The sequence below is a fragment of the Pezoporus occidentalis genome, unplaced genomic scaffold (genome assembly GCF_034315485.1).
Source record: "Pezoporus occidentalis ecotype Australia unplaced genomic scaffold, CSIRO_AGI_Poc_V1 ctg63, whole genome shotgun sequence".
Classification (NCBI taxonomy): domain Eukaryota; kingdom Metazoa; phylum Chordata; class Aves; order Psittaciformes; family Psittacidae; genus Pezoporus; species Pezoporus occidentalis.
Genome location: NW_026915977.1, coordinates 7,806,433 through 8,051,624, shown reverse-complemented (window position 1 = coordinate 8,051,624; position 245,192 = coordinate 7,806,433). Strand labels below are relative to the sequence as shown.

The 245,192-nt window shown below is 48.4% G+C and overlaps 3 protein-coding genes across 13 annotated transcripts; all 3 read left to right on the top strand.

The window, feature by feature from the left end:
* Positions 1–1,013: 1,013 nt before the first annotated feature.
* Positions 1,014–9,754, top strand: AMER1 (APC membrane recruitment protein 1). The gene is made up of 2 exons (XM_062640209.1): positions 1,014–1,118; positions 2,188–9,754. The coding sequence occupies exon 2, from the start codon at positions 2,258–2,260 to the stop codon at positions 5,498–5,500; it is 3,243 nt and encodes a 1,080-aa protein (XP_062496193.1). The 5' UTR covers positions 1,014–1,118; positions 2,188–2,257; the 3' UTR covers positions 5,501–9,754.
* Positions 9,755–28,915: 19,161 nt separating this feature from the next.
* ARHGEF9 (Cdc42 guanine nucleotide exchange factor 9) lies at positions 28,916–219,064 on the top strand. 11 transcript variants are annotated; one of them, XM_062640080.1, is made up of 14 exons: positions 28,917–29,033; positions 52,159–54,869; positions 61,369–61,516; positions 64,096–64,205; positions 158,192–158,371; positions 167,586–167,777; positions 174,259–174,438; positions 176,417–176,649; positions 180,697–180,826; positions 188,278–188,409; positions 199,555–199,798; positions 200,490–200,558; positions 210,043–210,202; positions 218,488–219,064. In XM_062640080.1, the coding sequence occupies exons 2-14, from the start codon at positions 52,227–52,229 to the stop codon at positions 218,588–218,590; spliced, it is 4,524 nt and encodes a 1,507-aa protein (XP_062496064.1). In that variant the 5' UTR covers positions 28,917–29,033; positions 52,159–52,226; the 3' UTR covers positions 218,591–219,064. The 11 variants fall into 11 exon arrangements, 10 of the variants coding, with proteins under 10 accessions (XP_062496066.1, XP_062496064.1, XP_062496067.1 ...); XR_009968798.1 differs by lacking the exon at positions 218,488–219,064 and adding an exon at positions 202,414–202,475 and having other exon boundaries at positions 28,918–29,033; positions 210,043–210,178; XM_062640081.1 differs by lacking the exon at positions 218,488–219,064 and adding an exon at positions 212,624–213,986 and having other exon boundaries at positions 28,919–29,033.
* On the top strand, positions 116,500–117,271 carry LOC134174822 (uncharacterized). Its single transcript, XM_062640099.1, has one exon. It carries the CDS (start codon positions 117,071–117,073, stop codon positions 117,248–117,250), a length of 180 nt encoding a protein of 59 aa, XP_062496083.1. The 5' UTR covers positions 116,500–117,070; the 3' UTR covers positions 117,251–117,271.
* Positions 219,065–245,192: the final 26,128 nt, after the last annotated feature.

The following is a 245,192-nucleotide window of genomic DNA, read 5'->3' as shown; positions in this document are numbered from 1 at the left end:
CTAAACCCCCTTTCCCAGAGGTTTTGGAGTGCCTCTGTTCAGCAGCCTGGCAAGCACTGAAGGAATCCTGGACCTGGCCCAGCCCATCACTGTGCCTGTGTGCTCTGGACCTCAGGGCACAGTCAGTGAAAAGCCCAGGGGCTGGGATAAGACCCAGAGGCCAGAGTTGTTCCCAGAGGCCCCAGCTCTGTCTCTAAACATCATGGGTTCATGTCATGGCCGAGGGTTTTTTGGGGTTGGGCAGGGGCTGTTTTTTAATTAAAAATGTTTTTATTAAACTATTGTGACCTGATTCATAAAATATCTCTTAATCAAAGAACCCAGCATCCTTTGGAAGGGAATTTCAGGCTGGAGCAGGGCATCCAGGCAGGGATGCTGCCCACCAGTTACTCCCACTTTCCATGGTTCTCTCCGTCATTCCAGCTCTCCTAACGAGCAATGGGGACAACGCTTGGACATCAGCAATTGCCCTCACTGCCGGGAGGAGCTTTGCTGGCTCTTCCTGCTGCAGGGAGTTGATGGATAAACCACACCGCTCTGGACAGCGTTTTGGGATGGAGCAGAATGCAGATGGCTGAGCCCGTGCAGCCCTAGCTGCATCCCACATGGAAGCGCTGTCAGGGCAGAGGCACATGGCCTTCAGGAGCTTTGAGGATTGCTCTCTGCAGAGCACAGGCACGTTTCTCCCTGATGTACGGGCATGGGAGGAGCTGAGGGTGTCTCCTGTGCTCGGGGTGTCCACGCTGCCACTCCCGTGTTGGGCCTGTGTGTGGCTGCAGGGACACGTGGAGCTCTGCTGGAGGAAGGAGGTGTCTGCGCTGCCGGGCTGCTGGGCTGGGGCTGTGCGGTGGGCGCTGTGAGCAGGGGCCGGGCGCTGCGCTGCGAGCTGGGTGTGCGGGGATGGGTGCGCCGGGGCGGGCGTTAGGACCCGGTGCCACCCGCTGCCCCGCTGACGTCAGGGAGGCCCCGCCCTCGCCGTGACGCAGGCCCCGCCCCTCCGGCCGCGCCGGGCGGACGCGCGGACCCGGCGGCCCCTCGGCCTGGGCTGCCCTGGGCCCCGCCGCCCGCCCCGGCCCCTCCGAGCCCCGCGGGCCGCGCCGGGCCCCGCCGCGCCGCCGGTGAGTGCCGGGGGTTGGGGAGGGAGGGGGGGGGCGCGGTTCCTGCGGGCGGGCCCGGGGCCGCCGCTGCCTCCCGGCGCGGTGGTGGCGGCGGCGCTTCCCCGCGGCTCCGGGCCGGGGCCTCCCGCTGCCGTGCCCAGGGTGCACTTGGGAGTGGGGAGCCGGGTCCCGCCGCCCCCTCCGCAGGGCCCAGCGCCGGGGGGCGGAGCGGGGCTGGGGTTAAACCCGTCCCTGGAGCGCTCAAGGCCGGGTTGGACGGGGCTTGGAGCAACCTGGACTGGGTTGGGTTGGAAGGGAGCGCAGAGCTCACCCAGGTCCAAGCCCTGCACGGGCAGGGACACCTTCCGCTGGCGCAGGCTGCTCCAAGCCCCGTCCGACCTGGCCCTTTTACGTATTTATTGGCTCCAGCCTCAGGTTGGCAAAGGGGACGTTATTATTTCAGTTCTCATGTTACCGACATCAATCCAGGATCAGATTTAAAACCGCCCTCTCTGCTCCTGGGATAATCTGATCAGGGCGGTTCATTGTGGGTGCTTCGGATGCAGTTCCCTCTCGCTGGAGAGACGGTTTGGAAAACAACTGCAATCCTCTTAAAAAAAGCTAACAAGTGCATTAGAGCAGCTTTCCTCCTGGGCACGTGCTCAGCGTGAGCTGCATCCTGGCTGGGTCCTCATCGGAATGCTCCCTGTAGCTTGGCACTAGGTGTGGGAGGGCTGGGATGGGGTTTGGCCAGTGTTGGTCCCTGCCCCAGCCTGTCTTTGCCAGCTCAGTGGCGGCTAGTACCTGAACCTGGTGGCAAAAGGGCCGGGAAGCCAAAGGGCTTGGAGGGAGGTGGCTCAGGGATGAGACCTGCTTGTCACTGGGCCCTGGGAATGGTTTTCCTACACTTGTAAGCTGCTGCATTGGAGCAGCGCGATGTTTTTATGCCCGTTTTAAGGAATGGAAGGAGCTGAGTGGCTTTTGGAGGTATTTGCAGCTCCAGTTGCAGCTGGTGACCAAGGTCTTCACCTCTGGCTTTGCACCATCCGCTGCCCTCCTCTCACGTCTCTCCCCTTTGTCTTTGCTTTAGCTCAGCTGTGATGCCTCAATCTCCGCGCCCGGAAGAGAACTCCACTCCCAAAGTCATCCTTTCCAGCTAGATGCACCCAAACCGGGCTGCTGCCATGGAAACAGCCTGCATGGAGGAGCCTGCCCGGACCAGGACACAGTCGGTGGCCTGTGCCAGTGACCAGCAGCGGGAGGAGAGCGGGGACCAGCTCCCTGAGCAGGGCAGTGCCTCCATTGCAGCCGCAGAGCCGCAGCCGGCACCTGGGAAGCTGAAGAAGACGGCGTTCAAGCTGTTTGGAGGGAAGAGGAGCATCTGCACGCTGCCCAGCTTCTTCGGGGGCAGGAGCAAAGGCCAGGGCAAGGCAAACTCTAAGAAGGGCCTCAGTAAATGTAAGACCCACGACGGGCTCAGCAGTGCTGCTTATGACAGAGGTGGTGGGGCGCAGCTGGAAAGCCCTGCGGAGGGGAGCAGGGACCTGCATCCCGGCCCTTTGCCGAGCTCCCAAAGCGCTCACGTTGCTGTAGACACCAGCGCCAGGTTTGATCTTGGCCAGCAGGATGGCTCGCCGCCCGGGAGCATTGAGGGCTGTGAGAAAAAGCCCAATGGAGATAAATCCTCTTTTCCCAGACCCAAAAAAGGCCTGAAAGGGTTTTTTAGCAGCATCCGGCGTCACCGGAAGAGCAAGGTGGCCGAGTGTGAGAAAGCCGAGCTGCCCGAGTGGAGCGGGGACACCGAGGAGGCCAGCAGAGCTCCCGGAGGGGCAGCGGAGAGCCAAGGTGCTGCGGAGGGAAAGGGACTGGCACCGGCCTCTCCTGGCACAGCCTGCCCAGGGGGCCCAGAGGATGAGCACTCCATGGGCACCGCTGATAACTGTGGGGAGGCTGAGCCCGGCTGCCTGACCGCTGCTGAGGGCAGCTCTGAGTGTGACATGGTGACAGTGGCAGGGAAGAGGGATGCTCTGGATACAAAACCAGAGTCTGATGCTGTTGTGTGCGCGGAGTTTGACCATGGTAACATGCTGCTGGCTTTTCATCCGGACTTCATGGACAACGACCCCCCCTGCCTCAACTCTGGGGACCTGCTGAGCCTCATCCTGGGAGATGCCGCGTCCCTGAAGAGCTTCGACTCCCTGACGGGGTGTGGAGATGACATCGCTGAGCCCGACATCGCCGAGAGCACCATCTCTGTGGAGCGCAGCAGAGATGCTGCGAAGCGGAGCTCCTGCTTGGTCACCTACCAGGGCGGTGGGGAGGAGATGGCCATACCCGAGGAGGCAGAGGAGTACCTCCACCAGCTGTGGAACAGCAACGTGGCAGGGGACAGGAGCTACGGAGCCCAGGTGTCGAGCAGCAGCCTGGAGACCCACGCCTCGCACGAGGCTGAAGCCCACCCCTACATAGGGGATGCGATGGATGGCGTTGACCTCCTGACGCCACAGAGTGACCAGCAAGAGTCCGCCCCTAACAGTGACGAGGGTTACTACGATTCCACCACGCCGGGGCCGGAGGATGACGCCGGGGATGGGCTGGGTGAGCTCAAGAAGGATCGTCTGCCCCGGGACAGTTACAGCGGTGATGCACTTTATGAGTTCGACGCGCTGATGAGTCCCTCTCACGGGGACGAATCCCTGTTTGAGAGCAAGATCTCCCGCCCTGGGATCTTCAGCTACTTCTTGGACTTCTGCCTCCCTGCCGAGAAGAGCCTGATCCAGATGATTGATCAGAAAAGAGGGGTGATGGAAATGGAAGAAGAGGGGCTGGTGGCCATTCAGAAAGAGCTGCTGTACTGGGAGCTGCAGCGGGAACCGGTCTTGAAACGCCTTGATGCTCCCAGCAAGGAGAAGTGTCCCCTTGAGAAGCAGTGTGTTGAATGTAAAACCAGAGCAGCCAGCTCAATTGGCAAAAAGAGTGGCCTTGGTGGTGAGCAGGTGGCCTCGCACGCCCCAAACAGAGGGGGGAACAGTGCGGGTTCAGTGGCTAGAGCTGAAAATCCAGAGTGGAGGGATTTTCCAGGGACTCTGTGTCCAGAAAACTGTTACAACAGCCAAAAAGCTGGAAGTTGCCTTATTCAGCTCGTGCAGAACAACCCGGGGTTCGAGTCAGACCCAGACCATGGGTTGTTTCGGGACTCCATCCACGGCAGTGTCGCCCCAGCCAAAGCAGGGATGTTCCCTGGCTACAGGCTCCCAGAGGATGAGGATGGTGATGGAGAGGAGACCTCCAGCAGCAAGCCCCAGGAAGGCAGCGAGCCCGAGCACGCCGTGAGCTTCTCGCAAGCGCTGGTGGAGTTCGCCAGCAGCGGGACCCTCTTCTCCAGCCTGTCCGAAAGCCTGGGCAGCTCGGCCTCTGGCTCCTCCTTCACCCAGAACCTCCCTGCCCTCCCCACCATGGTCACCTTCGACGTGGTCGACGTGGAGCAGGAAGGAGAAGGGGAGTGCGAGCAGCATCCTGACATGACTGCGGGCGAGGACATTGCCGAGGCCTTTGAGGACAGCTACGGGCAGAAGGAGTCGTTGGCAGAATGTGACGAGCGAATGTCCCCGGGGTTCGCCCCCGGCTCCTTCCAGAGCTGCGACTGGGGCGTCACCAGCCTGCCCCGGCACCTGCGCCTGCACGGGCTGAGCCCCTCCATGGTGCCGCTCTCCATGGACCGCAGGAGCCGGTCGCTGGACACGGAGAGCCTGGAGTTTGAGCTCGCCGAGCCCCAGGCTGCCAGGAGCGGCCCCCAGCCCGGCCGGCTCTGGGCGAAGCGGGACGGTGGAGCGCGGAGGAGCAGGAGCAAGGAGGAGGGCGAGCTGGCGGCTCCCGATGGCGGGTTGAGCTGGCCGGGCTTGCAGCACCTCCAGCACGACCCTGACACAGGGATGGAGCTCTGGGGGTTCGCTCCGGCCACCACCATGGGTGGTGCCTGGGAGCCCCCGGAGCAGCCGGGCTCTGTGTCCCCTTTCCTGCCTCTTTCCCAGAGCATCTCTGGGGAGACTCCGGAGCCGGAGCTGAGCAGGCACCCGCTCAGACCCCACAACTTGCCTCTGCAGCCCGGCGCGAGGTGGTCCCGGGAGGCAGCCGGTTCCTACAGGTACCGCGGAGAAGCCGCCACCAAAACCTTGCCCCATTTGGTACCCTCGGGCGGGACGGAGCCCGAGCTGCCCCCGGGCTTCGGGTTCTCTTGTTCCCCGGAGAAACGCGGCAAGTGCAGACCCGTGGGCATTGCCCAGGGCGTTCCGCAGCATCCCAGCGGCTCCACACAGAGCCCGGAGCGCTGCGGAGAGCCCCTGAAAGGCAGAGCCCCCCCCGGCACCCGCAGCGCTGCCCTCAGCCGCACCGACCCCGAGTAGCTGCTCCGGGGAGGGAGCGGCAGCGGTTGCAAAGGGAGGGAGGAAATAAAGCAGTGAGTGACTTGAAACGAGACCTGGGCTGAGGAGCTCCTCTGCTGCAGCCCTGGCCGTGCTCTCGGTGCTGTGGATGCTCTGCCAGGGCTCGGGGTCGCCTGCGGGATTTGTGTTAACACTGGGGCACCTTCTTATTGCCCCTGTGCGTGCTCGTGTTGCTGCTGGAATGAGAGCTGGGAATGGATCTGTGGCAGGGTTGGGGGTTTCCTGCAGGGTTGGAGCCTGGGGGAAGCTGTTGAGGGAAATCAGGGTGGGGGGGTTCTTCCTCTTCGTGGTGAAACGTTTTGGTTTAGGCTCATGCTGAATGTCTCCATCTCAGCCTCCGTTTGGGGAGGAGGGATGTTGTTTCCAGAGCGAGGATGGAGGAGACTCAGCCGAAAGGGGAACTTTGCAGTCACACCCTTATTTATTACTCTTTTTCCCTGGCCCCAAGGAGAGCAGGAGTTGGTGTGTGCGTGCTCATCCCGTCCCCAGGTCTAGTTTTGATTTGCTCAGAGATGCCACGCTTGGAGAGATGTGCCGTCCCTCTCAAGAACGAAGTGTTGGTCCCTTCTTTGTCGTGGTCTGCCTTCAGTGTAGAATTCCAGTTGCAACCTTTCCCATGCATTGTCCCAGGCTCCTGGCCTCTCCCACGCCATGGGCACAGGGATGAGGTCTTTGGAATAAGCTAACTCTTCCTCGTGCCTGTAGCTGTGAAGTTGCAGGTGTTGTTACTTCCTTCAGAAGGAAGATCTGGGGGTTGGTTTCTTTAATTTCCACTACTTGATGGTTGCTTTCTTTGCATAAACTCATGCGAGGGAAGTGTTCTGATGGTTGGAACACAGAATGTAACGGCCTCAGCTGGGCTCCACGGCCTCTTCCTCCCGACTGGAGGGGACGGAAGAGCTGGAGGTCACTGCAGGTTTGGGATTTGGTTTTCCTGTTTGAGGGAGCGTGGAGGAGGGACGCGAGCTGGGACGAGCTCCTGCAAGCATCCGCTGGAGGCTGTCAGTCCTGGAGGCATCTCCCGTGTCCTCACCCCATGATCTCAAACACACGTCTCTAAACCAAACCTCCCTGTCCATGACTCTCGAAGCTGCTTCCTCCCTGCCCTCCCTCCCTGGATCCTCATTTTCATTCAGTTCCTGACAATGGGATTTGTTCTCCCCCGAGCTGCCCCTTTTCTGTTTCTCTTTGCAGCAGAATTTGTAGCATTAAACGGAACGATCACGAACTGAAATTCCTCCCGAGCTGCCTCTGGTGTTTTCTCCCCTCTCCGGAGCAAAGTGCAGGGCAAGGGGCAGCTCTTCCTGGCCCTGACCCACTTTTCCTGCCAACTCCTGCTGCTCTCTTGACCCACAGCCCTGCAGGGATGTGGCTCCTGTTGGAAACCTCAGCAGCTCCCTGGCATCGCCGGATTTACAGGCCCAAGGAGCTGGTTGGGGTTTGGTCCCCCCCCACCTCCCAAGCGAAATGAGGTGCTGGTATTTCCTATTGAGAAGTGATTCTTTACTGCCTTGTCCTTGTGTGTGTTGAAGGAGCAGGGAAGGGCAAAGCCAGGCTTTGCCTGCCTGCTTCTATCTGTGTTTTCATCCCTGAGCAGACTGATGAGGTTAGAGCAGACCCATCTCTGTATCCACGGGCTGAAACCTCAATTTTCCAGGGTTTTCATCCCAGTCCTGCTGCAGGGAGTCACTGCAGTGCCACGTTTCTTTCCTCCCATCCCTTTGCACATCCAGAGAGGATTTCATGGGACAAACCTGGCTCTTGATGCCGCTCCTGCTCCACATCCCCAGCCTGCAGAGGAGAACCCGGGTGGCCATGCAGGCATTCACAGCCTCTGCCTGCCCTGACAGCAGCTCCTTGATGGCGTTTTAATTACTCTTTAATTTCAGCCTGTCACCAAAGGCACCTCGTGGGTTTCAGGGGGTTTCTTGTAGCATTTTGTGTCTCCATGGTGCAGCCTTTGCCAAAGTCTTGGTGAGGTGTGGAAGTGTCTCGGTGCTCAAATGAATGTTCCGTCGCAAGCACATGTCTCTAGGGATAATCCTTCTGGTTGTAGGTACGTCGTGGGAAGGCTCAGTGCAAACAGCTTCTAGACTCGAGTGGGCGAAAGCAATACAGCCAAGACTTGATAATCTGACTTTATACCAAAGGTTTCTCCCCTTAATTGGATGGGAAGTAAATGAAGCAAAAATGGATTGGCTTTAAACGAGCTTCCCAGAAGCGGTTTTGGAGCTCGTTTGCTGCATTATTGGCATACTCTGCTCCATTAACCCAAAGAAATGAAGAGTTTTCAATGTGCTAACCCAGCCTGTAAATTATCACTGCTGTAGAGAGACTGGATTTCACTGCCTAGCGTGCTGCTCCTCCTAAACCACCTGTCTGTCCTGGGATAAACAGGAACAGGCCTTCTGGTCCTGATCTGGATCCAGCCGTTAGTCAGATCCTGCCTTACCTGAGGAACTCAGATCTGAGGGTGGTAGTGGAGGCTTTAATGAAAAAGGGCTTCAGATTGTCTTGCCAGGGTGTTAAGGGAATTTCCCCTTGAGGAACCCCTGGAATGCATGGAAGGTTTTGCCTCAGAGGGATGAATTATGGCTGTTAACCTGCGATGAAACCACTGACGTTGGGTCAGTCTACCAAGTAATTCTGTATTGCATTTTGGGGACTTTAGGGTTTTTTTTTTGTTTGTTTGTTTGTTTTTATACACATAAGAAAATGGTCGATTTTATCTATTTTTGTATAGTTTGGCATTTTCTATTCATGGGGAATCTTCACGGACTGTTCCTTTCCTCATGTGCGGTGTCTGGTGAAGCGGTGTGGTTCACCCCTTCCCATGGAGAAAAGGCAACTCCTGCTGCTGCTCCCACTGCCTGTGCAATGCAAGGAAATCACCTCCTGTCACCTCATGCTCCACTCCATACCCGGGGCCCACTCCGAAACCCTGTTACCAACAGCCCTCTCTGCACACACCGCTGGGACATCTTTGCTTTCAGGCAGCTTTGTCACGCTCATCAACTGCTGTTTCTTACTTTTTAAGCTTTGTTTTCAATCTGAATTTGTGGGTTTTGGTGATTTCTCCTTCAAATGTTGTCTTTAAACCCCAGAACCACAGATTTCAGCCAGGGTTTCCCCTTCTGTCTGCTTAAATTCTTTTGTCCAACTGGGGCTTTACTTAACTCCCCAGGCAGGAGATGCTGTGGGTTGGTGCATGGTGATGCTCTTGAAGCCAGGGATGAATTTCCCCTTGGTGCTCCCTGGCTGGGCTGGGAGCTTGGCCATGTCTGAGGATTGCTTTTCCCATAATCCCAAAATCCACATGGGATTAACAGGGCTTTCCACCTTCTCTTCCTCTCCTGCCATGCCAGGCTGGAGCCTGGGGAGCTCCAGCCCCAAGCCGCCTGCATTGCCAGCATCAATAAAGCATCTTCCTGGAATAACACCACCTTGAATTTTGGGATCAGGAATGCAAGGAGAGCTTCTGGTAAGATAAGACCCAACACCAGTCCATGTGGCTCTTCTTGCTTGTGTTTTTCACTTGATTGAATGAATGTGCTGCTTTGTTTGCTTGACTCTGGAGGAGCTGTTGCAGCCCTGCACAGAGGTAAGGGCTAAAATAGCTTCTCTGCAGAAGGCTGTGGTTGTGAGCAAACAGTGATGAGCAGCAAGAAAAGTAAGTGCTGACAAGCTAAAAGATTACAGCCCAAAGCAAGTTTTTTCCTCTTCTTGCCCCCCACCAACGCCAGCAGAGAAGGCAACTAGTGCCTAGCCATTGGGCTCAACTGTGTGTCTTTAATAGCTCTTCCCCCGCTGGTGTTTGGCTTTGGATGGGGTGGGCAGGTCGCTCAGCAAACATTCCTGGGGCGCTCTGACCCGCGCCGCCTTCCACATTCCCTCTGCCCCTTAAGGCTCCCTCCTCTCCAGCTGGAGCTTCCTGCTCCTCTCTGGGTGCTGAGCCCTTCTGGAGGCCCCACTTGGGTGAAGTGATGAGCTAGAAAAGCCTCTTGGTAATACAGAAATACAGTGATTCCCCACTGCAGAGCTGGGACCGGAGGCAGCTCCTCCCCAGTGACCAACTTGTCTGAATTTGGGGTTATTTTGTTTTCTTTCTGGTCTCATTGCTACTTGTCCTTTCAACTTTTTAATGTATTGATTGTGTTTCAAAATGAATGTTCCTTTCACTGAATTCTAATGAATAAACTTCAGATTTTTAGAGAACATTGGATTTCACTTGTGGTTTGGTTTCTTCCTGCTTATTTTATGCTTGATTTAATCTTTCTTCCCCTTCTATCTCTTGATTATTTGCAAGTGAAGTGGCTTTTCAGTGGGAGAAGGCAACCGAAGAGATGCTTCAGAGAGCACAGCACGCGGCTGCTCCGTACCACACCCTGCCAAATGAACCCTGCAGAACATCCATCATTTAAGGCACCAGCCCCCAGAGGTGAATTTTTCCTCTTCATTTCTCACTCTGTCGCTGCACTTGGCTGGTGGCTGGGGCTGATGTGGGTGATGGAGAGCAGAGATCGTGTGGCTCTGAGTTAATGAAGCGTCACTGGGGGGGTCCCTCCTCCCAGGGTTGAGCCAGCACACGGCAGCGAGCCGGGCTCCTTCCCTTCCAGCAACATTCCATAGAACCATAGAATCCCAGAGTGGTTTGGGTTGGAAGGGACCTTAAAGCTCATCCAGCTCCACCCCCTGCCACAGGCAGGGACACCTTCCACTAGAGCAGCTTGCTCCAAGCCCCTGTGTTCAACCTGGCCTTGAACACTGCCAGGGATGGGGCAGCCACAGCTTCTCTGGGCACCCTGTGCCAGCGCCTCAGCACCCTCACAGGGGAGAGCTTCTGCCTAAGAGCTCATCTCAGTCTCCCCTCTGTCAGGTTAAAGCCATTCCCCTTGTCCTGTCCCTACATCCCTTGTCCAAAGCCCCTCTCCAGGTTTCTTATTGGCCCCTTTTGATGGTGGTGAGGATATAACAGGAATTTCCATGGCATCCATGGGAGCAGGAAAACCAGTGACAGCTTCGCCTCCCTCTCTTCCCTGTGCTACTTGGTTGGCCTCACCAGTAGGTTCCTTGGTGTAGAAGGGGTTGAAGGGATGATCTGTTTTTCTGTTAAGCAATAAGCATTTCTAGGGAAGCTCATCAGCATTATTGTTTTGTAGCATTAGTTTCCTGGTCTGTGAGTTTCTCCAGGCTGTGTCTTTGTATCCGGCTCTGCTGGGGCTTTGTGTGTACCCCTGGGCGATGGCACGTGCTCATGGGCACTGCTGAGAACTGCAGCTTCCCCCACCTAATAGCTGATGAATGGCTCATTCCTGATGGGTTTTAATTAGCACTGCTCTGGGTGATGAGGTGCTCAGGAGTGTGTAGGGAGCATGTGGCTGATGATGGATGGGGCAGGGTGTGGAGGTGAGCCGAGGCGCCTGCTCTGCTGGATGAAAGAAACCCATCCGTCTACATGAGTCCTGCTTCGCCCCCTCCTCTTCCTCCTCAGCACCCAGCCTGGGAGATTTCATCGCTGGAATTGGGGAGGAAAGCTGAAATAGACACCCTGAGCCAAGTGATAGCTTTGGGTGAATAGAAACAATGACCAAGAGCAATGGGGATGCATCACCCCATGTGTGCATGGGGGGCGGAACCTCTCTTGCTGTTAGTGCAGACACAATGCTCCCCAGACTGTCTTCTCTGAGCATCTGCAGTCTGAGGTGTGATGGAGCACAGACCAGAGGCAGGGTGAGGGGCAGGCAGTGGTGAGAGACACTCGCTCAGGGCTCAGCTGCCTTTGGGGCAAATTAAATGAGGAGGCTGGGGGAGACGGGGCTTTTCCCTGCCCAAACAGCTCTATTTGTGATGGCACCTGCTCTGCTGGCCATGGGGTCCTGCTGCAGCACGTGGTGGGGATGGTGGGTGTCTCCGTAAGGTTGATGCAGATACCAGGAGCATCTTTCCCACCCAGCCTGCTCCGAGTACCACCAGAGGAGAGCAGCCTTCTATCCTGGCAGTAGCTTGGATGCTGTTTCATGCATTCCTCAGGATCATCCCAAGGTCTCAAAATGTATCAGAAGGCCCAGAAGACGGCTCCTGCTTCCCTCCCTCCCCTCCTCAGGCAAAAACTGCGTTTGTAAAGAGCCGTAATTATCTTAGTGCTGATGAGCTGCTACATTAACGAATCTGGAGCAGCCACAGAACAAACCCTGGCTGCAAGGCGGATGCTCTGGGGAGGCTTTGTCTTTTCTCACTCCATCCACTGGAGATTCCCAGCCGTCCATCATGCCAGCGAGAAGGGCAAACCTCTGCTGCAGGGGTCTGTGAGGAATCAGGCGTGTGTGCTGCCTCTCCTCCTCCTTGTGCTGCCCTAAACCTCCTTAGATGGGAGCATCCTCACTGAAATTGTGGCTGGTTTTGCTCCTGGACCACCGGATGAGGCCGAGCATCAGCTAGCAGGGAAACTGCCCTGTGCCAGGCCGAGCGCAGCCACCATCTGCTGTCTACAGCCATTGTTGCATGTAGCCATTGAAAAGCTTCAGGGCACCTCAACAGACCAGCCAGAGCTCTGCACAGGTCACCCCTGCTTATGCTTGATGGCTCTAATGGGAGGCAGCTGGGAACTAATGGTGTGATAGGCTTGATGGGTCTTGGAGCAAGCTGCTCTAGTGGAGGGTGTCCCTGCCCGTGGCAGGGGTTGGAGCTGGATGAGCTTTAAGGTCCCTTCCAACACAAACCAGTCTGGGACTGTGGGACTGGTTTATCCAGGGACTGCCAGGGCACGGACTGGCAGGGGGATGCTCCAGGAGATGATTCCAACTTGTCCCTGCATTGCTTTCCCCTTCTCGCACCACCTTCCTGCTGCACACGTGGCAGGAGAAGCATCTGGCTGTGGCAGTGGAGCCGTGCTGATGAGGATGGTGTGATGGACGCTTGGGATGGCTCATCCCACCGGGAATGCTTCAAACTTAATTGCCTGCTAGTAAATACAAATCGGGTCGTTCACTGCAAACAAGGCTCTGCTGACAGGAACACCCTGGCAGGCAGCTGTCATCATGCAGATGTGTTCCACACTTTGAAGCGTTTCTTCTTTTATTCCCCTTTTTATTCCAAAGTCATTTAAAAAGCTTCAACACAACAACATCGCTCCAGCAGGAAGACGCGAGCATCTGTGATGTCTGCAGGATTCCTTGTGGCTCTTGTTTCCCAGATTGGAGCAAAATGGGTCTTTCCAGCGCTGAACATGGCTCTGATGAAGGTCCCAGCTGTGGATACCCGTTAAAAACCCCAAAACATGAAGACTGTGAACCTCACCTCAAGGGAGGAAGGGGTGGTTGGGGCAGGGCAGCTCCAGGGCTTTGAGCTTAGGGTGCAGCTCAGCAATAACGTGGGTGCTGAGGGGGGACCCGTGGGACTGAGATCCCAACTGGGAGCAGGCAAAGCCCAGCCTGGCCCCTGTTTCTTAAGCCTGGTGTGATAGTGGCCAGCCCATTGATCCAGGCAGTTGTTGGGGATCTGGGGCCATGGAGCTCTTCCCAGTGTCCCTGCTGCACCACCCGCTCTGTCAGGCTTTGCTGTGTGTTACATTCAATCTTTAGTTCTCTAAACCCTGACTTGAAGCAGAACTCCCTGCTCGGGGGGGTGTGTGAAAGCACCGGTCAAGGTAAATCCCTTTTCAAAGGTGCACAAAGCCAGTGGGGTCAGGCAGGATCTACTTAACGGGATTGCTGCCATGGCAGAGATTGTCGGGCAGGGAAAGCCCTTTGTGCCCCCGAACTCTTCAGGGATGGAACACAAGAACTGGAAATAACGTTTCACCTTGGAAACAGGCAAAGCCAAAGAGACGTGGGGCCGGGGACCAGGCTGCATGCAGGGAATGACCGGGTCCTGGTTAGTTGCTGCTCTGTCGCAGGGGGCTGGACCACATCCCTGAGCATCACTCCTTTTAACGAGGCTTTTCCCCTTGGAACTGCTCCAGTCTGTAACGGCATCAGGAAAGCTGCTGACCTGAGCCTGGGCCCGAGGGCTGGGGAAAGGTCCTGAATCTCTGACTGCTCTTAGCTCCCTCCAGAGAGATCTTTAGGTGCTGGGACAACCCCTGCGCTCCCTGAGGAGCTTTCGAACGCAACTCCCGCTCTGGGCAGGAATCACACCCGCCTGCCGGGATTTTGGGACCAGTTTTGATGCTGGGCTGACCTCTAAGGGAGAGCTCAGTTATTGCAGTTATCCGGCTGCAGTGAGGCTGAGCCAGCATTCCCCTAAGTCCTTCCCAGGGCTTTCTGGGGACACAATGGGGGGAAACACGGAGACAGTCCAGAGCTTCACACTCCCATGGGTCTGGCCTCCCTTGGTCCATGAGCCTTCAGCATCAGCTGCTCTAAGGCAGCATAACCCCACAGCAAGTGATGTGGTGCCCTGTAAAATACATCAGCCGTGCTCCGTCATGCTGGAAGGACACAAGCCTGGCTTTGCAGCACTGTTGGCTGGATCCCACTTCTGCATGGCTCTGCTCACCCTACTTGGGCTTTCTTATGGGTTTTCCTTATTTATCCCTATCTATTTTTCCCCTGCTATTTTTCCATCAAGTGTCTGGACAAGAGAGCAGGGGGATTTGGGGCATCTAACCATTATTCATCAGTTATTCTTTATCTACATGAGCTGCCTTCGGCTGATGAGCCCACAACTACTATTTCTTACATGCCATCACGTAGCCATGTCACACAGTGTCACAGTTCTCTCCCTGCTTTCCCACAGGACAGCTTTAGAGCCAGTTGCCAGAGCGCTGAGGGCACCAACAGTCCTTAATGGCCCTGAGCAGCTCCACCTGGGACCCCCACCCATGGGCCCAGGAGCTCATTTAAGCTCAGCCCTCGCTCTTTAGCCCTTTCTGGGCTGTCTTGTAGGGGTGCAGGGTTCTAGCTCCATCCCAGCCCATCCCTGGCCATGGACCCCATTGACCTGGACCCCATTGACCTAGACCCCAGTGCATGGGTGGACTTCCCAGCCTGGCCGTGGAGCTGCCTCATGACCATGAACGTGCTTTGGGCACCATCCTTGTCCTGCTCACCTTGCTCAGGTACCACAGGGCCAGCCCCTGCCCTGCCACTGGGTTATTGCTCCTGGCCCTTGGGTAGCGCAGTCGGTGCCATCACTGCTGACCTCAAATGTCCCTGAAGGGTGCTCTGGGGCCAGGCAGGAGCTGTCATGCCTGGAGAAGGGATGTCTAAAGGGCAGGATGCCAGGGACACGCCAATGGATAAATAAACCAGTGCTTTATAAAGCCACAGGAGGCTGGCTGCGTTTGTTCTCGTGCCAAGCACTGCCTCAGGAAGGCTCCCTTCTCTTCCCTTCGCTTCGGAAACACACAGGAAGGTTTCCAGGGTGTTACTTAGCATCTCCAGGAGTGGGTGCAGATGGGGAGGGAGGCTGTGCTGTGCTGCTGCAATGGGACCTGCAGAGAGGGTTTCTCCTGCTGCTGCGGTGGTGGTGGTGAGCTCGGCTCCACTTTGGCCATCTGGGCTGAGTGCTGACCCCCATGTAATGCAGGGCAGGTACGCTCCAGTTCAGGGTGCTGCGGTGTCATAGAACCACAGCCTGGTTTGGGTTGGAAGGGACCTTAAAGCTCCCCCAGCTCCAACCCCTGCCACGGGCAGGGACACCTTCCACTAGAGCAGCTTGCTCCAAGCCCCTGTGTCCAACCTGGCCTTGAACACTGCCAGGGATGGGGCAGCCACGGCTTCTCTGGATTCCACCTTCTGTCTACTCCTGGTTAATCCCTTCCAGCGCTGCAGGAGGTGAGGATTTGCTGCCTCTCTTCACTGCTCCCCTCCGTTCCCTGGGTGGTTTCTCCTTTACTCAATTTTCACGTGCTTGGCTCCACCCTGACTTTTTCCCTCGGGAATTCCAGCACAACGGGGGTCTGTAACAGCAGCTCCTCCTGCCAGCCTCGGTGGATGCTTCCCAGCCCCTGCCCTGCCTTCCTCCCGGGGCGAATCCTGCCTGCGTGTCCATGCAGAGGGCTCGGCGCTGGGGATAAGCGGTGCTGTCCCACGCGAGGCCCAGGGAGGGAAGGCAGGAACTCACTTGTTGGTGCCGGTGTGCGCTTCCCGCACGTCTGAGGATCTTCCTCCTCCGCCCCGGGTCGGTGCCGTTGAGCGGTGACATGCAAAGTCGTGTTGGCTTTGATGGGGAGGTTTGCTCTGTTTGATGTGATCTGTTTGATCTCGTCTCCTGCCTCCCTGCTGCGCTCGGCTATGTCTTTCCCTGTGCCTTTTATGCCGCGCGGGGATGTTAAATTCCATGTGCGTGTTAACGTCGTGTCAAGGATGTGCTGTTATCTTCTGAGGGCTCCTGTTTCTTTTTGGATAAATCACTTGTTTGCAATAATAAAGTGCTTCTTGGTGTGAAACTAAGGGGGGGAGGGAGGTGAAATCTGGAGCTGAGCCAGGCCGGGGGAGGGAGGAGTGCTGGTTTCTGCTGTTTCCTCCCTAAACCACCCGTAAACCAGTCTGAAACAGAAAACTCCTTGGTGTGTGCCTATAGGCTGTACATTAACACGACGCCACCAGGAATGCCGAGGTCACAGAGTGAAGCCGGGTCTTTCTGCTCCTCTTGTGCATCCCAAGTGTCTCTCCTGGCCCCGCAGCATGTTATTTTGCTCGGTGGCAGTTTCCCTCCCCAGGAGGATGGCACAGCACGGCTTCTTATTTAGGGCTTTTTTTCCTCTTCCTGAATCCCAACGCTGACCACCCTGGGAGTATTTCCGGTTGTCACACAGCATCCTCAGCTCCTTCTTTTAGGAGTTTTGAGGCTGCTGAGAGACCTGTGCCAAGGAGGAAGCCAGGAGACCCCCAGGATGAGAGGAGCTGGTAGGATTTTTAGCTCGGGCTCACTCAGGGAGAGGTTCAGCTCTGCTTTTCCATTAAACACAACAGATGTGTCCTACAGTTCCCTTGCATCTGGGAGAGCTGCTGGCATCTGGACCTTTGAAGCAGGAGAGCTGAAGTGACCAAGGCACCACATAATAGAGGTAAAACTGGCTGTGAACACTAATTTTGGGGATCAGCTTTAAACCTGGGATAAAGTGATCTTGGCATCTGAACCATGGACACAGCATCAGACACTTGGAAGCTCTCTTCAGAGGTGGGGTGGTTAAAAAGAAGCACGAGCCATTGCTGGTGCAATGAGGTGTATGGAAGGATTGTTTTGTCTTCTGAAGCCCCATGCAGTAGTGATTTTATCAGAACAATGGATTTGGCAGCTGAGCAGGAGGAAAAGGAGCTGCCTGAATATTTTTGCAGTAAGACAGGTAAATCATAGGATCACAGAATCATAGAATAGTTTGGGTTGGAAAGGACCTTAAGATCATCCGGTTTCAACCCCCCTGCCATGGGCAGGGACACCTCACACTAAACCAGGGCACCCAAGGCTCTGTCCAACCTGGCCTTGAACATCGCCAGGGATGGAGCATTCACAACTTCCCTGGGCAACCCATTCCAGTGCCTCACCACCCTCACAGTAAAGAACTTCTTCCTTATATCCAATCTAAACTTCCCCTGTTTAAGTTTTAACCCGTTACCCCTTATCCTATCACTACAGTCCCAAACGAAGAGTCCCTCCCCAGCATCCCTGTAGGCCCTCTTCAGATACTGGAAGGTTGCTCTGAGGTCTCCACGCAGCCTTCTCTTCTCCAGGCTGAACAGCCCCAACTTTCTCAGCCTGTCTCCATACAGGAGCTGCTCCAGCCCCTGATCATCCTCGTGGCCTCCTCTGGACTTGTTCCAACAGTTCCATGTCCTTTTTATGTTGAGGACACCAGAACTGCACACAATGCTCCAGGTGAGGTCTCACGAGAGCAGAGTAGAGGGGCAGGATCACCTCCTTCAACCTGCTGGTCACGCTCCTTTTGATGCGGCCCAGGATACGGTTGCTTTCTGGGCTGTGAGCGCACACTGAAGCCGGCCCATGTTCATTTTCTCATCAACCAACACCCCCAAGTCCTTCTCCACAGGGCTGCTCTGAATCTCTTCTCTGCCCAACCTGTAGCTGTGCCTGGGATTGCTCCGACCCACGTGCACTTGTCACTTGGCATGGTTAAACCTCATGAGGTGGGCTGATGCCAACCTCACAAGCGTGTCGAGGTCCCTCTGGATGGCATTCCTTCCCTCCAGGGTATCAACCGAACCACACAGCTCGGTGTCATCGGCAAACTTGCTGAGGGCGCACTCAATCCCACTGTCCATGTCAGCAGCAAAGGTGTTGAACAAGACCGGTCCCAACACCGATCCCTGAGGGACACCACTCGTTACTGGTCTCCATCCAGACACTGAGCCATTGACCAAAACTCTCTGTGTGCGGCCATCCAGCCAGTTCTTTATCCACCGAGTGGTCCATCCATCAAATTGATGTCTCTCCAATTTAGAGACAAGGATGTCGTGTGGGGCAGTGTCGAACGCTTGGCACAAGTCCAGGTAGATGACATCAACTGCTCTACCCCTGTCCATCAGTTCTGTAGCCCCATCATAGAAGGCCACCAAATTGGTCAGGCAGGATTTCCCCTTAGTGAAGCCGTGCTGGCTGTCACCAAGCACCTTGTTGTTTTTCATGTGCCTTAGCATGCCTTCCAGGAGAATCTGCTCCAAGATGTTGCCAGGCCCAGAGGTGAGACTGACTGCTCTGTAATTCCCTGGTCATCCATTTTCCCCTTCTTGACAATGGGGGTTATATTTCCCTCTTTCCAGTCGTCGGGAACTTCACCTGACTGCCAGGATTTCTCAAATATGATGGCCAGTGGCTTCGCAACTCCATTCACCAGCTCCTTCAGGACCCGCAGATGGATCTCATCAGGTCACATTTCAGGTTTTTAAGATGGTCTCGAACCAGCTCCTCTCCTACAGCGGGCCCAAGGTCTTCATTCTCACAGTCCCTGCATCTGCCTTCCAAGACTTGGGTGGTTTGGTCAGAGCCTTTGCCAGTGAAGACCAAGGCAAAGAAGTCATTCAGAACCTCAGCCTTCTCCAAATCCTGTGTAGCCAGTTCTCCCCAGAGCGTCTGGAGAGGGTCCATGTTGTCCCTAGTCTGTCTTTCATTTGCAGTGTACCTATAGAATCCCTCCCTGTTATCTTTCACATCCTTAGCTAAGTTTAATTCTAACTGGGCCTTGGCTTTCCTAACCTGGTCCCTAGCTTCCTGGACAACATCCCTGTATTCTTCCCAGGCTGCCTGTCCTTGCTTCCACCTTTTATAAGCTTATTTTTTCTCTCAAAGTTTCCTCAGCATCCCCTTATCCATCCATGGAGGTCTCCTGGCCCTCCTGCCACATTTCCTTCTAGTTGGGATGCAACACTCTTAAGCTTGTAGCAGATGATCCCTGAATACCAACCAACAGTCTTGGCCCCACTGCCCTCTAGGGCTATATCCCATGGAACCTTACTAAGCAGGTTCCTGAAGAGGCCAAAGTCTGCTCTCCTGAAGTCCAGGGCAGTGAGCTTGCTGCACGCTCTTCTCACTGTCCTGAGGATCTCAAATTCAAGCATCTCATGATCGCTGCATCCAAGGCTGCCCTGGAGCATCACATTTCCAACAAGCCCTTCCCTGTTGGTGAGCACGAGGTCAAGCATGGCACCTCTCCTTGTCGGCTCCTCAGTTACTTGCAGAAGGAAGTTGTCTTCCTTCTGAGAAGGCTCATTGGCTGGAATGGCTGAAATATCTCTACGTTGCTCCGAGAATTTGTTATAGGTGCTGGCAGCTGACTGGGTGTGTTGGGATGGAATGATGGCCCCCTCCCCCAACACATCTAGTTTAAAGCATCCTTGACCAGTCTAGCAAGCCTCCTCCCAAAACTGCACAGACCAGCGCCACCAGCCCCCAGTAGACCTGGCCTACAAACTTGGGTCCCGTGTTCAAGACACCCAAACCCCTGACTATGACACCACTGTTCTAACCATTTATTAACCTGTCCAATCCTCCTGGCCCTTTTAGGTCCTCCCCTGTATCCTGGAGAATTGACTAAAAGACAATCTGAGCTCCAGAGCCCCTAACCACCTCCCCCAGGGCTCTGTAAGTCCTTGATGTTCTCCAGGCTACTGCTGTCTATATCCCTAGCACCCACATGGATCACTAGAAGTGGGTAACAGTCAGCGGGACTTACTAGAGTAGGCAGCCTCTCTGCAACATCCCTGATTCGAGCCCCTGGTGGGCAACACACCTCCCTTGAGACTGGGTCAGGCTGACAGATGGGTGCCTCTGTGCCTTTCAGTGTAGAGTCCCCTACCACTACGACCCGCCGCTTTTTCCTGGCAGCACCAGTAGAGATCTTCTTTCCCAGTGCATCAGCTGGTTGTTGCTCATGGTGCAAGCGTGTTTCCTCATTAACCCCCTGAAGAACTACAAAGCGGCTCTGGGTGGGAACAACAGATTTAGGGGGAAGCCCCTTGCTTTTAACTGTCCTCTTCCTCCTTTTTGTGTTGTTTTTTTTTGTCACTAATTCCCACCTCCCCGGGTTAACATCCTCCTTCTTTCCTCCATGAGCTACAGTGGACACTTGAGGCCCCTGCACAGTCTGGGCCGGGAGCAAGCAGTGCTGCTTCCTCTCAGCTTCCCTGACATCTTGCAGCCTATCGACAGCATCCCGCAGCTCAGCCCCTGCTGCAGGAGCACCTCCACCAGGGAGCACCGGGTGCAGCCCTGCCCACCCTGCACCCTCCCCTCACCAGACCAGTGCAGGCACTCTCTGCACCCCGAGCTCTGCACTGCAGCCTCCCCTCCCATCGGCTGTCTGGGTGCCTACGCTGGCCACCGCCGGGGCAGCCAGAGCAGAGTGGGGCAGTGCTCTTGCACGGAGCCAGAGCTGAAACTCCTATTTACTGCCCTCCTGTGACCACGAACTCAAGTCCTGGTTTTCCAGGACAAGGACTAAGAGCCCTGCAGCACTTTTCCTGCAGGACTCTTCACTGGATACTCTCGCTGTGTAAGCACTTGCTTGCAATCAAGGTAAGTCCTAGCCTCTGCTGGGGTAACTATGCAGCTATGCATGCCTTTCTGTTGGTGCAAGGCTGCCTCTCTACACCTTGACTCTCTCCAGTCCCTCTCACCCAAAATCTCTTTCCAATGGGTGATCAGGTACCAATAATGATGCATAACATCATCTGCCAGGAGCACAGCACCCATGGGAGCCACTTGCAAGGGTGGGAGGGTCAACCCTCCCATGCCAAGGATAAAGAGCAACTTCTTTTCCCTTTTGCTGGTGCAGGATGCACTCAGACACAGGCTTTTGCATTATTGGTGACAGGTTTGCTCAGGTGTCTGAAGCTGGGGTGGTACCAAACACCAAACGTTGGTCTGAACAGCAGAGGATGACAGTGCTGGCTTTGAAAGGCTGCTGGGATAAGTCATGGCTGGAAAAGCACCGGAGTAAGGTGAGAAGACTGATCAGCTTTGATATTGGAAGCTTCTTTATGAGCAGTCAGGAACAAGGGTTTTCAGTTGGCTCAAAATACACCCCAGGATATACAGGGCTTTATTTACACAAGTGTGTAACTGGAAGAATACAGATAAATAACAAAACATAAGCCAAAATAATAAATGTATATATTTACACCCACTGAACTATGCTGGCACCAGATTCACACACTTCCGTGCTTCCTGCCATTTCAATCCTTCCTGTCATTGATCTGTCCTGCACATTCCTCCTCCCTGTTTACTGTTAGGAATTCCATTATGCCCAAACAGTGAATCATGAAGCTGATGTTTCTGAGGGTGATATCCATGCCACAGCGGCTGCAATGCATTAGCCACCGAAGCTCTGCACTGGAAGTGCTGGATACCCCTTCTGCATGGGGTTTGAGAGAGGATCTGGAGGGATGGGGCAGCAGAAGCCATCCTGGCCATGGCGCTGTGTGAAGGAGCTCCATCTGCCTCCTCCAGCCGCCCCGGATGGTCCCAGGAGCATCTCAGCAGTTCACTTCCTTAACAAGCTTTCCTCAGGGAATGCGGCTCTGTCTTCAGATCCCAGGAGGAGCTGGCAGGTCTCCAGGAACCCTTCCAAGGTCTGTCTGTGGGGGGTCGTGCTGCTCTTTTTTTCAAGCATTAAATGCTGGCTTGTAGGAGGGAGTGGGGATGCAGTGCTGGAGGACACCAGGACCATGCACAATGTAGACGAGGTGATGGAGTCAGTGCTAGGGTCAGAACGGTTGGGTTTAGGATCCTGCTCTGGGGAGAGCCAGGGCTGGAAGCTGCAGGTCAGGAAGCTCCCACAAAACATGGAGTTTGTGATTTTCAGAGGGTATTTGGCACCTGGGGAGCTTTGGAAGGCAGCTGGAAACTCCCCATTGCTCTGGAGCTTTAGTTTCAGTTCAGGTGTTCTCAAGTGTGGGTCTTCCCTTCAGCGGCATCTCCAGGTCTGCAGCCATCAGCAAGAGAAACTCCACTGCCCAGGGGAGTCGGGGCAGGCTGGATAAACAAAACTACATCTTTCAGGCTTAAAACCAACTGCAGGATGTTGCCTGGGTGCTGGGTCTCCATCCTCCTCCACCCTGGGCTGCTGCAGGGGCTTTGCCCAGGTCCCTGCACTGCTCCTGGCTGGGTGAGCGTGAATCACGCTGCAGGAATCTTCCCAAGGCTGCTCCTGGCTCCTGTGCTTGGGGATCGTGCCCATCTCCAGAGGCACGTTGGGACTGGTTCAAGCAGAGCTGCTGTAACTGGGTTAAGGGCTTGGCACCCTATGATGGGGGAGCTGGGCTGGGGTGAGAACATCGCTCCTCAACCCGGGGAGGGACCCAGAAGCTCCTGCCCACCTCTTCCTGCCCACTCGGGCTCTCCCTCCCGGCTTCAGCGCGAATCCCTAGGGTGGATGTGGGCTGTGGTCTCACAAGTGCCTTCCCCCTTGCCTGAGGCACATGGGCTGAGCACCAGCAGTGGGAGGAGGATGCTGTTGAAGAAATGCCTTCTCACAGGTTATAACATGGGAGCAGCAAAGGGCAGACAAGGCAGTTTGGCCAGGAGACGGTGGGGAGATGGGGCTTTCAGTCCTGACCGTGTCACTGGTGGGTCCCTGAGGGGTCCCCCCCTCCCCTTGCTGGCACATCCTGGGTGGCACATCAAAGCAGATCCATCCCAAAGGCGCAGCCAGGGTGAAGCACCCATCGAATGGGACTTGGAACCTCCCTGAATGCCTTGCAAGCATCTGGCTTTGTTCTGCCTTGTCCTCTGCTCACTCAAAAAGCCACTTCTGGAGTTAGAAGGGAGTTATGTGCTTTAATAAACGCTCGTGTCTGTGCTGTGAGTGATGGGGCCAGTGGGGTTTTCTGCTTTTGTGAGTGCTGCTCCCAGCTTGTGCAGCAGCTTTGCCTTTGTCTAACTCCCCTCTGCGCACTGGGTCACAGCAGCATTTGCTTTGCAAACAGGAGCCCACAGCTTCCTCCTCCAGAAATAGGAAGCAGGGAGTCTGCAGGAGGTTTGATGTTGAAAACGTGGTTTCCAGGATCCCACGTGGGGCAGCAGTGAAAACCTGGGTGTCTCCCAGACCTTTCCTCAGTGCTGTTTTCCTGTGAGGTATTTGCAGGGCAGCCACAAGGGACATGGTTCTCCTGCGTGTTTAGTGAGTGGATCCCACCAGCATCATCCCCCGGGCATGAAGGGGTGCCGGAGCAGTGGCACTCGTCTGCAGTGTGCTATTAATAACCCACAAGGCTGCCGGGATGAGGAAATGAAGGAAATGAAGTTAATACATGGAAATGGTTCCTTGTTTTCCCACTTGGTGCTCAGGGGCCTGCCTGTTGCTCCTGCCCCTCTCACACACTCAGGGGCTGGGTGGTGGCTCTGGGAGAGCCCAGCTTAAGGAGAAGCGTTGAGGAACAGGGATCCTGAGGATGGCAAACAGAGGAAAGGATGTTTAAGGCTTGTCTGAGCTGCATAGAAAGAGGGAGAGGGGTTGAGGAGGCTGTTCTGTAAGGGTGAAGGGATAAAGGGTACATTTACGTGTGGATTTGGGGGCCGTGTTTTTCCTTGCCAGCCCCCTGTGAGAGCTCTGCGGTAGCTGGAGACTGGAAAACCGGGATTTCAGGGCAGGAGCGCCGGGTCTGACCCCAAGCGCAAGGCTCTGCTCAGCAAAGAGCAGCTTCACGGGCAAATCCCAAACCCTACCACGGTGCTGCCAAAATGCTTTCCTGCCTTTGTGAGAGGCTGAGAGCAACGGCGCTGCCTCCAAGGGGTGGCTCTGGGGCGGCTGGGTACGTGCTGATTCTTGTTGTTGTTTGTTGTTTGCTCCTCTGCCAGTTGGTTTCTTGTTAAGACAGGATTCTCCTTAATGTGTTCCTGGGTGGAGCTGAGCCTGCTGCAGGGCAGAGCCGTGATGTGGGGAGCTGAGCACAGAAACGGGGTGCAAGGAGACCTGTATGGCAGATGCTCGAGCATGTGCCACATACACAAACCTCTATGGATGGAGCATCCCATCAGTGATGCTGCAAGACAGCGAGACCTTCCCCACCAAGCACGGGCCAGAGGAGTGGAGGCAGCATGGAAAATGTCCTGGAAACTTTCTGCTAAGCTCTGGAGAACCACCGGAGCTCCCATGGAAGCGGAGCCACTCCAGTGATGTGCCTTGTGTTCAGCCTTGGGATTTCACCCTTTCCTCCAGGTTTCCCAGCCTTAATTTCCTTCCCACTGTGGTTTGCCACCGCCTGGGCTCTCAGGGTGTAGGCAATGCTGTGAGGGCTCCTGTGTTACTCCAGGAACATACTCCTGGGCTCTCTTTCCCCTCCCTAAAGAATTACACTTGCAGATGAGGAGGAAGCACAGCCCAGGGCAAGAACAGGAGTCACCCATGAATAAACCTAGCACGTTGTTTGGGTGGCTTAAAGGGGGACAAAGAGCACAAACAAACTCATTACAGCAGGAATCAGGAGTTAATGAGTGTGGTTTGGTGATATGCTGAAGAGTAGAAGGTTTCTCTGCTCCAGTCTCCAGCCATCAAAACTTTAAATGGGGAAAAGGGAGCCTCAGCTCTCCTGCTCTAGGTGGACTGCTTTATCCTGGATGTGCAGATGGACCTGAAAGAAAACCAAACCCTCCAGGGTGGGGATATTCATTCCCTTTCCCACAGGGACAGAGGGGTCCCCTCCTGCTCTCTGCAGCCAAAGCTCCAGGGCTGTGCTTTATTTAAACGGTAGGATAAATGCTGCTGTATTTCCAGCCCACTGCCCTTAACTCAGCATCATGCTGGTGGTGGAGAAGTGGAAGCTGTCCCCATCCATGCCCTCGAGCTCCTCAGGGCCATGTCACCTGGACTATGGGTCACTTAAATGAATTAATTGTAGGCTATAAAACTGGGATTTGGGCTAAGCCATCCGGTGCCTGTCCCCTTTGACACCACAAACCAAGCTCACATGAGTTTAATCCCCCCCGCCATGTTATGGTGTTTGCCCCACCCCACACCAGGTCTAACCTGGAAGCCAATGGGAGCACCATAAAAACCACAGGGATGGGAAATCTCCTGGGTTTAGGAGGGTCTGTGTCTGGGTTTGCTCCCAAGTAGGGGGGGGGTGGATGTTTCTCCCCCGACAAACAGCTTTGGTGGAATTCTGATGGGGATCTATGATTCTATGATCTCTTGTTTTCATTGGTTTCAGTGCACACATCACAGATGAGGCTGATGGCAGTTTGGCTACAGAGAGAAGAAAAGACTTTAGGTTATGGATGGGGTAACACTACGGTGATTGGGCATCCCTCCACCGGGTATCTACTAGAAGAAATTGCTGTTATGACCCATTTCTTTTCAAACAGGGGCTTTTGCAACCCACTCCTGACCCAGTCCATAAGACGAGCTGTAAATCTGAACCCCTGCAGACACTCAAGATCCCCTTTACAAGGCAGCTGCTGCAGTTCTCAAGCTGCCTCTGCATTGCTATAGGGCTGAGCTCCCTATAGGCATCCCGGCAGGAAGCAGTTGGACTGTCTTAATTACAGAGGCACAGTTTCTGGCACCTGCGTCACTACAGAGACTTTATTTGGGTTTCCAAGAAGCTGTTAATTCCTTATCACTATTGTTTTGGTTTTTCTCACTTCAGGGTTATGAAGGAGTCCTGTTTAGGTGGCCTCGGGGCAGTCACATCCTTGATGGTACTTGAGGCATCTGCTAGGGTAGAGGTGAGGAGGGATGGAAAGGATGAAGGAACAGGGATGGGGAAGTCACCATTGAGCTGCCTTAACCTGCCAGTTTGTGCTAGACCTGGAAAAAGTAAATCAATAAATAAGCCAGTTCAGTGTTTTCTGGGCTTGCTTTAACCTTCACTGGTCCTTGTGGTCCCTTAAGGTTGTTAATCTGTTGTAATACTGTAATAGGCAAAGGAAAGCCCACTTGCTCCTGTCCTTTATGTCTCACCTGGGCTCCATCACCTCCTAGTTGAGACAAGAATTGCCCATCTTCACTGCAAGCCTGCCTGCATTTCACTCATTTAGTTCTCTGCAGAGCACTGGAAGTAACTGGTGTAACCAGGGGTTTCAGGTCTTTGCTGATTTTAGTATCCTCAGTGTTTCTGCAGAGTTTACGTTCCTACTCAAATGAACCCTTTGAATGATGAATGAAACCAGTTACACTTCTGCTCCTTCTACTAGTAAGAGGGTTTTTTTGGAGGGCTTTTGTGAATGGGAGCCCAGAGCTGCTAGGGTGATGGTCCTGGGGGCTGGGGAGATGGTGTGACCTGGCCTCCTCCACACCAGGCAGGGTAGGAAGATGCTGGGATGCTGAGGACACCTCTGGAAGGATGCGTGGTGAAACAACTGCTGTGTCCATACAGCTATAGGTTTCTTCTCATAGGAGCATGCAACCAAATTCCTGGGACTGTCACTGCTCAGGGCTTTATCAAAACACCACTGACAATAAACACCAACATCCAGCTTCAGAAGTCAGTAGGTGAGAAAGGGACAGAGCTACAGACCCTCCTGAAGACAGAATAGAATCACGCTGTCTTAGTGATCACTGTTGGTCAGCTGGGGATGGGTAGTCCCTGGTCTAGATTTTGTTCTAGTCCATAGGGGAAATAACCCCCCCAGCACAACAGTATCTTCAGGGAAAACAGAAGAGGCCTCATGTTCCCTATGGGTCATCTAATGGTCCATGTTTTAGAGGTTTTCCTGCAGCATGGTCATCCCTACAGAAGCAGCCAAGGAGGGCCAGAGCATTGCTCTACAGCAGGTAAGTGCAGGAGGTGTTTCTGAGCAGCCACAGATTCAGGACCCCCTCCTGTGCTCAGTGATTTGTGGCCAATAATCAGCTTTAGCTGAAGGAAATGGAAATACCATTGCTGGGAGGAGGGGAAAGAGTGGAACAGAATTACTTCATGCAGTGCTCCTTTAGCTAGCTAAGGTGGCTGTTGGCAGGTGCTGCTTTAGCAGAGGGGGAAAAAGTCCTGCCTGGTGGGGCTGTTTGTCAAGGTTAAGGGCTGATACATCAAAAAAGCTGGGGTTGGGGGGGGGGAAGGGCTGAGGGTTGCGAGGTGTTACCCTCATCTGTGAGAGATGCACATACGGGCACATCAGTGTTGCTGCCCCTGGATTTTGTGGTTATTGTGAGTTGTTTCTTTTCCTTTAAGCTCTGCAGGTTTTCTCCAGGCCCAGCTTCTGAAGGTGTAAGATATCCTCAGACTCTGACGTTTCTTCTCTGGAAAAGCGAGCTTTTAGCTGTCCCCTGCAAGCAGGAGAATGGGAGACATCGTGGCTGAACACCCCAAGTGCAAAGAGAAAATGCAGCCTGGAGAAGAGCCCTCATTTTCACAGACAGCCCCCTGTCCCATATGTCTGACCACCCAAGACAGGCAGTGCTGCATGTGCTGGGGCTTCCCATGGATGTTTCCCTACGTCTTTTATGGGACCGAGAGGAGTTGGGATATGACCCCTGCATATGGCACCAGCAGGGCTCAGCTGTCCCTTGGTAAAGTGAAAACAGCCTCAGATGCTGCTGTGCCATGATGCTGTTTGCTCTGTCAGACCTGAAAGACACATTTCCTTCTCCCAGGCCACTGAGGGTCCCCATCTCTTGTCCTCCCTTAACAAAGACTCTCAAGACCTCACTCCTCCTGTGGAAAAGGTGTTCTCCATCTCTCTGAGACCACAAGGGCAGCCCCTGGCAGGGATGGATGGGAATACCTGGAGAAGCACTGGGGCTGAGGGCTGGCAGCGCTCATTGCTGCTTCACCAGGTGCCACTGGGCTGTCAGATGAGCAATTGGAAGCACCTGGTTGAACCCAAATGATTTGATTTTGCCCAGGTGGGCTTGTGGCTGTGTAGAAGGGTATTTCTCCATGTGGGAGGGGAGAAAGACGTTGTCCTCTTCAATGAGAGAGAAACAAAAGAAGGCTGAAAGAGCTAATAGTGAACTTAGTCCATGATGGCATCTTCATTCAGGACTGAGGACCCTGGGTAGAACTGAGGTAGTTTTCTAATCTCTGTATATGGGCTGGTCAATAGTGGAGAAGCCATGGTGAAACCTGGTGCTTGGCCTGACTTGTGCCTGCGGCAAAGCGCCTGCCGTGGGCACCTGCACATCTGTGGGGCTGAGGGCCCAGAGGAGCCCCGGTCGGAGGCGGCCTCCGGGCTTCGAGGCCTCGGTCTCCGAACGCTCGAGGCCCGGGGTGTGCCGGGGCGGGATGGGGCTGGAGCAGACGCGGCCGCGCTTCCTCCGATTGTTCTCCCCGCGGAGGGGGGCGGCCGCGGGCACTCACACCGCCCGAGGGCGCGGGCAGCGGGGCAGCGCCTGCTCCTCACCGGAGCCTTCCTCTCGGGGCACCGCTACTGGACGCGGCCCCGGCACCCCGGGGCGCTGCCGGCGGGCGCGGAGCCTCCCCCGCGGCCGCGGAGCGCGGGCGGCGCCGCGCAGGCTGCGGCGGGGGAGCGGCGCGGAGCGGCTCCTCTCGCACCGGCTGCAGAGCGCTGCCGTGCGCGCTCCGCTCGCTTCGGCAGCGATCAGTGTGTTTAAACTCGGCTGTGTTACTCTCGGCACTTTGGGGCAGCGCCCGGGCGCGGCGGGCACCGGCCGGCGCCGGGCGGGCCCCGACGGGACGCGGCCGCGGGGGATGCGCGGCGGCGGCGGAGCAGCGCGGCCCGCGCCGGGCCTCGGCGGGCGCCCCCCGCGCCCCGCTGCCCGCGGGCGGCCGCCGGCCCCCGGGGCAGCCCTCGCCCGGCCCGGGGCCGCCCTCGCCGCCGCGCTCTGAGCGCTCCGGGGGTCCCGGGCCGGTCCCGGGGCCGGAGGGGAGCGCTCCCCTGGGCGGCGGCGGGAGGCAGGTCCCGGGGGCGGCCCGGCGGACGGGGCCGTGCATGGCACCGGCACCCCCTGTCCGGCTTCTTTTTTGGGTTTAATTTAATTTTTCTCGAGGAGCCTCGCACCCAGTAGTCTTTTCTTATTTTTATTTTTATTATTATTTTTTATTCTTTTCATCATTTCAACTTGAAGACACTCGCGGAGCGTTGCACTTCTTTCCCGGGACCGTGTTACCGTGCGGCGCCGAGGCCATGCAGAGAGGTAAGAGCCCGGACACCGCCGCGACCGGCTCCACTGCGGGTCCCAGCGCCGGTCCCCTTCCGGGCGGAGCGGGCGCCGGGGCTGTCGGGGAAGAGGGGTAGTAGCATCGCTGTGCTTTGTGTTCTGCCCTGATAAATACGGGTCCCCCCTGCGTAGGTACCTGCCGGGCACCCCCCGCAGCCCAAATGTGAGCGCGAAGTCGCGGAGTTCAGCGCAGTTGTGACAAACCATCTCCGTATAACGTAAAACGGGTTTATTTCATGTTTCTTTTTGTTTGAGCTACTGAAGAAGCGCTAGTTGAAGTGGAGCTGACTGCGGGCCCGATTCTGGTTTAATTTTCCACTGTATGTGTCACTTTTCAGTAGTTTATGCCTGGTTTACGCTCGGGTGAGCTGCCCAAGAACTGGGTCATTACTCAGCCAGGCTGATTCAAAGGACGGCTGAGTCCAGGAGAGTGTTTCTGTTGGCTGTAGCAAATAGGTTTTGGTGGGGAGGACTCCGTCCTGACTGGTTTTAGTAGTCCCAGGGAAGCGGATGGGGCAACCTCAGCGAGAAAGTCTTACTCATGTGTTTACAGAGCCTGGCTGGAGGGTTCCTGTTTGATGCCATGTTCAGATCGCCACCTCTGTGGTTTTGTTTTACACCTTCATGTTTGTGAGATGAGATGTTTCAAAATACAGGGATTAATAACTGATAGAACCTCCCTGCTCCTCCCTCTTGCTTTATTCTAAGATGAGGCACGATGCTTGCCAGCCCCAGCTCCATTTTTAAGTTGGGCTGAGCTGTGGTGCAGAAGTTGTTGCACGGGGCTCAGAGGTTGTGTTGGCTCCAGGTTATCAAAGCCTCTGTCCGTGATGCAGTGAGCTGGATCTAAATGTACTGTAACTGTTTAAATCAAGTATTTATGGAATGTTGCTCACTCCCTCCACTGCATCTTCACTGATTGGCTTTGGGGAAAATAAAAGTGCCAATTTTATGTCTCTTAAAGTAAGTTAACATGTCCTGGTTTGATTTCAAAGTGTTCTTCTAGAAGAGCCAGCCGGGTGGTTGTGTCAGGGCAGGAGAGGGGTATGCTGTGCTGCTGGCATCCACGGTACTGGGGAGTTTATGTACCAAGAGCCTCTTGGAGCAAAACCTTTTGTCCTCCTGTGTTACTGGTGCCCACTGTGGTTGGGTTGTGGGGTAGGACGTGTGGCTCTGTGGCCTCAGGGTGGGCTCTGTCACTCAGAGAGGCTGCAGCAAGCTCTCTGCTGTGCTCTCCTGTAACAGAAGACCCATCCCAAAGCCGAGGAGCTTGGCTGGCTGCTGTTGGGTGTCTCAAACCAGAGCTCTGGTGGTGGTCATTGCTTGTGGAGGTGGGACCTGAGTCCCTTGGCATCAGAAGCTGGTGGTCCAAGGGGAGAAGCTGTGAATGGGAGGAGGCAGCAACAGGTGCATCGCACATAGGTGTGCAGGCAAGGGCAGGGAAATGCATCATCTCTTTTGGGAGAGCCTCCTGATGACCTGAGCTGGAGGCGCTGGGGAAAGGTTTGCCTTGAGAAGATGAGTATGGAAACTGCAATTCCTGACCCTGGGAGCTAAAAGTCAAGGGTGCAGCAGGTTGATCTTCTTGCCCTTTGCTCCATTTTTTTGGTTGGTCCCATACCTATTTGAAATCTCTTCCCATCCTGGTTCCCCAGGCGCCAAAGTCTCCTGCCCTCTCCTGCCACCATTACTGTTCTTTCCTCGAGTGCTAATTCCTCTCAGCCATCCCGTTCAGTGGTTTTCTCTTCTTTTCAGCTTGCAGGCTCCTGTGAGACTTCCAGATGAAGCATGAAAATGGGTTTCTGTTTGCATTTCTCTTACTAAAACCTTTCAGAAATAGTCTTGGGAATCCCAAGGACTTGGGGCCAGGAGCTGAAAACCACCCAGCTCATTACTGCAGCCTCGTTATGCTTGGGGCAGCTATTTCTGCCTGTATTTACCTGGCTGGTCGGTTGTGTCTTGTGATCTTAAAGACTTCCCTAATTTTTGCCTCCTCCATGGCCAGGTTCCTGCCAGTAGCACGAGCCAGGGATCTGACCACGTGTCTTGCCTGGTGGCCTCTTGCCAGCTGTGTTTCAGTCCATAAGCATCACCAGCCTTGATATTTTAGGGTTTTCTGTGTTTAAGATTTGTTGTATTTGGCCTTCTTATGTCAAACATGCAATAGCTGGCTGTGGAGAAGAGGTTATTTCCATGCTCAGTGCTGACATGAGGATAAAACGTTAACTTTCCGTTAAATGACAGATTTATTGGAGTTTTCATCTAAGCAATATGACCTGAAAACCTAAGTTATCATTTGCCAGAACGGGGCATTTTTTAAACACCATAGAGGATTTCAGTAGCATGGGAGATGGGCACAGCTCAGCTTGATAATTCAGCAGGCAGGGATGCACATCTGGCAAGCACAGCTTCTTGGGGAAGAGTTACCCGGTGCCTAAATGGACCAAGGTTACTGTGCACCTATATGCTAATGAATTGTCACAGGCTGGTTTGTATTGTGGGGGACCTTAAAGCTCTTCCATTTCCAACCCCCTGCTGCGGGCAGGGACACCTTCCACTAGAGCAGGTTGCTCCAAGCCCCATCCAACCTGGCCTTGAACACTGCCAGGGATGGGGCAGCCACAGCTTCTGGTGCTCAGCTGCAACCTTGCCTGGTGGGAGCTACTGTGTGGCGCTGTGATGCCTCTCATCCCCTCTTCATAGCTGGGGAGAGCAAGGCAGAGCCAAGTTAGGTGAGCTGGTAGAAGAAGTAGGGTGAAAACCTCTTTCTTTCTTTACTTGTTTCCTGTTCGACATGCGAGCTGCTGGGTTGGCAGTTTTCCTTGAAAAATGTCCTTTTTGTTGTGTATTAATGTATCTCTGGAACAGAGACATGACTTTTTGGGTCTCTAAACAGCCTGTAGTGACATGCTTTGCAACACTTGGTGCTTCATTTGTGCTAATCCAGCAGTAAAGGTCTGAATTTGGCCAGTTGTGTTAGTTCCAAGAGGACATAAGGGAAGTTTCTGGTAGCGTCTCACAGAAGCCCCCCTGTGAGCTGCCTGCTACCGAAACCTTGGCACACAAACCCAATACAGTACCTTTAGGGAGGTGAATAACTTTAGGACCAAAAAAACTTGTAGAAGTGGTTTCTGCCCCTCTTTGGAAAAGATTATGTATGACACCAGTGTTTGATGACCAGTGTCACAAGCGGAGCTAGAGAGATGGTAAGGACGAGATGTCAGAAAGATGCTCTGTGAGGGTGATCCTTCACCCTGTGTTGGATGTTGAACGCTGCATCTCTTGCTGCCAAGGAAGGTCAGAGGTCTCCGCATTGGGAGGGGGTGGCAGCAGAGCCCCAGCACATGATGTTTGCAGCTTCCACCCTGGAGCTTTTGCATTGTGCTATCAGGTGAAAGGCAAAAAGCTCTTGAGCTTGGAGCAGGGCACTGGTGGTATCCGTGTTGAGCACTGGTTTAGTCCTTTCCTGTTCCCATGTTCTCGAGCCTAGCAGAGCTGTGGAATATCCAGTTCCTGTTTTGCCGTAGGAGTTCCAATTTGCTTTTCTTTGTGTTTGGGATTGCAATCCATTTTGATTCCTCATTCACAGCAGAAGGTCTTAACAGGTCAACACTGGAGCATTTTGAATGTAGCTGCTTCTTCTCTGTGCCTGATGCAGTGGTTCTTTTCTTACTGGGACCTGTGCCATCTGAGGACTAGTTGCCTTACCATGAGATGCACTGGGTCAGCCCCACTCTGAGCTTCCTGCATCTTGGTGTTGATCAGTGCACCCTGGCCAAGCTGAGATTGAAGCCTTCAAATCATAACCCACTCTGATGTGATGTTTTCACAAGGGCTGCAGGGTAGTGAAATATCCGTGAGAGAAAAGCCGTGTCCAGATGTTGGGAAAGGCTCGGTGCAGTAATGAATTATCCACAGCCATTCCCAGGCTGGGCGCCTTCTGTTTCAAGCTGCTGGTGTGGTTTTGCCTGCTTCCCGGCCTGGACTTGGTTCTGGTGCTTTGCTTGTTGCAGAAGCTGCATCCCGGGAGCTTGGAGGAGCTGCCCTGGTGCGCTGCAGTGCTTTCCCATGGTGTGTTCTCCCAGGAGCTGGCGCACGCCGCTGCACAGGAAATTCTGGTTGCACCATTATTACAGAACCTATTGTTTGGGGCAAGAGCAGGATTCGGTCTTGCTCACATCCTACAACATCTCGCTGCGTTAAAAGGATGTTGCAGAGTATCCAGGGCTGCTGGCGGGGCAGTGGAGCTCGGAGCTGCTTTTGTGCTGAGTTCACACTTAGCCCAGATCCCTGTGTTTGTGCTAGTGCTGCTCGGGGTTTTATGGGAATCTGCAGGGTTAAGGAAGTGTTGGAAAGAAACCGGAGTCAGGGCAAGGTCCCTCATCACAATTGGCAGCTTCTTGCTGCTTGGCTTGCTCATGCTTGTGGGTGATGTGTAGCAGATGCATTGAGTGATGCAGAATTGGTGTACCCGGGTGTGTGGGGATGCAGGAACTCATCAAAGCCCTACCTCTGAGACACTAAAACCCGTGGCCTGGATGGCACAGGTGTAAATAGGCAGGTACAGCACGTGGCAGGCTCTGTTTTCATCTGCTGCAGCCTCATGGCGTGACTGAGGATGCCTGTTAACCCATCCGTGCCTCAGTTTCTTATCTGAGCACTGGAGTGAACGCTGCACTGCCTGTGTTTGCTTTCACTTTGTTTTTTCCTTACCTAATCTTTGTGGCTTAGATGGTTGGCAGCGATAGCCGTGTTTCCCAGGCTGTGCTCTCCCTGTTGCAAACCACGGCTCCTCACCCGTGTGAACCGCAGCTCCTCTCACACAGGGCTACGTGTCATGTTTGGCTATGACTTGCCTGCTGGCAGAGTAAGAGGATTTGAAAGCTTTGCTGTTTGAACCAGGGGTGGTTGCTCACCCCTGGGTTTGCTTGCCCAGGTCCCAGCTCCCTCTCACTGGGTTTCCCTTGGCTTTTGGCTGCTATCCCAAAAGAGGGAAAACACCAGACTGGGGCAGGTGTAAAGAGCAAAGCCGCACACATGACATTCCTCCACCGCTGCATGATGGGGCAGAACTATGCATGGAAGTTCTTAAGGCTTTTGCAAACTCTGTGTCCCAGGAGCTGAGCTTTTGCTGCCCCAGTAAAGCCCTGGTGAAGCTGTGCAGGCAGCCAACCCTCCGTGCACAGGCTGCACAGGGCTGCCAACAACCAGCCCTGTGCTGAAGGGGATTTGGTGCTGGAGAGTTCTCATCCAGATACTGCACTTTGGTACGTGGAGGTGAGGAGGTGAGTCCCCTTGGATTTAGCCTTGGCTGGGGAGGCAGCAGGAGATGCCCACAGGCTCTGTCACTGCTGCAGCAAACTGATGGTATCTTCACTTCAATGGACACCAGCTTCAGGTCGAGGGCTCTGCTGGGCTTCTGGAAACCGGGTGGCTGATGCCACTGTGTGCTGGCATGAGAAAGTGATCTAGAAGGCTTCTCTGATGCTATGGGGATGCACGTGCCTGGCAGAGGGACGGAGAGCCTGGCAGCAGCCATCCTGTGTCCCTCATCTGAACAAGCCACACTGGGAGCGGTTGTAGCTCATTTGCTCCTGCTGCTCCTCGTGTGCCAGGGTGGCAGCTGATGCTGTCCCACTGAAACTGGGTCGACATTGTCTGTCAGAGGCCTCTGTACACTTAGGGACTTGTTTGAGGGAACTATTAATCAGTTTAAAACGGCCTCATTCCACTCGCGCATATGAGAAATGCCTATTGTGTGTCAAAACAATGGCACCGATGTGAGCGGCTGCCCTCCGCGCTGGGGCTGTTCAGCTGAAGTACATGAAGTCTTATATCTAGCTGGAGCCCTGTGGTCATGGAGCCTCTGGACTTGCAGCTTCGACCAGGCAGTTGTGTTGGGATTCTCCACAGCATCCCAGCATTGCTTGGCCTTCTTCACCCACACGTGTGGAGGATGCTCCTGGCTGGGTGACTGGAGGGTGGCACCAGCGTCATGCCTGAGCTTGGGCAGCACAGCAGAGAGCAAGCAGGAGGAGGAGAGCAGCAACTGCGTTTCTGAGCAGTGCAAGGAGTTGGGTTTGCATTGGAAGGGCATTTCTTGGGAGCAAAGGCACCAGCCCCAGAGTCCGTTGTCATCTTCCCATCCTTCCTGCCTGTTGTAGGGAGTTTGACAACATTCCTGCGTGCAAAGCACATCCTAAGCTTCTCTGATTTCCACACTGTAGACCAGAGCTGGGAGGGACACTGGCAGCAGTGAGAGCAGGCGAGCAGCACACCCTATGTCCCTCGGTGGCTATCTTTGATCGCACTTGGAGCATCTACTTATAGATAACGGGGAAAGCCAGGAGAAGTAGCAGCAGGGCTTGCGGTGGTGGCCTCTGAACATTGTCACACTGTGCTGTGCATGGCTCCGTGGTGCAGGCAGTACTTTATGTGGGCAATACTGGCAGGGTGGGCACATGGAGCCCACCACATCCCAGGGATGCTGTTTGCAGCCACGGGGACGATGGCTGTGTGTGTTTCCCAGTGAGGTTTTACACGGCAGCAGCTGGCGAGTTTACGTTATGTGGTGTAAGTCCTGCCAAAACAATTTCTTCCTGTTATTGCTCCTCCAGCCTTAGCAGAGCGATAAGAGCCTGTTGCAGGGAGCTGGTTTCTCCCAGGGGCTCCCCTGCTCCAAGCCAGGAGCTGTGAGCACAGTTCTCAGGGTGACTTTTCCTCGCTCCTTTAGCTAAATTTCAGAGTTGCATTTAGTTAAATGATAGAAGGAACATGTGAGTGTAGTTTGTATAGGGTCTGTCTGCATTTAAAGTGGTATTTCCCAAGAATTCTCTAGTTGCCCAAGGCGGTAGTTAGAGATGGCAAAGACCTTGGCCTTGAAGAAAAGGCTTGTGGAAGTGGAAGCTGGGTTTGTTTGGACCTGGATGGAGGTGGGAGAGCACCACAAGTCTCACCACTTCTCCAGCTTGGACATTGTGGCTTCTGCTGGCGTTTCATGTTGCTGCATCATTCTGTTTCCCCTTGCTACACAAGTGCTGCTGAATGTGGGTTTCTGCTCCTGCAAAGGCAGTTTTATAAGGCCAAACCTTAAATATTGCAATGGGACTGAAGATAGATCTCAAACCCTTTTCTGCTTGGGTTTTAATTCCTTTTGGGTGAACAAACTGAACCTAAAGCAGAGCCACAAGGAGCTTTGCAGGGTTCCAGCACAGGCCTGTAGAAGGTGGTACCAGATCAGCCACAATTGCTTATGATAAAGGAATCATTTTCAGGTTTCCTGATTACAAACCCAGCTCCAGAGCTGGGAGGGCTCTTGTCACCACCCAACAATTGGAATTGAATAGGCTGCACTGCTGTTCCTAAGAGTGGGCTGCTGAGAGGAAGGAAAAACAGGAACAAAGTCACTCAGTCGTTAGGTGAGGTGCTGCCCTTCTGAATAAGGGTGGCAGGGCAGTCCCCAGGGTGAGGGGGCAGGTCACCACCTCACGTGTGGAAAGCAAGGTTTGGGGTGGATATGTGCCTGAAATGGTGTCTCCTTCAAGCAGAAGGGAGTTGAACTCCTCAGCCGGGCTGCCCTGTGGGTCCTCCTGCCCAGGTCTAATGCTGTGAGCTGCCTGAAGTAAGTTGGTGCTTGCACACAGGATTCCTGCAGATGGGATCTGCTGGAGCAGTAGCCAAATCTTTGCTTCTTACTCTTCAGTGATTGATGCTTTGTCACTCTGTTGTAACCCCCAAGGGCAGGCATTGCCTTCCTGGTCTCTCTCTGGTCTGTAATTGGGCCCTGCAACTTCTTGGCACACAAAGTTAAAGCCAAGCATTTTAATAAACTTTTATGAAGATAATGAGTGGTGTTAGTTCGGAGTATTTGTATAAAAGGGCAGAAAATAGGTGCATTTCAGGGCATAAGCCAGCCCATGTTTGACAGAGCTAGAAGCAATTTTCCCCAAGGCACAGATTATTCCGTAATTACTCATTAATGAAGTTCTTCCCTCCTCTGGAGCATTTGCCCTTGTCCAGGGCATAGGGGGAAGCAGTGGAAGGCCCTGTGTTATCCAGGCTGGTGTGTTTGTACTCCTTAACACCCCTCTGATTATAATCAGTGGGTTTTGCACTCATAAAGAGTTAGGGCATTGCCATGTAAACTGTCTATAATAAATAGAGGGAGTCTGTTTGTATGGTTTCAGGCTTGGACTTTAAGTGATAATTACTGTCTAATCTTTCCAGGCACCTTGCTTTGATTCCTGGATGGTTTCACCTTTATTTACAGCTACAGCATAAACACCTTTAATAAAACAGAGTTAAAAACACAGTGAAGTTTTCTTGCAGCATGATGTGGGACAACTCCATGGGTCGGTGCAGTGCTATAGCCAGGGACACTGACCTGATCACTGTGTGCTCCTGTGGGCACTCTTCAGAGCAGCAAAAGCATTGCCTGTCTTCCTTCAAACACACTCACAAAAGGAGGTGCAGCTTTTGCTGGGAGCAGGATCGAGCCATTGATTTAGGTATAAAGTTGTCTTTGGAGACCAGGTCTCTGAATGGTGGTGCTGGAGAACCTTTTGCTGCATTTTCATGGTTCTTTATATATCCTCTGCTGCATGAGGATAAATACCTTGCAAGAATGAATACGAGCTATAAGATCTCTAATTCAAGTTTAGTTTAGGCACCTAAATACATGTTTGAGTGTTTAAGTGGGAAACCTGAAGGTGCAACTCTCCCCCCTGACAGCTGGGACATGATTGGTAGGAGCTGTGGTTGGGGGTGTCTGTAAGACAAACAGGCTGTGAGCATTTCCTGAGCGTGCAGCAGGGTTTCTAGAGGAGTAGCAATACGGGGCAAGGTGTATGTAAGGAATACATCGAATTACCCTTTGGAGCCCTGTGTTAACATGCTGTTTCTTTCTGCTGGTGGTAACAAGCTGGGGTTCAGCCTCATGTGGCTTAAATTGTGCTTTCTAGTCATGAGGGTATGGGGAGATCATGTTTTGAGCTGGGTAAGCAGCAGACGGATTTGGCCTGGAGGCTATGGAGCTGCATTGCTCTCATGCTGGGTCATAACTTCATATCCAGCTCCCAGATTAGGTGCTTGATTCATTTTTCTCTTCCTTTGTCCCTTCTCTGCTACTGCATGTGACCAGGCAGGGAGTCAGAGGAATTGCAGCTTGGGAGGAAGGTTCAGCACAGTCTTCTTTTGGGGCTGAAACCAAACTGAACATGGGCATATGCCTTTGCTATGAGGATCAAAAAGATGGGATTTAATTGTGTTCACAGGTATTTCTCTTGCTGCCTCAATCCTGATGTCCCTGGGCCTGTTTCTATCACCCTCTGGGGCTGTGGGGCAGAGCGATTGCTGCCTGACTTATCCATACCCTCAGCTGATGCTGTCAGGCGCAAAGCATCTGCCTGCCCGTGTGCCAGGGAAGCTCTTTGCAACCCTTCCCCATTGCCATGTCCTTCAGGGAGATTATTTTTGGCACACTGACTGAGTTGGGTTTCTTGATTTTCTTGCTGTGAGTAGTTGTGAAATAGTGGCTGTTCTCCTGATGCCAAGGATGCGTTCCTGCCATCCGTGGGGGCTTTCGCTCTTGTTTGCATGCTCCTATAGGGAGGAGGGACCATGTATTTAAAGACCAACAAGAAAAAGCCCACCAGCAATTAAAGTTAATGAAAGATTCCTCTGGTTTCTTTAGTAGCTGATTTTTGTTCAGGTTTTCTGCTGGACAAGCCCATATTCTTAAACACTTCTTGTTAATCACTTCTTTTGTCTCCTCTGAAGGAAGAGGTCACTTTTTCCATGCTGCTGACGTGAAGGGTGAATCATAGGGGATGTGGGAAAGTGCTGTCACTGAGACCAATAACCTGTCGCAACAACAGCAGTCTTCATCCTGATGGCCTCGAGTGTTTTGCAACCCAGGTGCCAAGTGGTTGGGTATGACCACAGTTCAGAGGGCTCTTTTGGTGCTTCTTGAGTAGGATGGACAGGAAGGATCGGCTCCTTAAAGGCTTCTGTTTCAAGGGGCTGATACAGTGTATGTATGGAGAGCCTGTTCATTTTACTACAGGAAGGAAGTGTGTCAGCACGTAGCAAAGATCCAGTGTATGGCTTGCAAGCCAAGGTGATCTTGCCTCAGTGCTGAGTGTTAGCTCCAGCCAAATGAAAGACCCAACTGGAATAACATCCAGGAGATACTGCAAACCCTGGCAGTGCTGTGAGCTGAGCAGGGCTGCCCCTGCCCTGCCTGTGCGGGCAGGTCGAGCGCTGGTGTGGGAGTTCCTGCAGCTCTCACACCAGCTGAACAGGGTTTGAACCTCATCACTGAGGAAACACAAGGTGCTGTTGCCTTGACTCACTGTGGGCTGGTCCTGTGCCTCCTGCGGGGTGCACGTCCTTGGAGAAATGTGTAATGGCAGTGTTCAAGGCCAGGTTGGACAGGGCTTGGAGCAACCTGCTCTAGTGGAAGGTGTCCCTGCCTGCAGCAGGGGACTGGAACTGGGTGAGCTTTAAGGTCCCTTCAACCCGAACCAGTCTGGGATTCTATGTAATCAGCACATTGGTTTTTTGCATGATAGCAATGTTTGTGTATCCCATCCATACTGTGCAATTTCCTGTGAAGACTAGATGTTGTCTGGATGTGTTCCCAAACTGTTTGAGCTTTTAAAGTAGGGGTAAAGATGTAGGTGAGCTGGGCTCATCCTTGGAGATGGAGAGATGTGCCTTCAGAGGGAATGCAATGGACACTTTTAAGGTGACTGGTTCTGTCTTTTCCTGCTTATAGTTTTTGTTTAGTTCCTTGCCACCGGTAGCAATAAATTCACTTGCTGTTGAAAAGGAGTTATTGGAGACACTCAACAGAATATAGAAAAGGGTGAAATAAAAAGATGCCCAATACATGGAACACCATCTCCAGCTCTGTGTAGAAAAGATTCATGCTTTGTTCTATAAGTGTTGATAAGGGGAACCTTTAGCTGCTCCTGCTCAGTTAGGTATTTTAACCCTAAAAATGGATAAGTTTATTCTTGAGGAGGGCAAGGTGGGAAGGCAGAGGAGACATCACGTGTGTGCATAGCCCTATCCTGATGAGTGGGGTGTGTGGCAGGGGCACAGCCAAAAGATGAAAGAACTCATCAGTAATGATGCTGATTGAATCTGATGTGGCTTCCCCGTGTTCCAAGCTGGCTCCTGCTCCGTTGCCCAGCGGAGTGTGGGTGGCTCGAGCGGGTCCCCGGGGCGTGAGGAATGTGAGCTGACAGCCCCTTTTGAAGGGTAAAGCCACATCAGGCAGAGTGCGCAGCGGTCCAGACAGGGGATGCGCTCAATGATGTTCGTTTGGTTTAGTATCCAGTTTGGGTCAGCAGGGCAGGCTCGCACTGACAAAGTAAAGTTTTGAACTCTTAGGTTATAAGATGTGCATGTGAGGACCAGCCCTGGCTGAGCTGAACTGTGGGAGTGCAGGATAACACCTACAGCAACGGCAGCATTGCCACCAAAACTGGGCTCCAGACATCACCCACTATGGTTCCTGCGGAGCAAGCGCTTCATGTACTGGCCAGGGCAGACCGTGTGGTCTCAGCTACTGTGTGAGGGCTCTGGGTGCAAATAAGAGTGATTTTTTTGTTGTTGTTGTTGTTGTTGTTGTTGCTAGTGAGGGGGGGAAGGTGGGAGAAAGGTGTCTGCATGGCCAGGAGGCACCTCTAAAATCTCTGTGCCTTTCTGGGGTGAAAGCCTCAGCTGGAGAGCAGGCACCCAGCAGTCACGGTGCTTTTCTAGAAAGATTAGTTTTTCACATACCTAAAGGCAATGCCTTCCCAAGCTGGATATCCTGGAACACAGCAGTAGGTGTCATTGGCCTGTTTGAAACTTCAAACCTCCATATACCCAGAAATTGGCTTGGAATTTACTCAAAACCATTGCAGTTGTTTGCTCTTGAAGACAAACACTTTACACCTGATACTCTGGGTTCCAATCTGAGACTTGCATCCCATTTCAGAGCACAGTAAGGCTATACCTCACCTTTGCTTGGTGAGTTAGGTTTTCTGTGACGTGGTGCTTGGGGAATGGAGAGCAACCAACTGTCAGTCCTGTGCCGTTGTGTTTGTGTTGAAAGGAGGTGTTGGTTAGTGTGGTTTGCTGTGCTATGAAACAAGGCTGTGAAGCAGGTTTGCTCTCAGCAGCCTGCTCATGAGAGCTGGGAGCAGCACTAAAGCCTGCGTCATTGCCTTTCCATTTCCCTCCTTTGACATGATGTTTGATGGAGAAACCTGAAAGAGGTGATGGTTCCTGTACAAACTGTTGTAAGGAAAAAGGGCAGGGAGGAAAAAAGTACAGGGGAAATCCCACCTATATAGCTGCCTAAAAAGAATAGGTCACTTGGGATCTGTCTGGAGATAGTAGGGTTTAGAGGGAGCAGTTAAGTACGTGTGAGATGCCCTTTGTCATCGCCAGGGCAATGTAAGGGAGTTGCTGAGTAATATGCTGAAGTAATTCTTGGAAATGCTTGAGCAAAACCAGTTGCTGCATGTGCTCCCAGGCTTTGCATGGGAATTTGGGGCTGTCGTTGGCATGCAGCTCTTTGTTTCTGATCCAGAGCTGGATGCACTGAACATACATTAACACAGAATCACAGGCTGCAAGGTCCGTAACTATGGCAATAGAGCTACAAATGTGACCTTCTGCACCTACTTTCAGTGCAGTTTTGGTGAGCTGCCCTGTAAGATGGCACTTATTTTTTCTAGTAGTAATTCCATGTCAAAGAGGAAATATAAATAAACTCCCCAGACAAAAGAAGCAAGGAAAAAATAATTCTTTCAAACATTTGAGCAGGAACAACAGGGTAGGATATGCACTCTCTGGGGATTGGTAATGGCTGAAACCGATAGGAGCATGGTGCCTGCCTTACTCCGCTTTGTAACTAGCACAAACCTTTGCTCAACTGAAGATTATTTATAGCAAATGTTATGGCAGAAGCATGTGTGACCTGTAGGCTCCCTGCTAGGGGAAGAGCTTTCCTGTACTGTCTCTGGGAATACAATAGACAATTATTTAGACACTGTCTTTGTCTCAAGATATAAACAATTAAATGCTGGCTACTGCTTTCTGTTCTCCAGTTCAGGCTATGGGCAGGCATGCTTTGTTACTGAAGGATTTTGGGGGAAGGAAGGGTTTTTTAAGGGGTTCGTGGCGGAAAAATGTCCCAGCTATAAAGCTCCTGAGGCATCTCTCCTAAATTGACTATTTGGGAATGCAAAGTAATGTTACAAGCATCATGAAGTCATTGCCTCCCAGCATCCTCATGAAGGACAGCAGCCAGCAGCTTGGTGGTGTTCAGCTGACAGTAATGGGGTGTGTATGGGTGTAGACCCCTGACTCTGCCTGTACTGTTGCAGTTTAGCTCATCGCTGTGGTATTGGAGTACCTACGTCTGCTACTGGATAGTAATTAAATGTTCTTACATATAATTACTTTCAACTGACTACTGAACAGCTTAAAAAACTACATGTAACAGCAGATATTTCTCTATCGTAGTGGTGACGGTGCCAAATACCTGAGAAGACTGGGGAAACAGCTATTGTACATCAAAACATAACCTGGGTCTGAAAGATGGCTATGTTTTCAAGCTCCCTCTTTTTCTTGGGGGTCCTTGTGCATCCTGGATGTCAATAGCAAAGTCTCCTTTGGGATCTGTTTGATACTCACCTTAGTTTTATTTTCTGCATAGTGAAAGAGTTTAGACTTGGAAAAAAGTGCTTATGAAAATGTGCAGGAGTGTGCAGGGGGTAATGCTACCACAGCCACAATGCTGGTTAAATGGGTAAAGGGTGGCTTCTCATTTGCAATTCATGGGTCAGCTGTGGGAGTCTGAAGAAATATTTAGCTAGAGGTACAATGCCAAAGCCTTCTGTGTGCAGAAGCCTTGCTCAGAAATTCAGCTTCAGGAGGAGCTAATCTATTACATCTTCATCTTTTGATTCCGGTTAACAGGGGCTTTTAAACCTCTGTTTTCTTCTTGACTTTCACCTGCTTAACTTTTCATGAGGAGCTACATGATGGTGCTCTCCCCATTTCAGCACAGGCACTGCATATATAAAGCTGTTGCTGGCTTGGGAGAAGGTATTAGGGCTCAGCATGATGCAGAGCCAGGTGCTGGTACCCTGGTAACCTGCCTGGCACCTCTCTGCGCTGTCCCACCATTTCATCAGGCCCACAAAGTCCCAGGCGAGGAGCTGGTTCCTCCCCTGGCAGCACCAACACAAGTCCAGTTTATCTGAGAGATGCAGCCAAGCAACTCTGTCTTCCTTGGCCACAGGCAAAAAGATTCTCCTGCTCTAATTTCATTGTGTTTAGCCATTGCACAAACTCCAAAGCTCCCTGTAATGGGAAGGAAGTAATGCTTAAATTATACATGAGTGAACTGATTTACTCAAACCCAAGTTTTGAGTTCCATCCTTTTGAATACAGGGATGGAGCTATCTGTCTGTGCATCCATCCGTCTGCCTGGTGAATATTGAATTAACAGAAACACAAAGCCGTATCCAGTACTGTAAAAGCTTTGGCTTATACCAGTGCAAACTGTGTGGGGCAGATGCATGCTGCCACAGGGGAAGCAGTGTGTTTGCCTGGTGTTAACTGGTCTGGTTGTCCTCAGTGATGGAGTGCAACCATTGCTGCAGATTCCCTTCTTCCGCTGAAAACTCAAGTGTTTCAGCAAGGTCTGTCTGCTCCACACTGAAAAGGGATTCAAACTGCTCTTTTCTGCCTCCTGCTCCTAATGAGGGGGTTTAGCTTCCTGTGTAACCTGTTTTGCAGAGCATTTAAAACTCTGGTTAAATTCTATGGTCACTTCCTACGGGCACTGGCTCAGAGCTCCTCAGGGAGCCCCGCACCGGAAAACCGTAACTGCTCTTGCTAATGGCCTGGAGATCCCTTTTGCAGATGTTTCACCCGAGTCTCTTCTCCATTCTCCTTCCACTTCTATTTAAAAGAAACTAATCTGCAATCATCAGCACTGCCATGCCTTGCTGAAGCTCAGCAGCACACTGTCCTCTTGTCCTCTAAGCAGAGGATGCTGCAGTTTTGTAGGGGCTGCAGCAATTCGTGGTGAGGGTGACTGTGGGCTGAGGGTCTGCTGGGTGGGCAGGGGCTCCAGCCCTGCCTACATCACCTCGTAGTGTGCTGTGAAGGCATGGATGTGACTTTGGTCCTTCGGAGCGGCACTGAGCGAGGCTGAAACATGTGAGGAGACATAGAAAGGGGGACAACTCATGATTCTCTCCCTATTTATTTGACCTAAATACACTGAAGTAACCATACCCTCATGAAAGAGATAATTTCCTGACGCTGGAGAGCTTAACATCTGTTTCCTCCCATTTTTTTCGGTGGTAGAACATGGTAACGGAAGAACTGGCGGGGTTTTCTTTCCTCTTTTTCTTTTGTATAGCAAGAGGCACTGCGTGCTTGGGCTAAATACGCTCCCCGAGAGCAGACAGGTTTCTCTCAAGGGTTATAAGATCATTTGTTCTCTATTTTCTCTCCTTCCTGCCTCCCCCCACCCCTCCTGGAGAGGAGCGGATACACTGAAGCCCAGGCAGGACTTCCTTAGCTCAGCCATGCCTTCTGGCAGGCCACGAAGCGTGCCCTCTCCCTGTCACCCCCCTTCCCCGACAAACAATGGCCAAAGGCTCCTTCTTGTTTGTTATTTTGGATCCTGCAGAGGAAGAGCCGAATGGAAGATCGTGTCCCTGGGGGCCCTCGGTGCATTCCAGCCCTCGCTGCTGCTTTGCAAGGCTGCTGGTGCCTTTGCTGCGCATTCCCCAGGCCTTTAGTAGGATTCAGCAGCGCCCTGTGATGCTAGGGGTGGCCAAGGGGTTCCGAAGCACATTTAGTGCTGCTGAAAGGTGAGAGAAGGGGGATAGAGACCTTGGAGGGGTGTCTGGAGTCATTGTTCTGCAGCAGGAGCCGATCCTGTCCTTAGGACATCCAGTGCAGCACAGGGCGCTGTTCCAAGAGCTTTTTTACCAGCTATTTCTGATGTGGCTTGAACTCCCTCCTGTGCTGCTGGTATCTCCTTTGGTGTAGTGAGCCTCAGATTCGCTGTACCCCTGGCTCCAGGTTGACCTCAAGTCTCTCCAGGTGCTTTCTGCCAGAGGCTTTGTGGTAGAGAGCACATTTCTCATGTGATCCTGTCTGTACTGCCCCAAGGGCAACTTCATTGCCAATTTCCTCTTTGATCCCTTCAAAGGCTTGTTGCTCCTCAGGGCCCCAGTCAAAATAGCTCTTTTGGATCACTTGATAGAGGGGATTTAGGAGTCGACTGTAACCTGGAATATGCATTCCCCAGAATTCCACAATGCCTGGGCATTGCAGTATCATGGAATGGTTTGTGTTGGAAGGGACCTTAAAGCTCATGCAGTCCCAACCACCTGCCATGGGCAGGGGCACATTCCACTAGAGCAGGCTGCTCCAAGCCCCTGTGTCCAACCTGGCCTTGAGCACTGCCAGGGATGGGGCAGCCACAGCTTCTCTGGGCACCCTGTGCCAGCGCCTCAGCACCCTCACAGGGAAGAGCTTCTGCCTAAGAGCTCATCTCCATCTCCCCTCTGTCAGGTTAAAGCCATTCCCCTTGGCCTGTCCCTACAGGCCCTCGTCCAAAGCCCCTCTCCAGGTTTCCTGGAGCCCCTTTAGGCACTGGAGCTGCTCTCAGGTCTCCCCTTCAGGAGCCTTCTCTTCTCCAGGCTGAACCATCCCAGCTCTCCCAGCCTGGCTCCAGAGCAGAGCTGATTCAGCCCTGCAGCATCCTCGTGGCCTCCTCTGGACTTGCTCGAACAGCTCCATGTCCCTCTTGTCTCTTGTCCCAGAGCTGGACATAGCCTGGGTCAGACCAGGGTCAGACCTTTCCTAACTGATGCTTCTTTGCTAGCTGGTGTCGCTACCCTGTTGCCTTTGGTAGGCTTGTGGATACCGTTATTTTGCTGTGTCTGTGGATAACTCCTGTAAATTTACTAAGGGCCAGCTTGGAAGAACAAGGCTGCCCAAGAAAAGCATCAGTCCCTGAGTGGTGGCTTGTGACAGCCCAGATTGCTTGGGCCTGATTCAGTGTACTTTAAGTCTGTGAGAACTGTGAACTTCAGTGGGTGTTACCTGGGCCTGTGCTGTTATTTTTGCTCTTGTACATGTCTGCTAAATCACACTTAAAAGGAGCAAAATTATGTTGCTCCCACCTGTATCATGCAAGAAAAGCCTTGTTGCTAAGGAAATGTTATGCAATTATGAATGAGATAGAGAGTACCTCATTCTTCCTTAAAGGTTTGGATAGCGCAAAAGAATGGAAAGAATTTAGAGACAAATCATGGCCATGGACACAATATTTGTGTAAAACACCCAGTACCATTTGCTTGGGAATTTGTGCAATCCTGATTTACTTATCCTTCTCAGTGACCTGGAAAAGGGAGGTGACTTTTCAGAATGAAGGGCTGCTGCTTGTGTGAGAAGAACAACAAGGCTCTGTGCAGAGGGCAGGGGAGGCACCTGTGCAGCTCCTGTTAGTTGGAGCTGTGACTGATAGCTGTGGTTTTAGGATACCATTTCCCAGGTGAGATGATGTGTGTTTGGTAAACCAAAGGCACCAGCCACAGCCACCTGAGGTGGCTGAGCCACCCTCTTTGGGCTCGAGGTGGTTCAGAGGATAGTGGAAGAGGTGTAAGGTAATTGCACTACCTCATGTTGTCAGTGGTTAATGTCGTCCGTGTCCCCCCCCCCCAGACGGGAGTCACGGCTTCCCTGTGAGGTGGTAACTTGCTACAGTTTGACGTCAGCAAAGCACCTGCAGCTTGAAGAGGGGAAAAATAAAAGCAGCTGGCTGAATAGTGGTTTTCTGTCTAATAGGCGTGCTCCAAAATATGCTCCAAGCGTTTCTTCAAAACCTCCTCCTCCTGTGACCCAGAAAGACATTTTCAAAGCTGTTCTTCTCCATACTCGGGTTTTATTTTGTCATTATGTGCCTTACTGCCCCTGAGCCTGTGTTGTTTGGTTGATAAGGTGATCCTGCCCCTCTACTCTGCTCTCGTAAGACTTCACTTGGAGCATTGTGTGCAGTTCTGGTGTCCTCAGCATGAAAAGGACATGGAACTGTTGGAACAAGTCCAGAGGAGGCCACGAGGATGATCAGGGGCTGGAGCACCTCCTGTATGAGGACAGGCTGAGAGAATTGGGGCTGTTCAGCCTGGAGAAGGGTGCTTGGAGACCTGAGGTCTGCATGAGACCTCAGAGCAGCCTTCCAGTACCTGAAGGGGCCTATAGGGATGCTGGGGAGGGACTCTTCATTAGGGACTGTAGTGACAGGACAAGGGGTAATGGGTTAAAACTTAAACAGGGGAAGTTTAGATTGGATATAAGGAAGAAGTTCTTTACTGTGAGGGTGGTGAGGCACTGGAATGGGTTGCCCAGGGAGGTTTGTGAATACTCCACCCCTGGCAGTGTTCAAGGCCAGGTTGGACAGAGCCTTGGGTGCCATGTTTTAGTGTGAGGTGTCCCTGCCCATGGCAGGGGGTTGGAACTGGATCATCTTAAGGTCCTTTCCAACCCTAACTGTTCTGTGATTTTATGATAAGGTTGTCTTTTCTGTTTGGCTTATTCAAGGTTTCCCACAAGCATGCTGCTGCTGTGTGTTTGCTCAGTGGCAGACACTGCTTTTGGTGGCTGTATCAGTTGATGGATACAGTACAGTGCCAGTCCTTGGGCTGGATGTGGTTTAGGGGACTGTGCTGGGACTGCAGGCACTAACAAAGCTGCACTGCTGTGAGTTGGCGCCTGCCAAGGGCAGTGACTGGTTTCAGTGTGTGCAGTCCCGCAGGCTTAATTGCTGTGGATTAGACAACAACAAGATGCTTTTCTCACATAAATATTGTTAGCAGCTGGTCAAAAAGCCCGTGTCCTGTTATTCCATTTATCCATCAGGGAGAGCTTTGTCAAAGCAAAGGTGATGGTTTCAAAGATCAGGAGAGCTTCAGGTGAAGCTGTGGCAGAACGGAAGGCCACCAAGCACTGTTCTCCTGTCTGCTTTGGGTGCTGAGGTTTGGCTTTGTGATGGTGGCTCAGTTTACATCTGATTTAAAGCTGCTTTTAAAAGAAATAAAGATACATATATTTATTTGAAAGCCGCCCTTGCAACCTGTGTTTCTGGGTTGTGTTTCTTCTGTGGGGAAGGCCACAGAGAATGTGTCTGCTGTTGTGGGCTCTATTTGCTTGACACATGAGGAACAGCCTCTGTTGCTAGCATCCATCCAAAGACTACTCAGGCAAGCCCGTTCCCTTTGAATCATCTTTCCTCATGCAGGATCCACCCAGCCAAAACCAATAAACCATAAAGCTGGAAAAAGCAAACAAAAAGAGAGGGACCTTTTGTGATTTTTAGTCTTTTGCTGCCAGTGGGCTGCACAACTTGAAACTCCTCAGATGGGGCTTTTTCTTCACTTCAGATCCATTCAAATGCGTTACTCTTTCAATCGCAGTGGGGATGTCTGTGAAGAACTTGCATGCCCGGAGTGACAGCCCAGGGAATGGGGAACCGGTCTCCTCCTGGAGCACCAGATGCAGGGATACTCCCACTAACCCCTGGTGTTTTGGGGAGCAGAAGCTTCATGTGTTCCCCGCAGGGACACAGCTCCTGGGTGAAGTTGGGCTGCAGGGTTTCAGGCGGTGCTGAGGCCCGCAGAGGGAGGTTCTCGTTCCCAGTCTCCACCACAGCATGGACAGAAGGCAACGGGCTCAGTCAGTGGCCAAAGCCGAGCGGAGTGGGTGTGTGGAGGGGATGGCTGGGCTCTGTGTGGGTGCATGGGGGGAGGCGTTGGTGCCGGTGGCTGTTGTGGAGAGATGGGGCCGCAGCGCGGCCCAGAGCAGGCCCGGCAGCTGCTGGCAGTGCTGCCACGGAGACGTGTCTGAGGGAGGGCAAAAGTGCCAGGGAGGAGTGAGCAGGTAAAGGAAGGTGAGGAATGGTGCCCTGATCCCTGAGGTCAGTGGAGATGGCGGGAAGAGGTGCCTGAGCTGGGGGAGGCTCCCTGATGGGAATGGCGGCCTGTGGAGGCCCACAGGAGCAGTTCTCCTGACAGGAATGGTGTGTGGAGCTCCCCCAGGAGCAGTTCTCCTGACAGGAATGGTGTGTGGAGCTCCCACAGGAGCAGTTCTCCTGACAGGAATGGTGTGTGGAGCTCCCCCAGGATGAGGTTCTCCTGACAGGAATGGTGTGTGGAGCTCCCACAGGAGCAGTTCTCCTGACAGGAATGGTGTGTGGAGCTCCCCCAGGATGAGGTTCTCCTGACGGGAATGGTGTGTGGAGCTCCCACAGGAGCAGTTCTCCTGACAGGAATGGTGTGTGGAGCTCCCACAGGATGAGGTTCTCCTGACGGGAATGGTGTGTGGAGCTCCCCCAGGAGCAGTTCTCCTGACAGGGATGGTGTGTGGAGCTCCCACAAGAGCAGTTCTCCTGACAGGAATGGTGTGTGGAGCTCCCCCAGGAGCAGTTCTCCTGACAGGAATGGTGTGTGGAGCTCCCCCAGGATGAGGTTCTCCTGACAGGAATGGTGTGTGGAGCTCTCACAGGAGCAGTTCTCCTGACAGGAATGGTGTGTGGAGCTCTGACAGGAATGGTGTGTGGAGCTCTGACAGGAATGGTGTGTGGAGCTCCCACAAGATGAGGTTCTCCTGACAGGAATGGTGTGTGGAGCTCCCACAGGAGCAGTTCTCCTGACAGGAATGGTGTGTGGAGCTCCCCCAGGAGCAGTTCTCCTGACAGGGATGGTGTGTGGAGCTCCCACAGGATGAGGTTCTCCTGACAGGAATGGTGTGTGGAGCTCTCACAGGATGAGGTTCTCCTGACAGGAATGGTGTGTGGAGCTCCCACAGGAGCAGTTCTCCTGACAGGAATGGTGTGTGGAGCTCCCCCAGGAGCAGTTCTCCTGACAGGGATGGTGTGTGGAGCTCCCACAGGATGAGGTTCTCCTGACAGGAATGGTGTGTGGAGCTCCCACAGGATGAGGTTCTCCTGACAGGAATGGTGTGTGGAGCTCTCACAGGATGAGGTTCTCCTGACAGGAATGGTGTGTGGAGCTCCCACAGGAGCAGTTCTCCTGACGGGAATGGTGTGTGGAGCTCTGACAGGAATGGTGTGTGGAGCTCCCACAGGAGCAGTTCTCCTGACAGGAATGGTGTGTGGAGCACACACAGGTGCATGAAAAAATCATGAGGAGCAAGGAGCAGCAGAGAGGACCTGTTGTGTCCTGATGGTCCATCTTCCAGTTCCCCTTGCAGGGGAGGTAGAGCCATGAGCAGTGAGGGAGGGAAGTTGAGCCATGGAAAAGAGAGGGTGGATGGGGGTAAGGTGTTGAGTTCGTTTTATTTCTGTTTCTCATTATCTAAATCAGTTTAATGGGCAATGAATCACATTAATTTTCCCCCAGTCAAATCTGTTTTGCCTGTGTCAGTAATTGGTGAGGGATCTCCATATCTTTATATCAACCCATGAGCTTTTTCATCTTGCTTTTCCCCCTTGTCCTGTCTGGGGAGGGGAGTGATGGTGCAGTGAGGTGGGCATCCAGCAGCTGGCCATGGTCAACGCACCACAGCAGCAGACATTCATTTTTGCTACCCTCAGTACCACTGGTGCCAAAAATGCTTGGCACAACCCCTGTGTCATGGCTTAGTGAAAGCCAGATGATTGTTGCTCTGAAAAAAGCAGGACAGTAGTTGCTTTTGTTAAAGTTTTCAACCTCACTTGGTTCCTTGATGCCTCTGCCATCCATGGAGGTCTCCTGGGTTATTGCTTGTTGGAGATGTGGTTGCAAGGTAGAAACAGAGGTTTATTTGCCCGAATGCAAGGCTGAGCCTTTCCTTGTCCATGAAGTATCCACGGCAGTAGCTGCTGCACAGCCTCTGTTGTAGTGGAAGTAGTGAGTTTAATAGTTTTGTTTGGGTTTGCTTTGTTTGGTTTTGTTGTTGTTGTTTGTATTTTTTATAGATACGGCAACTGTTCGCAGAGCAGTAAGAGTGAAAGGGACAAGAGCAGGAGTGAGCTTCATGCCTTTGTGCCAGAGTGCTGCAGTGTGACTGCCTGTCTCCTCCCTCGGCTTGGGGGAAAATGGGGGGGTTGTCCTTTGTCAAACCCACTTCTCCGGGGCTGTGGTCCTCCTTGTTCCCACTCTTACTTCCGTCTTCCTGCTGAAAGTAGGATAGGGAATTTAACCATGTTTAGTGCCTGGCATGTAGTTCTGCATGTTGTGAAGGTAGAGAACAAGCCCAGGACCACCTTATGAAGCTGAAGCAGTGAGACAGGATGGAGGTACATCAGTGGAAGGAAAGCTTTAGGATCTGTACGAGCTGGAGTTCAAATGTATTCCCACAAAGGGTTTGGGGTGATTTCTGTTGCTATTGGATATGGGGTATTTGTACTTTTAATCCTGCTCACTTAAGGTGGAGCTCATTTGAGAAGAACGTGTGTTTTGTGTAGTGTTGAGTGGTGGACAAGCAGCTTTCATTTAGCAGTCCAGTTCCAGTGAGGGATTCATGTGTTGGTGCCATAGCTATAGTAGGAAAAACCTGGCTTGGCTATTGATGAGTTTTCTGATATTGTAGTATTTCGGGTTTGCACTGGTTCCAGGAAGAGCCTCATCCTGACTTTTCTTTGAATGCCTGCTTGAAGAGACTGAACTCTCTGGGAGGGCAGTGCCAGTTCCTGGCAGATGAGGCTGGTGAGGATGACAGTGACATGCACAGGGACACTGTACTGTGATTTCTTCTTTTCCTCTCTGTCATGTATCTGATGTATCCGGAGCCCTAGTGATCTGCAAAAAGATGTGATGTATGGTATCCTGCATGTACTTTGTGGTAACGTTATTAATGCAGGAAGTTTGTGCTCACTAAATCTTCAGTCATTTAAATCAGATTTAAGTTGTTTTAAAATTTAAGTGGTTTGGGAGCAAAATTTTAGCCTCATTAAAATCAATGGCAAAACCGCCACTGGGATAAGATTTGACCTGTGATGGTTTTAACAAATGTGTCTTCTAAAAACTCTTTCTGTTCCTAATTGCATTTCTTTTGTTCTTTTTTCCTTAAGTCTTGTGAAGAAAGCAATCTGAAGACAATGCATCTGTGACCCCTGATACCAACTTGTCAGGCAGGGCGATGGAAGTTGTAGAGGGCCGCCGGCATACTGGTCCTGTGGTAGCTCCAAATGGATATGCCAACAGGGTTTTCCAAGCAAACATGGAGGAAGGGAGTACTGACGCCTTGGAGGTTTGTGGTGCTGAGCACTGCACCTCCAATGATACCATCCCAAATGAACAGGAGGAGGCACCCAGGTATAAGAAGACAACCAAGGGCAACCGGATCTGGAATTTCGTTAGACGAAGGAAAGGACTCTCTACAAATAAAGAAAGACCCCAGTCCATGATCCTGCTGGGAGCTACCTCTGAAGTCTCAGAGTTGAAGAAACCATCCTTCATGGACAGGGTAAGGCCATCAAAAAAGGGAAGAAGCTCCAGGATGTCTAAGAATGTGGATTTGAGAGCATCTGGAGTCCAGGCTGCTTGTGACCCTGAGGAGGACCATCACGCCAGTGGGCAGAGAGCTGTCTACAGGGTTAAGAAGCTGGGTGACAGTCGGAGGCCTTCCCGCCACTCCTATGCGGGGTACATTGATGATCTGGACTCTTCTTTTGAAGACATAGAGCTGAATATCAGCGTTCCTGAAATTGATGGCAATGAAAGTAAATGTCTCAGGGATATTAATGTCAGGTTACACAGTGAAGATAATGATAGTAACTGCCATAGAATACCAGCTAGAAAGAGTGAGTCTTTGAATTGTGAAAACTTTCAGAGTCCTGCAATTACAGAAGGGGACAATCAAAAGAGGGGTACTGTGCTCCCCCAGGAGGGCAGAAGAGGTGGAAGCTCAGATGTCTGGAGCTATCTGAAAAGAATTTCATTAACTAGCAAAGATAATTCAAAGCTTCCAGATCAAAGGGCTGAAACCAGTTTCCAGAACTTAGAAAATATAACTGATCATTCTACATCTTATTGTGACTTTGATACGAGATGTGAGGAGAATCTCAGCCAGAGGAAAAAGTCAAACAGTGCAACCAAAGCCACTCACTTTGGTGGTGTTGTGAGGTTCTTAACCAGCATGGCTGAGGCAGCTCGGAGGCTGCGAGGCTCCTCAAGGGCATTTTCACCTGATGAAAAAAGGCCTCAGCGGAGTTTCCGAGGCTGGAGGCAGGATGTTGCCCCCCACAAAGAGGTCTTGGTTATTGAGAATGAGAGTGCAAGGGCCTTCTGCACGGTGGGAGCATGTCTGCAGTCCCCAGATTCAGGCACGTGGGATAATCTGAGCTTTGAGAGTTTAGCGGGGAAGGAGCCAGCGCAGCATTGCAAAACCACAGAAGTGTTGAAAGACATTGGATCCTCTGCCCTGGGCAGTGAGAATTACAGATTTAATGAAACATCACTTTGTCCCTTTGGGCCAGAACCATCCATCTCCCACCTGCCAGAGCTTGCAGACAGCTCTTTCATTGACCTAAATACTAAAGACCCCTCTGAGGATCTGATGGGCTTTCCACAGATGACTTTGACTAAAGATGGTCAGGACTCAGGCAGTACTTCAGAGAAGACACAGGTCATGGGCAGGGATATGCCACTTTCTGAAGGTCTTCCTGTAAATAATCTGGATGCTGTGGACCTGGGCTGTTCACCTCCTGACTGTGATGTTTCCTCTGTAACTGGGGCCCTGATCCACATTCCACAGCCAGCCCTGACTGAACTTGATGCTGAGGATGTGGCTGGTGCTCCAGTGGTTGCTAAAGACATGGATCCATCTGCAGCAGTGGCTGAGGAGCTTTCAAAGCCAGAACTGCATATACAGGACTTGAAAAATCCTAAGCTGCCTTTGCAAGACTTGTCTAGAGGTGAGCTGGGGATTCAAGACACTGGAAGTACTCTGGAGAAGACACAGGCCATGGGCAGGGACCTGCCACAGTCTCAAGGTCTTCCTGTGAATAATCTGGATGCTGCGAACCTGGACTGTTCTCCAGCTGCTGATGATGACATTTCTTCAGCGACCGAGGCTCTGATCCATGTTCCACAGCCAGCCCTGACTGAACTTGATGCTGAGGATGTGGCTGGTGTTCCAGTGGTTGCTAAAGACATGGATCTGTCTCCAGCAGTGGCTCAGCAGCTTTCAGAGCCAGAACTGGATATACAGGACTTGAGAAATCCTGAGCTGCCTTTGCAAGACTTGTCTAGAAGTGAGCTGGGGGTTCAGGACTCAGGCAGTACTCCAGAGGAGACACAGGCTGTGGGCAAGGAACTGCCATGTTCTCAAGATCTTCCTGTGAATAATCTGGATACTGTGGACTCGGACTGTTCTTCAGCTGCAGATGGTGACTCCTCTGCAGTGACTGAGGCTCCAATCCACCTTCCACAGCCAAAGCTGACTACAAAGGTCCAGGACTCAGGCAGTACTCCAGAGAAGATACAGGCTGTGGTCAGGGACCTGCCATGTTCTCAGGCTTTTCCTGTGGATGACCTGGATGCTGTGGGCCTGGGCTGTTCTGCAGTTACTGATGTGAACTTCTCTCTAGTGACTTTCTTGAAGTGTTCCACAGTTCCAGGTCCGGTTCCAGGGCAGAGCAGCTACCGCCTGCGGAAGCGTGGAGCTGCTTCGTTTGCAGAGCAGAGCTCTCTGGAGCTCACAGACTGCACTGATGAGTGCCAGCCCTTCCAAGTGCATGTCTCCAGGATTGTCTCCTCTGGGCGCCTCAAGAATGGAAAGGTATGGGTAACTTTTACTACGATGTTTCAATAAGGCCATACTGTGGTACTGTGTGGAGATGATCTGCACTTGAAAGCATTTTTGTATATCACTCATTTGGGATTTTCAGTGAAGTAGATGGTCATGTGAATCATGGCAGGAGACACAGCTTTTGGGTCAGTCCAAGAGGAGTCAGATAAGTGGCATATCCCTGAGCTATTAGTGTGAACCTCCAGAGCTGTGCCTCCTACAACCCTTTAGACATTTGCTTGTATCGGTGCCCCTAGAAGAGGGCTGTAGTAGAAGTTTATGTATTTCTAGGTGCTACCTTTAACCTTTGCCCTTTCTGCATTTAGTTAATTTGAAGCAGAAACTTGTGAGATGAGTGCTGTTGAAACATCTAGAGGTTTGAAGTGTGCTATGGGAAACTGGCATTCACCAATTGCACTTTGGACCTTGTGTTCTCTTAACTGAAAAAAACAGTAGGGGTGATGGTTGTTGATTGTTATTGGGTGATGCTGGTTACAGCACAACATCTAGAACACATCTAGAAAAGCCCTCCCAAAGCTGATAGACTCCCCCATTAACTCTCATCCCATCGCTGTAGCACCTATACGTGTATCTCTGTGCGTGGAGCAGAAATCCCTGAGCAGTAGCTGTCTCATAGAATCATCATGGAATCACAGACTGGTTTGGGTTGGAAGGGACTTTAATGGTCACCCAGTCCCCTGCCATGGGCAGGGACACCTTCAACTAGACCAGGTTGCTGCAGCCCCGTCCAACCCAGCCTTGAGTGCTGCCAGCTGCTCCAGGCTCATGTTGCTCCCTGCCAGTTGTGGAATCTGTGAGGTTTGTCCACAAACCATGGTAGGACGTGGTGTGGAGCCCAGTTGGTTTCTGTTGGGTCCCTGCTGATTAGCTGAGGATAAAATTATGATTTATTTTATTTTTCATTTGTTTTTAAGGTGCCAGGTAAGGAAATTGGATCAGTTTGTGAAGAAACTTTCTCCTTTCCTTTTGGGCTTAGAGAGACCAGAGATGTTACAGAGGTGATGACATTGCTCCCTGTTGGAAAAGGGATCACTGTAACTTCGGAGCCAAGAGGGGAAGTGATTGAAAATTGGCAGCAGATTAGAAATGCTGGGAAAAAAAATCTGAACTTGTGACTCCAGCTAAAATAGGCAGAACCATTGTTAGTTATTCCTGGATTTGTTTTTCTGCTTCATTTTGTGTAATGCAAACGGATAAAGACAGCTTGCAGTGTAATTCCAGGCACTTAACGGAGTGGGGTGGACAGTGGTTAGTCACTTTTTGTGGTCTCCTGAAGAAATGTTTAGGAGGAGCTTGAATGAGAGGGCTGTGGTTTGATATCCCTTCACAGGGAGCAAGCTGAAAGCATTCTGGGCAGGAGCAAGATAACAGAGGCACAAAAGGATTAAGGAGAGCAAAGGAAAATATTGGCACTCTTTTCCCAGAGCAGCCACATCTCTGGTAGCTGAGGGCAATGGTTGCATGCCTGATGGCAGAGCTCTTGGGGCAAAATGTGAGCCATTTCCCAGGTCAGCTGTGTGACAGGAGATAGGGTAAGTCCCAGGTCAGCTGTTGCAGCTTACAAACATGACCAAGAAACTTAAATATGGTGCTTGAGATAACTGGACAGGAAACCTCCCTCGAGTTCCCGTTGAGTGTGGCTGGAGCACACAGCCTCCAGACTGCTGAGGCTTCCTCTCCAGGCAGGAGCAATGGGATGAAAGAGAAAGTGTACAGCTTGTAAACACCTCCTGCATCCCAGAAACAGACTAGGGACTGAGAAATAGGCAGTGATCTGGTGGCAGCATCAAACCCAGAGCAGCCAAGAGAAATGCTAAAGGAGGGATGGTCTTGGATAGGACCAGACCTGGAGAGTCCGTCGGCAGCTCCAGTAACAAATGTCCTGGAATATCTGAGGGATTTGCCTGCCTATCTGTCATCAGGGAGTGGCACTTGGAAATATTTTACCAAAAATAAACATGGAAGAGGAATAACTTCAGCCTGAGCGTGACAGTAGCAGTAAACTCCAGCCTCTTATTGTTTTAGGGCTAAATCCAGCTCTTTGCTGGCACTTGTTCCCTAGGACAATGGCTGGCCCTGCTGCTTTAGAGGACTTGCACACTCATTTTAGCAGATCAGCAAATCTGTTTAGCTGTATTCTTCTGCAATTGATGCCTGGTTCTTTCTTTCCTAATCTTGCCTTCTTAAATGTTAATGTCTTTGGGCAGGAGCTGATTGATGTTATAGGCAAGTAAAAGCTGAATAGGATTTGATCTTAATGCTGTAAAGGAAATAATATTGCAGCAGCATTTAAGAACAGTTGTAGGAAGGTAGAAAACCACTTGTCAAACTGTCCCCCACCAAGTTGCTTTCAGACCCCATCCCAAATTCTCCCTTGTTTTGGGAACTTGTGAAACAGTGCAGTTAAAATGTTCTGAAGAATTGACAGAAAAGAAAGGTCAAAATAGATTGTCAATAGGAAATGAATTACTGATTTCACCATTCAGTGCTGCAACTCTGGAGTGCAAGTGCCTTCATTATTTTGAGATAGATGTGAGGAATGAACTGAGAGGTAACAGGGAGGTTTTGCTACATTTGTGACTGTTGCAAGCCATGAAAGTTTCCAGAACAAGTGTCGTCACTGAAGTGAATTATCCTTATCCCACCTCTAAAACCACCACAGCATCCCAACAGGGAGAATGCTGCTGCAGAGAGTAAGGCATGGTCCCAGAGGTTGTATTTGACCACTTCCAGTAGCTTGTGGTGATGCTTGGGTGGAAGGAAGTTTTGATACCACACAGGCTACTTCGTGGTTCTGGCTTTTCCATCGGGGTTTCAAACCGCACGATGTGTCCTTGGATAGGGTTTGTGGGGATTTGATACCTCCTTTGGGAATGATGTGAGGAAAGGCTGCAAAATAAGCATCTGAGTTCATATTTCAGGCATCAGTTTCGAGCTTGTAGGACCCAGAACCCGGGTGCAGGGTTACTGCTGGCAGAGATCCTCCTTGCACAGGGGCACGTGCAGGGGCTGGGCACCGCAGGGCGTTTTGGTTGTGTCAGTCTTGCTGTGAAGGAGCAGAGAGTTTTGACTGCAGTCTTTCTATGCAGTCTTTCTATGCCCTCTGCTGGCTTATTTGTGAAATAAGAGTTTATTTTATAAATAATAGAAGTTATTTTATAACTCTGTCCCAGCTGAAACCAGGACAGTTTTTCTATAAGGTTTTGAATTTTATCTCTGGAAGATTTACAGGCTGCAGCTTGCTTCTGGCTATTGTGGCTGCACACAGACACCAGTTGGGTTTGTGCTGTCATTTCCTGGAGGAATTACCATTGCCAGAAGTGTGAAAATGAGATTTCTCCAGGCTTGTCAACCTGTGAAAGGGGTCCGTCCCATAGGATAAGGTGCCAGGCCCACCGGGATGCTCAGTGTTCCCAGCCAGTGTGGTTGCAGAGCCCTATGAGAGGCTGTCTGATTAATGTCACTTCTCCGCACCACTGCAGATGGTTGCAGATGTCTCTCCTGAGCAGCCATCGAGTTTGTTCCTCCGAGTCCCACACCAGAGCCAACCTGTGTGGGTGCCATAAAGGCTGTAACTCCTTGTTGTGGAGTGTGGTGATGCTGTGAGCAGCCCATGCTGCGGGTACAGGTCTGGTGCTCCCACCCCATTACTGGGATTTGGGATTCTGTACAATAGCTGCACGCTGCGTTGCTCTGTGTGGGAAAAGGAGACTCTCCCTTTGTGGTGGGTCCGACTGGAAGCACAGGATTACTCATTTGCCTGAGCGTGCACATGCCAGAGGATGTGTTTGCAGATTTGCCATCTGATAGCTGGGGCAGAGATCAGATCCTCCCACAGGTTGGGAGTTTTACCGCTGCAGCTGCAAGTGCCTTTGTGCAGGAGGAAGATACAGCAACATTCTTTTCTGTGTTTGATCAGAAGTTGCACGTGATGTGCAACAAGTTCTCACAGTGACCTTTAACTTGAGATTGGTTTATTGTCTCTCTGCTACAGAACATTTTAGGTGCAGCTGCAGAAATGGGGCTGCGAGTTGATTTGTGTTTTCCCTTCCTGCTCTGTGGAATAACACTAACCAGGAAATGGGTATTGCTGAGAGCTGATCTTCTGAGCTCTCTTCATCTCCTGGTTATTAGCAGTAAACTGGGTTGGGTCTCAGCATGCTGCTGTTAGTTGTGCTTCCAAAAGTCTTCATAGGTCTTCCAAATTAAGAAATAGTACTTTACTTTCTAAATCCTACTGTTGTCAAAAAGCACTATACTCCTGTTTGTAGTGAGGTACGATTTAGTCACAGAAAGAAGATTCTGTGTATTTATGGCCTTTAATATGGTTATGTCTGACAATCATCTTATTTTTAGAGGAGACAAAGCTTCTACAGCCTGTCTCCAAGCTGTTCAGGTTTTTATATTTGTAATAACCATGAGGTGCTAGCAAAATCTTGAATTAAAGCCTATATTTACTGCTATCCTTAGTGGGGTAGGGTTTTTTTTGGGAAACATGTTTTTAGCATTGTCGTAGAAAGGCAGGTTGAGTTTGCAAAGCTGATAGGCTTTACGTGTGTGTGTGTGTGTGTGTATATATATAAAACCAGCCACAGAACACATGGATAATTCACATTTCCACGTGTTTTCCTCAAATACTTGTTGGGTCTTGCCTTCATCTAGTTCCCAGCCTTGAAGTTACAACAGGCCACCTCTTGCCATCCTTGGTGCCATTAGTGTAATGGTATGCTGCTGGCCTGCATGCTGAAGGGACTGTGTGTCCAGAACTTCGGGTGGAAAGTTTTGTTTGGCTTTTACCTGGTCAAAAGAAGCCTCACTGGGCACAGAGCTGGTGCTGGGAGCAGGGAATGGGAGATGAAGCTTTATTTCATCTAGACTTCCCCTGTGCTGTTTGGGGTAATTACAGCCTGTCTGCTTTGTCTTCCATCTGTACATAAAGGTAATGGCACATCAGCTGGGGCTGCTGGAGTCTGAGGATGGACCCACTGACCTGTAGGAGGCACCCAGCTATTACCAGGGCCATGGATGTATGACAACTCTAACTGAGGCTAGAAGCCTCCCAGTGAGGAGCACCTCCTGTTTTCTGCTCTTGACCTTTGTAAACTGATTTTTCTGCTGATTTCTTGACTCTAAGATTACACACAAGACTTCCACAGTGACACATGTCACAGAGAATACACTGAAAAGTAGGAGTTTGGGTTGTGATTCTTTTTTGTAAAGAAAATCCCATTTTGCAAAATATTGCTGTACAAGTTGTGTCTTTCAGGATCTTCCCCTCCTGAAATAGAATGATAAGAGTTGGAATCACCCAAAAGTGAGGGGAACTCCATTGTTGTTCTCCAGTTAGGTATAAATGCTAATTCCTGCTTTGGATTAATGTTACCAAACAGCAGCTGGGTACATCTCCCCAGTCGCACCAGGAGCCACCAGGGGGTGATGTAGGGTGGATAGGAAATACCTCGAGAGGAAAGCAGTTGTGCTTGTAGAGAGGCTTGATATTACAGATACTGGGTTGCAGGGGGCTCAGTGCATGTGTATTAGACCTTTGTTAGCAGGTAAGTGATGCAAGTCTTGGCTTTTGAAGGACATCTGTGGGTCTGGTATCTTCTTTTGCAGTTACGTGTTCCAGCAAAGTGATTCCACTCCATCTGCAGGTGAAGAGGCCTTTCTCTGTACCCTCCCAGTGACTCTAGCAGCACAGCAACAAGCAATGCTATTACATTTATTCACCTCCTGCCCTCTCCACAGACCATCTGTAGGCTTCTTTTTATGGATTTGTTAAAAAGACTTGTATGACCTCCGCTAATACCTGGAAGGGAGTGTTTTGTTAAGGGTTTTGGGAATGAGAAAAATCACATCCTGTTACTAATTTAATTCACTTGTACATGGATCTTATTACCAGGAAGGCTGTTTTGCAGGAATTGTTCTGGATGGGTATCCCAGCTTTATTCTAACAACTTGTAACTTATTTTTACAATAGTAGCATCAGATGCTATTATTACACTGCTGCATGAGCACACACATAAACAGGCTGTTTTGAACCTCACTACTGCAAACTTACTACTCTGTGACTGTGTCTTTCAAGTGCTGGAGATCTTTTTGAAGAGATTTCTTCCATTTTCCACTGTTTACTCGCAAGTATCTTGAGCATGGCTCTGCATGGAGACCAGTGGTGACTGATAGCTGTAACCTAGCGAAAGATTCGAAGGGTGGGTCTCCAGTTCAGGAGTGCCCATTGAAGCAGACTTCTGGTGTCCACCCTCACTGTGCTGTGTTCAAGGTATGAGCCTCATGCAGTGGGAGTCAGGGTATTCCATCACCAGAGCTTTCCTACAAAAACAAGTAGTGGGTGCAGGTTGCAATGAGGAGGTCTAAGGCGTGTTGCACTGTCTTGGAAATTGTATGTACTGTGATTGCTTTGTCTGAGGTTTGACACATATTGGTAATTCTCTGACCCTTTTCTTGCCAGCCTATATCTCATCCTTCTCAACCATCCCCACAAACACCACCCTTCAAAGTCCTCGTGGAGAGATGCCGCTCTGAGCCCCTGTCCCAGAGCACGCCGATGGGGCTGGACCAGCTAGGAGAACGCATGCAGCACTTACTCAAAAGACGTGGTGAGTAGCTTTGTGTGCTTTGCTCCCAAGTTTGTGTGTTTGGCCTCACCCAGAGCAAGCTGAAGGCAGTAGGGGTTGGGAAGTCGAAAATGCAGCTTGTATCTGTGCATGCTAACAATCCTGGAGCCAGGTGAGGGAGCTCTGATAGCCACATGCTGAGGAGTTTCTTACTAGCTAATAAGATGTGTTTGTATTCAGAGTTTGATGACATAAAGCTATTTTCTCTCTATGTCTCTTAACACAATTCCTATAATTTGGTTACGAGAAGACAAACAGGGACATCAGGTGTAAAAGTTGTGCTGCAACTTGTGTGAGTTTTCATTTGATAGTTTCTTCCTGGCCTTCTCCCGCTTTCCCAGCCTCTGTTGTGAGTACATGCCATTGGGAGGGGACAAGAGGTGATAGATACAGAGATCTCAACTAAAATCTGATGTTTGTTTGGAGACACAGCAAGAAGTGAGGGGTTTTTCTCCTTTGCTTGGGTACTCTTCCTGTTTAAGAAGGGATCTCATGAGCCAAAGACTACCATGAGCTATCCTCTGCACTTGTCCTGCTTAAACTGACACTAGAGAAAGCACTACTGAAGGTATTTGCTGGAAGGGTCTTGTGTTGGCAGGTGAATATGCTGATGGTTGAATAGATGACATCATTTTTTGAACCTCTAACTGAAGGGATTGATAATTAGAGTAAGGAAATTACTTCCTGAAGGGATACTGTGAACACCAAGAATTCAAGTGTGGGAGTGCTGCTGGAGTGTGCTGGCATTGCTCCGGAGCATGCTGGCAATCTGCACAAAGAATGGATGGTGGCAGCACATCAGGGATAAGAAGAGGGGGGAAAAGGCAAAGTGGCTACCTCTTCAGTTGATGGCTCCTGTGTCGGGGTGCAGGTGTTTCTAGCACACAGGTAGTAATGCAGGCATCTCTTGGTGTGAGCATCACTGTGTTTGTTCCTGAGTGCTACTACATGGGCACGTTGCCTCTGGAGTCTGGAAGCAGCCTCTTGCTATAATCGTCTCTCAAGCTGCAGTTTGATTTTCTGTGAGTGTAGAAAGTGAAATGCTGTTGCTAAAAATACCATCAGGCTGCCTGCATCAGCATCACAGTGAAGAAACGAGTCTCAGTGCAATCTCTCTCCCAGCAATCCTGAAAGAAAACCAGGATTTCTGCCACCCAGCCATGGCAGGGCTACAGCGGGGTACCAGCCCTGCTCCATGCTGTGCTGCTGTCCTGGGCAGAGCAGGTACCCACCTCTTTGATTTGGACGTAGGGAGCGTGTAGTGTGTGTGTGTGTGTGTGTGCTGCCCCTGGAAGGTAAAGGTGACCTGAACCTCAGGAGCAGGGGTGTGGATCCCCCTTTTCCCAAAGTCTGGCACCATTTACCTGTTGTTATCTGGTTTCAAACCCCTCAGGTCTGACCCAGTCTGAAACCTCTGCCTGGGTTAGAGGTGCAGCAGGGAAAAGAAAATGAGCATTATCCATCTTTCAGGGAAGAATTCCAGAATTTGGCTGTTTTCTGTAGATGCCTTTCTCCATGAAGGGGTTGACAAGCTTCCAGGGGATGGGACCACCCGCGTGCGTGTGTGTGTGCATGAATACACAAGCACATCTAAGTGTGCTTCCTGGACCACAGGTACCTGCTGAGGGCACAAGCAGGGCTCAGCTCTGTTTCCTTCCTCCCAGCGGCTGTCCTTCCAAGCTAGAGAACATGAGGAATCTGATGGAGAGGGGATTAAAATCTACCCTTGCTAACTGTGGTAGGGAAGAATCCTGGTCTCCCACAGAATGGCATCTTCACCCCAAAAGGGAGGGAAAGAATGTGGAGCTGAAAATTTGGGTTGGTTAGAAAAGTAGAACTCAGTTTTGAAAGGTGAGTTGCCAGCCCCCCTCCACTACTTGTCTCTCCTGCACGAGCTGGTTTGTACCTGGGTATGTACCATCTGTGAGGACAGGCTGAGGTTGGTGTCAGTGGTACAGCTTGCTTAAGGCTAGATCAGATTTGCATCTGTGAGGGGCTGGCCTGAAATGCTGGGGTGAGAAGTAACCCAGTTTCTTTGAAAAACAACTCTTAGGGACTTTTCCATTTTTATTTCCTGCATGAATTCCAGGAGCTGTGTCTTTCTCAAGGCATTGTATCACAGAGAACACAGTGTAGAGCTGAGGTTTCTGCAGGTCCAAACTGCGGAGGTGCTGTGCACAGTTATGTCCCAAGCAGCCATTGCGCTTTCAGTAGTGGTGCATGTGGATGAGGCTCTTGTGCTGCCTGGTGCTCATGGGAGAGCACCCTGACCTCCCACCCAGCTTGTGTGACCACCTCTGAACGTGGCTCTCAATTTGTGCTGTGGTTTTGTAGTATCCAAGCTGCACTTTTCTTCATGGATCCCAAGAGCACTGAATAAAGCACCTAAATACACTCCCTGCTCTCGTTTTCTAAAGAAGAAGTTGAATGAGTCTCTTGCAAACAATTTTGTTTCTTTCATTGAAAAGAGCAGCCTCCACCCCCAGCCTGAGCTGAAGCACAGCATTTCTCTTTTGTCATTCCCTTTTTTTTTCCCTTTCCTGTGGATTTTATCCTGGCAGCTGAGAATGAACAGGCTTCAAAGACCCTGAAGGTGCGCGGGAACTGCAGGAACGGGGGACGTCGATGGAACCTCTTCAAGCCGGGAGCTGAGAAGCTGCAGATCAGTAGGGTAAGGTGGTGGTTGGCATATGCCTCTGCCTGCTTCGGGGGGAGCATTGACGTGCTGCATGTTTAGCCTTGGCAACTAACAGTGTGCTTTACTAACAGCTTCCTCCATCTGTGGTCCCTTCAGCCACAGATAGGGATTTCTTTGTTACTGGAGTTATTTTGTAGCAATACAAGAAGAGGTGTGTTACCCTTTTCCCGCTGGATTCATTTCCTTTCAATGTATATTGGAGGTTCTATGATCTAAACAGAGGCATTGGGCCTCCCATTTCTTCATCTCGGTGTTCCTTGCAGGTGGAAAGAATTGTGACGTTTCAGATCACCTATAGATTTGCTTTGTGGTTTTGATAATTTTCCCTTTTTAACCACGTGTCCTTTGGATTTGGTGCTGCCAAATTGGTGTTAAATTCATGGCACTGATTTTTCCCGAAGTGTTTTGCAAATGTAGGCACAATCTACTGTGCTCTTTTTTTGTGAATGATGCTTCTAGCAGGGGAAGTAAAAGCTGTTACGGGCCTGGGGATGCCTGTGTCTATCTGGGGAAAGTCAGAAAAGAAGGCAAAAACAGTACCATTTGTCTGATAGGTTTCCATGCTTGGATGTGGGAATTGCTTTCCATCTATGCCATGCCATGTGTTTGAGGGCTGGAGACCTTGGCTGTTCCATGGTCGTGTTTTGTATTTGTATCATTTGAGAGTCTGGTTCCTCTGGTACACAACAGTAAGACTCTGGGTTGTCCAAAATCCATGGATTTGTGAGCTGGCAACTAACATGACTCAGAGAGAGTTTTCTAGTGCATAGGACAGAAGAGGTTTAGGCCTTGTTGTTCCTCCAGGGTAGGCAAACAAAGGATGATCTGGGAGCCAGGAATTTCCCTCATGGAATCAAGAGGAGGAAGTGACCTTCTGTGATTGCATCTCTGTGGCTCTTTCCCACCCCTTCCTTACCAGTTATTGCCCTTACTTACCAGTCCTGTATTGCATTCATTTTCCCTTTGATACCTGATGAACTGCCTGCCTAAGTGAGAGTTCCAGGGAGGACCTGTCCTCTGTGTCTGCCTTTCCATCATAAAGCAGTAAGTTGCCAGTAAGTGAGACAGACTTCTCTAGCCTGCTTGCATCGAGTGTTGGCTTCCAGGGAACACGTGCAGGGATGGACCACTGCTATTCCAATTGATTTTGACTCTCTGGAATGTCATCTTGCATCACTCCTGTTTTCTTTCTTGACTTTTTGTGCGCTGAGATATGAGCCGGAGGTTAGCTAGACAAGGAGTTCAGCCTTTCCTTTTCTCTCCTTTCTTAAGGTCCTATCTTGCTTCCCAGATATAAACTGCTTCTTTCTACTCAGGAAGGCTGTTCTGGTTATAGAGGAGCCATATGTTTTGCAGCCTTCAGCTGTCCTTCAGATTCTGCTTGGAAACCAAGGTGCTCTTCTATTTTGACACAGTATTGCTTCTGAGTGCATGAGAAACAAGAAGGTCTGTGTCCTGGTGGTGTCAGTCAAACCAGACCTGTTTCTGACTGCAAATGCAGCCTGACATTAGAGCAGCCTTACGAAGGCAATGGAAAATTGAAACATCAGCAAACCAAAAATACAGCTGAAGTTTGGGAAGAGTTAGTGCAGGAACTTTACTTCTCGAGTGGTGATGTATAGGAAGAATGTGGAAATGCAAAGGGAAATGAGCTTTTCCTGAGTGCAGACACTTGTGTGTGACATTCAGCTCTGACACGGGCATGTGAAAGACCCATCACTAGCACAGAGAGTTAGGTTTGGTGCTAATCAACATGCCTTCAGAGGCTTGTTCAGTGCTGCCAATTGCTCAGCCTGAGTTATGGTGAACAGGCAGGTGTGAAACCTGTGCTGGGGTTTATAAATCAGAGGTGCTGTGGTAAGTGCTGCAAGGAGCCCAGGATATATAGTTGGATGTGTAAATGTGCCTTACAATAGCAGTGCTGGAAAATTCATGTCATCTCTGCCCCAAGCTGAGTGAAGATCTACTGGTCTGTAAATCACCTCTGCCAGAAAGAAACTTCTTCTTTGGCAAGATTTATACATTTGAGGTAAGATTTGTGGGTTTGGGTACCTCTTGTTGGGTTCATTCATTGACAGCCGATGGCTGCTCAGGTGGTAGAGCTGGCACAGGGAGGAGTGATTTAGAATTCCAGGCTTTTGCAGAAACTGTGCCTGATTTCCATCTTGAATTGAAATGAGAGAGGTGGAGAGAGCAAGAGGAGACTGACAAAGCATGGGGCTTGTCTTAGCAGCATTGGTGCCATCATGGCCCTTGGAGAGATGTGAGTGGTTGTGCAAAAAGAGCATTGGTGTCACTACAAGTCACACAGAATGTGGAGCTGTTGAGGAGCAGCTTGTAGGATATTCTGTGGTCTGGATGGCACAAGCAGAGGGTGACAATCCCACCCTGGCCTGGCTTCATCCTCACCCAAATCACTGGCCTCTGCTGCTGTTTATGAAAGGTCTTGGTCCTTCCAGTTAGCTTCCAGTTAGAGCAATGAAGTACCCTGTTTTACAGTTAGCTGTCCAGTCTGAGTTGTCTCTTTCCGTAGACAAATACTGTGGGGTTGTACTCCAGAAGGACATTCAGCCCATCCTAAAATCTTCACCATGCTCTCCATGTGTGGAGGTGTGTGTGTTGGTTCTCTTTATCTTACCTGTGACAAGAGATGTGATTTTTAGCCTTTAACTTAGCAAAGGTGACTGCATACATTCCTGTTTTCTGCTCCTTTCTCCCCTTCCTGTCCTTTGTGCTCTTGTTCAAGGAACTGAAGCCCAAATCTATATGCTGGAGGAAGCCACTGTCTGATTAGTTAGAATGTAAGCTTTGCATGTAAGCCAGCTTCTCTGACATCCCCTCAGCTAAGAATAGGCAGGCCTGCTGTGCAGAGGTGTTGAATATTCACCAAACACCACCAACCCAGCCTGTCCTCTGTAGTCATCACCTATTTCCAGAGGCTGGTGGGGGACTGCCATTGCAGAGAGGGTCGATGTGCGAGTCACAGCTCCCCAAAGCTGATTCCCCACTGCCCTGTTTATGAGGAATAGGAAATTCAAATAACATGCAGCCTCCAAGAGAACAGAGTGAAGGGAAAGTTGATTTGGGTTCTCTCTTGCTCACACAGTGCTGCAATGAATAGGGAATGCTACTTGCTATTCAGTACCAGCTCTGCTGCTTTCTATTTTTATCTGGTGGCATAATGCTGAGTGAGCATTCTGTTTAGTGGGGATGGGTTTTTTCCCTCTATTTGAAATGTCCTGCACCATGATGCTTCTCTTGCCTTGCTCCTTGGGGGAGGAAGGGGGTGTGGTGGGCACTGTGGACCGCTGCATTCTGCTGCGTGAGCTGTATGTAATTGCAGTCATCTTACAGTCCTTTTGGCCATGTAAGAGGCTGATGGAAAAGCACCCGTGGCTTTCCTGCTGCTCATTAGGTTAAATATCACTGTGCTGGTTACGAGAGCTTTATTATGCATATATGGAGGCCTGCCAGGAAAATGCAGCCCCTTGGAATCTCTCTTCCCTTGTTTTAAACATTCACTACTTCTTCTTGCAGAGTGTGTCTGATCTGCATGGTTTTGGGGAAGGGGTGCTCTGAAGTCTTTATGTAGCTTTTATATTGCTTTCCTCCATGGAGCCACGGTGAGGTGTTTGTAAATGTTTGTTCCAAGTTCTTAAAACCTCTGTGCAGTATCGTTAAAACTATCTAAAGGTTGGCTTGCTCATTCAAGGGGGAAATGGCAATCCAGTCCAGGCTGAAAACTCCTGATGCCCCTGTCTCAAAGCCTCGTAACTCTAATGCTGTTGTATGGTCCCACCTCCCTGTGTGAAATGTGCTCAACCAGGACCTCTGTGTTCTTGGGGCTTGCAGCAGTGGGCAGCCTTTCAGACACCTGAGGCCTGATATGTCTAATCCAATTAATTTATGAACTGATCAGAGAACAGAGAACATTGAATGAATGTGTTTAAGTCTCCAGTGAACTCTAGGTCATTCCTAAATCCATTTGCATCCATTTTGCATGACTGGACTGTGCTTTGAACTTCCTCTCCAGTGACTGTGATGAATATTAGTACAAAACACACTTTAGGATTGCTAGTACCAGAAGTGAGCAGTACTTAGGCACTTACCATGCTCTGCTTATTTTGTCTTTCTTGGAGATAACATTTGACTGTCGTGGTTTTGCACAGAGTAGCGCTGAGGGGACATAAGTCTTGAACCAGCAGTGCCGTAGCATGGTCACTACACCTGGGTAAATCCTTACGGGAGGGAGAAGCTTGAAATGACAAAATGGTGAACTTTACATGGTGTGTTTCTGTTCTGGGTAGCACGAGAGAGATTTGAAGTTCCAGACTTAGAAGAAGCTTTCAGCTGTTTAGAGGCTACATATAAACCTAAATGAAGAAGAATCTCAGTTTCCAGTTTGTGATGGTCTTTATAGTGCAGTTGGACTTTGGGGTGTCTCCTGTGCAAGTGCAGGTTGCTGCATCCCACATAGTGTTAAATGTGTGTGTAATGGTGACTGTGTGTAATCACCTCTTTATAGTTCAAATTAAGCTCTCTATTCTCATCTTAAATATCAGCTTGGAACAGATCTTTTTCCCTGCTGCTCACTAGTTCCACCTTGATTGCTCTGCTTCAACTCATTACTCAGCTCTGTCTCTGTGTTTCACTCTGGGATATGGTTTATACAAAAGAAGCTTTAGTGTAAACTCAATTTGTGTTGCATTGCTAAAACCTTAATGGCATTTTGCTTGGCAGCAGTATATACTTTGTGGTTTGCCCTTGCCCAATGCACTATGCTCTCAATAAACTAAAGTCTGTGGTAGGTGTAGCATGAAAAATCTCTGAGTAAATATTGGAACAAATGCTTTTGTAGAGCTTCCAAAGCTCTGGCTGCATTTGTGGTTCAGGGGCACTGCAGTGTCACCAGGGTTTAGCTGAACAGGAGCTAAATTGGGAGGGAAAGATGAAGGCACAGGTTGTAGATTCAAAATCTCTTCTGTAGCTGCTGAGGTGGGATTCTGAGATGCATCTTCCATACAACAGTGATGCTGACGCCTGCTGAAATACAACAGCACAACATTGTGAGCTAAGCTCCAAAGATGTGTTGTTTCAGTTCAGGGTAAGAAAGATGTTTCTAGGCTCTCCTCCTGTCTCTGGCAGCTCAGTGGTTTGTGCAGATGGGGAATGCCTTCTTAGAGGTGAGGAAGGAGAGCTGTTCCCCACCACAGCCTCTGTCCCATCTCTTCACTGTAACCAGGGTTTGTAAGGGATTGAGCTGCTCATGGTTCTTGTGTTACTCATCGTGTGACTTCACTGAAGCCAATGAGGATGTAAGTGAAATGCCTCAAGTCCTTTTACTATTGCGTGCAGGCGGGAGTAAGGGTGATGGATGAGGGAGGAAGATAGTGAAGGGAGAGATGTCTCAAGTATTAAATGAACTATAATCCTGCCCAAATGTGAAGTTCTTGGTTAGGCAGCACCATCGTGGGAGGCAAAGCTTTGTCTGGGAGTCAAGTAAGAACCTGAAGCACCGGAATTTTCAAAGCAAGGATGTGCTGAACCAGAAATGGTCAGTTCTTCTGCCTGCACAGATCAGGAAAGCATTTTCCAGTACTAGAGCTGTTACAGCAGTGGATTTTGTCTGTCTTTTGCCAGTAGTTGGGGACTGGACAAGAAGAACCATCCAGCCAAGGTAGGATCTTTTTGTACATGATTTATTTCCCTACATTCTTCATTAGGGCTGTCTCTCTTCTACAATATCTCACTTTCATCTTTTAATACTGGACAAATATCGGATGCTCCTCAGGAGAGATCTGTGATTACAGCTCAGCTTTGACAGTTGAGAATAGTCCAACCAACATATTTGCTTCATCTAAAATGCTGCTATTTTGAGCTCTGCTTTTGTTTTTAGCCACCCCTGATAAGTTTGCATTACCTATGGATGATATTTGGGGTTGACGTGAGTTGTTACAAACCAGGTCTGTGGTGGATCTGGCTGTAGTGGTTACAACTCCGCTGCGTAAAATGCTTATCTTCCTCTGTGAATTTCAGCTTGGCTTTTCTGGTTTGATACCCCAAACAGAGGAGAATCAAATCCCCAGATCCCAGCTGCTCCTCACTGAATAATTTGGGTTACATCTTGCTCAAGAATTTTATAAGTGCTGCTGCAGGAAGACTTTTTTCCTCCTTTTTTCTCTTTTTTGGTCTTAAGATCAAGGCAAGCTGAACTTCAGAGGCACTTCTTTGGAATCAGACATTTTGTAGCTATTATTTTGCAGACTATTAGAGCGGCAGATCATGAGGTGGGAACCCAGTTATGCAAACAAAGCCACGTCACTCTTGGCCAAAAATAGCTTCAGTGCATGTGCAGTAAGGTGGAAAACGAAGCCTTTGGTGTGCATACAGCAAACAGCAATGGGAGGGAGGGAGGCAGTAGGGGAAGCTGCAGCTTTGTGTTTAGAGCCTCTCGGGAGATATTTGAAGTGTGTTTTCCAGAGAGAACCAGAGTATTGCTGCCTATAATGTCAGTGGGACAGGAGTTACTGCCTTTCTTAGACAAAAGGGGACTATGGTTTTGAGAGACAGCACGTTACTGAGAGTGTTAATAATATTTAACATCCAGATCCTGCATGAGAACAAACATGCGGACATCCAGAGCATGAAGAAATGCTGGAGAATAGTTAAAAAATGTTTCCTTTCCTTTTCTTCTGCTCTCAGTCCATCTCTAGCACAACAAAAGCCTTCTTGAGTGTGCAGCCTCCTGCATTCTTAGCTCATCAGTTCCTTGCTGTGGGAGGTGGTTTCACATCTTATCACAGAGGCCTTTCCTTTGCTACCTTGGCTTAAGTCTTCATGTTTTCATTTCAGCCCATCCAGCACTGCAGTGTCCTAAATAATTTTGAGCTCACCCTACGAGCTATTTACTGTGTACTTGTGCACATGCTCCCTGTTAAGTTTCTGAGTATTTGCAGCAGGGATGTGCTCTGGCTTCCTTTAACATGCTGTGTGTTACTCTCTACCAGGCTTAAAATAAACTTTCCTCTTCCATCTGTAATATTGCTTCACTGTGCTCCCTTTGCAGTGATGGGTTTAAGTGTAGTTTGTTATTTAGCTGTTAAGAGATTGTGGAGTGTTTGTGGCTCTTTTTCTAGAGGAGATAAAGTAGGAGCTCAGGTATGGAAATGCAGCTTTTAGGTGTGCAGATTCCATTGGATTAAAGCCTCCTTTTTATGAAGACTTGCAATTTCTTATTTCACAATACTTCTCTGGGGTGAGTGAAAAGGGGCCTATGAAGTTGAACAAAGGCTTAATGTCTTCTGTAATGGGCAGAATGATTCCCAGGTTCTGTTCATTACCTGTTCCTCACAGATGTGTTTTGCCTTAATTAGGAATTGTGTTCACATTATCTCTATATTAATACAGAATATCTCTATATCTGTATTAGAACATCTAACTTTGTCTTCGAACAGGAGTTCTTTATCCTTGTTCCTCCTCTTTCCATATAGAAACATTATCCTGTAACAGTCTCCAAACACAAGTTGCTATTGTTTATGTCCCCCTTCCAAGCTTTGCTATAGGTATGTGGCTGTTTCAAGTATTAGGATGCTTTGCCTCTTCCAAACTAGAGTGTTTTCCAAACAGGAACCCCATCCGTGTTGCTGTTTAGGTTGTGCCAGTTGGGTATTGCTGTGTTCTGAAACAGCTGAACCTCAGCATGCACAGCTACACAGAAAGGGGAGGTTAGTGCTGATTTATTGGGCTGTCAAAAGAGAGCACTGGGATTCTCCCTGCATGGCTGAGAGGTTGAGTATTTTGGTGCCAGCCAAAAATCAGCTTTCTTAAATGTATCTACTCATTTCTGTACATTTCTGTTTAATTAAAACACTTCTACATCCTGCACTCTTCAACATTAATTCTGAGATTTATTTTGAACCATTGCCAGGGGAATACATTGTTATGGCATCCTCTTTCCACATCTATTAGCAGGAAGAGGATAATTGAGGAAATCTCACACAGATTTAATTGGGGACTGAGGGCAGGAGTAGGGAGGGGGAAACACGAGGCAGAAGTAGGTCAGAAGTTTGGTGGTGGGTAACTCTTGCTTGACACAGAGGAGCTGAGCTGAGTGGTGCTGCTGTGGTTTGGGGGTTAACTGGTAACTGGTGGTGGTAAAAAAGGACTTGCCTCTATACTGGTTATATAAATGCGCTGCATATAGGCCAGCACAGGTCTGGTGGTGCAGAGCATGGTGCAGCTGCCTCTGTGGGAGTCCCGAGGGCAGGTGGTGATCCCTGGGGGCTTTGTATGGAATAGGGAAGAAAACAGGGGTGGCTGCGTGCAGCTCAGCCTGGTCTGGGGACAGTTTAGTGCAGGTTGAAGCTCTCTGGTGACGAAGGCAGGCATTGTGCTCTGTTCTGCTACAGAGCAGCGTCCTTGTGGGGATAAGCCTGATGTTCTCCCTTTGCACCCTGTCAGCCTCAGTGCTGCTGTAGAGCCCCAGCTCTCTTGCTGGCAGCAGCACCTCTGCAGCCTCTGAGGCAGGGCCAGAGCCTTCTTATTGTTATTTTGTTAGTTGCTTTTTGTTCTGCAAGTCTGCATTAGGCATTCCTTTTGCTGATAATGCTTCTGCTGTCTGCTTAGATCCATATGCTAACATCTGGATGCAGATATCTAAGCAGGTCACATTCAGAAACCTCATGATACTAAAATCTTTTGGTCAGGGCTCTAAAAATGCGTTTATTTTCCTCAAGACACTGCTCCTTTTATGCACCCGTGGTCTAGTTGTTGCTCCATTCAGCCTTTAGACTCTAAGGTCCCATTTGCAGTGTAAACTTTGGCTCTGCACTTTAGATTTTCTTTCTGTTCTGTGCTTGGACAGACTCTAAGGCAAACCTGTCCTCTGTATGGCCCATGGGCTGGGCTGCACCCCCAAAGCTGAATCCTGCTCACTGTGGGATGCTGACACAGTGGCATGACTGTCCACATGCAGCTGACTTGGGATGCACAGATATGACACCATGGGGTTAGGTGGGTGTCAAGGGTACCTCCTCCAGGGACAGCATCGAGCTGGGGATATGGGACATTTTGCGTGAGAATGTGGCAGGCAAAAGCAACAGGGAAAAAAACCACAGTGCTCATGACTTGGCAGTTGTTTTAGTAGATCATTTGTGGCTGGGCTGTGGGCTGGAATTTGTTTAGAGACAAATAGCAGATAATCATGGTGAATTGTCATAGTTTTTAATGTCATCTTTATGACTCACTGTGTGATACTGAAAACTCAGGTGTTGCTGTGCTTGGGCATTTAGGCCACACTTGACAGGGCTTGGAGCAACCTGCTCTAGTGCAAGGTGTCCCTGCCTGTGGCAGGGGTGTGGAACTGGATGAGCTTTAAGGTCCCTTCGACCTAAACCAGTCTGGGATTAATTCCATGATTCCCATCATTAGCAGAGGCAATGCTGGTTTCCGTGCAGCAGTGCTGTGAAACATCATGTCCCAGTTGTTTGAATGCCAGAGTTGCTGTTCATCAAAATGTTCAGTTTGGGTTTATGCTGCTGGGATTGCAGTGCTCTGTGCAGCTGTGTCCCTTTGGATTTGGGGGAAGGGCAGTTGTGTTGAGGAAGACCAGTTGTGTTGGTGTGCAGCATGAACACTGGATTTGCTGGCTGGGATTGCCATGTCCAGGGATGCTCAGGGTTGTCACCTGGAACTGGGTGCTCTTTGCTTATTGTTTCCCAAAGCTGGAGCGGAGCAAAGCCTGTGGCTGGTGCCTTTTGCAGTTCTCCCCCTGTGCCACAAGCCCTGTAGTTTAGCTCCAAGTTAGGAACAAACCAGCTTGTGTGAGAGATGCCTGTGCTGCGTGTTTGTTGTTGAATATAGCTCCTGGCCATGGATGGGACCGAGTCTGTTGTTCTGAGCTTGTGCAAACAGCAAGAAGCAGTGTTTGCCCTAAGAGCCCACGATGCAAACACAGACAGACACTTTCTAATAGACAAAGCAAAAGAAGAGAGGGACTTTAATTACAAATCTTGTTGTTGAATGTTTTACTGGGTTTCCCCAAAGCCTCTTCCACCAGCATTGCCAACCTTGAGCATCAACAAACACGGTTCCGGCTTAGAAACTGATGTATTTAGGGAATCCAAACACAGAAAATGTTGGGGGTTATTTGCCTCTGTTTTCTGAGCCTTGAGGGAATCTCTTCTCAAGCTTTTTCATCTTAGTCACACAGAGCAGAGACTTCTGCAGAAAGAGAAGCGATTCTCATGATGGCAGGAGGTCACAGAGCATTTCTCAGGCTGTAATGTGGGGCAGACCCCTGCCTGCCCCCCCCCCCCCCGGGGCTCTCGCTGCCATACCTTCCTGCCAAGGGGTTTGGGTTTCTTCCCTCAGTACCACTTTTCAGGACTCCCCCCATTGGAGTGCTGTGTGTGCTGCTGTGGTGGTGAACCTGTGTTTTCTTTGGGATGAGGCTTTCTTCCCAGCTCCCAATTGTAAAGCCCACTGGGGCTGCGGATGCTGTGGCTTGTTCTAGAACAGAATGTACAAAAAACTCCAGTCCTCAAGGCCGTGGCTTTGTGTACTCCAATGGCTGATGTCAGAGGATGGAAAAGGTCTTGTTTTCTCCATAAAGATTTATTCTTAATGTGCATTTGAGACCGAGAGGCAAAAAAAGTGTGTTCTGCTAAACCTAAGTTAAGAAGCTTGTTCAATTTTTAAACAGTTACATAAAGCCATCAAAGTCTGACAGGAGAGAGATGCAAGTTTGTGCGAAAGAGAAAGGGAAAAAAGAAGCTGAAATGGAGTGTTAAAGTGAATTCCCCCAGGCTTACACCTAAACCAGCCTAAACTCAGAGGTGAACCCACTCCTGCTTGCTGTGTTTTTCCTTTCTTTCTCATTTTCCCCCTGTCATGACAAAGGTCCCCTTGCTGCTGAGTGCCTGGTTGGTGTGAATGCTTCTCATGCCAACACTCTGCTGCTTTTACCAAATTGGCTCTGAGGCCAAATGAACATTTCTGTGCTACCTTTGGGGAAACAAATCTGCGGGCATAAGCAATAGGAATAGGGCTTGTCTGCAACACAGGGCTTCTGGGATCCTGTATGCTGTTTCTTTTTAACAGCTAGGTCTGTTTGCAGATGTTAACATCTGGGGTACTCCACAGTATCAAGACTCAGGCCTTGGTGGGGAACTCTGTAAGGTGCTGGATGAATTTAGTTCATGCCTTTCTGGGCTGCTGAGTGTAACAGGGTGGAGCAGGAGTTTTTTAGGAGCTTAGAGTTGGGAACTGATCTGCTCCCTTTGAGGGCTCTGAAGGACAGCGATGGAGTTCAGACCCTGGTTTGACCTCACATGTTTCTTGGCCAGTTGTTTGACTTGAACACTTGACATTCTGAGCTTGGAGGTTGGTAGGCCCCTTTGCCTGCAGTCTTCAGATGCAGTTTTCTGATCTTCAAAGTTTCCTGAGCTTCAGTTTTGTGGTCGGTTCTGATGGTGTTTGTCACTCCCTCTACCAAAAGAGAAGAGGTTGGCAGGTGGGCTCTGAGCAGCTCCCCAGCACCCCTCGACCATTTTCCTCCAAGTGCTTTGCAGGTAACAATTCAGGAGCTGAATGATGCACTGGACAGTAGACAACAGATATCTGGTAAGGGCTTGTGCTATTGGATCACTCCTCTGGATACTGCATAGACATGTTCCAGGTTTGAGTAATATCAATCTATTTGTATCTACTACCTAGATACTAGAAATCCATTATATCTGATTCTGTCTAGACATGATCAAGGACATACTTTCAGCTCCCATTATTTTTTGATAGCATTAGTATTCAAGCATCTCTTTGTCTTAAAATGTATTCTGAAAGCTGTAGTTATTGAGGAAATTAATGAAGAATAAAAAGAAGGCCTCTGACAAAAAGGGTGTTGTATGACAGAAGTGCACATGGAGGGTAAGTCTGCTGTCAGAGTGCTGCTTTCCTCCAGTCACACCAATGTGAGCTGTGGTTTGTATGAGGCTGAATAGGCAAATGAAACTCCAGAAAGCCATGTGATTTCCTCAGGGTCATGGAGGATGGTTGTGGTAGAAATGAATGAACTGCTCTTGACTCCCTGACCTCTGTACAGGTTATGATCTTTTTACTCGGCTGTTGAACTTTCTAATGTTGTAGTCAGTATTGCTTTGGTTAACCTCAGCCATCCCCTTCCTTCACATCTGCTCTGAAGGAGATGTTAGATGAAAACTACTGCCACACCTACCATGAGCAGAGTAACTGTTCTGACCCAGTCTTCAGGAAATCACAGTAGAATGGTGCTTGATTGGTAGCTGGAAGCCCTGGTTTGCCACTCCTGGGAGAATGGAGCAGGGCTGGGAGTCAGGAGTCTTTCAGTGAATTCTGCTTATGTAAGGAAGGCTTTTGGCAGGAATGGATGTATCTTTTGTATGCACAACAAGGCTTTGTTCTGTGACAGGGATTCCTAGAGAAAACACTTGGGAGAAAAAAAATGCTCATAAATGAGGTTTGCAGAAGTCTGCCCTTTAAAAAATGAGTGGCATTTGAGGCTCAGAAGTGCTCTTGCGCTCTGCAAACCACACCGCTTCCTTCCTGTGTTTGAGAAGTGCCTGAACCTCCTCTGAGCTCTCCACCAGCCACAGGATGTTGATGTTCCCTTCGGGGTACCTGCCTCAATGGCATTATCTGTGTGTCACAGCTCTGTCATCAGCCTGAAAAGCTAACCCAAAATATTTCTTTTCAGCACAAGCAGAGCACGAGAGCTCCTGTAGTCAGTGTCTGAAGAGCCACCCGTGTCTCCATGGCAGTGTCCCAACGGGACTGACTGATGTGGTAGGACTGTGCTAAAGGTCTCAGTGTTAAGAAACACAGTGTATAAAGTTGTTTCTTCTGCTTCCTTGTCCCAGGCTGGGGAAGCTTTCTTCCTTTCAAGCCCACAGCACTGTGTGTTCAAGAGCTGCCTTGTTGCTCTGCTGAGATTCTTACAGTTGAAGGAGAAGTGAAGTGTTTCCCTGCTTGTAGAGTGCTCAGGTGTTCTTTGGGATGATAGGCACTATAAATACAAGAAATTGTCATTAGAAAAACTCAAACCTTACAGCCTCAGATAAAGGACTAATAATGAAGATGAGCCACAAGGGAGCCAATTCTTGAGTAATTAAATCTAGGGGTGTGTTTGACAGATGAAACACAAATACTTGGTCTGTTCAGAGGGGTACAGTCACTGCTCAGTCAACAATCAGGTGGCAGGAAGAGAAAGCAGAGTTTGTAGTTACTGTGCCTGGTGTTGGTGTGCCTTGGGGTGCAAGAACGGTGCAGCAGGAGCCAGGGATGGCTTCTGCCTGGTGTGGAAGGCAGGAAGGCAGTGGATCAGGCAGCCACAGGGATCACTGGTGGAGAGCTCTGGTGTTGACTGATAGAGAAGCTGGGGAGACTGACCTGCTTGGGGGCATCTCCCACTGACACTGCATTTCCCAGAGATTGAAGAAGCTTTTTGCAAAGGATCATTAGAAGAGTTTTCATTAAAGAGCCATCAAAAGCTTAATAGGTTGGTGATGTAACATGTATGCAGCATCTCCTGATGGTGTGTCCTCCTGATACACCTTTCCTGCTGCACCCTCCCTGTGGGAATGGTGAAATGCTGATGCCCTCATTGTAGACATGGATAGTGGGGACACTTAGAATTGACCATTAATGGGACATATAAGATGGAAGTTGTATGTACTTTTGAGAGGGATGTGAGCAATCCATTTGTCTTGAGTGTGAGCTGCCAGCAAGATGATGCTGGGAGGGGAACTCTTTCTGAGTCCTTCCCAGGAACTTTCTAGACAGTTCTCAATGTTCCTATCCACCACTCTTAGTCTGAACCCAGTTTTAAGCTGGGTCTGAGCTGGTGCCAGTCATAACTGTGCAGCTGAACCCCAATTTCTGTTCAAAGCATTGCATTGCAGTTTCTTAGGTGACCCATCTTTGTTCCGGGTGCGAGAAACCTTCAGGGCTTCACTTTGTTCAGAGCTTCCAAAGCAGCATGCCTGAAATGCAAGCATCGCACAGGAAGGTTTCCAGTAAAAGTTACTTCCAACAGGTAACTCATGTCTTGGATTATCCCCCTAAGGATTCGGTAGGATTGTTGGAGGTTATCCCTGTGGGTTCAGTCCTGAGCCTCACCATGGGAAGAGGCTCAAGCACGCAGCTGACTGGTGCTGGAAGATTCTCTCTGTTCGGGAGCTCCCTGTTTCTCTGCTGTCACCTGGGAAGCAGGGAAGGCAGTGCCAAGAAGCAGCACACCAGCATTCCCAGCAGATGGATAGTCCCACAGGGCTGCTACACATCAGCATAACAGAGCAGTCCAAAGGATTTCTCCTGTGAGTTAGACTGACAGCAACTGCTCAGCAATAGAGAAACCCCTTCCCTGAGGCAGTGCTGAGCCATACTCGGATCTCAGTGGGCTCCCAGCTGCTTCAGGAGCAGGAGATTGCAGCATTTATAACCTTTGCTGTGCTCAGCAGTGGAAGAACAAATTGGAGGTCCCAGTGGGACCCATCTCCCACATTCACCTTGTTCCTGAGGTTTTTGTTAACTGTGTCTAGCTTACAGGTAACATGGCTCTCTCAATGATGTCTTTGTCTTTCTAGTGCCATTGATACTGTTCTGGAAGTCAGGCTGCTTTGTGGTTCCTCTGTTTCTACCAGAGCTGGATTTTTGTTTTAATGGAAGCATTTGTCCCTATGGAGACTAATCAGTCACTGCTCTGAGGAGTATCCAGAAAAAGCGCTTGTCTTTGCTGCTCAGGGCTGGGTCCTGGTGGTGGTTCTGCCACCCAGACTCTGCTTTCTTTCAAACACCACAGGTTTCCCTTGTGCTGCTCTCTGAATTCAGCCCCTCTAGTTGTCTTTTCCTATCTTTCTTTCTTGCTGTTAAAAGGAAAAGTGGGGTGAGGGGAAAGCAATTTTGTGGCCCCAGTCTCTGGTAATTGTCTAAGTGTCAGCAATAGTAAAAGAGCCTAATGCCCTCCTTTGTTAGCAGGCAGCTGATGCATTTTCTCACCTGAACTTACAAGTATCCATCAGTTAGAGGATGGAGATTTGCATAATTAGTGTTTTTGAGGTGCCTCTGAAATGCAGGAGAAGATACTCTTACATGTCTCAGCTCTTATCTAATGAGGTGCTGACAAAGAGGTATCCATGGAGACATCCATTATAAGGCACTGTTCTGAGATGGGTTCTTTCCAGTGCTGTTAAAATGCCAAAGGGTTTTCTTAAGCATAATTTATACCATTTCTTTGCTCCATTCCTAAACAAAAATAGTTATCCCTGAATATGATGAGAACCATTATTTAAAAATGAGGTTTTCAAGCTCTTATTAAGCAGCAGGGATAAGAATGAACTGGGAGAAAGGTATTGAGTTATTTAAGGTCTCCTACAGGGTATTTGAGCATGGAGAGCCACTGGTAAGATGCCAGATGTAGCCCTTTTAGCTGGAGAGGTGCTGAGCACCACTGACCTCTGGAACATCCTCAGCATCAACCAGCATGCTTTGTCTGGCTGCCTCAGTGGTGCTGGGGTTGACCAGATCCACTAAATTCCACCCAGACTGGTTGTGGAGATGTTTTCCTGTGAGGGGAACACCTAAACTGATGGTCAGTAACCTGTTTACAGACCCAGCAAGGGTGCTGCTTTGTGATTCTGCAGCTCACATGTGTGTCTTCAGCTCTGACAATGTGGCACAGCGTTTGTATATAGGCATTATTTGTTGTTACAGTAGTATGTAGTTAAGAAAGATATAATGGCTATAACTCCACCCTTTCTCCTTGCCTTTCCTGTTTGCTTGCCCTTGCATGGTGAAGATAAGAGTTTATTCTTGGTTACTTATAGCTTGAAGCTGTTGGGGTTTATTTCTGAGTTCAGCTAATGGGTTATTCTTTGTTGGAGCTGTGAAAAGGATAGAAGAAACCTCTGAATACTATAAACCAGATTGAAGTGATGACTAAGGTGTGTGCACACTGCTGCTCTGCTCTGTTCCTGTAGCCTCATGAATACTCATAGTCGTGTGTCCATTAAAAAATAAGTATCATTCTCTAAAGCAGGAGGATTCTCCCAGAGGGAATTGTGAGCCGTGGTTCAGCCAGCACTGGCTGACATGTACAACTCGCACTGTGATGGTTACTCATGTAAGTCATCTCATTAGCACGCTCTGTGGCATGGGCTGAAGGCTTTGGCATGAAATTAGGAGGCTGGAGGTGTGCTGCTTGGCTGGGGCAGAGGTGGTCTCATCACCTCCTTGCACCCTTCAGTGCTGCTGCTGCAGGAATCCCTGTGCTGCCAGGTCCACAGAGGTGAGTGGTTAACAGTATGGAGGTGGGGTTGGTTGTTCATGGAGCTGCAGCATCTCAGAGTTTCAAATTTTGTGCTGGTTTGCGCAGAAGGAAGATTGAATTCTGTACTTACATTTGGAGTAAGTGGATTTATGACTGACATGCTCAGAGCGCCACTAGATAACTGGTTTGAGAATAGAGTACAATCTCAGAGAGGTCAGAGCCTAAAACTGTATCCGTCTCTGTCATCCAGGCATTTCCTCTCTGTGGTAAATTTGAGGATTGTTGGCAGCCCTCAAACTATGGAAACTTGCTGAGCTCCAGCAACTGGTGTCTCAGGTGTGGTAGTTAGAGCAGTGGCTTCTGAGCTGTGCTCTGTGTGCTGATTTGAAGGGGTCTCTGATCAATAACCAAGAAACAGCAGGCAGCTTATATTCATCTTTGAGTGATCTGTTGCCCTGTGCTTCTCTCCCTGGAAATTTTTTAGAGCTCTACAAGCCAATTTGGCTGGATACCAGGAGTGAGGCACCTCTCATTGAGCTGCCTGCTCAGGCATGGCCATTATGGAGCAGTCCATCAGCTGTGAATTTCCAGACAAGCTAACGCTGCATCCACTGGTAATGCTGAGCTTTGGGGGTGATGTTCACCAGGACCAGGAAGGAGACAACTCCAGCACCTTTTCTGGGGGTGGTGCATCAAGTGCTGAAGTGACTGTGAGGATGTGTTCAGGCTGAGTGCGTCTGGTGGTGAAATAAATGTCTAAAGTGTTTTTAGAAACATTGTGCCTGAACACAATGTTTCAGGGGGATGAGGGGAGGGGTGGGGGGACAACTTGGCAGATCATGAGAAGCAAAAAGGATCTGAGCATCTCTCGGGGTATTGGAAAGAGGCTGGCCTCTTTTCTGGCCTTTTTGCACATATTGCAGGCTTCGGTTTCTGTTATCTAAATTATCTGAATATTCAAGTTGCTGTGGATAATGCAGACTAAAGTGGAAAACAAAAATGCAAAACCAACAACTCTTCAGCAGCAGATTTCAGCCTCCCTCTGTCTCTGCTGACACTTTGTTTGGATACTAAAAGGGTTGCAAGGGGAGGGAGCAGGCTGGTGCAGCCGGGTTTGTGCTGAGCAGAGATTATGGAAGCACATGGGAGCTGCAGCCTCCCGGATCTTTAAATACACTGACAAAGTCTCAATGGGGAGCTCCCCCTACGCACAATCAGTCCCTACTGTCACCTCTGTTCTCTGTCTTCCCTTTCCCAGCCCTGCAGATGCTGTGGCTGTGAGGTCTTTGACGTGCAGATATAGTGACACATGTCTCATTTCCTAATCATAGAATAGTTTGGGTTGGAAAGGACCTTAAGATCATCCCGTTCCAACCCCCCTGCCATGGGCAGGGACACCTCACACTAAACCATGCCACCCAAGGCTCTGTTCACCCTGGCCTAGAACACTGCCAGGGATGGAGTATTCACAACCTCCCTGGGCAACCCATTCCAGTGCCTCACCACCCTCACAGTAAAGAACTTCTTCCTTATATCCAATCTAAACTTCCCCTGTTTTAGTTTGAACCCATCGCCCCTTGTCCTATCACTACAGTCCCTAATGAAGAGTCCCTCCCCAGCATCCCTATAGGTCCCCTTCAGATACTGGAAGGCTGCTCTGAGGTCTCCACGCAGCCTTCTCTTCTCCAGGCTGAACAGCCCCAACTTTCTCAGCCTGTCTTCATACAGGAGGTGCTCCAGCCCCTGCTCATCCTCGTGGCCTCCTCTGGACTTGTTCCAACAGCTCCATGTCCTTTTTATGTTGAGGACACCAGAACTGCACACAATGCTCCAGGTGAGGTCTCATGAGAGCAGAGCAGAGTAGAGGGGCAGGATCACCTCCTTGGACCTGCTGGTCACGCTCCTTTTGATGCAGCCCAGGATACGGTTGCTTTCTGGGCTGTGAGCGCACACTGAAGCCGGCCCATGTTCATTTTCTCATCAACCAACACCCCCAAGTCCTTCTCCGCAGGGCTGCTCTGAATCTCTTCTCTGCCCAACCTGTAGCTGTGCCTGGGATTGCTCCGACCCATGTGCACTTGTCACTTGTCATGATTAAACTTCATGAGGTTGGCATCAGCCCACCTCACAAGCGTGTCGAGGTCCCTCTGGATGGCATTCCTTCCCTCCAGTGTATCAAGGGAACCACACAGCTTGGTGTCATTGGCAAACTTGCTGAGGGCGCACTCAATCCCACTGTCCATGTCAGCAGCAAAGGTGCTGAACAAGACCGATTCCTGAGGGACACCACTTGTTACTGGTCTCCATCCGGACATTGAGCCATTGACCAAAACTCTCTGTGTGCGGCCATCCAGCCAGTTCTTTATCTACCGAGTGGTCCATCCATTAAATTGATGTCTCTCCAATTTAGAGACAAGGATGTCGTGTGGGACAGTGTCGAACACTTTGCACAAGTCCAGGTAGATGACATCAACTGCTCTACCCCTGTCCATCAGTTCTGTAGCCCCATCATAGAAGGACAGCAAATTGATCAGGCAGGATTTCCCCTTAGTGAAGCCATGCTGGCTGTCATCAGCCACCTTGTTTTTCTTGTGCCTTAGCATGCCTTCCAGGAGAATCTGCTCCAAGATTTTGCCCTGGATGATTTTGGAATAGGGTGACTATTCGGGGCTCTGGGTTGTGCACAGTGAGGCAAGGATGCGGGGAGGGGAGAGGGCAAGGATGGCACTGAAGCAGGCAGGAGAGCTCAGGCTTGTGTGTGTCAGAGGGGGCAACAGAACCCTGGAGAACCCTTCTAGGTTGTCCCTTGCTGCTATTGCAGCCCTCTGATCTCTGGTGGCAATGATTGTCTCCAGGGTTGAGGAGGAAGGACATTTAATGGTGGTTTCCCCCATTGCTGCAGCACTGCCAGCCCGAAGCATTCGCAAGTCCTGAGTCAGTCCTCACCACCTACCCCCAAATTGTAACACTGAGGGGAAAATTGCATCTTTGTTTCAAATAGAAATGAAAGGAACATGGTGGGTTTGGGTTCTTCCTTTAAACTGGCCTTTGTGCTGGAGCTTTTGTGTTGTGTTTGGCTCACATGGCGCTGTCCTGGGCTCCTCTGCCTCCAGTTTCGCTGGCACTGGGTGCATGCAGCCTGCTGGCACTTGATAAAAAGGAAAGAAAAACCAGCATTGGATGAGCCTGTGACTTTTAGGTGATCTGTGACTTGGGCCAGGCTTCAAACCCTTCATACCTTGAGATCCATGTGCTTTTAGGTGATCTGTGACTTGGGCCAGGCTTCAAACCCTTCATACCTTGAGATCCATGTGCTCCAAGTGCTGGCAGAATCCAGCTGGAAACACCCAGTGCTAATAGAAGGTTTAAGTAACTGAACTGAGATCTCGATTGTGAAGCAGAGAGTTACTAAGGTTCTGTGGTTTTGCTTGAGGCCCATTTGTATCCAGTATGTGGCTTAGTCAGAAAACTGTCAGGGCTAGCTGCAGTACAAGACAAGGTGTTGTGTTTATCACAGGAATCATCCCACTGCTGCCTTCAAATGCAATCTGCAATGACTTTGCTTTTTTGATGCTGAGATTGTGATAGAAGTGCTTATTCTGGTATTGTGCTGTGTGATACCTCACTGTTCTCTTGCAGAACTGTCTGTAAAGACATAAGGTATCAGATTCTGTGACCCAGAGCACTGCTTCTCTTCCGAGCTTCTTGCTTCTATAGGAGTCTCATGGCATGGGCTGTGTGAATGCGTCTTGCTCTGACCTCAGATATGTGGCTTAGTTCCAAAAGCCTCTGGCACAGGACAAGGGATCTTCCTTCACTGCTCAGTGCCTCCTGTACCAAGCAGCTGATGGCTCCTCTGTCTCTCACTGGCTCAGCAGCAGAGTTGGGTTTATGTTCCACTTGTAGGTAATGTTAATTTAGATCCTGTTTTCTCTCTTCTGTCAGTGGCCTTTAGCTTCCAATGTTGAAATGAAGCTAATAGCATTTCAGGTGATTTAAAGAACCTGTATGTGAGTATATTCCTGGTGGGAATATACAGCAGGTAGTTTCCCACATAATGAAGGTTAAAGGCCATTGTGAAAGCTGGAAATTTCCTTTGCTTTCACAACAGGCTTCTAATCCAAAAATAGCAGTGAACTGGTAGCTTGGCTGCTTGTTTATTAGCAGCAGATGCTAATAGATGCAGAGCTTTGTCTGGAGGAGCAGCGAGATACAGGGCACAAAGGTATCTTGCTGGTTGCTGATACAAATCAGACAGTCATCACAGAGTCAGATCCATGCTTTCCTTGTGGGATTCCCAGGTCTGCTCCCATTGCAGGGAAGATAACAGCAGTGACAAGCCATTGTTTGCTCTCAGCTGTCCCAGTTGGCAAGGAAAAAACACAAGAAGCTTTTTTCTTCTATAACAGGTATTAGTTTTTGTACCTGTGCAGGCTGATGTTCCTTGTCTGCATGTGATGGTTATGCAGAAATTGGGGCAGGAACTGGCTTTGAGTTTTGGAGTTCATCTAGGAAGATCTGTGTCCTTCCGTTGTGGGATAGTACAGTTTGCACCGAGTGGAACCAAGCTTCTGTTTGTGCTGCAAGCCTTCCTGTCCACAGATGTCAGGACTGTCTGCCACAGCCTCACTGCTATTCTTGTGGCTCATGTTCTGGTTACACTAGTTCACTTAACAGGGAGGTACTTGGAATCTGCTTCTGTGGCTGTTGGTATGTATTTTGGAAGGTGGTATCTGTGTTCTGCTCTGGTGTGTTGCCTTCCTTGATTACTTTTGGGGGAATGAGGGATACAGCATTGAGGCCTCCTCTTGAGGACCTTCAAACATTCAGCCTGTGCTATGGAGTAAGTCCACTTTGTTCACAGTACTGTAGACCTCCCTCTAATGCTACCCTGTACCATGAAGAGGCTCTAGGACACAATGTGATCACCCCATACATTCTTTGGAGCTCTGTTGCTTTTTTGAATGTTCTTTGCTTAATAGCTCTCCTGCACTGTTAACCCCATCCAGAGCCACAAGTAGCAATTCTTCACACTCATGTGGTTCCTAGAAACTGTTTTGTGTCCCTTGGTCTTCTTCCATTTTCTCCCGATCCCTGCTTTTTTAGCTTATAAAACAAAAACAAACCCTATTAAAATTCCTGTAATTACAGTGTTCCAAGCAGGCATATTCATGATAGACTTAATAAGGCAGCAGCAGGGCAAGCCTTTGTTTCTGAGAAGGGGGGGAAAAAGTCCTTTAGCACTTCAGCATAGCTTATGAGTGTTTCTGGGTATAATTTGCAAGCCATTAAAGCCAGGCCTGGTGGTGGCCCAAAAAGGCAGAACGCAGTCACAGAAATGGAAACAAATTATACAGCTCCCCCACTGTTATCCAGCTCATAGCAAGTGAAGCATCCAGGAGGGATTTAACTCGTGGCTTTCGATGCTCTAACTTAGTTGTAGCTGGGCATTTGCAAGGCAGGAGTTAACCCACATCACTTCCATTCGTAGGGTCTTTCTCTTTTCTGGCCAGGGTGAACATGGAGCCATCAGGTAATTTAGCAGTTAAAAAGTTGTATTTGAAAGGGATTGGGAATATTGATGCACAGGAAAGGGCAGCATTTATTTGATACCAGAGATCCCACGTTCAGTGCTGTGCGGTGGGATCAGAAATGAGGGAAAAGGAACATTGGGAGCCTGTGATGAGCACACCCTGGTTGGACAGAGATGACACTGGAGCTTATGGTTCCACACCTGCTGTGATTTGGGTCAAACCCACCTCTGTCTCTCTGGGTGGCATCTCTCCATTGGGGAAACTGCAAAGTGCAGGTTCAGTTCTCTAAAGCCCCATGGGGTTTTCAGTGAGGGCTTTTGGGAAATGCAGAGTGTCCATGCTGATGTTCAGCTCCTGGGTATGCAGTGATGTCTGCTCTTTAATAAAGCACATGAAGAGCCCTTGAGCTGGCCAGAGGTTCTGCCTTCCTTATCAGCTGACATACGTTTGGGCAGAAGGCCCAAACCTGCCAGTGATCAGTTTTAGCTCATGTGCATTTAATCCTATTCCCTTTTGATGGTGGGTGTCACAGAACTGACCCAACCAAGGGTTTTATCCAGCTCTTCCATCAAGTGACAACAAAAGGCAGAGGCTGTTGGAGATAACAGACAGGCTGGAGGAATAAAACCCTTCCTGCAGCTACTGCAGTCTATTTTATCACCTTTGTTCTCTTTTTAGCCACCTAACTATTCCTGGAAGAGCTAATATTAGCTCCCCCATCTATTTCTTAGAAGCTGTGAAAACAGAAATCCCATTGAATATCGTTGTTTCCAGGTGATCTGAATATTGGTCTGTACAGATGGCTCTGAAAACCCCAATGAGCTCTTGCAGCAACAGCCCTTGGTGTGGGGAGGCATTGAAATACGTGGTTATGGAAGGGGCAGCATAAGGGGGATTAAAAACACTCAGCAGTGTATTTACCCTTAGTGACAGGCTGTTTGGGAGTTACTTTCTGTGCCTTACCCAGGCATGGTACAGACAGTCATGGAACATGCTTGCTCTCTTTTGAAGCAGGTCTGAGATGGTTTCGGTAGAGGCTTGATTCCAAAAGTCAGAATTTTGGCAGGATATGTATCCAGGATTTGACAGCATGTCTTGTCCTAACACTTCACATCCCGTATTCGGGGTGCTACAGGCTAGACAGAGACAGGCAAGTGAGTGTAAAAGTGGATTGCAGAGGCTTGTATTTGTTCCCTGAGTGATATCCAGGGCAATGTAGCTCTGATTACAGGGAGAGGATGATCCTCCTAACTGCCACTCTGCAAGTCCACCTGGGACACAGCAGATCCTCCTCCTACATTTTAACATCATCAGTTAAAAAAAAGCCTTTAGCTGGTGGTTTTGTCAGGGAGACAAAGGTCAGAACTCTGCTTTGTGCACCCAAAGCTGTGATGTGCTGGGGAATGAGAGATGCAGACACTGATTTGCCTCTGCCTTCCTCTGGCCATTGGTGAGGTGGAGAAGGGTAAGACCATCTGTGTGTGGAAGCAGGGATGGGTTAAGGGAAGAAAAGCAAGGCATGATGTCAGATTTACTTCCCCCAGAGCTGATGTGGCTGGGGCTGTCCTTGGTTGCAGAGAGACTGGTGGGACCAGAGGTACCAGAGCACCAAGAGGGAGATGGGCTGGACATGCCTCTCCCCTGGGATGTCTGTGTGGTCCATCAGGATGCTGCTTTGCTGGCAACAGTGCTGAATGTTGAGGTAACCACTGTCTGTTTGTAAGAGGTGTCAAACCCAGAGTGTCAGTGAAGGCCAAGCGTGGAAGAGCCATGTCCACCTCATCACTGCCTTGTGACAGGGCTCAAGGAAGGAAGGAGGGCTGGAAGAAGGGCTTGGTCTCTCCCAGGAGTGTGTAAGCTCAGGGAAAGATGCTTCTCCTCAGGAATCAAACACAGCTGTCAGTCAGGACCAGAGGTTTTGATTGAAAAGCTCACTGATTGAGCAGCCAAGTTGAAACCCGATGTGTGGCATTGTTTGGTGACCAGTTGGCATTGGAGGTGTGCAGGGCACCAAGAGAAATCCTCAAAGATGCTGTAAAACCACCTAAATAATTAAAACTGATACCTCCTCCCCGACAACTCCAATGTTTAAAAATTAAACATTTGGGTGAAATATTAAGTGCTGATTATTTCCTTGCACTCATGCAGCACCACTTCTCTTGATGTCAGTAGCTGAAGTGTATTGTCAGCATTAGTATTACACTTACTACTCAGGCCCAAAACCCGAAAGTTCTAAAGTGTGTGTTTGATTTTAAGTGTTGAACGTTTTGAAGTCAGCTTTAATGCCATGAATACTAAACCCACCCAGCTAAACACCACACAATCTCTGGCTGTTTAGAAGAGCCCCTGTGCTTGCTCCAAGGTTCTGGCAGTCTGATTTCCATAGTGAACACAGGGAGATGGGTTTAATTGATACACGAGAGACTCAGTGAAAAGCAAAATGAGAGGGCAAGAGTATATTTGGAAGACACTTTATGGCTTTCATGTTTTGTGTCATTTTGGCTGTAGTCATTTTGGTTGTATTAATTATTTGACATTAAAAAAGTGATTGAACTGAGCTCAGGGTGGGCAGATGAAAGCCATGGCGAGCAGAGGAGGATGCCCACACATGCTCTGTTGTTTACCTGCTTCCCTTTCTGTGTAGAAATGTATCAGTGCCTTGATTTTTTAGGAAGGTTGCTGCTAACGTCATGGATAAAGGAAATGTCAGTGCAAACACCCCAGGGGCCTGATACCATAAACCCTTCTCTTGCTTTCTTCTGAATAATGAGGTATTTGACACACTTGTAATCATCTTGGGAGGTGTTTGCAAACATCTGAGAATCCTCCTTCACCTCCCCCTGCTCATATTGGGGTATTTGCTGATATTTGCTGGTTGGAGACTTGTGTCTCTGGCCTGGGCCTGGTCTTGCTGAGAAACCTGCTGTGTGCTGCCATTGTGTTGGCATCACGATGGCATAGAGGCTTCATTCAGATTGACATGGTGCTGGTGCTTCAGACAATTGGGAAGGGAGCATGTTTTCATGGCCGCGCCCAGGGCACTTCTCTTTTTAGACCAGACACAAAGGAACTTAAATACATTTCACTCATTTTCTGACCTGGAGAAATGTTTGCATTTGGGGTATGTGTTCTGCTGTCTCATCATCTCATTCAAGCAGCTTTCTTTTTCCTTCTCTCCCTCCCACTGTATTGGTTCATGAGTCTTTAAAATGTTCTGGTGTGCAGTTTCAGATGGGATTCCCAAAGCAGGCGGGAGATGTTCGTGAATGCATGTCTGGGAATAGGAACAAGAGCCCTGTTGAAGGAAAAGTATTTGTTGATTTGCTGGAACGTGTCTTATTAAAGGGAACAGCATCTCTCGTCTCTGCGAGAGCAGCTTGAGGAGACAGATAGGAGTGGGAGAAGCAGCGAGAGCCCAAGGATGATTTGGGATTCCCAAAGCTTGGCTCAGCTCCTGAAAGTGATGTTGTGGGACATGTTCTCAGCCTGAAAGTGCTTCTGTAACACTGAAGCTTGACACTGCCTTTTTGGCAGCTGCTCTGTGATGTTAGTGTCTCCTGTCCACCTGCCCAGGTAGCAATATCAGTGCATAGATGGTAACTGAAGGTGCTTTGAGGGTGCAGCCTTGTCCATCTCCATGTCTAAGAGCACTGTACATGGTGCCCTCATGTCAGTGAGGGAGCTGGTTTGCTCTCAGGAGGAGCTGGATGAAGCCCTGCCTTGGGGCGGAAGTTGGCCTTATTATGGCAATGTCATGGAAAGATGAGGAATGAGCTGATGCTTTCTTCTGTTTGGGGGCAGTGGTGGTTTCCCAAGTCATGTTTAATGGATGGTGCAGCGAGGCTTTTGTTGCTAGTGCTTATCCAATACCTGCTTTAGAGTCTCAGGGGTTATTAAACCAGCATCTATACCCAACTAATAACTTTTAAAAGCAGAAACAATTAACAGGCTCAGTGGGAGAAGAGCTTTCAGGGAGAAGCAATTTAATGTGCTGAAATACTGTGTATGCAACACAGTCAATGTAGTGTAGGAACATACCAGAGGTAGTTTTCCAGTAAGCTTCAGGTACACTGATTTTTCAGGGTTCAATAGTCTGTCTTAACTCAAGAAAGCACTAATCCCCTTGAGGGACCAAATAAAGCAAGAGGCCAAAAAAAAAAAGGAATTTCATCAAGGATAAACTGCCCTGTTGTTCCTGTCAACATGCTCCAAACAGCTCCAGTCAGAGCAGTACCTGTTTCTTATGGAGCTTTTGCAGTGTACCTTGGCTTTCACAGGCAAGTCAGTCCTGTGATCCTCAGGGATAAATCTTTGTCAGTGAGCTCTGTAGATGGTTGAAAGTATTACTAACACCTTCACAGGAGGAGCACTGTCTTGGCCCTGGCAGGGCAGTAGATGGGAATGGACCAGGATAGCTCATCACATCCAGGATGGTTGAGAAGGGACTGGTTTCCAATGTTCCTTGTGCTCCTGTGGTGCTGCTAGGCTTGGAGTTACTGGAGATCCCCAGGAGCAACAGGGCCAGCATGAAGCTCCCACATGCTATAACTGCAGAGCTCTGTGGGATTGCCAGGGATTTGCAAGTCCTGCTTATGCATATTCCCCTGGGAACATCCCTGCTGGCATCCTTGCCCATCATGTACCATTAAACCAAGAGCCATGGAATGAGCACAGCAGCAATACAGCATTTTGGGGGTTTGCCATAAATACAGATGTCAAACTCCTATTGGAGCCAGTAGGACTGCAATGTCCAGTAAGACATTTTCCCATCTTCTCCTGTTCCCTCACATGGCAGTGATGGAGCAGTGCGTACCCAGGCTTTTCTTATCCAGTTGTGCTACTGTGAAGTATTTTCCTTCTTATGAGGGTGTAGGCTCAAATTAGAACAGTCAGGAAGGTTTAGTGCTCTGAACACATTTTGCTTTCAGGTTTTACCTGAAACTGACCATTTTCTATAGAAAGCTTGTTAAAATCCAAAACAAAACTCCAAATAGAAAACCTCCACAATCTAAACCTGCCTTAATATCTGAGTGGTTTATGCCGGCTGTGGCACAATGTGCATCTGAGTGTTCTTTACTTTGGGGCTTAAGTATTGTGTGCAATTCTGGTGTCCTCAACATAAAAAGAACATGGAACTGTTGGCACAAGTCCAGAGGAGGCCACAAGGATGAGCAGGGGCTGGAGCACCTCCTGTATGAAGACAGGCTGAGGAAGTTGGGGCTGTTCAGCCTGGAGAAGAGAAGGCTGCGTGGAGACCTCAGAGCAGCCTTCCAGTATCTGAAGGGGACCTATAGGGATGCTGGGGAGGGACTCTTCATTAGGGACTGTAGTGACAGGACAAGGGGTAACGGATTCAAACTTAAACAGGGAAAGTTTAGATTGGATATAAGAAGGAAATTCTTTCTTGTTAGGGTGGTGAGGCACTGGAATAGGATGCCCAGGGAGGTTGTGAATACTCCATTCCTGGCAGTGCCCAAGGCTGGGTTGGACAAAGCCTTGGGTGCCATGGTTTTAGTGTGAGGTGTCCCTGCCCATGGCAGGGGGTTGGAACTGGATGATCTTAAGGTCCTTTTCAACCCTAACTATTCTATGATTCTATTCTATGATTCTGTTAATCTCTTGTATGGTATTTGTGTGGGCTGAGAAATAACAGCTGCCTTCAACAAGCAGCTCCATTTCAGTGACAGAGCAAGTGAATATTGTGTGTAAGTCCTGTAAATGAGTATAAAGTGATTTGAGGTCTTACAGGATTCAGCATTAAGAATATCACAAAAAGAAGTGAATACTTAAGAGCCCCCAGAGCTCAGTCCTGCTGCTCACTCTGGTTTATGTAGGCTTGAAGTCAGTGGGAACAAAGAATGCCTGGAGTCTCACAGGAGCCGCCCCATCTGGGATGGGGACATGGGCTGCTATTAAATGTAAAAATAACACTGATATGTAAAAATGTATTGGGGGAGAGGCAGAAAAGAATTAATCATAGAACCACAGCCTGGTTTGGTTTGAAAGGGACCTCAAAGCTCATCCAGTTCTAACCCCCTGCCATGGGCAGGGACACCTTCTGCTAGAGCAGATTTCTTCAAGCCCATGTCCAACCTGGCCTTGAACACTGCCAGGGATGGGGCAGCCACAGCTTCTCTTGGCACCCTGTGCCAGCGCCTCAGCACCCTCACAGGAAAGAGCTTCTGCCTAAAAGCTCATCTCAATCTCCCCTCTGGCAGGTTAAAGCCATTCCCCTTGTCCTGTCCCTACAGGCCCTTGTCCAAAGCCCCTCTCCAGGTTTCCTTTAGCCCCTTTAGGCACTGGAGCTGCTCTAAGTTCTTCCTGGAGCTTTCTTTTGGCTCCGGAGTTCATATTTAATATTGATCTGTTGGCTGGCACTTTTGATGTACGACCGAAGTAACTAAGGTTGTGCAGCTGAAAGTGAGAGCATCTGTGTGCCAGGAACTTCAGCAGTGAGCTGCCATGCTTTCAATCTGAAAGCAGAAATGGCTGCAGTAATCCTGCAGTGCCCAATACATGAGCCATGAGCTGCTGTTTGCCAGTGAGGTGCACCTCCCAGGTACCCTGTTACCTTCTGTGCTCGTGTTGCTTAGTGCCAGCCTGGAGCTGGGATGTGTGACCCAAGATGCGGCTGTGAGTCAAAGCTGGAGGACGTTCTGTATGGTTTTTATTTGTCTTCATTGTGAGAGGCCTGTGTATTAGTGAGAGATGAGTCATTTAGAGACACGGAGGAAGCCCTCCCTCCTCTTCCCATTTGTGACTTTTATGGGATCAGTGTGTTCTTAATAGAACGGTTTGCAGGAGGCTTAATCAAATTCTCTTTATGGCAGAGCTGCCACCGGAGCGTTACTATCCGCTGAAGGTACCAGCAGTAAGTATTTATGTACCCAAAGCTGTGCACCAGTCGTGCTTATCCAGACACGAAGTGGGATGATGGCAGAGCACTGAGTTTATTAATAGAACACAGCAGCCAACATATGGCTGCATAGTGGAAGCAGAGTAAAACATGAGCCACACATTTCTTTTTTAGAACATGTTATTTCACACCTTTTCACTTCACACAGGAATGTTTTGGTGATGTCTCTACAGTTTGTCTGCTGTTCCCAAAAGGCTATTTTTATATTGGCTTCATTAAGAAAAACTGTGTTTTATAAATAGTCCTGTACATTTCAAACCCACGCCTTCAAAACCAGAAGTACCCCAGAAGGATGCAGGGGGTAAATGGCAAGTGCCTGGCTTGGTCCAGCACACTCGGAGGAGTTTTCTAGCTGCATTTATAGTTCCCAGTGCAGCTTGGTTGAACAGTGTTGTGTATTTCGTGGATTTAGAATCATAGAATCATAGAACAGTTAGGGTTGGAAAGGACCTTAAGATCATCCAGTTCCAACCCCCCTGCCATGGGCAGGGACACCTCACACTAAACCATGGCACCCAAGGCTCTGTCTAGCCTGGCCTTGAACACTGCCAGGGATGGAGCATTCACAACTTCCCTGGGCAACCCATTCCAGTGCCTCACCACCCTCACAGTAAAGAACTTCTTCCTTATATCCAGTCTAAACTTCCCCTGTTTAAGTTTGAACCCGTTACCCCTTGTCCTGTCACTAGAGTCCCTAATGAAGAGTCCCTCCCCACCATCCTTATAGGCCCCCTTCAGATTTAATGCCATTTGAGCTCCCATTTGGCGCTTTAAGCAAGCAAGGGCCATGCACCCAGTGTAGAAGCACTGTGCCTTTGAGGTTTTCAGGAGTCTCAGTGGTTGTCTTTAGCGTGTGAAGTCAATGCTGCTTCTTGTCGTGTTCCCAGCAGCTTTAGATTTGGGGAAAAAATGGAAAAGATGATCTTGCAGTAAGTCTTGAGTAACTTTGTGTATCTTTTCCTTGAGGAGGTCCATGTACACCTTTATTTTGTGAAAATCCAGAGTAAGCCACAATAGTCTGCTATTCTTGTAGATGGAATACAGGAAAACTTAAATGGCTGCCTCTGTAACTTATTTCTCATGCCACATTCTAAATGTGGTTGGAATTGTCAGTTTACAGGAATTAGAGTCTCAGAGGCATTAGGACACTCATCCCTCCTGACAACATCCCTTTCTAAGAACCTGTGCAGATTAGTTTGTAGCGTGGCTTTTTCCTGTGTTGAAGTTTAGAAGGATGAAAAGTCCTGTGTAGAATATATCTGTGCAACTTCAGTGACAAAAATGGCTAAGCACATTATATAAAAATAGCAAACTGCCTTCTTTAGGGACTGATACAGACTGCTCTGAGATAGCTAAGTAGACAAGTATATAGTAAAATATGGGTATATTTAGCACCCCAGAAGGCAGTAGATGATGTTCTGACTTAACGTCACATGGGCACTTGAAGTCTTTACTCTTTCTAATCCCCTGTACTCAGCAGTGATGTTGTGGCACATTTGGGACCTAATTACAAGTTTCACTGCCAATCAAAGTACCAAATGGCAGAGGATGGTTCTTGAGGGCAGAGGGTGGACCTGGTTGTTGTGATCATGAGTAGCTGGGAAGGAGATGCATGAAGAGGCCAGTACAGCTTAATGGGATTTGGATTAAATATAGTTAAATGAGATTTTGGCATAAATGTGTTTTTTAACATCTGCCTGTCCCACTGGTTCTCACAGGCATCTGCTTGGGTGAATGTATTCTGGTTTGCATCCACTTCAAAAGCCAGCACTTAAATGATTATGGTCATACAATGAGACTGATCTCTCAGAACCCCCAGGCAAGCTTGTCACAGTGAGTTAGCTCAGGAGCAGTGGTGGCTTGTGGGGAGCTCTGTTAACCTGCACCAGGAGAGGTCCAAGCAGGTTTTCCTTTGGGACGTTCTCTTCCTGGTTGTGCAGAGCTTCAGCCCTTCCCCACTTCAAACTCATCCTCTTTTTCCAAGACCCAGATACACTTCTGATTGGCATGTAAGCCTGGGAAAACAGCAAAGAATGTTTGTAAGCATTAGCTTTGAATCAAAACCACCAACTCGCTTGAAGAGCATCCCTCACCTTTCTCTTCCTTTCTCCCTTGCCTTTCATAAGAACATTTTTGCTGCTGTTGAGAGTATTCCTCCAGCATTTGTGCCCACACACATGGAGGGCTGATGTAATGATGCCTGTTACTGAGTGCGACTAAAAAAAGCAATGGTAGGGTTGTACTGCAGTTAGTGGAAAAGAGCTCTCTTGACCTGGTATTGCTGTGCTGCATTCCTTCCAAGAATGCTGTCCTTCTAAAAAAATACCTGTTTATTGAAAGTGAAGGCCATGTACCATACTGGTTATCCTTACAGGGTGGGTTGAGTGGCAGAAAGCTTATGTGAAAACAAGTCCCACCTCTCCTATAAATAGAGAAGCTGTGTAACCAAACCTGGGAACCTGATGTGTGGTACAGAGCTCAGTCTTTGGTGAGCTTTAAAATCCTCAAACAGTACTAGCACGAAGATGAGTATATTCAGAAGCAGTTTATTATGGATCTTTTTGTGTTACATCATCTCAAGTTATAGACTTGGGATGTCTCACCATTGCATGGTCAGACCTCCTCAGGGTGGCTTTTCTTTATGCCTCATGCTTTACTACAAGCATGCTGACATTGTAAGGTGTGAGCAGACCTGGCAGACTGACTGGTGTGGGATGACACGGTGAGAATAAGTGTGGAGTGGCTCTTGTATGTTCTTGGCAATGGAGCATTAACAACTTCTAGCCTCATGAAGTGGAATGTTATGGAGAAGAAAACTGAATGCACGTGAGTAAGTGACTGTGGAGCAATGACCCATCGGTGTGTAGTGAGAACAGGCTTAATTCTAGATACCAGCTTGTTGCATCCTGTTCCAAAGGATCCAGTACCTCACCTGCTGGGGTGACTGCTGGCTGCCTGGGGGTTTCAGGGAACAGAAGCTGGGACAAACTCCATTTGTTTCCAGGAATTGCAGGGTCATTTTCCACACTTAGTTTCTAAGCCTCCAGCCACTAGAGGGAGGGAATGCTACATATTTATGGCTCTGTATGTGTGTGGGGATGTGTGTTTAATGAAGAAATTGGTTTTCTACAGAAAGGCTTTCCAATCAGTGCTGTGGCTGGGTTTAACCCCTTTATTTAACTGTGGGTTTATAACTGCTCCTGAGATCTGACCTCTGTAGACTTGTGATGGTTTATGACTTGAGATGGTAAATGCTCTTGAAGATGTTAGATGATGCTTGTCTGTGTTTTACACCCTGTATTTGCTGTCGAGCATCCCTGCTGTGAAGTGGCTTCCATGGGGAGACCTCTGGCTCCTCCTGGATCTGCCTGTCTCCTCATGTTACTGCACACCCGGCTGCACTGATGCGACGTATCATAGCGTGTGGCAGAGTAGAAATGAAAGACATGGGAGCAGTGGGAGAGCAATACCCCTTCTCACTGCTTTCTTCCTGGCAAGGTAGAGACTCTTTGAGCCTATGGGCTGTTTCCTCTGCAATAATAAAACAAACCCAAGAGGGATCTCATTTCATTTGGATTTAAACCATTGAGTTAGTAATTATTGTAGGCAGATGAGTTTTAGTGATTTCAGAGGACACCAGCAAGGAGTTGTAGGTTTAGGGAAGTGAATGGGGATGGAAGTTGAAAGAAAGGCAGTGTGAGAAAGTGAATTTTGTATCCTTTTGTAAATGAAACAACTTTGAAACTTCCTTTTCAGATTGAGTTCAGTGGGGAAGAGCCATGGACTGGCTGTGTCAGTGACTTGGAGGAGTCTTGAGGAGTAGTCTGGGATGAATGTAGCACATTCAATGTGTTTGGAGAGCTGCAGCACTGTTTATCAGGTGAATTTACATCCCTCTGTGGATGGTGGGTGGGGAAGAGAGACTCTGTCTGCCTTCCTTTTGACTCCAGAGGGTGACTCAAGGCAGTGCTCTCTCAGGAGGGAAGCCTCATGGTGCTTTAGTAGCCTTAAGTATTGAAGGAGAGCTTCTCTCTGGGTAACTTTCCTGACTCTGAAAGTCAATAGGCCCAGTTAATAGAGGGACTCAACAAAGAGGTTTCCTTACGCTGAGCCGAGCTGCAGATGCTGCTGTAGCACAAGGAGCTCTTGTGGTGAGGTTGTAGCTTGTCCCAGCTGCTCCTTTCCCTGCTTGCTTCATCACCCAGCTGTGCCCTGCCTGCTGCAGCTGATGGCAGGCATGGGAGAGCAAAGGAGATGTGCAGGAGGGCACTAAAAACCTGGAGAGTGACCTGACCCAGGCACAAGAGACAAACATGCATGGGAGGACTGAACAGACATCTTCTAGAGAAGGTCAAAACACTCCTTGTTGTCCTGGGTGTCTGTTACTGGACACCCTGTGTTTGTAGGGCTGAGGTTCACTTGCTCCAGGAGCTGTCCCTACTCCAGTGTGTGCTCCTCTCTGCACACCTTGCTTGGCTGAGAGTCTCTTACTGTGTACTTGTAACTCAGATTAACTGAAGCCATGAAAACACAACTGTGAACTGAGTTGCTTAAGCTCAGCATCCACAGCCACAGGACATGGTATTTGTATTAAATAATAGAGCTAGAAGAGCAGTGAACAGATATAAAAGACTTCTCTGCATCACTCAGGACATTTTGATGATGAACTGTGGCCATAACCTAAATGTGACCTGCTCGTTAAGCCTTCACCTGCCTGATGAGAGGTCTTGGGAGAGCAGTCTACTCATCTTCTGCACATGTGTTGTTTAGTGAAAGCCAAGCTGTAAAATGTGTTCAAGCAACAATCCTTTGGACTTCAGTGGGAGCTCTGCCCTGGCTGGGTGACACTGTGACCGTCTCACCACTGGGAGTTATGCTGGTGCAGATGCCTCAGAGGGAGGAAAAGCATTTCTGCTCCAGGGTTTGGTGCATGTCTGTGGATATAGGACCAGGTTGGGATGCCTGGTCTGAAGGCACCCAGCTCCAGTGAGTTCCCCACGGGGTTTGGGAGAGAGTTTGAAGTTGCGTATGGGGAGGATTGTAAGAGCCCGTAGGAGATCAGACAAGGCCATGCCATGGGCCCTTGTGTCCTGCAAGGGAACATCCCTCCAGGCAAGAGGAAGGAGCACAGTTACAGGGCATATGTCTTTGCTAGTCCCTGCTGACCTTAGAATGCCTGAGTGCATCTATTGTTTCCCTGGAGATAGTCTCATGAATAGTAATACTAAGCTCTAGTTTTCTTAAAAATACTCTTTTTTTTGGCTACAGATCTCTAAGTACACAAACAAAATGAATTTCTATATGAGCATTGTGCTGCTTGTAAAGCCCTTTCTTTGTCAAATTCAGGTTTATGCCTTTTTTTAATCTCCATAGGATTTTCCCTGACTAAGCAGAACTAGGGCAGTGCTAGTGACAGATGGACATGGAGACTGATGCTGCAGAGCCTTGTACCAGGCTTGGGGATCTGAACTGGGATCTGAACTGGGGTGCTTTCCCCACCACCCAAGAGGTGCCTTTGACTGCAGGTTATGAATTCTTGCCTCTTAAGCAGAGGTCTTGGCAACAGAGCGTATTCCTTGGCAACAGACCACAGTGTTTTAATGAAATCAGGTGTGGGAGGGTGAAAATGCCACTGGTGGAAGAAGTTGCAAGAGATTAGCAAAGCAAATGGGCTGAGGCATGAGTCGTCCTCGTGGTGATGAAGATGGAGTAGTAAACAAGATGAAAACCATGGGGTAGCATGGCAGGGAGTGGGTCTGGAGGGAGGTGCAACAGGGCTTAGTGTTTGCTGCCTTACCAAGGCTACAGGACCGAAGGAAGGGGACGTCTGGGTGCCTGGGGGACCTCTGCTGTCAGCTCAACAGTTTACCTCGTAACAACCTGCTGTTAAAACAGGCAGACACACTGGGGCTTGCATCAGAGTTACAGTGTGTCTTCATCCCCTCAGAAATCAAAGCTGTCATTCTGTTAGTGAAATCAAACCGAGCAGCCTTCTGAGGAGAGTTGTGGGCAGCGTGGCTATGGCCATCCCATCCTCTACCTCCTTTGCCGTAGGAGCAAGCTACCCGTGATGCAGACCTCTGCCTGGAGCTAGGCTGGTGTCTGCTTGCTCTGACTGGCTAAATGTAATACCCTGACTAATGAATAATGCCAAATATACAGAATTAAATGAGAATCATAGAATAGCTGGGGTTGGAAAGGACCTTAAGATCATCCAGTTCCAACTAACTCTAGTTTGTGCTAGGGTATATGTGCATGTAGCTGGTTTGGACTGGAGAGGTGGTTTGGAGCAGACACACAAGTTTGGCCTCCCTGTTCTGTCCCTGTTGCTGTTTGGATGTGTAACCTTAGGCAAGTGAAGAGAAGACCTTAATGCCTCTGGTTTGCATCTGCAAGAGGGAGATCATCATCTTATCCCCTATCTGTGGTCAGCAGCAAGATCCCCACTGCTTACATCAGAGCAAAGGTTTTTATGCGCTTGTTCAAGTCCTATAATTTATGACTGAAACTATCTTAGTGTCAAAGTTGGTTCAGGAGGACACTTTTATCTGGAGCTTCTGAATATGTCATCTCCTATTAAAGAACAAACAAACTATCTTGTAATGTACCATAAATAATAATACTGCTTTGCAAGAGCCTGAAGCTCTGCATTATTGCTGTGCTAATCTGAGAGGCACTGGGCCATTATGCAAGTATTCCATAGGGTTTGAGGCTTTTTCCTGCAGGAAGGTACGTATTTCCTAGCTGTGTAGCGTGGCTGATTGGTTTATAAAGCCAGGCTGCATAATTCTTAGTAGAGGTTAGACAGATTCCCCTCCTTTCCCATTAATTAACCTGTAGGATTTGGTGCCTTTTCTTTGCACTTCAGTAGAGATAATGGCTGCAAGAACATATCTGTGCTCTCTAATACGTGATGAAGAACATCTGCAGTGAAATAACCATTGTGTGATGGGGCTCTCCAAAGAGCACTGCTGGGCTTCTGCTTGAATGAGGCTGGAATTTGGATAGGGAAGTGTCTGCTGGGGGATGTTCTCCAATGCCTGCAATCAGCATGGTGGCTGGGGAGGAGAGAGAGTGGGTGAAAAGCAAAGGAAGGGAAATGCCCTTGTGAAGGCAGCAGCAGGAGAGGAAGGGAAGCATCTCTCCCTCCCCTGCTGTGCCACATCTCTGAATGTGCCAAAGGTTTCCACATCCAGAGAGCAGTTTATAGCAGTATTCTTATGGTGGGATTAAAGAAAGAAGGCCTTGAAGATCTAAAGGAGATTTTAGTGGTGATACGGTAATACAGTACAGTCAAGAAAAGATTAGAGACAGGTAAAACCCTATAAGGCTGCTATGCTTCCTTTGCTGCTCTTGCAGGTTGCCAGAAAATGAGCCATCAAGTGCAAGATCCCAGAAGTAGGGATCTGCACCAAGGATTACCCTGCAATAATGCAGCATAGTAGTGAATAATTGTGGGAGAGCAGGGGGGATGTCTGCAGGTATTGGATCAGACAGTGGATTATCAGTGGGAATGTTGAAGTCTCAGGTGTATGCCTTACATGACTCCGAATATACTGGAGGAGGTACAGGATGGAGATGTCTTTCTGCCTTTTCAGCAGTGCGCTGTGATAGTGAATGTCCTTCTGCTCATACGCGTTTAACAGAGCCCAAAGTGGTGTCCCCCCAAAGGGAAGATGTACCCATCATCTGGCATGACCTTGTCTGCAGCCACATAGGATGGTCCCCTTGGGCTGCGAGCTCTGGGGTATCCCCTCTGCACGTAGCCAGTGGAGGGGTGGGGAAGGTACAGCTAAAAGGACCTTCTGTTACCTGCCTTAGTAGCTTTATGGAAATAGAGGGATTGCCTCCAGTTATTTCAAGCAATATTAAACTATTCACTATCATTCATAGCAGAAGTCACAGCTGAGTCCCAGGGCAGGAGCCTGCAGTGAAAACTCAGTGTAGGGAAAACACAGCTGGGTTCTTCCCGAGACTGTATGTGCCAGAGAGAATTGCTGGGCTGGGCAAGGTTGGATTTGAGTGCAGACTGACGCTGATGAAGGGATTTGGTTAATCTCTGGCCCTTGCTGCCTTTTGTCACCGTTGCAGAGAGCAAGAATGAACATGGCAACCTTTGGTTTACTTCTCAAATCAGCTTAGCATAAACAAGGGGCAGGAGGTGGAGCCTGAGGACATTCTCCTTATTGACAGGCCTCAGCAGAGCTGACAGCAGGAGGAGAGAAATCAGAGTAACTTCTGTTGGTGTGTAACAAGCCTCAACAAAAACTGTCCTCCTCCTCCTCCAGATTTGCTTCACAATTAGAGCAGTGGCGTGGGATGTGCCAGACAACTGCTCCCTCCATTTGCATTGCATTGCGAGGTTGAAGAGTGTAACTTTGATGTTAGTGGAGTTACTGGAATGATGCAGTGTGTATTTTAAAGATGATCTTGTGTGTAACAGTCTTTGTTATACTATTAGTGTGTGTGCTTGAGAGTAACACGTCTTTCACTTAGTATTTCCTTTAGAAAAATACATTTACCCTTCAGTTACAGATAACCTGATCATTGCTTTTATTTACAGGCCAACTTTCTGAAGGACACAATGCCCCATGCATTAGGGACGTGTGTCTGTCTGTCAGTTCTTCTGTCCCAGCTCTCCTCAACCCCTACAGCTTTTGAATGAGCTGGTGAAGTTGTAGTGGATCTGACTGACATCCAAACAGATGATGTACCCGTGAGCCCTGTGAAAACCAGGGCTGCAGAGATGTGTCATGTGCAGTGGGAGGCTGGGCCCACCTGGGGAGGAAGGCAGGAGCAGACCCAGGCTGATATCATTCCAGAATGGTTTTCAGAGGTGGGATTTTCAGACGAGAGTCCTCCTTTGGATGTGAGTAAGTTACCTGGGGTTTCTGTCACTTAACAGAGGAAACCTGGGCAGAATTCCAGAGTTGGATGTCTAGAAGGGTTTGGCTCCTGACTCTTTCTTCTGTTGACATCTCAGGGAATAATGATGGCTGTCAGTGCTGATCTAAAAGGTGACGGGATATGGCTTGATTTAACTAGAGCAGGCTACATGGGGCCCCAGCAGTGCAGAGATGCTGGGTAGCATCCCATCCCTTTGTCTGTCCTGTTTCTATAGATAAGTGAAGACACACGGGCTCTGCTTGCTCCGTGCAGGACCAGCAGAAAGCGGCAGTCACGAGGAGCTGCACAGTGCTTCCTGACTCACGATCTCCAGCTGCAGGGAAAATGTTGCCTCCTCTGGAGGTCGGAGCAGGAGATTCAAATGCATTCCTGCCCTTGAGGCAGGAGTGCATGGAGAAAACCCCATTCAAACACAACCCTAAATCCTCTGCAAATGTGTTAGAGGAGACTGTAGCTTCTCTGCGGGTTTTGCAGTAAAACTGGATCCTTATACAGGATAATCCAGCATAAGTGTGTCCTGGCTGCGGCTTCTCTACCCAGAGCAGGATGTCAGCCATTTCCCACATCTCCACGTTTTGTACCTGTGCTCTCCTGCCTCTCAAGCTCGCTGCATCAGCTGCCAGAGAGGAGATGCTGGTGGGGTGTTTTGGCTGTGTTCAGGTGTGTGTCAGTCCTTGCCATGGGCCGCCCCTTCCTGCGGGCAGTTGGCTCCAGCAGGATGGTAGAGGACTGCGGCGGCAGTGCAACAGCCTCTTGGAGTGACTTTGGCCAACTCCTTTCTGTCTCCATGTCTCCCCTGTAAGATGGGGAGAACCATGTCGACACACGTGTCCCAGCTGGAGGAACTGGGAGGATTCAGTCCTGTTTCCAGTTGGCTGTGCACATCCCATATGCTATCACCGCCTCTTCTAACCAGCGCCAGACAGACTCATCTCCTGTACCCCGGCGTGGTGGGTGGCCGTATGGATGATGAACGCTTAATGACTGTCTTGTCTTTCCTAACTGTGCAGGGGGCTGTTGTTTCCTTGCTCTGACCAGAAAGTCAGCAAAAGGCAAGGGGAGTGGGCAGGGGATTAAAGCTGTGTGGAGTGGAGCGCGACTGCTAGGGGGGGATAGCCCTGCGCTGGTGCAGCACTTTGCCGGGCTGGGGTTTTAGTTTCAGTGGGAAAGGGACTTTACCCTGCATGTGGAGAGCTGAGAGCACTTACTGCCCTTCCAGATTCAGCAAAATCCTCTGCCCCTGGAGGAGCATGGAGGCAGGTGCTGGCTCTGCACCTTGGGGAGTCCTGTAGCACTGGGGATGAGGGTGACCTACCACGGGCAGGGGTGTGCTAGGTCCCTGCAGGACCCTCCCCAAGTTCCTCTAGGTCCCCCCTTTCCTTCCCTTCCCTCCTGCAGAGTTTGGAAGCACGGGAAGGGGAAGGAACAGGACATCCCCCTCCCCACAAAGCCCTGGGTCTGTGACTGAAATAAGTAACTACAATCCAGGTAGTGAGGAGGCTGCTACTAACGTGCTGCTGACAGCACGGGATTGCCGGGCTGAGGGATGTCTGCCTGAACGCTCCAGGCTCGGGTGGGGGTGGGGGGCTTCTTTTTTTTTCCTGCCAGCCCTCACCAGGCAGTAGGGATTTTTTTTCCCTTCCCCTCTCTGATAATAAGGACATCCTCAGAAGCAAGATGCAGTGGCTAAGGGATGGATCAGGAATGGTGAGTTCAGGTAGCTATGTCTTTTTCTTTTCCTCTTATTGCAGTACTTTGCCAGGGAAATAAGCCTCCGTCCTATCTCCTGACTCCTCCTTTACTCCCTGTCCTTGAAACCATTGATCACTCTGTAGCCATTTTATGGACTCGGCATTCCCAAACTGCTGAGCAAAAGAGGGATTTTAAAGGAAAGGAAGGAGGGTGTGCATGGCTGGGGCGTGGGAGGGGGGAGCGGCGCTGGCAGGCGCTGGGCAAGGGGGCTCCAGAGGGTGAACCCGTGGGTTTGGGGGGGGGGGGGGGGGGGGAAAAAAGGGTTTTCCAGGTGCTTGCGTGTGGGATGTGTGGGGTGAGAGCTGGGGACAAGGAAGGCAGGGAGAGGAGCAGCAGAGCGGGGCTGCGGGCGGGCGGCCGCCGCTGGGACCTGTCAGATCTGCCCCTTCTGAGGATGATGAGTTGCGGTGCGGGGGGAGCCGGAGCGTCGCTGCCTTTGCTTGCATCAGACTGTAAAACACTCCTCTGAAGTGTGGAGGCTTCAGGAGAGCAGTTGAAACAGTGACAGCTCTGCTTAATAAAGGAAAACGCTGCCAGTTTGCAGCGGTGCCTGGAGCACAGCCCCGAGGGGCTGTGTCTGCCTGGGGGAGCAGCGGGAAGTTCCCCCATCGCAGCAAGGGTCCCTCATTCTCCATCAGAAACTTCCCTGTGAAGAGATGAGGTTGTTCTTGAGATCCTCCTCCCCACTGTCCCTCCTTGCTCAGCTCTGCTTTGCAATGGCATTTCCCTCTGCTTTCCCCTCTCCGTGCCGGGTTTTGCGGGGGTTTTAGTTTTACCCTTCCCTGGGCTCATTCCATCCCAGCGGGAGCCTCCGGGCATCCCTGCGGGCTGGTCCTGCCTCCGGTGCCGGGCGGCATCAGTGTCACCTGGCTCAGCCCCGTGTTCGGGCTCCTTTGGGGCACGCGGCAGATGTTGCTGGCAGCAGGGATGCTTTGGAGAAGCAATCGCTGCCCGCTCTCTGCTGATGCCCAGCTGCCAGCTCTGTGGCGCCCTGCGCAGCTCACTCCTGCCCTCATCCCCTTTTCCACACTTCCACAAGCAGGAACTTTGCGGTTTATGCCTCGGAAGGACTGAAGCTAGTGCTTGGAAGCAAATGTGGGGGTGCAGGCAGCAGCTTGCAGCACATGGTGAATGTGTGTAGGGTCCTGTTTAAGGCTTGTCTGCACCCAACAAGAGTCTGGGGGGGTTTCTGCCTCCTCCCACCCGCTGAGCATCCAGGCTTTCCTTCCCCCCGCCCCACACACCAGCACTTCTCCCCTCTCCGCCAGTGCCTAAGCACCACAAATCGCCTCTCACCCGTTCGCCCATTTACATTGTCAGAGATGTCTGTACTGACAGAAAAGTGGGGATGGAAAGTGGCTCTTTCATCCTTTTTCCTTTCCTCCTGGGTGACTGCTGAGCTCCGGTGGCAGGGGAGGGATGTGGTGCAGAGCAAACTGCTTTTCTAACTGACATAGCACAAGACTTGACACTTTCTCACCCTCTTATCTTTCCAGCTTCCTTTCTTGCTGCTGGCAATAAGGGAGATTTTGTTATTTTGTTCCGATTAGCCTAATCTTCGCCTCTTTTTAAAGAGAATTTGTAGTGGTTGCTGAATAGCCCGTAATTCAGAACATCTGGGGGGGGGGGGGGGGGGACCTGCAATGATTGATTTTTGAAGCAGGTTCTACCCAGGAATTTCCCAGTATTGCTCCTTCTAATAAGGGAAAAATAAAAGAGAGGGTAGTGGCTTCTGTATTTTATAGAGCAGAAGTTGAGGATGCTTGGTGTATCTCGGGATCATCTGGAAATAAGGGAAAAAACAATGACAAAACAAAGTAAAACCGAGCCAAATAACTTAAATGCAGCAGAGATCTTTGCAGTCACTTGTGAGAGAGGAGCCTAGTTCCCTGGGGATGGAGGCTGCGGTCCAGGGATCCGATGGGCGTGCAGAGCTCCTGCTGGATGTGCTGCCAAGCCAAGGTCCTGGCCACGCCTGGTCCCTGCAAATCCTGCTCTCTCTTTGCAAGACAAGGCAGCCTGGTCCAGCTGGCCTGGCCAAATGCCAGCGCAGAGAGCTCTGTTCCATCTAGTGCACATTTTGTCTCCTGTTCCCATTGGTAAGTTGCTTTAATTCATAGTACTTAAAATGTTGGATCATATTGGTGTACGCTGCTATACAAATGAGTTACTCCACACCAGAAGTAGCTGCATTTCAGCAAGTCAGTGTGAATATTACCATCTTAGTCTACTGGCTGGAATGTGCTATGGGAATACAAAATGGCTCAGTTTACTCCCAAGTGGGGGGTCGGATCTGTTCACACACATTAAGCTGCTGCCATGCAGTGAGGGACCTTTGCCTTTCATCTGGGCCAGTTTTCACAAGCACTGAGCCTCTACTGTGGATTTTCAGCTGTCTTTTTTCATTCTGATACTCTTTTCTGTGTATCAAGTAGAGATCAGGAATATAAATGCATTTTAGAGCACCCTTGGACATTGTTCTACTCGGGCACTTTGGTCTAAACCTGGATTTTAGACTGATTGTTCCCAAATTCTGCATAGCACTGGTTTATTCAAAGTGCTGTTTTCTGTTGTTCTCAGTACTGGGCTGGGTTAAAGGATCAGACCTGCTCCCTTTCAGAGTTAATCATCTCTAAGAAGCATGTCACTTATGCTTTACGAGTGATAGTACCTTTTGTTTTCCTGGCAGATGGCTCTTTATTTCTAAACCAGCCCCTTAAACCTACTATTATTCCATAATATTAAGCTGTCGGGGCTTCTTTTTTTGCTCCTTTGCATATGTTGCTTTCTGTTTCTTAAACAATTAATCTTTGCCAATTACGCTGGCATCCCAGGAGGGTATTTTCCATGCTTCATTGGTACTAAGTTGCTAAACTCCTCTAATATCTGTTTCTAACCTAGAAAGATGAAACTAATTGTCATTGGTCGTGATGAGGATAAATCTACACATCTGACGGGCATTGGGAGCACGATGATTATTTTGTTAGGCGTTCCTCGCAGAAAGTATTGATCCAGCACGATAATTAAATGAGTTGGTTCAAATCATGCTTAAATACAGCCTTTTCTGGAGTGCTTTTTTTTCTGACAAGGGCATAGTTTTTCCCCAAGCCTTTGGCCTGTGGTACAGGAGAGACAAGTGTACATCTTCCTTGGTATTTCTCACATGGGGTCTGCTTCTGGTCTTAATGCTGTGCCTGTGAAAGGTAAAGTGAGCGCAGCCATTGGCTTCAATAGACATAGAGCCCCAGCCTTTTAGTTTATTTTTTTCCAGGCACATATAGCCATATTTTGACAGTGCATGTTGTTCAAATATTTAAAACCAATCTGTTGCTGATATTTTACATTTCTGTCACAAACAAAAAGTCAGCTATTGTAAGTTACCACAGCTTAAAATATACTGAAAAGGAATTCAGTGAGTAAAGGGCCAGCTACTGCAAGTGGAGATGTTCAGCAGCAGCCAGAAACCTCCTTGCATTTTTCCTTACTGATTCTTCTCCACTTGTCAGTCTGCACGTCATGGGATATTTAAAATACAGAGACTATTTGTACTTCAGAATCCCAAAAAGCTCCATGTGAATTTGGGAAAAAACAAGTGGAAGGAAGCAGTTTGGGTCCCATTTTCATGTTTGAAAGTGTGGATAACCAAATGCAGCTGATGGAGAGAAGCCAGGATGGGATGGAAAAGGGATCTTGCAGTATCCAGGCATTAGGGAAAAATGGGACTTGAAAAGGCTCACAGCACCCTGGACTCCCGCAGAGATCAAAGGGAGCAGAGAGCTCTCTGCTCACACTGCAGTGACCTGCACGCAGAGGATGCTCTTTGGGCATCATCTCTGCAGCCTCAGCCAGGAGCACCTCTTCCCATAGGAGAGTCCTTATTGCAAGTTTGTTCCTGTTCATCTCAGGATGTGTTGTCACTGAGGCTGATACTTGGGTTGAAGGAGCTCTGCATGCACTGGAGTGTTCTGTGTGTGCTGTGATGCTGTGGAGCTCCCGAAGCCTCAAGCCAGTCCTGCCAAATGCGTTTCTGAGTGGGATTCTTCTCACCCGCATGGTTTGTGTTCTGTTCTCCGTTTCACTCCCAGTTTGGGGCTTCTTTTATCTTCCAATTACAGTCTCCTACTAGTGCTGCTGTAAGAATACACAGTAAGTGTCCAGGTTAAGAAAGAGTTGATGTTATGGTAATAAAAGTATCTCGGTAAATACCTGATACGTGCTGAGGATTGCCCTTGTGTCAATCCCAGAGGGATTTGGAGGAGGCCTGGCTCAAGCCCCATGCACAAACCATGGCTCTGAGCCCCAGTTCCTACATGCTGGATAACAGACATGCTGGTAACTTCCCTGTCTCCCGAGATGCGTCTTGATGATACATCAGGGATGTCTGGAAAACCCTTTGAGAGCATTGCTTGGAGGGTGCCATGGGAATGTGAGGCAGTATTTCACAGAGCACAGAGCAGGATGCACGCACTGGGAAACCACACATGCTGCGTGGTCACCAAGTCCATCTGTCCCTCTTGCGTGCAGGGTCTCGGTGTCTGAGCCCAGCAGGTTTGCACAGTGCTGGTTTCACTGTGAGGAACCTGATTCCTTGTAGCTACTGAAAGGGGTTTTCTTTTTTTAAACACTTCTTGAAAAATCTCTGAAACGCTTCAAGCTGACATCTTAATGTATTTATGACATTAACTGCTCCTGCTCCAGAATGGCTGCTCTGAATCTCTTTGAGCTTGGCTGTTATTTTGAACATGACTAATTCCCCGAGTGACTAAGCTCTTAGATAATAGGAGAAATTCATCAAGTTATCTCAGTCTCCAATAGTTTCTATTGTTATGAAAAGACATCTCATGAAAAAATAAATAAAGTTGCCTATTATGTAAGATGGGCAGGGAAAGAGAAAGAGAGATGAGTGTTGCTGGAGAATGGCAGGAGCAGTGTGTCTGGGAGCTGCTTTCAGGCTCTGAAGTCTCCAGTGTGGCCTAGTTGGGAGGGTGTGGGTGAGAAATGAAGCCCAGCTGCTGGTCTGGAGCTCTGGTGAGCTTCCACTGAACCTCAAGAGCTGCATTCATATGTAGAGGGACTCCAACTTGTGTCTCCCCAGCTCTGCCATGCTGTAGGATTTAACCCAAGATAATGTTGGGTGTGCAGTGTATTACACCACAGCGCTGCTGTAGTTGTTTTCAGGTTGCTGAAGCTCTCGGAACCCTTGGAATGCTGTGGTTTGGCTGCCTTAGCTCTCTGTCCTGTTGGTGGTGAACGTGCAGTTGTGCTTCTGGAGGAAGCCAGCGCAGCACCAGGTTCTTCCCATGTCCCCAGCAGGCAGGTCTGTGCGTGTGATCCCGCACAGCGAGCGGCCCTTTGGCTTGTGGCAGTGGCACATTGTCACAAGCAGTGGGCGAGAGGCAGCGCTGGCTGCTCCTGCAGGCTGGAGCGTGGCATCAGAGGGGACCGCAGCCTCACTGCATGCCATCCCGCTGGGCCGGGTGGAATAGGAAATGAAAGCTGCTGGCATTCATTTGCCTCATTTGGAGGCAGGAAAAAAAGCCATAAACTTCTTTTTCCTTTTTTTAATGCTGATATTATTGCTGATAAAAATGAGCATTTTAAGTGCTGTTCATACAGTGAGTGATATCCAGCTGGAATTCCTACTTCATTAGGTTGCCTTGCATCGTTTTCTTCATTAAAAGAATGCCAGATTCAATAGGCTGTTCCCCCTCCTGTTTTGGGGAGGCAGAGAGAGGAGGAGAACATTATTTGTATGAAGTATATCTAATTCTCTAGGTTAATTTGTGTGAAGAACATGAGACCCATGGGTCAGCTTCTTAATAAGATGGTTGTTTCTTTACTCAGTATCTTGACAAGGATAAACCCAGGGAAGCCAAAGCCAACAGAAGGAGAATGAGGAGGGCTGTAAGGATTTCTTAACCAGCCTCAGCCAATTGCATGAAGCAGGGCCGTAGCTTCTGCTCCCATCTGCCACAGCATGTCGTGACTCACAGCAAGTCGTGGGACTGTGCCTGGGCTCAGCTTTCCTAATAAATAGGTGATGGATAATTCCGTATTTCCCTCAGCATAAGCTCAGGCTGACAGAGCAGCAGTAACAAGTTGAATCACAAGTCCCAAGGAGTGCAAAGCATCAGGGCTTCCACATTCAGAAGCCTTTGTGCTTTTCCTGGTGTGCTGGGGCAGGGCCTGATGTGACCATGCCTATAAGCAGAGCTGATTATAACCTGGTCGGAGGAGAGGGGAGAGTTCTGGTGTAGGAGCTGCTCACTAAGCCCATCCCTTCTGCAAGGTCAGTCAGGAAAGGCACAAAGCAGATCCAGAAAGAGCAACTTCTGTTCTGCTTTCTTCCCCGTGTGGTTCCTGACATTGCTGTTCAGTACATGCATCATGGATCACGCTGTTTCCATTCTGCCCAGCATCTCACTGCTGATGGCTGGACCTCTGCAGGCCTAAGCAGGTGAAAACAGTCTGTTAGGTTTCCTTTTTAACTGCATAGGAAATGGGATGCAGTGCATTTCAAAGGACATTCCTGTGTTGTGGCAAAGCTGAAATACACTGTCTGCTTTTCACAGCAGAGAGCTTTCTCTTTGTGTCTGCAGCTGTATTTGTCCAGGACAACACTGGGGTTGGTAAGGGAAATTCTAGCAGTGATTCTTCACTTAACGCTTTGGCCAGGCATGTGTTGATGTGCAGATCTCTGCAATTTAATGTCAGAAATGAGAGCAGAAGCACTGGAGTTCCTGTAAGAGTTCCTGGAGGGAGCAGTGGAAGGAAGGGAATTGTCTTGGATTTCTCTGCTGTTTGGGCTTTGCATCTTTATCTTGTTCTCAGGCTCAATTGCAAGCCCAGAAGCTTGAGAAGTAAAATTAAGGAGTCAATGTCTCTGTGTTCTTTTAGGCCATTTTTTTTTTTCAGGCAAAAGGGAGCTTATGTAAGGTTAAAATGAAATCTGGATTTGATGGGTTCTTTTAAACTGAACTTCGTGGCTCCCTGAAGTGTCTCTCTGCGATGAGGGTAATTGGTGTCACCACATCTGACCTCTGCTGCATTTGAGGGGTTCTTCCTTTTCTGTTTCAAAACTGGGAGTCCGAGGTTACTTCTAGAGCACAGGCTGGGGTGCAGAACAGATTCAAGGAGAAGAGAGAGTACTTGCACTGTGATTGCTGGGGGCATGAGATTTTAGTCTGTCTTAATGCTTCAAGTTCAAGTAAACTCAAAAATAGCAGCTCTGCTCTCGCTGCAATCCAGACAAGCACAATGAAATCCACCCCCAGACAGACTCGCTCCCCGTGCCATTTCTGCACTGTGTAGTGTTACAAAAGCTATGAAAACTGATGATACCTGTACATCACTCTCCATTGTGGTTCCATCAGTGCTGGGGTAGAGCCTTGCAGCTGTGTGTGTGTGGCACAGCATGGCATGATGCTAGCAGAGATGTACTAAGCCATGCTGGGATGCAGGTGACGCCTAGTCAGGGTGCCTTGGAAGAAGCATCTGGGTACCTTGTAACAACAGGGACAAGATTTTGGCTTTATTTCCCCCCCCTCGCAGCATCATGCAAGTGCTTTAATTCTTCAGTAGAGGAAAGAGCACCATCTGCTGAGATGCTGGCTCTGTGTGTAGAAAGAATCAGTATTAATTGAGGTCTCCAGATGTGGTGCAAGGTTAGTACCTGACATGTCACTGCTGCCCTTCGCTCAAGGGGTTCAGACCTGTTCATCTGGAACATGGTTGTGGTTAACCAGGGCTGGTGTACAAGCATATGGCAACCTCCCTGGCCTACCTTTCACTGTTGTCTGGCCTTTAGTATTAAAATAAATGGTTATAAATAAATCAGTCTCTGCACTGAGGCCATAAATCTGTTGTCTGTCACTTCTTGTTTGCTGAGATAAAAATAGAACTGGTGAGGAATGGGTAAGAGTTTACCACTACAGCTTCCCTGAGCAATGTGTATCTGTATATAGCGTATCTACCAAGGGTAAGGTGTAGATGTCAGGGTGATGCTTCCCATCTTTTGGTGAAATTCTCATTTTTGTTTTCCCCATCTACTTTCCCTTTCATTTAACTGCTTTGCAGGCTCTCGACTCAGCCTTTTCTCATACAGTTCCTCCTCTGAAGTCTGTTTATGCCTCAGCAGCTTTGGAGATCATCATCTTATCCTTGCCCACCTCTCCTTCTTCCCTCTTTGTCTCTCTGTGATTGTATTTTTGTTAGTTCTGTAAATGAATCATTTCTTGTCTAGCTGTGCTGTGAATTTGCTAACTCGTGTTGTGTGGTTAGTGTGGACGATGCTGGAAGGAGCTGTGCTTGCTCCAGCCACCACAGCGCTTTGTTTCTGGTGTGTCTCTATGGTAGAGGACCCTTGAGCTGCTGCGGGAGGGAGGACTGGGGCAGGGGGTGAGGTGAAATAAAAGCTTCTAAGGGAGATGTGTAGCGTAAAGAAAAGGAAAAAGGATGAAAGAAGGAAGTAAAGGGAATTACTGTAACAAAGTCCCAGGTTGATGTGGACAGCGAGGAAGCTTTCCTGTTGAGGATGGAGTGGACAGGCAAGGTGATTGGAAAAATAATCTTTTAACTGCCAAAAAATCTTTCTCCATACCTCAGTTTGGGTAAGGAACTTTAGGCATTTGGGGATTTTCAAAGCTTCCTGTGAAGCCAGTCAATAAACATACAAGATAATGAAGATTATTCAGAACAAAACTGTCCTTTGCAGCAGCTCTGCAGCTCATAGGCTGGTGCATCCCCATCTGGCTGAAGGACGGGATAAAGAGGACTCTATGTCAGACAGGCTGTGAAGGGAAAAAGAGGCAAGTCCTGGTTTAAGAAAATTCTCCCGTTTGGAAAGTTAGCAAATGATAATCCCCCTGGCCTTTGATCTGTGAAACCCTGACCTTAATTCCTGGCCAGATTTAGAAAAGAAATACTTAATTTGATGGTTTTATAATCTCTAATGGAGTCTGTGACTCAAACCCCATGTGATGCCTGGTGGGGTCAGTGAGTGCCCAGCAGAGGGGACTGGGAATAGAGGAGCAGTTCCCATCTCCTGCCCACACATCCCTGCTGATTGTTCCTCTTTGGGGCAGTATTAATGCAGATTGAACTTCTCTCATGGTGAAATACAGGTCTGAGATGGGGCTCGTGCTCAGAGGGGGAACAACAAAGAACTTAAGCTGCCCATAGCTATTTCCCCCTTGACCATGGTTCATCCAGGCCAACACAGTCATACTTTTATTCCCACTCAGAATCATGAGACTGTGGGATTTGTTTGAAACTTTCCCTAATTCACTGAAAGAGTCATCTCTTTTGACCAACTGATGTTGCTCAGCAGGTTTTCCTGGCCTGGCAGAGCTGGGGTCCCCATGCCAGGTCCCAGAGCTCCACTACGACAGCATTACTGGTATTCACTGGGTCTGCATTGTGGTTACAGATTTAGTGGTTCTTCCAGTTAATGGAAGATGGTGCTGATGTGTTAGAAAACACAGATGCCTCTGCATGTCAAGAGATGGCCTCAGTGGAGGTTCATCTGCACACAGAATCTATGGCAGAACAGGGAATTGGAGCTGAAACCCTGTTCAGCCACAATACCGCGGGATGATCCTGCCAGCTAACGTGGGGATGGTGTCCCTTTCAGTGGGGGTGGAATGTGGGATCTTTAAGCATCCAAATTGTAAATCCTCACTCCTGAGTAGAGCTGTATTTGTTCAGGTGGAAGTAGTGGGTTGTGCTACTTGCTGGAGACATCCATTGGAGGGAGTCGTGGTCACAAGTCTGAGCCCAATGTGTTGCACACACATAAGGACTGAAGAGTTGGTATCAGAGGCCTGACTCAAAATTACCATGTTGTAATTAATGTTCTTGTAGGGGCCCTTCTGATTTGTCTGTTATTTGGGGTATAAACATATCTATGTATATGTATATACAGGTTTTGTCTACATAGACGTGTAAGTGATGTATTAGTGGAAGCCCTGGCTCCTTCCTTAGTTAATGTACTGCTGGAGAGGTGCTGGGGTTCAGATCTGCTTTCTGATACAGAAGAAGCCAGCGCTGATCTTGCATTACTGTGCTCCTGCAAGCTGCTGTAGTGTCAGGGCATGTGCTGTATTGGGAGGGGAGGTGGTATTTTATGTAACTGGAACAAATCTTTTCTTGTTCCTCAGCTCAGCTTTACCGAAGGTTAGAGGAAACTTTTCAGAAAGCATTGCATGGAGTTAAAAACCCTGTGGTGGTTTTATATAAAGCCCTGATGTGTAGGTGTTCTTTCTGAGGCTTCGAAGAGAAGGTACCATCCATTTTTGTAGTAGAATTAACATTTGGTACATACAGAAGGCATAGCAAATGACATAAAGCAGCAAGTACTATTGGGAATACTGTGACTATCATTTAGAAAGAAGATTTGATGCAGTAAATCTGTGCTGATCACTCTTGGTGGCTGATACACAGCTTTCAGTGGATATTCTCGTGTATGTGGATGGGGCACCCCTCATTCACATACACATGTATGTGGATGGGGCACCCCACGATCCTTCGCGGTGTTTGCTGTGAAGCAGGACAAGGGAGAAGGATGCTGTACCGGACCCGGGGCTGCGGCAGCGCCGGCAGCCGGGCTGGGCACAGCCGCTGGTGACGCAGGAACTGATGGAGGTGAGCGGGATCGGGGGGACCTCCTGCCTGCAGCAGGCAGGGGGTGGCTCCGCCGCCTCTATTTATAGTCTCTTCCCTCCCCTGTGCTGTGACTGGCTCAGCTCTTGCAGAGTGACTGCCTGAGACCTGAGACCTGCCAGGCACATTGCTTGTGATGAAATCCTCTGCTTCAGCTACGGAAGTAGCTATTGAGCATGTGTGGTAGCTACTGCACCTTTTTTTCTGGATATTTCTTAGGCCTCTGCTGCTTTTACCTGCCTAATTTTCACTCCCTCTGTCTATATGCAAAGGCTCAGCGGAATCTGCCTTGATACCCTGTGGTCACATCCCATTGCTGGCATTAAGAGGACACAAACAGCACAGATCAAAGCGAGGGATGGGCTGTGGCTGTGAAGGTGTCTGCAGACTCCCCCGGGCTGCTGTGGCAGGGGGAATATCTCTGCTGTGCCTCCTGTATGAGTAAGGCTGGATCTGAGGCTGGGTCTAACCTAGGCTCCTTCTGTGCTCATTGCAGTTCAGAGGAAAAGATGAACTGGCCATAAAGATGCCTCTAAATTTGGGCCCGTTGTATGTTTTGGAGAGGTCACTGCTATTACTGAGACTGAAACTGGGAGTTCCTAGATATTTGTGGGAGGTTAGGCTTGGCTTTTGGAAAATTGCCTGCACTGTTTTGGGAAAGGATTGTAACAGTAATAAATGCTCCACATCTAATTTATGTTTTCTATTCTGATTAGTCTGAAATTGCATTAGACAGGCTGGCTATCCAAAAATGCATCCTTGATAGGAGATGCAGGTGTGGATGCTGATGATCAGGCAGATCCATCATCTGGACACATGTGCTAATGGGGCTTCCTGCCTGTTACAGCAGCTTATCAATATACAGGTGAAAAAATCACCTTTCACTGTCCTCCTGAGTGAGAAATTCTCTGCTTGAACAGAGCAGGGGTCTCGGTTGCTGAGAGGCAGCCTGTGGCTTTCAGTTATCACACTGAAGGAAAAAGAGAAGAAAAGGAACTACCTGGTTAACCCAAACTGTTCTTATTTAACAGTGCTCAACACAACTCACCCTGTGTCTGTGGGCACATCACAGCCCTCATGTGCTACAGGGGAGTCAGAGAAGAGGAGGATGGAGCATGGAGTGAGCATTGGTCTTCACAAGCACTGGGCCTCAGTGGAGGCTGAGACACTCAGCCCTCACTCACCAGACACTGTCTCTCCTTTGGTGGTGTGGGGTGGATGTAGAGGCCTGCTGCATCTGAGGGAGTGCTCAGCAAGCCATAGAGCAGAGGAAGGAAAATGAAATACACCTTGCAGTAAGCAGCTGGGTTTAGCATTGGTTTGAATGGTGACTGGAGTAGGAGCATAATCCTGCTTGTCCCTTCTCCGAGTGCCCTGTAAGGATGCTATGATGGGAAAAAGGCAAGTCAAATCTAGGCCCTGCCTGTTCAGGTTTTAACATGCAATTCCTCCTGAACTCTTGCTGTTTGCTCCTGGAGAACAACCTCGTTTGGTGCATGTTGGCCTGTGTGTGACTGTCCCAGGTGTGTTCAATGGAGCAGGTTTCCTAGAAGGTGCTGGTGATCAGCCCCTGTATGCACAATTCAGTGCTTAATGTACATGCACTGGCACCATTTCTGTATTTGTGGAATCATTTGCTTTTCCCAGCTGGGCACATCACTCTGTGTGTGTGTGTGATGCGTCTCTAAGGTAACTGCTGGTTCTGGGATCTGAAAGCGAGGTTTGGGATAGCAGCTGGCACCTGGACCATCAGCCCTGGGTGCATATGTGGATTTACCATAGGAATGGAGAAGGAATGAATTTCCCCATCCTGTCGTCCCCTCCACCCCCCTTTTATACATCTCTGTAAAACAGGCATTGAGTTTAACTCTTAACACAGAGAAGCCCAGTGCTGAGGTTAGAGACTGCGCGATAGATTTATGATGTGATGATGTATTACCCTGAGATAAAAAGCGATTCTCCTGCAGAATTCCCATGTTAAATCACAGCGAATTCCCAAGTCACCAGGGGCTGCCTTTTTGTTCCTTTCTTCCCCGCTCCATCTCCTGCCCCCTCTCCTGCTCCCCTTCCTGTTCTGAGCAGGCTCCCACCAGCACCGGCTCTGTTTGCCGGGGTTTATTTTCCACGCGAAGCCGGGCGCAGGCGGACAGACGAGTCCCTGCGCACGGAGCGGCGGGAGCTGCGCCGCACACAAAGTCCGGAGCCGCCTTCCCGGAGCTCAGCGTTGGCATCCGCCGGCTCCCGGCCCCGAACAACCGCAGGAGCAGAGGGGAAGAACCTGCTGCGCGGTGCTCCTGCCACGGCGGGCGGAAGAGTCGCATATTTATGGAGCCAGCGCTTCCTCCTGCGTTTGAGTGACAGCCAGGATCCCTTCACTGCCTGGTCACCGGAGCTGATTTGTATGCGCAAGGGTCCGCCTCGCTCCTCTCCGAGAGATGCAGCCGCAGCAGCTTGCAGAGCTGTCACACTCACACAGGCTCCTTATCTGCACTGGCTTGACGAATTAAAAAGCAAGCCAGCCAGCAAGAGAGAGACCGGGAGAGAGGGGGGAAGAGAGCGAGGGAGAAGCTTGCAGACAGCGCTCGCTTTCTTCTCCTAAAGGAAGGATTTTGCATCTTAAGTGCTCACGGGTTGTGATGATGCTTCACTTAGCGGGCTCCAGAATGAGCTAGAGACAAGCAGATAGGGGGAGAAACTAAGCAGACCACAAAGCATTACGAGCAAAAACCAAAACCAGGAACAGTTTTCTCCTCTATTCTAGCATGGTGGATGTATGGACAGTCTTACAGAGCAGAGGTTGACTTCTCCAAATCTACCAGCCCCACATCTTGAACACTACAGTGTTCTGCATTGCACCATGACCTTGGATGTTCAAACGGTGGTCGTTTTTGCAGTGATCGTGGTGCTATTGCTTGTGAATGTCATACTCATGTTCTTCCTGGGCACTCGTTAATGGATTTTTTCTCCTGAGCTGTTGGGGGCTACTACTACTACCAGTAGCAATTCAACAAGAGAGCAAGAGCGAGCGCGAGAGCGCGAGAGAAAGGCGAGAGAGAGAGAGACAGAGAGAGATTGCTTACTGAGGGGGGAAACGCGTTGAGCTTCAACATGGCCTCGCTGTGATATGTATGACGTTGGTATATTATCTCTCCCTAAATCTTTTGTCATGTCTTGTCTTTTAAGTATGCCTGTAAGTGTAGCTGCTTTTGCCTGGGTTTTAAATGTGATAAATAATAGTAATCCATTCCTCTATCATTCTGTGCTGGTGAGATAGAGCTGTTCCTGGTTTAGTTAGAAGCAGAGTGAAAATATCTTTCTGTGGTAAGCACGGGCTGGGTTGTTTGCTTCCTTTAAAATGGGGGCTCCAGTGAATAATAAGTCATTTTGTGTGATATTTCTAGCAAGCAGTTAATGTACAGTATCTGAGTAACCATGTAGCTGCCAGGTGAGAGATGCTGGTGTTTGCAATTGAATTGAGTTCTGGATTTTTTTTTTTTTTGGGGGGGGGGGGGGGGGGGGAGATGAGAAATCCTGTGAGAGGATTAAATCCTTGCTAAAATAACATTCAGCCACAGAAAAAAAAAGGGAGAGAAATTGGACTTGATTCATCTGTGTTGCTTGATGCTCTGACTTAATTTCTCAATAGTCAGTCCTAAAGCCTCCAAATTCTACGGGCACACTGATGTAGCTGCTTCTTTCTTTAAAGATGAGAGGGGGACTGAAACGTAATCCGGTGGGGTTTTTTCCTGTTTGTATGTGGTTTCTATCTCTGCACATTGGGAAGGAGGGATCAAAGAGGAAAAGGGGGATGCATGCTTTGTTTTTCTTTGCTAAAGCATCAGATACGGAGGGGTTGGGGTTTTCTTTGATTTCTCTAGAGAGTCTATTTTGCCTTTCTTTCCTTCCGTGTATCTGTACGTGTGTGTGTGTGTATCTATATAATTTTTGGTAATGTATGTAAGAAAAATCTTTGCCCACCTCAAGGATAACAAGATTTTGAGACAGGTTCTTTGGGTGACTTTATTTACATTGATTTTCTTGAAAACGAAGTGCCAAGTTGTATATTACGGGCTTGCTGAAAAGGTGTCCAGTAGTTAGAGGTCCTTCTGTGGAGATCAGAACTGCAGTGTTTACTGCTCAGGAGCTGACGGGGGCTTCCAGTGGCAGTGCATGAAGTTTAGAGAGGATATGAAGGGAATGTCTGGAGAGAGAAATGGCTTTACCTCTTGAAAATATGTCTCTGTTAGAAATGTTGAGAAGTTTTTTATGTATTATGTTTTATTTTCCCCTCTGGAAAAAACAGAATCGCTCAAACCAAAATAGTGACAGTTTGGAAATGTTTCCATCTCTTGCTGATGTTCACTGGCATCATACTGCGTGTGATAATTTAACCAGTTCATGCTAATTCCAGCTGTCTGTTATTCATTTGATGTCCTCCTCTAATGGGGCAAACCCAAATGATCATGAACTGATTGATGAAGACATGGCTGGAACTTGGAGACATGTAGTTACTGCCACGTGAGAGTCTGTCTGCTGCAAGTTAAATGCATAGCTGAGCTTAGGAGCTGGTTTTGATCGGGGGCATGGTTGGAAATGCAGTTAAATGCTGCAAATCTGGCACTTTCAAAGTGGCTTTAGCTGTAAATAACATTTCCCTGTGTGCTGGGGTAGTGACAGTCAGCCCCCAAAGCTGACACGAAGGGTTTAGTGGCAGCAGCCCATCTTCATGAGTAGAAGACCCGTTAGAAGCGGAGCGAAGACGCTCCGGTGCCTGCTGGCTCCGCTTGCCCCTCTTCACTTGTAGCTCTCTGTGCAAGAGGCATTGGCTTCGCTTCAGAAGAGATGGAGGGAATATTCTTTTTATTAAACAAAAAATGATGGCTCTGATGCTGAGGATGGTTTGGGTTGTTAAACAGCTCAAATTTGCTTTGTTTTCCTGTTAGCTATCATATACCATTAGTTTTATAGGTTGTAGAATCTCCTGGAAATACAATAAATGAGCACAGAGCACTGTTAGCTATCGTATGTCATTAGTTTTATAGGTTGCAGAATCACCTGGAAACAGGATAAATGAGCGAAGATCACCATGGAAAAGGGAATCAATCAAACAGCAGCCAACACAATCCCTTCAGGGGAATGGTTTCAAGCGACACAGTGATTTGGAGGAATAAGGGTGGAAAAATGAGAGGAAAAATCCAAACAAAAGAGCGAGTTAAAAATGGGATGTAATTTTCCTCAAGGTTTGCTCTCTGGTATGGAGGTTTCCCCTTCAATAAGGTTTCTATGAGGAACACTCAGTACGCGACGTGGTTTTCTAGCGCATGCAAAGTGCATTCCTTGATCCGGAGTGTGTGCTTCTCGGGTGATATTTGGGAGGTGTGTGTGTGTGCACAGGGTGTGTAACTGCGTGTGTCGGGACCTGGTGGGACCTTCGGGTCCCTTGGCGGAGCTGTGTGTGTGCTCCTAGGGGATCTTTGCCCAGTGGATGCATGGGGAGGACGTGGGTGCTGAGCGTGCTCAGCTTCCCGGGAAGCGAAGCACTGGGAGCATGGTTTTTGCCATGATGGAATGTGCTTGAGAGAATTAACATGACTTTATTAATACTCTCTCGCCTGTTATCCTCCCAAAGGCTGGGAAAGCCAGTTTGTGCAGAGCAATAGGAGCCTGAAAGTTGGGAGCAGAAAACTTCGTTATTGTAGCAGCACCGTTCCTGTTGTATCAGGTTTCGTGTTGGGCTTCCGAGGGAAAGAGAGGAAATGAGCTGAACAGTGAGCAAGGGCTGGTCTGTATTTCCCACCCCCAGTCCTCAGTGGCCACCTTTTCAAAGAGGCCTCGAGCCATCTACCCCAGCCCCGTTTGTGTAGTTCTCCACCTCTGATTCTCTGTTTCCCACTGGGTTAAACAGTTCCGTCCTTCCAGGCTTTCGGGAGCAGCTCTGTCCATGCCCTTCTGTATGAGCAGCTGTTTGGGGTGACAGTTTTCCTGGTCACTTCCAGTAGATCCCCTGCCCTCACAAGTGACTGTGCTTGTGAAATTTGGGGTGTAGGTATTTTATAGTGCATAAACATGTAGCGGAGGCTTTTTTCTCCCTGAGCTCTGTGGGACGATTTGGGTCATGTATGTGGCTGGTTGTTTCAGGGTTCCTGGGGGTAAGTCAGCTCCATAACTCCCCCTGTCAGTGAACATTGAGTTCTTCATGTTTGTGGGGATGCTCAAGCCCAGGGATTGGGAAGAGGGCTCATTCCTCTGAATTAATCCAAGCACTGACCCTCTGGAAAATATGGCCCCAAAGAAAAAATAGTCATTTGTATGCAAATAGCATCTTTATAATGCATAAAATCTCTTTCAGTGGTTGTTCCTGTGTATTTGCTGAGGCTGGGTGATGGGAAACCTGCCTTGCTGTTTGTCTGCTTAAGCAGGATTCAGTGTTATTTGCCACAGGATTCATGGAAATGCCTCTGACTGTATCATAGCAACCCTATTCCACACAGTCCGTAAAAAAGTCCATTCCTCCCGAGCAGCGAGCCGCTGTCTTACAGATTCAGGCCCCCTTCTTGCCATGGGGAAGGTGCATTTTCCCCTCTTTGGGTGCTTTGGAAACAGCATGTGTGTCAGGATGATCCCTGCGATTCTAAATGCTTTATTTAAGCCTAATAAGAGGGATCCCTTTTGGGTTTTGAAAGGCTTCCTCCCTCACCCTGGCTATTCCCCACCTCTGTGTTAAATCTCACACAACAAGTTAAAAGGGGGCTGGGGCAGCGCAGAGGTCTCTGACTTGATGGCCCTTTCCTGCCCTTCCCTTTGGATTTTCACCCAGGATGGCCGCAGCACGGCACTCGCTTCTGCTTTGTAGTGAATGAAGATGTGCCCAGTGTGAGCCCTGCTGTGGGAATGCAGAGGTGCTTTCTCATCCCATACATGACTGTTGCTGAGAGCTTCATGTTCACCTGACTCCTGCCCCCATTGCTTTGCATTATGTGCTTATACTCCTTTTTGGATCAGGTATCAGTACGCAGCCCAGCTGCTTGTGTGTAATGTGTGAAGGGAAATAGCCCCAAATCCATGTAAGTTTTCTTTGGTTTTGTTTTAATTTGTGCCTGGAGCCACTCTCCTGTGTTCATGCCATCTTGCTGTCATCCTTTGGTTCCTGTATTTAAGGCGTGCTGGTTGTGAGGGGAGACCCAGTGCTCTTTGTGTGCAGTGCTTGCATGTAGGTATGTGTCATACCTGTGCTGTAGCTGTGTGTGCTGTATGTTGCTCACAGTAGGGAGGGAGGTTTTCTTGCTTTACATTCACAACGTGTCTCTTTCTCAGCGGGGGGTGATGTTTGTGTTCAATGTGCATCTCCAGTGAAACGTCATGAGAGCTATTCTGGTAAAATGCAGGGATTTGTCTCTTGTATGTGAACTCTCCAATGACCACAAGTTAGGAAACCTCAGGAAGACACCCTGATGTCAGTCACTGAGTAATAATTGTCCTGTTGTGCAGAGGGTGCTTGGCCAGGGGTTACAGCGGTGGCAGAGGATAGTTCCTGGCTTTCCCACTGGTTCACTGCATGGCCTTGGGCATAGTCTTTCACCATCTTGTGACTCCTCTTTCCCAGCTCTAGAAAAGGAATATCTCCCATTATTGAGGCATAGCTGAGACCCATCAGTTCCTGGTTTTCCTTTTCTGGTGTGTTCTGAAGCCATGGAGCATTATTGTTCTGCTCAGGAGGCAGGAATGGTGGCTCTGGTGGACGTGTGTGTGCCCATGTTGGCACAACTATGTGCAGCAGGACTTTGCCTGTTGGAACTGTTGTAGACAGCAAGCTGTGGTGATTGATGCTTCTCACTAAAAATAGATGCTCTGGAGGAAAAGCTGCTGGAGGAGCCAGGAGTTATTTGTGTTTAGTTTATTGGTTATGGTTGAATTTCTTTCCTGAGTAGAAATGAGTCGTCATCTGAAAGAGCCCACGGATGGTTGCCTCTAACCCTGCTGTCCTCACCAGTGATGGACTATGCAGCCTTGACTGCTTATCTCCAGTTTTGTGGAGTATTCCTGTGTTTTGGAGCACCACACTGGTGGCATGTTCACTGAGGCAGCCGAGCTCAGGGCAAGAAGCTCTCAGAGCTCTCCTGTGTTGATTGCATTGGTCAGGCCTGAGAGCTTTACCTAAAGAGGGCCTAAAGGGGTGAAGGAGCACTTAAGGGGTACTTAAAGAATTAGGTCTGGATTTGGACTGATTCTGGTTTATTCACACAGCAGATTCCACAGGAGTGTGCTCATTTGAGTGTGCTCACATCACAGCTGGGGAAACTGAGGCATGCTGTGGTCAGAGGGCAGTGCGGGGCAGTGGTGGAGCTGGAGCAGGAGCTTTGGGGTGATTTGGGAGCAGACTCCGGGAGCAGAAGGGTCTGTCCGTGCCCCTGTGGAAGGTCCCATGTGGTTTAGCTCCTGCCCCTTATTTTGCGTCAGCTAAGACATGTATAACGTAGGGTATAGATTCCCGGCAACGCTGTGCTGCTATTTCAGGCAGCATCTCCAGCTAAGTGAAGCAGGGGCTGCACTGCAAGCTGCTTTACTCTGGGATCCTGTGGACGGCTCTGAGCTGTTCCTGAAGCCCTGTTGCCTTCCCTAGGACCTGACCACGAAGTCTGTGCTCTTGCTGCAGGGCAGTGGGGACTGTAGATGGAGAGAGTGGTGCTGGTGGGAGGCAGCGTGCCTGCCTGTCCTACTGCTGCTTAAGGCTATGGCCTCTGTCCCCAGCTCTGCTCCCCTGTGTGACCTTTGCAGAGTAGGTCCTGCCTGGAATGATGAGGATAACTGTCATCGGGTTTGCCACATGGGCAGGGATGTACCTGAGCATCCTGGAAATGCCCTGTGCTACCAGAGAGCCTCAGCAGGCATCAGACAAACATCCCTGACGTTGCTGATGGGGTTGGTTTGTGTCATTTCCCTCTCGATACTCGGGATGTTTGACCCGAGGGTGTCTGTATTGACCAGAGGGTTATGCTTCTGGTGCCAATTCCTGGGTCTTTATGGGAGCTCAGAGCTTCTGGCCATGAGGGGGGTTGCAGCTCATGCTGGAAAGATGCTGGGAGAAGAATCAGTCAAAGCGAGGGATTTTGAAGATCCGAACCGTGTGTTGGGGTGTTTCTTAGGGTTGAAAAATGCAGCATAGCCTCTGTTACACAAACGTAAAGTAGAGAAATACCCTCAGGGTCAGTCTCTTACCCACTGATAAGCAGTAGGACAACTTGCTGGGTGTATCTGTAGGAAAGTTTTGTCAAGTAAAATTGGTCCAATGCTGGCATTATCAGAAAACAGTTCATGTGAAAGGATTTCTATGGACCACATTCCCTGTGCTGTTTCTGACGTTTCTACTCTCCTGTGTTGTACTCAGCGTATCTGAACAGGTTTTTCTTAATAGGCAATGTACTGACGTTTCTGTTTTGATACAGTTCTTTTTTCCTGGCTCAATAAGGTGCTGATTAATTTGATGCAACTCTCTTCCCTTATCTGGTTGAGCTTTGCAGTTTTAGTATAATCTAGGAAAAGTGTGATCAATCTTTAATGTTTGTTTTTCAGGTTTATTCCAAAGCCTTTTGGGCACGTTGGATGTTTGGTCTTTTGTGAAGTTCTCCGAGAATAAAGTTTAAAAGTAACAATTATAGACAGAGGGTTTGAATCCAGATGAAACGCTTTCAAGTGTCAGTAAAACAAGAAAGAGCAGCCTTTAAACAGCAGCTGACTGATGTGGGTTTAGGTATTAAATTGGAATTGTGTTACTGTAGTGTTGCACACAGGCAAAGCCGGGTGCTTGAAACACAGAATACTGATGGTGCCTGCATGTAGGAGTGTATGTTTGTGTGAACCTATGTGATAGAGGAGGAGGGAAGGAGGACTCCTCTCTCTCCATAGGTACCTATAGAGTGAGGAGGGTCAGGGGCAGCGTCACGTGTCTGTGCCATTGAGAAGGGCTGTAGGGCCACAGGGTGCTGTGCTCATGCTGAAACAGGTGAGAGGAGGAGGTGGGTGAGGAAGATGGTCGTGTCTGCTGTGAGCCACCTCCCTGGCACCATGGTGGCACACAGGGAGCCCCCAGCCCCATGGGCACAGGCAGCCAGGGCTATGAGGAAGCTCAGCTCCCAGCAGCATAGCGTCTGCCTTGGTTTCATGATCAGGAGCTGACATGAGGATGGACTTTCAGTCTGGTCCATTGTAGATGAATATCTCATCTGGAGCCCAGTAGGAGATCGATCCCATCCCCTGGACACCGAGGCCTTGGCAGAAGCATCTGAAGGTCCTTTGGAAAGAATTTAAAGCGTGAAGGTGCAGAGCAAAGAAATGAAACCTCAGACCTGCAGCCTGGAAGCAAGTATGCTGAAGACTAACCACTGCCTTTGAATTATCAGTCTTCAGCCAGGAGGAGCCTGGCTTCCTCAGTGGATTCCTGGAGCCTGGGAAGTGTATTCACACAGGATCAAGACCCTAGATCTATCAGAAAGCACTGGCCTCACTACACTCAGCACCCACTGCAGGAGTGGTACCGACGAGCCAGGTACTGATAGATGGGATGCCACTCTGAGCCCACAGCTCTTTGCAGCTTCTCACAGTGGCCTCAAAAGCCATTTTCCCAGCTTGATTTTAAGCTCGGTATGAGACTGTGTCTGGTCCCCAGAGCCCAGGCTTGGCTGGAGGTTGTAGGCAGCGCATGCCCACTGTGTCTTGCTTTCCCATCTCCCCCCCTAGCTTCCCAGTTTCTTGTTCTCCTCCCACACTCCCTGTGTTAAACAGTTGCTGTGTTTTGCCCCAGAAAATGGTGATGGTTTAATCTATTTTTTTAGAGCAGGTGCCAGGCTGTCCCTCTCCCATTCTTGCCCACAGCAACGTGCACATGTGTGCATACATGTGCAGGCACTTGTGCGTCTTTGTATGTATTTCTCTCACATACAGAGGAAGCAGAACAGATTAAAACACATGTGCATATGTTTTCCTTCCCAGATATATTTTGGAAAATATGAGTCAGCAGCAGCAAGAACACATTACATAATCTTAGGGAGGGAAAAAAACTTCCCATTTATTAGGAGGCAGCTCTCTGCAAGCAGCCTTTTGTAACATCATTTCGTTAGCACACATTAGCGTGTGCCGCTTGGTCAAGTGGCCTTATTTCCCTTGGCCACACTTGTGTCCTGTGCAGAAACACAGTTGCAGTAGCATCGGGGTTTGTTATATTTAACCCCCCCCCCAGTAACAGCAGCAAAGTCTCAGGGCTGTGATGATGACAACGACTTTTCTCCTCTTCCTTAACATGTTTTCCTGCAAAGTCTCTGCGGTTTTCCTTTTTGGTTCTCCCCACTCCCCCCCTCCTGCTGTTTGCTATAAAATCTCAGCACTGAGATGAGTGCAGCTGGAAATAAATGCTGCCCCCTCCACCTCCACCGCCTCCACCCGCATGGGAGAGTGAAGTCAACAGCCGCTTTTAGCCCTCATCTCCTGCTCTTGCCTGGCTCCCCACGAGCTCCTTCCCAGCACTGCATGGTGCCTGTGCAGAGGGTGGAATTCAGAGGGGGCTGAGCATCATGTTAACGGCATCTGCAGCCGTAAGAGCACTTGCCTGGTCCTGCTGGTGGTCGTGCTGTCATGTGCCTTAACATAAAGGATGAGAGAGGACATGCGATTTGCTTCTTGGGCACTAAGCATCACAGGGAAGAGGGGAAGCATCGAGAATCATGGAGAGGAGCACAAACAAAAGACCAAGTGAGATGGATCTGGCTCAAGTCAGACAGCATGTTTGGATCCTACAGCCATCTGATGAGTGTCATGAGTTGCAGCACACTTGGAGGGACAGGAAGCAATGGGACACCAAGCAGGGCATGGTGGTTGGGTGCTCTTACCCTCTCGACAGTGCTGTATCTCTGGTTCTCATCTAGTATACTAGGCTTAATTCTAGGCTGTTGAGTTGAATCCCTGCATTTCTGATGCTTTGAAAGCCTGGGATGGGAATGGGCACTAGCAGAGTTAAATAAAGAACAGGACTTGTTTGCTTGGTTTTCATTTGCCCAATAAAACCAGCAGGTTTTGAGCTGCTTTCATGCCCCAGGGCCCTGCAAGCCTTTCCGCTGTGGCTGAGCTCATGGTTGCCTTTCCAGCAAAGAGGAAGCTCTGTTGTGGGTTTAAAATACCAAAACCTTCCCAAGGAGGCAGTGAATTGCTGTGCTGGCTGAAGCCAGAGTGTGAGTGTTCTGTGCCCTGTCTGGGACCGTGTTTGAGACGTTGGAGAGAAAATGGAGAGAGACACAAGAGTTGATGGTGATGGAATAACCTGTTTATCCAGAGCACTCTGTCTTCACCCCCATTAGCTCCCCATTTTCTGAGTCTTGAACACAAGAGAATTAAAATCTTCTGTGTTTTTAAAACCAGAAAAATCTCAGCTATAACCAAGAAGGTTTCTGGAGCTCAGCAGAGGGGATGTGCTCTTCAGGCCACCATCCATCAGTGCTCTCTATGCTTCATCCAAAAACCTGGGTTGAGCTGTGTGTTTGGAGCAATAGAGAACAGGGTGCTGTAGGGCCGAGGTCTGGGGGAGCTGCCCCCCATTTCCAGCCTCTCTGCAGCCCCAGGGGTGATGCTGCAGAGGCGATTTCATCTACATCTTTGTTTCTCCTTCTGTAAAAGGAAATGGACCTTTCGTGTGACATGGCAGGGTGAAGATGGAGAGTTTTGTGTTCAGAGTAGGTGGGATTAGAGCAGACTGAGGGCTGGCAAAGGGGAGATGGGCTTTGACAATGCCTCTGGCAGACCCCAGCTCCCTCCTTTGGTTAAAAGCAACATCTTAAATCCCACCTGAGATCCCAGCAGAGAGGAGATGCCAAATGATGTCAGCAGGGTTCTGCCAAAGATGAATTTGGCCTCAGATGTTTTGCATCTGCAACATCAGGTTTCATCCTCACTGTTCTCACTGTTGGAACAGCATTCAGCTAGATAAGGTGTCTCTACCTCTGAGCCTTCAGTCCTTCCTCATTCATAATACAGTTGTTCCTTGTTCTGAATTGATCTTTTTTTTTTTTTGTTTCTTTGAGCCTTTTGTGGTGTTTCTGCGCAGTTAAGAAATTAATCTGCATTAAGCAAAAATACCTCAGTAAAAATAGTAATGTTGGAGCAGAAGCTTTTCAGTCTTCCTTGGTGTAAGCTCCAAGGCAGAGGCATTCAGGGTAACTGATAGTCCTTGCCTTGCAGCCAGTAACAAGGTGAGGAGAGGCACCCATTGCACAAAGGAATGGCACAAAGGCCACCCAAGGCAGCCTGGCCCTGCCCTGATGGTGGGGTGCCCTGGAAGCGCTGGCTCCTAGAGACATGCTGTCTCTCCAACTGAGTAGCATGAGCTCGTGTCTTACTTCCAAAGTCTTTCCTTTTAGAGCTTCTGTGCTTGGCCAAGCTCTCCCCAGAGGGAAGGTTGTTCTCTGGGGCATGTTGTTTCCTGTTTTGTCAAACCTGGCAGGAAATGTCTGTGGTGGCAAGTCGTAGATGGACGTGAAAGACTTGCACCCCTTTCTTTGAGCATTCCTCCCACAGCTGGAAACATCTCACCATCACCAGCAGTGACTTTTGGTCCCTTTTACTGCCCTGGTCTCTTTCTGTTTCAGACAGTTTTACTTTTGCAGGTTTTTCCAAACACAGATTGAAATTCAGGCAATAATACTTGACATTCTTCATTCGAGCATCTTAAAACTATTTCCCGAAGTTGGGTTACTTAAAAGCTTTTGTGCTGTATAAATACTGAGTAGTTTTCTTTTTTAAATGGAAACGGGTGCCTGAAACCCCTCAAAAGTCCAATGGAGATCAAAGGCTTGGGACTAGCAGCAGTTCTCTGCTTTATCCACAGGAGCTCAGCACTAAGGTTGTGTAGGATAAATGCATCTGTAAAACTCAACCCTGATTCTGTTAAGGGCTGGGCTTAGTGTGTGACATCCCTGCTGCTGGGCTGGCAGGAAATCCCATGTTTTCTGTCTTGTTTTCATGTCCATCCCTGCACAATAATGGTCAGCAAAGGCTGGCGTGAGGCTCAGAGCAGTGCTACCCTTCTTGGTGGCAGCTGGAGTTGCTTTACAAGCTGCTTTCCCATAGTCCATCCTTCCTTCCCCACAGTTTTCCTCCCTTCCTGTGTCTTAGGAGCAGGAATCAGGACAATAGATGGACATTTATGTCCTGGAGGCATGTGACAAGGGCATCCTGAGGGTATCAGTTTCCTCTGATAGATGCTCAGAGGTTTCCCTGAGGTTTCTCAACAGTTGTAGTCAATGCTCACACTGACCAGCTATTCAGAGGGAAATGTTGCAAGATTGTGTCAGCCACCTCCAGTATAATCCTTGCAGTAATAAACCATGAAAATGGATGCAGAGTGATTTGGCCAGAAGAAGAGAGGAAAGAAAAGGACAGTTAAAAGCCAAGGGGTGGCTGCTGAAATGTGAAAGGATCTAGAAAGCAAAGATGCAAAAATAAGAAGTGAAACGGAAATGAGTAAGGGTTTTACAGCATTGTGGAGCTCATTTTAATTGCAGTCCCTCTAGAAATCTATTTGAGGCAAGAAATCAATTCCAAATTGTGGAGCAAAGCATTGGTCTTCCAGATGTTTGCAGCTTTCTGGATTGTTATTTTCAGCTTCCTTCCACATTGATTTGAATCCCTTTTCCTTGCAGTGGCCATGGAAAGACACCCCCCCTGCCCCTGGCTGCATTGCAGGTGGGGTGGGAAGTGGAGTGTCCTGGGGCTTTCTGCTCAGAATTTTCCCTCTCAAAACCCCATGATGTGAGCTCACCAGGCACTGTGAGCACAGGGGGATGGAAGCTGGAAGCCCCAGGGTTTCTATAGGACAGCCCCTCTTTTGAGAGGACCATCTGCATTTTCCAGGTTAGGCTGAGGTGGACTGGATGAGCTGTTGCTCCCACACAGGGGGCTCCTGTTGTCCCTGGACAACATTTCTATCTGTATGAGTGGTAGAGCTGGGGCCATGCTTTGCTATTTACTCCAATCACCTTTTAAAAGACATTAGATCAGATTGTGCAACATGGGCATTCGAGCTGCCTAATCCTCTGCTGTTTATCTTTCACAGATATGGTGAACTCACTAAGCAGATGTATTCTCAGCCTCTGTAAGAGACTGGTTGATGTCTATCAGTGTTAAAGGCTTGAGGTACCTGGCAGAGTATGGTATGTTGGTCTTGGCAGAATGAAGTCCTGTATCTAACAGATGTCATCAGTCTCATTCCCAGCAGACCCCTGAAAGGGCAGTGTGGTGCACCTGACATTTCTCTTGTGTTTGGTGACATTTCTGAAGGACATTTTACCTTGTTTCTTGTCCATCTTGAGTGTTCAGGGCTGCTGATGGTGACTTGCATTGGATCCAGATCTTGGCAAGCACTGTGCAGGGGCTGAAGCAGCAGTGTGTCCAGGCAGAGCTTAGCCCCAGGACTCCAGGAGCTAACAGTAATACATTTAAATGACTGGTTTAGAGCAACAGAGAGACATGGAAAGAGAGTTTGCAGTAGGTTTAGATGAATCTGAAGAGACTGCATTGCAAAGAAACCATCCGTGGTCTGGGAAGAAGGCAAGGAAAGGGGAGATGCAGGCTCTGAATTGAGAAGATGCCGGTGAAAGAGGGAGAAGGATACAATACAAGAGATGAAACTAAGTATAGAGGAGTGGGGTTATAAAGGGAAAACTGGGGCTGGAGATGAGGAAAATTAGAACATGCAGAAAACGTGATCCACTGGGCCATGGATTTCTAGAAAATAACTGAAGCATCATCAGTGGGACAGTTCTCATGAGACTGGAGGAAATTCCCCAGCAGGTACTTGAGGGGACAGACATCCTTTGGCTCTGAGCAGAACAGATGATTCCATATGGGGTATTTTGAGCCTGGAGCAGCTCTGGGCAGCTCAGCTTAATGAAGGGGCAGCAGCAGCAGGATCAGCTCAAAATGGAGTTTATTCTAATGGTAACGGCAGAGAGGAGCCACAGATCTCACAAGGACAGATGGATTCACATGTAGAGGGGCTCTGAAAATGGGCCATTGGTAACACTGGAGCAGGGAGGAAGGGAATGTTCTATGATTATTACCTGGAGTGGTTTCAAGCCTTAAACAGATGGTGGGATTTGCCAGTTGGACTGTGCTGGAAAGCTGGTCAGTCCCATCCATCACTCTGGGTCTTGTGTCCACCAGTGCTTTGTGAACCCGAAGAGACTGGTTAAGTGAAAGCTCAAGGTTTGGGTGGATGCTGATGTGACTATAGGTGCTGGGAGCTTACATGGAAAGTAAATCTTGGTTTTGGCACCACTCCTAAAGAAGAAACAAGTGAGATGTTTCGTATGCTGGACTCAGTGTTTTGATTACTGCTTTGGAAAGATTGGTAGAGGTGGATTTGGCTGTAAGGAAAGGATTTATCTTGGCAGTTCGATAGCCTATCCCAGACTTTCCTGATCTCTGCAGCTTAGCCAGAATTGCCCTGGATTTTTGCAGGACCTTAGAAAGCACAGGCAGTATTTGTTCTGCTGGGGTGCTAGAGAAATGAAGCTATGGAGCCTTATCTGTGTCCAGCAGCTTCAATAGCTGCTTTTTAAAGAGTCTTCTATATTCATCACCAAGAGCATCTTCTAACAAAACCCAGTCCTTAATTTTTAAATAATTCTGTCCTCTCCTGTGCTACTTATTCATAAACTATCCCTACTTTGTGCTGATACATAAATCCAGAGTTTTCCCCCATTTTCTGTACCTGCAGCACCACCACCATTTTAACACTATGAGCTGAAACCACAGGGTTCTGGCTAATCCCGATGGGCCTAATGGGGGGGAACTTCCAAAACCATGAACCACATTGTTGGGCAAATAAAGTGTCTGAGCTTTCCTCATTCCTATAGCTCTCAGATATGAAATTGCCATTGTGGCTATCATGATTGTGGCTGTCATTGTGGCTATCATTGCTATCTCATGATTGAATGAGATAGCAATATGTTCAACCTGTCCACTTTCAAGAGAATAATTTTGAAGTAATAGTGAATACACCACCACTTTCTGTAGGAAAACTTAATCGTGTAGTCTCTGGAGTTTGTATTAATGAATATTCCTCGGTATGTGCTTATTCCCAGGCCGTTTGTAAGGTGCTTTCTACACATACTCATACCTAACCCCAAGAAAAGGGTGGTTTTTTGCTACCTGATGTAATTACAAGCAAAGAATATGAAACATTTGTTGGCTGCTACATGCTCACAGATGCACAGTGTGTGCAGCAAGACACTGATTTGCAGGTGCACATATCAGGAATTACCTGTGCAGGTGGGTATGTGGCTGTGTAATCAGCACTGTAATGGTGACCCTTTGTGCAACCAAATACATCATCACCCATCACTGCATGGAATTTGGACATGTGGGATTCTTCCTTAGTTTCTCATGTGTGTGGTTATTGCGTGTAAAGAGACAGACCTCTGCTGCTAATGGCTTTACAGGGAGATGTTGACTCAGATTCCTGGTATTTTATTGTTGCTCTATCTAAAAATTCCCTGGCATTTATCCAGTAAGAGTGCCAGGAGCCTTAAATGCAGCTCATTTCCTTTCCATCAAATCTGAAGCTCATCAATAACAATCTTGGACTCCAGCAGGGAACACAAAGGCATTTGGGATCTGACACCCTCAATACGTTGTGGTAAATAGGTCATTACTAATACAACAGCAATAATAACTACTATGTCTGAATTTAGAGTCGGGAGCGATGGTGCTTGTGGTCCTTCCTCTTTGGTAACAGATGTTATTTCTGGTGCCAGCAGGAATGATTTAGGTAATAATTGCTTGTTACTTTATGGAATCAATGAACAGCATCTTATCATAGGTTAGTGTCCGGGGATTGACAAGTGCTGAGGTGCTTTTGCACCTCTGTGGTTACCTTTGTGAGCTAATGTGAGTATAAAAAGGCAAGGTGAAACCCAGGAGGTTGCTGCTGCTAGATCTGTTGCTGCACACTGGAGCTCTGACCGGCTTGTTGGAGCCTTTTCCCAGCAAGTTGCTCCCAGAGCCGTTGGTTCTTCCAGCAGGAAGGTCGAGTGTGACAGAGGGACTCCAAGGGGCCAGTTCTACCTTTAAAGTGTAGGTTTAACTTTTTCTGTTTAAAACAATGTGTTCCGACAGTTTGTCACATCGGCTCAGCCTGCCACGTCGTGGGCAGTGAAGTGTTAGGGAGGAAAAGCAGAAAGTATTTTGATGAAGGATCGAGTTAGCTCATGGGGTTTGGGTATCTCCTGTTCTGACCTTGGTCCTCACAGGCACACGCAGCTGCTCTGGCCTCGCAGAGAGCTTCTGGAGGTGCTGAGGGGATTGCTGGGCAGGATTTGGTTGGAAGTGTTGAGGGGATTTGCTGGAGGTTTGTGCTTTGCAGCGGGGTTGTTCTGCCAGTTTCTCCTGAATTGAAGTCTCCATCTGTGTTAATTTTTGAAGCGAGGAGGGAGGTATCATCATCATCATTATCAGGTATTTTTATAGTTATGGAGAGTGGGGAGGGCAAAGTCTGTAGCACCACAGACCCATGCTCAGGTTCAGGTAAAGCACAAACCCACCTCTCCTGTGATTATTCACTAAACAAACATCAATTATTTTACCTTCGTGCCACTGATGAATTGACTGAGAGAACTGCAAAAGATAATGTGCTTCTATTTTTATGTCTTATACTAATGAAACTCAGGCTAGAATTTTCCCTTATACGATGGGCTAAAACAAGGCAGGGAGAATTCAGAGGGAGAGGAGGAGGAGGAAGCAAGATGCTAAACATTTAGCAGTGTGCCTGTATGTGCTTTGGAGCAAATATGCAGCACCTCAGTGAAGCAGAGTGCTGGGAAAGCAGGGAGAGCAGCATTTTATCCATGTAAATCATCACTAGAGGATGTTCTTCACTGGATGGAGGCAGCGGCGTTGTCAGGATCATGCTGCTGTCAGAAGCTCTTGGCAGGGCTGAGCACCAGGGCAGTGCTGCACACCCCCTGGCCACCCATGAGTCTCATTGTTTTCTGTGAAGCATCCTCGTTGACTTGGCAGGATCCAAGTGCTCCATCAAAGGTTCATTAATATGTTCAGTGAGAGACACGGCTGCTGCAGCCCCTTAGCAAACACTGGGGAGGGGAATGTCATCACCACACCAGATCAAAGAGCAGAAAAGGGGTAGTGCCCTCAGTGTTGGTGGAGAAAGAGCTGCAGAGGAGAGCACAGGGGGAGTTTTGGGCTGACCTCAGTTGACACATTAATCTTAACCGCAGTGTTTGACACTAGGCAGTGCAGTGATAGATGCCTCCTAAGCACCTTAGCTGGGTGGCTAGGATAGCGCTGTGCAACCTGAGGGCTCACTGCACAGAATTAGCAGAGGCTTGTGCTTGTGGCTCAGGATCAAGATGGAAATCAAGCCTGAAATCTCAGTATCTGATAGCATGGTCTCCAGCAATTTCAGCCCCAGACAGCAGAGATTAGGCCTTGGCTGCTTGTGCTGAGAGTCAGCCTGGTAGGGTTTGGTTTGCAGCTCTGATGAAATCAGAAAGCAGATGTGGGCTTATGTATGGAGCAGGTTGTTTCAGAGGTGAGAAACTGCTCCTAAACCACTCAAATGCTTTGCAGAGATTCAAATTAAAGGTCTGACATTTTATTTCATAATAAAAGGGAGGGAGTAATCAACACACAAAGCTGGTGAGTGGTTGTATGAATCTGCTGAACTGCAGTGCTGTCATTCAGTGGAAAGCAAGACATTGGGGTTTATTTGTGAACATGAGTTGTGCAGGTAAAGTATGTATCACAAAACAGCAGCATTCACCTTGGTTTTCCAGCAGCTGACTGGGGCCAACCCCAGGGACCTGGAGGCCACAGGTCCTCTGCATCCTTGCTTGCATTTTGGGAGTGATGATGTGCCATACATGAACCTCAAAGAAACCAGCTGTGGTATTTTAGTGCTTGGTTGTGTCATTGCTTTGACCTCCTCTGAAGGGGACAGAGAGGATGGGAGCCCAGTGAGAAAAGACAAGGGGAATGTGGAGTGTGCGTGAAGAGTCACCCTCAGATAACAGATCTGTGTAGAGATTTGTCCTCTTCAGAGGGGCCTGAATGTGAACAGTGGTTTATAGTGCCCATCAACAGAGCTGTTAATAAAATTAATCTAGAAAAGAAGGGCAGGACAGAAAGAAAGATGGTGTTTTACAAAGCTGACATGCAGTAGATGAAATGTATAAATCCAGTCCTGGCTGGCGGTGTCTGGAAAGCATCACTGTTTGGCCCCAGGTAGTGTTGCAGCTCCAGTCCTACTGGACCCACACCACCACCATTACTGTAATTCATGTCCCTAATTGAAGATACTCTTGTCAAGGCCAAGGTCTGAACTGCCTTGAGCCCAGAGATTGCCTGTTGTGTGTGTTGGTGAATTGATGTTGTGCAACCTTGGGCTGCTGCAGCTACGGTACGTTGTATGTGTATTGCAGGATTTCAGTCTGTTAGATGAAACAGACTGAAACAGGTGTATCCATAATGGCAGGAAGAGGGAGAACAAGGGAAGGAGGAAGCACTTTGATCAGTTCAGAACCTGCTTTAGAGGAAATATGAACCTGCATGAGCGTAGGGGATTTATGGAAAATGTAAAGACCAGGGCAGCATGATCATACTTGATGCTGAGGGTTGTCAGTTAAGGGTCATAGAATCCTAGACTGGTTTGTGTTGGAAGGGACCTCAAAGCTCATCCAGTTCCAACCCCTGCCACGGCCAGGGACACCTTCCACTAGAGCAGGTTGCTCCAAGCCCCTGTGTCCAACCTGGCCTTGAACACTGCCAGGGATGGGGCAGCCACAGCTTCTCTGGGCACCCTGTGCCAGCGCCTCAGCACCCTCACAGGGAAGAGCTTCTGCCTAAGATCTAATCAGGAGAAGTTTTATCTCAAGAATGCAAAGAACTTAGAACACCGGGAAAGGAGATGGAGGTAAAATGGCACTAAGTTAATGTGGGAAATGGTGAACTCCCATGCACAAGCACAAAACCTGGCAGCTGGGTCTTTGATAACAAAGTCCATGGCTGAAGCTTCCCTGACTCTCAGGAACTGTGTGCTGTGGCCTTTTCAAAGTTGAAGCATAAAAAATCTGGAAGAAATAGACTGTTTATTTGGTTAGTGTTTCAGACCTGGAAAACTGGGGGTCAGAACACCCTATAAAACGTGGGAGGGGATTTTGGAATGGAACATTCCTTGTTAAACTCGGTGGGGTTTAGAGACCTCACATGATTTCAGAGCAGCGGAGGGCTCTGATCTCTGTAACGTTTGAGGAGATACTTGAAAAATGGAGGCCAGTTTAACAAGCATAGATGCTGCTCTGGTGCTCCAGCTCTTCATTTCTTTTCTGGCTGGAGTTAAGTTCCTAATGGTCTAAGAGAACCTTTTAGAGAAGAGATTGTTGTGGTCTGGGCGTAAGGGACTGGTTTGTGACAGATATTTTATCAGAACCGTTTGTCCACGGCTGGAATAACAAAGTGAAATGTCAGAGCTGCGCTATTGGGAAGAAGGTCAGAAATTGCCAGGCTTTGCATATTTTCAAGGTGATTTTTGGCCTTTATAACAAAATATACTGTTACTTGGGATAGACAGCCCTGTGGATGAAGACGAGAGATACCAGTCGTTTGCCAGGTGATGGATGCTTTTCTATAATTGCAATTGTGGATGTTCTGAGAATCAGAAGAACTGATGTGTTTAAGATAAGAAATGGCGCACACCAGATTTCTGCGGCACTGTGGTTTTTCCTCCTCTGGCATGCCATGTTTGTCTTTTATCTTGTTTTCTCGTTGTTTCTAAATGAAATGCTGGTCCAATGGCAAGAGGAATACTCAGTTTCCTGTGCTTTTTCCTGTTCGGGAATTTTGCTGCTGAAGTTCTGTGTGTATGCAGGATGAGCATCAGTCCTTGTACATGTGTATGTCAGTGGCACTTTGGAGCAGCAGCTAGAATAAGTATTATTGCCTTGCTTTAATACACAGTATTTTCTAAGGTGAAATAAGAATGTGACTGCCTTTCTCCTGCAAGAAGCTCAAGTGAGCTTTTAGAGAGGCTGGAGAACACTGTGCTACAGGAGTTCGGAGTCTTTTAACCTTTCTGTGATTGATGAATAACTCTTTGCTGTTTGATGCACAACAGTGACTTTAGGGATCACACATCACCTCCCTCTTCTTAATATTGTCTTACTGATGAGTGGAGTCTGAACTGAGAATTAATTACTTGAATACTTTCTTCCTCCAAACCTTACCTCCCTGAGGCTGCTCCCTTGCAAAGCCAGAGAGTGGGCAGCCTTCAACCTCTAGTAATGACTACTCAGGCCTGGTGCATGTGAACCCAAAGAAACTGAAGCAGTATCTTGATGTAGGTAAGAAGGGAGAGTGATCTCCACCTCAGATCTGGCATGTGGTTATCTTTCAGCCACAGCTGCTTGGATGGGTGCTGGTGTTCCCAGTAACACGGTCAGGCTGCCTGCAGAAGGATGGGGGTAGGAAGTGCAGTGGCACCGCTCCCATTACCTGCAAGCTCTGATAACGTCCTCCCTGACATCCATGATCCGTTATGTCAGGGTGGCTGGAAGATAGTGTCAACAGCAGTGCCTTGCTCTGGAGCTTGTTTAGGGCAAAAATGGCTTTCTGAGAGAGGAGGATCTGTCAGGCTTTGCTGGCACTGCTGCAGACCCCAGTGTCTTTCCTTAAGAATAGGTTAACTTGTCTGGATGAGATTTATCCACATGCTCTGGAGTCAGTGGCCCAATCCCACATTGTCACAGGGAACTGTGCTTTGTTTGAAAACAGGGATTAAATTATGCTTTTAAAAACCCCAACCAGCCAGGCAGGAATTGCTCTTCCCATCAGTGTGACAAACCACACGGAGATCTTGTGAGTGATGGGGAATGGGAAGATCAGCCTTGCACTGCAGATAACCCTGATCCAGATGCTTTCTGTTTCTCTCCATGGAGATGTGTGCTCATGGGCTGGCACGCTGCCTACCAGAGCCACCACAGGCAGCCAAGCAGCTTTGTCCACCCCAACTGTCCTCTTCATCCTTCCTCCTCCCCCAGTTGAGTTTGAGCTGGGTTTGCTCTGGGTTGTTCATATGCTAATCCTGCTTCCAGCAGCATGAGTCCCACGCGCCAGGCTGCTGCCTCATCTCTGCAGCTGCTGCAGGGAAGGGTGGTTGCCTTCAGTGTCTAACACAGCAAAGGGAAGCAGCTGAGGGAGGTGTGCTGGATGGCAGAGAGGTTCTGGAGGTGTGTGCACCGCTTCTGTGGGGCCTTCAGTATGTTCTATGTATCAGTGAGTGGACGATGAGTAATAAACTACCTGGGGAGCCCCCCCCCACCCCTGCAGTCCTGCATCCAGCTCTGGGGTAACACCACAAGAGGAGCTGCTGGAGCGAGTCCAGAGGAGGACATGGAGATGCTGTGGGGGCTGGAGCCAGGCTGAGAGAGCTGGGATGGTTCAGCCTGGAGAAGAGAAGGCTCCTTAAAGGGAGACCTTAGAGCAGCTCCAGTGCCTAAAGGGGCTCCAGGAAACCTGGAGAGGGGCTTTGGACAAGGGCCTGTAGGGACAGGACAAGGGGAATGGCTTTAACCTGACAGAGGGGAGATGGAGATGAGCTCTTAGGCGGAAGCTCTTCTCAGTGAGGGTGCTGAGGCGCTGGCACAGGGTGCCCAGAGAAGCTGTGGCTGCCCCATCCCTGGCAGTGTTCAAGGCCAGGTTGGACACAGGGTCTTGAAGCAACCTGCTCTAGTGGAAGGTGTCCCTGGCCGTGGCAGGGGTTGGAACTGGATGAGCTTTAAGGTCCCTTCCAATCCAAACCATTCTATGATTCTTTGAATTCCTATTGTGGTACCTTCGTTATCCAGAAACACCTCTGAAAGAAAAAATTTCATGCAGGACACTAAAAAAGCCCACTCAAGAAGCAAAGAGGAAGGGAAGTCCCTGCAGGTTTCAGTTCAGGAATTACCCTTATGTGTCAACTGCCCACAATTTTCTCTGCAGAACATCCCCTGGGGCCCCCTGTCTGTGTTGCGAGCTCTGAAGATGGGATGTGGAGATGCAGCAAATAAGGCACCTTTCCACAGGAGCCAGCCTGTTTGCAGAGGTTGTAATCTGTAAGGTATTGAGCAGCAGAGTTTAAAAATAACAGGAAGAAATCTGCCTTCTACAAGGCACAAATAAAAAGCAGGTGGTTGAGATAACAGTAATTTAAAAGCTCCTGTTGCTGCCTTGGGTGCCGCAGTGGAAGGAGCTGCACGTGGGCAGCAGTTTTCCCCTTGGACAGCAGTTTTCCCCTTGGACAGCAGGTGCTTTTCTCCCTGTCCATCTGGGGAGCCCACCTTTCCTCTCCATACTTCTGGAGTTGCTTTAGTTTTTCTTTAGCTTCTTTCATTTTCTTTGGCATTCTCAGGATGGTCCATGCTCATCAGCCCTGCGGCGCTGGGCTTGCAATATGGAAAAAGGGAACTGGGGGTGTGTGTTGAGCATAATTCCTATTCAAAAACCATGTTAGAGAAAAGGAGTTTCTGTCCTGGTTGAAGCAAGGAATTTGGGATGAGATGCTTTAAGTGCTTGGAAACTGGAAATGCAGTATCTGAGACCCGTTGAGCTGTGTATGGACTAACCCCTGCATCACCTTTTGAGCACCATAGAGAAATTTGGGATTTTTTGTGGGGGGAAACTATAGGCAAGTGATGCTAAGTGATGTTTTGCAGCTCAGCTCCAAGCTGCCCCAGATGCAGCCATGGTGCTGCTGCCTCATGGCTTAGTGCTGAGGAAATCACCTTGAGGCTGCAGGATCTTTGGGATGGGTGTACTGGTTTGTGAGTGTTTCCACCATGGTGGAAGTAGCATTGCACAAGCCTTGGTAGCCCTAGTGAGTGTGGAACTGGTGGAGTTAGCCAGTTTAGATCCTCGACAATGACATTTTCAGAGCAGCCTCAAAAGCAAACTCGCAGCTATGTCCAAAGCAAGTTTCTGCAGACTTGAACCATTTGCATGCATAAATCTGTGTTTCCCAGTAAAGCTCTGTCAACAAGAGCTGCATCTTCTAGTGCAAGGCGATGCTTAAATTAAAGCTGCTAGAGAAAAGACTCGTAGGAAGAGCACTGAGCAGAGAGGGGAGATAAGGAGAGTGTCTGTGCTGCAGGGCTGTCGGCATGCAGCTCATCTGCAGCTCCCAGCTTGGGTGGTTTCATGTCTGTGCTCTCTCTGCCTGAGACTGGGGGCTTCAGGGGGAATAAACCAGCAGAGCATCCCATCTGGCCCAAAATCCTGGAGGGAAGGACCCGCAGGGTTTTACATCTCTTACCCAGGAGGTTTGCAGTGGAGAGACACTCAGTAACTCTAAAAAAGACACAGGAGCAGCAGTAGTAGTTAAGGCAGTGCTGGGAGGGCTGATAGGGAGTTGTTTGGGCGCATGGCTGCTTTGGCTGCACTGCCTTACCTTCATTTGGATTTTGGTGCCCTCTCCCCCAGTGTGTCTCTTGTCTTGAAGGGCTGGTTTGTTCTGGTGATATTTAATGCTTTCAGTTAGACACATAAGCAAAAATCACTCCTTTGGAAGAGAATGACAAGCCATAAGTCTTTGCAGTAGCCCAAGCGGGTCTGAAAACAGCAGCTTTTCAGTGTGTTACACAAGGGAAGAGGGTTTCTCTTTGGATGCAGATCCTCAAATCCAGGCTGAGAAACCCAAACAGCTGTGTTGTGTCAGGTCACTTGAGCCAAACAGTGGTTGAATTGCAGCTGAAGGCCCCTCCAGCCTCTGCTTTCCTCTTCACATTCTGTTCTTCTGCTTTAACCTTTGTCTGTCTCCCCTGTCCCTTCCTTTGGGCCAGGTCCTGGCCTCAATCTCAGCAGTTAAATCTGGTGTAACCACTCTGTGAATGAGACAGAGAAGTGGCTCCACAGATGACAGTGGAGAATGCCTAGAGCAGAGTGTTGCTGGTGGATATGGCCAGCCCTGGGTTCATCAGTGTTGCTTACAGAGGCAATACCACCCACCTGCACAATGCACCAGGCAGGTGGCACTCTCTGTACCAAATCAGGTTTGGCCTGGATACTCACAGAAATGTGTGGGAATTATCCAAGTATAACTGTACCTTTTCCCAAATTTGGCTGATATGCCTACCTGTTTCATTTCCCTTCATTCTTGGTTTCTGCCTCATATTCTTCCTTTTACCAGACATCTTGCAGGGGCAGGTAACCCAATCCTACCCTGGGACAAGAAGACCCAATCCTGATCTCATTCACATTCATATAAGCTAAACATAAAACCTATTGGAAATTGGGAAATTCAGCAGGTTGACATTGATTTCCCAGCTCTGCTGGTGCTTTCTGGATTCCTGTCTACTTGAAACAGAACTGAGAACTACTAATTGAGGAAACAGCAATTTGAGCTCGATGAGATGTATCGACCTTAAACCTTTATTAATATTGAATCATCCTTGTGCCCTTGGCTTGGGGAAAGCTCTCTCTGCTTTGACTACACAACATGAAAGCTTCATGTTCTTCTGACCTAAGGTAGAACAACGTGCATTGGGCTTTGGAGATCCTATTGACTGTCTCTTCTGCCAAATATTGCCTTTCAGAAGCAAAGTCTCCCTAGTTTCAGGTTGCCCATTCAAACCTTGGCTGAGCATTTCTGTTCCTCACTGTTCATGCCTGTTTTGGGCTCTTGAATTATTTAAGAGGAAAGCAAGTTGCTGAGGAAACATCAGCCCATGAAAGAAAGTTTCTGGGGCTTTTAGCAGAAGCCATGGATGTTTCTCCCCAGAAGGGTGTTTTGAGGAGGGATTTGAGCTCAATGGGAATGCCAGAGAAAGTTTCAAAGTATGGAAAAGGGCAAAAAAAACTATTTATTCAAAATGAGAACAAAATTCTGCTGGTGGCTGGCTAGAATGATGTGAAGGGATGGGGGAACTTGGCAGTGGGTATCTCTTTCAGCCCCATTTCTTCAGTAGTTCTGTGAAATTAATTTTCTTCATGTGGATGCTCACGGAGAGGCTGAACTTCCCCACAGATCCTGCTCTTGTGAACCTGGACATCCCTTTCTTTTTCCCAAAATACAGAGGTGGTGTAGGTTACTCGTTGCACAGATGTGCTGAGCTGCATCAATGGCTGAAGCTGAGGTGTGAGTAGAGGAAGGTCTGCTGGTGTGCCCTGGAGCAGGAGGAGGTGTTTGGAGATGGGATGTTCTGCAGAAGCAGGTTCAGGGCCAGTTCCATGTGCCATGTTCAGGCAGCATTGACATGAGCCATGAGCATCCCTCTGAAGTGAAAGAAGGTGGAAAAGGTTAGGAAAAGTCCTATCTGGCTCCGTCCTTTCCAGATAAGCAGTTTTGGTGTGGTGGGAAGGTGGCTGTGCTCAGCATGGTGCGTTCTGCGGGATGGCTCTGCATGGTTGGGCCCTGCTGGTGGTCTCTGGTGTTTCACAGACTGAAATAGCCAGAATTGTTTCTTCTCCAGGAGGTGTGGGAGGGGGGAATGTGCCTTGGTTTGGCATGCCGAGGTGACCTGCTGCTCCAGCATTCCTCAGGAGCTGGCTCAGCAAGGTGCCAACAAATCTCTGCTTTTATTTCGGGTTTTGTTAGCTGGGGGAAGCTGTGATTTTGTGCCTCTTCTGAAATACCTTCATTAGTCTGGTGCTGAGATTTGGATCTAATTTTACCCAGATAGTGAAAACTGACTATTTAAAGAGATTTAAGCCTTGTTTTTTGTCTTTTTTGTATTAGGAAAGGCAGCTATGGAATATTACCAGGGTAACCAGAGTAGCAGACAGCAGATTGGAGGTTACTATCAGCACACAGCAGCAGAGAACAGTGTGTGGCTTGCAGGGAGAGCAGTGCCTGCTGCAGCCTTCTGTCATGCATGCAGGCACAAGACTGAGCTCTGTCAGGGTGATCAAAGGCTGAAGAGGATCTGACAGTGTGATGTGGCCAAAAGAAAGGAAGGTATGATCCAAGGATGTATTAGAAGATGAATTTCCAGTAGAGATTGATGCTGCTGTACCAGACAGTGGTGCAACCTCACTTGGAGTAGACTGTTTGAGTGCCAATATTCAACAGAAATGTATTTGAACTGAACAGGGACGAGGACAGTTGGGGGAATGGAGGCACTGTCTGCAAAGGGTGAGCTGCAGAGTGCCTTTTCTAGCCTGGTGAAGTGATGACTGAGCAGGAGTAGAGCCACTGTCTACAAGTGATCAGAGGACAAAGATCTGCTGAGTAGAAGAACTGAAAGGATGAGTTGGTATTGGATGAGCACAGCAAAGTACAGGCTCTTTGTCAGGAGGCAGTTTCTGATTATCAGGCAGGAGTGTGGTGGTGGAGCAGCCTCCCTTAGGGTGTCTTAGTGGTAAGAACCCAGAACCACAGACTGGTTTTGGAAGGGACCTTGAAGCTCATCCAGTTTCAACCACTGCCACGGGCATGGACACCTTCCACTAGAGCAGGTTGTTCCAAGCCCCATCCAACCTGGCCTTGAACACTGCCAGGGATGTGGCATAGAATTATTGTACATTTGTCATAAAACTGTATTTGCTGAACCATCAGGAAAAGGAGAGCCTGCCCATAGCCTCGTGCACAGCAGAGCTAGTCCCAGTGTCCAGGCCTTTAGAAGTTTTCCCAACTTTTATTGAGTACAGGGGCATCAAAGCCTCCATCAAGGGAGCAAATCTGGTTTCGACGTACCCCAGGCATTGGAGCCTGTTGTGAAACCTGTTGCAGGGCTCTAGCCCATATTCTACCAGCATGGTGAAGTGTGTGGTGCTCATTCCCTTTGCTAGGTTCCCATGGCAACCCGTTGGCTGATTAACACTCAGTAGTGAGGGAAAAGAACCTGTCCTTAATGATGAATTAATTTGACAGGATCGTTGTGGTAAGACGAGTTCTGAATAGGCACTGTGAAGGTGTTTGGGGGGGATGTGTGCACATGCGTGGCTTAGAGAGGGAATAACTGGGGAAGATTAAAGCACATCGGTGTTACTCTGACTTTGCAGCTTTCCAGGTGCCATGTCCTACAGCAAATTGATGCTTTCCTCTGCCCCACCAGGCTCTTTGGCTGCACCTGCACCCATGCTGCTGGGCTTGGCCTTGTCCTCGCCCTCCTGCACTGTCCCATCCATTCCTGCGCTGCTGCAGCTCTGGTGCTGCTTCCTCCTGGGTAAAGGAGTTCAGGTTTTGATCAAAGGCTTCCTCACCATCTAGACCCTTTGTTTTAAACCCTTTGTTGGTGTTTCCATTTTGATAGTTAAAATGCAGTCTTTCTCCATTTCAGACTCCTACATTATACATAAATAATGCCTCTCATGGAACTATTAAACTGTGTTAGCACAGGCTCTGCAGTGGTAGTTTAGCTGAGCTTTTAACAGGTTTAATCTCTTTTGGGTATTAATCCTTCTGGAATCTCTGATGATATTTGTTGTCTTTCCCCGAGTCCCTCCTACACCATCAGTATCTGTCTGAAGTGAGTTGCTTCCTGCAGAACCAGCCACGGGAAGAGGGACTGTCACAGCCTCATATGGATTTGGCTCTCCTTTCAGTGCATTCCAGAGTTCCTGCCACTGTTGCTCTGTGATTCCCTGCTCCAGGAGCGTCTCTCCCATTGAACGTGGGCTTGGAATGAGCTTGCTTTCTCTTCATCAGCTTTATTTCTTAGTCCTCAGATATACTCACAGATCTATCTGTTTGATAGCATCAGAGAATGGTAGTGAATAATATCACCTCTTCCACGTTGCAGTGATGATGTGGAGGTATCAAAGACTGCAGCAAATGTTGGGTCCTGTTTCTAGTTTTTTGCACTTGTTGTTTTTTTTTGCCTTTGTGCTACATCACAGGATCCCTAAGCCTGTGTGATGCCAGCTCCATCTGTGATCCAGGTTATCAAAGACTGCAACTGAATTGGAGGGGAAATGATTTTCTTTCCATGATGTTACTGTAGAAATGACACACTCTCTTATGAGGCAGAGCAGACATTGGACAGCCCCTTCTATCAAGTAGTAAGACTTGAATTGTGAAACCATCCAGAACACCTTTGAGGTTTCTGACCTTCTCTAGAGTTGGTTTGACACAGCTACCTCCTGCCCATTCCTGTCTCTTAAGCTGAATTTATTGTCCTGCATTGCTATTGTTCCTCCCACCAGCCAAGGGCTTTGGAAGCCAGGACATGGTAAAGTCCCTTGATGGGGAGTAGACAAGAGAGCACCTGTCTGTGTGTTCAGCTGAACCACAGCCTCAAAGCCAAACTCCTCTGAGTTTGGAGCAGATCCATGGATGAGAATTCATTGGGGCTAATGGGCTCTAACAAGCTCCGTTTGGGCAGGTTTCAGTACAAATACAACTGGGCCATCATAACGCACGCTCAGATATGTGTGTGCCCATGTGTAGCAACCTCCCTGGCCTGTCATTCATATTTTACACTACTTCTACTCTAAAAAATTTCCTCTAAAAATGGAAAGCAGCATTGAAATCAGCCGAGACATTAGGCACGAGGTTTATATGTTCCTTGAAGGAAGAATCCAGTGTGTTTGATGAGCGTGGACTCTCAGATGTTCCCATTGATTTGGTGTCACTATTCACTTGAGTAAGGACAGAGTCTTACTGCACAAATGAGGCTGGCCCTGCTCAGCATGCAATTGGGCAGAATAGTATTAGGTGGAAATAAGAAAAGTTTAGATTGCTGTGAAGTTCTGCACTGAGAAGTTGGTCGCTTTTCTTCAGAGTATGCGCCCAGGTGCCTTTGCCCCTCTTGTGCTCTTGAATTCCATTTTGGAAACCTGAAGCTGAAGCAGGACTTTCATTTAACTTGCTCCTTCAAGTACTAACCATGACCGTAAGTGCTCATTGTGTGGGTTTAGGGTTATCTGGCTGCTATATATGACTCGGATCCCAAGAGTCCAGCCCAAACAGGAGCTACATGCGGGAAACCAAGAGGACAGTGCCCTGCTATTTCCATACAAAGGAATCAGGGCTTGCTCTGTAGGTCAATGACATAGAACAGGCAAGGGAAATGAGAGATCTTCCATCCCAGCAGAGCCCACCCAGCCAGGGGTTAGCTTCACAAGATCTGGACTGCTGCTGGTTCTTCTGGGGTGAATCATGTCCCAGCAGGAGCTGGATGTTTTCCACCCAGAGGCTGGTATGGATTTTATACACACTCCATTTGCTTTTCTCCTCAAATTTAAGAGCTGCCTTTTGTTTTTTTCAGTGTAGGTGTTTCAGAAGCCACATTTTGGTTCACCTTTAGAGCTGCTGTTTGACTTCTTTGTTGTAACACGTCCTGATTAGTGATTAATTGCAGAGGACAGGTTCTGACTCCAGCCCGTGTCCCGGGGTGCCTGTCGCAGCAATGATGCACTAGGTGATTACTCACCACCCTGGACCTGACAGCTGTACTTCTCCTCTGACTGGTTAATGACCTTGACCAGGTACACGTGTGGCTGTGCAAATGTGTTTGGTTGTAGGGGGTTGGGGATGTGCACATTTTGCCTTTGCTTGCATGACCTTCATTTTACCTAAGTAAGAGAAAGGAGCTGCTCCATGAACAGATGGAGTGGTATTTCTAGAGGAAGGTGAATAATGCAGAAAATTACTTATTCAAACCCCCTTCAGACAACTCTGATGTTTGCTTTAAGATAGTGTTGCAAATCCTAGTGCAAATAGCTGCTCACAGGAAGGTTCAATCCAGCTCTCTTCAAAACTGCTTGTGAACGTGGTAGTCATCCAGTCCAGGAACAGAACAGTGCAGATGACTCAATTGATCCATTAAGGAAATTAGGAATAACCACCATTTGAAGCATTAGTTACAGACCAGATCCTTTGTAAGCAATGCATAGCCAGGTTAGACTAAAACAGGTTCTGAAATCATAGCAGGTAAGAAATAATAACATGAAATCCAGTCTGTTGATGGATAATTCACCAAGGAGGAAAGGCTGCTAAAATCACACGCGTTTGCTGCAAAGGGTTTGCTTGGCTCTTGTTGTTCCTTAATGAATCGAATCTATTAGCCAGGGAAAACATCATGTTGCCTTGAAAAACAAATCGTATTTGAATGCCTCTTTCCATGCGTTTGGACCCATTTGAACGTGAACACACTAATTATGCTGTGGAGATGGCTTTGTTACGGCAGAAATGAAACTGACTTTGCAGCTATAACTACTCAGCTATGAAGTGCTGGAGTAGGTACATGGGGATAGAAGCCTTTTAATTCTAGTGTATTTCTCTTTAATATTTTTATCCCTTCCTTCTCACACAGCTTCAGAGAACGTGTCTCTTCTCTTGAAAGCGAAGGGCTGGGCTTTTGGGTCTCAGCAGCCCCAAACCTGCCATTTGTGTCAGAGGGAGTTTGCCATCAACCAGTCTGAAGAACCATGTCCGCAGCTGAATTTGTCCACAGATGGTAGCTGGCTCACAGATCCCAGTCTTCATGACATGCTTTCTGATGCACAGGGAACTGTATGAGTCATATTGCTCCAGCTACAGTCTTTTTGGATGGAAATTATGCTTTTAAATGTACACTGTGCTTACATAGAGCAGTGACGGGCTCGTTTGAAGGAGCTGGAATGTAAGGCATTAAGTGGAATGGCTGCCATTATGTCCTGTGTTTGCCAACAGATAACAGACAATGATATTTCATCTGTGACAACTTTGCCCTCTAGATTTTTTGAACAGAATTCTCTTGGTACGTAACTGTTTTCATCAGCACCATCCAGGTGATAATTTTGGTATATTAGATAGCAAATGTCTCTTATGAACAGGAAAGGTGGAACAGAGAAGGATGGGACCTGCATGTGTCTTGTGCACCATGACCTGGAGAGATGGGAAGGGGTTGGTTGTACAGCTGATGAGGTAACACATCACAGGGAAGAACTTCTACCTAAGATCCCATCTCAATCTCCCTTCTGGCAGGTTGGCCCTTATCCAAAGCCCCTCTCCAGGTTTCCTGTAGCCCCTTTAGGCACTGGAGCTGCTTTAAGGTCTCCCCTTAAGGAGCCTTCTCTTCTCCAGGCTGAACCAGCCCAGCTCTCTCAGCCTGTCTTGAGAGCAGAGCTGCTCCAGCCCTCTGGAAGTGTAGATGCAAGCTGCAGTCCAGTTGAAGGAGAGGGTCATGGCAAGTGTCTGCTTTGCATTATTCCTGTTGAGGAGGACATTTTGGCTGTGGCAGTTACCCGTAAAATCTGCAAAGCCATCAGGCAGTGACTTCCATTCATTCCTAACCTGAATGGAGAAAAGCAGCTTAGAGGTGGAAGGCTGCATATCCCCTCACTGATCTGGCCAATCCATGTAATAGGCTTACAGGCTCTGATGACAATCTGCAAGAGTTACACACACTTAACTAAGCATCAATTCATTACCTCACTGACAAGGCAGCCTCTTACATCCAGGATTGTCCCTTGAGCTCTTAGTAGAAAGAACCCTTGGTAATGCAGTTAGGTGGGAGTAAGAGTATTGTGCTTGGTATCTCGCTGTTGAAACTAAAGAAGGAAAGGTACATGCTGTGATACCCACCCTGCTGTGCCACTCCTCTCTTTTCCATTGCCCCATGAGCTGCTTCCCCAAAAGCAGCAGTCATGGCATATCCTTTTAGCTCAGGATGCTTACTGTGTTTTGGTCCAGAGGCAATACTGTAATACTGAAAGACGTGAGGCAGACTTGCAGTTTTCCTGGAATAATTCTCTTGAAGCATAATTGAGGGGCCAAAAGCTTTGTCCAGTCATTCCTTATTCGGGTTGCTCATCCTGGTTTTTCCTTTTGCTGCCTGAGATAGAAGCTGTGGGATTTTCCCTGGATGGCTCTTGGTTTGCACAGGAGCAGCTGGACACTGGAACTGTTAGTGGCCCTGCAAAGCCAGGGTTGGTTACTGGGGATCGTGTGTTCTTTCTCCAGCTGCTGCTCACTTCATACTTGTGTTTAATTAAACCTTTCTGGAAGCTCAGACAGCAAAGCAATCGAGATGATGTTCCCTTCTTTGTGCTGACCTGCCAACAAGCCACTCCTTGACTGCATTAGATGAGAGCTGCAGGGACTGACCCTAAGAAATTAAGAGATCAGAACAGCAAATAAGGAGCCTGGGCAGAGAGTGTAATCAGTGTAATACATTGATCTGGACTTTAATCCAGCCTGGGCTCTGATTTGCACTAGTAACAGCCACTGCTTGTTACGTTCCAGGTTCTCATCACTTACTAAAAATAGCTCTCCTTTTTTTCAGTGTTATCATTTTGACCTCATGCTACAATACTGAGGGATGGGATTTATGCATTATTAAGTCTATTACTGAAGGTGTTTTCTCATACATTGTGGTCTAACATGACATAATCAGGCATCTGCTTCATTTTTAAAAGGTGTTTCAAAACACATTGCAGTGATTGATATCACAAAGGGGCTTTTACTGCGTGTTCATTGTACTTGGCCATCCAGGAATGATGTTTCTGTTTTGTATTAACAGCCCTACATTTGAATTAATTTCCTTTCATGATTTTTAGACCCTGGCCAACTGTGTCAGCTTTTATAGGACAAAGTATCTACTTAGGCTTTCATTAGTTCCAGGCCTGTCACTTTATTCATTTCACTATGAATGCCTCATTCTAGGCAAGGGAAGTTGCTGCACTCTGTATTGCTGGGGTATGTGCCCATGTGTCATCAGATTTGTGGCAGCTCCTGCAGCTTCAGGGATAAAAGACTCCACATTTGGGATGAGCAGATCTTGTGTTGTTGCCTTTGTTGAGTAGCTGTGTTGTGTCCAGTAATGCAGTCCTCTGGGAGTAATTGGTGTAATTTGCTCTTTCATTCCTTTTTGCTTTGGAAACTCCCATGCCCCACAGTGCAGGTGATGTACATGTTAAATATGTAATCTCTAAACCACCAGGGGATCTTGCCTTCCTCAGAGCAATGACAATTTTATCTTCCCTCCCTGCAAAAACTGTCCGGTTGCTCAGACGAACTCAGTTTGCCTACAGTCAACCAGTCTGGTCAAGTCTTTTGCTTTCCCATTTCAATAAGGACAGCCTCCTTAGGTAAAATGAGGCTAGGTTTGGTATTCCTGACATTTTCAGTCAAGTCTTTGTTACCCACGAATGGGTTTGGAGGTTGTGGGTTAGCTACACCGTGGGTACAGGGATGTTTGGGATGTTCTGTGCACAGCTGAGTGCTCTGTGCTGTATCTCTTTGCTGGGTCCCTTGGCTCAGGGCTCCACAGCAGCCTCTTGCCCTCACTGTACATTCCCAGAGCCTAATTTATATGTATCTTGTAATATCCGCATTGCTTATCAGCATCATTCTGCACCTTGGGTAATTGAGAGATGACTGTATCAGCTTCCCCAGCCCCACAGTGGTCTGTACACCGCGCCTCGATGTTATCTGGCACAGCCTCTGCTGCCACTGCCAGTGCTTCATTAACACTGGAACCATGGCTTGGTGATCACCCAGCTGCTTCCCACCCAGGCAGCCCTCTGCAGGCTCAGCCCAGGAACATTAAACGGGGACTAAACCAAAGCACAGCTTTGACTCTCTGACCACGGGAAGGGTTTCCAGTACAACTCTAGCTCTTTGAGTCAGGTCCAGACTTCATTTAGGAACATGAGGAGTCCTTCTTTATCATTTAAACCTAAAATCATCTAAAGTCCCAGAAGACTGGGATTTGTGCAGGTATTTTAGCTTTAGATGATAAGGAGTATTTAGACCTTTGTTTTCCATGTGCTGTAAGGAGGGATTCGTGCTGACAGCCTGTGTTGGCCACATGTCAGGAAGGTGCCGGGAGCTGCTCTGCCTGTGTCTGATGGAAGGTGCTGGTTTTCCTGGAGCAATTTCAACTTTGAGTCCCAGAACCAATCTCATAATTCATCTGAGTTAAAAGATTACGGTTAGTGGTTATTTGTAATTACTTTACATGAAAGATATGTCACCAGGCAAAGGGAGGCTTAATGTGCCCGGTACGCAAAAGGGATTGGAAAGCAATTACAGTGACATATGTGCCATCAAAGCAGAGGGCTCGCGCTGCCCTAGAGCCAATTACAAACCACATGGGCAGTGCTTTAGTGGGGGAACTCTGTCTTGTTACTGGGCCTTTTCCTCACTGCTGCCTGGGTTTTATGGGCACTCACAGCTCTCTGTTGGGCTGTTATTATTAATAGGAATGCCATAGACAATAGCCATAATAAGGTGGAGAAGAAGGCTAATGGCATAGCCTGGGGTCTGCTGCTGCACCCTGTATGGGGCCGGGTGGTTTCGTGTCTGTCAGGCCACATCTTTTCAGGAAAATTTAAATCAATGAATAATAAAATAACCCAGTCCTAGTGAACCTTTGTACTGATTCTCCACCTTTAGATACATATATGCATAGAACTTTCAACCAAGTGTCACTGTCTTTCCAGTATACGCTCATATCAGTGGCTCTCTCGTTCCAATCAGCCTCTTTCAGCTGAAATCCAGCCATTAGTTAAATTCATCAAAGGACTTGAAAGCAGAAAGGGAAAGTCTTTGCCTTGTGCTTGACCTTTGTGTGATTGCACCTCTTCAGAGAATAAGCAAATCAAGTGGAAGTGCCCTCCCATTTGTTTTGTGAATGAGCTGTGTGGTGAATTCGCTGTGATTCGGCATTATTCAGTTTGTCTCATTTCTAAGGAGAGCTTTAAAAATAAATACAGAGCCACAGGGACTGTTGGGATATCACACAAGAGCAAAAATACAACATGATGGGGGGTGGCTGATGTTTTCTTGTACTCTACCTTTTTGTCTGCTCCATCAGCCTCTCCTAGTCGTGAAAACCAGCAACGTGTTGGGCAGAAACATGGGCTGTGACTTCTGCTGCCTGTGGAGCTCATTTGAGCACCATCAAACTGCTCCCGTGCTGTATCGTGTACATGGGTTTCATAGGAGATCCACACAAGTGGGTCCCAGCAAAGCTACAGATGCCTCCTTGGGAAAACCTGAAAATGACAGCATTGCTGTTGCAGTAAATAGCCCCATGATTAACAGCCCCATTGCTGTGTGTTGTGTTACTACTCATGAGGGAGCAATGCAGTTAAAACCCAGGAGGGTAAAGCAGTGTCAGGTGCCTTTCTTCTGGGAAGCAGAGTGGGAATTCTCATTTGGCTGGAGGTTTGCAGATGGTTTGTGGCTCCCATTCTGCTGGGATTGCTTGGAGCATTGATTTCTTTACTCTAAATGCCAGCTCTCTGTATATCCTTGTTTGAAGATGTGTTGCCTGCTGCCATTGTGGACGGGCCTTTTATGTACAGTGGGAAATGCTGTTGTTATTTTACAGTACTCTTATGTTGTCTGAATGAAGGGCATGTCTGGATAAGAACAATCTGAACAAACAGTGCAGTTTCACCACAGTTCTCCATGTCCCCTTCACAGCCTGCTCCTCTGGAGGAGCGCAGAGTTGATGTAATGCTGAGCTGAAAGGGAACTACCCAGAGCTTATATTTAAAGCTATTATAACTCTCTTGATGCATTAATAAATGACCAAATAGAAGAATATTTCCCTGCCTTAAGATTGTTCATGTTACCAAAGGCTGTGGTCCTGCGAACTCAGTAGGTACTTAGAATTTTCTAAGGAGATGGTGATCTGTGATAAATTTCTTTGGGGTTTTTGGGAGGTAGCTCTACAAGAAGTGAGTTTTGGACTAGTGAGAAACTCTGTGCTGGTAACTCAGGGCAGAATCTTGTGGGCTAACACTGATTATTATCCCTGGAAGAGGCATGGATTGGCAGCATTGGTTTGTGTGGCCTCAAACCAAATCACCCCCCGAGAATATTTCTGATGGTTTGTGCCCATTTCAGTCTTCAGGAACCAGCAAGTCCCTAATCTCTTCTCCAGGCTGGACCATAAGAAGGCAGGAAGGGTTGATTCATTGGGAATACTTAGCAAAGCTGTGTAAGAGTGCCTGATTTCCCAAATACATGTTTCATACTTGGCTGCCTCACTGCTGGCAGCTGCTGAGGAGCAGGTATTGGCCTCCGACCATGCACTCTGGCTCCGGAAGTGAGCAAAGTCAGGGGAGATGCACCAGATGCATTGAAGGCAGAGGCTCACCCACTCCCCAAACCCCTTTTCCAAGAGGATGCATCAGAGTTCCTTTGCAGTGGCACAGCTGCTTCATGCCTGGTAGATGTAAGCTCTGCAGTAGAATGGAAGACGTTGTAAGCCTTGGTTTAGAGGTCACTTTCTGAAGTTTTCTTTAGGAACACATCCCAGGCAGTGATCATGGGCTTGTTTGATCAGAATGTCCTATAGATAGGACCACGAGGTAGGAGGTGACAAGGTGTATGGGACCTGCTGCTGCAGGAGGGGCTTTCACAGCATCCCCCTTCCCCTCCTCTCCTTTGGGTTGTACAACTTTGCTCTAGACTTGCTGTAGTAATGGGGTTAGGCAGAGTGATTCTGTCATGCCATGTAACAGGTGCTGTTCTTGTTATTCCTTTTATTTTGATTTTCCTGCTTGCTTTGATGGGGAGAGTTGTTTCATCTTGAGAGCAGTGCCTCAGAGCCATGGCGAGGAGAGAAATAATCATGAATTCCAGAGTAGAACTACTACTTTTGAGCTCTTCCCTTATATTCCTTGGAAGCCTCCCTGTGACATTAATGACAATCCCTCCCTTTGCTGAAGTCTTTGGAAAGCACAAGAGAAGGAAGAGACAGTTGGGATCATTGGCTGGATGGGCATTTCTGAGCTTTCCCCACACTGGTGAGGACCATCACAATGAGGTGAGCTCCGCAGAGGTTTTGCATTGGTTTACCATGACATGTTTGCTGTGGTACATCCTTCAGCATCCCTGCCACGGCATCCATGGTGTGCCAGAGCCAGGGCCTCTGGGCTGGCAGGCACTGATGGCTCTGCATCCCTGAGGTTGTGACTTGCAGAGTACTCTGAAACCTTTTTGTACTGGTTTTTGCTGTTGTCATTTTACTTTGGCAGCACCTCTCACGTCATTCAGTATTTCCCTTTGCCATGTTTCATCCTGGAAATAACACCAGACTTGAAGAGAAGGGAAAATCCAGCCGGACCTTGGGTAGGAATGATTTAATTCCTTTCCACTAACTTGACTTGCTCTTGTGAAGGCATTTACCTGTTGTACATGAGTGTTAGGAGTGTCTTAAATACGCATCTTTAGAGTGAGGGTTTGTGACTGAATTAGTGGAGGTTTACAGAGTGGTTTGGAAACCTGCAGTGGAAATCCCTGGAGGGCTGATGTGTGCGGTCCTGGTGATCCAGTGATAATGCCCATGTTCTTAGTGTGCGTTCCAGAAATGCGTCAGTATAATGAGAGAGCAACATCCATTTTCCTTTTTTCTTTTCCTCATTAAATCAATTTATTTATGGTGCTGGGACATAGAAGTGGTCCCTCATCTGTCTGTCCTGGTTCTTACCTTTGGCCATGGCCAGGTGTTTGCTAGGAGGTGCAGAGGACCTGTGAGGAGCAGTGACTCTCATCCCTAAACCATGGGCACCATCCCAGTAGTTCTTCTTACCTCCTGCCTACTGAGAGAGCTTTTCCTTCTCCCCAGAGTGGTTGGCAGTGCTCTGAGGTCTCCCACCAAACAGTACACATTATTTTCAGGTCTGTTGTTAAGAAATGCTCATGGGCATTTCTTCTGCTCTGATGTTCCATGGTGAAAGCGACGAGGAACTTTCCTCTTTGCGCTCTTTAGTTTGGACAACCAACTGGCAAGAATAATTGATTTTAATGGGAACTAGGACTCCCACCTGCAAGACAAGCAGTGCTCAGGGTATGTCAAAGCCAAATGTACATTATCACCTATTGCATTTTTTCTGTCTGCCTCCCTCTCCTCCTAAGACACTTTTTGCAAATCCTCACTGTTGTAAATTTACAAGGCTGTGATTTTGTGACTTCGGGTGAACACAAAGAACATGATATTATTTACAGCAACCTTCGCATACTGAGGAACTGCTGTGTCTGGGAGGGTGTGATTTAAGATTGGACTATTCCTATTGTGATTATTATTGTTCAACCCAGCTCTTTGTTACCCCTTTTTAATGATGGCCAAATTGTAGCTGGGCTGAATGTGAGATGGTGGAATGTAAACTCCTGCATCACCTAATTAAACACAAAGAAATAGTCATTTCTGGGGCATGATTCACCTCACTTGAAGGTAGACAACTGAAACAGCCAAGGTGAATCATACTCCAGATGTGTCTCTTTCTCTTCACTGGTGGTAAAGGAGTCCAAATGCTGTGTGGTAGACATTTAATATTACAGGAGACAAGTCCCTTTCATGGTCTTTGGCTGAGCGTGTCTGACCACGATGCTGAGGTGCAGATTTGAATCCAAGAGATGTGAACTTTCAGGAGTGAAAAGCTCCTATCTTCAATTTGCTCAGAAAATAATATTTCATCCTGACCTTTCTCTAGTTGCTCATCTCTGGCTGCTGCAGATGTCAGGTTCTGTCTCTGTAACCCTGCCCTGCACGAGGCAGACGGCTCCACAGATGCTCAAGATGTCTTGCAAAATAAATTAAACTGGATCTTTTAATTTTAGGCTCTGACATTCTCTCAATGGACCCAGCACGTGCAGTGGCTGGAACTCAGATTCTGCCATCCCACTGTCCTCCTTTCACAGACTGAACTGTGTCTTTTGGAAGGCCAAGGCTTGCCTGCAGGCTTCTGGCATGTGGATCCCTTCCTTGGACTAAGAATGGACCAGCTGGAAAGGACTGGCTGAAGGGGCCTTTCTTCCCTCTGCTGGCACTAGACAATGAAAGCCTTTCTCCTTGAGTACCAAAAAGCACCTTGCAAAGCAAAGCCACTTCAGCTCCTGACCTCCACTGAGAGCATCTCCCAGGTCTCTGCTTTCCTGACCCTGTGAGTCCCTGCCAGGCCTTGCCCCTGGCTGAGCCAGGCTTCTCGGAGCTGGGGTTTTGTGCCTCAGGCTTAGAAATGTGCTTTTGCAAAGTAGGCTCTGAAACACAATCCCGCTGAAGCTGGGTCCCAGTGACGTTTCTGTGGCAGCTTGTGCCCAGAACTGCCTGTGTATGAAGCGACAGCAAAGTCTTATGTCAGCTGAAGCAGAAAAAAACAGAAATGTGGCTTCTGCATAATAGCTCTGTTCCTGGTTCATCAGCACTGGAAAATGGGCTAAAATGCCCCATGCCATTAACAAAAGGAACGAGGGTCAGGCCAACCTGATCTATTTTTTGACAGGAACACTGATTTTCCAGACAAAGACTCTACTTCATTTATTTAAATAAGCTAAATGCAAGATCACAGTGAGCTACTGGTGGGAGGTAGCTATGGGAAAAGGAAGGAGATGTTATATATTACTGCAGGATTTCTGTGACACTGTAATAACTACTTCACGCTATCACAAATCTGTGGTAAGGTCTCTTTGGGAATAGCATTTGGTGTTCTGGTCATCTGTGTTCAAGAAAGATGCAGGTAAAATATCTGGCTGCTGAAAAGGGCTGGTGAAATGCTCAGGGGAAGGAAGAGCTGTCTGCTGAGGTGAGGCTGAAAGAGCAGAGCTTGGTCAGCATGGGAAACCACAGGCTGGACAGTGGCCATAAATACGGCAACGGGAAACACTGGTGAAGAGCTCAGTCCTGGCCACAGAACAGATGACTGTTATCTGGTCTTGAATATATTGAAGGGTTTTTCTTCAGCTGTGGAGTCTTCATTCTTTCAGATCTGTCTTTGGGTTCTCTGTGGTTTAATCTGATTCTTATCAATGAAAGCATCTAGAAACCTTGATTTAGAGCAATGGAATGTGTGAGGAAGCACTGAAACATCTCATGATCTAAGCGGGGTCCCACACCATCTGACTTCAACTGCCACTGATTTAGATGGGATCCTCTTGCACCCAGCTCCTTGCAGCTCTGATTCAGAAGCCCGGACATGAGATAACCCCACAGTAGCTGCCATCTGTGATAAGTTTAGCACATCAGTCAGATCCATTGCTTGACTCTTCAATGAGAGGTTGTTATTAATACATGCCTCTGTTTTCTGTCTGCTGTTTGGTGATCTTGCGAGCCAAGAAGTCCTCCAAATGATCCACAAAGAAGCCATGTTTCTTTTACAGCTCATTTTGAATCAGAAAGGATGATTTGCCAAAATGGAAGTAGGAAGAACATGGTTTTACTTTATCTACTGCAGGAACAAGAGTGGTCCATTGACTAGATACATCTTGGCTTTGAGGATGAAAGGCACTAAGTGTCAAGTTAGGCTCTTTTAGATCTCGCTCTTTATGTACAACTGACTCTTCTGATTGAAGAGCTGAAACTGCAGCTGTAATTGTCACAAACCTGAGGAGCTTGAGTTCTTAAAGGAAACCCAGTTCAAGGGAAACAGTGAATCACGTCCTTTAATCTGTTGACTGAATTGCCTGTAGGGACTTGAATGTTCTTACATGTTTATGCTCCGAACCCTGCAGCAGTGCTAGAAGGTTTCCTACAAGTTCTTACTGTGCAGGTAGCTATTAGCAGGCACTTCAGTAAGCCAACCTTATAAAAGAGCTGTTAAGAGCTCTCTAACCATTCCCAGTGCTTTTACACTTGCAAAACCGCTGTGATGGGTTATTGTCTTTATGCTTTGTATTGCTTGCCTAAATTGAATGGGTATCTGTGGCTGTTAAAGTCTTGCCACGTGGAGGGTCTGTAATGGTTGCAGCGCTGAGCTCTTTGTGAGCTGAAATTTGGATTTGGAGGCGAGCCCAAGCACATATTCAGCGAGTCTCAGCAGAATTAATGAACAAGGTTCAGGATGGCTCTGACAAGCTCATAAGCATATGGGTAAAGTCTCTATTTGCTTGGGCAGTCTCACTGTTGAGTGCAGAATTCCTGTGGATGAATCACAAACACAGTTTATTATTCTGTTAAAAACTATCTGCCTGTCATTCTGAGGAGCAGCGGGTGGCCTAGCATGGGTGGATGCTTTGTCCTGGGGATGCACAAGCACCAGTGTTTGGATGGGTCCTTCCTGCCAGCGTTAAGTGGGAGTTTGATGGATAGAAAACTGATGGCTCACAATGAAATGAGAACTGGTGAGGTCATGCCATGGTGCTGGCCCAGCAATAAGGTGGCTGTATGTATGGAGAGACGTTCAGGAGGTCCTGTCAGACACAGGTCTGGCCTCAGTCATAGCTCGTGGGCAGGAATCTGCCCCTGGAACACCATCAGGACAGCCAGTGTTGCAGGGTTTCACGTGGGCAGAGCAATGTTTGAGTGTGCCATGGAGCTGGGCTGGGCTCCAGGTTGGGTCTGGAACAGGTCAGTGGGTGCCACGTGGCCCTTTGTATCTGCTGAGTAGCTTCAAGGTTTCAGAAGCGAGGGATGTCAGTACATCGCATCACCAGCACTGAATAAATATACAACTTTCAGTTTTAAAGAAAAATGTTCTACATATGTTGACAAACTTTGCTTGGATTTGCATGGAAACCCTTCTGAGCCTCAAGCTCAGATCTGAACCTTTAACTGAGCAACTTGTTCTGGAAGAGAGATTCCCTTGCAAGACTCTGTTGCTTGGTTTTGCCGCTTTTGGGTCCTCCCAGCTGTCCATTACACTAACCAAATTGCATCTGAAAGCCGTGTGCCCTGGTAGATGTGCATGCTCGTGACTACACGGTGGTGGCATTGAGAGGGGGGGTACTGTTGTTCCCATGCATGGGGCTGGGGCCTGAGAGATCCTGAGCATCCACCTGCAATGCTCGTGTGGCATGGTTAGGAGCAGAACACTGGTCTGTAGATACTGTCACAGCCTGAATTCCATCATGTGAGGACGAAATGGTTCTGGATTGGAACGGAAGAATATTGTTTTCCTTTGGCTGAGTGCTTTTTCTGTGCTGCTGCTGTGCATGTGCTTGCTTTGGGGAACTGAGCTCTTACTGACTGCTGGTTTTCTGTTTCCAAAGCTGATCAGTGGTGGTTCTATTGTAAGTGCTGAGGCAGTATGGGATCACGTCACCATGGCCAACCGGGAGTTGGCGTTTAAAGCAGGAGACGTTATCAAGGTCCTGGATGCTTCCAACAAGGACTGGTGGTGGGGTCAGATCGATGATGAAGAAGGATGGTTTCCCGCCAGCTTCGTGAGGGTGAGTGACTTTCTTCTTTTTACCACTACAGTGAATCACTGCTGAGGCTGCTCAGAACTGTCAGTGAATTGAACTGGCTCCTGTGCTTGTTATCACTGATGCTTGTTCCCAGTGTGTCTGTTTCCTCTGTAAAAATGGGGAGCAAAGAAGGTTTCAAAAGAAATGGGTGTGGGGTAGAGGGGGATGGAATAGGTATTGGCGCAACTTTTCATGCTGGTGGGATATGGAGAGGCTTTTGCTGTCTGTTGTAGCCTCTCTCCTTGAGCAGTTGTTTGGGAAAACAGTTTAAAGTTGTGTGGGTTATGAGCAGATCATTTGGTGGGGCCTACAAGTTCACATCAGCTCCCAGTGACCTGCATTTGGAAGAGCTTTAGCACAGGGAGATGTGAGACACCACCACCCCCCCCCCCCCCCCGCCTTGCCAAAAGCAGTGCTGCTTTCTGACTCTTCAGCACTGTGGGATGTAAAATCACTTCACTGATTAGTCCATGACCAGCTCTGGTTATTTTTGAAGGAGACAGGGCACCATTTGGCTGGTCTGTGCAGGTTTTGCTGTACCCAGCCTCCTCCAGTGGTGATCACAGATCAGAAGAGTTTGAGCACTTGCCTTCCTTTGCTCAGTATGTGTTGAAAAAGCCAAGGGACAAGAAGATGTCCTTTTTGCTGTCATCAGCTCCTGCCACATGATTTGGGCACTCTTGAACCTTCCTCAGGCTTTGACCACGTGTATTTCCTTCTCCTTTCCCTCCTGCGCAGGGTTTGATAGGTGGGATCAGAGCTTTAATTCCTTCTATGCTGTGGAATAAGAAAATGACGATTTCTTTTGCCTTGTGAAACTGTGAAAGATGACTCTTTCCTCTGAGCCTTCCAGGCAGTTTGACAGGCTTCATAGTGTGAAGAGGAAGACTGTTCTCTCTGAAACACACTGAAGACCACGCTGCATCCCAAGGAGATGCTGTGTTTGCTTTAGGTCTCTGCCTGTCACCCGCCCTGTGTTGGGCAACCCTGCGTCATCAGCATCCCTGTTTGATTACATCATTTCATCTGGGAAACAGCCATATGGATTAGGAAAATTGGGTTAAAATGCATTCCCCATGGTACCATGATGCAGCTCTTGTGTCTGTCCTGGGTCTGACCAGAGCCAAGAGTGATTGATCAGTGACTGGAACTGGAGCATGGGTTGCCTATGTGAAAGAGCTACTTAGTTATCCTGGCCCAGAATATCAAAGTGTGTTTAGTGTTTAGTTGAAGGGACACTGTGGGTCTGACCCTGCAGCCAGTGGAGGCAATGAGTTTGGAAATGGATTGGTATCAGGTGTGATGCAGATGATAATCTCATTGCAGGAAATGCCCTCCCCAGTGTCTCTAGCACATCTCTGTGCTGCTGGCTGCAAAGGCTGAACTGAAAAAGTCTGTATCTTTATTTTTGCTTGATTTAGAGGCTGAAATATTCTGGGCCAGTTTAACTTTCCAGTGCATTGACCAGTCCTGTTTTGTTTGTGATTCTGGGGAAAAGATGTAATATCCTTATTGTGTGATGTTGTAAACATACTGTTCATGGTAGGTGATAACAGCCTTGTTTTGCACTGTCCTGTTTGCTAAATCCCATACCAAACACCTAAACAAACAAGCCTGTTTGCTGTGAGGCCCCAAACCGTGCATCATTCGGCTTGGCTGAACTTCCCATCTCTCCCTACACTTTTCAAAGGCTGGGAGGAGGATTTTAGAAACTGGGAAAAACAAAGGAGAGGGATCAATGAATTTCAGACGGTTGTAAACAAACATCTGAACAACATCCTGGAACAAACCTTGCTGCTTAGGATCGTCAGGTTTCTTACCCATTTTGTTTAATGCCACAATCCTGTGGCTTGACCTCATTCCAATAAAATCAGTGCTTCCATCAGCTCTGAAAGAGGTCCAGCTTGGTTATTCCATCTCCCTCTGCCCTGGCACCAACTGATGCACTCCCAAAGGGGCAATGACATGGTTTTGATGCCATGAATGATAGTTAATACCTAACACTAAGTCCCAGGCATTCCAGCTGTCATGCAAGCAGAGTTCTGGCAGTTTGTCCACTGCTCTGCAAGGAAGGCTGAAGGGGACAATTTGCCACTCGGCTTTATACAGCGGAGCTGCCTTCTCCCTGCAGCACTTGTGTGCTGCAGCCCACTCAATGGTTGTCCTGTGCTGAGAAAACAACTGCCATTTGGGCTGTCATGTTCTCCTTCCCTCGCTGGCTGAGGTCACTTGCTTGCCTCTTCACTTCTATTCTTGCATATTCCCCCCACTGTCTCTGTCTTTCTCAGTAAGTTATTTGAACCAGATGCCTTCAGAGCCTTAAGGGAAGGTGCTTTTGACCCTTCCTTTACTTGCAGGACCATTGCTGCAGGCTTATGCTCCTTCCAGATCCAGTCAAAGACCTTTTAACCTAAACCCTTTCCCTTTACTCTTCTCTGCAGTTTTCTCCCTTATAGTACTTCTGCAGCTGATCACTCCTTCATAATGAGGAGGCTGGTTTGTTCTCTGTTGTACTTTGAGCCCTGCCTTTTTAAGATGATGCCAGAAAACTGCCTGATTTAGCCTGGGTGGTTCTAGTTTTACTTGCAAAAGAATTGCTTTCCTTTATATCTGTATTTCTCTTATGCAAGTACAGGAGGGAAAGGGCACAACATGTTACGTAGCAGAGGATGAAAAGCAGTTCAAGTGTGGGATGACAGGACAGACCAGGCTGGTACAGAATCAAACAGGATTCATTTCAGGCTGTTTTAGACTCCAGGCCTCGTGTAGGTCCTAACAGAGACCTAACAGAGCAGGTCCCTGCTAACAGCAGCAGGTCACTGCAAAGTCAGATTCCTCTAAAAGTCATTTGGATCACTTCTGAGGACAAACCTGGGCTGGAAACCTACTTTGCACTGAGACGTCTGACGCTTCTTGCTCTCCAGCCAGATCATATGAAAATGTTTGGCAAAGCATTTGGCACTCACAAAATCTCATAGCAGGAAAAATTCACATTTGCAAGTGCAGAGGAAAATAGGAACCTGCTGATTCCCTTGGCCTCCTTTAAACACATGGCTGGGAGGGCTGCAAACAAAAACCATACTTGAGTTGCCTGCATGTACAGGAGCTGTTGTCTTTACGCGTAACACCTGCAGTTACCCTCTTAGTAGCTTGAGACTTGGCTACAATAATGGGGAGAGGTGAAGGCCATAGAGTTTGGGAGCACAGGAACTTTCACTGGATGATAAAGTGATGTTTTTGGGGGCAGAGAAAAGGCACAACATAGGAGAAGTAGAATTAGGAGTTAGTAAGCGATGGGGAATGGTTTTCTGCTGGAAGCTGCTGCACTCAGTGAGAAAGTTACGAAAAGCCTTAAGTCATTAGAATGAGAACCCCAGAACTAGATTTAAGGCTGAATGATGAGCTGGGTTTAGGACAGATGAAGGTGTTTGTGTTGTATTTTAGCCCATGTTATCAAGCGAGCATGCTGGGCAGCCACAGGGTGCACCCATCAGTCTTGTGTTGCACAGTGTCTTTGGATGTCCTGTCAACTTCTAGGGATCTCAGAGGGTGGGAGGTACAACGGGGGGAAAACCAGCAGGAATTTTAAAGAGGATTTCATATTCCTGTAGTGGTGATGCTGCTTCTTCTGGTGATTGCTCTTCTCTCCTTTGTGGAGGGTACAGCCCTGGGCTGTCTTTACACGATATGGTACAAATTCATTGTTGCATACCAGCACTTTCCACATCCACTCTAGAAATACACTTAGTGTTTGTAAGGAGGAATTTAGAGCCCAGGATAATAGCCCAGTGCTGCAAATGCATCGATTGTTGTACCTTAAGGTCTCCTTTAGAAAATACAGTAAGTCTTAAACCAAAGTTTTGATTGCAGAGCCCAGCATCACATCTCCAAAATAGCGAGGCCCAAGTGAGATTCAAGCACTCCAAACACAGGAAATCAAATGGCATCATGTTTGGGCTCTGGCATGTTTCCACTGAGAAAGAAATAAAACCGTGAAAGCTTATGGATGTTTAGTGCTGTGGAATCTTTCCCCAAAGACGTGGCAGAATGCAGCCACCCTGGGCAGAGCAAGGGATTGATTTTGTTATAAAGATCTCCTTAATCTCTTTGGATACCATGAGGCAGACAAAGTTTCCAGAATATATTTCTTCTCACCTCAACTCCTGCCTTATATTTACTGAGCTAAGCTAACAGGCATATCTGGGGTTGAGAAGGTTTTACTGCAACTTCATGTAGTGCCCTTTGACTTGGTTGTCATGAGAAATGAAGGGCAATGGTCCTCTAAAAGCCTGAGCAAAGATGGTGTATAAATTCTGTGCAGTCCATACCTCTTACATAGGAGGAACTGCAGGGGTGGATCAGTGCAGCAATGCTCCTTGTTCTCTCTCATCGTTGCCAAGCTTTCCCAAAGTGTTGTAATTTTAGATTGATTTTCCTGCTGAAAAAGCTGCCTTTGACCCACTTTATTTTCTGATGCTGAAGGAGAAGTGCTAGATGGATTGGTGTAAGCTTTTAAGGCACTGTTTAGAAGCAGACTCTAACCCCAGAGTCTTGTCTTAGTGCTCAGCAGCTCATGCATTTTATTGGGTGGGTGGGATTAGCTTTTGTTTGTAGGAGTTGACTGCTCTGTATTGCAGGGGTAGCTCTGAGAACCAGCCACATCTTGCTGCCCATCAGCAAGGCAAAAAAAGGCCTTTTTTTTGCCTTTAAAATCTCACTGCATGCATAGGGATCTTGATACAACAGCACATCACTCACCTGCTTGTCCATCACTGCAGTCACTGCATCTACTGAGTGCCAACGGCAGTGGCATCAAGGTGAGGTTCTTCAGAGAAGAGAGGATGGGCTGAAGTGGCTGTTACCTGTGGGACAAGCAGGACAGTGTGTGCTGCAGTGTCTGCTGCAGTCACTGCCTTCCAAAGGAGATTTTATTCTCCCGTGGCAAATCCGGCATAAAAATAGCTGCTGGTGGAGGTATCACCCGCAGCGGAGCAGCAATCCAGAATGCGCTGCAGACAAACGGGGGCTTGTGTTGGGGTTTTAAAGTCAAGCAGCATTTTAGCATCCAAATGGGCTAATTGCAGATACCATTATCATGACAGCTCATGTCACTCAGCTCAGCAAGCACCAGATCCCCAAAGGTTCAAGTGCTGGCACTGGGGCCCTTCCCCATATGGGCTGTCTGCAGGTACAGAACTGATGTTTTGAGGCCGTTCTTCAAAGCAGGCAAACTGGGCACAAATCTTCACACCCCCATCCCTGTCCTCTGCCAAACTGGTCATGAAGGAAGATCCAGCCTCTGGTGAGGTTCTGCAGGAGCTGCTGAGCTTCCGCTCTTCCCTGTTTTGCATCATACGTAGCATCACACAGTGAGGGCTTTTGGGTTTTAGGAAATAGGGCCCTAGCTCAGGTATTTTGGTGGGCATAGTGTAGAACATCTAGTTTATTGCAAGCAAGTTTTGCTACATGGTGGAGCTCCAGCCCATGGGAGTCTGTACATTTAAACTGGAGGAAACAGGGTGCAAACACAAGTCAAGTTCTTTGGAGCTGTTTGTGTTCACCTTTCACAGATACAGAGTGTGAAGCTGTCCCTATAGAGTTCCTGTTTTCTACTTTTCCAGAAAGGAGTGAATGGTATTTCTCACCTCAGATAAAGGGAACTTCTGGCGCTAGGAGTGAGGAGTTTTAGAGGGGAGAGGAAGAGGTGGAAGTGGGTTTGTCTGAAGCTGGTGAGTTGTGGGAAGAGCAGAGAAGGTATCAAAGACCCTGTGAACTGGGGGGAAGTGAAGGATGGTGAGGCTGGAGCCAGATTACAGAGGAAGAAATTCAGGCTGTGGGAGAAAACAGTGGTTAGGACCACAGGAGGGAAAATCTACTTGTTTCAGCTTACTTTCCTTCTGCTGGCAAATGTCCTGTTCCTTATCCTGGAGGAGGATACAGGGAAAGGGCACACAGAAGGGCAGGGAGGCTGGAACTGGTCAGGGCAGCTGCTGGGGGACAGGCAGCCTCCCCATGTGCCAGGTTCTCACCTCCTCTCTGATGACAGAGAGGGGAGAAGCATCTGCCCTTGGGCATTTCTAAAGCCCAGGACAGCCTGTGCTTCCTCCTGAGGGCAGAGAGAGGCTGTGCTGGATCACTGGAGAGGCACGCGGAGACGGATGATGTTTTACTTATGCAAAGCTCTGCACCATGAGCCCTACTTGATTACAAATAAGCAAGTGATCTTTTTAATCCAGTGCAGGGTCCAACTGAGCATGCATATAAAGCAGTGCACGTGGCTGAAAGCCAAGGGCACAGCACTACAGAACCACCAGAAGAAGGGAGAGGGGACAAACCTGCAGCTCATGGGGTGGCTCTGCTGAGCAGGGGTGGTTTGGTGGGTGAACCAGTCCCAAGGCTTTGTGCTGCAGGGTTACTGGAGTGACCACTGTTTGATACCAGGTTTTGGTGAAGGTTGGGCTGCTCACACTGATATCTGTTATGAAGTCAGTGGTGAGCAGAGATTCAGTGGAATGGCAGCAGCTCTCTGGAAGGATCTGCCTGTATCATTAATCTGCCACAGGATTTAACTGTGAGCTAGAATCCAGGATGGCACATTATCTGCTAGTTTTGTCCTTGTGAATATCCAATGGAAGGAGATTAATAATCCAGATGGCTGGTAAAATGTTTGTTTTATCATGCTTTGTGATTATTATGAGACTGTCAGCCCTCAGAGCCTATTCAAGTAAAATGTCCTCTCTATACAGTGTGTGCATTCAGCAGTCTAAATATATAATAATTACAGGTCAGCTCATGTTGGAATGGTGCCATTTGGTGATTTTATGCACCATTTGGGGATAGCTGCAAGTTGATAAATCACATTTCTATAGCTTTTATATCATAGAATGGTTGGGTTAGAAGGGACCTTAAAGTTCATCCAGTTCCAACCCCTGCCACAGGCAGAGACACCTTCCACTAGAGCAGGTTGCTCCAAGCCCCATCCAATGTAGTGAACACTGTACTTAGAGGTGACTGTGGACTGGGCTAAAATAGGAACCTTTGCAGCATCGTCTGAGTCAACTAAATATGACATTTAATGTTACTGGGAAAAACCAGTGTCACCCCCAGTTTGCCTCTTCCACCTTTCTGTCGCCTGCAGCACACCACCCTTGTGGTTTGAGCGAGCAGGTCAGTGAAGCAGAGAGGATCTGGCCTGGGGTGCTGCTGTTGGGTCAGAGGACACACGAACACTTAAGGTGCAGCCTTCCTTTGGCCCAGAGCAGCCCAGCTCCTTCTCAGCACAGGCACAAGAGGATTTGAGAGCTGAAGTTGCAAGACCAACTCTATTGCGTCACACCAAAGGTCTGTCTGGCCAAATTGTTGCTTATGGATCATGGAATCTTGGAATGGTTTGGGTTGGAAGGCACCTTAAAGCTCAACCAGTTCCAACCCCCTGCCACAGGCAGGGACACCTTCCACTAGAGCAGCTTGCTCCAAGCCCCTGTGTCCAACCTGGCCTTGAACACTGCAGGGATGGGGCAGCCACAGCTTCTCTGGGCATGAGCTTCCTGAGCCCTCCACTTGAGCATAAAGTCTGCCGGCCTCAAAAATATTCATGACAAATGTCACTGGTAAGGGGGATTATCCCCTTTAGAGATGCAGAGAGCCTCCACCAGTTGAAGCGATTGGCCCAGGGTCAGCAGTGTTGCTGGCAAGATACCTCATCTGTGTGACTCATGGTCCAGACTTCAAGTGATCCCCTGGAAGAATGATCCTCGCTTGAATTAGGTGGAACTTCAGAGGTTAAGACAGAAAGCAGGAGTGTTTGAGCAACGCAGTGGGATTAATCCTTTCAGCGGCTGAGGCTGCAGAGCATGGGGATGAAGCACGTTCAGCTTCCTCTGCTGCTGATAAAACTGCCGCATTTGTTTTTAATCTAAAGTAGAAGTTGTCTCGATTAGACTGTAGGGGTTTTGGTTTTTTTTCCTTTTGGGAACATGAATCCTAGCAGGAAGGAGTGAAAATTTCATTAAGGAAATAAGCAGGTCTGCCGGGAGTCCCAGATGTGGCAGTGGGGAGTGTTCCTGCAGTGCACAAAAGGCAAAGCAAATTCTGAGGGTTTCAGAAATCATGAGCGTTTCCAAGCTTGCTGTTTGCCTTCAAGTTCCCAAGCCTGTAGGATTCCTGCTTTCGGGCCTTTCCCTCTCCTGTTATTAGATCTGTCCTGCTTTATTTTGTAGATGAAAATGGAATTTTTCTCTCATGATCACTTGACTCCAGGAGGTTGAGCTTTAAAAATCCAAGTTCTCTCTTGGTTTACAAGTTCATGTATGGTTTTTGCTTGATGATGGAAAGGAAACTCAGTGTGCTGAAAATGCAGTGGTCCTTTTCAGGGATTTGGGGGGAATTTGTTCCAGTTTAGAGTGTTCAGTGCTTAGAGGTGCTTGGCACCCCACCCACAGCTGCCCTCAGCCCCCAGGTTTGAGGAGGCTTGTTCAGCCGCTCTGATCTCTGCATGATTCAGGGATCAGCACCTCAGGATGCTGAGATTGGGCATTTGCCCGAGTGGAAAGGCTCTTCATGTGAAATGATGAGGAAAGCTGCTGTGAAATGAAAATCAATGCTCATTCACAAATCCTGGCCTGAGAGGTTTACAGAAACAGCAGTGCCACAATCCGGTCAGCCTGGGCTGCCGATCACGTTCCTGCAGGTTCTGAACCTTCTGAGATCAGTCACATGTAAAGAGCAAAGGGCTTATCCCTCCTCCCAGAGGTTTCCTCCTGGTTGAACAGACCCCAGCTGATGGTGTGTGGGAACTGGCCAAGCAGGGCTGTACCCCAGTAACTGCCATTTCATTCAGGTTGGTCTGGTTTATGTGTGTACATCCTGGTTCAGAGCACTTGACAGCATCCAACAGTCCAGTTACATTTCACATGATTATTTTATGTTTGGGATCCAAACTGCCAATACTTGAAATCCCCTTGCTTAGCAGAGGAGCTTGGCAGTGTGCAGGGAACCATTTGGGGCTGGTTGCACCAGTGTGAATGAAAAGGGACTGTCTGGGCTGGAATCTGCTGAGGACACCACTGGCAAGAACATTGCTGTTGCTGTAAGGAGGAAGTTGGTCCAGTATCTCCCCATGTCCTGCAGCCCAAGACTTTCACTTGTTGTCTTCCTGATGCTTTAAGCCTGTTTCTCTCCCCTCTTCCCCTCATAGCTATGGGTAAACCAAGAAGATGGTGTGGAGGAGGGAACCAGCGACGTGCAGAATGGCCACTTGGATCCAAGCGCCGACTGCCTGTGTCTCGGCAGGACCGTCCAGAACCGGGACCAGATGAGAGCCAACGTCATCAATGAAATCATGAGTACAGAGCGCCACTACATCAAGCACCTCAAGGACATCTGTGAGGTACAGTGGGGGTTGTGGAGCTGGAGTACTGCAGCAGGATATGGGGTGGGCTGTCGAAAGCTGAGGTCTGGGTTTGTCTTTGGGTGATGGGGGAAAAGGATGCAGTGGGTTTGAGTCCTGTGTCTAACAGAGAAGCAGCATCTGTCAGTAAGTATTGATATGCTGGATCTGATCGTTACCTTGAGTTTGTATTAACTAAAAGTACAATTTTCTGACCAGTTTTCCATACCTCTTTGGCTAAACAATAATGAGGTTGACATCCTTCAAGCAATCTTCTTAATTAAAGCCCAATGCTTTTGAACTTGTGATTGAGGAAATGAGGCTGTAATTAAATCAACCAGTTACCCATTTCATCTGTGTCTTTCACACTGGGTTCACTATTTCCCCTGCCTCAGGACGGCCCCCACTTGCCTTTTATCATGGTGAGACTGAGAGCAAAACGTTCTCACCACAGGAAATGAAGTATGTTTTATCCAGTGTAAGGGGACCAGCAAGCAAATGGACTTTGGTGACTGACCCCATGCATGTTCAACTTGGTTCTTTTTCATGATGTTACAATTAGCCTCTACCACCCTTTACTCTCCTGCAGTGTACAGAATTAGTGCTGTGAGCTGAGCCCAAAGGACAGTGCATGTGGTGCTGGGTGTTCAGGAAGGGGAATGCATGGTGTTGCAGGACAGCTTGGGCTTCATGTGCAGGGGATATACTTATCACTAAAGGCAGAAGTTTATTAGCACTAAAACTAAAGCCCGTGGCTTTCAGCTCATCCCTCTGAACGTCCGGGATTTAGTGAGCCTGTGTCCAGTCTTTGCAGAGTCAATGTGGTGAAGCCCCCTGGGAATTCTGCTTAGAAACATGTCTTCCTCCCTTCATACTGCTGCTTCCCTACTGACGAGGCAAAGCCATCCAAAGCGCATCTGTGACGCTTTTCAAAGATGGAAGAGTCTTGGGATTTCAGTTTGGAAACAAATGAGCTTAATTTCACTGTGCTATTTCCGTCAGAGGGCTTTGCACTGAGGAAGGGAAGAACTGCAGGAACTTTTCCACATGTCGTTTCTTTTCCTGTGTTTGCACTTTTCTGATGAAAAACTAAATAAGGTTCCTTCCAACTCGAACCATTCTATGATAAATAAAACTTAACATATATTTCCCAGCCGTGTCAATCTGATTTTGCCAAATCAGACTCTCAGAAGGCACAGGTATGTGTATCGGCAGTGATGTCTGTGGGGAAGCACTGATTTGCAGCACCTAATGATATGTCCCAGATAGGAAAGAGATCTCTTAAGGCTTGTTCTTTACTCTCTATGATGCAAAATAATGTTGAGGGGCTAAATCTTACCTCCAGGTAAAGCACCAGGAAATGATTCAGCTGCTTCTCTTAAGGAGGAGGACTGACATGGGCATTCTCATCTGCAAAGTGATGGGCTGTCCCTTGCTGAAGAGAGCCTCATTGTGCTCAGTTTAATCAGAGCAATCCGTTTGCCTCGAGAAGGCTGGGAGACAGCTCAGTCATCCCAGGCACTTCAGCATTGCATGACATGACTGTTTCTGTTTGTGCATGAGAGGAGGGGGGCTGGAGGTGGAGAGACAGGGGCTTGTTTGAGCTCCTCCCCATACTGCTGGAGGGATGTGTATGGAGGTGTTATTTGTGCTGAGGAACAAGTGGACCACCGCCAGCCGCTGATGAGACACAAGGGCTGGTGACAGTGGCAAATTCCCTCTTCCCTTTGCTCTTTATTATAAGTTGTCAGAACAAACAGCAGCAGTATGACGTATTGGAGGGGATGAAAGAGGAGTTGTGGCTGGGTGGTGAAGGCTGAGCCTGATTTAGTACTGAGTTTAGCAGTGAGCAGCTATACTCTTGTTGCTGAGCTATAATGAATAACAAATCCCAATACCATTGAGGCACCTTAAGATGTTATCAGAGGACACAGCCCTTGCTAGGTGATTAAGAGCCCTCCAATTGCTCTTTTCTGCTTCAAGATGTATTTCCACTATCTGCTACTATATTATTATAGACCATGTTATTATTCATAATACCCATAGTTCCGCCAAGTGAGGAGCTCATGAGCTTGCCAGCACCAGAATGAAATGACCTGTGCAAGCCAAGACCTGCATGAAGCAGCTGGCTTGGAAGGGACCTCCCTGTCACACAGAGCCACTGCCCTGAACAATGCTGCTGTGTCCTGGCTTAGAGTACACAGGCCTGACTGCTGCCTGGTGAAAGAGTTCTGTGAAGATTCTTACTAGGGGTAAAATGTGGAGTGTTCCCTGGGTTGCATTACTAGGAGTGAATGGATCAATATTCTGAAATACAGCCAAGAAGAAAAGAAAGAAAAAAGGATTTGGCCTTAAGGAAATATCCAGTAATAGGAATTTTAGGCTTAGAGCGTAGGAAAATCATAGAATCCTAGAATGGTTAGGGACTGCAGAAAGCTCTTTGGTTCAGTGGGGATAGATACACTCCATAGTGTGCAATTTGTAGGTATCTCTCACTGCCTGCTTGTGCACACCCTGGTTTTGTGTTCCGAAGCTGCCTGCTTCTTGCCCTTTAGAGGAACAGGCTTATGTTCCTGCTGGACTTCAGTTTACGTTTTGGGTGAGCCCCAGGGCAATCACAGAGCCTGACATTCAGTGCTTGCTCTAGACCTGTATTTGAACAAGTGCTTTAGAGTCGTGACTGCCCAGGACCAGACATGGCTGTAGTTTGCTTTTTCAATCCAAACAGACTCAGCTTTGTTCTTCTGCTTATTTCTGTTATGTGCGTATCAGCACAGTGCTCGCCTCGATGCTGTGAGCACTGCTCTAGAGAGCAGTGTTTCTATGGCCCAGATGGTGCTGGTCCAAACCAAGGGATGATCTATGGACAGTATACACATTCCCAAATTGGCTCAGAGATGGCAACAAACTGGAATATCATCACAGCTGCCTTTGAAGGTAGAGCCTGCAGTGGCTATCTCCTTATTCTCTCCTTCACCTTGCCCTCAGCTGGACAAGAAGAAGATGGCTGGATTGGCCACCTCTCCTGACTGTCTCTAAACCCACTGTGGGGTGAAGAAAACTTAGCACTTAACCTCCTGCAAATACTTTCCAACTTTGGCCTGTACTTCAGGGACTACATGGAAAAGTACTTAAAAGAGAGACAGTTTGACAGCTATTTTTAGGTTTTCATTGAGCAAAACGCTCTGCAACATCTGCTCATCAGTCAGTTATCCCTTCTCTGGGCAAACCTGACGGGATGAGCAGAAGGAAGATGGCATTGTTTTATGTAACAGAAGTAAATTTACTGGAAAAACTCTGCAGCAGCCTTCTAGCTGGCTTTTGCTGCCTGTTCTAGACAGATCTTCAGTCTCCCCTTTGCTGGCTTGTGCTGGAAACCAGTCTTCCAAATGCACAAGCTGGATAGAGGATAAGACTTGGAAACTCCATGTGTTCTTTTCTTTTCCCTCTGGTTTTATAGGTGCCAGTTCAAAAATGTGCTTCTTCAGCTTCTCCAAAGCACATAGCTTTGGGTGAATCAATGAACCAGCACAGGGAGAACAAGGAATGTTCAAGACAGTAGCTGCAGCCAATAGCAACCCCAGGGCTGAAAGATGTTCCCCTAAACCGTGCAGTGAGCGAGTTCACAGAGCAGCATGTGAGGGGGGGAAGCTGCCTTACAGGCAGCCTGCAGCAGGGCAAAGGTCCAACACAAACACCTTGAGGCACTCACCTACTGCTGCTGACACCAAAGCCAGTGTCAGAAAGAGCCTGGCCTCATGGGCAGGTGAACATCTGCTTTCTTTGTGTTTTATCTGAGATAAGCAGGCAAACATGAAAAGCAGCATGGAAAAGATATTCCTTGCTAGTTTGAATTTGTATTTGTCCTGCAACATGGAAACCAGACTGCTCCCATTCCTCCTGGCCTTGAAAAATGAGAGGGAAGCCCAGGAAAATGAGTCATCAAAGAGCTCCTGGAAGAAGAGAGACCTAGATTTAGTACATGCAGAAGGTATTCCATAACCCAAGCTTCTCAGCTGAAAAAGCCAGGAATTTCAGGGTAGTGGCATCCATCTAGCAAAGCTGGACATCACAGAGGTTGGGTCTTTGCCAGGTCGGCCAAAGTTGTATTTCTGATTCATCTCTGTGAAGTTCTCCCTCCCAGGAACCACATGGTGAGGCTGAAGGACAGTTTATTATAGCGTTCCAATAGGTTGCATTGTGGACCAGCAGCTGCATGTCACCAGCTGGCAGTTCCTCTGTGTGACTAAGCATCTAGAGTGCCCAAATATAGCCTTCAACTGGAACTGCTGGCATTTTTTCCCTTTGTTTCTTTTTCTCTTCCTATATAATAAAGGCAGCCAAAGTCATCTCATGATGCCCCCCCTTGTTATTTCTCTTCAGTCAAGAGGCCACAGTCCTGACCAGGCCAACACCTGATACTTGGCCTTGCAAAATTTCTAGTTTGAATGGTGCAGGCAGGTGAAGCACAGGGGGAAGGAAGTGATGTGCTCAGTGTCACAGATGGTGGCAGAGCCAGAAATTCAGCCCAGACACCCAGAGCCTCCATGTATCACCCTCTGTGCTCAACCACTTGTGCTTCAGGCAACTGTGTTTGAAAAAGTCCTCATGATTGAAATCCTCAAAGACACTCCAAGGGCTGGGGCATCTCTCCTGTGAAGACAGGCTGAGAGAGCTGGGCTGGGTCAGCCTGGAGAAGAGAAGGCTCCTTAAGGGGAGACCTTAGAGGAGCTCCAGTGCCTAAAGGGGCTACAGGAAACCTGGAGAGGGGCTTCGGACAAGGGCTTGTAGGGACAGGACAAGGGGAATGGCTTTAACCTGACAGAAGGGAGACTGAGATGAGCTCTTAGGCAGAAGCTCTTCCCTGTGAGGGTGCTGAGGTGCTGGCACAGGGTGCCCAGAGAAGCTGTGGCTGCCCCATCCCTGGCAGTGTCCAAGGCCAGGTTGGACCCAGGGGCTTGAAGCAACCTGCTCTAGTGAAAGGTGTCCCTGGCCGTTGCAGGGGTTGGAACTGGTTGAGCTTTTAGCTGAAGCAAGGATGATGAGTTCATGGATGAGGCAGGGTCAGCGCAACAGGAGGCAGACACAACTTGGTGTGTTACCCTTTTTGCCAGAATATTGATCCCTTCGGTCTTTTCAGGTCAGGAAGTCTTCAGAGCAGTGCTGGCCTACCAGTTTATGTTTGTGTGCTGTCCAGCTAAGCTCAATCTCAGTGGGCATCGTGGGCTGTTGAAGAAGCATCAAGGAGGATGTTTATTATTGCTCTGGACACTCTGTCCATGCAGGAGATCGGAATTGTTTCCAAACCTCCTGCAGGTTCATTCTGTGATTCTGGGGACTTTATTTAAACTCTCCACATCCTGGTTCTTTCTCCCTCTTTCTCCACTTGACTTTAATATGTGTAGACTCAAGGGAGCCTGCTGTTTGTACAGAGAAGGCTACAAAGCCTTTTCTTCTGTCCTACTGAAAAAAAGGAAGAAAAGCAGTGAAAGATGATTTTTGAGAAAACAGGAGAAAAAAATCCCCCTCATTTTGCACTGTTTGGAATAGCACATCTGCACTAAGGGAATAGAGGGTAAAGAAAAATGCTGCTGCTTTCTTCTGGATGGCATTGATCATCAGCTTGGGCTGCTCCCACTGGGCTCCCTTGCTTGGGCAAGCCAGAACTCCTACCCTCCTACTGCATTGCCTTTGGGTTTCCCGGCTATCACATAGAACAAAAGCCCTCCTGATTTCATCTTGGACTCGGGAAGATGAATAATGTGGTGCGATAGTCTGTGTTGTCTCTCAAGTCAGGGAACATTTGAGGAGTGTTTGCCTTCAGTATTTCACTTGGTGCTGAAACAGCGAGGATGGTGGCACCCTCCATACCTGCTTCCTAGACCAGGGGACATTAATAGACAGTCACACATTAATAGAATCCCAGCCTGGTTTGGTTGAAGGGACCTTAAAGCTCATCCAGTTCCAACCCCTGCCATAGGCAGAGACACTTTCCACTAGAGCAGGTTGCTCCAAGCCCCGTCCAACCTGGCCTTGGACACTGCCAGGGATGGGGCAGCCACAGCTTCTCTGGGCACTAGAGTGTTTCTCAGCATGATCACAGAATCGTAGAACTGTTTAGGTTGGAAAAGACCCCCAGGATCATCGAGTCCAACTACAGGCTGCGAAGCCCTGGGTGTACTGGGTCTGATGCGTCCTTAGCAAGAGTAGTGCTATGGGTCTACTGTAGGATGATGTAGGAACTTGCAAAGGAGATGCTTGCTGTCTATCAAAAACAGTACTCGCAGTGTCTCAAGGCAGGTTTTGTTTATTGCATGCTTACTGATAGAGAGGAGTTGATGTAGACTGTCATGCCATAGCAGTGGATTTTGTTTTCAGAGCCATCTTCTTGTTTTTAGTTGCTCCTTCCTCAAAAATAATCTGGGAGCAGCCTCAGTGTGTTTGGGTTATTTTATGGATTGTTCTTTCTTACTCCCTCCAGGGTTACTTAAAGCAGTGCCGGAAGAGGAGGGATATGTTCAGTGATGAACAGCTAAAAATCATCTTTGGCAACATTGAAGATATCTACAGATTCCAGATGGGTTTTGTCCGGGACTTGGAGAAACAGTACAACAATGAGGACCCCCATCTCAGCGAAATTGGACCATGTTTCCTTGAACACGTGAGTGACTTGGGCATGTTTGTTTGGGAGTTTTGGGGTTGGTTGGGGGGGGATAGAAGGTGTAAGGGGAGTAGCAGAAAAAGTCAGGAGGCAGGAACCACTCAGAATAACTTGTGCATCAGTACTGTTCTGGTTACATATCAGGGATTACTCCATGACCCTCCATCTACTTCATGAGATGCAGAGAAGGGAAAATATGAAGTGAAGCAGTTGGATAACACCCTAGAATACTTGAATCCCAACACCTTTTAACATCCACCCTTAATCATGTTATGTAGGTGCTGTGTCCCTCACTCCCCGCCCTCTTCTGCTCTTCAGAATATGAGTTAAACCCACTCACAGGCCAACCTAATCAGGTTATGGATGGCCAGAAGGTTGGAAGAGGTAAGAGAGTTCAGAGGAGTAAAAAGAGGCCTTAGTTGTGCATTACACAGAAAAAGGAGAGGAGAGCAAATGCCTGGGCTGTTCACTGTGGCACTGAGATGCACTTTCAAGGGCTGAAAACCCCACAGAGCTTCAGTTTCCTTACCCTGCAAAAAAGCTGTTGGGGTGGGTGGGGAGGTGCAGCTCACGCTAGGTGCACACTGAATAGGATATTTTTACTGACCATATAGTCCTGGAGGCTTGTGCCCAGCCCGTTGTACTGTTCCACAGCCACATGCTACAGGAGCTGATAAATTGACCAGTGCTGTAAATATGCCAGGAAATGTCAAGAAAATTACAGTTGTGCAGTTCCAGACTTTCCTTCAGGGAGAATGAAGTGCTGTTACCAGAGCTTAGCTATGAGGTGCTCCAGCTGGGGAGGCAGACCCTGCGCTGTGCTACCTCGTTACCTGTAGCCAGGGCTCTACTGGCAACAGTGCACTTCTTATCAGAGGAATTTCTGATAGACATTCCTGAAACTTCAGCAGGGCATCCCTAAACAGGTTCACAGCATCTCTTAAACATCGTTGATCTTCCAATTGAAAAGCAGGTTTCTTGTTGAGAAGTTGCATGATAGCGTTAATATTGCTCATTATTATCAGAGCCTGCAATCTCTGCTGCTTGCTTCCAAAGCACCATCACATTCCATCTCTGTGCAAAAAAGATGCAAGAAATCTTGGTGAGAATCAGTAGCTGAAATTTCATGTCTTGAGGCTGTGCTGTCAATTCACGTAGAGTGACAGTAGCAAGAATTACTGTGGTTATTCAGAGCAATATCTGACACTCCTCTGTCATCAAACACTGGCTGGAAGCTGGCTAATGAATTCCTGATAAATGATCCCTGTTTAGCCATTTGGGGAAACTGAGGGATGAGGATATTAAGATCCTGTTATGTGGATCTGCAAAGCATCTTGCTCCTCATCTGCTTCAGGAGGAGAAAAGTGTCAGATCTTGGTCAGCTGTGGGGATGGGAAAGAAAGCAGGCCCTGTTATTCCCAGGAAGGATCTCATGGGACTGAGAAATGAGAATTGCTGGTCAGGTGCAACACAGTGGTTAGTGACTTGAGTTCCCTGTTGGTAAAGGGAATTTCAAATATACCCAGCTCCTAAACACTTGCCAGGTGCTTCATGAGCTTTCAGGGAAAGGGCTCTAGAACTAGCAAGGTTCTGGTCCTGTATTATCAAAGGCCAGAGCTCTGCTCTGTTCTACCTTAACCTTTTATAAGGTTGTCTTCTAGAAAGACAACCCCACCACACAATTTGACACTGAGAGCACCGACGACACTGCACAGGGCTTCACTTGAACACAGCCATTACAGAGACCTCAGCTGCACATCAATACACAGGTCCCTCTCTGCTTCCCTTTTTTCTCAGCACAACCATGCAGCAGGAAAAGCCCTTCCTTTAGATCAGCACTTCCTCCTCCTGCTTAGGGTATTCTTTCTTCTTTAGTTGTAACATGTTCTTGTTGGCAACCTGGGAGATTGACTGCTCACAGCACTTGTCTGACATGTGCCCCCCTCTGTGTGCATCCCTCTTCTCCTGCCTCTCACAGCAAGATGGCTTCTGGATCTATTCGGAGTACTGTAACAACCATTTGGATGCATGCATGGAGCTTTCCAAGCTGATGAAAGACAGCAGGTACCAGCATTTCTTCGAAGCGTGTCGTCTGTTGCAGCAGATGATTGATATTGCCATAGATGGTTTCCTTCTGACACCAGTGCAGAAGATCTGCAAATACCCCCTGCAGCTCGCAGAGCTACTCAAGTACACTGCACAGGATCACAGGTATGCTGGTCTCCTACTACACCAAAGAGTTCTGCTCACTGCTGCTTCACGTGGCCTCTGCACGCACACAGGGCTGGGTTTTTGCTGTCCAGCTCTTCTCCTCATGACATCTATTATAAATTGAAGCAGGGCAAAGGTTCAGCAGACAGTTAGAAAGCTTCTCAAAGCACTGATTCTCAATGGAGCCAAACTCATCTCTGTTATAATCAGACATGTGAACTAATTACCCTTGGATGTACTTTCTGATGCTACCAGTTACACTTGAAAAATTGCCTAATTAGCATTCAGTGGTGAAAGGCTCCTTCCTTTGTCCTGAAGAGGACCTCAGCACACAGCAAATAGAGGGCCAGCACCCACAGCTCAAACCTGATTATGCTCAGATCTGGGGAGAACTCAGAACCTGTTCTCCATTCAGCCTGACTCCACCTCTGGTTTTGCCACTGGGTTTAGGTTCAGAGGAGCACCAGCAGTTTGATTACTTCCCAACATTCCCAGGATCTCTTGCTGCTGCTGAGGGCAATCAGCCTGACCCCCTGACTTAGTGTAAATCAGGAATAATACCTGTGATATCACTTGTGAGATACACTGCTAAGAAAATAAGGTGAAAGAAGAATCAGGCCCCCTAGGAGTGAATTTTCTCCTGCCTTGCCATTTAGCTTTCTTTTTTCCAAAATCCATTTAAAAGGAAGTGCTTCAGAGAACAGAAACAACCACAGATGTTTCAGAAACTTCTGCAACTATTTGGTTGGTTTTGTTTTTTCCCCAAACCCAGCTCTGAAAGTGCAGAGGGATGTGATATGAGCAAAGAGATGCATTTGCTTTGACCTGAATCACGAGTTTGGCTGATTCATGCTAGCTGAATGCTCAGTTCAAAATCACCAACTTGGACAAGCATTTGGCTCCAGACCCAATTTCTGTTTTTTCTTTTCATAACAAGATCAAATCAATCTTGGAGTGGATTCATGTGAACAAGGGTCTCAGAAAGCAGCTCTAGGATCCCAAATGTTGTGGCTTTTTGTCCTTACTAGCCATGTGATGTCCCCACAGTACTTAAGAGTGTGAATTCAGATGCAGCTTTACAATGAGAAGACATAAGGAGCCTCAGAGAGAAGAGGTCTGTGTTTAAAGTGACCTTCTCTGAGCTATTTGGTAGCAATGCCAAAGGGGATGTGGACAGTGTGATTACACAAGGGTTGAATTATTTGGAGAGTACATTCCTTTTTCCTTTGGGATGTTTTAGAAATGAAATGGGGTGGGTTGTACCACACTTCCCTGTGGTCTAGCTCCTCCAATTCAAGTGTTCAAAGAGCCTGGGAGGGACTGATCCATCAGGAAACCCATTTCACATCCCAGACGAGCTCAGCGCAATGAAGGAAGAGAGTGAGACACAGAATATGTGATTCTGCACTGGGGCTGTGCAGAAAACCCAGGCTGCAGTGGTTGTCTGCTTGACATACAACTATTTTCTGCTTTGGGATTGGGGCTAAGATAAGCAAAGCCTGAGCTGGGAAAAGCAAATAATCTTGGGGAAGATCATGATTTGACAATATAAGACACTGGGAAAGCCATGTACCTGCAGGCTGGGGATACCATCAGGGTCAGCTATGAACAAGAGAAACTGAGAAGCCTCCTGGGGAGCTCAGGGGCCCGTTAACCAGGTGGTAGATTGCCTTCATGCACTTGTAGTGTGACAGTGCTCATGGTAAGATTGAGAGTTGGAAACAGAAGCTAGAAAATTACAGACTAATACCATGAAGTTAGGCTCATCATTGGCTGAATTAGGAGTCTCTCAGGCACTCTGATTAGAATTTAGCGTGTAGAAAATACTGTTTGAATCAGTAAAACCATTTATGGAGTAAGGCAAAACTTGGAAAGGACCAGGAATTCCAATGGAAGCAAAGATGTCAGCTTCATCTGACAGTGGGATATTACATTCTGTTTCTTTTTTCTTTTCTTCATCGTACTTGGTAGAGCTGTGGATCTCCCCTGCACCAGTTCAGGACAGCAGAGCTGAAACAGGAAACCTGACCACTCTCCCCAGCATTAGCATGTGATGTCTGGCAAGAGTCTAGACTTGCATCCTGATTGAGCACTGGGAAGTGGTCATTCCACCCCCAGTATAATTGACAGACCATGTCTATACCTTCATTTCATAGTTAACAGCATCCCATTATTATTTCACTGGCCAAATGCTTTGCTTCTGTTATTTTTCCTCTGAGTTTTTGCCAGCTCTGCCACAGGCATGGGCTAGGAGCCCAAAAAGTTCAGTCATGACTCTTCCTTCATTACTGCATGGGGCTTGCTCTTCAAACATAACATTAGAATTAGTGAATTAGCATTACCAAGATGAAAACCAGCTTGGCTGGCACTGACCCGCCTCATGTGGAGACAGGCACGGGGGTGTTTCAGAGCCTGGCTCCCTTCAGTTGCTGTTGTTTTGAGACTGGTTCATTGGAATGTTTCACAAAGCTGCATCTGTTCACCTCTTAGAGATTCACTCCAGCTTAATAGGAATTAAATATATGAAGGTCCGAAGTGCAGCTTCCTGGTGTCCTGAGCATTCCTGCTGCAGAACTGAGCTGGAGTTAAGAGTGAGTGAGCATGAGTGAGAAGGAGGAGGTGCTGCTAATGGGTGGACTGGCATTAGCCTCCCTTCTCTGCAGGAGTATAATTGCTAGGAGACAATTAGTGACCATCTTTAAGTCCTGAACATCTCCCTACCTCTACAGATCCTTTGTGACCATAGTGACTTACATATTCCCTACAAGAACTCACAGACATTTTGAAGACCAGACTGATGTCTCTCTGGCATAGCTCCATTTCTCTGTTACACAACCAGGCACTCACTTCATACAGGTGGCCCTGCAAAAGAAGGCACAAGAAATTCTTCCTTGTGTATCATGGTGGCTATGTCAGACAGCCAATCCTCTGTTCTCTACTTTATTGAAGGACCAGTCCTGATGTTCTGGAATTTGTAGGAGGCTTTTTTAACCTCAGCTGGAATTTTGATGGAGAAATTGAATAAAAATTGAAAATGCTTCTCCAGATTTCATCCAAGAAAGGGCAGCAAAATAGCCAATCATACTCTGTTGTATATCCTCTTGTGATTGTTTCTTAGTATTTATCCTGTTTGATTCACATGAGGAAAGGGACGTAATTGACAGCATTCACCCGTTTGAGCTGTCACCAGCAATAATCAATAAAGCCAATTCCCCCTGCAGCTGCCCAGGATGGCAGCTTTTCTCATTAGTCAGCAATCAATATCAACCCTTAAGTTAATAATATATTATGGTGGCATTATGGCAGCTGGCGTTGTCTGTCCTTCCAATTGAAATTAACATTAAGGTTCCTTGGAATGAAAAAGAAGGCAGAGGGTGGAAATCAATAGCATTGATTTCGGCATCACTTTTTGAAAAGACTGATCATCATCTTTGCTGGCCCTGGCAAGAGGCTGGTTTCACTCTCTGTTATTACACTCACAGACCCATCCAGGAATGAAAAAGAAAGAACTGCTTTGATTTGCTCACCTGAAGTCTGCACTAAGCCTGAAGGCTGTGGGATAAATGCCCTGTGGCACTCTTGGGGTCTTCTTATGGCTTGGAAGGTGCTTTGGCCTTGTGTCTGATTGAGAAGTAGTTCCTAATGTTCAATTTAAAATGGAAAAGACCAGGTGCAAAGGCAGAGACTATAAAAATGTCCAGACTTTCCTTTAGGATGCTCTTTAGCTGAGGATCTGAAGACTTTAGAAGGCAATATTCATAAGTGTCATACATTGTAGAGGATCGACTGTACTCATTGAATGAGCCGAGGGCTGGCTGGCTTCTCTGTTTTCTGCACACCCAACTTCAGTTTCAGGCTGCTGTTGTGGTGATCCAGAAAGACACTGTTGATGGAAAAAGTACAGTATGATAGCAACGAGAGGCAAATCCTACCTGCGTTCCTTTCTAAAAGGATGGTGAGACTATGTTCCTGCTAATGCTAGGCCTATGTGCACTTCCACTGCACCTCAGTGTGGAGTTTCATGGACTTCCCTTTTGTGTTTGACAGTGACTACAGGTATGTGGCTGCTGCTCTCGCCGTCATGAGGAATGTGACTCTGCAGATCAACGAGCGGAAGCGGAGGCTGGAGAACATTGACAAGATAGCTCAGTGGCAGGCCTCCGTTCTGGACTGGGAGGTACAGTAAATGCTCAGCCCTCATTTTGGTGCTATAAACCTGGAAGAGGTAAATTCCAGACAGCTTGTGAATTATCCAAGACAGTATAGTTCATTTCATGCAACCTAGACTTGGGATTAAGCTTGGGACAGAGAAGACATGTTTAGGGAGTTTAGAGAACATGAATAGTACTCTGAAGAAAATCTAGGGTTCAGTTCCAATTTCATCAATAGAAATCTGGAGTAAGTTTGGCAGTTGTAATGCTGTTGTCTGGGGATTAAGTGAGATTTGGATCAAACTATGTGCATTCTGGATCTGTGCTTTGTTTTTAGGGAAGAAGGAAGGAAAGAGGTAGCAAAAAGGCCTAGGAATTGTGACCAGTTAAGAAAATAGAGAAAACTCTTCTTGAAGCTGCTTTATGATTACAAGGCAAAACATTATGCTGAAGTTAGAGCTGCTATTTGCACATTTAAAATGAGTACCCACTCAAAGATATTTCTGAAGCAACCCTGTATGTACTGATCATGTAATTAAGGAGCTGAGAAAAACAGGCAAGGCAAAGTCAGCAGAGGGATTCCTCACCAGCAGGCCTCCAGTCTCTGGCGTTTTTGCCATGTGTTAACAAAAAAGGCATCCTAAAACTATGTTCTTCTGTTCTTTTCATCCTGATTTTGTAAAAGTCATTGTATGAATGTGATCTGTAAATAGGGCTTTGAAGCAGAGCAAGGACAAATGCTTTTGTAAATCCCTCTTTGTGTTATCACTCCGTGTGTTTAGTAAGTAGATATTTAGAGTGATGGAACAACCTTTTTTTTTTTCCTCACAGTTATGAAGATCTGCAATAACTCCCCATTCAGGTCAATGAGCTCATACTATGTAGATTAGTTTATGGGAAAGATGGATTAATCCTTTAATTAGTTTTTTTCCAGAAAAGACCTAGGAAGGCTGGAAGGAAAGGCAGGGAAATGCAGGTGGATCACCTTCTGATTGTGTATCCTCCTTGATCGGATTAGTTTCATTGCTGTAATGAAGGTTGGATTCAGGCTGGAATCTCTTGCCGAAACCCATAAATGCAGCAGTCAGAGCTGTTTGTTAAGTCATGACTGGCTCTGGGAGCAGAGAACGAAGATGATTTGCTTGGTTGTTTTATCATTGTTTACTGTGAAGAAACCTCTCGTACTGACATGCAGGCTTGTTTTCAGTATTAGAAACTGCTCTCAAGGAGGCACGGGACCATCACATAGATAGGCAGCCTTCAGAGTAGTCCATGTGATGAGCTGATGTGTGTCATTTATAAGAAATACTGAGACCCTCATTGTAAATAAACCTAGATTAAGGACGGATCAATTCCAAGTCAGTAATATTCATGTGTGAATGCAAAGCCAAGGTGACCTCCACATAGGATCTATGGAATAGCAGTTTCTTTTTCTATTCCATTAGCTCAGTTGATAATTCATTTTTATTTAGCCATATCCTCGATAATTCATTCCTGCTTAGCAGTACCCATTCTTTATCTCTATCCTAACCTCAGGAACTTGCCAAATCATTCCTCCAGGCTTTTTTCAACTACTCCAGATTTTAAGCACAATATTACAGCAATGTCCTTCAGCTTCTCATAATCTAGCAAAACCACTCAGAGATCTGATGGGAATACAGCTACTGCCCTCATTCAAAGGAAAACAACCTTCTTGCCATTTCTATTCTGTATTTTGGATCAAGAAGAGTCATAGAGTTGTGATGAGAATACTAAAGGATGAGAGCTGGGTCCAGCAGAGGACTTCACTGCTTCATTCTTTCCTCTAAAGTAACTTCTGAATCATCAGATGCAGCCCCTACTTCACAGATGTCTGTGTAATGGTCAGAAGGATGCACAAACCCCCAAATACTCAGGAGTTAACCGGTCTAATGTGGGAGAAATCAAAAGCAGTGCCACATGCTTAGATCTGTCCTAGATATGTCCTAGACCTTTAGGCATTGCAAACCCAAGCTGCTAACCTCCAGAAACTCCACTCAGCTGATGTTTATCTATAGGACATGTGTACCAGGGCATAGACCATCAGGAGTTGATATTTTACCCAGCCTGTAAGGGTTGAAGCCCTCATCTTCTGCATATAGGCAGTTATGGAGTGGAAGAGGATTTCCTGGTATGTCTCCCTGGCTTCTTCCAGTCTATGGGGAATGTGCCTTTGTTATATATGTCCAAGGGTAGAACCCACAGCATTACTCTCCCCTCCTTCTGTGGCCTTAATCCTCTGATTAGAGTCTGTGCCCAAAAGTGCTCCTTTTCTGTCCCTTTGTGTCTTCTCTCTGTTTCAGTGAGCACTTAATAGTAAACAGGATGAGCATTTGCAGAAGCACAAAGCTGATGGCAGGTCACTTTGAATTGGTGTTCTCCAGCAAAGATGGCCTAGGAATCTTGGTCTTCTACTCTCTGATGGTGCACTTGGTGAATTATTTCAGCAGCAGAGACTAAATGTGTTAAGCACATTGAGATCTTTCACTAGTGCAATGTCTGGTTTTCCTCAACATCTCTAGACCAACCATGTTGATTCTCTGATTTGAAATTGCATTTTCATCTCTAAATTCACCCGTGTTTTGCAATGAGATGTTGAGAAAAGGCTGTTAAAGGAGAAGAAAACCCCCAAACCAAAGAACAAATGTTTAGTGAGTGGATATTTGACACGTCCTTGTATACAAAGTATGTGCACACATTTTTCTTGCAAGGAGAGGGTGTTATTGAGCCTGTGTACATATTGCTGATCCTGAAACAAAGAGAAAAAGCAGGGGCCATGTCCTAGCTAAGTTAAGCAGAAGGGATTTTACTGAATCCCATGGAGTTGTGCCTGTGTGTTTCAGGATTCATTTTTATCCCTCAGGATTTTCTGCATGGCCTCATGAAGGTGAATTTCAGGGTCAGTGTTTGAAAAATGTGAATATCCTCGAGTTAACGAGGCCTGGGTTTCTTTTCTCCAAGAAGTCATATAGGCAGGGGCGGAGGGGTTAACTTGCCAGTGGGACCCTGACTCTCATGGCACCTGATAAGCTGTGGCAGTCAGGGCATGAAGTCTTAAGGAATTATTGGCAGCTTTGACAGCTTTATGCAAGTAATGACTGAGCAGATTCTTAAGGGAAGATTCTGATCTCACTGACAGCTGTAAATGAGAAATAATCCCCATCACTTTGAAATGTGTTCCTGTATAATTCTTAGGAGCGTGGTCCTGACCAAAAAGCCTGGCTTGGCCTGTTGCCACCTATGACTCACTTCTTGATTTTCTAACCTGAATTTCCAACACATAAACAGCCCTGGAGAGGTGCTCTCCCTGCCTACACCGAATTCTGTAGTGCCTTTTGTCCTTTCAGTTGTTAATGGCACAGAATGTAGGGCTTCCACCACCTCCCACAGAGACCTTTCAGTGTCTGAGAGCTCTCCTTGTTATGAAGTGTTTCCTGATGTTCAACATCTATTTCCCTTCGCTCAGCATCATCCCCTTCCTTGTAGTTAAATACCCTCAGATCAAAACAGTGACATTTAAAGGCAGGCACACAAAACCAGCACAAGAAGTTAGCTGGAACGGGTTCAGAATAGTCCATGAAGTCTCCTCTGGATCAGACTTCAAACAGGCCAGAGCCCATCCTGGGCAGTCTTTACACACTCAGTCCCTCCTTGTGCTCTGAGAGAGAGTTACAGATCTCAAAGGTTACTGGGTAATATCTACATATGTACACGCACAACAGTACTATGAAGAGGTGATTTCCACAAAGCCCATCATCATTTTGATGTTTGGCACAGGAGAGAGCCTTGTTCATTTTAACTTGCCATTTAAACAGCTTACTTTGGTTTATGTAGTTACCCAGATATCTCTACCAGAGATTCCCATGGCTGTCCGCTTTGGCAGGTTTCAAGAATATTGAATTTACATGGAGGGGAAAATACATACAATTGAGAACTACAGTGAACACTGTCCTTTTAAATGTCTTCCCATTCTTGTTATTTGGTGCCCTTAATTACGTAATACATAGTTGTAGGCCTCAGCCTAATATTACGTTATTGAATCCAAGAATGACATGAAAGAAAGAGATACATGCAACCAAAGAAGTGTTTTCAAAGGGAGGGCAGCCTGATGAGAAACCCTCCTGGGGAAAAATCGTATCAGGGACTGAAACACATCCTTCTTTGCGTATCCTTCTTTTCTTTTTCCTTTCCCCCAGCAGCAGAAGGTATCAAAAATGAGCCCGTTGAAAAGGACAACGTTTCTCTTGCTTTCTCTGATCTTTGTGTAGCCCAGAGTGCTAATCAGCCTGTCAATCTCTAATTAAAGAACAGCAGTGGCAGGCAGAAGAGAGCCCTGCTCGCTGAATGTTAACTAGAAAAGGGGATTTTGTGCCCAGTGGTGACAGCAAAGGATCATGTCAGGAGGTGGGCTCAGGCACAGGGGTGTGGGTCCTGTGGCTGATGAGCATTTCTGAGCCTGGAACAGCATTGCTTTTGGGAAGAGGGAGCAGAGCAAGCTGGGAAGTGTAGCCTGCTCCAGCTTGCAGGGCTGTGCCCTTCCTTCTTCTGTTGGTGCTCCCAACAGCCTTTGTTTCCTAACACCAGTAAAAACCCTTTGGTTCTCCCCAGTTCCTTCTTACAGAAAGTGGTGGTCACCTATAGCATAACTGGGGAGCTGATGATGGGCAAATTCCATAGCAACAGAAGTTGTGGTTAGCCCTTGGACTTTATGTGTCAAGCTCAAGGGAGCAGGAAGCGTCCATCCAGCCTGGATCTAGGTGACCTGCTCGCATTACTGCACACTAAGTAGTTGGACTCTGCCTGTGTCTGCATGAAGAAAAGAGGAGTCAGCTTTCTTTTTCCTGCCCTTTTTATGTAGCGGGATGCACAGTGAAACCCTTGATGCAGGCTTAGGATTTTTATTACAGGCTTATAGGAAAAGAGACCTCAGGAGGCCATCTAGTCTTCTCTTGGCCATTTTGCTGCTCTGCTCTGCTGAAGTCAGGACATCTGTCAGTTCAGAGTAACTGAAAGCTCAGTCTCTTCCTTTTCCACCAGTGTTTCTCTTAAATACAAGAGAATATGGATGAGCCTTGCTAGGAGTTGGTTGGAAAAGAAAATGGAAAAGGTTTTTCTTTTCCTTGTTTTGTATAGGATTGGAGGGGTCCAGGCCCAGGCCCAGCTTTAGAGAAGGACCTGAGAGGCAGTGTGGAAAGCCTGCCTCAAGTCAGGACCCACTACTGGGGCATGCTGGGGTAGTCAGGATAGCAGTGGGGCAGAAAAAAACTCCTCACCTTGCCCACCACCCTGCAGCTGACCCTGTGAGCCCCCCAGTAGGAACACTCCACCAGCAGAAGACAGTTCCTGCTGTTCAAAGAGGGGCTAGAACTGTGTTGGGGGGGGAATGCCTTTCAAGGTTCACTGCATCTGCTCTGGGAGGCTCCAGTGGCACAACCATGCTGGTGAATTGCTCTAGCAGCCGAGGGCTTGAGGAGCAGGCCAGGGAGATGCTGCTATCATGGGCTGCAGGCTGGCCAGTATGTTGCTATCCAAAACTGTTTGCAGTATCTCTTCCCAAATTTGCTAACCCAGAGTTGGAAATCATCTCTTGCCAGCCTATAGACTGTACATATAAACTCTTTTCCCAACATGAGAAATGCAATACAAATCCTATCGTTTCAGATCCGAGTTTTGTTGGGTTATATTGCTTGCAGGGACTACACAGTTTGGATTCAGCTAATCAAGTAGAAGTGTTTACAGAGCCCTCTGTGTGTCCTCAGGCTTGAGATGCTACCACAGGAGTAAAAGACAAAACTGGCTTTTCTATTTTTAGCAGCCAGCCTCTTCTAGGGTCGCCCCCTCTCATAAAAGCTCCCATCCATAGGCTTGTATAAATCTTCTTCACATAAGCTCATATTTAGCTCACAGTTTCTCCTGTGTTTTCTTCAGAGGCTTCTTATCCAAGGGCTTGCACATACCTGAGCTGTTGCAGCAGCACTCAGGTCCATAGTTTCTAGCCAGGAGGCTGAAATCAGACCCTGACTCTTGAGACTCTGCATGATGCACAGCCAGTCCCTTCTGGGAATGACCCTCTGTGTTCTTGGGAAGTTACCCCTAATGAGGCCATCAGATACCCAACCCACAGAAGTGAGATAAATACCTCGCTAAGGCGATTTGAAAGCCTGTGCTGCAGCATGATGATGCAGAGACTTAATGAAGTTGCTGTTGTCACAGGGCCCAGGGACTCAAGCAGTCACTTCCAATCAATGCTCAGAGGTTAATTACACATTTACCTGAGCAGCAGCCTGAAATCCTCACCAAGAAATTAGGAGTGGGGGTGACTCTGGGTTGCTTTGGCACCTACAAGTGTAAGCTCCACCAGAGAAGCATGCTGATCTACATATCCCATAGCTGCTGAACCTTTACAAGCTGTTTGCTGAGATTTGGAGATGGTCTGGTCCCAGAAATTGGTTCTAGTTTGGCATCAAAGCCAGAACTGCGGTAGCTTCAGAGCCAAAAAGGAGGGAATAAAGCTTTTCTCTCCCTTGCTCCTGCATCCTGTTCCTTACCTGTCAGCTGAAGTCATCCTGATTATTCCTTCTGTGGTGGTTCAGAGCCACTGAGATGCCCACAGGGCCAGTGAGGGTGAATTCACCCTTTTTTTTTAATCCATAGATTTTAATTAACTTTTTAAGGAGTCCAGCTCATCCCAATTAGTGGAGGGTGAGTGCATTTGTTTCCTTGCAGAGTGGGAGAGCGGGTGCCGTGTTTGCAGGGCCATCTGCTCATGAATCCTTAAAAAAACCTGGGAGAGGAAAACAAGCGTTAGCTGGAGGCAGAGGAAGGGTGAGGGCATCCTGGCAGCCGGCTGTGGGAGCCAGGCTGGTCCTCACAGCTTCTGGGAGATGGGGAGCTCTAATGAGCTATGGGAGAAGGGACTGGAACCGCCTGAACAAGTGGGAAGAGACAGCAATCTGGAGGGCTGAGTTCTGGCAGCCACATGGGCAAGGGAATTGATAGCCCAGTGTCGATGACTTTGGGATTTCAGGAGGGGACGTGCCCTGGGATGCTGTTCTAAAGGGAGCGGGTGCCAGGGAATTTTTTACCCTGAGTACAAAGTGGCTCTGTCTTGGGAGGAGGAAGGGCCTTTGCTCTCAGGATGCCATCAGCACCTGCAGCGACTTCCAGGGTCTGGGGTAGCTGGAGAGGAGGGAGCAGGAACAGTATCTGGAGCAGCCAGATACATCATTGCACTGTGAACCATAATGACCATGCTTTGAGTATCCACACTTCCCTTCCTTCAGAACTATCCCTTATCTCCAGTTTCTGGCCTGAAGTCAGATAGGTGGTGGCTTTAAGAGCTTCAGAAGGGCCAAAATCTCATTTAATTATTGCTTCTCCCCATGCTGCAAAGAGAACCATGTCCTCTGCCCTGGCTGGGAGCAGAGGTTCACTCGGCCTCCTTCTCTGTGCCCTCCAGGGAGATGATATCTTGGACCGCAGCTCAGAGTTGATCTACACGGGGGAGATGTCCTGGATTTACCAGCCTTATGGACGGAACCAGCAGCGTGTTTTCTTTCTCTTTGATCACCAGTTGGTTCTCTGCAAGAAGGTAAGGACATCCAGGGGGAAAGCAGCACGGTTAAGGACATACTGTGGACAGGCTTTCCAGTCCAAAGTGGTTTGTAGAGCAAGGTGGCTGTTTGCTTCACATGCAGAAGAGGACATGGATGGCACTGAGGAAGGGCAATCCACAGGCTAGAGATACTGAGTTACAGGATGGTGAGTATACTGTGATAGAGAGATTTTTATGCTCGTAGCAAATCCAGCCTCCACTTGTTCATTTCATGCCTTTTTCTCATGCACCCCTTGTTTGGCTCATTGCCTCACTTCTAGTTTGAAGTTTTGGTTGCTGTATATGATTTGGGAGTCGATAGCCCTGGAATTTCTGTATGAACTATGAAGCCTGGCTCTTGGGCAGACAGCTCAATTACTGCATCAAATGGTAATTGCTGCCTCTCAAAGAAGTCTCAGGCAGCCGCCTGGTCTGTGGCAGGGTGTGTGTGTTGTCACTTGGTGAGATGCATTTTAAAGCTCATGTAGCTGCTGTGCTGGATTTTACAGGGCACATCTCTGCCATGAAGGCAGAGGAAGGTAGTGAGGAATGCTGATGCTAATGTGGTATAGTATTAATAGCAGCAGGTGAACTGTTTGGGAGCAGCTGTGTTAAACAGCAGCATCACAGCTGTACTGCTGTAGTCCTGCTAAGGTGATCCCAGCTAATTACTATCACAAGTGTACGACGTGAAGTGACAGAGCCCATAAGCCCTGGGTGCCTCTGACCAGGATTCACTGACATTCCCACTGCAGCCCTACAGATAACAGAGCTGAGGGAGTCCCCTGGCCCGGCTTCAAGTGGGAGCGAGGGTGAGCTGCAGGCAAACACACCGGGGCCGTGTTCCTGTCACATCTCATCTGCTAAGGACAGGTTGAGACCGAGCCGGGGGCATGGCAGCCCCCGGAGGAGAGCCGTGTCCCGCAGGAAGCGGCGTGGGCCAGGATGTGGGAGGCTCCTGACTCACGGCAGCATCACTGCCCGTTGCCGCGGTGTGCGGCGCCGCGGCCAGTGCACTTCAGTGGGTGGCACTTTCTGCTCCTGAGTCATGCTTGACTGAAATCTCACCTTCTGGAATGCGGGTGCTTGTTTTTCCCTTCCTCATTGCCTTTTGCTTCTTTCCTGGCTCTGTAAAAACGAAACCAGCCATAGGGCAACAGTGGCCAAGTCGGATGTTCAGAGCACTGTCACAATGAGCCTGGCAGCATGCAGCTGGGGTTAGTTTTTAATCTTGACCTCCTACACTTTGTTTGTCACCCTGAATTTCCAGTTCCTAAGGCAGCATCCAGTTTGGCTTGCACTGGGTCTGATCCAGAGAGGTATTGAATGTTCCTTTATCTCCCACTAAAATCAGAGCTGGGATTTCCATGGTCATCAGTATGACTGGAGAGTGTTCAGCAAGTCCCAGCAGCCTGCTCGGGCTCCAGAGGTTTTGTCCATATGCAAACAGTTTTGGTGTAACGCTGTCCTCTTCCCTCATTCAAAAGGCATGTGGTGGGGTGTGTGTGACAGGGCAGAGTGTGGTGGCCCATCTGGTGAGCCTGATATGAGGGCACATGGTTCATACCTTGTAGTAGGTTCTCCTGCGTCTTTTTTTCCAGCACCAAACTGCAGTTGTTACTTTTCAGTGTTGGGGTAGGAAGGAGATGGGGTTGCAGCTGGATTTTCCCATCTTGATAATGTTTTCCGTGGACATTATTAAGGAAGATTGTCTGAGCACGGAATCCAGAGGAGTGTGAGCTCACATTTTGGGATCACACATCCTGTATGAAATATATCTGAATGATTTATAGCCTCTGCTGTCTTGACCCTTGTGTCAGGCTTTGCTGTTACAGATGCCAGCAGGCAGCCATCTAGCAGAATAACCTCTGCTTTAGAGCCAGAGCACTGTATCCTGGGGCTTTCTTTGGGTAGCACTTATTATATCATGGTGCAGGAAGCCTTCCTTACCCCATGCTTTAAAGTTACTCTGAGGGGTATGAAATATGCCCTGCATATTCCCAGGGACCACAGGGATCCTGGCCAAGGATGGGCAGAGCACCGTGTCCTGGGATATTTGCTGCACAGCCTGGTGCCAGGCACAGGAATTCAGGTGCTTGTGCGTGGCCTGAGCTCAGTGCTTTGATGTCCCACTTCAGCAAACCCTCAGGGAGCTGGAGTTGTCTGAGTCCAGAAGGGAATGTTTGAGATTTCCAGAAGGCCTCAGAGCTCAGACTGGCCCAGGGCTGCCTCCTCCCCTGCCTCCTGTACAGGGAGAATTAAATCCTTTAGACGTTTCCAAAGCAGGATCTGACCTCCAGGCACAGACAGTGAGAAATTCATGGACAACCTGACCTGTTTTGCATACGGTTTGTTTAGTCAACGAGCCTGATCAACATACCCAGCTTTGGGACCACTTAGAATGGACATTTCAGTGAATCTTCCTCTTCAGAACATCTGCGTGTGTGGGTTTGCTTCAGATACAGTAAATTAATAGGTGTGATACATCCTCAATCATGATGCAGTCTATTTGAGAATAGGTCTGGTTTTGAAGTATAATGCTTGAATTTTACCTGTTTGTTGGTCAAAAGAAATTTTTAATAGAAATAAGGAACTAAACCCAGATCCATAGTTAAATATATCACAGATAATTTAGTTTGATGGGAGCATGTTAGATACCCTGAGAACATCTAGAAGACAAGCATTTATTTCAAACACCTCCCACTCCTCCATCTCTTCATTGCAGTTACCTGCACATCATCCTCACCTCCACGACCTGTTGTCTCCCTGGTACGTGTCTGCACTGCAGCAGCTCTGTGCTGTAGAATCCCCTAGTAATACACATGGATTCTGTGGCAGACACTTGATTACATGAGTTGCTGGTGGACCAGATCCTGATCTTCGCAGGTTGGAATCACCCCTTGTATCTTATTGCTCACTCATCTCCTAAAGGTGATGTGGACTCAGCAGATGGGTGGGATGGACTGAGAGCTACTGGTGGAGCAGCTTCTCCAACGTGTCCATGTTTTCTTTCCACTGGCTGCATGTCCTAGGATTTTGCCAGGGGTTTTTGCAGTGTGAGCTGAGCCAAGGGCCTGTCTTTGCAAATGGGCATACAGGCAGCTGGTGGTTACCGGGTTCATGGTTTGTTTGCATGCAGAGGGCTGGATATTAGGATAGTCATTAACATGTGACTGTCTTGAACTTTATGATTGTATTAATCTGACTATGATGAACTAGTCATTAATAGAGTTCAGCTGACAGGAAGGGTGTGATGGCACTGCTTGGATCCAGCCATCCCTGGTAGCCAGTGGAAGTTTTGCTGCCTCAGACTGAGAAATTCCAAATGCATTTCCATGGCCACCACGTCTGGGAGAACTGACAGGACTTCAGACCTAGTTTGTGAAAATGAGTAATTATAAAGGGCCGCATTCAAATGTGCTGACAGATGTTACTGCTGTCAGAAAAGGTATATTTATGTCTCCCTTCCAAGCAGGAAACTTGCACTGAGGTTTACGAGGGCTGCATGAAGAGCAGTGGCAGCAGGTGGGGAAGCTGACATTATAGCAGGCAGCTCTCCTCAGTGGCAGCCAGCTTCTAGAGGGAGAATTTCATACATCAAAATGATTTCTGAGCTTTACAGATCTCTTTGGTTAGACTTTGCCATCGGAGACGGCGCTGGTTCCCTCAGTGTCACCCCCAAGTGAGAAGTTTAATAACATGAAATGGTCATTCATGGTCAGCTCATGCTGACCATTTCAGTCTTTAATAAAGTGAATGCTGAAATAGCAGAGGGTGCAACTAGGTGCTGCAGAACCTTCCCAGACACTGGCTGAGAAGGGGAGCACTGAGCTGGTTTGGATGTCTGCAGTCCCTGGTAGAGAGCCACCGGGAGAGCTCATGATTTAGATCTTTGCAAAGCTGGGGAACTTTTAGCTATTGGATTAATGTCAGGCTCTGCGAATGAATTTTCTGCCTGTGTTTCCTGAACCAGAGCTGGGACGTTGCAGTGTGCCTGAGGACAGAGTGGTGCTCACTTCAAGAGAGGCTGTCACTTGGTTACCCTAATGCAAAAATGCCTTTCGGAAAGGAAGGGAATAAACTCTGTAGGAAGCAAGCACTGGCCTCAGCTTGACTTAACTGTATGTCTGTAATCAGGAAAGAAGAATACATATTCCAGTATGCTAACCGTAATTACCAAGAAATGAAGTCAAACCTTGATGATGGTAGCATTAAAAGCTGTTGCCTTAGAGGCACAGGGTCTACTTTTCTTATCACCCTCAGGTTGAGAGAGTTTGACACAGGCATGCTTTAAATTAGCAAATCACAGTACTTCACTTCCAGGCCTGTGACACACAGCATTAATTCTGATCATGGCTTGTTATGCCGGCGGATGCTCGAGGTGCACTTCATGGAATAGATGAGGATCTTCCTTTTTCTCTTCTTGGATAATAGTTTGGATTTTTCAATGGGCTCAAGAGCACTGTGGCATTGAGGCTGGAAATGATGGTATGAAGTATGAGGAGTTAACAGTTTCTGCACCAAATGATGCTTTTCTTTCACGAGTGGTGGAACAGCCCTTGATGGGGCTCCGTGTTTAGTGTTTGCTGACAGCACAGAAAGATCAGTGACTGTATGAAACACATTTAGTTTTCATTTTCAGTTTTTATGTGTCTCTTGTAATCAAAAGGCAATGCAAACTCCAGCTTGTGGTTTATTGCTATTGCTGTCTTCCCTTGAGCTCTCGGAGCAAAGCAGGTTGGATGTGAAGCAAAATGAGAGCAGTTTAATAGCAGTTGCCAGACAGTCAGCCAGAAATAGCACTGCTATAGGAAAGAGAGTAAATAAAATAATCCTGTCAAACCCCACTGCAGTTCAGGTTTCCAAATGGGAAGATAAAAGAGACATTTCTGAGCCCTTTTAGTCTACTTCCCATATTGCTTCTGTTCAAAATATGGGGGGATCTTTGCACCAAAACAATGGCCCTGCTTTTAGTACGGGCTAAATAGGTCTCTCGGGGCCAGCTGAGAGTCTTGTTTGCAAACACTGAGCAGCACGGGGACCATTCCTGTTACTTGAAGTGGTTTTTTTGACCCACAAGGAACACTGGTTGACTTGTGCAGTACATCCCAACCCTTCCCTTTCCCTCCCAGTAGCACAGATGTCCACAAACTGCCCTGGTTTGGGTGAGTCCTGGCTCCAGCCTGCAGCAGGGTGGGAATGGGCAAAACATGAAAGCAGGTTTGTAGAGAACAGGTTCCCACAGCCTGGTTCATGCCCATTGATGAGAGTGGCTGCAAACAAGGTTTGTGTGGGTCCAGACCATAGAGCACAGCAAGGAAGTTTGATCTTCCCATTAGTGTCCTTGGCTAGCAGCTAGCAGAACACAAAGGATGAATTCCAGCAATTGACAGGATATGTATTAGAAAAAGCACTTTAGCTTTCAGATACGGCATATTCAAGGAAAGGAAACATTCCTTTTCATGGGCAAAGCAGTCCTGTGTGCTTTGCTCAGTGACCCTCCATGGTGAAATCCAGAAAGGGTTGGATTTAGAGTCCTGCGCAGCCTGTGCTTTCTGGGTAGAGAACAGGTTCAGCCTACCCACAGAGCCACGCAAGAGGCAAGATGCTGTACAATACACTCTGTGCCTAGTTTTATCGCTCCTGGGATTGCAGTGGGTGTCAGTTTGGCTTCCAAGCCCAACCTCTAGAGCTGAATCTCTAACCCCTTCCTGCTGTGGCCTTTCAGCAGCACAAGGTTAAGCCCCTGGGAGCAAACTGGCAAGAGTTGAGTGAAGAGCTGAGTGGCTGCAGGAGGGTTCCCATCTCCTGTGATTAGCTCTTTGGTTACGCACTTGACCTCACCAATGGGACTGGGCTTGAGGTGGAACAAGGCACCAAAATGCCACCGATGTTCTACTAAATATATTGAGCAAAAATAGCATTTCCCCAGCAATGCTTCCAGCTCCAGTCCTCCCCCTCTGATCCCACACTGCAGCTTCATGGAGCTGGCAGGAATGAATCAAACATCTCTGCCCGGCTCGGGAGACAGACACTGCTGAATAATCCATCAGGAATGTGCCCAGCTCCCCAGCACAGCTGTGCTTGGGCAAGGAGGAGTTACCTGAACTGATATCACAGAGGTTTCAGCTCCCCTCGCCCCATGGCAGCCCTGAGGATCTTGTACCAATGTGGCCTATCCTAGGAAGCTTGTGGTAGGAAGCAAGTGGCTGAGGTGGTGTCAGAGAGGTGTTGCTACATGCCCCGATCTAATAGGATCCATCCCTCATCCCATTTCCCTGCTCCTAAAGGCAGACTCATCCCAAACTGCTGTGTCCAGCAGTGATAGCAGAGCTCAGTTAGTGCCATCCAGCCACAGCAGGGCTTAAGTTTATTTCTGGTATCAGAAATTGCAGGCTCTGAATCTGATGCTCTTGTGCATCAAAAGCTTCCAATGGGTCTTTCACTGAGGACTTATTTGCAGCTCCGAGCTGCACTGTAAAATCAACCAGCATCATTATCCCATTACAGAGATGGGGAGGGACTGAGGGGGCAATTCCATGTCACCCAGAGACCCGCAGCCAGTCCCAGCCGACCTCAGGAGCTGCGCTGCAGAGCCCAGGACCCAGGGACTCCAGTGGGGAATTCCCCCCCCCCCCAAGTCACTTTGAAACTGCTCTGCCATGGGAATGTGCAGGATTTTGATAACCAGGACCAATAACCTACACATGCAATTGAGGAGCTTGTGTCAGGTCATTCTGTGGTTGGCATCTCTTGTATTGTCAGCTCATAAGAGGGATCTGGTGACTCATGGCTGGAAACTGCTTTCTCCACTTGTGTTTTACAGATGGTTTGTTTTATGCATGAGAAGCAGCGTGTGACCCAGGATAAAGCACAGCCCTTGCAAAAACGTGCCATCCTAAAATCAGAGCCCTTGGATAAGGCCTCCCCATCCATCCTCACACATCACCCCCAGGAATAAATAGGAGGAGTTTCTGAAATGGGTGATGATGGCTGCACAAAGCTAATGGGCACAAACTACCTGGGACCTCGTCCTCTCAAGAACTTACCTGTGCCCCTGATGGAGGTGAAATTCCCTCCTCATGTGCTGTGCACGCCATTAAATAGCTTTTAACTCTACTGCCATTTTGCACCAGCAGTTGGCTGCGTAGGCACATTGCTGTCCTTGTGGTTAGTATCTAATTACCTCTGCAGCATCACGGGAGGGTTTGACTCTTACAGGGGCTCGCACAGCCACAGTCTGCAAAGAGGTGCTTGTGGCAGAAAGGAGGGATTGATTAAAGCTAGAGAGCAGGAGGGGAAAGCAGTGCTGAAGCCAAGTCCGAGTCAATTTAATTGAACAGCCTGATTTACAGGGTAATCCTTCCTACAGATATCAATACCCACTGCAATAATTTGGGGGTAGGTGCATAATTTATTGTGGAAGGCACACCCAGCTTCAGGTTTCCTAATAGAAGTTCAGCCTTGGTTTCCTTACAATGGGCACAAAGGAGATTTCTTTCTTCTAAGAACAGCTAGAAAAGGTCTTCCCCCTGTCCTGCCCTTCAGAGAAGGGACAGTGAAATGGGGTAGTTAAGCTGGAGTGAGAGCAGTAGGTACCCCCAGCAGGTCATACAGGCAGGGCCATCCCCTGAGCACAAGCACTGCCTCAGCACGAGCACTTCAGCTGTAAGCCCCCAGCGCGTGCAGGGAGCAGAGTGTGGTAGGTTTATATAATGTGTCAAACCTTGTTCTGTGCTCCCATCAAATTTGGCTTCATCTTTTCCTTATGAACCCTTCGTACCTATTACGTGAGCAGACTGCAGAGCATTGTTCACAAGAGCTTAATTAGCCTCAGCTAGGGAAAGAAAAGGAACTCACAGAAGCTGTAGGGTAAAAGAAGGTCCTGTTTAGACACATCAGTGCAGATGACCCAGATGCATCCATTTCCTTCCTGTGGATGCTGCCTGCAGAGGCTGCAGGTCCGTGTCGCTGCTCCTCATGTCCTGCTCTGAGCCTCGCGGCTGCATCCCCAGGTCCATCCAACCCCACCTGCTCTCACCCCATGCTCTGCTCCATCTGTCACCTTTGCCAGAGGCATTACCAAGACACAGCACTGGGAAGGCCCTGGGAAATCAGCCATTCCCTTTGCTGGGTTAAGTACACTCGGATCATCTCCGATGGATGTTTGTCTAACCTCATGTTTGACAGTCTGCTTTGAATGCCAGCCCAGGGCTGCCCTGTTTTGCCTGTTCTGGTGTGGAAGGACTCTTACAGCTTGAAATATCTTTTTCCAGGTATCTCATTCTCTTCTCCCTTGTGGTAAATTAAGCCAAGCCACAATCAAAATGGGGAATAATTGATCACCAGCCTCTGTGGAAGAGAAGCAGCTTTCACGTATTGGAATATCAATAGCACATTCCTTTTATTTATGGCCTTTCTAGATTAAACAACTCCATTTCTTTGGCCTTTCCCCACTGAGCAGGTTTCTAAAGTCTTTTTTTGTCTTTTTACATTTTCTTGCTCTTACCTGCTTTAACTACAATAATTAATGTTGTGTGACAGCTAGAACTGGCCAGTGTAAACCAGCCACTAGACAGCCTGGTTTAGCAGGGTAAGATATAATGTTGTACTAACAGAGCCAGTATATAAAGGAGGGTGAATTCTATAGCTTAGTAACTTCTTCCTCATTCTCTTGTACATTATCCCTGAGATAACCAGGAGCAGCAGCAGACCTTGTTTGCTGTGTACCTCTCATGCAACTCAGATGAATTCCTAAATGTTATTGAAAGCCAAGTGCATTTGAAGATGCTTTGCTGAGGAGCTAAGTAGAATCATAGAAACATGGAATGGTTTGGGTTGGGAAGGACCTTAAACCTCATCCAGTTCCAGCCCCTGCCACAGGCAGGGACACCTTCCACTAGACCAGGTTGCTCCAAGCCCCATCCAACCTGGCCTTGTAATGTGTAAGTATATAAATGTAATAATGTTACTTTTTATGAGCTTTTGGAACCTAAGTGATAAAATACTCATGGATCAAATAGTTATTATGCTTCCCATACTATGGGTGTCAAAATGTAGTCAGTTGGGGAATAATATCCATTCATTGCGCAGTAGGGAAGAAGGGAATAGTGGAGTAGGAGATGCTGAAGCCACTAAGAAGGACATGGCCCAGGTACAGTTATGAGTCTGTGACATGGACTGAACTGTCCAGAGGCCAGGAGGCAGTGGGTGTCCCCATGTGCAAACATATGCTGCTCACCCCCCAGCCTGGTTGGAGGGTGGTCTGGGGGTGAGCAGCAGCGGGCAGAATAGTTTTAGAGGCTCCAGGCTCCTGCCCAGAGCCCGTCTTATGGTGGTTCATGTTCTCTGGCAGATCCATGAGCAACTTGGCTAAAAAATGATGTACCATTTATTTCACTAGCTTAATGATTGGTTTAAACCAATACTTGCAGCTTGGCTTTAGAAAACCTCACTGCTGCGTCTTACTTGAGTAAATAAAGACTATACACTGGTTTTATGTTTCCCCTTAAATTAAATCTTTGACCTGACTTTTACCTTCAGGGCACCCTCAAAAATAAAAAGGTATTTAAGTTAAACTAATGTAATAACCCTGAATATTTGCTTTTGAGAGTGGGCAGGGCAAGGAAATCCTGATGGTGTGTTGCTAAACTTGGCTTTTTAAACCTGTGTACACCTTGTAACTTGGATCACCTTCTGTGGCCATCCTGTGCTGTTAGTGTTCTGTTTCTGATCATTGTTTTCTGTTAACTGTTCCTATAAAGACACAGGGATCTTTACAGGAGCCAGGGTTCCTCCTACACCAGTATGGTAGCAATAGTCAAATGGGAGAGGAGATGGGGTTGAGGGGGTTTGGTTGTAAAGGTTGTGAACATCAAGAGGGGGAAAAGAAAAAATGTAAGCTGGATCAAGAGGTTAAATCCAGGAGTAATGGGACAGAGACAGGTTGGGAGCTCTTTGACCTGAGAATCAGGGTGATTTGCTTGCCAGCAAGTTGGATATGAATGGGGAATGGTTCCAAGGGGAAGGGACCTGACTCTCTGAGAATGTGTTTGGAAAACAGAGATGGTCATTGCTCACTCTGCCAGAACAGGCCCCAGCTGGTTCCTCAGGATCTCTGCTCCTCCTCAACCTGGTTTGCAGCACAGGAACCCCCTCAGGCCCTGTACTTCCTGGTGGCTCATCCTAAGAAATAAGACTTCCCATTGTGGAACATGCTGGAAGGACGTTAACCTGCTCAAAGGCATGCAGAGAAGGACTTGGGGGTGTTGCTTGATGAGAAAATGAACATGAGCCGGCTTCAGTGTGCGCTCGCAGCCCAGAAAGCAACCGTATCCTGGGCTGCATCAAAAGGAGCGTGACCAGCAGGTCCAAGGAGGTGATCCTGCCCCTCTGCTCTGCTCTCGTGAGACCTCACCTGGAGCATTGTGTGCAGTTCTGGTGTCCTCAACATAAAAAGGACATGGAACTGTTGGAACAAGTCCAGAGGAGGCCACGAGGATGATCAGGGGCTGGAGCACCTCCTGTATGAAGACAGGCTGAGAAAGTTGGGGCTGTTCAGCCTGGAGAAGAGAAGGCTGCGTGGAGACCTCAGAGCAGCCTTCCAGTATCTGAAGGGGGCCTATAGGGATGCTGGGGAGGGACTCTTCATTCGGGACTGTAGTGACAGGACAAGGGGTAATGGGTTAAAACTGAAACAGGGGAAGTTTAGATTGGATATAAGGAAGAAGTTCCTTACTGTAAGGGTGGTGAGGCACTGGAATGGGTTGCCCAGGGAAGTTGTGAATGCTCCATCCCTGGCAGTGTTCATGGCCAGGTTGGACAGAGCCTTGGGTGACATGGCTTAGAGTGAGGTGTCCCTGCCCATGGCAGGGGGGTTGGAACTGGATGATCTTAAGGTCCTTTCCAACCCTAACTGTTCTGTGATTCTATGATTCTATGCCTGTGAGCAAAATTTGAAGCACGAGGATTTGTATTTTGTTCCCATGCGCCCATGATCTACCCTGTTTGTTTAGCCAGCAAGAAATGTCATCACAGCAGATGAGGCTTGAAGAATCTGAACAGGATTCGCCATGGATTCCCTGCTGAGTTCAAGCTCTGTAAGTACCTTATGATCAACCATCTCTCCTTTTCTCTCTGTAGGATCTGATAAGAAGAGATATTCTGTATTACAAAGGTCGCATAGACTTGGATAAATATGAAGTGGTGGATACAGAAGATGGGAGAGATGATGACTTCAATGTCAGCATGAAGAATGCCTTCAAGCTTCACAACAAGGAGACTGAGGAAATGCACTTATTCTTTACCAAGAAACTGGAGGATAAGTTACGATGGATTAGAGCTTTCAGAGAAGAAAGGAAGATGGTAAAAGAAGATGAAAAGATAGGTGAGGAATATAAAATGAATCTGAAAGGAGATTGTTGGTATTGCTTAGTTTAGCCCCAGCTGTTGGAGAAGCCCAATTTTTGGTACTAGAATTACAGTCCAACTTTGTTCAGATGTCCTTGGTTGCTCTCACAGTCATCAGTAGGTCTCTTTCCAGTTAGTTTTGGCCCTCAATAATACCCACAGCTTCAAGCCTGGACCACTGTGGGCAGTTTGGGAGGAAGAAGTCCTTGGCCATCTGACCGTAGAGTCTCCTGGCTGTGTCACTTCTGCTTTTGTTAAGCACATCTCACACAGAGTAGGAGGGTGGCGACGTCGGTGGCATACCAGCCATGCCCTTCCCTCAGCATCAGCCCATGAGTTGACTGTAACTAGAGTCAGGTCAGGATCCGTTTGTGCTGCTCAGCTGTAAAGCACTCAGCCTATTTATGATACTTCATAAATAATAATGGGTCTCATCTTACTTTTCACACAGCCCCTGCACCAGTGAGGTTAGAAAGAGGCCTGTCCCTGCAAGGAAGATTTGCTGTTCAGACAAATACCTCCCCGTGCACGCAGGTCTGGGGGGGCTGCTTGGCCTCCCTGGGCATTGTGTGTTTGCCAAATAGTGCAGATCCTTTCCTCCCCTCCCCAAAGGACAGGGGCTTTATGAGCAACCTTCTGAATTGTGTTTGCCGTGTTCCCTCTTCCAGGCTTTGAGATTTCTGAGAATCAAAAGCGGCAAGCGGCAATGACAGTAAAGAAAGTCAGTAAGCAAAAAGGTAACCGGCAACACGCACCCTGCCTGGTGATGTGAGGGTGGAGCGGGCTGGGCTGAGTCCTGCTGGGTTAGGAGCCAGCGTCCCCCTGAACTTCCCCCTCCCCGTTCTCTCTTTTTATATATCAAACACCGTTTGTGCTTTGTATCCTTTCTTAATGTATCTGTGGACCAAATTCATCTCTGGTCTGACGTGGCTGAAGCCAGTGGGATTGCACCAGAGATGAATTTGATCTTGTGTCTCCAGTCTGGTGTCCAGAAGCTGTCCCTGGGGGCAGAAATCTCTCTCGGTTGTTTCTCTCAGGCTGCAATGGGAATGAGTGTGGAGATGCGTAGGGGTTCTGCTAATTCCCAAAGCCTCCCATTAGCCGGGAAAGAAGGATGGCTAAAACACTGGAGAAGGTGAGGGATCTACCCCAGTCCTGCTTTTGGAAGGGGAAACTCGTGTTTCCTGGGGCTACCTGTAACTTTTTAAGAACAGCACAATAGCATCAGCACTAGGAAATAAAGTTTCTCAGTAAAGGCTTTATCTCTTTAATGTCAGATTCACCTTCCCACCCAGGCAGGCTACAGCCAACTAATAAATGCCATGCTGGATACCACACAGTCTCAACCAGTGAAACAGCCAGTGTTCATGATCTCTGACAATAACTTGCAGCTACAGGGTTTGGAATGCTAAAATACAGAGGGGAAGTCAGGGGGGTCATTTTTCAGGTTGTCCAAAGCTTCATGAAGTTGTAGACACATCAGTTCATTACCAAAGTCTCATGGCACACCTAGGCCTGCAAATGGGTTTTGAGCCAGCTCATCACTTCTTGGCTATAGGCAGTTTCAGGCAGAGTTGTCCCTGCTCTGTCCAGGCACTGGGTTGGTTTTTGCAGGAATCGAAGGAGCTCTTTGCTTTCTGCCTCGCCTTGTTGTTGTCTACTGGCTTTGCTGGTCCAGTAGTGGTTTGCTAGGCCAACTGTGACCTCCTTGGTTTGCTGTGTCTCTCCATTGTCATGAGTCTTCTCTCTACTGACTTCCTGTGTTGTGTTCTGAGGTGTCCTCTGGAAACTCTCCTGGCCAGATTCCCTGAGCTCAGAGCATGCAGACGGGCACAGGGACAGTGTCGGGCAGTGCTCAGGGACCTGGGGCTGGAGAAGGCGTGGGCACAAACTTGGGTTTGCAGGTTCACCCCTCACCACTTGTGTGCTCACCCCTCAGCACGGCGGCAGCCACGGGCCTGGTGGCAGCTGGAAAACAGAGAGTGTGATGTGCATGGTGACGAAACCAGATTACATTATTATTTGCTGTCAATTAAGTATACTATTAAGGTATTAACTAATAATTGTACTGTTCAGTCATTACGGGACATGGTTCAGAGGTGCCTGAGCATGCCTAGCAGTACTTCAATCACTGGACTTGCATCCTGACAAGCACAATATGCCCAACTGTACTTACGTCTTGCACAGCAATTGCTCTCATTTTCTCTCTTTCTCTTTCTCTCTCTTTCTCTCTGAGATGAAAAGGAGGGGCTGTTATAGACTTCTCTGGCTATAAAATTAATTAGCTCCTATAACATCAGTCAGCATTTCCTTTATGAAGAACGAGATTATGCTGTAACACTGGCAGTTCTTTTCATGAGATTAAAACCTCAAGTCAGACAAGTTCAGTCAGAGCCCAAGCACCGAGGGAAAGGAAACCGGGTGGGTTTATGTACAATGTGAACTCTGAAAACCAACAGGGTCATTAAATTAGTAGCTCTGTTGTCCTACACTGTGGTGATCGTGGCCTGGTCTCACATTAATTAAAGTACAGGCACTGAATGTGTTGCTGAAAACTCAGTTTTCTTACCCTATGGTTTGTCTTGAACCCAGACCCAGATTGAGGCACGAGGCTGCGGAGCAAGGGAGCTGGTGGCGTTGCTCAGAAGAGGGAGGTAGGAGGAAATTCCTCAGGGTTGGCTTTTAGTGACTGAGGGTTTGAATCTCGCTATCCATGTTACTTCCGCTGCCAACAGCTTTTTGCCAAGGATCTTGGCAGGCCCTTGGGGTTGCTGTTGAGGCTGAGGTGCAGCCATGGGGTGGGAGCAGGCTGATGGCTGAGCCTGTTCCAGGAGGTCGCTGCCTTTGCCCTCGCCACACTGCCTCCAGCAGCAGGACAGTAGTGTTGGAAGGGGCTTTAAGTTGGAGCATCAGGTATACCTGGAGAGCAGTGAAGCCCTTTAGGAGTAGGGATACTCCTTCTGTGTTCAGTGGACCTATTTATTCATTTAGATTCATGGACTTTGCAGGAGGGTCTCTGGCTACAGCAGGGCTTGACAGCTCAACAGCTCAACCTGATGTGGCGAGAGACCTGCTCCGTGTCCAGGGATCCCTGTTACAGCCTTGTTTTTACATTATCTCAGTTGTTCCCTCCACCTCTTATACGGGAAGCCATGGTAATTTCCCTGTCACAGGGTACTTAAGGAGGAGAGAAAAGCTGTGAAGGAGGTGAAACGGAAAATGCAATCAACTTTGTTGGAGGTGAAGCAGAAAAACAGTTTTCGAATAGTATAAACTGCTGCTGATTTCATGTGCTGTTGTACCACAGCTCCCAGAAGGATCGCTCAGGAGCTGCCTGGTATGTGCTTGGAAAGGAAGCGAGTGAACTACCAGAGCTGCAGCAGGCGAGGGAGAGGGGAGAGATCAGCTTATAGCAGGGAAGAAACCTTAGAACTCTGCTCTGTAAATCACGGGAACTATCCAGGTGGTTAAGAGGGAACACAGCTCTCAGCGTGTTGAGAAGTTTTGATCCCAAATCACAGAATCCCAAGCTGGTCTGGGCTGGAAGGGACCTTAAAGCTCATCCCGTTCCAAACCTCTGTCCTGGGCAGGGACAGCTTCCACTAGAGCAGGTCTTAGAGGGTCCTCTGTGGGGCACAGGCAGCCTCTCCTTATGCTCAGGCCTGTGCAGCACCAGGCTCTCCTCCAAAGCAATATAATGATGCACAAGGTGAAGTTTCAGCACTATAGAAGGATTTGCACTCCTTATTGGATTGGGCAAAATGTAATGATATTAGAGCAGGTGCCTTAAGACAGCATTAAACCAATTTTTGGCTTTAAGTCCATTAGATACAAAGTAAAGGGGTAGTGCTGGCTCTGCACCTCACCAGCAGATAAGAGATGGGCTGGTGGTTGTGGGTGTTTTCTTTCTGCACTGGTTGTTCCGGATGTTGCCTCTCGGTTACTGCCCTTTAGCTCCTCTCAGTGTCGGTGTGGTAACGGAACAGAACTCAGTGTGGTGTCTCCTAGAGAGAGGAAAGAAACAGAGGAATGTATTTGTCTTGACGTGCAGAAACAATAACCCCAGAGCCCCTGTAAGTGACAGCCAGGGGTGTCAGGGGGTGGAGGCTCCAGTGCCAGGAAGCAGACCCTGTTCTGAAAGCACGGCTTGTCACTAACATTTCCTCTTGGAAAATGTGAAGAAGTGACCCTAGTGGTAGGTGGCAGGGTTCCCCACCCCAGGAGAGCTCTCCAGCCCTTCACCATGAGCCAGCTCCTTCTTGCCTTCTCTGTTCTCCTGTGCACTGTGCCACAGCTTCACCAAAGCGGATGCCCTCGGTCCAGACAAGTCTTTAGCCTCCTGGCCTGGGACTCACACATTCAGTCACCATCACCCCCAGCCCTCAGCTTATAGGTTTGCTGTCCTTAAATCTGCCTGTGAACAGTCAGCTACGCAAACTCAGCAGGTGTTAACTCATCAGCCAGCACAAATGCTTTGGCCTGCAGTAAACCACCCTCTGAATCACTGCATTTTCCTGCTGATTTCTTCCTTTCTGATCACTTGAGCTCACAGTGAGCTGTCATAAAGCCCTGACCCAAACACCCAGCAGCTTTTCTCTGACTTCTCACGCTCTGCACTGCAAGCTCTGCCCCAGCAAGGCTGCAGAGGCCAATGAGATGAGTGCTAGTGTACTTGTGCTGGCTCCAGCCAGCTGGCCAGGGCAGGTCTTAGCAGGTAAATGGAGTGTGTAGGTGCTTCCCGTCGTTCTCCTGAGTGCTGAAGCCTATTTATTGCATCTTCCTTGCTAACCAGATTGATGTGGCTCTGACAGTTTCCCCATCCCTTTCCCACATGTAGGCATAGCCTCGTGGAGATCGAAAGAGACTGAGCAACACAGGGACTAACCACTTTAAAACGGGGGCAGTTGCATGTTCAGATAATCTGGGGCACTTCCCTTTGACACAGAGCAGTGCAGGTGAAAGCTTTGGGCCCACAGGCACTAGTCTCACTGGTGGTATCTCATAGGTAGATGGCTTCTCACTCAAGGCGTTAGTAGCCCAAGTAGAGCCTGTAGTATCATCTGGGATCCAGTCAGATACACTGCAGGCTAGGGCAAATCATGAATAAGTTCTTGTCTGGGAGACCCCCAAGGATGGTGCCAGTGACTGGACAAGGGGCACTGAGAGAGTTTGGTGGCAGGGTGTGAAATGGGCCTCTTCGGTTTTCCACTGGCCCTCGTTGGAAGAGCCAAGTTTGTCAGCCCAGGTCCTCCTGCACTTTTATCTCGGGGAGGTGTTTGAGGTGAGAGGCTGCATCCCAGGGCAGCCATGGATGAATTGATCTCTTCTGTCAGTGGAACCAGCACAGCATGATCTTTGCTGTCAGTGCATGGTGCTGGAGGAGATGGGATACATTAGTTCTCACCTGGATGTGATTGATAAAGCCCTGGTATCATTTATTCATCTTGCCTCACTTAGCTTTTGCTTATCACAGGAGGGATCATTATCTCAATGTTCGCGCTAATGACATCAGGCTGCAGGAACAGACTTGATAAATAGGCTCAGGAAGGTCGAGTTACCTCAGTGTTTGTGGCTCCTGTGCCTGGCTGTGGAGGAGCCAGGACACAAGATTAGTTGTTCTCCTGTGCTGCGTTTCTCAAGCTGTCTCCTGTCCACCCGCTGCCACCCCACCTCGTGCTGCACAAACAAGGCCTGCAGTCAGGGAGCAGAACTAAGATCAGAGCCAGCACAGTTTGCTGCCTGGGAACAGAGCAGCAGCCCAGTGACCAGCGGTGAGGTGCTTTGAGATCCTCTGTTGAAATGTGCTGAAGGGCTGTACCCGCTCAGTCATTACTGCTGATTTCTGTAACCGAAACTCGTTGCTATTGCAGGAGTACAACAATTAGTGTCCCTGAGGAATGGTCCCGGCTACCCCGTATTGTGTATGGGTTGGGATATTCAGGAGGAAAGGGCATTTATGGGGTTTCTGAGCATGGCTCCTGAAGGATGCGAGTTGTCTTAGGTGCTGTTGGGCTCAGAGGCAGATGGAGGCTCAGAGCACAGTGCTGCTTCCCTTCCTACCGGCACCTCCAGAGAAAGCAGGTGTTGAGATCCAATTGCCTTCCACTCAGCTCTGGCTAATGACAGCACTGATATCTAGACAGCTCAGTGGAAGAAAAGCCTATGAAATAAATAGTTCCTGATCAAGTATAAGCTAAAGTCTTAAAGGTTGAGGGTGGAGTAAGCAGGTTGTAAGGCGAGTTCCCGTGGTTATATATAGGGAACTCTGAGTGTGTTCTGTGTATGTTGCGTAGTGACCCTGGAAAGGTGCAGTGTTACCCTGTGTCCCGCTGTGTCCCGCCTGGGTCTGTCTGTATGTGTCCATGTGGACTGCCTGTGTGTTCATAGCGTGCTCCCAAAGCTCCCAGTGCTACTGGAGTCATGTGGTAACCTCAGATAAAAGACCTGGAAGGGAAAAAGAGAGTTTTAAATCCTGGTAATTGCCTTCCTCCGAGCTGAGAGATCGGGAAGGTTTCTGGTGACACTGCCCAGTGCTAAAAGCCACAGTGACTGAACTGACAGCGCAGCATCTCTCACTTCTGTCGCACCAAATTATAAACCCTGGAGTTTTCTTGTTCTCGTTATGAGCATTTCCACAGCCCCACCCTGCTGAAGGATCCGTCAGTGCAGAGTTAGGCAGGAGCCAGCAGAAGGAGCTCCAAGGCTGGTCTTTCCGAGGCCTTGGGAAGGCAGTGGCAGCCGTGCCTAGAAATCATTGCTTCTCTATCGATCCTTCCCCTTGGCACTTTGAATGCTGTTCCCCAAGCAGCCCACAGCAGCATTGGAAAAGAGCTTTGCTGGAATTCCACTGGAGTTATGGCTTTGCATATTAAAACTAGTCCCTCGAGAGACAACTTTGCACCACGGCCCCAAGTTCTGATGAGGGAGCAAAAGGCTCCAGAGCAGAACAGCAAAATACCTGCCATGCTTCTTCCCAGAGCTGCTGTTTCTTGGGATTTGAAGATGTGTGGATTAGGCGAATTCCCCCCACCCCATTCCTGTGTTGCACTTTGTCTAGAATGTGGGTATGTCCCCCCAGAAAAGCCATTCTTGGGGCACCTGAAGCTATTACTAAGTGCTGTATCCCAGTTTCATAGGAAGATGTATCCTATAGAATTCTCCGCCTTACTTGCCAGAGCACAAACGTATCTCTCTGCATGCCCACAAGCACCTTGGCATTGCACACCACTGGGAGCCACGGTTTGGGTCGCTGAGGCCAGGAAGGCACTTGACAAATAGGATGGGTATGATAAACATGCACAAACCCTCAGCTACTCGCTCATGTAGAACCACGCAGAAGCTCGGGACGTGGGTCCAGCTCAGATGTTAATGCCAATGGCCCAGTGGGCAGACATTTCTTTAGGAGTCTGGACCAAAAAGGCTGTTTTGGGAGAGAACAGGAGGGGTTGCTGGTGATCTGGCCAGGGGAGTCTGCCTTGTTCTCTTTTGGAGAAGACAGGGTATGGATTGCGTTCTTTGCAGTGGCAGTGGAGCTTAGCCGGACTGTCCTTTCTCTACTTCTTTAGGTTTGCATAACATTTTGCTGATCCAGATTTATTAGCATTTCTGCATCGTGATTAGAATACATCAGTTCACCTCCACAAATTGGCTTAGAGACAGTAAAGAGCTCCACTGGTGCATCACAAGGCTGGTGGCTACTCTGCAGCCACAGGATGCAAAAGACTTTGGGCTGTGTCATTAAAGCAGCGTGGGTTTAGTTCTCCAAAGCTAGGAACAATTGCTCTGTGTCCCTTAGCAGCAGCTTTAGATTCACAGCTCTTCTGTGATTAGTAGTCTTGTGTGGTTAGTAATCTTGGTGGCACAAGGACTTACTATTGCCTTTGAAGTAATTCCTATAGATCCTAAAGTTCCTCACCAGTCTCTGCTGGGAAAAGTGGTCAAGGCACTAAAGGCTGGTGGCCTCCAGGAGAATGTGTGTGCTCTTGTACAGGTTCAGGGCTGGAGTTTGCCCTCCAGAACAGACTCTGCCCACACGCTGACCTGCCTTCCAGCAAGGTGCCCTGGAGCATGACAGTGGTAGAAGAAGGGATGGAAGTGGTAGGGCAGGGATGAGCTCAAGCCCATGCTCTGCCCTTATGGAATGTCGCTGGCTTAAGTCACAGAGGGTGATGAATTTGACAGCTGGGGCCTGTCAATGAGGCTGCTATAGAAGCTGTGTCAGGTATCCTAGAACTGACCCTGTCCACGTTTGACACAAGGGCTCTGGGGCTGCATTCTGCTCTGCAGGCTTCCTGTGGGAGAGAGGAGCTTGGGAAAGACAGAGGAGAAAGCTTGTTGATCAGTAACCCTACTCCAGCATGCAGACACAACCACAGAACATCTCCAGGTTGTGCTTGTCAAATGAGTTTGAAGTACTACCTGTGGTGAGTTTGTTCAAGGTTGATAGGTATGAATCATGGAACTGTTTCTGTCCAGTGTAAGGGAAGATCTTGGCTGCTCCCTGCAGTGGACAGAGCTGCATGATTTGATGGTATTTGCTGTGAAGGAGAGATCAGTTAGACATAGTCAGGATGGTGTCTCCATTTGGCCTGAACCTTTTGAGGACTTAACAACCCTTGACTGGTAAATTCTATAGCAGAGGAAGCGTATTCATCCTCTTTCCTACACCCAAACTAAAGCCTCAGCTTCGTATGCAAACGAGATCCTGAATTAGAATGCAATAAGCTATAGAAGTTGTCCAGTGAGCTCCATGAGTGCACTTTGTGAGGCTTTTTCCCTTGTCTGTAAGTACCCGACTGTGTGCAGCCTCCCCGTGCCGGGCTGGTCCCCTGAAGCATGTGTCTGTGTGTGGGCAGGAACCATGAACTGAATGCAAAGAGTCGCATTTCTTTGACACACGTTGCTGTGGTACCTGGGTGCTAATCACCGTATTTTGCCTTCTCTAGCACCTTCCCAGCCGAGGATCTCAAAGTGTTTTACAATCATTAATTAATTTAGCTTCACAACCCTCGTGTGAGGTAGGTGGGTGATGCCATCCCGCTTTCCAGATGAGGAAGGACACTGATCTGCTCGGTGGCTAAAGCCAGGGGAGGCCATGGCCTGGCGATGGCCCTGGGAAGCCTCCACCCGCCACGCCGCCGGGGCTGCCCTCCCCGCAGAAGGAAGAGCAGTTCTGCGTGCGGCAGAGGGGATCCAGAGATGGCCAGAGCTTACAGCAACTGCTCCAGAGCCCTGCTCCTCCCTCCTTCCTGCCCTTCTCTGGAGTTGTGGTTCCAGCCCATCACGCTGCCCTGAGGCTGAAGGAGGGATTCTCCCTCATCAGTGGTGCTGTGGGAAGGGAATACAGAAGTAGCTGTAATGCTGTTCCCTGTAGTCTACACTGGTGGTGACATGCACCCCTTCTGCTCCATTCGCCCAGAGCCACCCTTTCTACACCATCCTTTACAGCAGGGTGTGTAGGTCCCAGCTTGCTGAAGCTCCCCTTTTCCCCCTTCCTGTGCAGGAGCTGTGCCGCACGGATGTGGGATTGCGTGTCTAGAACCTGGAAGTGTAGCCTTGCCAGTTCGGATTGAGCAGAATCAGCCTTTTCTGTGTTGCAGCCAGTTTTGGCTGAACCCAAACTGGGAAATTTAAAACTAACCCTATGGAAAAGTCCTACAAACTCCTACAGGGAACAGCGAGTTGCCCTTTGTGTAGGCAGACAGCGCTGGGCGGCGCAGGCCCTGCAGGACAGTACTTCCTCCAAAGCAGCTCCGCTCCATCCTGGAGCAGGAACCAGTGCTGGGTGCTCCTGAGGGTCACTGGTTGGGACAGAACCACTCTGGAAGCACGGCAGGGTGGGAGGGTAAAGTCACGCTTGGAAACAGGCAGTGTTAGATGTGAGCGGGGTGAAGGATGCGATTGTCTGACCAGACTGATGCTGCATGTGGCTTGGCTGGGTCTGGGCCTCCTTATGTCACACAGGACTTTTCCATGAGGGCAGAAATACAAAAGTAACGGACTTTTCCAAGCCTTCAACACATGGTCTAGTGTAGGAAACCTCCGAGCTGAGCTTGAGGCAGCCGCTGCCTTCCTCTGTAGGTTTGCCGTCTCTAGCACGTCTCCCTGGTGTTTGGGACCCTGTTATTAAGCGATAAGAAGCGATAGCATGACGAAGAAAGACTACTGACCCAATTGCACTTTGACTGATCTGTTTCTTTTTCCCCCCAATCATCGATGCAGGTGTGAGCTACTCCAAGTCGGTTCCTCCAGCCTACCCACCACCCCAGGATCCATTAAATCAGGGACAATACATGGTGACAGATGGCATATCCCAGTCCCAGGTCTTCGAGTTCACCGAACCCAGACGCAGCCAGGCACCATTCTGGCAAAACTTCAGCAGGTTAACACCATTCAAAAAATAATACCTAGAGAGATGGAGAATTTTAACTTAAAAGAACTAAAACTTAAAAAATAAAAATAAATAAAATTATATTTATAGATGGACCTTTTTTCGGAGAAGCACTGTTGCAACTAAATATATATACATATATATATATGTACCCCCGTTTTAAAAATAATAATATATATACATATATGTATATATATAGAAGGACCAAAAACTTTTTTTGTTGTTTTTGGGAAGCAATCTGCTACTAGATACTAGGAAGCACCAATGATTTCTGACCATGTGACCTGTTTTATTTTACTCCATTGGTTGGACATCTTATTTTGTTTTGTTTCTTTTTCTCTCCTTCATTTCCATCCGAGTCGTCACTGGCATCCCAGAATGCTTTCTCGCTTGTGTGAATTCCTCATGGAAGTTCCTCATGGACTACATTGGTGTATATTTCATTTGATTTTATTTATGGGGGGTTGTTTGGTTTTTGGAGTGCCGGGAGGTCTCCGCTCCCTCTCCCTCCCTCTCCCTCCCTCTCCGTCCCTTCCTTGGCTGTCCCCGGAGTTGCCATTTCAGCGATGAGCATCGACCCGCTCCCCGTCCTGTCCTGCATCCTCTGGTCTGCCTCGTGCCTGTCTGGATGTGCTCCCTTGTGCACCATGCTCTGCTGCGCAGTATTTCTCTGGCTTTAACTGTTGTGTTGTGGCAGGTGAAAACCAGCAGAAAGGGTTTCAGCTCTTTAGGAAGCGAGAGATGGGTTTTCCTCAGTGAGTTTTTGCACTCGTTTTAAGCACTCTCTTTTTCTCGATTCAGTGTGATCTGGTCACACTCGGAGCAAGACTGAGAAAAGAATATCAGGGGCTTTTATTGATTTCTTTTGCATTCAGCTTCCTTTCTGTGGGGTTTGATTTGTTTTCTTTTTAAGCTGACACTCTGAAAAGCCCACTGCTATCTTTGTTTTCCCTGCAAAGATAAAAGCTGAACAACTGATGGCTTCACGCCCTCCATCCACCTGAGGAAAATTGGCTATTGGGCTCTAGCAAATGGCCAGTTTTCTTTCTTTCTTCAGGAACTAAGGTCCCATCCTGTTGGCCACAGTCTCGCCCACATTAATTAGTGTTAATGAACCCCTGATTGCCATTTCCAGGAGCAGTGATCCCACCAGTGAGGAGGACTATGGCTGCACTCATTGCCTGCTCCCCTCTGTTGCATACGAGATCCCCGGCTTCACTTGGGCACTGACCTAAACCCCAAGCTGCCAGCAGTGACCTGGTAGCGGGAGGATCATTGCCCAAGTCATTGGAAGTATTTACTGATGCCGAGTTGAGAACTGCCTTTCAGGAAAGAGATGGATGTGACCTGAGGAGTTTAGCAAGGTTTAGCCAATGCCCATGATTACGTGGCCTAATCTAAATCAGAGATCAGTTCAATCTAACCCCATCGGTGGCTCAGCAGAGGTGTATCCCTGTCGGTGGCTCTGGAGGGATTAGCTGAACTCTCCAGGTCCCTTTCTCTCTTTTTCTCCCTTTGGAGGTTCATAGCTCTGTTCTCAAAGACACTTCCTACAATTTCAGCCTCAAGTACGTTTGTTTGCAAGCGCAAAGCTTGCGTTTGAGCTTGTAAAACAAAATCCTTGTGCACTAGGGTGATTTTTTTCTCCTAGGGCAAATGAGTCTCTTTAACCAGATTTAGAAGAGGAAGCTAAAACCTTTGCAGAGCTGTTCTGCGAGCTCCTTTGGAATGTGGGATGAAATGATTGATCACAGAATGTACCGTTTTCTTTTGAACCCGGTACACCACAGAAGCACCCCAGGCCATGCATGGAGCTAGAGGTTTTTTCTCCCCTAGTACAAGTGAATGGGAAGAGCAGAGGTGATTTCATTATTTTCATGGAGCATGGAGCCTGTTTTATCTCTGGCCATATTCCAAGGCAGTGGCTATGGGGTTTATTTTAAGCGCAGAACTAATCTCTCTTGCAGTTTTTAGTCATCTAGAAACTGGAGAAACAGCAAAGGCAGGTTAGTGTTTGGGAGAGGAAGAGCAGCCCCTCTGTGCCAGTGGGAAGGGAATCGCAAGTAGGAAGCAACCCAATTTTATATCAGAAGTTATTTTTGTGCTCTTTTGTATCTCTGCATTTTGAAGGTCAGGTTTGGATATTGAATATATAGCAAATCTTATCTGGTTTAATTGAGAGGAAGGGTATTTAAAGGCACGGATGAGGTGGGTTCTCAGGAGTTAAATTACTATTTCTGAGTGGCTGGAGAGATGCGCAGAGAGAGAGAGAGAAAGAGAGAGATGATTACAAGCTGTTGTCAACGTGATGAAAATTTCACTTGTTCCTTTTGCCTTTTTAATTGCTTAGGGGGAAAAAAAAAGTAACAAGCACATTAGTTAAGCCTGTTCATTTACTGTTTTGTGCCTCAGAGAGTGAGAATGAGACATCCATAATTTTTATGAGAAGATGCTTCCTAAATATTCAGCACTAGGAAAAACGAAACACCACCGCCACACCATTATTTGCATCATAAATCAAGACTCGCTTGATCTGACAAGGCCACTTGTTGGACTCGCAGCTTCTTTCTTAACTGGAAAGCCAAACCAAACTTGCATTGCTCGTGCTTGCCGAGGCCGGCGGCAGGCAAAGCACATGCGGGCCTTTGTTCCAGAGGGAAGAGGGGCTTGGCTCTCAGGCAATGGCGTGCAAGAAAGCTCTTCCCCTCCATAAATTGCCACGGTGCTGCAAGAGATGGAGCATTGTCACAAAGAAGAACCAGCACTGGGTCCCACTGTCACTGCCTGCTGTGGCCTCCCCATAGGGAGCAGGGTCGGGCTGCTCGTGTGCGCGGGAGCAGCGCAGACGCAGATTTGGGGTGATTTTGACTGAGCATCCGATAGAGACTTTGATTTCAATGCCAGACAGGAGGAACCCACTTACCATTCCATGTGCAGAAACGAGAGCTGTAACAAACTTACATGTTTACGGTATTTCTCTGGCTGAATCTATATATATATATAAAGAATAAAAATACCCTCTTCCCTAGGTAAATGACATGCATTACCCCTTGACCTAGACACTAGAACAGAGGATCTAAATTCAAGCCTTCCGCCTCCCCACCCTCTCCAAAAAGCTCAAACAAGAACCAACCTAGGTGCATCTAACAGTTGTAAATAGAAAATACTACATAGAGAAATATATTTGAAATCTGTTTCAGTTTCTGGATGGTCACTGGCCGTCCCCTGCAATGTTATTGATAGTACACTGTGGTGCTTTGGGTTTCTGGTTTTGTTCTCTTTATGCTCTGTCATCTTTTCATTGCAGCTACATTTCAGGGAACATGTATATTTAGTAGCTATTGTAAGTTCTGCATGGCATCACCAAGCTTATTTTTCCTTAAGAAGAACAGAAGAGGCTGTAGGAGTTTCAAGGCACTATTGACGACAGGGACTTGTAGCAGAGAATTTAACACAAAAAAAAATATATATAAAAAAAAAGGTTTTTAAAATTCTAGTTTGAAGCCAAATACCTGATATTTTAGTGCTTTTGGGGTTTTATCAGTAAGAGCAAAAAATATTAAAAAAAAAAGAAAAAAAAAAAGGATTTTGGTAACGCAGCTGATCCGCACTTGCCAGTTTTATTATTTTGTTTCTATTGGACTGTTTGACCCCGTCAAACAAGTGTCAAAGTTGTGTGTATAAAACAAAAGAAAAAGTGTTTAAAGAAGTGTTGTAAAGACACTGAGCCTTATGAAAATATTTATGGAATTAAATAAAAAGAAGTGAAAAGGCATCTGAAGGCATTTTAAATCATTTCCCTCAGAGCGGGCTCCCGTTTCCTGCAGGCTGGGGGGGCTCCGGCAGAGCAGCCGCTAAGACACTGGTCTGCACCCAAGACATAGGCTTGTTGTGGACTTACCCTGCTTCCCCCGTGCTTTGTGTCTCCATCTGAACCGAGTGCAGTGATTAATGAGTAGCTGGAGGTCCAACCCTGGCGGAGCACGGCTGAGTGCTGGCAGGGGTTGCTCTAAGTGCAGCTCGGGGCAAGCCTGCTGCAAACGTGGCTTTAAAGCGCTTTTTGTTCCTGCACTTTGCTCAGTTCCAGCCCAAGCATGAAGAGAGCTGCATCCTCCATAGACAGCTGATCCCAAACACCTTGGGAGCAACGCAAGCAGTGTTTCAGAGCACGTGGAGGTAGAGCAGGGGGTGGGCTCTGGAGGGGAGGGAGCCTGGCCCTGTGCTGTTCCGCTGGACCAGGGCTGGACCTGGGGAGAGAGGAGCAGGTTCCTGCCCTGGTTTTTCCCTTGGCAAGTGCCTGCAGGCAGAAGGAGCTGGGTGCTTCACCCCTGAAAGGCGGAGTGCTCTCTCCAGAAACCCTTTACCAGGTAAGACAGTCCTGTATTTCTAGGTAGCCCAAAATACAGTTGCGCCCAAGGAAGCAGGTTATGGCATCACAGTACCCGGACCCAGCAGAGCTTGGGAACAATGCCTTGGTGTTGTGTGGAGAAGCACAGGCACACGTACCGAGTTACAGTCAATGACTGCAGCCAAAGAGGTAGGTTTCCCTGACTTTCTGCTTGTTCCTGCCTGTCCTGCAGGTGCCTGCCTGGGTGAGCAGTGCCAGTTTGCTGGCACGTGGACTGACCACATGGAAGCTAGATTAGGAAACAAGTCAGACAAGGAAACAAAACCCAAGGCAGCTCTGCTGTGGGAGAGAGAGAGTAGAGAGGCAAAGATGTGAGCACGAAGGCTTCTGTGGAGCCAGAGTTAGAGCAGGTCCAGGCACCGGCTCACCCAGACCTCAAACATCTCAGCTTCACATTTGCCTCCTGCTTCAGCAATACCCCAACAAGCCAAGCTTTTTTGCTTACCTTATTGCTTGCAGTGGAGAGCTGGTGCTGTGCTGTCCAGATGATCCTGGTCCTTTTGTCACCTGGGACGTTCCAAAGTGTGCTGCTGGGAGAGCAGACCCAAAAAGCGGTTACGTACAAAACCTCCCTTGAAGAAGCCCTCTCCTACCCCCACCGCCTTCTTTGCAGGCCAAAAGAGTTGTTTGCCAGAATTGTGCACTCCACGTTTGCAAATGGGAGCTGTGGGGAAGGAGGGGTTGCAGGCAGGGAGCCGTGCGCATTGCCCAAGATGTGTAATGCACCAAGAAAAGCTCTCACAGGGAATGGGGAAGAAACCCGGTCACTCAGCACGTGTGCTGGGAGCAAGAGCAGCACTGAAGCTGGCTCAAGCAATAACTGATCTCCGTGCCCGTGCCCTGGCTTGCTTTCCTGGTGGTGGCTGGAGAGAAGAGCACTCCATGGCCACAAAGGCCCCCCGCAGCCTGTGGCTGACAGTCACCTTAGGTATGTCATTTAATAACAGTGTTTGCTTGGTTTTAATCCTCTCCAGCCACCCAGCATTCAGCTACTAAGAACTCTGGTTGCATAAAACCAAAACCAAAGAAACCCAGTTTCAAACCCATTTGTCTCAGGGCACTAGGTTCATCAGGGTAACACCCCAAAGAACCAAAAAGGTAGCAGCAGGGACACACCAGCTGGTGCCTGAGCCCTCTGTTAGAAACTCACTTCAACACATGCTCAAGTCCACCATTTTCCACCAAAGCTGTTACTCCATTCACAGCAAAGTGCAGAATTCAGCCCTCAGTGAATGGTGATGGGTAGGGAAATGACTTTGACTTACCATCTGTGTTCCTGTGCCTGTCGTTGGTCTGTCGTGGTGCTTCACCTGCTGCCTGTGCGGTTGTCCAGCTGTGTGGCTGTTGTGCAGCATCCGTGGGAAAGCCTCCATGGGCAGAGCCAGGCCCTGGCTCTGCCTGGGAACTGCAATAGAAGGGGTAAAGCTTTTAGGCTGATATGTCTGTGACATGACTGGAATGTTGTATGAATGAATCTGAACATCAAAGCCATCTCTGTGTTATCCATGTGTGTATATCCGTGGTATCACAGCTGAGCTTCTGCTTTTTAAGGAATCAGGCTTTCAATCTGACCGATGGTGCTGGGATTACAGATCCCAGTCTTCCCAAACAATAGATTTTCTTGTTATTCGGTAGCTAAGAAGCACACAGGTTTTGCACTAAGCACAGCAGGAGGTCAGCATCCTCCAAAGCGTGTAATGCACCATCTGTGCTGGGGTTCTAAAGAGCAAACTGGAATTGCACGTTGCTGGGGATGCAGCAGGAATAACCGGCACTTTCAAGAGCGTTTCTAAGCACTGTCCATCGAGGGTTTCACAATCCTTCCCTGCCAAGGAAGGACAGGAGCTGTTTAACTGCAAGTATGACCTCCCCAAACCTGACCGTGTTCATTTCTCTGAACCCCTTACCTTTGCTATGGAAACGGGCTACACGGTATTTCTTAAATGCTTTTAATGTTCACATCCTTTTTTTTTCCAGCTCACTCCAGGCACAATGCATCCTGGTGAAGATTTGCACCTTTCTCATTTCAGAGCCACAGTAATTTGTCACCTCTTGCAGGTTTGACAGGGCCTCTGCGCTCGGCCCTTTCCGCAGGCTGGGCTGAGCAGCAGCGATGGCTCAAAAATGTTTTCCCCATTCCAACCATTCCCAACCCTCCCTCCAGCACCCCACTGTCCACACACCAGCCACAGCCGGTCTGCACGGTGTCTGAGAGCCACGGAGCGCTCTCCTCTTCTCTCAGTACTGGTTACAGCAGCAACAAATGGTCCCCAAGACACGGCCACTGTGGGGATTGTGTTTCTCATTTAGGAGAGGATGTAAAGGTGTTGAACCCTGGCAGAGACGTTTGCCTCGTAAAGACAACATCAGCGCTTGGAGAAGCGCTTGGGCCGAGGCACCGTCAGCGCTGGCTGCCTCTGCTGGCAACCACGCTCCAAGTGGAGATGAGGCTGTGCACACACAGGGCTGTGCTCACATCTTCTGCCCTTCTGCTCTAACAGCAGAGCTGTAACAGTGCAGCTGGAGCCCGCCTGGCTGTTACACCCCTTGTACAGCTCGAGGGGAACACACGCACGGGTTTGCAAGGATCTGGGTTTTTCAGAACAAACCATGGTGCTAAATCGGTTCATAAATTACCTCTGAGAATTGAGGCTCCAAGGGGCTTCCTGGCTGCTCCTGGAAGGCAGGAGAAGCTCTCTCCAGGAGAGGTTTGTTGTAGTTTTCCATCTGGAGAAGCAATAAGAGGGTATGTTGGTACATTTGCTTCTCTTCTCAGCTCACTTTCATGCAGCAATGACCCAGAGGGTGTGCAGGTTTGCATTCAAGCCTTTGCACGTTTGCAGGACATCAGAGAGCAGGAGGCCCTCACCCATAGCATGGTGGGGGGGTGATGCCAAAGAAGTAATGGCCATTATCCAAGCACAGGGTCGGGGCCCCTCTTACCTGTACAGAAGCCACGAGAGACTCCTTTGAATCAGTGGGTTTTTTTCCCTAAAACTGTGTAACTGAGGTGAATAAGAAAAAGAATCCCATTCCTGACTGTTGTCTGCACTGATATAAACTGGAACAACCTCAGTGACCTACCACAGACTTACTTATTGCAGGTGTTACTGAAAGCAGTGCTTGATCCAACAGGTTAGTGACTGGACTGATCCAGACTGGAAATGCTTGGCAAAAGTTTACCTCTTCCTCCTAAAGACAGCGATTTCAAGGCAGGTTTTATCTAGGCTGGGCTGATACCAAATCACATTCACTGCAGAACACTCCAGAAGTGTGAAGAGTGCAGCAGGTTTGAACAAATAAGTCATTTACAGAATGAAGTCACTGCTGTTATCTCAGCAAGCCCTTTGTCACCGGCTCTTTCTCCACCCAGGCAAGAGCTGGCCTGTCAGGATGAATGGGCTGAGCAGAGCTTTGTTGAGCCATATTGCCCAGGTCGGTTTAATATCACTTAGATGCCAGCTGACCTGGACACAGGAAAGCTTTCCCACCATCAATCACTCCTGTGCAGGGCTTCTTTGGAGTCTAAGTTATTTTAGCACATCTTAAAGTGGAATTTAGCTTTCAGTTTGCCTGAAACACTGCGGTGTTGGTGTCCATGGCCAGCACTCCCAGGGGACACCCAAGCAAGTGACACAAAAGCCTGTGGCAGTCAAAGAGAGCCCAGCTCCAACAGGCAAAAGCACTGGTGCCTGTTCCATGGGTGGGTGCTGGGGGGGTCAGGAACAGGGAGGGTTAATCTCTCATCCTGCCAAGGGGAGCTGTAACGCTGCCACGAGCCTTAATGGAGCCCTTACCCTGCAGGCTGATTTTGTGGGGGAATATGTGACCAATGCACTGATTTCCTCAAAGTTTCACTCCCCCACAGATACGGGGCAGCAAGAGAGGAGTCCCTGGCCAGCCCTGCTGCTGCGGTGGTTTCACGCCATACAAAGGAAATCCAGAGTCTTTGGACCGGGAAAAGAAAATAGGAGCAAACACAATATATACTCGTAGCCGAGCTGAGATGGGTGATGTGGTCTCTGCTTCTGCTCCCAAGGTGGTTTGTGCCCATTCCCTAAGGACATTGAGTGTACAGGCTCCCCACAAAGCCGACTCGCCGCCTGAAGGCATCTGCTGTTTGCTGGCGACAGTAAAGGTGACTGCAAAGGTGATGCTAAAGGGGCTTTGACACACAAGGTACGTATCCAGGCAGGATACCTGCCCCAGCCTGGATTCTGGTTGCTCGTCAGGTGTGGGCAGGATCACTGGGAGCAAAAGGAAACGGATGGAGAAGAGCAAGAACTTTGCGCTGCAGAGCAGGGGCTGACTAACGGTGTGGGGCCGGCTGTGCGTGCAGCCAGGATGTGTCATGCTGCTGTTATCCGTGTCGCTGGTGCAGTTACTGGCCTGATTTTTACTGTCTGGATGTACCATTAAACGAGTTTGATTTTGTTGCCTGATTACAGATGAGTGGTTTCAGCCTCACGCATAACTTAGTGCTGCCCGGGGGCTCTGTTCATGACATCCCTGGACAGGGAGACGCAGGTTGGTTGTTGTGTGTGGATACAACATGGGTTTATACTGGAGTGGGGAATAACAACACTTACTCGGCAATGGGAAACAAAGGGTTGGGTTTTCCCATCTGCTTCTTGCACCTTGGCCATGCTGATCCTGCTGAGTTACAAGCCCACCGGATACTGGGCTGTGTTCAGGCTGTCTCCTGTGGGGAGCAAAGAAAAAATCAGAGCACATACTCAAGAAGCAGCACACACCAAAGCCCACGTTCACTGCTAAAGTGTTCCTTCACACCCCCCAGACAGACCCGTTTTGAGTTTGCAGGGTCAGGAGCTACCGGGAATGGTTTGCAGTTAGGGAATAACAGGTCCCCAAAAAGCCAGAGGTAAGAACCCCAGGGAAGAGCAATGCGGAGGCTGCTCAGTGCTGGCTTTGCCCTCACTCTGGAATTCTTTCATCTTTTCATTAAGAGGCATGTTAGCAATACCCAGTCATGCTTGCTCTGCACCAAACACCAACAGAAAGTTTCTGCTGGAAGAGAAAGGCTAATATAAACCACTGTAGAAATGCAGTTTGAATTCTACCCCCTGGGCTGTAATTCCTGTGCTATTCCCAGGCTGGAAGATGAGAATTCAGAGAGGGCAGCACAAAGAGGACACTGCTTCAGTGACAGGGGTTATTTATACCTGCGCCAAACTAGCATGAGCTGTTGGTAACAGCAGGGGCCGTTCACTTTGATCTGCTGACACGTACAACCGCTGCCAGGTGTGCAAAGAGTCTGAAGACCAACAGCAATATTGCGATGGGCTATCCCCCTGCCAACAGCAACAGAAGGGTTCAATAATTAACCCTGTCTCTGCGGTGTTTCTGCCCAAACACTGCGGCCCAGACCCTTCAAGTGAAACTAAGCATAAAGAACCAGGCAGCAAAGCAGCTCAGGGTCACTGTCCCTGCCCGCTCTAGCGGAGCACTCGGAGCTAACAGTGGGCAGATTACAGGCCAAGTGGGCTGTAAAATGACTTAGCAAATGAAGGCAGTACTGATGTCGAGGACTGCTTGGCTAAGTAAAACACGCTGATTTTAAAGTGTGCGTTTTAATTGTTCCTCTTGACTCACGGCTCGTATCAATTTAAAGCTGCTCTTGCAGAAGCGCTGTTGTTGTTTGACTCCTGAGAATCAGTGCTAAAGCCAGTGATGGATTAGACTGAGGTGGTGGGAAGGGGACGGTGTGCTGGGGACAGCATTTCAAACATGCCAGCGCTCATCAGGGTGTGACAGGAACAGAAAGGCTGAGGGCTCGACAAGATGAACAAAGCCAGGAGCAAGCAAAGAGAACACGGTGCAGAGACCAGTGTCTGCTGCAGCACCCTGAGCACCCTGCACAACATGGGTGCTGGGTGCACCCAAACTGCTGCACTGGATGTGTGACGCCACCACCCTGCTCTGCAAAAGCAATGAGCGGTTGAGATTTAGTCCTGGAGAGACTGACACACAGTGGGCCCCAAAGAGCAGCCGGTGCTCAGCACCCTGGGTCCCCATGGCCAGCCAGGCTGAGGCGATGCCTGAAGCCGTGTTCTCCACCTGCCTTCCTGGTTTACATCCTTATCCCTGTGCCCCTCTTGCTGGGTGCAGAATCACAGCATCACAGACTGGTTTGGGCTGGGAGGGACCTCAAAGACCATCCCTGCCACCCTGTGCAGTGTGTCTGAATGGACCCAGCCAAGTCCCACGCAGCCTCCTCTTCCCCATAGGGGAGCACTGGACTGACCGACCTGTAGCTTTAAACTTACAAATCCATCTATTTCTTCCCATCTTTTTTCATTTTCTTCTTTTCCTTTCCTCCCTTTTAGTTCCTCTCCTTCCTTTCTCCCCTTTCCTTTCCTCTTTGCTTTTATGATTTCCTTAGATATCTAATCCATTGTCCCGACACATCTTGCTAGTACAGCTCATTCAGGAAGCCTGGAGTTCTGTGTTCCCCTGCCCTGACCAGCACTGAGAGCTGTAAGGCCTTCAGCAGCGAGGTGATTCACGATCAATCTCCTCGCTTTCTACTTGTGATTTTTAACAAGTGCTGCAATCCATGGACAAAAATTCCTCTTCCTCACTATCGCCCAGCTCGACGCCATTACACAAATAGAGCTCAGGGTGTGCATTCACCTGCGACAAGGATGTTGCTGTATGTTAGCGCCTGGCCATTAGTTGTAGCAGCGGAAACAAAGCCATGCACAAGTCATTTAAACAGCAGCATTTCTCCCAGTGACATTATTCCCTGTTATTCATGCAGTGGTGAACAGGAGCCCGGCACGGATTGGGAAAGCTCCGTGTGCACACACACCCGCATCCCTTCATTTCAGTAGTGAGGAAAATGAGCACACCAAGGTGTGAGGGTGCCCTGGCACTGCCTGCCACAGGGAGCACATCACAGCTTCTGAGTTCACCTCTCATGTCCCCACAAACCCCTCCTCACCTTGCCCCTGCCCAAGTGGTACAGTACAAGCTGATAAGGTTGCGCCTGGGTTAAGGACACCCCTAGCATCAGCTGTTTGGGTTTCATGGTGTGATTCAAATGCAATGGGAGGGCAGTCAATGGCATGATCAGAGCTCTTTTAAATTCAAAATCAGTGTGATGGAGCCTAGATCCCAGCTAGACAGAACAACGGGAACAATGTACCACTTGAGCAGGCAGTGCCAGCCCTGCTCCACAGCCTCCTCATCTCACCTCTCACTGGAGAAAGCAGTGTGATAAGAGGCCCTTTGGTTTGCAGGGCTCTTGGCTTCCACTTGCAAACTCCTTTCCAGCCCAAGCTTTGCTAGCTATCATCTCGTATAGTGCATCAATCATTGCCAGTCTCCATTTCCAACTGGAACATGGTGCCTCCCCGCAGCCAGTTCCCGAGCATTTCTCTGTGCACGTCCCTCCAGACCTGGAGCAGGTTTCCATAAGGATCTGCAAGGCTCCCTCCCTCGAAACCATCTCTTGCTGTGTACAGAGGGTGTTATCTCTCTCCTGCTTTTCATCCTGAGCATTTTCTCTCTCTCTGCTCTCACTGTAGCTGAGTTTCCATTAAGCAGTGCCAGGCAGGCATGGAAGTGTCAGGAGCACTGCAAATCAGCAGTGAGGCAGGCACAGAGTGCAGACTGCTCCTGCTGATGGTGGGAAAAGGCACCATGTGGAGGACGATGGATGCGGTGGCACCTGGAGGTACCGAGCTGCTGGCACGTGGTGCCTTGCGAAAGACATTTGTAAGCTCCTGCTCATAGGAATAAACTCCGTGCTCTGGGGCTCAGTGAGCAGCACTGAGCAATCCGTTAGGAACTCTGACAACAAAGGACAGCAGGGAGAGGAAAAAGCGTATCTCAAACTAGATTGCAAGCAGGAGCTCCCTTAGGATAACTTAGGGATGAGCAAACCTCCTCTCATGAGTCGCAGAGAACCAGCCAAACGAGAGTCATTGAGGTTGGAAAAGGCCTCTAAGATCAAATCTGTGGCCCTGGCCCACTTCCCCTCATTCCTGGGCTGCAGCAGTGGCTCGTGCCCACACTTCTTCCATGCCAAGGTTTCTGTTAGCAGTATGACACAGCCAGGTCCTACGGCCAGAGAGAAATACCATGAACGCCCTGTTGGCTGCAACTGTGAGGTGAGCACTGACCTCAGGAAAGGTGCTGGAGCTTTGTTCTCACCAGGCAAAGCCCCACTTAAGATGAACTGAGCCAAAGCTGGCAGCAGCAGCAGAGGAAGAGCCTCCTTCACGTCCACGTGGAATCTTCCTCTGAATTAACCAGGCAACCACCAGGATCTGATCTCGGCGCTTTTGTCCACATTAGAAACTCTGTGTTCAGTTTTGACTCTCCTGCACACATCACATCCGCACTCAGCCTCCTCTCAGCTTTCACTGCAGACTTCCCTCCTTCCTTTCACCACGCTCCAGCCAAATCCCTCCCAGGCACAAGCCCTGGTAAAGTCACTTGGGATGCAGAGGGATGGATCCGCTCTCGCCTCGGGCAGCCCAGCTTCACGCGGAGCTGAGAAGTGGGGGACAAGCAGGGAGCGAGTGCATCGAGCTTCTGCATCCTCCTCAGTGAGAAGTGAGGCAGGGATTTGTGCTTTCGGGATGTGCTGCACCCACATATTCCCAGTTTTGTCAAGGTTATAAACCAGCTCCTCCCCCTTCATCCTCCCCTCACCAGAGTCACTCAGGGTTTTACTGCTGACTTTCAGGATTTCAGCCTTTCTCAGGAAATAAAATTCCAGTCCAAGCAGCAAATGCATTTCAGAGCAGCTTTGGTCCCTACTAGGAAAAAAAAAACCCAACACCCTGCATCAAATGCTGCAGGAAGAACAGGGGTGCTTAGGCAGCAGCATGGCTGCCTGGGAACGGTGGTATCTCACGTGTACTCTATTGAGCTAAAAATAAGTTCATTAAAGAAAACAAAGTCTGCATCCAACAAAGATGTGAGAAGCACAGTGGTGAAGAGATGACTCCACAAGGAAAGAGGAGAAAGCCCCTTTGCCCGGGCTGTGTGCTGAAACCACAGAAGGGGTGAGGTTCTGCTGCTGAGAAACACAAGGGGTTTAGGAACTGAGTGCATTATAAATAATATGGTCAGGAAACCCTGGCCTACAGCAAAGCTCACATCATTACCACACAGAACTCAAAGAAAGGGCTACATCAGATGAGGCTTACTCATGGTTGTACTAAATTCTTAGACAATTGAACCTCATGCTTGGGACTGCTCCTTCAGCGTGTGCTTAAGCAAAGCTGTCCCACACTCGCCCTGCGGGGCACATCTAAACTTAGCCCCGTTGGCTGGGTAAGAGTTGCACAATCCAGCCACAAATTGGCAGATCCAATGGATGATGCTTGACATTGTCCAAAAGGCCTTGGTTCCCACTCAAAAATAAAGCTGCTCTGGAGACTAGGACTTGGCAGAAGAACAAGTGAAGCCCCAAAATAGTGCATGGCTGCGCGCTTGCGGTACGGAAAGTGCTCAGTGATTTAATGAGCCTGTGCTCATGAAAAGCAAGTTTTTAGTGCTCTCTCCTCCAAATGTTCATCTTGCCAAATGTGAAGATAATGCATTTCCAGATGCCTGAACTCTTCCTAGGGCCCAAACAGCATCACAATAGCAATAATCACAAGTGTCAGTACTTCACAGTCCTTACATCTGCATCAACGCGGGTTGTCCTCTGACACCGCTCAGAGAAGCCCGTGTTGAAAAGCAATGGGAAGAAACAGCCTTGGCCCATGGCTCATGGTTGCCATTTCCTTTGTGCTTAGATAGAAATATCTTTAACACAGTGAATGTGGCCCTATTTCAGCCTCAGATGCTTTTCAGAATCAAAGCTTTACATGGGGATGACCCAAACTGGCCAGGGCTGTGCCTGCTCACCCAGCCTGGCTGCCATCCCTTCCATGCAGCAACACTTTGTCATTAAACCCCATCTCCACTTCAAACAAAATGGGAGAAAACAATTGTTTTCTTCCAAATGGAGCAATCTGCACTTCTTTTTGCCTCTCTAGGAGCAGCATTCTTATCTTCTGGATGTGCACTAGACTTTCAGAGAGAAACTGGGAGAAGATGGGTTCTTCTCTCCTGAGAGCAACAGCATGTTTGGCTGTTTGGACGAAGATGTCACAGCAAAGATGCTGAGGAAGTAATGCCAGCCCATTACAATGGGTGAATCTTTGAAGCTATTCCCTTTGCCTGCTGCATCACTGATTTGATTTCTCAACTACACATCTGTGTTCACAAAAAACACCTGCAAGATATTCTACAGAGAAGCATTCATGCCAAATGAGGACCTGCCTGAAATCAATACAAAGAAATACATACCATTAGAAACAGTTTTGAAAGGAGACATGCTTTGTATGGCAACAACTCCGTTTCATTTCCAAGCCCCAATTTGCTCACTAACATTCATCTGTGACAACAAATTGATGAGAGGCTTTTTGACAGAAAAATACATTCACCAAGTCGGGCTGCTCCCTGTTGTTCCATTGCCCCTCAGGTGCTTGCTGTTAATGGGGAAATAGATTGCCCTTTTCTTCTTCTCCTCAGAGTCCTGAAAACGCAGAGTTTGTCTTTTTGATGCACTCCAAGTTCAGCAGAACAGGAAAGAATTTGGGTTCTGCTTTCAGGCAATGTTTCTGTATCACTGTCTTCATTTCTTTGTGCAAGTGGCAGCCTTGTCTTTCATATTTATGCCTTGTACTTGCAGTTCATAAAAAGCAGAGAACAGAGGCTGCCTGAAGTGCCTGCAAACATGAATTAGCACATTAATGAATTAAAGAGTGTTACTACTTCACATTGCTTCTCCTTGACAATGCCAAACAGTTGAATCAGTTCGTTATCACTGTGAGCTTTGAGAATCGTTTATCTTCTGTTGTTGTCCCAGGAGCTGGCCACCAAACAGTGGTGTCTGACACACTGTGTGTACCAGATACTTGGCCAAATCTAGGGAAAAAGGGTTCCAGATGGGAACCAATATACCAGTGCCATCCTGGGCCCTGTTACTGCCCAAAATTAGGAGCAAGGATGCTGCTGAGAAAAGCAGCTGGGGAGCAAGAGGGAAGGAGGAGGATTGACTTGGGAGGAAAGGCAAAGCATCCCTCTCGTGCTCACCTAAGGTATCAATGTCACAGTAATGAATTATACATTGAGTAAGTCAGAGGTGAAAAGGAAGAAGGGAGCTAAGCACAAGGAGGGAGGAGGAATCCTGAATCCAAACCCAGCCCTTTCACATACTCAGTTTTCTAACAGGGCTGCAAAATACCTGGTAAATCATAATTCCCTTCACTTTCCATTTGACTCTACAGCCTCCCTCCATGCACTGCACTGCTAGGGGGGAGCAGAGGTGCCAGGGAACCAGACTCAACCAGAAGGTTATTGCTTCATGATTCTTACAGACATGCGGGTTTGGGATTCTGGGGGTTGGGACTGTCTTCTCCTGCTTGGGAATTTAAATAGATGGATAAAAACTATTCCAATGCTTAGAAGAGAGTTGTTTCCACGTAAGTACCCTTATCGAACACATCCACAAATGTATTTCAGCTGGAAGGATGATGCAGAGAATCCAGAAGGATTTCACTACATAGCATTTTCATTTCAGTGGACACATACATCATATCTATCATACAGACAGAAGTATCAGTCTCTTTATGGCATTAGGATACTTCCAAGAGTCAATGGCCAAACAGCTGCAGAGACCTCCAGAATAAGCACACAACTGCTAGAGCAGAAACACAACAGCTTTGTCCATCCCAGAGTCAAGAATCAGAGTATACACAGGCATAAAAGTGTCTGAATTCCCTTCTCCATCCAAGCATTCCCTTAGGTCCCCACCTTTGCTGAATGCTCGACTCAGAGGAGCTGATATGGGGAGGTAGGAGGAATAGCAGAGAGATGTGTGGATGACCATAGGGAGGGAAAAAGGGAGTGAGAGCAGTTTCAGTGGTATTTAATTTCTTCATCTTTGATTAAGATTCTTCCAGTTTCTATCAGAGTTCTTTTAAATGGCTTGGAAACTGGGAACAGGGGTGAAAAGACTTCCAGTGGCTGCTTCCCAGAAGATGGCGACTCAGAAGAGCTGCCACTGGGGAATTTCAATTGACAAATGTACATGACAACATCAGGCTTCACTCACAATAGCAAGACCAGACACCCTCATATTATTGTAGCCAACAGGTTAGTGAACAAGCCCACATCAGGGCTAAAAATGGTTCCTAAATCAAAAGCTCTGCAAATGAGCCAGAGGTGATACATGACACCAGCATTTGTCTTGCAGGTCAACAGCTCTAGAACCTTGCAGTATTTTATGTTCTTGGGATTTTAGATTACAAAATGAAATTTCAAAGGTTCATGTATCGAGAATATCAGCAAAATAACTTCAGGGTATCACGCCAGAAATAAGGATTCAAAGGTCACAATTTATAACATATCCCATGATTTTGTGGTACCAAGTTCAGTAGGCCAAAAATAAGTACTTCTTCCCTGTCCACACTGCAGCCATTTCTACCTGCAGTAGCACAAAAAGACAGAGACTCTTAAAGACACTGCCCATGCAGCAGACACAAGAGGCTGGATGTGGGTGGGAGGGACACACACTGTCCTTTGCAGTACAGGAGCAGGACACAAGCAGAGCAGAGGGTAGCAGCAAACAACACATTTGCCTGGCTGGGCTATTCAAGGAACACAAGCTGTCAATACTGACCTGATGCAGAAAACAGAACATAGCTACAAACTTAGCTATAAATAGCAAAATACAATGAAATGAAGGTACCATGCAGTTGGGCCGATAAAGGTAGGAAGGTGTTATAGAACATGCTGGCCGTCTGCGGTCACAGCAGGACCACGCTGAGCGCTCTGGGCGCCTGCTCCTGGTGAGCACCAGCTTTTGAAGCTGCCAGGGTGCCTCCACGCAGGACGGAACACAGCACATGGAGCACACCGAGCCCAGCAATGTACAACTGCATCCCAGCAGGTCATTTCCCCCCGGCAGCGCTGCCGGAGCGCTTGGGAAGCATGGAGCCAGGCATGGGGGGCCGGAGCAGAGAGCTCCCTCCCAGCTATTTTGATCCCCACAGCAGATGGAGGAGACAGGTTGTACTTTGTCAGGAAACACACTTCAGCAATGAGAGGAAGGGTGTGATCCTGACTTACAAAGCAAGGAGCTACTCCCGAGGTGTGTAAACAAGGAGCAAGGCACCATCCTTTAGCTGAGCAGGGAAACAAGATAAACCTTTCTTACCATTGCCCAGATTGACCTTTCCATGTGAGCTAACACCGAACTGCTCTCTAGCAGGGGCTTGGCAGTCAAAGGTTTAGCACAGGCCTACTCTGACACGTGTAATAGACAATAAAATTGCATACAGCATCTTGAAAGGATTAGTGGTGAATGGGATGGACTCAGCACCACGGTGACCAGGGACAACATTTACACATCAGGGAAGGGGTTTCCAAGCTCCCAGCAAGATCAGGTTTGAAGCAGTCTGCAAAAAAGGCCATTTATTTCTACAGAGAGAATTGCAGCAGCCCCAGAGGGATTTTCACATCCCTATAATGTAACACAGGTACATAAAACCAGACTGATGGGGAGGGAGAGGAACCCACATGTGGTGGGGAGGACCCATTGCGTGTGCAGAGGATTCCTCCACTGTTATCCTCTTTGAAAGCCACCTTAACATCATGCTCAGATGCTCCCCCATTAGTATTCTAGTTTAACAAGGAGAAAATGTGCAAAAAATGTGAGAAACAGTTAATTAAATTTAAACTTAGTTCATTAAAAATGAGCTCTGAAAGCAAAATTGTGTCAATTACCCCAAACTTCCTGGTAGACTGAATGCAGACAAGTGGTGCTACAGGCAGACAGGCACAAGCTCTCAGGGAAACCTGTGAGGAAAGGCCAGATCCTGCCCTTCACTCCCTGGGAAGAACACTGGGGTAGGAATGCCTGTGCACACACAGGTACAGCGGAGCAGGGCAGCAGCAAACACCCCTGGCAGGGCTTAGGGCTGCACAGCTCTGGCAGCCAGCAGGGAGACACTGGGAATGTTTGCCAGGATACCCCCAAAAGGGAAGTCTGTTTGTTTGTGGTCAAAATCATTTATTTATCCTTCAAAAGAGCAAATATCCAAGAGGAAGGCGCTGCTGGAAAGGGCCACATCATGACCACAAAGGGTCTGCAGTGCATCAGATAAGAGTCAAGAAAAGATGATACAAGGGTACACGGGGCTCTCTGAGAGCAGGTTGCAAAGGCTGCTGTGAGAGGGGTTTTGTTTTCTTTATTGCCTTATATCCTAGTTTATATCTGGTTTATATCCTAAAGGCATGTAAGTGTCCTGTGCTAGATGTCAGCCATGTTTGCACATGGGTGACAGGGAGACAAGGCCAGATCACAGGCCTGCTCATGCACACAGAGATCCTTGCTATGCCCATACCAAAGATGTTTTCCCAGAAAACAAAGGACAGGAAAGGCCTTCTTTCTAAATAAAACCAAAAAGCAACCACCTGAAGAACTTTAAGATCCATTCCAAAGTCCTCAACGCAAGAGGAAGACTTTGGTCTCACCTTTGGACAGGTTTCACTTCTCTTTGCAACCCAAACCAACCCAATTTTGCAGCTCTCTGGGCTCTCACTACAGAGCCCTCAAATCTTGCTGATGTGCCTCTGGCTTTTTACCAGGTGAAACCTGCCACAAGAGGAGGCTGGACCTGGTTCCACAGGCTCCTCTTCCACAGCTTCCTCCCAGTTGCATGTACGATGCTCCATCTATTGTCAAGGCTGTTATTAATAAACCAGCCCTGCTCCAAGGCTGCGCAGCAGTGTACCCATCTGAGCTTTTGTTGTCTCAGCCCCTTAGGGCTCATTAAGGTCTGAATTAGCTGACTGTCCATGACCCTAATTAGTACTTCAGCTCTCCAGGAAGCAGCCAGGGTTTTTTTTTAACCATTGCTCCTCACCCGTGGCATCAGCTCCCTTCTGTGATTTGGAGCATGCAATCTGCAACAGCTTTGAAACTAACTGAGACAGGCATTTATCCCCTGCTGCTCTGCTCTGCTTTTAACTGTTATTAATTGTACTGGCAAACCCTGGCAAGTGCCCAGGGAGGGTGCACTGCGGGACACTGTGGAAATGCAACTTGGGTTTGGTTAGGAGGCTGTTCTCCCAAAGAGCAGAGGGAGGCTGTTGTGCACAAATGTGTAGCGCGGTGCTTTATGATGGGCAGGGTGAAATACAGGAAAGGCTCCACACCAGGGTGTACCCATGTGTAAGTCTGGTCCTTGCAAACCTGGAGAAAGAAGTATTTGAGCTGTCATTTCTTGTGGGTTTGATGGAAAAAGGAAGGGCCCCATCCCTCTTGTAACTCCACTACCACAACCTGGGTATGTGCTGTCTTCCTCAACAGCATGTGGCAGTAATGCAGAGCACTACAAAGAGGTCTATGGTGGAGGCATCCAGGAGCTCTGGGTCACTCATCAGACCCAAAGGGATGACAGACACGAGCGAGGCAGCTGGGCTTTATGCCAAGCACAGCTTCAAGGTTCTTACAGTACTATGGAAAACCACTTTGTGCTGCTTGCAAAAAGGGAACGGGCTGATGGTATCATAACGTCCAGAGGCAGCAGGAGCCATGGGTGCTCCCTGCTTGTGCTCAGCTGAAAACAGCCACCCACCACAGCACTATCAGAACTTCCCCTTGGAATACAAAGTTTGACAGGGAGCTGAGCTGATTCTAACCCTGGGGTCACCTATTTGGGTACCTGGCACCATTTGCTCTGATGACAACACGCTGCAGCGCTCTGTCAGACTGATGACTGCTTCCTACCAGAGCTGCCAGAAAGGCAGCCAAGAACAGGCTCGGGCTGCATTGCATTTATTAATTAGGATACAAAACCTCTCCAGTCTCGCCTGCATCACTGCTGCAGGCAGTGACCCCATGGTGCACTTGGCAGCCTCCCCACGGCACAGATCAGCTGTCAATCTAAGTGCAAGGATTCGCTGAGCGCTCCAGGATCAGTGCGACGCTCTGTCCCCAGCTCTTAGCAGCCATCAATGAAACAAATGGCTCCTCTACTTAAAAGCTTTCCAAGCTTATTCTTAAGGAAAAAGTCTCCCAGGGTGCCATAATTAGAAAGTGATCCAGTCTTGTAACTGCATGGAACAACAGCGGACCGCTCATACCTATCACTTCAAGGCAAAGGGTGCCCCTCTGAGCACTAGGCCTGAACTTCCAGACTGGTAGGAAATCAGAATATTCCATATGTCCTCCATAAACTTGAGAAAAGCCCTGCTGCAAACGCTATTTCAGCAGGAGTAAGACTGGCCCTAACCTGCATTTTTATCTTCATGACTCAGCTTTGTCACTCACACCAGCAATGACAAGCTGAACTTCCAGCAAGTGTGGTGCAACATCCAAGATGATGTTCAGGTCCTGCTGGGTTCATAAAGTTCACCAGGAAGTCACAGTAGGTTCTATTCCATACCAGATACAAGTATGAACACAGACCTACACTTGCAGTCCCAATTTCTACAGCAGCACTGAGAAATGCTGGGAAATGATTTGGGACCAGCACCTGGCTTCTCTTGGCTCTAACACCAGGGTGAAGAAAGCCATACAAAACAGAGGTGCAGACCTTCTCCCACAGTGCTTATACTCCTGCCAGCAGCTACACTGACATCATTGCTTCACAGCTGCCTTAAAAAGAAAACAGGTATATTTAGTTTTGAAAATAGCCTTGGAGTCAAAGCTTTGTGTCCTGCGAGGACACAAGATCCCTGCATCTGTCCCACCGGCCTGGCAATCAGCCTCTTGCTTTTTCACTCCCTTGTAGTGGAGAGCTGAAGATGGAGACACGACTAAGTAAAGCAAATTATGCATGTGTCTCTCTGTTAACCCCCACCTTTGGTTCATGAACTCACTGCTTCTTACAGTAACTCTCCAAGACAGGAATGGATTTTCAGTGCAGTGCTTGCAGGACCTCATGAGGTCAGGCCCCATCTGCGACTGCGGGCTCGTGGCATTAGCAGAGGTCAGAACAGATTTTGGACGCAGCTTGCAGCAGTGATGGGCTCACATTATGCATACAGCTCTGATTATCACAGGAGTACAGGCCGCCTGCAATCAGGCCAGCTCATGGCTTTAGGCTTCCCACTTCAAGTTAAAAATAGTTGGCCTTTGTTTTACTGAAAGCTTGGGCAGCGCTGACCTTTTGCGTCTGTTAAGCATCTCCTGCGACATTCCCTTAACATTTAGAACATGCGGCTCTCAGCTCCAGCAAGCTGCTCTCACTCTGCTCTCCGATGGGTTTAGCTTGTGGGATTCTCTTTAGGAACAGCCCTGCTGCGGAGAGTCAAGTAGCTTGGGCAGACACTGGTGAGATCAAGCCATGCAGAGGTGAGCAGTGTACTGAGGTGCCTGTCCTGAGTGCAGCTGTAAAGAGCTACAGACATCCCTCAGACCCTGCTGTAAGGTTCACTCTTGCTCACCCACCACCTATCCCTCAGCAAACCAAAGACTTCCCTCATGGGAATCTTCAGGTCTTTAACCTCAAGAAGCGAGCTGCCATGCAGAGAATATTCCTTATGGTGGCTGGGAATATTTAAAGATGCTGCTAAACTTTCTTCTACAAGAGCACTGCAGCACATCAGATTTCACTAACAATGTACTTACTGGTGGCAGCACTAAAACCAGAGGAGCTGTCCCTGGAGGCAGCAGGAAAAACCTGTGGTCTCAGACTTTGCAGGGAGCCATTGAGGGAGTCAGATGGAGAACATGAACAGGAAGAAACTGAACCAAAATACAACAATCCTCTATTTTTATTGACCACAGAAAGTAGTCAAAGGCACAGCACAGAAACTGCAGATTAACACCAGCCACAACAGTAGCAGACACTTTAATTTTCTCATTTTAGCACATCTGTTTGCAAGAAGCATTTCCTCAAAGAATCCCAGCCAGAGCAGCATTTAGGAGAGCAAAAAATGCCAAGACAACTTCAACATGTCCACATGTTCAAACTCCCCACCAGCTTGCATCTACACAAAATAGTAATAGGCAGAGGAGACTGAGACACACAAAGGCTTCATGACCCAGAGCCATCCAATCTGGGGCTACAGTAGGTCCTGCTTTGAACAGCAGGATAGATGAGATAAGCTTCAGAGGTCCCTTCCAACCTGACACTCTTACCTGGTGAGGCTATTAGAAACTTGGTCTCTTGCTATTTCAAAATGTGCTTGCCACATATTCTCCTGTTTCTTCTGTCTCTGCCCTATTGACAATACCAATAACCCTGGAGTACTGTTTCCAAGCAGCTCATCTGCTTGGGCTCCCATCTGTGGGAGCCATCAGAGAGAGATGGAAGTGCTGCATCACTGCCCTTCAGAGGTGTTTTAACTGAGTGTCCCAAGACACGTGGAACATGAGTGATGGAACCTCCACGGCCAGGCCCCGGACAGAGCAGATAAGCAACTTGCCCCATCCAGCATCCCCAGTGGCCTGGGCACAAAGGGCAGGTCCCAGCTGTGGGTCTGGGACAGATACAAACAGCCTCTGGCCTTCAGGAGAGGATCCCCCCTGAGCACTGCAGCTGGGATGGAGACTTCTCATCCTGAGCCCATAAAATATTTGCTGCTGCAGTACTTATGAGTCAAAGTAAATGGGAATAACTGGGAGAAGGACTGTGACTGGCTGCAAATGAACTAAGTTTGCTGAAGACTGTTTAGCTTCCCCGAGCCTGTGAATCTCTTCTGTGATTAAGTGTGCTGCAGAACAGTTCACACAATTTTTATGGCAGGTTAAACCCAAATGATTCTGTATTTTTAAGTTGTTGCAAAAATCACATCCTGTCCTTGAATGTGGTGCTGAGAACAACAGTGGGGGAAATGCATCAACAATTTAAGATAATTCCTTCCAAAGACTCATTTCAGTTTCTGGAACAAGCATAGAAATCATTTTCTGTGGAAGAAAACGGACACCAATATTTACTGCTATTGGTGCAGAAGAATTTCCTCAACTACCCATCCTGCATGTCAGGCATAAGAGAGCAAACAACATGGACACAGAAGCATTTCTATCAGAACTCTGAAGAATAAAACTACCATTTTTTTCACTCTTAAGTACTGAGAAAATGTAAAAAATGACAATTCATCGACCAGAGAAAATAAGTGGCACAGAACAGCAGCAAAAACCAAAGGGGCAAACTGAACAGAGGTTCACCGTGGTGGCGCAGACTGGTTCTCAACCATCCCAGATTCTCTGCCATAGCCTAGATTCAATCCCTTCCACAGGGAGGAAAAGGACAGTGCAAAACCAGAAACAATGTGGTGTTCTGACCTCTACTGAAACATTCAATCCTGCCTGAAGTATGGCCCTGGTCAGCGTCTGAGGAAAGCTTCACTGATTTCTGAAAACAGGAGTGCCGAGAGGTTCACAAGCTGCACGAATGCTCTCCTGATAGCTAGTAGGGGTTAGCACAGCAAGCTGGACCTGGGGACAAGGGAATTTGAGGGTCAAAGCATGAAGAAATGATGCATGAAGCTGTACAGAACCAGAAGGCAATGCCTGAAAAGGGCAGCCCCTTTGGCAGGTTCCTTAACATGCAGCACAGTCTGTTTGAGCCCTCCCTGGGCATTACCTGCTGTTTGCAGCAGTGGTGGCTCCCAAGACCAAGGGGCCATCTTCTCCTATCCCTGCAAGGAACATGTTTTCACATAGGGAGATGAATGTAAAGCCAGGTTGTGGTCTCCAGTCCTTCACACACATCTGAGGCACAGTTTCCCTTCAAGCATCAACTACAAAGCACGGAGCCCTTCAGCTCATTGCCCTGTTAGCGAAGATCTCACTCTCTTTTATAAGCCAATATAATGATTTTTGGAAGGAGGAAGCAGTGAAAGAGCTGGTCTGGGAAAGCTTGAGCTGGACAATACTGCATTAAACACCAACTGCTGTTAAAAGCCTCAGCACAAACCACTGCACTCTGTTAAAACAGCAAGCACTATTAACAGTTTTCTTCACCACGGTTACCTACCAAACAGCTAGATTATACTGATCAGCCACTGAAACGACCAATCTCCTGTAGCAAATACATGTCTAGGACTCAAAAGCAGTGGGGGAAAAACATCTCTTTACGCACATCCTCTGAAAAATGTTAAGTTCAGTTTGCCTTCGAGTTCCCCAACGACACAGCACAAAAGATAAGTATTTAATTGTGCTCCTCTCAGAACCCCTTCTTTCTACCTAATCCCTTTTGCTCTACCCACATCTATTTGCAGCTGACAATGGTTTACTTACCTTATTGCAACAGCTGTCTTCTGTAAGCACATATTGCCTGTTGCCTTGGGAATTCCTGAGCTCTCACTACACTCTGTTTTCCAGGACAGGACATGGGGCTTTTTTCAAACTCACTCATAGGCTGGTTAACAGATGAATTTTGCTTTCTTTTCTACCCGCTCTGCTCTCTTTTGGCTGGATTGGGAAGAATTCCTTAATTCTGATCAAAAAATCTTAAACCACTGCCAGCTGAAAGGAATTCTCAGAGTTTTTATTCCTGTGGGTCACTTTGCAGGAATAAAAGTTGTGTTCCCCTTGACTCCTGCATGAGATCCTCCGAGGTGAAGAGCAACCACCATGCTGCAGTCAACAAGGTTGTTTCTGATTCACAGTGGTTTAATGATGAGCAGAAACGGCTTGATTTAAAGTGGTCATACTGCATTGTTCCAGGAACACCTCAGTGACCTGCCATGCAATGCCATCTAGTAACAGAGACCTCTGGCCACATGCTGTCTATACACAATCCACTCAGCGGTTGATTTAGTAAAGTAACAGATTGAATTTCTTTTACTACTGGCCATGTTTTCCTGGAACATGTCCCTCTTACATGCATTAACTTAAAGTATAACTCAGAGTCATGGCAGGGCTTTTCATTCTTAGCATGCCCTCACCTTCCCTCTTCCATTTTCTCAGGAACAAAGCTGTACTGAAAGCTATGTTAAAGGATGGTTTGTTTTGCTCCAAGTGGGTATGAGAGTCATTCGCTTTGTCATTAATCAAGATGGTTTTACACATCTCACTGCACTTCTTTACAAGGAGGGGTAGCTATGGTTACAGAGGTATGGTAATGGTCATTTCAGGTTAGGGCTGCTAGCTACAATTCCCCTTCCTGCTGAACATCGCAGCTTTTTCATTTCAACAGCACCTCACTTGACTCTGCTCTTTAATGAAAGACATGGCAATGCCAACTGCTTTCTTCTCCTTGGCCTTTGCCCTGATCCACCACTGACAAATGGCACCACGTTCTGTCCTGTCATTGCATTTTTGTACCATCGACTGCTCTTTTCTAAAAGAACAGACCAGAGCTTGGTATAAAAAGATGGACCAAGCTCTGGATTTGAATCTGAATTGGGCAGAAGCACCTGAAAGCAGCAGCAGGGTTCAGTTCTCCTGCTGAGATGAGCATTAATGAGATCGCCATGGGGATCCTTATGTTCCTGCATGTAACAGTGTGGTTCAGAGGTCAGATCGTGGTTATCAGGATTCTTGAGCTTGCACATCTTGGATTTAGACATACTCTTGAACAGCAAGCCTGACTAGTGAGTCATGACCACTCATTTTCCTACTCATCCTTTAAACCCATCCATTAATCTGAGAGCTGTTAGTTCTGTTATGAACTCGCCTCATCCCATCTTTACTAAAGATTTCTTAGTATAATACTTAAACATACAACTGTGGCATGTTCTGCAAGTTTCCAGCATATAAGCACGATAGAAATACACTGTTCAGACCAGTTCAACCTACTGATTCTTAACAGAATTTGTGATATTTGCTCTGATACGTGTTCCCATTTCCATGTCTTTTTCCTAGTGGGGAGTAAAGGAACTTCCTTGAAAACAGCAAACAACTTAAAACCCAATGGAAAATGGCAAACAGAGGCAGTCTATCAAGCTAGAAACACCGTTTTGCAGTATCCTCTGCACAACTTTCCTGACACAGCTACTGAACACCAGAGCCATTTTTACACAGTTCTTGTATAAATCTCTGATTTGGTCTACTGGAGGAAATGACACGAAAGAGGCTAAAACACAAGGAAAGACTAACAGCATACCAGTAAGCACAGTGTTAGATGAACAGCTCTCCAGTGAGCTGGAAACAGCCTCCACTGGGATTCTGAGCACGCTGCAGGACCTCAGCACCCAGGAGCCACGAGACTCAACTCTTTTAAGTTGTGCAGAAAAATGTGGCAGAAGCCAGATGAAAACACAAGCTGCAAGCTCCTAAAGCGGTCACCTAAACAATGAATGTAGGTGCTCTCCAGCACCATGCTGTCAGTGAAGAGATGGATACCGGCAAACAACCTTAGTCCATCAAACGTCTGAATCCCCCCCCTGCAGGTGCACATCTCTCTGGGGTGCCTCAGTTAGGTACCTACACTTAGATAGGAGGAACCTGGACCTTAGTAAATCAACCAGCTGCCAAGGACAGTTAAAAAGGGGCCTGCTCACAACCAACTTGCAGGAAAAATAGCCACAGGCCATGAAAACCATTCCTGCAGGAGTTACACCATTACATTACTACACCAGCCTGGCCTGCTGCAGCAGAGAACCAACTACCAACCCTGGAGCTAGCTGGATTAAACCCAGCATAGATCTGTCTGTATTTCACTGCTCACACAATCACCGCATAGCAAATGCCTCACTGTACAGCACCTCACTACACCCCCCAAGGCAGGGTCGACCATGCAGCCCTGTTTCAGAGGTGAGGAAACAAGGCTTAAAAGGAAAGCCCTCAGGACAGCCATGATTCCTCTCCTGGACCTCTAAGCCTCAAGCTAATGTCCACTGGCACCTCCTTTGAGGGGTCTGTGATGCCTGAGTTTCTGAACCCCCCTGTAAAGTGACACAGGGCAGCCCACAGCAGAGCAGGAGCAGAACAGACCCTGGTCCTGCTTGTTGCTCAGGCAGGTGCCCCAGCACCAGCCTGGCTGCTTCTCCAAAAACTGCCTTCAGGGGAGTAATTCAAGGTGAAATTGTAGAACATTGTTTTTCACAGCTCAAAAGAGATTTTCTTTTCTAATGCAAGGCAGAACTGTACCCCGAGTGCTTGTTATTTGTTGCATTTTGAATCAAACACTTAAGACATCAACGTTCAGCCTCTAAATTGGGTAACAGAATGTGTATACCCAGAGAAACCCCTGTGGAGACATACAGCAAATGTGTGCAGCACCTGACATTTCCAGTGCAGGTACTGGCGATGTGAATGGATCTGGCATTCCACATGGAGCCCCAAGTAAAAGCAGAAAACCTCCTGAGCAGTAACGTCTCCATTTCAAACAAAGCACTGCTCACCCCCTAATAGTTTCTAGCAGAAAATGGTTTTAAATTGTAAGGGGTAGAGCCTGGAGGTACAGCAGTGGTACACTTTAGTAGCCCACAGAAAGGCAATGATGCACTGGGGGTCTGACTTGGGTTCATCAGAGTATAAAAGGATATTTGTGCCTGTCAGTCTGACCCATGCTTCTTAAACAGGGGAAGTTCAGATTGGATATAAGGAGGGTGGTGAGGCACTGGAATGGGTTGCCCAGGGAAGCTGTGAATGCTCCATCCCTGGCGGTGTTCAAGGCCAGGTTGGACAGAGCCTTGGGTGCCCTGGTTTAGTGTGAGGTGTCCCTGCCCATGGCAGGGGGTTGGAACTGGATGATCTTAAGGTCCTTTCCAACCCTAACTATTCTGTGATTCTATGATTCTATGCTGAGAGAGTGTAAGGGCAGGGGGAGTAGACTGCGTGGTTCTGATTTAAGGCCTGGACTTAAACCACAACATAGAGGAAGATCTGTAGCAAATCTAAGCAAAACTAGATTTGGGCCCAGTACAACACAGAGGGTCAGCATGCATTTGCAGGTATACAGAAATACATACCAGTGATTGAAATCTGTCTGCTACAACTCTTTTTCTGATAGGAAGCTGTTTCTTCAAAGCTGTCTTGAGACTTTTGGGGTATTATTTACTTCAAACAGGATTCACCTCATGTAGATTTGGATATCTAAAAACAAGGTTTTGCATCTAGGCTGGTTATCCAAGCTTGCTCTCTAGAGAGGGCAATGGCAAAGAGAGGGCCTGTGTTCAGAGACATTCTGCTAATGAAGCAACATTCAGTGGATTTTTGTATTTGGTGGTTTTAAAATTAGAAGTAAGAGAGCAGCACATCAGGTATCTGCCACAGCAGCTCAAAATGGTGCTGAGGTCAACCCATAGCTGTACTTTTGCCTTTTCAGTTCATTTCTGACCAGTGCGAGAGTGGACAAGAATATTAACAGAAATTAGAGGACATCTGAAGTTAAGCCTGGGGCTCAGCACCGTGTGTATTTGCACTCAGTCAGAGAATAGAAATAGTAATGTGTGACCTAAGCCTCCACTCAATATTAGCCACCACAGCAGAAAAATCTAAATATAGAACTGAGCAAGGCAAGACTGAGAATTACTCATAAAACTTATCTGATGAATAACCAGGACCTCCCAGGAAAGAATGGGGGTATTGGAGAACACTGCAAGCTGCTCACAAGGCATTGGTAAGCAGAAATAAAGAGGCAAAGTCACTGAGCAAACTATTCACTCACCTCTGACTGCACTGTTTGAACCGATGCAAAACTGGATGCAAGTGTGAAGTCAATGTTAATTGTGTTCCATTTTCTAGCCCCGCTTTACATTTTGCTAAGAAATTAAATGTCAGAATGTCCCTGAATGTGCTCTCTGAGAAATGAAGCTCTCTTGAAGTCTTTTAAAATTCCTCATCTTATTGTGCTTAAATGTTATTCCCCCAGCTGAATGAATAATTTAATGAAATACAGTGTATTTCAGGGTGGCACATCAAAAATGTCTATTTCACCAATCTCTTCTTTCATCACATCAATTTTCTAGTCTACTTTATCTTATGGGGACACTGAAAGTTCATCTTGCTAAGCCTCATGTAACTGCTGTCAGAAATCAGTTCTAAAGTTGCTCAGCTTCTGGTTTACTTGATATTTTTTCAATCAAGCACGAGCATCTGAAACGTTTCACCCTTGACAAACCACGGAGTGCAGAGACAAAAATGGTTTCTCTTTTCTGCCAGTGTCCCTGGATACCATCAGAATATATTTACCTTCAAAGTGTATGTGCCAAAGGACTGGTACCCAAACCAGATGCAGGCTGCATGTCTGTATGGGGTGTCACACTGATGAACAACACCCCAACTAACTGAAGGATGGGAAACTTGCTCTTACATTAATTGACATCAGCCTGGCTTCAAAGCCCCCAGATCACGCTTAGGCTTCCATGGCCCATGGGAAAACACAGTGTCTGCTTGTGCCACTGGTGGGGCTAGTGGTCCTGTGGTAGATCTCTCTCTATGTGCATGTGCGCACGTGTGTGTGTATGTATACACACACACATTCTCCACTAAAATAATTATAAAATATTAATATTTAAATACTCACTGTAAACTGCCCACCTGGAATTATTAGGAACATCAGCTCTGTGTCATTCCTTCAGTGTTACATGGCTTATGAGCAAGCCAGATGTGATTACTGCTAAGTATTTAAAGTTTAAAAAAGAATGAAGAAAAGCTCATTTTCTCTATTTATCTCATTTTTTACATCTGTTTAACTTTTCCAACTTAAATAACCAAAGCAGAATGCCAGGGACCTGCCTCCAGCAACTCATTTGTACACTGCAGCTTTTATTCCCCATGTCTTCTCTGCTCCTCAGGAGAGATCATTACCATGGAATGGAGAACACAGGCCTGCAACCCCACATCGCTCACTCAGAGAGAGCAATTCTTTCTAGTCCAATTTGCTGCTCTCGAGCAGGTCAGGACCAGATGGTTCCAGGAACCACCGGGCACAGGAAGGTGCTGGGATTCATTCACCAGCTGCGCAGCTCCACCCCGGAGAGCTGCATCCCACTGGAGTGTGGGCACATTTTCAGTTGGTGCTCAGCAAACCTCAGCATCCCTGCAGCATCTCCAGTACCAGGTGCTTCATGGTCTCCTACCCCATGGGTGGGCAAACTGAGGCACAAAAGGCTTAAATCACGCAGAGTCTGGCAGCTGTGCAGGCTGTGCTATCCATGCCCCGTGTCCTGCTGTCTGGATCTCTTTTGAGACAACATGATGGGCTATCAATTACCAACATCAGTCAGGAGAAAGCAGGACAGATGCTGAGGAGTAAAAGATGAGCTAAAAGCAGTTTCCTAATGATCTGTGTCCTCCATGGCACAGGATATCTCTGTAAGATGCAAGTATAGGGAAGTGATCAATTCTGCTACAGCCCCAGCTGCAGATTAATGGGGGCAACACTGGCCAGTGCCTGCCAGTGCACGGGAATCACTTGGGATGAGAAGCACTTCATTTAAAGAGCTCAGTGTGACTGATTGTTACTTATAATTACTTATTATTGTTATCTTACTCCAAGTTCCCACATTATTGTTGTCATAATTAGGGTAGAAATTCACACTACTCTTCAAGTGGCAGAAAATCATTAATAAATGTGAGGAAAAAGCCCAAAACTGCATGGAAGCCTCTGTTTCCACTCAAGTGCATTATCAGTGGAAATATTACCACGCTGCAACTCTGTATCCCTCGGGATTTCCTGGGATAAGGGGAACACACAATGTCCTTTAGCTCCTTATGACTGCTCCATGGGAGGAGGTGCTGCTTTAGATGATGGTGCTGCCAAAGCCCAGCAGCTCACCATAGGCATGGGGTGAGTCAGGGCATCCCCATGCAATGAAGGATCAGACAGCAGTCTCAAGTGAGGGGGAAGGCACCAATGACCTTTCTGTTCCTACTTAAGAGCTCAAGAACTGCATAGCAGGAGTGCTAAAGGCCACAGGAAACTTGGCCTTGCAGAGCTAAGCACTCTACACCCACATCCCTGCCCAGTTACCTCTGCATTTACCCTTCCTCAGAGTGCCAAATGCCCCATGGTGTCAGCCAAGGCTGCAGCCCCTGCCTGTGAGTGGCAGACTCCCCTTCCCACCCTCCTGCCCCTGCTTCCCTCCGGATTCTCCAGAGTTCATCAGTAAAGTATTCCATGCATTTCTCGGGCCAGTCTCCACCCCGTCCCCGTTTCCTTCAGAGCCACGATGGAGCCGTCCCACAGCCCGTGGAAGGAAACTGGCAGCTTCACAATGAAGCTTTATCAGCCCCAGACACGTAAATATTTCTCATTAGACGTGACCTGATGTCTTTTCCCACACAGTGTTGTTTGGGACCACACTCACCTTCCCTGAGCCCATCCAGGGGTGATTTTGGGTCTATCGGCCACCCAAAGGGGTCTAACAAGCCCCTAACAAGTGAGTGTAAGGCACAGACTAACAGAGCACCCCTGCATGGTTACTTTATCCAGCCATGAAGAAACAAGGGAAAATGTTGGTTGGTGAAACAAAGATGGGTGAGATCTTAAATTCACACCCACGCACAGCCTGCACACAAGGGGATGGGAAGATTTCTGCTGGCAGCTCTCAGCCAGCTGTACCCACCACCACATCCCCAACATGTAATGCCAGGTCCAAGTGGGGCAGAGCCCATATTGCTGCTGTGGAAAGGGACAGCGAGGGACACCAAAGCTGGAGAAGGCCCACATCAGGCTCCTGTTTCAATCCCTACCTCTCCTCTCTCACAACAGGAGCAGAACCTCAGCACAGATTCAGGTCTCCCCTCCAGAAGCAGCACAGACATTGCCAAGTACTCTCATCTGACAGCACTTCAAATCATTTCCTCATCTGTTCAATGAAACTCATGGTCCTTAAGCACACAATTCACTCAGACAAGACTGACCCTGGTGTTCCTTCTTGGTGGCAGACAGGGATGCACTAGTTAATGGTGGCACAGCGATGGAAATTGCCAGACAAGTGGGAACAGTTCTCATCACTCCAATAATCTAGCACTACCAGCAGCACACGCAGAGATACTTTTACAATGTAATTTTACCCTGATGGCATCCTATCAGAGAATGTATTTTTCCTCAGGCTGATCAGCAGAGGAAGGATTTAGGTTTCCTTGACTACTTTATAATTTTTCTTTATTAGCTGGTTTCATTGGTTATTACAAGTAAAATAACACATCCCCAGCCCTGTTAATAGCTTGTATGTTGGTGGCCTCCCCACCTTCAGTCTCCTCTCATGCAGCTGGGGAGAATATTTCCTGCTTTCTGTGGTTTCCTCTTCCCTCCCCATGCTCCTCTCCCCCACATTTTGAACCAGGAAATACTTGTTTGTTTACAGAAAGGAAGTAGAAAACAAACCAGCTTACCTCCCCAGGCAGTGCTCAGGGGATGTGCAGCAGAAGAGTCCTCAAGTTGCTGGATGAGGCCTCAGCAAGTATCCTGTAAGAGAAGTGGTCACACTTCAGATGGAGCTGGCCTGGCCCGAATGATTGCTAAACCAGGTGACCTCAGGCCTGAGCTCCCTCCCAGCCTAATTGTGCTGTGATTCAATGATTGGTCCCAGCCCACAAAGCCCCTGCATCCCACCCACCTCCACTCACAGCTTGCATGGTGCTCATGCATCACAGGGGGCTTGGCTCTGATCCCTGCCATCATTTTAAAAGCTTTGGGGGCAATTTTTATGATTTTGACATTTTAGGGCTCTCAGATGCACTTGTCAATAGGGAAATACATCATTTTGGGTTCTGTGTCTCCATTGCCTCCCATCTCCCCCAAAGTGAATGGCTGTTTGGCATTCAGTCTCTCAATACCCAGGATCCTAAATCATTTGAGAAGCCCTGCTTGGCTCCTGAAATCTGGTTGCTTTTGACATGACAATCAGCAACAGCTTAAAAGTGATGCTGCTTGAAGACTTGCCTCGAGGAGCAAAGGGAAAGTGTCCTCTGCCATCGCTGGTGTGACTGATAACAAGAAAAGGGGAAGATGCAATGATCTACATCCTGTTGACACATATTGAGCTAATCCAAAAATATTATTGTCCATATTGGAATATAAAAGTGTAATTTTATTTTTTTTTTATGCTGTTTTCAGCTGCAATAGTTTTAAATAAACATTATTATTGCCCTTAAATAATCATTATGTCTGGCACAAAATAAAGCTACAGAACAACACAGGCGACATTCAGAGACTGGACACAGAGAGAAACACATTCACCCCTAACTGCTGGCCACAGTTATCCATCCCAGCCCTGCTCAGACAGGCTGTGCTCACAGGCCAAGCCAGCAGGTAGACTGCAACAAACCCTCATGTGGGGAAGAACACTCAGTTTTGCCCTTCAGCCTGCAGAAGAGAACCTGCAGGTTCACTGGAAATTACTTCTCAGGGAGTCAGGTGTCAAAATTCCTGATGTTTTGTCCATTTGGAGGGCTGGAAGCAAACCCTGGGTTTGTGTGTGCTCTGCTAATGCCAGTGCACTCCTCCACTGTGAAAATCAACTTCTGCCTAAAGAGACCATTCCTGCAGCTGCCATCAGCTCCTGCCGTATTTCAAGTGGATGAGAAGGGACTGTCATTGCTTTCCACTGGTCATGCTGGCTCTTCCGGCCCCTGTACACCTCATGGTCCCTGTTCAAGCATGAATGTTCTGTTTCTCTAAATAACTCCTTGGTCCCTCACCTCTGGCTCCAGGGACTCCCAAACCCTCTTTATTTTTGCAGATACCTATAAAAAGGTGCTGGTTTGCTCACAAAGTTGCCGGATTGTCCAGGCTCACACCAGCAATTCCCAGCACAATCCTACCCTTGCCATGGCATTCAAACCCACAATTATTTATAAACCACACACAAATGTAGCCATTTCTTAAATATTTGTTCCACAACAGTTAGTGATGAATCAACATTCCCCATCCTTCCCCTTCCAGTAAGTGTCCTAGATAAGAACATGCTGCCCTTCCTGCTGGAAATCCTGTCATGCCTTTGGAGACCTCATCTTCTCCCTTCCTCTGCAAAGATCCACCAAGAAGGAAGGAAAAGTTGTCAGGATAATGAAATAGGTTTTCATTCGTATAGGGGCTACAGTTTAAACCTCAGATAACAGCCCTGAGCCAGATCTGTTGAGGGGTTTGTGCCATGCTATAGAGCAAAGGACATGGATGTTTCCTACCAAAGGGAATAGCGGCATCACTTTGACATCGCCTGTAAGTCACATCTGGTAAGAAGATGAACCCTGGCTATAATCTAGTGAAACCTTGGGACCCCCTGCCCTGCTCCTGCTCATGTATCCCCCTCACTTCACACAACTCACTTGACAAGAGCACATCATCACACCTCGGCAGTGTTTATACATGCAAGGAGGAAAACTGCAGAACTGAATCACTATATTTGGGGGTGGATTTGCTTAGTCTAAGAGCACTTTAGCTGTCAGAGGACTCTCCTCAAAGGCCTATATGGCACATTTTCTACTGCAGTCAAAAGCACTTCATGCTGATTGCAGTAGCACTGAGATGGTCCCACAGGAATCATAAGATTGAGAAACTCTCCTTCATAACTCCAAACCTGATTATTAAAAGCAAACGTGATACAGACACAAGTGGAAGTAAATACAGGCAGATTTCAAGGCAAAGGTAAAGGTCAAGTGCAGGCAGATTTCAAGCCAAAGGTGAAGAT

Coding starts and splice junctions, on each gene's coding strand:
- AMER1 (XM_062640209.1), top strand. CDS start 2,258: ATGCACCCAAACCGGGCTGCTGCCATGGAAACAGCCTGCATGGAGGAG.
- ARHGEF9 (XM_062640080.1), top strand. CDS start 52,227: ATGGAAGTTGTAGAGGGCCGCCGGCATACTGGTCCTGTGGTAGCTCCA. Junction 174,439..176,416: donor GACCATGTTTCCTTGAACAC/GTGAGTGACTTG, acceptor TGCCTCTCACAG/CAAGATGGCTTCTGGATCTA. Junction 180,827..188,277: donor CCTCCGTTCTGGACTGGGAG/GTACAGTAAATG, acceptor TGTGCCCTCCAG/GGAGATGATATCTTGGACCG.
- LOC134174822 (XM_062640099.1), top strand. CDS start 117,071: ATGGACAGTCTTACAGAGCAGAGGTTGACTTCTCCAAATCTACCAGCC.